Below are 288,358 nucleotides of genomic sequence, written 5' to 3'. Positions count from 1 at the left end.
AAATAGCCTCTTCCGTCTGTATCTTTCTACACGTTACATTCTGGTGGAGGTGAGCGATCCCCGTCCTCGCCACGGAACTCCGGAGTGGTCGGTACATCGAGCTTATCACCATGCCACCCGGTGACGAGACCACCTCTGCAACGGCTTCGGCTTGTCCGACTGCTCCCGCGGTCATGGTTGCCCAACATCGCGACCCTGGTGTGTTCTCTGGCCTGGAGGGACAGGACGTTGACGAATGGATCAAGCTATATGAACATGCCAGCGCTAATAACAGGTGGGACCCAACCATTATGGTCGCCAATGTCATCTTTTATCTCGGCGGCACCTCACGCGTGTTGCACCAGACGCATGACGACGAGATAACCAGTTGGGACAATTTCAAAGAAAAGCTCAGGGAACTGTTCAGCGACCCTATTGGCCACAAGGTTGCCACGAGAAAGGCTCTTGCGTCTCGTGTTCAGACCGACCCGTACATTTCATACATCCTCGACATCTTGGCTCTATGCCGAAAAGCTGACGACGCTATATCTGACGCTGATAAAGTGTCACATGTCCTAAAAGACATCGCCGACGACGCTTTCGATTTGCTTGTTTTCTGCAACGTCTCGACAATCGACGCCATCACTAAAGAATACCGTCGCCTTCAAGAGGCTAAGAGCCACCGTTTCACACACCATATCACGCGGCTACCCAACACTGCAGCTACGTCGACATGTGAGGGTCGACCACGTCAGGCTACCACCTTTGACGACGTCACCCGTATTGTTCGCCGCGCGCTCGAGGCTGCCTCTCCGCCAGCTTTCTCCGCGACGCCTCCCGATCCGCCAGCAACCAAGATTGCGATTATTCAGGCCGTAGTCAGAAAGGAATTTGAGAACATGGGTCTGAACTACGTGTGTACAACGTCTCAACCCAAGGTTTCCCAGTTCTCTACCGGCCCTCCTCGTCCCCGACAGTACTTTTCTGCCATATGTCGCCGCAAACCGTCCGAATGGCGCACCTCTGATGACAGGCCGATCTGCTTCCACTGCTGTCGCATCGGCCACGTCGCTCCTCACTGCCGCAACCGATGGCCACCACCTCCTCGGACATACGCCACCACTTATTCCCGCACTTTTGGACCTTCTGTTCACTATGCCACCCGCCATGAACCCGCTGTTGCTGTTGCCCCTGCTCCGAACCTTCGCTACAGCCGCTCGCCCTCACCTCGACGCCATCAGTCTCGTTCGCCGCAACCCCGCCGCTTCTCTTCGCCGCCTATCGCCTCCCGGACCCAGCCGGAAAACTAGGCACTGCAGTTTCTGGAGGTGAAACTGCGCTGTCGACCGTGCCCTCAAATCCTCTGCTCACGTTACCAACGAACCAAAACCTTCTTGACGTTGACGTTGACGGCTGTCCTGTCACTGCACTCATCGATACAGGAGGATATCTTTCTATTATGAGTGCTGCCTTCCGACGACGACTCAAAAAGCTCCTCACCCCAGCGTCGGCACCAGCACCTTCGTGTTGCTATGGTCATCATCGCGTAAAGTTGACCTTTGTGAGAAACTACTTTCCTGTTATACCGGCCCATATCGCGTGCTCCGCCAAGTGACCGATCTCACCTATGAAATTGTTCTAGCCACGCCCACTACGTCCTCGGGTGTGAAAACTAGTGATGTTGTGACCCGACTCAAGCCCTACAGCTCTCCACGGGCCTTGGATTTAACAGCACCGTGACGGCGCTTTTGCCGCCGGGGGGTAGTATTGCGATATCATCGGCAGATACCCGAGAGACGAGCCGCCGCGAGAACGACGACGAAGTGGGTCTGTGCCCTTGGCGGGAGAAAATGTCGGCCTGGCGCTCTGGCTCCAGTCCAGTGTAAATAGCTTGTAAATAGCCTCTTCCGCCTGTATCTTTCTACACGTAACAATATGTTAACCACTCCTTATGTAATACCCCGAATGGGGTCTTCAAGGTAATAAAATGGAATGAAATGAGTGTCGGGTAACAGAAATCACGGTATCAAGTTCTTGCATCGTGCAAGGTACTTCGAGTCGCTCAGCAGGCGATGGTGCACAATGCTGACAAGATCTGGTGTCACTGCTTTAGACTCATCCATAATAAGTTGATAGTAGTCCCCTCCTACTACCGATTCGGTCCGGCGTTGATGTAGAGCCACGGTGCGGAATAGGCGTGTTTGTTATGGTGTTGTCTAGAGATATTGTATGACCGCCAGCCCTTAGATAGAGGCTGTGTTGAAACTAGAGATCCACAGAACGTCCTCCAGCGCTTTCTGTCAAGCTTGTCGAGATGTCAGAGAGTATGTTTCTGATACCGGCGACTGCTCGGAATGTCTTACGATGACTTTAGTCTTCCGTATCGCCGTTCCAAGTGGCGGCAGATTTTACTAAGGGCCTCATATCGTGAGTCGACCGATGATCTGTGCCTCAGCACGTTAACTTCTCTGGGGTTTTTTTCCAGCAGGGTAGAAGCAATGGTGCCCTCTACATAGTATGGAGGGGTCATGCGTTGAGAGCCGCTATTGACAGACGGGCTAAATAAAATTCGTGAGGCTGAAGCGTGGAACTTAAGTTGGGAGGTGGTCACTGGCATGAGTCTCTGGTCCGTCGACCAGCATGCTGAAAACAGAAGGCTCCTTGATACAAGCCTATGCCCAAGACAATTGCTGCTGGAAGGGCCAAGAACAAGTGTATGAGACCCGCCATTGAGCACATTTAGTCCATGACTACAGATAAAATCGGCCAAATATTTGCCAAGAGCATTATTCTCAGTGTGACCCCAAAGGAGATGGAGTGCTTTAATGTCACCAATCAGAATGTATGGACTTTAAGATGCTTACAGCACAGACATCAGGTGCGAGCAATCAATCCTGGCTCTGGGATGAATGTATACTGCAATCGCTGAGAACTTGTACGGTTTCTGTCAGTTACTAAGGCATACATAGTCCTTAGTAGTATGCGATAGGACGTCAGGTCTCTAATCTGTCAGATCGTGGCGTACATAAACTGAGACTTTGCTTCAGGTTTGGACATTACGAGACCACATCTGTACCTACGAAATATACGGAATACGGAAACAATTATCCGTATGAGTCTCAGAGATAACAACTCAGCTTGAAGTCGCACACACTGCCACGCAGACCTCGAGCATTTCGCTGCACAACACTCAAAATTGACGTATGCTTTCTTCATCATCGCCATACCCACTATACCAGCTTAGTGAAGAACCATTATAAGCGATTACAACACTTCAAGTAGCTGCACTACTGCATTAGCAGGCGGGGTATATAGGAGGGAAAGATTCCTGCTAATGGTGCCCATCAACTTTGTAAGCGTATTTTTATCCATAATTGCATCCGTCTTTTTCTTCCCTTCATTAATTGTAAGAACGTTGCATAAGGGCGAACAAAGTGCCTTGATGGTAACCAGGGTCCTTGATCCTTCAATGTGTTCGCAGCCGATAACGAGTCGCCTTGAACTTTCATAATATTTAAAAGCTTTCAGGCACAGGTGTCTTGATTCTTGGTTGGCAAAAGCAAACGAGAAAGTGGTGCAGGCTAGACTTGAGGAGTCAATCCTTCTACACCATTAGCGCTGCGGTCCCGTTGGCATCGGTGCCGTGAACGGCGTGTGTAGTGCCCCATAGCCATTGCCGTTTCCCTGTGTGTGAAGTGTTTTCTGAGCATCTTCTTCATAATACCTACTTCAGTCCTTATCTTTGGACATTTTTTTGACGTTGCATCGAGGGTACTAGAGGAATTTGGACAATCTGCAGCACCCTTTCAATGGCGGTCTCCATAAGCTTCACCACGTCATTTGCATGCGACAGTGCCCTCGTGAAATGCAGTTACATGCCCAAGTTTCAACGTTTATGACATTGTGGAACCCTCGGCAATTGTGGGCGTACCGAATGCCTCATATATCCAGCCTTGACATGTGTTGGCGGTTTCCGACTGACAGATTCATTTAATATTTCGGGAGCGTCCAAAGCGGTCAAAGCTAAGCACAGCAGATGACGACGACAGTAGTTTCGCGAGTGCCTATAATTTCAATGTCGACATCGCGGATTACGCCTGTTGTCCCTTCCTAGTAGCGCGTGGGAAATGCGCGATCATGGATGCTTCTCTACTGAGTGTTTGCTTTCAGTGTTTTCATTATACTCTATGTATTGCCTTCAACCGAAAGGATGTTCTTTCAAATGTTTATAGCTTTTTGTTCAACGTCACCAGGGGCAGTTCGGTAGAAATATTCTGACAGCTTCTGACGATTCAATGAGTTGAGATTGTCCACTTTGCTGACATGTACCCTAGTGCTTGCCAACCGCCTTTCTAAGGCGCCGCACGACTGGTAAGTGACGGCCTGTTTCTATTTCTGTTCATCCCACAGTATGGCACGAAAGTAAAATAGCTGTAAAAGTCCATATTATCTGTGGAGGAGCCTTGAAATATCTCAATCGGGACCACTTTGGGGTCGCAGCAGTCACTGACGACGGGGTAAGATTCTGCCGCTCTTCACTGAACGTATTTGACGCTAACTTGGGTAACTAGGTATGTACCACTGGCAATGTGCGAGTCTTCAGAGAAAAAAAAGGGCACTTGAAATTTCTTCAATGTTAACTGGAATCGTGGGGGGGGGGGAACCCACGTCACAAGGCTTCCTCAAGAATAGTGGTCCACACATGAGCAGGCTTAGCCGCAAATGCAGTTGGTATGTGCTGCTTTTCGATGAACGCCTTTCACGCCAGTGTTTTAACGAGCTGGGCCACAAACTCCCTGCGTCATATGGCGCTTTTCAATGAAACTCTCCCCAACTTGAGTTAGTGAGTATGCACCACTGAGCATGTGTCAAATGGATGGATGGATGCAAAAATATATTGAAGGTCCTGAGGTACGCGACTAAGCGCGCTTCGGGCCGCTCCCACGTTGGGACAGTCAGGCCATGCCCGATCGCAGCATCGTGGGCCCCCTGAACAGCCCATAGTTGCGCCCCGGCATCGGGGCTCTTAATAGCGGAGAGCCACTTGTCCTCATTCATTTGTTCTCTGCCTCGTAACGAGGGGAAAGGCCAGAGCATATGGTTTAGGCTAGCGATGTCATTGCAGTGCCTGCAAGAATTAGTGGCATAGGAGTCGGGATAAAGCTTGTAGAATGCGAGAATAATTACTGGCGTTCGCGGGGAAAAACCCGCCATGCTTCTCGTCTCGGCAGTCACGCTCTGAATTAGCAACCGTACCTCTGGTTGCGCAGTTTGTCTAGAAAGAACCACAATATAGAAGCCTGGTGGCCACATGGCACATTTGTCATCATTCGGATGCACCGGCGCGCCATGCGTCTAAGACACCATGCCCAGCGGCACATTCTAAACGCATTTGTGGTGCACCCTGGTAATGTGTCGATTTGCTCTGCCTGAGGAAACATTTTGACATGTGATTTCGTTCAACAGCAGAGTAACATTAGGCATATTTTGTAATTGTAGAACCGAACATTCCCAGCAGCACATATCTAGCTGCCCAAGTTAACGTCAAGGACGTGCATTGCAAGGCAATACACACCTACTGGGAGATATTCAGTGACCCAAATTTTTCTCAGATAGGTTCACTGAAGACCAGAACAGACTGAGTGGCAAATACGTAGTGCTCCAAGTCCGACTTAAGGAGTTTCATTCAACTGAGGCACTTACCTAATACCGCGTCTATAATGAATCATGTCTACGTGAAAGTGGTTCGTTGAAGAGTGACCCATATTTTGCACATGCCGCATACTCAGCCGCTTGAGCTGGTCATGCGGTTTCATTAGGAGCCTATTTCCTTCACACAGCAGCCCGATGCGCTACCCACCTGACCTCAGTCTACTGAGTCCTCCACGTACAATATAGGTACATAGGTACAACACAGGTATAAACGTAGGTATAAACATAGCCCTAAAATGGCGTGATGTACCCAAAGTACGCGAAAATGTTAGTATGGCCCTTGGAATATATAGGATGATCTTAAGAACATAAATTCTGTGAAAAGACCGATTGCCGATGTAAACATTATGACTTTCGTGTGCGTATTTACAGGCAGATGCACAGCATGCAGCTCCTTTGAAACAATGCTTTGTTACCAGTGTCCAGCGTACCGACATGAAAGGAGACGCAGCCTCTCCTATACTGAACGAAATCAGTGTCGCCAGCTCAGTAGTACTGAGACCTGTAACATCTGGTGGCGGTGTGCAACTACTCCGTAAACCAAAAGGACACTCTAGCTGCTGTTAATGATGATGGTAAAGGGGTACCAGAATAAATCGCAGCTGTCACAGTTCACGTAATAAACAGAAAGTTTGAAAGGGGTGCCTTTTCTGATGTCGTGCAGATAGCATGAATATTCCCAGTATAAAAGAAGATGATAAACATTCACACTGCAATTAGCGGCTGATTTCAGTTTTACATATTCTCCCAAGGGTGTTAGAGAATGGCTTGAATTTGGAACTATAGACATTTTAGCGAGTACAAGATTGTGATTGACGTGAAGTATGGCTTCCAAAGAAATCTTGCCAAGCAGAACTTTTTAAGTATCAAGCACAAAAAAAATCACGCAGAAGTTCCTTTGCGAGTTGTCTAGGTATGCGGAAGCACCGCGCCACTTGCTCACATCGATGCAGCCCGGTGTCATTGTCTATGGTATTCGACTTTAACCGACCAGTATAAACCATTATCAAGTCTTATGGGAAGAGATGAGGCCCTTATCAACCCCAATCGGTCGGCAGCAAATTATGGCAATAGGTCCGATTCTTAAGAACTCTTGTCGGTTTTTATGAACCTTATGTGACGTGATCTTAACATTATCATAATTTAAGGATTTTTGTCAACCTCATCGGATTGATCCAATGCTTCTAAACCCTTATCGGCGTTCATTACTCTTATTCAAATTGCTCCAACCATTACAAACCCCTACGCTATATAGTCCCTTATCGTTCCGTTTCAAATCATTATCAGTCCATATGAAATCCATATAAGCACTCATCACTCTTTATCATCCTTATCAACTCAATGACTGCTTATCTGTGAATTGCACGAAGTGAAGTGCGTGAGCCCTTCGAGATCGATCGCATTTCAGTCGATGAAGGAATGTCCCAACAGAAGACGCATCCCGCGTACACGAATAGACTAAAGCGCTACCCGGAATATAAACAGCGTATTCAAGTTTTGTGCGCACATGTTTCGTAGGCCAGTTGTCTAACAGAGGGTGGGGACAAATATTTGTTCTGATGAAAGGCACTGACCTCGACACGTTTGCTGCAACGTTTAGTATGTATTCCGCCACGGACAGTTTTCTAGTAGTTAGGACGCCAAGGTACCGCCACCTTAGCATTTGCGATACTGGTGTCGAGCACAGCGAGTATGCGTAAATGGAGTAAAAACGTTTTTGAGGCACATGCGTATATGTACATTTCGAAACATTAAGCTTAATCATCTACTTTAAGCACTCGTTTCCTATTAGGTTTCAGTCATTTAGCAGAACTACGTGTGTGTGTGAAAACATTTATTGTAATGAGGTCCGGAGGCTCGGCTTCTTAAGCCAAGCTCCCACGTTGGCAGTGTCAGGCAAAGCCTTTCAGCGACATCATGGGCCCTTTGGATGGCCCTTAGATGGTCCTGAAACAATGGGCTTTGAATCCTTTTCGACTATTGTGTCCATTCTTCAACGAGGTTGGGGAGAGTCGCGGGACACACCGCCAGCATATGTCTGATTCCAATGATGCCATTACAATCGTTGCAGTCCATCTTAATCTCCCTCTCTGGATATATTTTATTAATGATGTGCGGTGTGGCATATGTACCTGTTTGCAATAAGCGCAGTGAGACTGCCTGAGCCCTGTTCAGTTTTGAATGTGGCAATGGGAATTGCCTGCGTCCTAAATAGTAGTGTTCGGTAATGTCTTTGTATGTTATTAAATGATCTCTAGATTCCCTGGCTTGATGGCGAACGGCTCGGTTGTGACTGTCACGGTCAGTAAGTCCTCGTGCCATGTCATGAGCAACCTCATTGAGGTTTATCGCAGTCTCGTCCACTTTTCCCATATGCGCAGGAAACCATCGGATTTCAGTTCTCATAATCGCAATGTTTTCAAAAAGTTTAGCTGCAACACCAGCTACGTAGCCGTTATCAAAACACTTTATAGCGGGTTTCCAATCACTGTAAATGCAGGCTCACTTATTACTCCTGATGGTTAGAGCAATTGCCACTTGTTCCGCCACCATGGGGTCCTTGGTAAAAATAGTGATAGCATCTTGCACTTTCCCTTGATAATTTGAGACAATGGCCGTATGGCCTTTTACTTTCCTTTTTCTTACAATGGCCTTTTTACCTTTCCCCCAGGCTGCATCAACTATAGCTGCCAATTGGTTCTGCTCTTCTATTTCCTGCAAGAGTGCATTAGCTCTTGCCTTTCTCCTTTCGACATTATATTCTGGATGCATGGTAAAGTGCACAGTTGCCTGCGAATAGGCGCATAGTAGATAAAATTCCGTTAGGTACGTCATTGATCAATTTAATGAAAGCAACGAGCCAAGAACCGAGCCTTGGGGGACACCGTATGTTACTTTTGCTGTTAAGAAATGCTGAGCTCCTATGATAGTAAAGCGCAGCAGTATGTTACGAAGCCCTTTATCCAAGATAACATTAACGGTTCAATAGGGAGGGCCGCAAGCTTATTCATAAGCCGTTGATAAGCGACGGTGTCAAATGCTTTCGAGAAACTGATGTAAATGACGTGAGTGCAAAACGACGAATGTAAGTTAACATGAAGGCCAGTAGCAAATTCATAAGCTACGCTTCATAGGATTAGCCAGGATGAAAGCCTTGTTGTTTTGGATAAAAGAAATGAGTTGCCGGCAAGGCGTTGTGGTATGTGTAAATATATGATATGGTCCAGAAGCTTGCAGGCTTTACTACATAGTGGAATGGGGCGATAGTTCGAGCGGTCGCATAGATCTCCAGTCTTGAGTATTGGTACAACCTTTGCCATTAACTAGTCCTTTGGAATAAAACTTCAGAGACAGGCGGCGTAAATATTACCTGTAGCCCCACCGCGGTGTTTTAGCAGTTATAGTGTTGGAATGCTAAGCACAAAGTAGTGGGCTCAAATCCTGGCCGCAGCGGCCGCATTTCGATGGGGGCGAAATGCAAAAAAAAGCACCCTTATCCCGTGCACTGTGCGCACGTTAAACATCTCAAGGTGGTCACAATTAACTCCGGAGTCTATGACTACGGCGTGCCTGATAACGAAATTCTGGTTTTCGCACGTAAAGCACTGAATTTAATTCATTACCTCTAGGATGAAACTAGAAATGGGATTAGTAGGTTTGGAAAATCTGGCAGGGATATTGCCAGGTCCGGGATCACAGGATGTTTTAAGTTGAGAAATTACAGTAAATATACGAGTAGAAGTAACTGTGACAGGATGCATCTGGGTAAATCCAGATCATTGTACTGGATGTGTACCACCATTTGGCTCGGCAATAAAAGCTGATACGAACAGCAAATTATTTACATCTAAGCATTCCTCATGAGAAACTTGTGACCCATGAGGATCGGTTAAAGGCATATTAGGAGAACAATTCAGTGAGTTTAGAATATTCCGAAGTGTTTCAACACATGTACGCTTAGAGACGGCTTTTATTTCACCATTACCAACCAAACCTTTCAACAAAGCCTTCGCAAAAACTGTTCTTCTTTAACACTTGCTTTGTACCGCCGGTAGAACATGGTCGTATGGCGCTAATATATTCACATTCGCAAGCGTGCATGTTATCTCATAATAACAGAACCATCATGCCCTGAAAGAGGGATCACTAGGCCTTCTTACTAGAAGGCCTAATGATCTGTCTTCTTTACTACCTGCCATGTGCCTTCTTACTAGAAGGCACTGCCTTCTTTACTAGAAGCCTGCCGCATGAAAGAAAGAGCAGCTTCCCTACCTTTTCCCTTTTCTACTTTGAAACGGCGTAATCGTGAGTTCCACATGTGGCTGGCGGAATCAAAGGGTGCTACCTCACGTGCCTTCCGAAGGTCATTAACTTCAATCAGAGCTTAGCGTATGTTTGCAGGCATTACAGGCGACAACTATTCAAGACCCATGCAACTAACGTTTAAAACACGCACCCAAATGATTGTGCCAAACGTAGCTTCACCGTGGTACTGACCGCGGCAACACCGCGGTCTGAGTCGCCCGCATTAGCCAGCACCCGCCACCTATGAGGATAATGTCAATAGCGAATATCCCCTTGCGACGTTTGTTGACAACTGAGAGCAGGCCCCTTGCGCAGGAAGCGTGAACCATTCCACAGATATTGGGTAAAGGGGGCAATGACTTGAGACATGAAGTGTATCACATGAGGATTTGGCCTGTGAGTGGCATTCAACATCGTCGTATAGTCACTTTGAAATTCATTTATAATATCTTCCATGCTTGTGACATGCGGGTCACTAGAATTTATGGCTGAGTTATGTTTCAAATTACCCGCCGCGGTTGCTCAGTGGCTATGGTGCTGGGCTGCTTAGCATGAGGTCACGGGATCGCATCCCGGCCACGGCGGCTGCATTTCGATGGGGGCGAAATGCGAAAACACCCGTGTACTTAGATTTAGGTGCAGGTTAAAGAACCCCAGGGGGTAGAAATTAACGGAGTCCTCCACTACGGCGTGCTTCATAATCCGAAAGTTGTTTTGGCACGTAAAACCCAATATTTAATTAGTTATGTTTCAAATCGGCATGTCGACGCTCATCAAGTGGTGGCGGGTGCGTTGGTTTGTCAGACTGCAAGGTCCGGTTGTGCATGTGCAAATGCGAGCGCCTCTATAGCGCTCAACATCTCGCTTCTGAAGATGGATTTTATTAGTGGCGATTTCCTTTACATATGCGCCAGACGTTTCAGATTTCAACTCATGAAGGGGATAGAGACTTTTACGCATCATTTTTACTTCACACTTGTTGAGAAACTAACTGATAGAGGTAAGTTGAATTATCTACCTCTTTAATTCCAAGTTTAAACATTTGGCAGGGCCCAGATGACTAAATCCTTAGGAAACTAGATGTGGCCAACGAACGTACTTAAAATAGGAAGAATTTATCGCTAATTAGGCATGCATTACGTTTTCCATAGTGCCCGCTTGGGCGTAAAGATTAGTTCGGCCATTACCGAATACCAAAAAACCATTTACCCAACTAGAAACAGAATTTGCGATTGAGCTGTTAGTGCTTTCCAAGATATCATGTCCTGATAGACTCTCCGGATAACTTTATAGAGCCTTTAAGCTGATACAAAGTGCTGCTTTACTTCAATCATTATTGCTAGTTTTGATGAGGATTGCCTACCAGGATCATTTATTAAAAATTATATCTTAATCCTGTAAATAGTGACAGAAAATTACGGAGTAAACAATGCTATAGATCCATTACGCTGAGGAATGTTGACTAAAAAATTTACGCAAAAGTCTTATATAATCGACTCCATTATGCAATGGCCTTACTGATAGGGCCTCACCAAACTTGACGAATACAACGCCATTCCACAAAACAAAACTTGCATCTGAAAATTCATTATCACCGGATTAATTGGCCAAAAAGCTCAGGTCATTGGTTTAGTTTATGGCAACGTGCGCCAACTCACTGTGCTGGAGTGGAACGGACTGCTGTACCACCTAAATATCTGTGTGCTCTTTTTGATATATTTAAGCTCAGTGAACATTTCTGGTGAGTGCCCTTTTCTACATTACGCAGGCGGCGGCTTGTAACTTGTTACTGGCTGTAAAAATATTTGATGTACTGCAGGCACTTCATTGTGTCCGGACTTGCATTGAACGTTTTCATACAGTATTCTATAGTTTCCTTTGGTAATCTATACACCTGCGATGCGAGGAAACATCTTTTGCTGGTGGACTTGGTCAGGTGCATCAAGTTTTGCGACAAGTTGTTTGTCGTTTCTTCTTTTTTTTCGAGATAGTTCACACCTAACACTGCGATCATTCATGCAAGTTACCTTAGGCAATGCTTCACCCAACCTGGTAGTTTCAACGGAATATTCTGAACGACCTTGCTTGTGGGGTTTCATGTATGAACTATATTCCACTGTGCGATTCCGCTTGCTTCGCTTTTCTACAGTATATCTCTACACAGTATTCAGAAAACCACTATACACAGATTTGATATCGATGATCTTCCCACCTCCGCTTTACGTTCTACAGTCTTCCGTATGCTATGGCATGACGTACTTCAACGAGTCCGCAAGATGTCCTTATTTACAAAACATTTTTAAAGTCGAGTTTCGCTGTCGCCAGCGATTTGACCTTGATTTGACCGCAGCTGCACCGTAGCCTTCGCAACGCGTCATGTGGTTCCTCGAGCCGAGCTACACCGCCACCGCCATTGACGCATGCGTTTTCCGCAGCTGGGTCGCCGCCTGACTACGTGGCTCGCCGCGCCCTTGGCTAAGAGGAGCGCCGCACTCGCCTAGTCAGTGCGAGCTTGGCCATGGATGACAGCGAGGCCGGGCCGTCTTCTCTGAGGGTTGCGCGGGAGCCGCAGGCTTTGAGCCGTCGTCGCCAAGCGGCGTCAGAGAACCCCGCGTATATCACTCACGAGATGCTTCACTTGAGAGGGTCTGAAATCCAACAGACGTTGCACCGTTGAACAATGCGCGTCTACCCAAGCCTAATCACAGTCATGTCTAGCCACCGACCCGGACACAGCCGCCATACCTGGCTTTAGCGATGACTGTGTACATAAGTATAGTAATTACCGCTAAATCAAAGGTTAACCAAGTGAAACCAAGACATACGCAGGCTAAACCAAACTTCCTCTTTGCATATCCAGAGTTGGTTGAGCCAAGCCGTAAACAATTTTTCTTTAAATTACACTATGGAACCCTGCGTGTAAAAATTTGGTTGCACAAAAAAGGCAATTTTGTATCAACTATGAATGTTTGCCTTTGTCACGTACACGAAACTTTAAAGCATTGCTTCGTAAGTTGTAAGGGTGCAATATTATTTTGACATGTGCTTCAAAGGACTCTTATGAAATAATTCAATTTGAATCGCCGTACCACCCGTTACTTGATTTCTCCCCACGGGGAAAACGGGTCATGCGGTACGCTAAAAGCTAAACCCTTTCTTTCATTGAAATTTCAGGGGGCTGAAGCGATTGGTCACTTGAAAAACGTATATTGAAAGAGAGTTTGAATGGACAGGTACTACCTCTTGATAAGTCGCTTGTGGATGCCACTTTTTAAGTTAAAAATGCTTGTAGTTTTTGTGGGGTTCATTGCGGTGCACCGCATGGTTTATATCTTTTAAAGCTAAGGCTTTCTTGCCTGTTCCTTCGACTTTCCTACTGCTGCTGTCACTGCTACTGTCTCGCACACAGCATCAGGCGGTGGTTCCGAGTGCGTGTATACATAACAGTAGCGATGTAGAAACGAAACGCGACGTTAGAAACTCGCTTGGACGCCCCGCGTTGAATGTTCACAATGCCCTTTGGAGCTCCCTGGCCAAGGCCACATTGACCTCCCTTTCAGGGAGGCCACTCGTGACCTCCCTGAAAAGCATTCCAGAAACCGCAGTGCCTCCCTTTCTACTAACGTGCGAGTCCAGATGGAACTGTAGAGATGACGGAGCAGAAAAGGCAGTTCCTATACAATGAGGGGTGGGGGAGGTAAAGTGCCATGGCAAGGAAACCCAACTGCTATACGACAGCGGTTGCAGGGAAACTGCATAAGCTTAATTTGAAGGTGCGGTACAGTATGTTCCTGGTAGTTATGAAAAAAAATAAGCACCATGCAAGTATGTCAAGCGGACAAATTACGCAGGGCGTACAGAAGCAGAGCCGCATTAATTAAAGCACACTGCAGGTTCCAGCCGACACTACGGACGCGGTCGACCATCAAATCAAAGCTTCTGTGTCCGCCGCTTTAGCTTTGCGGCTATGAAATTGTTAGAGGTCGCGAATTTGATTCAGACCACTGCAGCCGAATTTCCACGGCGGCGAAATAGGAAACGCATGTGCACTTAGATTTTGGGACACATTAAAGGACATCACGGTGTAAAAATTTCTCCAGAGTCCGCAACAACGGCGTGCCTCATAGTCTGATTGTGATTTTGGGACGCACCGCCCGATAATCCAAGTTTAATGCTTCTGACACGATGCGGTTTGCCATCTGAGGCAGTGACAATGCTTAAGCCTATCGGAGGTCAGGCAATATGGCGCACAACAACGCTTAAAGCAAACACGTCTCATTGTGTGTTAAGCCGCTGTGGTTGCTCAGTGGCTATTGTGTTGGGCTGCTCAGCACGAGGCCGCGGGATCGAATCCCGGCCACGCGGCCGCATTCCGATGGGGGCGAAATGCGAAGTAACCCGCGTGCTTAGATTGAGGAGCACGTTAAAGAACCCCACGTGGTCGAAATTTGCGGAGTCCTCCACTACGGCGTGCCTCATAATCAGAAAGTGGTTTTGGCACGTAAAACCCCATAATTTATTTTGTTTCCTTGTGTGTTCTGCGTACTAAGCAGACAAACAGCGGTAATTCACGCAAGGTAAGATTTCACATTTACCACTCTCGCGTTGGAGAAAACGTTGAAGAAATTAAAGATTCGCTGTAATCTTCATCACTAATTATCGTCACTCAATGGAAAACACAGGAAGCTTCGCTTACATCGATTCTCACAGTGCGTGGGATCTGCATGTTTTTTATGGGTCATGAATACGATATGGGCTGGCTAGTGTCTTCATGCTTCTCGTGTATAGAACGTTTCTCGCATATAAATGATGCAATGAATTCCATGTGCAAAAAGGTTTCCGACGATTATGATACTCCCTATTGTGGATACTCCTTAACGCGGTACTCTCTAATAAGAAATTTACATTATATTGAGGAAAACAATCAGAGACCGCAGTCACCGCACCTATTGGCAGTGCGTGAGTGCCGGAAGTGCCTTCGGAACGGGAGGAGCAGTGTGGAAACACTGGCAAGATGAGCGGCAACGGAGCCAGCTCTGGAAGAAGCTGGTGAGTGTTCGCACAGAGGAACGAGCGCGTTCGCATGGTTACGTCGAGGGAGACCCGAGAGCCAGCTGTGGTAGAAGAGAACGACGAATGCACGAGTAGTTACGTCGCTGTTACGTCGAGGGACGACGATGCTTAGTCCAACAACAAACGATTTAGAGCTGTTCGCTAAAATAAAAAAAGCAGTTGGTGCTTATTCTACTGGGTAAGACAATCGAATTCTTAGCGTGGGGTGCTACGTTCGAAACTCAGCCCCGCGAAGCTCTTTCTTTTTGAATTTATTTTTACGATAACTTTTATAACGATTCGTTTTGCGTGATGGACCGGTTTCGTCGTTGGGTAGGTGTAGAAATGTTCAGACTTTTATTGACGAATAGTGCAAACGGAATGTATATAGTAGGTTTACTTGTGCAGCGCAGAAAAGTATCTTTCAGCACGTCCTAGTACCTTACTAATCAGAATGGAATAAATGTTCTACGAGGTATTGTTGAGCAACGTTTGTCACTTTATCTAACAACTCGTTATGAATACGCCACTATATATAGCAATGTGTCATCTTTTGCCGAAATCATAAACAGTGTTTCCCACAGATCACTTTTTGGACTTCTCATTAAAATTGAAATCCAAGAACTGCGTGATATCCTCGATGCTCAATCAGTTGGGTACGCAAGTCATACTAAGATATTCTTTAAAGTTCCAACTATAACAGACCTAGAAATGAAAATTAGCAATTATCTCAAATAACTTTTTAGCTGGTTAGAACAGAATGAGCCAGAAATGAATTCTTGCGAAACAAAATATTTCACCCAGGTGTTAACAGCTCAAAACGCTGAAGGGACACGATAAGAGAAGACAACACCATTTGTTAGCATGCCGTCCTTGTTGCTAACAAAGAAAAAGACTTTGAGCTTTTGCCATTGCAATCATTATCTCGAGTGCGAAAAAGTGCTTGTTTCACATGATGTGCCATGCCGTATCTTTGACACGTGGGGGAAGATGTTTAAGAAGCCGTGTTTCTTTCAAATAAACGTTGCTTAAAATCTTTGATTGTGGTGTCGTCTTCACGTCTCGTGTCCCTTCTGCGTGTTTTGTGCTGTTAACACGAGAATGAAAAATCAGCAATTCTAAGCTGCTATGCTAGAAAAACATTTCATGTTTCCTTGTATTATTAAACAGCGTAATTGCAAGGTGGCTATTACCTTTCAGGGTATAATAGTAAAGCAGGTAAAATATAAAAATTTTCTTGCAGTGTGATTGCACGATCATTTATACTCCATCACACTACAATGAACGTCCTATGAAACTACGATAAGCAGTTGGCTGCTGATAGAGATTGAGTTAACTTGTTCCTTCATCACTGAAAACTTCATCATACAGCGCGCTTTGTTACTCTCGCTTCACCTATTGCATATTAATCTGTGGCGGTACTTCATAAAAAATTATCTGTAATATATTATTGTGATTCAATCGATATCTGCTCAAAACACTCGCTCACGCCAAAAGCCCAGACATATCGTCTTACTCGCGATGGCTCGTCTCACGAGCATCTGTCGATGTTATCGTAATACTACACGTAACATCATTTACAGTATAAAAAAGATTACGTGCACTCGAGTAGAATTATGGTTGTATTCAAGAGTTTTTCATTTGTTATTATTTTTTTTTACCTTGCAGGGCCAAACTACGGCATCTAGTAAGGGTTCTGTGTATAAAAGATATACATATCAATCACGAGTGAAATCAGGAAAAGAAAGAAAATAAGTGTATTATCATTAATAGACATAAAAGAGAAGACTTAGGCAGGAACTGCTGTATTAAAATGGAGCTAGCTTTTTATATGTAGAATACACAATGTAGGTGCGATAACGCAACACGCATACCTATCCAAAAAACGCATGCATACAAAAAACTTATACAGTGCAAAGTACCCAACGGCATCACTCAGGCAGTACGCTAGTAAACATCGTAGAAAACAGCAAGAAAAAAAATAAAAATAAAACGAGATAAATCAAGTATGGCAGACAAACCTAAAAAGTGAGCCTGTACTTTATTCTTACGTGCAGCCGATGCCCAATGCTATTTACCATTTATTTACAGGGGAGCTAACGGAGGCCAAAACCGCGACGCTATATCAAGGGTGCACACACGTCGTCTTCGTCTTCTTCAGTGCAGCCACACTGTGGCGGCTGTCCCGTATCAATATGAAGGATACTGAGAGCTATTTGAGAAAAAAAGAAGCTGAATATTTTAATAGCGTATAAGGCAAGCCACACGCTCCACTCTCCCCTTTTATCAGGAGTAAGTTCTCTTAGCCTTTGAATATCCCTAGTAGGAACCTTGTACGTTTACAGGGTTGATACAACGAAAGCAATTCTGCTTTTGTTGAGCGATATAAGGCACTCGAAAAACCATCCGGTGTACAGGCAGTTATGGCGCCGCGGCTAGAACAGGCAAATCATTTTCTTTACAATTGACCTCCTATAAATGCAGTCAAGGTACGTGTTCGAGTTGTCAAGGGTTCTTTACCTATACTAAGGAAAAGGTCTAATTCTATAGAAAAGATTTCCCTCACACGGCCTATTGTGGCAGCATTCTGAAAGGTTCTTGCGTCATAGATTTCTGCTGAGAGAAGTTTTGGTTCTCCCAGACTATACAAACAAAGAGGTTGACAATGGACTTTTTCAGTAATAGTGAATTAGGGAAAAATCACGCAGCTTGTTCCTTTGTTAAATTGTTCGGAAATTCTCACTTTTGAAATATTATGACAAGAAGAAAACATTCTACAGATCCAGCGTACATGTTCTAATCTATGGGAATCAAAGTGCTCGTGTAGCACTTAAGGAAATGTTCACACTTTTACCCGTTCATTTCTGCGTCCTTGTCGTAGAAAAATCTGGCGCGTGTGCGCGCTCGCGCATCCGTGCCACCTAATATGATAATTTTATATGGCCTTATATTCCCTACCTTGTTCTTATATTTTTTTTTATATCTACCGCCCACTTCTTGGCCAGGCCCCCGTTGTAGGAATGCGCCCTAGTTTCGAAGTCATAACCATCCACAAAATACTGCAGTCATGTTTAAGGGCTACTTGACATGGCATGGTATTATATCCTCCACGGCGTATGGACTATGATTGGCTCATGCGCCTCTGCGCCTCTGCGTACCGATCAGCGTTGAGAATAGTTCATGACCTTTAGGAGGGACATATTAAAACTCTATAAAGAATAAAATATTCTTTCTCTCCCATGGAGTATAGCGGCAGCATTCTAAAAAGTTCTTCCGTAATAGCTTTCTGGTGCGAAAACTGATGTTTCTCCCACGCTATACTAACAAAGAGATTGAAAATCTCCTGACCAACAGCCGCGATGGGCGTGTGGTGTAGTAAAAAATGATCATCATAATTAGCCCGCGCAAGCGCATTTTGGCCGGTTCCTCGTCAAGTATATGTGCCATTGTTTGGCGAAGCACCGTTGTTGGTACGGTATGATAAACCTTTTGAGGTCTTGTAGATTGTGAGTCATTACGAAGTGGGCTGCTTCCACTTAGGAACCGGATTACCAAGCCGCTCGGCCGGATCGTGGGCCTGCTAGACAGCCCAGAGTTGGTCAGCCAGAAGAGGGCTGCGGAGAACGCCTCTCATCTGGCCGAGCTGTTATCGATGATAGATGGTAACCGGGCCAACCGTCAGAGCATGTGTTCTAACGTTGCTCTTTCTCCACAATTACTGCAAATACCATGTTTTTAAGTATCCGGATACATTGTATGTAAGAGCGACGGATTGCGATACGTATTTGTTTGTAGTAGACGGAGCATAGTGCATGAGTTATATTAAGCCGAGCATAAGGTACGAAGTGGGTTCTATGGCTGTGACAGTAGTGTTTAGTAATGTCGTTGTAGGTGGAGAGCGTGTACCTGTTATCTGCGAAGTAGGCTTCCAAATGGTAGGCGGTAGCGTCGAGGGCAAAGTCCACGCTTCTTAGCCCATACCCCTTTGTGCTGTACTTCAGCCATCCCCTGTTGTTGGTCTCTGCCCTAATACAAACATTATCGCAACGAACAGGTCAACACACTTCTCGGTGATAAGCCATTCGGCCATAGTTAAGCCAAGCCCATTGTTTGCCTCTGCCATAATATGAACATCACACAACAAAGAGGTAACACCTTTCTTGGTCGATCACCTGTTGTGCCACAGTTTAGCCAACCCCGTTGTTGGCCTCAGCCATAATATGAACATCATTACAATAAGCAGGTCAACACGCACCTTGGATGATCACTTGTTGTGGGTATGTGCCATACTTTACCAATCCCCTTATTCATGACTGCCATAGTATGAAGACAATCAAGTAATTAGTCTCAAATCACCTAATAAAGTTACGCAATTTATACCACTTTTTCGCTTTACTAACATTGGACGCCATTGCCGGCAGATATACTACATACATCCTCTGTGGTCCTCTCAATGACGTTGTCTAACTTTTTGATGCTTCTTATAACGCCAACAAACGGGCTAAAAGCGGTGGTTTAGCATTTATTTGTTTAATCTCACACTGCAAATTTTACCTGCAAATTTTACACACTGCAAATTTTACCCGCTCATTGCCGCTAGCATTTCTCACATGTTGGTGAATTATAAGCATCGTTAATGATAGCTTTTTTAGAAAGCCCATCAAACTTCCGTATAAAATTTTTGAATTTTAGCCTCTAGCCTCTAGCCGCCTTGCGAGATTCGCAGTAAAATCATCAGAAATAATCATTGATATTTATGTGTGGCATCCGAAGCATTTCTGTAAAGTATAGACGACGCAAATGTGTGCACAAGCTTCTTTATTTTTATATGCTTTTGCTATCCTTCATCGGCCGCATGGATGCAATCTAGTATGGATACTTAGGGCCTATGTACACTGATATACCAGGTATACTTGCAATTGGCTAGATCGGCCCCTCCGCGAAGCACGAGATCAATAACACCGTATGTTTCTGTTTCTTACGGCTTAGCTCAATTCATTTCTGTAGCGTGTGGCCACAGAGAATGCCCGAGAAAGTGGAAGTTTCCTCTATGTAGCAGCGTGATGTGTAGGCATACGACGCTGGCAGGAGTGGAGACGATGGATTAAGGGTAATGGTGTGATGAAAATGGTGTGAAATTTATGGTATTACGATGAATGATGGGACGACGACTGAATACCGGCAATGACAAGACGATACTGGAGTGACATTGTGTACGTATGATGACGATAGTGCGAAGACAACGGCAATACGACAACGTGATCGCAATGCAGGTTTGATGCCGATGGTATTACGACGAAGGCGTGAAGACAATGGTGCAACGAAAACAATTACGGAGGTGTAACGACGACACATATGGTGAAAATGGGATGCCGATGTCAGAGTAAGAACAGTCGTATAAGGACCTTGGGGTGACGGCAATGGTATGACGACAACTGCATTACGACGATGTCATGACGACGAGGCACGATGAAGATGGAGTCCAGGCGACGACGTGACGTGGACACGGAGACAGGTGGTTGTCCAGAATGGCATGGCAAAGTGGAATAATGATGACCATGGCTAATTATTCGAATAACATGGGCGCAAATAGGATGATGTAAAATATGTTGAAAATAGTCGCTTTATCTCCTTACCATCACTTGATATCTCTTGTGTCGTTCGGTCAGTTGGTCACTGTTCGGGTACTGACGGAATTAATTGCTCCTCACTCTAAGGAAAAATCGCGTACGCTGATGTTATTCCAACATCGGCTACCCAACACGATGGTCCTGTGCCCTAACCATTGCGTTGCCAAAGCCTAGTCATTGTAGAGGATTGCCATATGTTTATTTCCACACTGGGGTACAATACCACAACTATGGATCGGCGAAGAAGTGGGTGGTCTAGTTAAACCTAATAACAAAGCGGGATGTACAAGCCAATTTACCCGTTATGAAATTGCACAGCACGGGCGTGCATACCAGTTCCCACTCTGCCGAAGACGTAGAAACCAAATGGGCAAATTGAGACCATTTCATTACTGGCCTGACATCGCATATGCCAAGTACACCTTGTATCTGCGCAGTTTTTCGAAATGAATCATTCGTGCAGAAATTTTGTTCAATTTGTAGGAATGCTTGCTGAGCGATATTTACAAACTCTAATTTGTTCGTAATTGCTATAAAATTTTCATTTTTGTTGGCAAAAGACTGACGGGTTGGATGGAGCGTCAGCCATGCAACCGCTTCAAAACCAGTTCTTGTTTGTTGTACAGATTCTGGCGTTCCTCGGCACGTGGCAACCCTTGGATTCCTTTTGCGAAGCTATCGTCGTGCCTTTATCACCATGTTGCGTCAGAGCTCAACACTATGGCGGAAACGCCATATCATCAACCCTTGACGCGGCGTACATCGTGCCCCGATTTGGCTGGGCATTCCCATCGCCTACGACACCAGTCAGCCGGACGTACTTAAGAGCGACGCTTTCATCGGGCCACTTCAGTGGGCTGGCTGGAGCGACAGCCATGCAACCGCTTCAAAACCCGTTCTTGTTTGTTGTACAGGTTGGTAAACACCCGTCGTTGCACTCTAAGCGATCCAGTAATATCTGTGTGCTGCTCTTCCCAGGCCCACTGGTGATTCTTTGTGATTTTTTTGGAGTGTATATATGTTGTTAAATTGCTTATGTTAGCTGGGGATGTGGAACGGAACCCTGGTCCTCAAAAGGAGATTCTAGACGCCATTCCCGCCTTGTCGGCTAAAAGGGACGTACGCCATACCGAGGTAATAGGGATGCTATCAGAGGTCCGAGATAATCAGCAAAAACTTGAGGAAAACGTTTCCAGCTTAGCCAGTAGGCTCGCAACAGTTGAATCCCTTGTGTAATCATGCGAAGCAAATCAGAATGGTGTTGATCGACCGAGAGTAGTCGATGAAGCTGTGCGAGACCAAACTGCAGCAATAACTTCTCGGTTGGACGAGCTGGAAGACCGCTCTCGCCGTGACAACCTTATATTCTACGGGATTCCTGACGTCCCAGCTGAGAACTGGTCCGAATCGGAAACTATAATTCGAAACTGCCTTACCAGTTTACTACAGACAACTTTAATAGACGAAGCCACTTCCCGCGCTCATAGGCTGGGTTCCTATGGAGTAAATAAACACCGGCCCATATTCGTAAAATTCTCGTCCTCGAAACTTAAGCAAAAGGTTTTCACTGAGCGAAAAAAATTCAAAGGTTCTGGCATTTCTGTTAGCGAAGACTTCTGCCGCGCCACATGTTTGTCACAGAAAAAATTGATTGAATTCGGAAAGGCTAGCGGACAAAAATAAGTGCTACGGCTTAACCGTCTACAAATGGACAAAAAAACTTACGTTTACTTTCCGGTAACTGATCGAGTCTGCGAAATCCACACCAAGGAGCTTCGTTCAACAAATTATGTCCCAAATGCACCTTCTGATGGCCCTAGCAATTCGCAAACATAGCGGAGTCATGGTCCGGTGGCGAAAAATATTTCTTTTGTATTCAAATATTCGCAGCGTATGCAACAAGCGGGATGCTCTGTCTTTTGTCGTCGACACGTGCAGTGCCGATATTGTTATCCTGACATAGACATGGCTATCTAGCAAAATCGAAGACCGTGAAATTTTAAAATGCGAGTGTGTTTACCGCTTCTATCGACATGACCGTGATGTGCGGTGTGGTGGCGGTGTACTTATCGGTGTTCGTGATTCGTATACCGCTGCTGCAATTGAGCTTGCGTCACCATTAGAGCTAGTGTGCACGCGCGTAGGCTTCAAACGCAAAAATTTTATGATTTGCGTCATTTACAGGCCCCCTTGCTCACCTAACACACTTTGTTGAGACCTTCAAGATGCCTTAAATAGTCCAATTTTACGGTTCCCTTCCACGCCACTAATACTGCTTGGGGACTTTAACTTTCCTGGCATTAACTGGCATACTGGTCCCCCCTCAACCCAAGAGTTATGTTTCGAAAATTCCGAATTCATCAGCCTTTAGCCTCGATTTTATCCTGCATCAGGTTTTTCTGAAGCCTACTCGATGTTCGCACACTCGGCTAATATCCTAGATTTAATCCTTACTACATCCCCCGGATTTGTTTCGCCCCTAACTTACCTACCGGGCATTAGCGAACATTGTATAATCGAGTGTAATTTGCAGTTAACCATCCCATCTGTTACCTCGTCGAAAGTTATACGTCATTACAGAAATGATGATGTTGCCGCAATTAATAACGAACTAGAAACTTTCATCACTGACTACATTCCAAGTTTCTACACTCGATTCGTTGAAGAAAAATGGTCAATATTAAAAGAAAAAGTCAACGCCTTAATTAACCGGTACATCCCGCAAAAACGTATTTATTCTAATTCTCGCGCACCCTGGTTCGACTCACGTCTTAAACGTTTACTCAACAAAAAAAAAAGGCTTTTCCGATGGCAATCATGAGCGTTGGAATGCTTACACAATAGCACTGAGCGACTACAAGAATGCTGTAGCACAGTCCAAAACAACATTCTATGAGCACACGTTGCCTTCTTTCTTGAAAGACAACCTACAGAAATTTTGGAGTGTGGTCAACGGTAAAAAATCTAGTGCCATTGAACTGTGTGATCTTAACAATGAACCTGTCGATCGCAATGTCTGTTGTGAAGTATTGAATGACGCGTTCATCTCTGTATTTTCGGATTCTGTGCTGTGCGCAAGCGGTGTTTTTTCTGATGTGCATTATTTTCCAATGCTTCCTATTACCATTGACCTTGATGGCGTTGTAAAGTTGATACAGACCTCAAAAGTTTCTGCATCCAGTGGAGTAGATGGCATCAACACTAAATTTCTTAAGGGAACTATTACTTATTCATCTATAATTCTGAGCGAAATCTTTGCTCAGTCACTTCAAACCACTACCCTTCCGAATGATTGGAAGGCAGGGATGGTGATTCCCTTACATAAGTCTGGCAGTCGGTACTCCCAACTTAATTACAGACCTATATCTCTAACCAGCGTTCCCTGCAAATTATTGGAGCACATAATTTACTCACACCTGGTTTGATTTCTCGAGTCAAACTTATTTTTCACACCCTACCATCGCGGATTTAGAAAACACTATTCCTGCGAAACACAGCTTTTGTCATTCACTAATGATTCATTCCAGGCGATGGATGCTAACCTTATTATTGACTGCATTTTTTTAGACTTCGGCAAAGCATTGGGTACTGTTTCACACGAATTACTTTTAACTCAATTGAGTAACCTCAACATTGATCCTAACGTGCTTGCTTGGATCAAGTGTTTTTTGTCTAACCGTTCGCAATTTGTTTATGCTAACGAATAGTTCTCTTCCACTGGTCGACTAACCTCCGGTGTACTGCAAGGCTCGGTTCTAGGACCATCATTATTTTTTATTTATATTAATGACCTCCCAGACCAAATTAAATCATCAGTTAAGTTATTCGCCGATAACGTGTTCTCTATCGTGTCATTTGTAACTCTGGCGACTGCGATACTCTTGAATCAGACATTGGCACAGTAACATCATGGTGTGCTAGATCCCAAATGAAGCTCAATTCTAATAAATGTAAGGCGATGCGTGTGTCCCCTGTTGTGAGAAATACCACCCTTGCTACGTACAATATTAGCAACATACCTGTAGAAAATGTATCATCATACAAATATCTTGGTATCTACATTACACACAATCTTACATGGAACATTCATATAAATTATATTTATGGTAACGCTAATCGCTTGCTTGGGTTTTTACGGCGTAACTTTTCATCGGCAACTGCAGCTGTCAAGTTATTTTTGTACAAATCATTAGTGAGGCCTAAACTTGAATATGCATGCTCCATTTTCGACCCTTCTGCTCTAAAGCTAAAAAGCACCATCGAATCCATTCAAAACCGAGCTGCTCGTTTTATTCTTTCGAATTATTCTCGTCATGCAAGCGTCTCATCAATGAAACTAACCCTTGACTTGCCTAACCTAGAGTTACGTCGTAAATACTTTCGCCTATGCGTTTTTCACAAGATTAATTACTCTAACGAAACACTTAAGGATGAATTAATCTCCCCGCCATCATACATATCGTGACGCACAGATCATCGTTTTAAGGTTGAAGTTCCAACTTGTCGCACCGACGTTTATTTTGATTATTTTTTACCAAGAACGACAAATGACTGGAAACGCATGCCTGCCTCTATCACTGCCATTTCTGACGCCACAAACTTCAAGAATAATGTTAACAAATTTGTATCTAATAATCACCACTCCTCTCTGTATTGCCCCCGGGCCTTGAGAGTATGACAATAAATAAATAAATAAATAGATCTGGAGCAGAAATGCCTGCAATCCTCTGTTAAAAATTACTGATCCTTTTTTTACGCGGATATAAATCATGCGGTCTTAAGGGTATCTTACATTTTGCGTCTCTTTCACGCTGGCTTTACAAGCCAATCTCTAATTATGATGCACCTAATCTGCACCTATATCTTGTGAATATCTGGAGGGGTGTGAAAGACATCATCATCATAAACCTGGTTACGCCTACTGCAGCGCAACGGCCTCTCGCATACTTCTCCAACTACCCCGGTCATGTACTAATAGTGGCGATGTTGTCCCTGCAAACTTCTCAATCTCATCCGCCACCTAACTTTCTGCCGCCCACTGCTACGTTTCCCCTCCCTTGGAATCCAATCCGTAACCCTTACTGACAATCGGTTATCTTCCCTCCTCATTACATGACCTGCCCATGCCCATTTATTTTTCCTTAGTTGAACAAAAAGGTAATTAACTGGCGTTTGTTCCCTCACCCAATCTGCTCTTTTCTTATCCCTTAACGTTACACCTATCATTCTACCTCCCATAGCTCGTTGCGTCGTCCCCAATTTAAGCAGAACCCTTTTCGTAAGCCTCCAGCTTTCTGCCCCGTAGGTCTAAGACACAGCTATTATACACTTTTCTCTTCAGGGATAATGGCAAGCTGCTGTTCATGATCTGATAATGCCTGACAAACGCACCCCGACCCATTCTTATTCTTCTGATTATTTCTGTCGCATGATCCGGATTCGCCGTTCCTACCTATCCTAAGTAGGTGTATTCCCTTACCACTTCCAGTGCCTCGCTACCTATCATAAACTGCTTTTCTCTTCCGAGACTATTAAACATTGCTTTCGATTTCTGCAGATTAATTCTTCGACCCACGCTTCTCCTTTGCCTCACCAGGTCAGTGAGCATGCATTGCAATCGGTCCCCTGAGTTACTAAGCAAAGCAGTATTATCAGCGAATCGCAAGTTACTAAGGTATTCTCCACTAACTTTTATCCCCAATTCTTACCAATCCAGGTCTCTGAATACCTCCTGTAAACACGCTGTGAATAGCATTGGAGAAATCGTATTTCCCTGTCTGGCGCCTTTCTTTATTGGGATTTTGTTGCTCTCTTTATGGAGGACTACGGTGTCTGTGGAGCCGCCAAATATCTTTCAGTATTTTTACATATGGCTCGTCTACACCCTGATTGGGTAATGAATCCATGGCTGCTGAGGTTTCAAATGAATGAAATACTTTCTCGTAATCAATGAAAGACATATATGAGGGTTCGTTATATTCCGCACATTTCTCTATCACCTGATTGATAGTGTGAACATAGTCCATTGTTGAATAGCTCTTACGGAATGCTGCCAGGTCCTTTGGTTGACGGAAGTCTAAGGTGTTGCTCATTCTATTTGCAATTACCTTAGTAAATACTTTGTAGGCGACGGACAGTAAGCTGATCGGTCTGTAATTTTTGAAGTCTTTGGCGTCCCCTTTCTTATGGATTAGGATTATGTTAGCGTTCTTTGAAGATACCGGTACGCTCGAAGTCATGAGGCATTGCGTATACAGGGTGGCCAATTTTTCAAGAAGAATATGCCCACCATCCTTCAACAAATCTGCTGTTACCTGATCCTCCCCAGCTGCTTTCCCCCTTTGCGTAGTTCCCAAAGTTTTCTATACTTCTTCTGGCGTTACTCTCTTCTATTCTTTCGACTATTCTCTCTTCCAATAACGTCGTGGGTGCCACTGGTACTGTATAAATCTCTACAGAACTGCTCAGACACTTGAACGATCTCATCGATGTTAGTTATGATATTGCCGGCTTTGTCTCTTAACGCATACATCTGATTCTTGCCTATTCCTAGTTTCTTCTTCACTGTTTTAGGCTTGCTCCGTTCCTTAGAGCATGTTTAATTCTATCGACATTATACTTCCTTATGACAGCTGTCTTATGCTTGTTGATTAACTTGGAAAGTTCTGCGAGTTCTATTCTAGCTGTACGGTTAGAGACTTTCATAGATTTTCGTTTCTTGTTCAGATCTTTCGTCTCCTGCGATAGCTTACTGGCGTCCTGTCTAAAGGAGTTACCACCGACTTCTAATGCACATGCCTTAATGAAGCCCATAAGATTGTCGTTTAAATAGTTGCGTAGGAAGACGCAGACAAAAAGCTATATACAAGTATATTGACAAGGCAATACGCTGCACATGGTCGCTTATCTTAACGAAGTATGGAGGAAAGGAAACCATCCCGAGGACTGGAAAATAGCCGAGGTTCGTCTGATACCGAAGCCAGGCAAGCCACCAGCCATTGAGAACCTACGACCGATCTCCCTCACTTCGTGTGTAGGAAAGCTCCTGGAGCACGTCGTTCTCAATCGGTTACAACCATTCCTGGAGGACTCGGGGAAACTTCCAACAATGATGATAGGATTTCGTCCACACCTCTCAACTCAAGACATCCTACTTCAGCTGAAAGAGGAGGTGATTGTACCAGCGACACGCAACTCCCCCACGGCTATCCTCGCCTTAGATCTTAAAGCGGCGTTCGGTAACGTCAAGCACACAGAAATCTTACAGAGGCTAAACGCGCTGGGCTGTGGGGCCAGGACGTACTCCTATATCAGAGATTTCCTCTCAGATAGAAAAGCCATCCTAAAGGTCGGGGACAAAGCCACAAACCCCTTCCTACTGGGCGGGCGCGGCACACCACAGGGCGCAGTGTTATCCCCACTCCTTTTCAATATCGCCCTAATAGGCCTACCGCCGCTCCTCGATAACATCCCAGGGACCCGGCATGGCCTATGTGCCGACGACATTACCATCTGGTCGTTCACAGGGTCCATCGGGGAAATGGAGAACCGCTTGCAGGAAGCTGCAGATGTGGTGAGCGACTATGCTAAGTCATGCGGGCTCAGCTGCGCCCCCCAAAAGTCGGAGCTACTCCTGGTCTCACCGCGAACGAAGCACACATCCGACTCGCCCACTATCAACATACAACTGGAGGGACACACCATCGTTCCGTCTCAGAGCGTAAAGATATTGGGAATGGTTTTCCAGTCGGATCACACCAATACAATATTAATTCAAAAGCTTAAGAATACAACAGCCCAAGTTACGCACATGATCCGGCGAATAACAACCAAGACAAGGGGCATGGACACGCTTCGGCTTGTCCAAGCCTTCGTCGTGTTTCGAATAACTCACGCTATTCTGCCATTCCTTTTCTGCCACATCTCGCCGCAACCCGTCGTAATAGCGTGCCCCTGATGACAGGCCGATCTGCTTCCACTGCTGTCGCATCGGCCACGTCGGTCGTCACTGCCGCAACCGATGACCACTACCTCCTCGGATATACACCGCCGCTCATTCCCGCCCCTTTAGACCTTCTGTTCCCTATGCCACCCGGCATGAACCCATTGCCGCTGATGCTCCTACCCCGAAAGTTCGCTACAGCCGCTCGCCCTCACATCGCCGCCATCAGTCTCGTTCGCCCCAACCCCGTCGCTTCTCCCCGTCGCCTATCGCCTCCCGGATCCAGCCGGAAAACTAGGCACTGCAGCTTCTGGAGGTGAAGCTGCGTTGTCCACCCTGCCCTCAAATCCTCTGCTCACGTTACACGCGAACCAAAACCTTCTTGACGTTGACGTTGACGGCTATCCTGTCACGGCACTCATCAATACAGGTGCACATCTTTCTATAATGAGTGCTGCCTTCCGACGACGACTGAACTCCTCATCCCAGCATCGGCACGTGTCGTCCGCGTTGCGGATGGCGGTACTGTGCCTATCATCGGCATGTGTACGGCACGTGTTAGCATCGCCGGCCGCCACACTGTCCTCTTCACCGTGATTGCTCATTGCCCCCACGACTCATTCTCACCCTCGATTTTCCTTCCGCGCATTCTGCTCCTATTGACTGCTCTTCCAGTACCCTTCGCCTTGAGTCGTCGATTCTCGCAGAACCTTCTGACGCACCCTAGTGTCGCCTACGCCCCACCGGCTTTATTCACGTGCCGCCAAAATCAATAGCCTATATTGAACTCTTCTCTTCCCCACCAGTCCCTGATGGCGAGTACCTTGTCACTTTTCAGCCCGACATTCCACTGCAGTATGACGTTACTGCAGTGTACTTACTTACTTACCTCACAGTATACTTACTTTTACTGCGAACCGCACTTTCTTGCCCATCTTTAACTTTGGATTGGCGAAGCAAATCCTACCGCAAGGTATTTGCCTTGCCAACATTGATTGTCTCGGCGACCATCGTTTCAAATCTATCGACTGATGCTTCTTCCGAGCTTAGCAGGTCCATCGTGCCAGCCTCGGCCGCCGATCCCACGATGCAGAAAATGGTTGCGACGGCCAGACGCTCGCGGTCAAGCATTGGACTCTTACTGGCGATGCTACTTCTATTCACCGACGACCGTAACGAGTTTCTGCGTCCGAACGCAGAGTAATTCAAAGTAAAGTCAACAAATTGCTAGAAAAAAACATCTTTGAGTCTTCTTCGAGTCCCTGGGCGTCACCTGCAGTGTTGGTTAAGAAGAAGAATGGCACGTGGCGCTTCTGTGTAGACTACCGCCATCTGAAGAACATTACTAAGAAGGACGTCTGCCCGCTCCCACGTATAGACGACGCCCTTGACTGCCTCCACGATTCCAGATATTTCTCTTCTATTGATCTTCGTTCTGGATACTGGCAGATTGCTGTTGACGATATGGACAGAGCAAAAACCGCGTTCATCACATCTGATGGCCTATGCCAATTTAAAGCAATGCCGTTTGTATTATGCAACGCCCCTGCCACCTTTGAGCGTATGATGGACTCCTTGCTCCGTGGTTTCAAATGGTCCACGTGTCTCTGCTACCTCGACGACGTCATCGTCTTCTTGCCCACGTTCGACACTCACGTTGAGTGTCAGCAGCTGTACTTGATCTATTTCGAAAGGCGAAGCTGCAACTTAACTCGTCCAAATGTCGTTTCGGCCGCAACCAAATTACTGTTCTGGGCCACCTCGTTGACGCTTCCGGAGTACAGCCTGATCCCGACAAAACTCGCGCTGTCCGAGACTTTCCGGTTCCGAAGACAGCCGCAGACGTTTGAAGTTTTGTTGGGCTGCGCTCGTACTTTCGTCGTTTTGTTCAGGATTTTGCGCCAATTGCTAGACCCCTTACTGATCTTTTGAAGAAAGGCGTACGATTCTCGTGGGGTACTGCAGAAGCCGGCGCCTTATCTCGTCTCGTCACTCTTCTCTCATCCCACCCATTCTCGCCCACTTCTACGCTGATGCCCCTACAGAATTGCGTACAGATGTCAGCAGTCATGGCGTAGGTGTCGTGTCAGCCCAGCGTCGGCGTGGCCAGGATCGCCATATTGCTTATGCGAGCCGCCTCCTCACACCATCGGAGCGCAACTTACGGAACGGAACGAGAATGCCATTACGGAACGAGAATGCCTTACTGCAGTCTGGGCGGTTGCGAAGTTCCGTTATTGCCATTACGGTCGCCCTTTTTCCGTAGTCACTGAACATCATGCTCTCTGCTGGCTCTCATCGCTGAAAGATCCTACCGGCCGGCTTGATCGATGTGTTTTGAGGCTACAAGAATTTTCATATTCCGTGGTCTACAAGTCTGGCCGCCTGGACCAAGACGCTGACAGGTTGTTGCGTTACCCTGTTGACGACCCTGACTCCTCTAATATTACCAGTGCTCCTTGTGTATTCTCTGTGTCGCAGCTGCTTCATTTCGCCGACGACCAACGTCGTGACGCCTACATCAGAGCACTCATCGACCGCTTTGAACACTCTCCGGCCAACGCCACTCTACGCCTCCTCGTCCTCCTCGACGGTACTCTGTACCGTCGTAACCTTCATCCGGACGGCTCTGAGTTCCTAGTTGTCATACCTAAACACCTCCGCTCAACCGTTCTAGAAGAGCTTCATGACGCACCACCGGCAGGACAGCTCGGCGAATCTCGAACCTATGACCGTGTATGTCGCCGTTTTTTTCTGGCCGGGCCTTGCCCGTTCCGTACGACGTTACGTCGCCGCCTGTGAACTTTGCCAACGACGCAAGAAGCCTTCCCAGCTTCCCGCTGGTTACCTGCAGCCGCTCGACGTCCCTGCCGAGCCCTTCCATTGTTTCGGTTTAGATCTCCTCGGTCCATTTCCGGAATCTACATCCGGAAACAAGTGGGTTGCAGTCGCGGCGGACTACGCGATCCGCTACGCCGTAACCAGCGCTCTTCCGACCAGTGGTGCAACTGATGTTGCGGACTTCCTCCTTCATGATATCACTTTGATTCATGGTGCTCCGCGTCAATTGCTAACAGACCGGCGCCGTACGTTCTTAGCCAAAGTCATTGACGACATCATGCGTGCCTGCTCAATACAGCATAAATTTACCACTTCCTACCACCCTCAAACGAACGGCCGCACTGAGCGTTTGAACCGCATCCTTACAGACATGCTATCCAAATACGTTTCAGACGACCACCCTGTCCGGGACCAGGCTCTACCTTACATTTCATTTCCGTAGAACTTTTCCAGTCTCGAAACTGCTGTCTTTTCGCTTTTCTACCTCTTGTATGGCCGTGAGCCGATGCTACCACTGGACACTGTGCTTCCGACCACCAGAGCTTCAACTAGCGCTTATGCCCGTGATGCTATTGCCCATGCTGACAATGCTCGCCAACTTTCGCGCACTCGTCTACAAGTCTCTCAAGGCAAACAAAAGCAACGCTACGACCTTCATCACCGTGATGTCCATATTGTGCCAGGTATCCTCGTGTTGCTTTGGTCACCATTTTGTGAAGTTGGCCTTTCTGAAAAACTGTTTTCCTGCTACACAGGCCCATATCGCATGCTTCGCCAAGTAACCGATGTCACCTACGAAATCGCTCTAGCCACGCCCACTACATCCTCCGCTGTGACAACCAGTGACATTGACCACGTCGCCCGACTCAAACCCTACAACTCTCCACGTGCCTTGGATATTTAACAGCACCATGACGGCGCTTTTGCCACTGAGGGGTAGTATTACGATATCATCGAGCGATGCTCATGAGACGAGCCGCCGCGAGAACGACGACGAAGTGGGTCTGTGCACTTGGCGCGGGCGAGTGTCGGCCTGGCGACTTGGCTCCAGTGTAAATAGCCTGTATATAGCCTCTTTCATCTGTTTTTCCACACGTAAGAATATCACACTTCCTGATGTCAGCTGCCTTACGCTTGTTGATTAACTTCGAAAGTTCTGCCAGTTCTATTCTAGCTGTAGTGCTGTAGTCTTAGTGGTTTTCATACATTGGAATTTCTTAATTTGATGTTTCGTCACCTGCGATAGCTTTCTGGTATCATGTCTAACGATGTTATCACCGACTTCAATTGCACACTCCTTAGCGATGTGCATATGATTGTCATTTCTTCATGCAACACTAAAGTCGTCTTCCCGAGTTCCTTGCTGTGTAGCTTGAGGCGGAAATCCTCTATTTTCCTCTTACCGCTAATCCATCGATCGGCTCCTTATGCACCAGTTTCTTCTGCTTCGTCCTCAAGTCTAGGCTAACTCGAGTTGTTACCATACTATGGTTATTGCAGTGCACCTTGAAGAGCACGTCCACATCTTGTATGATGCTAGGGTTAGCGCAGAGTATGAGGTCTATTTCATTTCTAGTGTCGCCACTTCGGCTCCTCCACGCCCACTTTCGGCTATGGCGCTTGCGGTAGAAGGTATTCATTATCCGCAGATTATTCCGTTCTTTGAACTCTTCTAATATTGTTCCCCTGCTATTCCTAGAACCTGTCATATTCCCCCACTGACAGGTCTCCAGCCTGCTTCTTGCCTACCCGGGCATTGAAGTCGCCCATCTGTGTAGTGTGTTTTGTTTTGACTTCACCCATCGCCGATTTCACTTCTTCATAGCTTTCGACTTCCTGGTCATCGTGACTCGATGTTGGGGCATAGACCTGTACAATCTTCATTTTGTACCTCTTATTAAGTTTCACAAGACCTGTCATCCTCTTGTTAATGCTATAGAATTCCTGTATGTTACCAGCTATATTCTTATTAATCAGGAATCCGACTCCTAGTTCTCTTCTCTCCGCTAAGCCCCGGTAGCACACGACGTGCCCGCTTTTTAGCACTGTATAGGCTTCTTTCGGCCTCCGAACTTCACTGAGCCCTATTATATCGCATTTACTGCCCTTAATTCCTCCAATAGCACTGCTAGACTCGCCTCACTAGATAATGTTCTAGCGTTAAACGTTGCCAGGTTCATTTTCGAATGGCGGCCTGTCCGGTGCCTGTGATTCTTAGCACCCTCTGCTGCGTCGCAGGTCTGACCGCCACCGTGGTCAGTTGCTTCGCAGCTGCTGGGGACTGAGGGCCGGGGTTTGATTGTTGTGTTCATATAGGAGGTTGTGGCCAAGTACTGCACCAGGGTGGCCAATCCTGCTCTGGTGAGGGAGTGCGTTACCGCTTCTGGTCACCGGGATCAGGCCACACTCCAGGCCTGTTTGTGCAATTTTATCAACACGCGGATATCAACAGGCGGGTGTTCTACCTCTACGCCACCGCTGCAGGCTTCAATGTGCCGTCTCCTTTTGACCGCCTGCTGATGGCGGTCCCTCAGTGTTATTCTTGTTGTTGGCAGGCTTTTGCCAGTCGTTGCGCTTCGAAGCCTCACGCTATCGCTGTGACACAACTAGCCGGCATCCGTCGATCGCCTGGCTATGGGCGGTGAACTCCTGGCATTTCCTACTCACCGCGTCTCACATTCGTCTTGTGTCGCCGTTTTCGTCCGCGTTATGCCTACACGGGGGGATTTTGTGGAGATCCATATTTTCTGTCTCAGCCACCTCCAACGCTCGGTAGAGGCGTTCCGGGTATTAACCAGTGGCGAGACGATCGCTTACGGGCTAAGCCTATCGAGGCCTAACGGGACTTCCGCCGCTTTGAATATTGAAAGTAGCTTTGGGTAATGAAAAATTAACTCATGGACTTGAGCTTGGTCTTCAAACGCAGCTTTTGTCGACTGGAATGCGAACAGATACTCGAGGGAAGTGCACTTGGTGAGTTTCCGCTAAGTGTTCCATAGTCGGCGGAGCAAATGTGAAGAACGTTTTCTCCTGGGAACTTCTCCGAACTCAACAAAGAAAAAAAATTCTTGGCTCTCCCGTAATCGAGAGTAGACGTAAGGATGAAATGGCATATTGGATAGGAGATGATACTAGCCAGAATCTTAAAAATGGATGTAGTGCATGTTCGCAACGACGCACCCGACCTCGCGACACCGCACCATGCCATACTGTGCATAAGTGGTCCATATAAAAAAAATTGTGGGATTTACCGCGCCAAAAGCACTTTATGATTATCAGGCACGCCGTAGTGGAGGACTCCGCAAATTTCGACCAACTGGGGTTGTTTAACATGGACCTAAATCTAAGTACACGGGTATTTTCGCATTTCGTCCCTATGGAAATGCAGCCGCCACGGCCGGAATTCGATCCCGCGATGTCTTGCTCGGCAGTCCAACACCATATCCATTGAGTAACCCCGGTGGTTGAGTGGTCCGTATGGATGCTGTCCAGCTGGATAAAAGGAAACCGACTTAACACCACACGAATGGCAGTGATAGCCGCCAGGGATTGTCAGCTAATACTAGAATGAATTGAGTTCTAGGATTTCACCTGCCAAAACCAGGATTTGATTATGAAACTGGTCCTAGTGGGGGATTCTGGATTCATCTTGACCGCGACGGTCTTAAAGTGTGCCCGCAATGAACGGGACACCTACGTTGTTGAATTTCGCCTCCATCGAAATGGGTTAATCGTGGCCGGGCTTTGATCCCGCGGTCTCACTTAGCAGCGCACCACAATGACCTCTAATACACCGCGACATCTAGAAGCGTCAAAAGGAGGCGCGCCGCGCAGCGCGGCGCCATCTGTCGAGGTGACGCGACACGCGCGCTGCTGAGCTCGCGGGCCGCTGGCGTTTAGCGCTCAGTGCGAAAATGAAATGGAAGTCTATAGTGCCCTGTATCTGCCTTTCAAACATAGCCTATTGGAACTGCGAAGGAAAACTTCAGCTCCGTATCACTTACAGCTTGAGTAACATTGTGAGAAAAGATTAGGAAGAACTTTAAAGCAATATTATTTGTGTTTGGGCAGTAACTAGCGTATGTAATATGCTCCTGTTGGGGCCAGAGCCGTCGTTTTGGAGTTTCGATTGGTTTTCCAAGTGATCTCGTTTTGTTCTCGCAACTTGCCCAGACATTTTCCTTTGAATGCCGGAATAAGGGCTCTGGCTTTTGATTCAAGGTCCCTTGAAGGTCGCCGACAATGTGAACTAAAAGCATTCCACGTTTAGAAAGCTGTATATCTGCTGCCTGTGGATAGATGATGCCCTCAATTGTTTAAATGGCGCGAAATATTTTTTCTTCGATAGATATTTGCGCCAGGTACAGCCAGATAGCAGATGACGACATGGACCGTGAAAGGAGGATGACAAAGACCGTGAAAGGACCTAATGGTCTCTGTCACTTTAAAGTCATGTCGTTCAGGTTATGTAATGCCCGAGCTGCATTTGCACGTTTGATGGACGCCCTCTTTGGTCCATCTGCTAACGATCAATCTGCCTGTGCTACCTCGATGACTTTATTCTCTTTTCAACAACCTTTGCCAGGCATCTTGGGCGCCTATCGAGAATTATTTGTTTTGTGCAAGGCTATGTTTTAGCTCAATTAAATTAAAATCACTTCGGCCACCGGCAACTTACCGTTATCGAAACCCCCAGTCGATTCTCCAGCGTCCACTCCGATCTTGAGAAAGTTCGTGCCGGGAAGACCTTCCCCTTGCCGACTTGTGCCAGCGACGTTCGAAGCTTTGTGTAAATGTGCTCTTACTTTCGTCAGTATGTACGCAATTTCCCTAACGTTGCATGTCCTTTTACAGAAGTTCTCAAGAGGACGCGGTTTTTCTGTGGTCCGGAATAAGATACTGCGTTCACTGAGCTTGCTCTGCTAATTTGCTTACCAATTTGACGTGACCGCTACAAGGTAAGTTCGAACGAATGCCAGCAGTCTTGGAATCGACGCTATTTTGGCTCAGCGCCAGCATTGTTGGCAACCGCTTCATTGCGTGCGCTAGCCATCTTCTGTCCCAAGTGGAGCGCAATCACTCCATTACTAAGCTCCATGACCTACTAATTTCACCCCTTTCTGTACAAGCGGAAATTCAGTTTGTACCGACCATCATGACTTAAGCTGGCTTTCATCCCTAAAGGATCCTACTGGACGTCTCGGTCGGTGGGCAATACGACTCTGCGAAATGGAGAGATTTGAAAGTGCGTTATAAAACCTAAATGCCAAATCATTGATATCGGGGCCAGAAAATGTTATGGTGCAGATGTTGGCATATATAATAAATTTATTTGTTACATGAAAATATGCGCGATTATTTATGCATACATTAAATAGGAACGGACCCAAACACTTTCTTTCGGAACACGTCTTGGGACAGGAAAAAATGACGATTGGCAGCCTTGCAAACAGACTTACTGCTGGCGGTTGTGTAAGTAAGATTTCAGCAAATCGAAAGGGTTCCGATGAACACCACACATGAACACTTTGTCTGCAGGAATGTCATGACTGAGGGAGTCGAACGCCTTTCAGAAGTCAATAGGCCTAGCGTGTGAAATGCGTTGTCTATATTATATACCACGTTTCTTTTTCAAAGTTAGTAAGTCTGTTTCTGTCGACCCTTCCTTTCGAAAGCCGAATTGCGCATCTGATATGTTTTTTAGAAAAAGACTGGTTATACGATTGCAAAATATTTTTTCTATGCCTTTTGAAAAAAACCTGTTGAAAAGAAATAGGTCTGTAGTATTTTATGATCTGATCGGCACGCCCTTTATGTATAATAGAAATCTTTGCTTTATTCATTTCTTGTGGAAAAGTGACCCTTGCTAATAATAGATATCACAAGTAATAATAGATATTACAAGTATTACTAATAGAAGTAATACATGTAATAGCGTATTTCACAAGTTTTATGTGCGTTTTGTGACAATTAAGGCCTTTCTATTGTTAAGGTTCAAGAAGGTTCTTAAGGTTTCGACTTCTTGTGCTGACGCTAAAAAGAAGCTGTCGGTTATGCTATGTTCGAAGAATTGCATATGTGATTGGTTACAAAGCTTTGTGCTACAATCAGGTACACTCTAAATACTACGGAGGGTATCACAGGACTGAAGTGGCCGATTTACTCTTCAAAGTGTTGTTTTATTCTCGCAAAATGTCAAGTGGAGTGAAATGCATTGTTCACTCCGTCAACAAGCAGATAGTGAAATGTGCTTTTCGCTCTGTCCTTCTGAGAAAGAGTAGAATGCCCGTTCTACTCTTGCGGCAAAAGAGAACAAAACGTAGCGTAATATTCTGCTTCAACTGTAGGAAGCTGGCCTCAAACATGGCATTGTATCACCCACGCACACTGAGCAAAGAGCACACCGTTCTGCTTCTAAGAGAACAGGCAGCCACAGTTCAAAGGAACGTGGAGCGAGCGCTCTACTTTTTCACTCGGAGTTGCTCCACCGCGCGCACGCGCTCAACCTCGCGGAACAGCACAGCACCGGAGAAAGGTGATCCGTCGAGCGAACAGCAACGAAGGTCATCCAAAGGAGATCGTGTGTCAGCCATCTCGCGTCGCCGGGAAAACACGACAATCGTTCGTCATTCGTTGGATGTAACAACAAATCCTCCACTGTAAGTGAATACTGACTTAGGTGCACATTCTGCGTATATGACATGCTACGCAAGGAAGTCGTCGCGGTGCTTAGCCGATGCGATTGACAACGGACTAGTTATCGCGCGCCGTGTCTCTCGATGTCAATCGAAAAAGCCAGTCGTCGTGATAACTGTATTTGATTTTATCACTTGCCACTATCCGTAATAGCTTTGAAAATCGCAAACGTTGCCAGAAACATGGTATGTTCAATAGGACATGAGGCGAGAGGACGCTTAAAACGGTTTGTTCACCAGCGCATGACTCCGAACGTATGCGGAGCGTGCTTAGCGTACGTTTTGTGCGTTTGAATTTATTCAGTTTGGCAGTATATTGTGTACGGAAAGCTGTTGAAATAAGGAGTCGCATAACAGTAGGCGTCATTTTGCTGGCGGCATGCTTTCGTTATAAATAATCCGCGTGCTTGACGGTGTCTCGCCCATGGTTAATCGCGACCACTCAAGTTACGTGCAGCACGTGTGCTAGTTAGAGACATTGCCGCAGGCATTCAGCTGCATGATGCAAGAGGTCAATTGGTTGGGTTATCGTGAACACATTGAAAACGCATGAGGAATCCATGTTTTATGCTGAATAAAGCATGAACCCTATATAAGCGATCTTGCGCGCGACAGCCACAAGCGATGCGATGGAGGTGGCTGTCGCGTTAGCGCGTCGCCTTCAAGTCGTACTACGTGCGAGCGATGATTTTGAACGATGTCTCCCCGGTGTTGCCATTATGAGGGCTGGAAATACGAGTCGAAACTAGCGTGATACGTGATTTAGTAATTTAAGTTGATGTATTTTACGGTAAAAAGTAGCCTCAAATATTTCGGGAGGTCTTGCAGTAGGTTCTTATCCTTGCACGTTTGTGTGTTCAATCGTTTGCTCGCTCCGCGTGACAATCGGTAGTATTTGAGCGATGTACATACATCCAGTTCCGGCTTCGCACTATTGGCTAGTCGCTCATGACACTTCCGGGAAACGAGCGGCGATTTCTAGATTTCCAGAACCGAGCCATCTGTTCAAGCGACGGCCCGTTTTGTCGCTTGAAGCCGTCGTTCGTCGCCGTCACGCACTAAATAGCTCTCATGGTGTTCAGCCCTAATACTGAACTGTTCTTGCTCATGTATTGAAATGGTGTGATTTAATGTCTGATTTTATGTTTCCTGTTGTGGTTTTCGAGCCCGGTGCGAAGCTGATAAGGTGCCTATCTCTAGGAACGCGGTGAATTGTCAGCCAGTGAGTTATGCATCGTTATCGAATATAACGGCTGCTGTGTGAAATACTTAAATAATACTTAAAAAACTTAAATTGCAATTGCAGGCACGCTTTGCATACGCCTATTCTTTTGGAGATGCCTGTACATTTGCTAATGTTAGTTGGCGTTTCCGATTTATGTCATATGAGCCGCTAAAGCACCGTTCCTCTTGGGGTTACGAGCGTTATGTGTGCATCTTGCTACTGCATGGCAGATCAAACTGTGTTTATTGCTTTAATATTTTAATATAGAAATACTGTGTAAAAATAAAACGTTGCTCTGACTCCATGTTACCAGTCGCCTGTCGTACACAAAACAAAGAGTTGGTCTCATAAGCTAATAACTGGGGTCGAACTGCAACATTTAGGTGCCTTGAAGAATGTAAAATGCTAAATTTCAAACTGCAGCAGTAGTCGAGTCTGTCAAAATGAACTTCACTGCGCACCTCCTAAATGAAAATAAGTTAGTGCTTCTTAGTAAGCTAAGATCCAGGCCGCAGTTAACTTTCTTGTTATTATTGAAATGTGGGTAAGCTTGCCATAACAAGCCTTGTTGCCCTTATAGGCGCATTCAGTCATATCCATTGAACTGGAGGACCATATTATCATAGCTGCTGAACATCATGTTTGCAGATATGATCCTCAAATTCTGGCTTGAGCAATGGCCCAACTAGAGATGGTGCGCGCGCCACACTGGACACGTGCTTAGGATGCGTCACAAGTGGTGTTTGCGACACACCAGGCTAATCACAGACCCATGACATCAGAGAATGATCAATATTCCATTTATTAGCAGGACTATTTTAACATTGGTGCCGAACGAGGACGATTTGTCGGTTATATCTTATTTGTATAAATTTAAAAATTAAGGTTAGTTTAGCAGTTGACTGTTGCAGTCAGGTGTTTCGCATGCATTTCAGTAGGAAGACTAAGAACAAAGACATTCTTTTAGTGCCGTGACCTTGACTGTCTTGATGTTGTTTTACACCGTGTCCTCGTGTTGACTTTTGCATACGATATTTTTTGAGGTACCCGCTTTATATAACGCAACAAGGCAGCTGCAAAGACACAAGGATGTCAAAGAGCCAACCCAGCGTCACTTCACGTAGCGCAGAGCAGCGCACGCCACAGAATACTACTGGGTCTTAGCTTTGGTATTCTGATCGGAATGAGTTTACCACTCACTATGTGTTTATTCCGGCCAGTTTATTCCTTATTACATCCTATATTACTCATCAGCCAAGCAGCATTGCCAAGTATTTGCTATCGCTCCCCCCTGCTCGTCATATGGTTTGGCTACGGATTAACAGCCAAAGAAGTCACTACTGCGCTCATGTTATTTTTTCCTATTGGAAACAATTTTTTGCATAGCCTGAATACATTGCCATGCAATTTGGACAAGAAAACTAGAATGTGGGTATGTTGGGTGTACCATTTGACTAATGTCAACAAAATCAACATAAAGTATGTCACACCAAGGGGAAAACTCTCACGTGCCCTAGGCAGTCATGTTAATATGGTATACTTATGTAATGGCTCTGGTGGGAAAGCCAAAATCAAGCATGCTGTCTGGAGAAAAACACATAGGAGCGAGTATCATTGAAAAGTTTGAAACGTGTTTAGAAAAGCCGTTTTATTTTAAGTGACTGCCTTTTGTCTTGCCTCTCAACAGATATGGCCATGTGATAAAAAATTGGGGCACAAGGAAATTGCACGTTTGCACTGTGACATGATACATACTTGCAATGAACCTGGTGCCTGTGTTCACTATAAAAAGCAACAGCTCATGCTTGGTTAGGTGCTTACATACTTTTAACAGCTTTACTAGCTTACATTTAACAACACGTGAATGCAAGGGTGCAAATACAAACCACTGATTCGGTATTTTAAATGCTGACATGCAGGCAGATTTTTATGGCCTACTTTAAGGTTCAAGAAAGGGGAAGCCTTGGGGGAAGAGAACCCCATATTGAAGAAGTCACTACCATTTACGTGCATGCTCACGAAACCAGTTCATTAGAACCGCTCGGGCCTCCCGAAGCGAAAGCAAGGGGCAATTAGGACCTTTAACTGTGTACACCGGGGTGCGAACCTTGCGTCTTAGAAGCCAGAGAGTCACTTCGAATTGAAAACTACATTTAAAAATGTAAAATTGTGGTTTCTCTTATCTGCTTGCCAACCAAGTATGCTAGTGGATGTTGAGGTGCATTGAATGTAAACAACTGAGAGCATCTGAGTAGGAGAGTTGTTTATCAATTGGCGGATGTGAGCATATAGTGTTCAGAAAAAACCCCTTAGTTTCATTGCTTCTGTAGACATTATTCTTCTGGAATTAAGATATAGTGCACAGTGAGACGTTGCATTAATCTTCCTAGACACATATGTACTGGCTTCGAGACGAAGATTTAATATTGAGAAAGTTTAACGGATGAATCCCAACAGCACCAGGAAACAACTTTCGCGAGGAAGCCAATCGAATAAGAATTTTAATGTGCCTCTACCGGTTTGAGACCGGCCAAGATATTGCTACAGAACCACAAGACACACTTAGAAACAATGGGGTGCAGCCTATACATGAATAACTTTACGTTAAATATAAGCAAAGCTAGCTAGACCTGCCACCTCACATGAGAACATACAACACATTTCTAAATCCACTTTATTCTCGGCCAGGAACATCCATACGCTGTAAAGGACTTTATCAAATGAGCCGCTGTCTTAGAAAATGGCACTCAAAAAGTTTCTTGCACAATTTACCTACATTACAAGCCCCATGCTCGGCAGCTCAACTGGCAACCTCGGCCATATAAGTGCACGCATTTTGTGCCACAAATGCGTTTGCTGGCCAATAATATGGCGCATATTTCTCTTCGATCATAGTGTCAATACTTTCTCATTTTGCACATGTTTGTTCTCTGTTTACCTTTCCATTGTATACTTTATTTTTGAAAAGAAGGAGCCACATGACTTTAAATGATATTTGTACACTGTAATACTGATGAAACTTTAGAGAATACAGTTATGTTTTATTACAAGATATGTTCTATAAAGTCATGGGCATCATTGTAATCTGATTTTATGTGTTTGTCAGTATTTTTCTCCAATTACTGTTCGGTTTGTGTTGTGACTGATCAATAAAGATTTTGACCTTTTAAGAGAGAAAGTGTTCCTTTTAAGCAACTCTGCAACAACCGATTCACCGAGCGTAAGGGCAGGAGCAGCTTATGAAAAAATCAAATATTCGCCGCATGTAAGTATTGCGAATCCCTTGAAACATGACTATGGGTCTACATTGTGCATTCACACTATTGGGAAGAGTACGAACACTCTGGGGAATTGGAAACACCCGGCTTGGAGGAGTAGAAGTACTTTGTTTGGAGGAGTAGCAGCACTCGGTCTGGGGGAGTACTATTACCCCTGTGGGGAGAGTATTAGCATACTGCGGAAGGGTACTAGCACACCCTGTGGGGGTAGTATTAGCACTCTGCTGATGTGTACTAGCACTCCCTTGCTGTGGAGTAACAAAACTTCTGGGAGAAGTTCACCTACTCTCTCTCAAAGGGGGTCCATCTACTCTCCAAAAAAGAGTGAAATATGGGACAAGCAGATACTCCCTCAAGGAGAGTGCCTGGCACTCTGTTTTTAGAGTGTGTGCCAGTATTCACGAAGCATGCATCTAAATATTGAAGTAGATCTGTGCCAGTGACACGATTAACGTTCACCGTAACATTTTCTGTAGTGAAATGTTTCTTATCATGACCCGAAACGGAGTCTACCACTTTTCATGCAGCCCCTGGGCGTTCCTTAGCGATGTCTCAGAAAAGTGAATGATGATGGGCAATGTTCGCCTACCTTAACTTACTGTTCAGTTTGTTTCGCAGCGTCTTAATTTCTTCCAGCCCCGACGGGCACCGTGTACACAGAAAATGATGACACATCTTGTTTTTTGCTTTTATAATCTGTAGGTGCACACGTGTTGCCCATGTTTTCTTGACTTTTTAGACCAATTAACTGCTTTAAACGGAAAACGCTTCGTGTATACCTGAAGAAAGGTTTCAAGAAATCTGGAATATGCTTTATTACGCCCATTATTCGTGTGACGGGTGATCAATCACACATGCGTATTTCACGTTTGAACGAGTGCCAGACTATTTCTTATTATTCTTTTCAGAATTGTTTGGCCCATCATAAGTGCATATCGCTCTTTATCACTGTATCCATTCGTCTCGAACTATTATGATCCATGATGAGACCTATATAACCTCTCATTACTACTCATCCTTATCCACTCATTGACCGCTTATCTGTCTGTGTTGCGCCCCGTGAAGCGCATGAGCTTTCAGAGATAGGTGCCATTTAGGCCGGCGAAGGAACGCTCCAATGGAAGGCGCACCTCGCGCCTACTGAAACGCATGGCCGAGGTGGTGTGTTTCTTTATTCTTTATTCAGACATAACCCGCTTAGCGCGAAAGCGTTACAGCGGGGGGTTACAAGCATGAAAAGAATACATCTTGATTCTCACTGCACACCTGTTTACATGGCAGTCTCTTACACAACGCGATAGTTTTTACAAAAAAAGAATTGGCATACAGGCCCGTCCTAGCCCGGTATTCTCTATTTTGCACTGGTGGTCAGTGCGTGCCGATATATAGTTTGGTGGCTTTATGTACATTTCCCTATCAATTCCAGTTTTTTTGTGATAGATTTCATACAGAAGCTTTAGTCGCAACTTCTTTCGGCGACACGACAGGGACTCCCACTTGAGCTCTCTTTTCATTGCTGTGCAACTGTACTTCCTCCCGTACCTACCCGAGACGAACCTGGCTGCTCTATTTTGTATTTTTTCTAGTTTGTTTATAAGACATATCTGTGACGGGTCCCATAAGGTACAAGCATATTCCAAAATAGGTCGTATACAAGTTAGGTACGCTGTTCTTCTAAAGTTAGAATTTGCGCATTTTAAATTTCTTCCAATGTAATTCAAAGCAAATGCCGTTTTGCCAACTGCATAGTCCACGTGTGCCCGCCAAGAGCAGCCGCCCGACACCATCACGCCAAAATATTCAGTCTTAGATTGATTACTTAACATACTATTCATTAGACTGTAGCTGGCATCGATTACTTTTTTCTTCTTAGTAAACCGCACAGGAGGCACTTTCCGGTATTCAAATTCATTTTCCACTTTGAGCACCATTCGCAAATACGATCTAGGTCGGCCTGCAGTTTGAGAACATCATCTTGATTATCGATTTTTCTATACACAATACAGTCATCCGCGATGAGCCGCATGTTAGAGTCAAAACCTAAGTTAATATAATTATTACATATAAGAAAAAGAAAAGACCCCAGAACAGATCCTCGCGGGACGCCTGATGTGACTTCAAGATAATCTGAATTAGTACCATTTAGGACCACACGTTGACGGTGATTTGACAAATAGTTCTTTCTCCACCTAAAAACACTAGAATCTATACTTAACATTCGAAGTTTATGGAATAGCAAAGAATGGCAAACAGTATCAAATGCTTTGCGGAACTCCAGAAATATGCAGTCTATTTGTCCACCCATATCAACTACAGACGCCATTCGCAAACTCAGAATTCTCTTGATGTCTGCAAAGCTCCAAGTCGACTCTACAAGTGACCCTAGAGATGGTTTTTTATTGCGCCATCTTCAAATCATTCAACAAAGCCTTCATGGAAACTGTTCTCCTTTCGCATTTGTTTCGTAACACTGGTACAAGAGATCAATATGGTTGTCATATATTCACGTTTTTTAAGGTTGGTGGGTTGCACACTTGGTGAGACGCTTGGCTTCTGAACGTTGGGTTGCAGGTCCGAAAGTCAGCAGCACAAACGTTTTAGAGTCCAGCACTTAAACGCCCGTTCGTGCGGCGAGCATCAGCAGTGTCCCTCGAAACCGCGGAAACGAACATAGTGAAGGATGAAAGCGAACGCGGAGCGCAACGGGAGATGAAAGACTGTGACAGCGAAGGGAGCACGAAGAGCAAACAGAGAAGCAGGGTATGACAACAGTGTGGGAATAAAAGGACAGTGCCGCGCAAGACTTGCTTTGTGGCGACGATGGCTATGAGACTACTCCAGAGTAGCCCGCTTCATCTGTATTTAAACAAGACTCACCATGAGCCGATGTCGGGCTGCAGCGACTGATGTGAATCGTGCTCACACGTTACCCAGGCACCGGCGCTAGCCATCCATCCGCCAGCGAGGCCGCTGAGCCACAGATCGCTCCTATTGCAACGTGTTGCACGAGACGGATTGTCTGCGATTCAGCTGCGCTAGAGTTTCGTATTGGGGATTATCACAATCATCAGTGACTTCTTTCATTATATTTCTCGTTTGATACCATTATTTCTTTACGGCGATTAGTCTTCCGTGACAGATGGACGGTTTTGCTCGTTGGGTAGGCATAGAAAAGCCTACAGATTTAAAATTATTTTTTTCAGATTGGTAATAATGTCCACTATATTTACACTGCTTATTAAAGTTAATGATATCATAGCAGTGGCCCCACAAGAGGCTAGCGGGGCTCTCCTCCTCTAGGCCGAGAGTGACGACGCTTAGCATGGCTGAGCGACTACGTTGCCCGCGTACTCTATATCGAAGGTTATCTGCGACCGCTGCAAAATGTGGGTGAGCCGAGATTGCTGGTGGCTTTATCTGTGTTAACACCCCACGCGTCTTGTGCTGGAGGTTTCGAAATTTCATGGACGTGCGCAATGAAGAGTTCCCTTGCAGCCACTCACTGACAGCGAGGATTCGGGTCATCGAGAGAGATTCGTTCATGTTTGCTTGTGGCGGCGGGGCACCACGCTTAATAATTTGGTCAATACCTGAATGGGTGCTGCAATTTGGACGGCCGACAAAAATATGAACGTTATTTCTCGTACTTGTCTGTATCAATGTGAATGCTTCGATGTTAGTGCTTCGCCTTTCGGGTGACACTGTCACTTTTTGGTTGACCTTTATTTGTTGTACTTTTTCGTTTCTGATATTTTCAACATAAATGAACCTATGCGCATTTCCCTCAGATTCTCCGTCCTCTTACGGGATCCTAAACACAAAATCTCTTCTAAGAACACATATCGACGTGCCCAGCAGCGTGCTGTCCAGCGTAAAATTTTTGCTGAACGCGTCGAAAATTTCTCATCAATCCTTTAGTGAATTCACCTTTGCCATATGAACAAAGTAATTAATCAATTATAGAACGACCCTGCAGTTTTATTTTATCCTGTAATTGTGACGAACCGCTGTAGAAAAAATCCGCCTGCAGTCCACCCTGTGAAAGTTTGTGAAGAGCGAAGCTGTTGCCAAAGTATTCGACGATCACTGCCACCAGAAGCCACGCGCTTCACCTGCGCAGGCACGTGTGGAAGTGCAGCATAAACCCTCATTTTTCTAGGCCCTCCGCCAAGCGCAAGTGCCCTATTGAAGTAATAAACTATCTATTGTAACTTGTACGTGAAACTTTGTGAAGTGGAACTCAAACACAGGTTACGGACATCATAGCTTGGTACTATAATTCGAAAATACGCAGAAACATAATTCTGTTACGCCGACACTCACAGAGACAAAGACTTTTCCACATGCCATTTTACGTCTGTCGGAGAGGCGGCAGCCGCTACCTAGTGGTACTCTTCTTGTACAGTGTTTGCCATAAGGTAAATTACGGTTGCAGCCCACGTATTGGGACAAATACAACGGGCAAAGCGCCCGCGCATATAAGAGAGATAGATTGTGTTTATTGCGCAGATGCACAGATACACATAAAGAAAGTAATCAAATCCCTATAAAGAAAGGCATCAGGGAGGGACATACGATCTCTCCAATGATATTCACAGCGTGTGTACAAGAGGTATTCAGAGACCTGGATTGGGAAGAATTGGGGATAAGATTTATTGCAGAATACCTTAGTAATTTGCGATTTGCTGATGATATTGCCTTGCTTAGTAACTCAGTGGACCAACTGCAATGCATGCTCACTGACCTGGAGAGGCAAAGCAGAAGGGTGGGTCTAAAAATTTTTCTGCAGAAAACTAAAGTTTAACAGTCTCGCAAGAGAACATGAGTTTACGACAGGTAGTGAGGCACTGGAAGTGGTAAGGGAATACATCTACTTAGGACAGGTAGTGAATGCGGATGCGGATCATGAGACTGGAGTGCGTTTGACAGGCATTCTCAGATCATGAACAGCAGGTTGCCATTATCCCTCAAGAGAAAAGTGTACAACAGCTGTGTCTTACCAGTACTCACGCACGGGGCAGAAACCTGGAGGCATACGAAAAGGGTGGTACCTAAAATGAGGACAACGCACTGAGCTATGGAAAGAAGAATGATAGACTTAACGTTAAGAGATAAGAAAAGAGCAGATTGGGTGAGGGTACGAACGCGAGTTATTGACATCTCAGTTCAAATCAAGAAAAAGAAATGGGCATGGGAGGGCGTGCAATGAGGTGGGAAGATAACCGATGGTCATTGAGGGTTACGGACTCGATTCCAAGGGAGCGGAAGCGTAGCAGGGGGCGACAGAAGGTTGGTTTGGCGGATCAGATTAAGAAGCTTGCAGGGACAACATGGCCACAATTAGTACATGACCGGGGTAGTTGTAGAAGTATGGGAGAGGCCTTTGCCCTGCAGTGGGCGCCAACAGGCTGATGATGATGATGATGTATTTGACGGGCACCCACACATATGCGAAACCTGCTGATTGCATCTTCATTTTCCCAAGTCCTAAGCCAAGCAAAGTGCCTTCCTGAAAACATTGTGTTTTTGAAATAAATTGCGCGAGAAATTCATCAATTTTGGCTTTTACATAAGCTGCAGACATGATAGCCTCGGACAGTAATTCAAAAATAGGAGAAAACAATATTACGTTGCACGGGAAATAAAAAACAAAGCATATTTACAGCTGCTGTTCAAGGTCTGTCTGAGTAGCGGTGGCTGCTACGTGGCACTACCGTTTTGGTTGAGCACGAGCCCATGAAAAGTTCCGACCAACTAGAGGCTTACAGCTTCGTCTTAAAACACTACGCGCTTTCGAGACAGGCTTTGACAAGGATCGTGGTGGTGGTGTTGGAGCAGGCGGGAACTTTAAAAGGAAGTAAACGCAGAGCTTCGAATTTATATGCACAAGTACTGCAACAACACAGTTCTTGTCTTTCTTGGCAAAACATATTCTTGGCCAAAAGACGAAGTATCTTAATCAAGGACAATAATTGCCCAACGCATTGGACAAATATATATCCTGCATAAATTTCAACATGCACATCGCGGATGTGCAGATAAACGTGGTGTGTTAAGTTCCTCAGTAAGGTTTAAGTGCTAAAATATAGCACCCATATTACAAACACAGTGCGTGTTTGCATTTAATGCTTGTAGCTATCTATACAGAAAGGTAACTACGCACTTCAAGAATTCTGCCGGGTAAATTGCGCTCTCGCATAGCATGTGCCTCTACGAGTATTTTAACAGGCTACGCAACCTTTGACCGCCACAATTACTATTGCGGCAGGGCAGAGGGAGATACTAAATTTATACGTAAAATAATAATTTACTTGCCATATTGACTCGTTGCATTGATTCCACATACTAGGTGATAAATTATCCCGTATATCGCAATAATTTTGGTGGATAACACCATGAAGCAAGTGCGCCGCATTTTCGAGCCGTTAGCACCGTAAGAAATCAAGTGGAATGACGATGCAAAAGACGATTAAACTAAAGAATGCGTGTGCACAGTAAACAAAGCGAGTTTTCTCAGGTTTTTCGCTTCCCTGGATATGCATATACGAAGGCAAAGCTGTGCTATGATTGCGCGAGCACGTTTTAGCAGAACAAAAAAAGACCACGGCTGCTATGACGGCGTTCTGTTGCGTGAAGAGAGCAACACGAACAACAATGGCAAATACATCGTTCCTGAATGCTCTGGTATTGTGATATATGTGATATGAAGTTCTCGTACTGACAAGAAATGTAAACAACACGTCCAGCTGCACTTTATGCACACTGGTGTTCCCTTCTACGGTGAATATGCCACAGCGCCTAAGGCAGTTCTTAATACGAGAGGTTTATATATTTCATCGTTCAGTTGACCTTCAAAGTGCTTGAGCGCAAATGCGTCGAGTACACCAAATATACAAAAACTATTATCAACAATGTCTGATTTCCCCGTGAGCAAACAATATGCGTGATAAAGAAGGATTACAAAGTGAATTAAGATGAATACTAAAGGTAATCAAGTTGATGGCTATGCAAATAAAAGGTTCGACTAAGCAAAATAAGCGGATGTCTCAAGAGAATAAGCGTAATAGGAATATGACTGATGATTTAGCGATGTGATAGGATTAATAAGCGAATTAAATGGATGCATTAGGTAAATAACAACAGGACTAGGCGGAAACAAGCAATCCATTTAAGTGGAAGGGAATTAGGAAGATGACTCATCTAAATAACAGGATGGATAAGTGAATTAAAAGGATTACTCAATGAATTAAGACGGATTAGTGTGCGCTATAAGGGCGTGAGCAAGCGAACTAAGCGGATGAGAAATCGAACTTGGAGGGATGACTAAGCGAAGGGACTAAGCAAATTAAGGGGCATGTTTACGTCATGCTTCCATCTTCGTTGCCTCGGCACTTGGGCTTTGGCGTTCAAGTGCTCTTAGAAATAGCATAAGAGATCCTGTGGATTTTCTACTTACCTGCCTTGCAGCAAGAAAACTTATGACGTTGGCAGTACTGAAAGACTTTCACTGCTGTTTGCAAAAGAATACCATCCTCTTACGTGTGTTCGCTTTGCATAGATTTTAAAAAATCATTTATTTGAATGTACACTTGTGAGTCACAAATAATTCGAGAAACTCTAACATTCTCACTGCGAAACGTACATCCAGATGCAGTAAAATATTTCTTGCAAGAGAAAGCGCACCTTGAGAAAGAAGAAGAAATTTTTCCAAAAATGGTTCAACTTTATGGCTGTCATGACAAACATACACAAGAACGGAATTCTAAAATGGTGGTTTTTATCACACAGCATTGAGCACTTTATTGAGATAATGCATTCTACTGTGTTGCTAAAAACATACTTCTTACGACATTGATACTGAAATTATAAATAATAGCTACAGATGACGTGCTCATGCATGTGTCAGCTCATGTATCAATAATAATTGAATATGGTCTCTTATAATTGCTGAAAGCACTGTTTTGCATTACAGAATCTGGAGGGCCATCTTGATGGCTAAAACTTGGTGGAAGTGCTTTCCGTCAAGTTAGGCAGTAACTGCACTTCGGCATAGCTTCTCCACAATTCCTGTGTTTTAATGCCCCTTTCAGGCAGCTTAAGCATGTCTTGCAGGCCACTAGATTGGGAGAGTGCTGCACACACAATTACTCAATGCAATAACAGTAAAAATTAGCACTACTAATGCATAAATGTACCTCATTTTGTCTCGTGAGGCTTGCCGGAATAACTTCCGGCAGGTAAGTCAGCTTTTAAAATTTAGGAGCAATTGAGAATGGAGGCGTTAGGCACTTAGGACCATATGAACAGTCATTCCATATGGTTGGCTAGTGTAGCACACAGTTGCAGACACAGCCTACTTGAAACTGATTTGTTTTGGTACTGGTTAGTTGCCGATTTAAGGTACAAGATCAGAACACAAAAATTAAACACAAAATGAACGACGATGCTTGGCCACAACAACGTTTACCTTGATTGGGTCAATAGCCTCTTTTTGTCCGATTGCGTTGTTATTATCAAAGAGTAAATGGCTCATGAGGTCCTCCATTGTGAACATACGGCGAAGCAACGTCCTAGCAAACTTGCCTGATCCACCATGGCAGGCCATGGTAAACTGTGCTAGGATAATCTCCTTAATGCGCACTCCTTCAACCATGTGAATCTGCATCTTTAAGCATATGTTAGCAAGGAAGTTTTAAGGTTCCTCAGCACATTTACGCAACAGTCATACGCCAAATCAAACGCTACAATAGTGCGTATTACAGATCTAGAATATCTTCCTTCTCACGAGCTTAGTGTGTTGTTTGGATGCAACGTACTTCATAAAAACAAGGATTTCTCCAGCACAAACAAGAACAATAATAAACAAACCAAAGTATCGAAAACATCTAGTTATATTTATAGCGATTAGCATTCTTAGGATATTTCATAGCTTTGGGTGTCTGTCTCTATCCGATTTCTTGCCCATTTGCGTTAATGGGTAGTCCATGGTCTAATGCGCAATGTAACGGGCTACTATGTTGAGGGAAGCAGCTTCAATATCAAGCGTAATACCGGCTTGTGTCCCTTGGTACGTGACCCTGGGCGTGTGCCACTCTACAATGAATCTCTCTGACGCCATCTTGGGCAACTGCTGCTGCTTGTCAACACAAGCAGCAGTAGAAGCTCGAAAAAGTAGATGACTGTCGATGCTAATGAAAATATCACAGCTCATCAGGTTCGTTTGTTGTGCTTGGGAAGTAGTACGCGAGATTCTACTGTGCTATGTGAAGTGTCCATAAGCCACAAAGGAAGCGTGCGCCAACCACCACCTAAGTAATTTAATTGACTTGCAACGCGCAGGCTGCACAAGATCACGGACAGTACTCAGAAGTTTGTGGTCAAGCACAACTTTGAGGAGTACGTAACCCTTGCCACGATCAACCTGCACTCAGTAGGTGTCCACGTCAGTGATTTTGAGGGAGGCTCAGTCAGTTTCTCGACGGGCGTCATCGAGCCATCACCCCTAATTACAAGAAGACCATTACATCTGCTATGTTTACTAAATATTTAAGAAAAATACCTTGAGCACGAGTTTTTGCGGAGATACTAAATATTTGTGAAAAATAACGTGAGCGCGAGTTTTTGCAGAGATAAGGAAGCCTGGAGCCTAAACGGTAAGAGCAATCAATCTAAATAAATTCATGGGTTTGACGTGCCAAAACTGCCTTCTGATTTTCAGACACGCCACAGTGGGTAAGTTCCAATTAATTTTTTACCAGTTGAGTTTACACGATAATGGGTAGTTTTGCATTTCAGCCCCATTGAAGTGCGGCGATTTGATCTCGCGACCCCGTGCTGCATGGCGATAAAAGAATTGCTAAAATTATCCTTTAAGCAATATGTGCATAGACGTATTCACGACATATATTTACTATAAAATATGACATACTTTAAATATACAAATTGAAAAAAATGAACGTTCTAGAAAGGAATAAGCGTATTGGCAGTACGAAACAAGGCAGCACCACGCCTTGGTGATGCCGTAATATCTTCCACATCTGCGGTAAAGCGAAGATATTCTTGCTCCTTTGATGCTATTTCAGCATCGATTGTTGTGGGGTAGAAGTTTTTTAACCGGAAGCACGGTGTACAGATTGATTCTTGCATGTTGGACTGTCCGTACTGCTATAAGCTATCTCACATAGGTGCGCCTGAAAATAGGCAAGCCCGTAGTCGAGGCGGGTATTTGATTACTGTGCCAACCAGTCACGTACCCAGGATATTTTTTCGGGGGGGGGGGCAATCCAATGTAAATTCTATGAAAAGGAGGGGGGTACACTTACTAGTAAATATGTGAATAATGTCCACCATTCGCCATAAAAACGCGTGAACCCAGAAAAGTGAAATGAAATAAGGCGTATTTTACATGTACGCCTATGCGCTACACTTCTCCCTTACTTGGCTAGCAAGGAACTAAGTCAAATCGGCTCGCGGAGGAAAGAAGTGCAGGAAGAACACGGCCAAGAACAAGTGAAAACACCAAAGTGTAAAAGAAAGAATACTGTAATAGAATACAACTTAAGAAAGAGCAGTTGGCAACCAAGGAACATAAACCGTGCGGAGTTGTGCTACTCCGCCGGTCAATCACAGAAGCAAACAAAGTCGTCGTCATGAGGCCTTTTCAAGATGGCGTCGCACTTCATACCTCCGGGACGTCTGCTGTTCTTAAGGAGTCTTTTCATCGGTGGAAGTAATGAGGTCTGCAACAGACATTGACAAAGTTTATGAAGTCTGAGTATTTCACTCTTCAAAAGTCTGCGGTGCCGTTCATTTGACTGCTGAACCCGGTTTACTGATGGGACTTCACTGCTAACGGAAGTAAAACTTTACAATAAATAGTTGCAGCAAAGCAAGCATGCTATTTCAAGTCAATAAATAAATAGACTTTGGCCATTCCCCTATAATATGCGGGGTAAAAGGTATAAATGAAGCGCTAATCATTTTATTTTTGTGGTTACCGCCTTATTTTGGTAACAGGAAAAGTTTTAAGTACGAAATATTTGCAGCCTCGCGGAGGAACAGTGGCTGATGGTTATGCGGGCGTGGGCGGGGTTTCACTCCGGACCTTATTTGTATCGGACTATAGTAGCGTTTTTTGAATTAGTTCTGGAAGGATTATAGAGAAATACGTACTTGCGGGACAATCACAGCTCTTTTTGATCCCTCGTTTGCTTCTCTACCAAGTGAATTGCCAAAACCGACTGGTATTGTTATTAGGGAAGTTACGTAACGGAAGTTACGTAACAACCGCGTAGGGCGCAGGACGCTGCGATTATAGACGTACACTCCCATCGCGGTAGGTTAGAAAAGCACCTACATAAGCACAGCAGAGAAATGGCTGCTTTAGGCGGCTCGAATGATAACTGTAGAAGCGTCATTCAGAACACACGGAACTGTTCTCCGTTTACTTTTTCTGTTCGACTTTCTTCTTAAATAAAAATGCTGATCCGTAAATATTTTCATGAACAACGGATAAATTTGTTAGTTTTCGCTTTTGCTTCCTGTTTGGCTGTTGCCTTGGTTATCTCCCTTAGTAGATCGCCTCATTTCTCAACTCCTTGCAACTATTGTTTCCAGTTGGCAATATCGCACGAAAAGATCTCTACAATTAGAGCCCGTGCCAGAGGGGTTAACGGGCGGCAGTCATATTGCCAATGAGTTTAATGGTTACTGCAGGGTTTCATGGTGGACGCTTTCTCGTAATTTATTTTCCACCTTATTTAACCCACATCGCCAGTATATGATCTTAACTTAAGGCGCTAAAATGACGGAGGACGCGCCTTCACTTCAGATCATGCTTAGCCAACGCGCCCAACTATCCATCCTAACGCCAGTATATGGTTCCGAGAGTCTGTCAGCGTCGAGGCGAGCCGTTACTCGAGGGAATAATGACGAAAAGGAAAAGTTACACGCAAGTGGCATTTTATTTGGCCGCACCTCGTTCCGCGTGCATACACACCAGCTGACCACAAACCGAATCCTTTTCCTGGATCCTGGATAAGTCTAAAGAAAGAAGGTTGAACTAACGAAACAACAGCGATGCGCGTGACTGTCCAAAAGACGGTGGAAACTGAATGCATGTCGAGTTAATCACGTGGGCACCGAATCGCTGAGGGAACTGGCTTTCATGCCCCACGATATGCCCATAACTACCGCCATCCAAAAGGAATGAAAAGGGCAGCAGAATGTTGACCGCCAAATAGCTGTCAAGTTTCAACATTGATGTGGCGGCGCTTTAGGAATGTGTGTGAGAAATGGTGGCTTCGGAGGGGAGGGGGGTAGGCGTCTTATTGCGGAAGGGGGAGGGCGGCCCCCCCGGGTTCCCCAATGGGTACGTGCCTGCCACCACTGCGGAGGGTAGCGGATTCGAACCTCGCTACTGCCGGTCACCCAACTGTTCGCCGTCATGTAAAGAAGCGTCCCCCTGGCTGGCATGTAGGGGAGGGGATTTGCGTTCATGTACCGGACGCTCCATCAAAGCTATGGCCCAAGCCTGAACGCGGAAGACAACGCCAGCGCCGCCAAGAACGAGCAAGGTAGCCGGAGGCTGCCGCAGGACTGTCTCCGGAGCGCAGACTTTTGCCTGAGACGATCAAGAAATTCGTACCAAATCAACCACATATGGCACCCCTAGCATCATGCTAGGGGTGCCATATGTTCCTACAGCACCTACAGCCCAAGAAGCCACCGACCATCATGCATAGCATACATATTCATATTGTATGATATGCTCCTACAGCCCAAGAAGCCACCGACTATCCATGGATCATCATTCTCAGACCCGGATAAGTGGTGCGAACACATGAAAGCTCGCTAAATTCAACAACTGGAACTCTATCGACAAAATCCCGCATGTGTAATTCGCCTTAGTAGACACCGCTCGGACGTGGTTTGAGAACCGGGAATCAACTCAGGCTATCTGGGACCTGTTCCGCGACCGCTTCCGGCAGACGTTCACGAGTGCCCTGCGCCAACAGCGAGCCGCAGTTCTACTCGAAACCCGCGTGCAGCTGGAGAACGAGAAAATTGCAATCTTCGCGGATGAAATGACTCGCCTATTCCGACACGGCTACCCAGACATGCCGGAAGAGAAAAAAGTTTGGTTCCTGATGCGTGGTTTGAAGCAAGAGCTTTTCGCCTGATTGATTGTAAGCTCACCTAAGACTGTTGCCACATTTATTTCCTCGGCCATAACTATTGAAAAGACGCTCGATATGTGGACAAAGCAGTGTAATCGCCGACCGCTGATAGCAAGCCACACCGACGTTCAAGCACTCGGTAGCGACGACCTGCGTGAGGCGATCAGAGCAGTCACTCGCGACAAACTGGCGAAGCTCTTTCCAAGGTGGCAGCCTCAAGTTGCCTCCATCACTTACATCATCAAACAAGAGGCTCAGCAATCGCATGGAGTTATTCAGGTGGAACCCCAATCATCGCAGCTACAGCCAGTAGTGATGACCTACGCCGCCGTCGCCCGCCGTCAAGGTCCCCCTCCACGACCGCGCCAGGGCCCGGTAACGCCACATTTCCATCGTCCACCGCCGCCACCGCCAGTGTGCCCACCCGTCGCCCAGCGCAGCTACGCAAAGCAGACGGACATTGGACGCCGCTAACAACAGTCTGCACTGCTATAACTGCGGAGAAGGCGGCCACATCTACCAACGATATCGTTCCCGTGAGATGAGGCTGCGAGGGTTCCACATCAACCCATCTCGCCTTCAGGAGGGTGAACGCCCTCGTGATATCGCCGACTACTTCGCGGCTGTTCTGTGAAGCACTCGACGACCGTCCCGTTCGCTGTCCCATGGCTACTGCCTGTCGCCGCTGTGCCGTCCATGCACACGCCCAGGTCTGGCTGCTCTGTAAGTCCATATCCGAAAAACCAAAGGCAGCAACCGATGCAGATGCGGTTGCTGTTCGTCGAACTGACTAAGATCCTCCGCCGGCGACTAAGACGCCAAAGAGGCTGCCTCGAAGACATAACAACGACACGCCACCATCCCGACGAAGCCTAGAAGCAAAGAATGCGCCAACCAAAGAGCTGATGACGCCCCGTACCAGCCACACGTCAACACGACGGAGCCGCGATGGGACGCCAACGCCTAACTCCAACTCAAGACAAAGAACAACCGACCTCGACGTGCTTCTCGACGGCGACGCAGTCACCGCTTTTATGGACACAGGAGCCGAATACTCCGTCATTATTTGATTATTCGTTGTGAAGCTGAAGAAAGTCAACGCTGCATGGAACGGCCCTCAAATTCAGAGCAGAAGAACGTCTCATAACGCCGTCAGGAGTCTGCACGGTAACAAGAGTGCTCGCGAGACGTAATTCTCGGCATGGACTTCCTCAACCATGGCACCTTCATCGACCTGAGGCGGAAGTCACTGACGACGTCCACAGACCAAGCGTTACTGATGGAGGGACCTTCCGGTATGCTTTCCTTGAGTGTACTTGAGGACCAAGTCAGCATCCCACCTCACTCTAGCATTGTCATTTTGGTCGACAACAAAAGACCCGCAGACGTTGAAGGCGTCATCGATAGCAACCAAGGTGTACTGCTCGTCCGTGAAACTTGCATCGCTATAGGCATCGCTCCATTGCGCGGAGGGAAAGCGAAAGTGATGCTGACAAACTTCAAACAGGAGTTCAAGCACATCCGCAAGGGCACGACGATCTCCTAGATTGAGAAATTGTGGAAACCAGCAATGCATTTGCCCTCTCCGATTCTGCCGCATCTACAACACTTCTAGTTCTCGAACCAGACTGCGGCATAAATCCAAGTGTCACCAAGAGTAAACAGCAACAGCTCAGAAGTTTTATTCGATGATACAAAGACTGCTTTTTGATGTCATCGAAGATTCAACACAAACCACTTGCAAAGCATCTCATAATAACCGATGAGTGCGCTCGACCACTCCACCAGAGCCCTTATCGAGTTTCGACGCGAGAACGTGAAGCTATTAGGAATCAAATCGACAAAATGCTTCATGAAGACATCATCCAGTCGTCGAAAAGCCCGTGAGCACCTCCTGTAGTCTTGGTGAAGAAAAAGGACGAAACCCTACTTTTTTGCGTCGATTATCATCGACAGAATAAGATCATGTAGAGAGATGTATACCCCTTTCGTGAATAGATGCAACATTGGATAGGTTCCGCAACGCTACATACTTCTCATCGATGGACCTCAATTCTGGCTACTGGCATATAGAAGTCGACAAGAGAGATGGCGAAAAGACCGCCTTCATCACGCCATACGGCCTCTATGAGTTAAAGGTTATGCCGTTTCAGCTTTCCCGGCCCCCTGCAAAGTTCCAGAGCGTAATGGACACGAATTTAGCAGGATTCAAGTGGCAGACCTGTCCTCTTTACTTGGTTGACGTCGTCCTCTTCACCATAAATTTAGACAATCACCTTAGGCTCCTTGCGACAGTATTAGAGCCCATCAATCATATCGGCTCACTCTGAAGCCGGAAAAGTGCCGCTTCGCTTACGATGAGCTTCTATTCGTAGGCCACTTCCTCAGCAAAGCTGGAGACCGCTTCATCCCACAGAAGACAGCTGCCATCGCAACGATCCCGCGACACATCGACAAGAAGGCCGTGCTTAGATGCCTTGGCATGTGTGTGTACTACAGGCGCTTTGCCCAGGACGTTTCACGCATCGCTGAGCCGCTGACACGTATAACTAAATGTGATGTCGAGTTCAACTGCGAAGCGCCGTAGGATGACGCATTTCAAAAACTTTAACGACGCATGCAGTCTCTGCTGGTACTTGCGCACTTTGACGAGAACGTGAATACCAAAGCCCACACTGACGCGCGTAGCCTTGGCCTCGGTCCCGTCCTAGTGCAGAGGAAAGACGGACTTGAATGAGTGATCGCTTACGCCAGGTGGTCGCTGTCAAATGCGGAAGGTGGTTATTCTGTGACGGAAACAGAATGTCTCGTCATAATTTGGGGTACAAAAATATTCCGCCTTTACCTACATGGAAGGCCATTCAAAGATGTCAGCGATCATCAGGCATTGTGTTGGCTAGCGAATTGAAATGACCCTTTAGGACGACTGGCGCGGGAAATACTCAGACTGTAAAATATGACATATCACTGTAACCTACAAGTCTGACTGCAAGAACATGACATCACTGCAACCCAAAAGTCTGGAGGAAATCCCTCTGAAGCGAATTGCCTATCACGCACTCCCATCGACGCGCCGCCGCAGGATGACCAAGATGGCGACGCCTTCCCTGGAATAATAAGCGCGGAAGACTTCGCTGAACAGCAACGAGCAGCTCGGAGATAAAAAGCCGCGTAGAGTATTTTGAAGGCAACAATGGCGTTGTTCCTAGGGCATTTCAATAAGAATTGCCTTAGTTCTCGCTTCAAAACAACCTACTCGCAATGAGGAACTTTTCACCAGACCGCGCACGCTACCTTTTTGTTGTTCCCTCAACACTCCGTGGAGAAGTACTTGGCGCCCTACTTGTAGATCTGACCATTTGGTACCTCGAATGCTCCCGGACGCTATCAAGGAAAGAAGAACAGTATTACTGGCCACGCCTGACCGCCGACGTAACCCGTTACGTCAAAAAACTCCGAGACTGTCATCGACTTAAGGCACCACCGACGAGGCAAGGCGGACTGCTACAGTCGATCGAGCCTCCTTGCCGATTAATTCAAGACATTGGGATGGACGTGAACATCCGGAAATAGAAATGGCGACGAACTAGCTCACCCCCCTCGCTGAAACGAATGCTCCGGCGAAAGGTAGCGCAGCCGAAGTGGTGAAATTCTTCGCAGAGAACATCCTGCTGCGGCATGCCGCTCCAGAAGGGCTCGTAACCGACAGAGGAACTGCCTTTATAGATGAGCTCACCCAAGCCATTATTGCAATATAGCCAGACAAACCACAGGAGGACAATTGCCTACCACCCGCAGAGAAATGGACTTAAGGAGCGCCTGAATGCGACCCTCGCCGAAATGTTAGCGGGGTACGATGACGTCGAACACAAGACCTCGGACAACGTCCCGCCGCACGCAACCTTCGCTTACAGCACGGTGGTGCACGAAACAACACAAATGCCGCCGTTAGAGCTGGTTTGCGGTAGGAAACCGAGGTCAACGCTCGACGCCGTGCTGCCACACGTCACCGACGAAGAGAATGTTCATGTCGCCAACTATCTCCAGCTCGCTGAAGAATCACGACAGCTAGCCCGCCTACGGATCAAGAACCAGCAGCGTACCGACAGCCGACACTACAACCTCCAACGACACTGCGTCGAGTCGCAGTCATGCGATCGTGTTTGGGTTGGGACCCCAATACGCCGATGAGCACTCAGTGAGAACCTATTGTGGCGAAGTTTCGGACCCGACGAGGTCACCCGACGTATTGGCGCACTGGGCTATGAGGTCGTGCCAAACGGCATTTCTCTATCACAGCGGCACCGCTTACGAACTGAAATAGTGGATGTTGTGCGACATAAGCCGTTCTGCCAGCGCTAACAAACTCTGGTAATTTGCATAGTTGGACTATTGACTTTCGTTTTCTTGGACTGTGTTACTTTCGACTTTGTTTCTTTGTTGTTCCGTTACTATTTAGTAAGTATCCCATTGTTCTTTTTCGCTCTGTTATGTTTTTACCATCCAGACGATGCTTTTTGAGAAGGGATGATTGACACGTGCACGTGTACATCTTTTTCGGGTCACCGCTTTTCACAGCTTACAAAATGTTTTCGCTCAGCACGGGACGCGGCCTCATTTTTTGGAAAATTATATGAGGTTATCGACGGTTCTTGCTGCTGTCTGTAGTCATCGAAGTTTGTGTAATTTGATTGCTTGTGCGACGGGAATTGTGCAGAACGTTCGCGAAGACACGCAGGCACCAGCGATTACTCCAGAAACTTTGATCGCTCTTTCTTAAAAGCCTATGTGCTGGAGCAGTAGATGAGATTTAGGAGCTCGCCGTCTGTGTTCACCGCTGTCGTTCTGCTTTAAGTGTAGCCTGCCTTTGTGGGCACAGGTTCCCCAATAAAACGTTAGTTTCTTCGTTCACAGTATTGCTACTGTGTTCTTTGCTGGCACTATTACGTGACAATATGGTGGTGGATTATCCAGTGAAGCTCTTGGACATAGGTTGAGCAACTATGGCCCAACTCTGCGCCTAGAAACATTACCTTGAATTTAGAATTCGCCCCTGTCCAATTAGAAAGAGGTGGAGAGTCACTCTTCCGCTTAGGCGAGAACTCGAACGACTTAGCTTGACGCTTACGAAAGGCCACTATTGAGCGATCTTTATAGGTAGTTCGCGCTCAACCCAACGATTAGACTTTCTCATCTTCTGTCGCTGACGTTCTTCGGAGGCAAAGTCACTGGCCGAAATCTCCGCTTTCGGACGGGCACGTCGCGTCTCTGCTATCGATGTCTGCCCTCCTACTCAGCTCACCACAATGGGTGGTCGTCACAGTTTTCCCATTTTTGGAGATGCAACTGTTTCTAGTTTCTATGGTCTACCTCTGGAATGTATAATCCGCTTCTTACCTTGGTGGCTACCGCGGTGCGTATTCCCGTGTTTTACCACCGCAACTGCCATGCGGTTGCATTCAGGGCAGGCGACAGTAGACGCCGCCGGCCTCAACGAGCTACAATTTGGACTCATAGCAAGGGTGCACTCAATGTAAGCTGGTTGCTTTTTTCTGCGTTTTCAAAAACCGGTTTCTTGTTCAGTTAAGATTTTCAAATTTTGCATTGTTTATTAGAGGTTGTGTCCTGTTTTCTTTTCCTGCAGCTTCTTCGTTAAACATCTGAACAGTGAACAAAACTTGACCTTTTGTTTGATTTTCTAGATTACACGCTATTGATGCAAAACAATTTCATTCAAAACTGCTTGTACCGTACTGCAAGAATAACTTGAAGCAGCCATAGCCACCAATACCACGCAAGAGATAATTATGAAAATTGTAACATTGCTTTTTTATCTACAGGGTGTCCTAGCTATCGTGCACCAAGACTTAGATATATGTAAATGCGATGTAACTAGAGAGAACGAAGGTAATGTTGTTTGCCATCGCTTCGAGATACTTGGATTATTTCTTGCGTTCTGCCTAATTACATAATTCTTAATTAGTTAACAAAAATCTCAAGAAATTAAATGCAAAGTGTCAATGAAAAGTTGTAAAGCAATATGAAAGCCTCCCAATACACTTTTCTGTTGCTGTTACTCATTGTGGGCTACATAAAAGTGTTTTTCCAAGGAATAAGCTAGTGAATACACGTAAAGTCTCTTGAGTGGCTAGTCATGTGTCACTTTTGTGGTGAAAAGCTACGAATACAACATAAATAGGTTCTTTTAAGAAAAAGACTTAGGTCAGAAAATTATCCTTCTTTGTGCAGCCTCTGGAGAAAAGGTTTCTTAGACATGGCCATGGCCCACAAGGAAGATGCCGAGGCCACATGCAGTTCCTCCAGTGACTGTGCAAATGTCCCCTGGGGCACAAGTCTAATTAGGTATCCCCGCCTTTCTCCTGCAGCTTTTCTGCCTACTTAGCTACCCAGGTAGGTCAAAGATGGCAAAGGGAAAAAAGAATCAACACCTTCAAACATAGAACTTGCTCAAGCTCAATGCATTTTTGGTGTGAAGTTTCTCCCTAATCATTTATCAAGAAATGGGTAATGAGTATATGGTATGGTCTTCATACGGACACCTCTTTCCCACAGAGAATCAGCAGTGAAAAAGCAGATTATGAAGGCTTGAATTTGGCTAGGATGATGTGGCATAGATATAATGATTACGAATGTTTCTGGTGAAGGTAGTGGTAGCAGAGTTAATAATCAGAGTTTATATATAGATTAAAAGACATTTCATTCCAATGCCAGTATATTAAATCGTCGCAAATAATTATTGTGTTTGATAGTCTATGCACATTGAAGGACAGTGCTTCTTGATGCTTGCTTCTTGCTGACATCATTCTTATGCTGCATAATACACCTGTTTAAATTCCCTATTTATCCCATTCAAGCAACTTTACGTTCATCATAAGAAACCTTGTAGATGAGTTCCTGAAACTTGCTGATGAAATTAGAGGGCGGCGTGCACAACAGGCTTAGATATGCATGCAAGAGCCTCCTATCTTGCAAATGTTAGAAATACTCCTGCTGAGAAAGTTCTTGGTGTCATAAAGGTTATTTGCGAATACGAATTTGCCTAAATTGGGAAACTGTCAATCTAAAACATCTCAAGCAATATCGCTTACAATGCACACACATTCCAACTGAACTAAATAGAAATAAGTATAGCACCAAATGCAAAATTATTGGCATGATGCCATCCTTTCAGTGGAATAAAATTTGTTCTGCATTGTAAATCTGGAATGCTTTATAAATCCATATTACTAAATACCTCATGAGGGTTGTGACATGAAATATACATGCTGTATTCATTCCTCATTTTTTTTACTTTAAGACCAGATAATGCTTAAACAGCACTAAAAAAACTGAGATCACAGTACTTAATACTTTATATTTCTCCGGAAATCCGTCTCTCTGCCAATCGCAGCATCCGGCACTGTAAGGAAGAAGTGCGCCGTGCAGAGCTCCGCAGCCGGATCGGCAACGCTACTGAAGTGGTGCTCGGTCTAGACGCTGTTCCTTGTGTGACTGGCTAAGCCTACGCTGTTGCGTCTTGTCCACGCCCATCGTGCTGTCAACAGCCGTGTCGGACTTCTTTGCCATAATTGGTGGAGGTTTGCTGGGTCTCCTGTCATCCTGGAATTGCGCAGCCGGACTACCCCTGCCATCATGACCACCGCAAGCGCCACGAGCTTACCACCACCTGCTCCGCAGTCATCCGTATGCCCCAGCACACTCCTTCAGCGGCACCCTCCCATCTTCAGCGGCACTGATGACCACATCGTTGACGACTGGCTCTCATCATACGAATGCGTCAGTCTACACAACAAATGGGATAACATCACGAAACTGACCACCGTCCCTTTTTACCCCACCGGAATTGCCCACTTGTGGTTTCGGAACCACGAAAGCGAAGTCCCAAGCTGCACGGTGTTCAAGACAAAGTTCAGCGAGGTCTTCGGCCACCCTGCTGTTCAAAAGCTTCATGCCGAACAGCGTCTGCAGTCGCGCTCTCAGCAGCCTGGTGAGACCTTTAAGCTACATCGAAGATATCATCGATCTCTGTAAACGCTTCGATGCATCCATGACTGAGGGCTATAAAATCAAGCATATAATGAAGGGTATCGACGAGGTCGCATTTCAGATGCTCATTTCAAAGAGCCCCTCTACTGTTGCGCAAGTTATTGAACTGTGCCAAAGCTATGACGAGCTCCGCCGTCAACGCATCCTCACTCGCCGTCCTCTACCCCATCACGAATCTTTCTCCGGCTTGACCTCCCCTATTCAAGATTCCACCCTCTTCTCGCCGATCAAGGCTTTCGTCCGTGAAGAAGTAGCTCAACAGCTCTCCATCATCTCCAACCCGCCGGAGTCAACTTCGCCCTTTAGTCCGACCCTACGGCATGTTATAGAAGAGCAAGTGACCGAGGTCCTTCCTCTGGAACGAGCGCCTCAACTCACCGCCCCATTGACTTACGCCGACGCCGTCGCACGACCACGACCGCCGACCTTCCTGGCTCCGCCTCCGATGCCTAGCCCTGTTTTACTCCCACGCCGCCACGACCTCCAGCCTTTGGAGTAATTAATCCCTGGCGCACACCGGACAATCGGCCCGTCTGCTATTTGTGCGGTATTCCTGGACGCGCACGCTTGTGCCGCCGCCGTCCACTTCATCCACGTGACGACCCACGCACAGCCGCGTACGACCATCCTTTGTCTTACGCTCCAGACCATTGACAAGTTGATGATTCTCGGACATGTCATGTCGAAGGACGGCGTTCTTCCTGATGTCGCTGAGCTCCGTGCTGTTAAAGAATTCCCGTGGCCAACGTCTCTAAAAGACTTGCGCAGTTTCATTGGCCTCTGCTCGTACTTTCGCCGCTTTATTCGAAATTTCGCTTCGATTATGGCACCTCTGACAGAGCTACTTCGGGGAGACCCCAATCTTTCCGCATGGTCCCCGACTTGCGATGATGCCTTCGCGACGCTACGTCGCCTGCGCACAACACCACCGATACTGCGCCATTTCGATCCAACTGCTCCCACGGAAATCCATACGGATGCTAGCGATGTTGGTCTTGGCGCTGTGCTCGCCCAGCGAAAGCCCGGCTGCCAAGAATATGTTGTCGCTTACGCGAGCGGCAATCTGACTAAAGCTGAAGCGAACTATTCCGTCACTGAAAAAGAATGTCTCGCGATCATCTGGGCCATCACAAAATTTCACCCATAGCTGTACGGCCGGTCCTTCGATGTCGTTACCGATCACCACGCATTTTGCTTGTTGTGGTCTCTCAAGGATCCCTGCGGCCGCCTAGTCCGGTGGGCACTGAGGCTCCAAGAGTACGATATCCGGGTTGTCTACCGCTCAGGAAAGAAGCACGCCGACGCCGGAGCTCTTTCGCGCTCGCCTGTCCACGCCGACATTGTAAGTGTGTTTGTCCTAGACGACCGACTTCCATTCGCTTCTGTCGACATGGCTTTGGAGCAGCGCAAGGACTCCTGGATTTCATCTTTGATAGATTACATCTCTAATTCACCTACACGCCCACCATCCCGAGCGTTACGTCGACAAGCTTCGCACTTCGCTATCCGCGACGGAATTGTCTATCACCGTAAATACAGCTCCGACGGCCGCAAATGGCTGCTTGTAATACCTCGGCAGCTCCGCACTGATGTATGCGCCGCTTTCCACGCCGACCCTCAGTGCGCACGCGCTGGTCTCTTCATAACCTACACCAAACTACGTCATAGCTTTTATTGACGGGGTATGTACACATTTGTACAAAAGTACATTCGCTCTTGCACAGAATGTCAACGCCGGAAGCCTAATTCTTACCGCGCTTCTGGACCAATGCAACCTTTGCCGTGCCCTTCGCGACCCTTTGACCGAGTTGGGATAGACCTCTAGGGGCCTCTGCCATACACAGCCGATGGCAATCGCTGGGTCATTGTAGCTGTAGACCATCGCACGAGGTATGCAGAAGCGGCAGCTCTGCCAGCCGCGACGGCTCGTGACGTTGCCTCCAACGCTTCATTCTACGTCACGGCGCTCCCCGCGAACTCCTGAGCGACCGTGGCCGCGTCTTTCTCGCCGATGTCATTCAAAAACTTCTCGCTGAATGCCGCATTATTCATCGCTGTACCACCACATATCACCCGCAAACAAAATTATTGACAGAACGTTTTAACCGAACTCTTGGCGACATGCTTTCGATGTATTTCGCTTCCAACCACACCATCTGGGACCCCATCCTTCCCTACGTCACGTACGCTTAAAATAAGGCACCCCATTCAACGACGCGGTTTTCTTCCTACTTTCTTCTGTATGGGCGCGAACCATCATTTCCCATTGACGCTATTCTTCCTTACTGTCCCGACTTATCAGAGGGTACACCTGTTTCCGAAGCCGCTCGGTATGCAGAAGATTGTCGGCAACTAGGTCGCTCCCTTACAACGCAAGAACAAGCCCTACAGAAATTTCGTCAAGATGACGGGCGCCCCCACCACCAGTTTTCGCCTGACGCTCTCGTTTGGTTATGGGTGCCTCCTACTTCGACACCAGGTGTCTCCTCCAGGTTTGTATCCCGATACCATGGACCCTACCAGGTTCTACAGCAAACTTCTCCGGTGAACTACGTCATCGAACCTCTGACGCCCCATACGAACCTGGGTGGCCGAGGCCGCAATACTCTGCACGTAGATCGACCCAAGCCGTATAACGCGCCCTTCGTCCTCACGACGCCTTAGGCCTTCTGTGCGGCTCCGTCTTCAGCGAGGGGGGAAGTTGTAAAGAAGAAGAGGTGTGCCGCGCAGAGCTCCGCAGCCGGATCGCCAATGCTGCTCAAGTGGGGCTCGGGCTAGACGCTGTTCCTTGTGTGGCTGGCTAAGCCTACGCTGTTGCGTCTTCTTGTCCGCGTCCATCGTGCCGTCCACAGCCGTGCCGGACTTCTTTGCCTTAACACTAACAATTTTTGACACAAAATGTGAGACAGAAGGCACATAACACTTAGGGTGCTGCTATTCACTTTGATTGTTTGGGAACAAAACCCATAAGGTACTTGTTATGGCCCTACATGTCATTACCTTTGAACAACAAAAAGATAGGGGGTTTGCGTTTTGCAAAACTGCATGGAGGTTTTTACTGTGTGCAATAAAAATGAGAAACTTTCACAGCTGATACTAACTGCATTCTCCACAGCTTTAGGCTATACAGGTGCACTACTTTACACACAACACGCTCTTTTACCTCGTCACTGCTCAGGTGGTGATTCAGATTCTTCAAAAGTGTTTCATTGTATGGGATGACACATAACGCTTCACTTATTTGCAGAATATTGCATTCCAACTGTGTCATATGAGATAAATCTATTGGACAGCTTTTACATGCCCTAAATGTATTACGGCTGTTTACTGGTAAACTGGCAGCAGCTTGCAGTGCTTTTGTAAAAACAGTTGTAACTGCCATATTATATGCAACTGCTAGTGCACAGGCATCGGCAACAGCAACGGTTAGGGTGCACTTGTTTCTGCTATTCTGGGGTATGCATCCTCCACCACAAAATAGTTTCTTTCGTCTTCCTCGTCTACCACATTGTAATTTGAAATGGGGTGTAATTTGTAGGGTATACTCTTGCATAAACTTCATGAGCATTTCTTCATGTCTGTGCCACAGATCATTGGCGCTACGACTAAAAGCAGGGTGCCTGTTTACAGCACCCGTAGGGAATAGTCTGCGAATCTTTAACGAACAGTATGGATAATGAATAATCGAATAATTTTTAGTAATTCTCAACAAATTTATCGCTCTTTGCTTTCCACTGTGGTGTTTTTCAAGCTGAAATGTTGGCACAAGGTTTGACTGCAGGATGTCATTTTCTGTGAAAGAGTGCGCCTGTGTGCATAACACCTCATCGGCAACATTCCGCTGCACAGAATGTCTTTAGCTTTCGTATGCATTGGTCCCTATCGGCTGCTCTTTTGTTAGTTGGAATGTAGCATTTATGGAAAGCACATTTGATGTTCTAACAAAAAGCAATGTGCCCTCTTATCTCCTTATTCTCGTCACTTGATGCCTAGTGTTAAAATAGCATGGTTGACACCATGAGAGTCAGTGTGGTTATAATTGTGTCTATGGTGGGGTGGGGGGTGTACAATAACTTAAGCAACTTTTCCAGACGACTTGAATCAGTATTGTGGAATGCTGTTTTCTTTTTCACTCACTGTTACCAAGTTTCACTTTGGTTGTGGCAGCAAGTATTATGTAGTTCGCTAGCGCTCCTGCCAACACATATAATGTGCAGGCATCTGTGTTGAAGAAAAGACCAGCTAACGGGTTGCCGGGAGCTAAGGCTCATTTAGACCATTAAATTTTGAGCATACAGCGGTGGAAATAACTGGTGAATGAAAACACACTCAGGAGAACTGCGCATAATATTTTCTTTCATTATAATAATGCTGAAGCTTTGAACAGCATTTGAACTAACTTGCTTAAAAATGATCCATTTCTCTGTTCAGGTAAGACAAAGGTTTCATAGGAATACAGAAACTTGAAGCCGTCAACAGCAGCATGAATATTAACAGCACTCGACGTTTTGCAATCTCGCACTTGCTTATCATAGTGTCTATCCCATTTTTTTCCACAGGCTGTTCTTTACTGTTTTATGGTCATACCCTAGTTTAATTTTAATGTCCGTATTTTTTAATATTTGGTTAATATATCTTTTCTTCATTGGCTTTCAACAAAATATGTATTCATAATGTGCCTTCATTTACCATTTACAATGATCTTAACCAGATGCATATTGATAAAAAATTTATTTTCCTTAATTCTTCGTTTCCTTTTTCCAAAAGTTCAAACTGTTTATCTTAATACATATTTTGTCTTCTGGGATGACTAGGTCTACTGGATTAATGACTGCTTACATGAGTACATTGTTTTCTGTTTTGGTCACCCCTACTCTTAGCAAGAACTGACAGCAGTGCTCATAACCGCTCCATCACAATCACCACTGCGAAGCACACCCTTTCTTCCTTTATTTTAACACTTTGGATTCTCTTGACCAATTATATGCACCAGCTTTTTCACCAACACAGCCAAGGAAAACATTGTCTACCTTGATGACAATCACCCATGTCGAAATGTTGGCTACAGCAACACCCCTTCTTCCAACAATGTTGGTCTACTTACATATTTTTCTAACGCAGAAGTTACTGCTTTGTTCTGTTCTGTGATTAAACTTTTTTGCTGCTTTCTTTAGGATGAATATTGCCGAATACGATTTGTTTCTCCTAACAGCAGCAAGTTTATCCTTCAAGCGTTTGGGGTCAAGAACAACTTTCACCCGGAAAAAGTGCAAGACGAGTGATTGAAGAAAATAAAGTTGCTGCTGTGATCTAAGAACTTGAGGACTGAAATGTTGCACCTTTTTGTATATATGCGATGCAATGCATTCATATCACAAAGTGCAAAGTGTTTTATGTCTGCCACCATGTCAGTGTGTTAGCAAGACAATTTTCTCAATGGTGACCTGCTGCTTCGGCTATGAGCTGCCTTCATGACATTTGCGTTAAATGATATATACAGTCGTGGACAAAAGTACCCTGGAAGTGCGAGCATTGACCAAATTGCATTTCTGCTCAAGACAGCTGAAAACTGTGGGTCACGTATGCACATTCCGAACGCAGATGTTAGCACGACTGATCCCAGCAAATAGTGCACCATATAATTCGGTTGACTCTCGAACGTCTTGGGCAATTTCGTCCCCGATGGCACATTCTCCAAACAATTGATATGGTCTGCAAGAGGAAATACGAGAAGCACCTGTACTTTAACGGATATAGTACAGATTCAGCATACGGAGTCTTTCGTTATCTGAATACGGCAAGCACCTGTATTTTAACGGTTATAGTACAGATTCTGCATACAGTGTGTTCCGTTTTCTGATTACGAGAAGCACCGTACTTTAACGGTTATAGAAAAGATTGAGAATACTGATTCTTCCGTTTTCTAGATACAGAAGCACTCGTATCTTGTATTACGGTCTCTCTTTTACAGTCGTCCGTTCTACGGAAATGACCATTCTTAATTTACGCAAAAGTGTTCGGTCACAAATTACCAGCAGATTTTCGGTAAAGTAAGGAATATTTTTACAGTGTACATACATACATACATACATACATACATACATACATACATACATACATACATACATACATACATACATACATACATACATACATACATACATACATACATACATACATACATACATACATACATACATATATACATACTTACATGCCATATACCCCTCTAGGGCCCGTAAGGCATGTTTAATCTTTCTTCAGTCCATATATAGGTACAAAAAAGCCGGGCCAGCACCTTAATTTGCGTCTGTAGTGGCTATGGCGGAGTTTCGCAGCTAAAGTCGAGCACGTGTACCGATTTCGATGGGGGTTAAATGAGACATACTCGCCTACTTATATTTATGTACAAATTATAAAAATCCCATTTGGGGAAAACTAAAGCTGGTGGGTCATAATCATGTCTTGGCTTTGCCACATAAAAACCAGATATCGTTTACAGGAAAGAGAGATGGCAGTGGTGTCCTCCGGTAGTTTTTAGGGGTGTAAAGACACATTTTTTCAGTCTCTATGCACTGCAAGACACTAACAGGAACAAAAAAATTCTGGCTGTGAAGAGGACAGGAAGTGACACGGATGAGAACAAACTCTCAACTGGTTTACTGTCCCATCAAAGCGCTGTTTAAAACGAACACAACTACCCTTTCCGACTGCGTGAACTATAATTGTAAGGGAGCGCCTCAGATTGCGTTCTCACATATGTGCTTGCTATTTGTCTATTAGTGTATTGTTCGCGTGCCTGCGCCGCATGCGTAATTTCAGCATTAGTAATCCCTACGGAAAGGACTGCTCGCCCAGTTGACTTTGCTTTCTTTCATCTTTAAGCTTTTTGGATTTTTCTGGTCATTGTTTTCTTCTTTAGCATCGAGTGTTGTCAAAGTTAGGTCGTGAGCTCACACGTTCTGCAATGCCGGGCCAGATTGCTCGATACGACTATCTGCTCGCATGTGTATCGGTGTTCTCTAGGCCTGTCTTTGATAAACAGTACCGGTTGGTCCGCCTATACCTTCCCGCATGTAAGCGGAATTTTCTGCACCACATTACGTTCACAGGCTGCATACTTTGGCGCACGTCTTACGCGAGATGTTCCCTGCTACTTCGTGTCCCCTTCAACACGAGGGTTCGTTTCGTCACTGTGGATGTCTTCCAGTACATAGCGCAAGAAAAGTGAATCCAAACTAACTAGTCAAGTTCGTCCACCTTCCGTAACGTGTACGCGAGTTGAAATTATTCCGTAGCCTGATTTACAAAAAAAGTGGTTATGGTGAACTTACATTTCACACCTTATTGTAATGTTGTTCATAGCTGTTTGTCTACTAGGCTGAGCAGCTTGTAAATTATGAACGGCTGGTTTCAGTCATCCGGTGCACTGTCGAGGGTAGTCAGAGTAATGAAAGAACTAAGGGAAGACACGCCTCAAAACCAGTAAAGCACGCACGTAGGTATGTCAGATAGCTTATATCAGTTCTAACAGTAGAACAGCCAAGACTCGATCTGTATAGCGTGCTTCTGGTTAACAAACTCCGCCCACACAGCGATCGATGCGCAAATAATACCAAAGGAGCAAGATTATCTTCGCTTTCCCGTAGATGTGGTAGATTGCACGGCTTCACCAAGAAATGGTGGTGCCGCGTTTGGTACTGCGAACGTGCCCGATCCATTCTAGAGCTTTCATTTTTTTTCAGTTAGTGCATTTCATGTATCTCCTATTTTATTGTATATATGTGTCGTGAATATATCTATGTACTCATTGATTTAGCGAGAACTTTAGTAATCATCTTCTTCTCTTCGCGCCATGCAATTACAATGGCTGTTTTTCTTTCACATATAATCTTTGTAGATTATTGTCGCTGCTCTTTCATGTTCCACCAACAAAGAGTGGGCATGAAACTATAAAATAGAAATATTCGCACGTGTGTAATAACATGCATACGTATGCTACGCACGCGTACATACAGACACTCACACAAACAAACGCGTTTTCGTACGCACATACACACAAACAAGCACGAACACACGGTCTCACGCACAAACACACAGGCAAACTAAGCGTAAACACGCATGTACACAAGGACGCACACTAATACATGATCACGTACCCAATCTTTATTTGTACACTCGATCGCGCACACCCATGCTCGCAAACACGTATTGTCGTGATTGCAGATACAGACACGCAAAAACACGCACTCACATACACGTTCGAACGGGCGCACATACACACGCGTGCACACCAGCAGGCATCGGCCCGCACACGTATACGCGAGCTCACACACACACCTGTACACAAACACACATTCGCAAACCCACACGCATTATATCACGCAAACACTCGCACGACCACACGCGCAAACAAAGCTAACGGAAAACACGCTGAAGAAAAGCTTCCGGCAAGCAGCAAGAGCAGTAAAGTGCTGGGATAGGTTTATTTATTTATCTATACAATACTGGCATGCAGCAACGCTGCCCAACTGGAGAGGTGCACAAAAGACGGGTTGTCAATGGTTAATCAAAGAAAACAAAACATTTCGATTTAACAAAACATTACGGCGAATGATTACATTGTTCGGTTGTTAGTTGAAAAAAGGATTTCTAAATAATGTTGGCTCCTGCAAAGTGGGGTTAAAATACCTTAAATGACAAATACGTGACGATCTGTGGTGAACATGACTAATTCACAGTGTGTTCCAGTGGGGATTTTGGAACAATTCTTATTGGTTGACTTAGTAGTTAGCACAATTCGAGGTCATGAGGTTGACTGCTCGAAGCGGCAGACACTACTTGCAAAAAATGGAATCTTTTGTGCTTGTATGCGTGGCCTTTTATTAAGAATTTATTTCGAAAACCAACTGGTGTCATCCTCACAATTCGTTCCAGATGGATCCGCCTTGTGAAATCAACGGCTGCAGTGAGTAAATTGCAATATGGGCTTTAGGTGATTATTAAAACCTTAACTAGTTAAGTTTCGATAATTAGTAGGTTATGCACTTCAGCGTTTCGTGCATGTCCGTTTTTCTGAGTAGACCAGTTCATAAGCTACAGTTTTGCGATCTGCCACAGGAAACGTTTAAAATATTTCGAAAGTGTTTGCTCAAACATCCGGTATGTGGCATATGTTAAAACTATTTGGTTATGAAACCATTTAAGGAAAAGTCATCCTGGCTATTTTCCTATGCACGTTGATCGGATCCAGTCCTACTTTGCCTTACCTACCGTAACAGATGAAGGACGTTTTGTAACGTGAGCAAATAAACCATGCAGACAAGCGCTGAATTCGCTCAAGTTTTGCAATTGCCTTGTGAACGCACGAGTCCCACATTATGGAACTATATCTTGACATGGATTATGAGGAAGCGATGAGCCTGCAACTCGGCAGATGAAGGCAACTTCTCCAGCTTTCTTCGTAGAAAGCAACGTTTATTGAATGTTTGTTGGATATGTTGATATAGGTGTCCCATTTGAGGTTACCGTGAGTTGATACGTCTAAGTAATAACAAATGCCAGATTCAAGGCTCCGATTGCCAACGTGGCAAGTATAAAGTAGTGTTTCTTGTTTATTTGTTATTGTCATTGACACTTTCTTGGAAAAGTCTATTTCCATTCTTCTGTCGTCGCTCCAGCCTGCCAGTTTACGGAGTGATTTTAAGTGTATCCTGGCGTGAACAACTCCTGACAGCAAAGTAAATGGCTCAATCATCTGCAAACGACTTTTCCTCGGCGTCCATTATGGCGTACCTTAGAAGCAGGTTATCATAGTGTAGCAGTGGCCACTCTGGCTGAGCGCCTAAAGAAGTCGGTTTCGAGAGGGACGGACGTGATTACAGAAAGCAGTAATAGCAAAAAAAAAGAGTAGTGGCTATTCCGTATATTCATTCAGTGTCGCACAGGCTTAAAAAAGTTGCAAGTAGATATGATGGTAATGTTGCTTTCGCTGCTCTCAATAAGCTAGGTAAGATATGCGCTGCCGTACAGAGAAAAAAGGAGCGGGTAAAAGGCAAGAAACGAACAGATATTTGTCCAGTGAAGAGCAATAAAAACAGCAGTTTTAAATACTGTCGTATGGGTGTGGTTTCTAAAATTCCCTTTAGGTGTGGCCATTTCTGCGTAGGGCAAACGGGACGGTGTATCAATCAGAGGCTAATAGAACATAAAAGGTCGTTAACCGGTGGATCACCTTCTAATCTTTCGCTACATTGCCCAGATTGTAACTGGACGCCAGAGTTAGATGAATGCACGATATTGTACAGGCATAAGAATGAAGATACGCGTCTTATGGTAGAGGCATGGGATATCTATAATGGTGGAAGTGCGTGCGCGAGTCAGTCTTCGATTACTTTAAATAAGGAAGAGATTAAGTGCCTTAACAGTTATCTCTCACGTAGACCGGCACGTGTAGCCGACTGACACGTGGTGTCACCATTCCTGAGCATGCGCAGATGTGTTTTGTGGCTTCTTTCTGTTTTCGCCTCAGTGCTGCCTTGAGTTGACAGTCGGCGTTCATGTTGTCCACTTCTCTACTCTTGTGTCCTGTCTGCACGCCTCTCTTCGTTTTTTTGCATAATGAATCCTTACCAACCAGCTCAGCTTTCTGTCATTCTTTCCTTGACGTTCGGTTCGAAAATTGTAGCAATGTCACTGTAGCGACCGTCCGCCACTTCGTCGCCCCCATCAGGGGGGGTCATTGCCCGTTGCTCCAGAAATACAGTTAACCTCGCCGTTGGGGTCATTCTTCCCTGCTGTTTCTTGAAAGCGAAGCGGCTGCCCGACTGGGTCGGTAATACAGCCTCTCGGCAAACCTGCTTTTACTTTTGAATAAAGCTAGTCTACTGCCTGTTCTCGAGCTGTTAAAATGTTTGTTCCTTCCCTGCATCAAACCGAGCTCCTAACATCATTTACGGGGTCACGCTAGCAAACACCGGAAAAAAGATGCAAGCCATCAGAATTCACACCATCTATTTCCACGAACCTGACACGGTTTTCTAAATAGGCCGGAATCGGATCCACTATATACTCTCTGAGTCAACGTAATTTAAAAATTGCAAATAAAGTTGCATGTCGCACATTATCAAACGCCTTTGATAAGTCAAGAAATATTGCATCAAAGTGCAGGTGGTTATCTCTGGCACTAGGAAAATTGTGTACTTAAGACAAAAATTATGTTGAGGCTGGAAACTTTCTACGAAAGCCACATTGTAAAAAAATAATTAGAAAAAAATGTATGGACTTTGAGGTGGTGTGGTATGTGAGCAAGGATAATATGTTTGAAGATGTTACAACATGTGCTTAAAAGAGAAATAGGTTTGTAATCGTTAGGGCTTAGTTTATCACCTGAGTTAAAGACCGCGTTTACCTTGGCCATCAGGAAATCTGTAGCCGCTGAGCTCTATATAAAGTATGCAATAAAAAAGCTCAGTAATAAGTTAGGGGATGCGTCTAAGAAAATAGGCAACGCGTCGTATCCTGGTCACTTTTTGCGTCGGTATGAAACACCACATAACACATTCACTCGACTAAACGAAACGTTCGGGATTGAGTGTGATGAAGATGATGAATTTGATTTGTCAGAAGTGCTCCGAACTGGTGGTCGAGTGGGTGCGTTATAAAATCTGTCGTTTAATTCATTATTGGTATCATAAGGATTGGAAGTTACGCGGCTATTTATGCGCAGATGTTCAACACTTCGATCAGTTTTCCCTATCTGTGGACGTTTGATGAGGTATTCAAAGTTTTATTATAAAAGTTGTGACGGGTGTTACGTAGTCTGATAACAAAGTGCCCTTTAATGTACGAAAATCGGTATTCAGTGCTAGCTTATTCTTGCGTTTTCACTTTGTTCTACTTTTGAGGTCAATGATTTCACGGGTCATCTATGGGTTTTGACGTTTACTTTTCATTCTAAGAGTTGGTATGAATCTATCAGTGCAACAGTTAACAACAGAGTTAAATTTATCCCACAGAAGAGTGACGTCGTCATCGCGTTAATATTCATGAAGACAAATGCGCACCCAGTTCAAGATGGATTCGTATTAAGCCTATGAAAAATCTAAAGACGGCGTGAAATGGGTCTAACTTTCACACATTTTTGTATTTCCAGGATCAACTGTATCACATTGTGGTAAGCTATGCCTTCGGTTATGGTCATCAGCATCATCAACAGCCTACTTTACGTCTAGTGCAGGACAAAGGCTGGTCTCTGTGATGTATAATTATCCTTGTCCTGCGGCAACCCATTCCAACTGGCGTCCGCGAGTTTTCTATATTTCATCACCCGCGTAATATTCGGCCATCGTCGGCTGCACTTCCCGTCTCTTGGTACACATTATGCAACCCTAATGGTTCACCGGTTATCTAACCTACGCATTACATGTCCTGCCCAGCTCCAATTTCTTTTTACTGCCAATGAGAACATCGGATATCCCACTTCGCTCTCCGATCTACACCGCTCTCTTCCTGTCTGCTTAACGTTGCGCCTAATATTCTTCGTTTCGTCGCTCTTTGTGCGGTTCTTCACTTGCTTTCGAGCTTCTTCTTAGGTCGCCAAGTTTCTGGCCGATATGTTAGCACCGGTAGAAGTCATTTGTTTTACACCTTTTTTTTCAATAATAATAATAAACATCCAGTCACAATCTCACATTGTCTACCGTTTGCGATACCACTAATTTTTATTTTTTTATGTATTTCCTGCTCATGATGAGGGTCCACTGTAGGTCATTTACCTGCGTAAACCTACGCCTTCACAGACTCTAGAGGCTGACTGGCGATCCTGAACTGTTGCTGCCTTGGCCAGCTATTGGTCATTGTCTTTGTCTTCAGCACAATAATCTTTAACCCCATTCTTATAGTATCTCTGTTAAGGTTCGCAGTCATTTGCTGTGACTCGAAGCCAGTCTTGCTAAACAGGACAATGTAATCTGGAAATCGTGTGTTGCTGAGATATTCCCCGTTGACCTTCCCTCCTTAGCCTTCCCAATTTAGTAGCTTGAATGCTTCCAAGCACGCAGCGAATAGCATTGAACGGCTTGTGCCTCCTTGCCTGTCCCCTTTCACTACATTTAATTTCACTTTTCACGTTAAAGACCCCATTCTGGCTACTACTTAAGGGGTTTTTACTCCTTATCTATTACCATTGTCCATCACCAACGTTTAGTAGCATACCGACATTTAGTTTACACGCTGTCTTCTAACGTCCTCTATATTGCGGGTCATTTCTGTGGAGTTCGAGAAACGGGCCGCTATTTCAATGATAAATGGAGCGAGAGCAAGGGGCGGTCTCATTGGCACAATCACACGCGCTGTCCTCGGAAATTCCGGCCTTCATCATTATGCCACTGTTGTGAAGAGTAACTACGATCATCGAGCAGTCTGCATTTATGTGTGCAACTGAGAGATTTAAAACAGGTGTTTATTTTCTCTGCGAATTTCCCTAATGACCGTAGGTCTACGAGCCGTCGTTCGTGCGGGATTCGAAAAGTTTGCTATAGTGGTAACTGCAAGTGTTCTTTTCTGTCATTTCCACACCGGTGTTCACATCTGTGGCTCAAGCACCGGGAATTTCTAGGCACATTTAACTCCTGTTTGGTCGGGGCACGCGTTCACCATTTCTGAGATGAGAGTTCTTGAAGGCTGTATTGGGGACTAAAACATCTCCGAAGAACACAATGAATGCTTTGAAATGATCGGTTTTATATGGTTGAGTGGAGGAAAGATGCTTTACAATATATTTACAAGGTATATACAACGGGCAGCAGACAGGCATCCCAGATGGAGCCCGTGCGCACGACTACCGGTGATTGTCGTCGTCCTCAGTTCTGTCATCAGTGTTCGCTTCTCCAGCGCCTCGTAGCATTACCCCCGGCGGTGAAAACGCTGTCCCGGTGCTTGGTACGTTTGAGTGATACCGCTTCAATCGAACGACATGAACGATATCAGAGGAGGATCGCGGTGTGGAGGTATCGAGAAGTTGTAAGAAGTAGGTCACGTCTGTCACTTGACGCAAGGCATGGTATGGGCCTGAGTAGGGCGAAAGCAGCTTCTCACAAAGACCAACTCGCCGTACTGGTTTCCAAAGAAGCATGATATCACTAGTGTTAGTGGGCATAGTGGTGACGAGCATCATTTAGGTGTCCTTGCATTTCTTGGGAAGTGGTCAGACTGAGGCGCGCAATCTCACGTCCCTCAGTCCATCTAGATATGGTCTCCAGCGTATTCTGATGTTATATCGAGAACGGCTTGGAGGATCGTGTCAAACGGAAGTATAGGGAATCGTCTATACAAGAGAAAAAATGGAGAAATAGCAGTGGAATCATGGCGAAAGGTATTCTAGGCAGATATGACGAAAGACCGAGTGGCATCCCAGTCACAGTGCTCGGTGGAGACGTACGTACATAGCGAGAGTTTCTGATATAGTTTTATTGAGCCACTCTGTGAGAGCGTTGCAAACTTCTGCATTGTAGCACAGGTATGCAAGGTGCCCTGAACCACCTGTGAGAGGAGGCAGCGCCCCGGTCGCTAAAAAGTTGATGTGGTGAAGTATCACTGCGTCGAATAGGAAATCAGCGACGTCAGTTGCCCAACTGGTAGGGAGAGCCCGTCTGAACGCATACCGGGTTGTGTAGTAAGTAGCAACTCTTTTCTAATTGTTCCCAATAATCGATAGAGGGAAACCGTCAAGGAGATCAAGACAAAGTACAAAACAAATGGAGAAGAAAGTATTTCAATGGGCTGAAGATGGCGAGCTGGTAGGGCTGCTGCTTTTTCGTGGTGCTGAGAGCGTTTGCAGGAGGCGACATAGCGGCAAACCGAACGGTAAATACCGGGCCAGAAGAAACGACGCCGAACACAGTCTTATGTATTGGAGACTCCCAGATGACTTGTGTTTGGGACATCGTGCAACTGTGCGAGCATGGTCTCACGCATACGCTCGGCAACGACCAATACCAGATAAGGGCCATAAGGGTGAATGTTAAAAAATATTGAATTATGAAGTTTTACCTACCAGCACCACTTTCTGATTATGAGGCACTCCGTAGTGGAGGACTGCGGAAATTTCGACAACCTGGGGTTGTTTAACGTGCACATCAATCTAAGTACACGGGTGTTTTCGCATTGCGCCCCCATCGAAATGCGGCCGCCGTGGCCGGGATTGTTGTAACGATGCACTATGCCTCTTGCAGGACAAACATACGCGAATGCGAAGTGGGCAGGTCCATCAGGCTGGGAATGATGTCTTTGAGGTAAGGGTCGCGTCGTTGCTTATCGGTAATGCCACCACACACGGTAAGCAGGAGGACACGAGTTGACTCGCTGGTCACGTCTGTTGGGTCTACTGGATGAAGTGACAAGCAATCAGTGTCCTCATGCAGTGGGCCTGCCTCACAGATTACCGTGTCAGAGTGCTCTTGGAGCTGTAGAGCCCCACAACCGAGACGCCCAGCTGTATTTTTTAAAGGCGAAAGCAAGTATAGGGCGTGGTTATCGGTAATAACAGTGAAAGGCAGCCAGTAGAGGTAGGGGTGAAATTTACCTACTGCCCAAACGAGGGTGAGGCTTCACGTTCGGTGATTGAGTAATTGCGTTTGGCTGATGACAGAAGACGGCTAGCGTACGCAATGCCACGTTCACAATTGTGCTGTTGTTGTGCCAAAGCAGAGCCGTTACCTTGGCCGCCGACGTCGGTGGGAACCTCCGTTGGCGCAGATATGTTAAAGTGGCTAAGAATCGGAGGAGGCGACGTGAGTCGCGTCGTCAGCACTGCGAATGCACTAGCTTGGCCGGAACTCCCGACAACAACCACGTCTTTATTAAGAAGTTCCGATAGAGGGCATGCGATGCCAGCAAGATTTCGATTTCGATCACTTCTGCAGCCAGGTGTCTGTGCCAGCCCAAGGCGCCTAGTGAACATTGCTCATGATGAGGTTCTCTTTATGAGGGGTGGTCTGATAGATATTGTTACGAGCTATCGTGACAATATGATAACAGAGTGAACGCGCAATATGCTTGGTTGCGGGTCCGAGGTGACGATGTGCGAAATGCCTAGCCGCAGATACAAGGGGCCGACCCGCGATGTGCTAAGTCACGCAGTTCGAGGTGCCGACGCGTGAAGTACCTAGCCGCGCAGTCCGAGATGCCGACGCGCAATATGCCTGGTTGCGGGCTCAAAGAGTCGACAGTCGACGCGCCGACGCGCGAAATTCCTAGCCGCGGGATTTAGGAGTCGACACTCGATGCGCTTTCGCGCAGTCGGAGGCGCTGGTGCACGAAATGCTTAGGTGAGGGTCCGTGAAGTCCGGGCGCGATGTGCATGGTCATCGAGTCAGAAGCTCCCTTTGCGCGAAATGTTTAGCCGCGTGTCCGTGAATTGCGTGCGCGATGTGCTTCGTGACGAATTCCGAAACACCGAGTGCTTAAATGCTTAGCCACATGTGCGAGGATTCCGCGCGTGGATCTTGGTCGCGAAGTCCGCGTCGTCGATGCTCGGAATGCTTAGCCGCGAGTCTGAGAAGCGTCGACAAAGAACTGCTTCGACTGACATATCCACCGGTAAGACATGGGCCGTTCGGGCCAGTTCACGAGCAAACACTGAGGGTGACTTTAAGAACACAGAGTGGAGATAACCCTTCTAGAAAGAATTTCACTTCTCTGTTTCCGTAAGTAAGCGTTTCTGTGAGTTAGTTAGGACTCAATTGCATCAATCACTTTAGTGAATCGGTAGCGAAACCTAGATGCATCATTGATTTATTTGCGAGAAGCACTAGTTAGACTATGAAGTGAAGGGACAACAAATGGGATGCTCTTTTCTTACGGTGAAAGCGTAGATCAGCGTTATTAAAGCAGATGCGACAGTTCAGCACTGGTGATCACCGCCACCTGCAGGTGCTCCACCGACTCAAGCATGCGGTACCAGAAAGCAGACAGAGAAACGCTGGCGCGAGGCAAACATTTAGTTAGCTATCCAACGCGCTTAGGCCCAACGCATCTTCACGTTATAAAAAAAAACGAAATGTATGGGTCGCCCTTCCATAAAAGACTGCCAGATGCATCAAATGTACGTGTAAAAAATACGAAAGGAGATGTCGACCAGGCCTTCAGTCGCAGCCATTTAGCACCCCCCCCACACACACACAGAGGCGAAATACGTTCTACACTCTGACGCAGTGGCGTAGCTAGGTCGTCTGGCACCCGGGGCCCATAGGTTTTCTGTCACCCTCCCCCCACCCCTGCCGGATGTAGTTGAGGAAGGCGAGGATACCAACAATTACTGGGTGTCTTCAGACGCATATGACCCCCCCCCCCCCAACTAGCCCCATGCACCCGGGGCCCACGCCCCCCCCCCCCCCCCGTCCCGTTGGTACGCCACTGCTCGGACGTTGCGTCAAAATTTCTCGATAAGCGGCAATTACTGGCATGAACTTGAGCAAAGGGAAACTTGCGTTTCTCTCAACTGATAGATGGTTTGACGGTAATATTTCATAAAAACAAAGCGCCAACATAAGGAAAGGCACAGTAAAGAATACGGACCAAAACATAAATAGGTATATGACATTCTTAGCCTCTTGTGTGGTGAAACAGCTTTAGAGTAGGCTATATCATAACAAGTCATCAAAAAAGGCACCAATCTAACCAATGATGACTCTAGTTGTCGTAAACAAGGATGTGTCACACCGTCAACCTATGGCGATTGTATTCGTCCTATTGCCTCTAGGTGCGATTTCTGAGACGAGATCGCGACACTTGTTCATGTTGGGCTTTTTGCGTCGGGTCTTCATTATATTGCAACCTCTGACACTCACGCATAAAACATGGCGTCGTCCTCGAAACGAGGCAGTGAAAGTGGGCTTAAAATAAAGTATTTTGACGACTACTCATAAGAGGGCAGCACTGTAGAGTTTTGCACGAAAACGAAAAATGATGTGTTGTCATCCGAGGAGCCTGAACCGCGCGGTGTTGGCCTCTGTGCCACCTCTCACTTAGAAGTCTACCATACGAAGACGACCTACTTGCTGCTTTAGGAGCTGTGGATGAGTAGACTCTATTCATGTTCATGTTTTAGCACCGTTTTCATAGTTTTTTCTTCGTATTTTCTTTTTTCGTGGTGAATTCAGCCCTGCGAAAATCCTTTTTCTAGGACACCAGAGCCATGCAGCGAAGCCTGTTTCAACTATGATTTGACGGAATTTTTGAAATAAGGGAACTCCATTGAATAGAAATAATGGTGTCCTTTCGTTAAGGAAAAAATAACGCACTACAAACTGAGCGAAAAAAATCCCGGTATACGCGTTACAATTTTTTTTCGCCGTAGGGAAAGCGTTAAATAAATAAATAATACCGTTGGGAATGATTATTTGATCCCATGCCGGGAGTCTTGTTTATTTTGGCCATGTATCGAGTGGAGACACCTAAAATTCCCGAATATTTCAGCATCGCCCCAGGTGTATTTCCGTACTTAGAGAAATCTTCGAGAAAGTAGCGTGTGCAGCGCGCTTACAAAACAGTATAACAAGCCAGGAATGAAATACAGAAGCATAACCTTCAATGTGAGTAATTACTGAAATGAGCTCTCGGGCACCTCGCTGTGAGCAAGCAATGTTTAGGTAGTGCGAAAAGAGTTTCATTTGCCTAGCTGGCCACCATCCGTGCATCGGGAAACATTGATGATATGTAAACACTAGTCTATGCCGCTGACAAACCTCGTTGATGCAGCACTCTCACTGAACGACGGCAGCCACTAGTGGACGAAGGCATGCGTACCTTTACGAGCTTTTATAGCACAGTCGCGCATTGTGAACTCACCGACGTATTGTGAACTCACGTGCGCACCCGTTTGCGATCTCGGCCGCCGTAGGTGTGGAGTGCTGAAACGAAAAGCGGTGCCAATGGTACCAATAGCACCGAGAGTGCGAAGAAAGATGGCCAAGTCGAAACGAATGATGGCTGAGCGGGACGGTCCTCGCACGAAAGGAAACTAAGAGAACGTGGCGACAGGAGAGCATATCTATCGTAAAAAAGTGGCAGTGAGCAATTAAGCATAGCGATTACGATGTCAACCCAGCGATAGAAAAAGAATTTAATCCGTGTCGCCTGGAGTGCACACCTTAAGGTCTGTGTTGTTAAGGGTATTTTGACCCATTGTGAACAGCTGTCTTAACGCGCAGCGTTCCTTGAAGCAGAACTTGGAACAGGCAGCTTCAACTGGGAAGGTGAAAGATTTATTCTTAGGGTATGTTCCAGTTGGCAATCTGGGAGTTTCTAGGTAGGGGCGAACTGCAATGATTACTAGTCGTGTTTCGAAGCCTTTGTAACCATCTGCAGTGACGTTGATTTCCGTTTCAGTCACACAAATTACCTTACACAGATGGTCATGGAGTACTTGGAGAATTTCGGCATGCTTTGGTACACAAACAGTTCACTGCGTTTTCGCTAATACTTTTGAAACCACAGCACAGCACCTAGTCTTCCAAAAGATTCTGTGTTATGCCTCATTGCAAGCTCAACTCCTGGTGTCTGAAAGTCATGCCTTGTGTAATGTAGCTTGCCAGTGACTTGAACAGAAATTTTCAGCCTCGAAATTGCAGACAATTATGTGGATGTGGATATTTTTTAAAGATTTTTCAGTAAAAAATTCTCTTATTGAAGAGGCATTAGTTATAATAGTCACTGCGTAATTTATCGCAAGGTAAATAACCATTCTGACCAAGCATCTCTTCAAGATGACCTTAACCGCATTCAGGAATGCTGTGCCAATTGGTTAATGAAACTGAACCCCCAAAAATGTGAAATCTTGTCCTTTACGCGTCGCCGTCACCTACTTCATTTCCCATACGTCATAGCTAACGTCCCTGTACAACCGGTTCTATCATACAAGTACTTAGGCATTACCTTGTGTGGCGACTCGTCATGGAGCACACACGTTACGAATATCATTTCATCCGCTAATAAAACACTTGAATTTTTAAGACGTCATTTCGGCCAAGCCCCTAAACATGTGAAGTTATTCGCGCACAAATCCCTTGTAAGACCAAAATTAGAATGTGCCTCACCCATTTGGAAGCGGCACCAAGTTTAGCTTATCAATGCACTCGAATCAGTCCAAAACAGAGCAGCCAGATTCATTCATTCATCTTATTCTTCCGACATCAGTGTGTCAGCTTTGAAACCTGAATCTGACTTATTGCCCTTATCACTTCGTCGCCGCAATGCCAGCCTTTGCTTGTTTCATAAATGCTTCCATAGTTCGATAGGCCGCGCACCCTACATCGTCCCCCCAACCCGCATATATAATCGCACTCGTGATCCGCTTCAAGTTTCCCGACCTCGTGCCCGAACTACCACCTTTGCCGCATCATTTTTTCTCGTACTGCAGCAGCCCCGCAGGGGCGTCTGCATGAGCAGGCATTTGGTGTGTTGCGACACCACGTACCCGAGCACACGAGGGTTGGACCCTCCCGCGTGTAGCCGCGCGCGGCTTAGCCGTGTCTGGGGAAAGGGGGATCCTGGAGGTTGAGCCGATGCTGGGTGTCTGGACCTTTAAGGCCCCCCGGCGGAGGCAACAACTTTGGCCTCTGCTTCACATAGACGGCACCTCCATACTGACCCACCTGGAGGTAATCGGCAGTCGCCATTTCCTGTCCCTCTATTCAATCTTTTGCTTTCCCTCTCGCTATCTCTTCTTTCCTGTCTTCTTATCACTTCTCACTTCCGAATTTCTAGGCAGTAAGGGTTAACCTGGTGTGTGTATCCAACCTTGGGTATGTTATGTTAGGTTATAGTAGCTACGTACAGCTGGCGTCCGCGTTTCCTCCCGGACTCGTGGCGTCCCCTCGTTGGGCTCGGTTGTGGGCGGCTGGCGTAGCTACCGAAATAAATGAATTCTGCATGGCTAACACATCATTCCCCCCTTTCCGATCGTCCTCTTTCAAAAAGAGGGCGCACCGAAGAAACTTTTCAACTATTCAGCCAGCGCAAAGAAACTTTCCCCCGCTACCATGTAATACACAGTCAAGATCCTGAAAAGACAGTCAGAACTATCTCACCTTTTATCGTAGCTAAATGCCTTACAGACACACTAGGGGCTGGCTACAAAGTGACGAAACTGAGCAGTTCAGCAAAGAAGAGTTGGCAGAATGACGAGATAAACGTGCCGAAAGTGCTCGAAAACGTTACAAGGCCACGCAAGAAGTTTCATTATACGCAAATACATCCATGCTCTCCGGCAGGTGCGAGTAGCCAGCGTCTGAGCGATCGGCGGCAGCCATCTTTTATTCCTTTCGGAACGGGGCAGCCTGCGGCTATTCCGAAAAAAATTCAGTTTTGTTCGGCATATTAATGCATCTTTATCGCGTACACGTCACTTTGACGCGGTGAGTTCTTGCGGTTTTGTGACCTCGCGTGACAGGCAGGTGAAGTGGGTGCAGCCCGAAAACTTTTGACCAATAGCCGAGAGATAATGGCGAAAACAGGTCGAATCAGAAATAAATGTTTTTCTTTTTTCTGTGAAATCATCCATAATCAGCGTGTACACATCATATAAGATGGGGAGGTATCGCGGTTTTTGTGCCGTCGCGTGACAGACAGGTGAAGTGAGGGTGGTCGAAAAAAGTGTTTGACCAATCGTGGAGGGCTGATAACAGAATTGGACTAGAAAAGTTTGGTATAGCTTTACGTTATAGCGCCCCTGTTTATGCTACCTAGACAGCGCTACTACTTTTTCAATATTTTCCTGCCATACTCAATGACTGTCGCTCATTCTCGAAGTAATCAGCAGCGCTTCCCTTGAGCTCAACTGATCGAGCGTGCTTTTTTGGTCACAGCGTTCGGTCAAATTACTAATGGTGTAGGTATTCAACTTGGACCTGAAAAAATTCGTACCGTGAACTGCTTTGCTCTACTTTAGAAAAGTCGGCCTTTCATTGGCCTAAGTTATTCATTTCGTTGCTTGATGGAAAATAATTTTGGGCAAAACCATTCTTACTGGCACGTGTGCTTGTATATCTCTTTAAGGTGACCATTTTTCACAGTCTAAAAATATTATGGCTCAGCGAGGGAAACGCCCGCATTTATCGGAAGTTTCTCAAATGTTCTCTACGCTTCTTTTTCCTTTCTGTTGTCACCGAAGCTTCTGTAATCTGATTGCATGTGCGACGTGAATTGTATAGAACTTTCTGGAAGACGCGCGGGCAGCAGCGGTTACTCTGGAACCTTCTATGGCTCATGTATAAAAGCCTGTGCGCTTGACTAGCAGATGGTATTTCGTCAATCGCCGACAGTGTTCCCCGCTAGTATTGTGCTTTATGGACAGTTTGTTTTTATGGGCACAGGTTCGCCCAATAAAAGTTAGTTTCGTCATTCACAATAATGCTACTATGTTCTTTTTCCTGCATGGTACATTACAGCTTTCAGGGACTTCTGATTTGGTCGTCGTGACTTTGCCGTCTTTTGCAAAGCTCATCACCCCTCAGGAAGCCACGTTCCATGCCGGGGGACGGTTGCGCCCGTTGCCGCGAACCCGTGGGGACCGGCGCCAGGGGATTCGAACCCGCGACCTCCAGCAGTCGAGGCGGGCCTTTACCACTGCGCCATGACTGCGGTAGGTCGCGGGATCGACTGCCGCCGGTTACCCACCGGTTCGCCGCAATGGGAGCAAGCGTCCCCCGGCCTGGCATCTGGTAGAGGTGCTTTTCGTTCCTGTACCGGACGCCCCTACAATGTAGTGACTTTAGCCCGAACGTAAAAGAAAACAGCAACGTCGACAAGAACGACCTATGTAGCCGCAGGCTGCATGGACAGCCTCGAAATTTGCATGGAGCACGGAATTTTGCCTGAGATGATCAGGAAGCCCGTCGACACGTTAACCCCAATGGTAACTCTAGCATCCCTCATCATGCTGACACAGCCCAGGAAGCGACAAACCTTCCGTGGATCGTCATTTGAAGACCCGGATAACTGGCTGGAAACATAAGAAAGGGTCGCTGCATTGAACAACTGGAACTCCAACGAGAAGCTCCGGCACCTCACATTAGAAGACGCCGCCAGAACCTGGTTTGAGAAATGAGAATCAACCCTGACTGTGTAGGACCGGTTCTGCGAAACCTCCCTCAGACGTTGACGAGCGTCGTGCGCAAAGGAAGAGCCGAAGCGCTACTGGAAACGGGCATGGAGGGGCCAAACGAGAACATCGGGATCTTTACACAACAGATGACTCGCCTATTCTGACACGCTTACCCAGACATGCCGGAAGAGAAAAATGTTCGATTCCTGATGCGCGGTTTGAAGCAAGAGCTTTTCGCCTGATTGATGCTCAACCCACCTATGACTGTTGCCAAATTTATTTCTGAGACCGCAACTACTGAGAACACGCTCAATTCGCGGACTAGGCAATATAATAGCTGACCGCTCACCGCAAGCCACATCGACGGTAAAGCACCCGGTAGTGACGACCTATGCGAGACTACCAGAGTAATCCTGCGCGAGCAACTCCAGAAGCTATTTTCAAGATCGCAGCGGGAAGTGACCTCAGTTAGCGACATCACCAAAGAAGAGGTTCAGCGATCGCTTGGAGTTCCTTACGTGTAACCAGAATAACCCCAGCCCCAACCAGAAGCGATGACCTACGCCGCCATCGCCCACCGTCAAGGTCCCCCTCCGCGACTGCGCCCGGGCCCTGTAAAGCAACAATTCCCTCGACCGCCACCATCGCTGCCAGCACACCCACCCATCGCCCAGCGCAGCTACGCAAGGAAGATGAAAATTGGGCGCCCTCGACCAATATCCGCTTGGCTATCATTGCGGAGAAGCCGGCCACATCTACTGCCGAAGTTTTCACCATGAGATGGGACTGGGAGGGTTCCTCATCAATGCACTGCGCCCTTGGGAAGGTGAATGCTCTCGTAATGTCGCCAACTACCTCGGCGCTACTCAGTGCAGCCTTCGAAGACCGTCCCGTTCGCCGTCACCAGGCCTCTACTTGTCGCCGCAGCATCGTCCATGCACTCGCCCTGCCAGGAGCAGATCCGTCAGCCCATATCGTAAAAAGTAAAGGTAACAACCAATGTAGGTGGGGTTGCTGCTCGTCCAACTGACGAAGATCCTCCGCCGGGGACGAAACACCGAAGACGCTATCTCGACGACATAACAACGACACGCCGCCATCCCGACACAGCCTGGCAGCAAAGAATGCACCAACGAAAGGTAGTCTGATGCCGCGACGTACTAGCCAGACGTCTACACGAAGGAGCCGTGATTGGACGGTAATGCCTAACTGCAACTCAAGACAAACAACAGCCAACGTCGACGTGCTTCTCAATGGCCACGCAGTCTCCGCCTTAGTGAACACAGGAGCCTACTACACCGTCATTAGTGGATTATTTGTAGCCAAGCTGAAAAAATTCAAAGCTGCGTGGGACTGCCCTCAAGTTCAAAGCGCTGAAGGACACCTGATAACGTCGACAAGAATCTCCATGGCAAGAATTGCACTTCATGCCAGGACCTACACTACAACGCTCGTTGTCTTCCAACGGTGCTCGCGAGACGCAATTCTCGGCATGGACTTCCTCAGCCAACACAGCGCCATCATCGACCTGAGGGTGAAGTCGACAACACTGTCCAAGGACCAAGTGATATCGACGGAGAGACGTTCCAGTCAGCGTGCCATGAGTATACTTGAGGACCAAGTCAGCATCCCACCTCGCTCCAGCATTGTTATTTCCGTCGGTAGTGAAACACCCGCAGACATAGAACGCGTCGTCGAGGGCGACCAGCGTCTACTGCTCGGCCGTGAAGCTTGCGCCGCAAGAGAGATCGCTCGATATCTCTAGGGAAAACTAAATGATGACAAATGATGACAAATGATGATCAGCCAGGAGTTCAGGCCCATCAACAAGGGCACGACGATCTCATACATTGAGGAAATTGTGGAAACCAGCAATGCATTTGTCCTCTGGGATTCTGCCTCATCTACTCCGATAACCATGTTTCTTGAACCAGACTTCGACATAATCCACGTGCTCCCCTGAATGAAGCACAACAGCTCAGAAGTCTTCTCCGACAATACAATGATTTCTTTATGATATCATGGAGTATTCAACAAACGCCAGCTGCAAAGCATCGCATAATTTGCGAATAGTGCGCTCGACCACTCCGCCAGAGCCCTTATCATGTTTGAACGCAAGAATTGGAAGCTATTAGGCAACAAGTCCACGAAATCCTTTATGATGACATTATCCAGTCGTCGAAAAGCCCGTGAACATCTCGTGTAGCCTTGGTGAAGAAAAACGACGAAACCCTACATTTCTGCGTCGATTATCGTCGAATAAACAAGATCACCGTGAAAGGATGTATACCCTCTCTTGCGGGTAGATGACGCATTGGATCGGTTTTGCAATGCTTAATACTTCTTGTCGGTGCGCCTAAAATCTGGCTACTGACAGATAGAAGTCACCGAGAGAGATCGCGAAAAGAACACCTTCATCACGCGAGATGGCCTCTATGAGTTACATGTATTGCCATTTGAACTTTCCTCACCCCCTGCAATGTTCCTGCGCTTAATAGACAAGGTTTTTGCAGGATTGTAATGGCAGACCTGCCTTGTTTACATTGATGACGTCGTCATCATCACCGAAAATTTTGAGAATCACTATTGGCTGACTGTGGCAGTACTAGAGGCTATCAAGTCATCAGCGCTCACTCTGAAGCCGCAAAAGTGGCGCTTCGCTTACGATGAGCTTCTGTTCCTATGCCACGCCATCAGCGAACCTGCCCGCCGAAGACCGCTGCCATCGCCACGTTTTCGCATCCCATCGACAAGACGCCAGTGCGTAGATTTCTTGTCATGTCTGCCTACTACACGCGCTTTATCAAGGTTTTTTCAAGTAACGCTGAGCCGCCGGCACATCTAACTAAAGGTGATGTCGAATTCAAGTGGGAAGCGCCTCAGGCCGACGAACTTCAAGAACTCGAACAACACATGCAGTCGCCGTTGGTAGTTGTGCACTTCGACGAGGGCGCGGATACCAAAATCCACACTGACTCTAGTAGCCTGTGCTTCGGTGCCGTGCTAGTCAAGAGAATAGATGGACTTGAATGGGTGATCGCTTACGCTAGCTGTCACTGTCAAAAGCAGAAAGCAACTATTCTACGACCAAAAAGGCATTCCGCGCCACCAGCGTCGACCACGCGTTCCGCTGCCTAGCGAATTGAAAGGACCCTTCAATTTGACCCTCACCGTCGATTCTTGCAATCGGCGACCATAACGCCTTGGTTGGGCGAATTAAAGGACCCTTCAGAACGGCTGGCGCGGTAGAGCCTCAAACTGGAAGAACATGACATCAATGCAGCCTGCAAGTCTGGACGAAAACAATCTGATTCCCATTGCCTATCACGTAACCCCATCGACGCGCTGACGCAAGATGATGCAGATGTGGAGGCTTTCCTTGGAATAATAAGCGCGGAAGGCTTCGCTGAACAACAGCGGGCACCACGGAGCTAAAAAACGTCATCGAGCATTTGGAAGGGAAGACCGACGTTGCCCCTACGCGATCTCGGTGATGATTGTCTTCGTTCTCACTTCAAAGCAACCTGCTTGTAAAGAACAAATTTTCACCAGTCCGAGCCAACTACATTTTTGTGGTTCTCTAAGCACTCCGTCCAGAAGTACTGCCCGCCCTACATGACGATTCGACCATTGGGCACCTCGGAGTATCCTGTAAGCTATCGAGGACACCGGAAATGTATTACTGGCCGCGCCTGACCGCCGACGTCGCCCGCTACCTCAAGACATGCCGAGACTGTCAGCGACGCAAGACATCACCGACGAGGCCACAAGGACTGCTGCAGCCGATCGAGCCTCCTTGCCGACCATTTCAACACATCGGAATGGACGTCAACATCCGAAAATAAGCGGATGGTGGTGGCGATCGAAACCGAAAGCTCTGCCGAAAAGTAGCGCAGCCAAAGTGGCGGAATTCTTCGTTCAGACTTCTAGAGTGGCTCTGCGACATGGAGCTCCGGAAGTCCTCATCACCGACAGAGGAACGGCATTTACGCTGGAGCTCAATCATGCCATTCTGCAATACAGCCAGAGAAGCCACAAGAGGACAACTACCTACCACATGCAGACTAATGGCCTTGGGAACGCCTGAATAAGACAGTCGCCGACGTGATAGCAATATACGTAGACGTCGAGCAGAAAACCTGGCACGCCTTCATGCCATACATAATCTTCGCTTACAACACAGCGGTGCAAGAGACAACGCAGATTGCGCCATTCAAGCTGCTTTACGGCAGGAAGCCGACAATGACTCTCGACGCCGTGCTGCCGCCAACCAGCGGAGAAGAAAATCTTGACGTCACCACCAGAAGCCCGAGAGCTCGCCCACGTACGAATCAAGAGACAGCAGATGCCCGACCGCCGACACTACAACCTTGGACAACGCAGCCTTAGACGACCGTTTTTGTTTGGAACGGCAATACACCGACGAGGACTTAGCGAGCTTTTACGCCAGTATTTTTGGCTAAAAGTTCATCCGACACATTGTCGCACTCGACTGTGAGGTCGTGCCAGACGGCATTACGCTTTCACAGCGGCACCGCTCATGACCAAAAGTACTCCATCTTGCGCAACTTGAGCCATTCTACCAGCGCTAACGAACTTAGGGACTTTGAATAGCTGATCATTGAACTTTCGTTTTTTTTTCTGGACTGTATTACGTTTGATTTTGTTTCTTTAATGTTTCGTTACTGCTTAAAAAGTGTCCTTTTGTTTTTTTCCGCTCTCCTGTCACGTTTTTAACATCCGGTCGATGCTTTTTGAGAGTGGAGCATTGGTACGTGCAGTTGAATATCTTGTTCAGGCAACCGCTTTTCACCGTTTACAAAATTTTATCGCTCAGCGAAAGTTTCTCGAATGTTATTGACGGTTTTTGCTGCTGCTTCTAGTTGCCGAAGCTTGCGTAATCTGATTGCATGTGGGAAGCGAATTGTGTAGAACTTTCTCGAAGACACGCTGACACCAGCGATTACTCTGGAAACTTTGATGGCTCATGTATAAAAGCGGATGCGCTGGGCCAGCAAATGAGATTTCAACGACCACCGCCTGTCTTAGCCGCTATCGTTGTGCTTCAAGTGTAGGCAGTTCTTGTAGGAAATCGGCGTTCCCCAATAAATGTTAATGTCGTAATTCCCAGTATAGCTACTGGGTTTTTTGCCGTCACTACTACGTGATGATATGGTAGCGGATTTGCCGGCGACGCTGTCAATCGCAGACCGATTAACTATGACCAAACTCTGCGCCGAGAAACATTCTCTTGGATTTGTAATTCGCCCCGGTCAAATTCGAAAGAGGCGGAAACTAACGCTTCTGCCGCTTGTGCGGAGACTCGAACGACCTAGCTTGATGCTTACGAGCGGCCTCCATTGCGCGATCTCCATAGGTAGTTCACGCTCGACTCGACAATTAGATTCTCGCATCTGCTTTCGCTGACATTCTTCGGAGACATAGTTATTGGCCGCATTCTCCGCTTTCGCATGGCCACGTCGCATCTCTGCGGTCGACGACTCCCATCCGACTCGGCTGGTTCTTCAGTCCTGTGCCCAATGAGGGGTCTTCACAGTTTTCCCATTTTTGATGCAGATGCAGCTGTTGCTGTAGTCTACTTCTGCAATGCCCAATACACTTCTTACCGTGGCGGCTACCGCGGCCCACATTCCGGTATTTTCCCGCTAACAACTCCTGCGCTGTCGCATTGAGGGCAGACGACAGCAGAAGCCGCCGGCAGCAATTGCGGCCAGCGTGAGTGCACTCCCCACCTCCGCAGGTGCGGAGCGCCAAGAAATCACGTCTCTTTTCATTCTTCTCCGGCGTACTATTGTTCGTTTTCCTGTATTCGGCTCTCGTGCCGCAAACTTTTAAGCATGAAAATTTTTATCTCTCGTCTGCGACCTTCAAGTGACCTTGAGCCAAATGCCAGAACCGCTATACGGACACTCAAAGGAGAATATCTGGGCAAGTTGTGAGAACAGAACGAGATCGTCGAGGCAACCAGTGAAGACCGCATTACGTATGCTAATTACTTCCCAAACAAGTGACAAAAATATTGCATTCGAGTTCTTCCAATTGTGTGCTCACAATATCAGTGAAGCTGTAACTTCTAGTAAGCTGAAGTTTTATTTGTCATTTCCAAAAAGCGGGGGACGCACAAAAGAGACATACAGGGCACTATACACTTTATTGTAATCGTTTGGAGCTCAGACAGAGTCTCCTGTGCTCTTTTCAATCGCAGTGGTACGTGATGTCTGCGGCGCACGCAGTGCATCACGCGGCAGCGGCGGTAGCGTTCAGCAGCGTCCAAGCCGGTAGCTTCAGCCAAACCGCAGGTAGCTGTTTGACCGAGACGAGACTTTTAATGAGGCTGAAAACTATTGCGTCCCTATCACCCGGTGTGCAACATGGTCTGGTCCGGTGTGGTGCGCTGGTGTGAGCCGTTGCGAACATGAACTAACCCATTTTAACGCGATAGCGTTAAGGAGCTCGTGTCGCAGAAAAGACGGTGTCGTCGGCGTCGGTGTCGGTGTCGGCGTCCGCGGCGTTGGCCGTGAGCGATAAATCACGGCAGGCACTTCATAAATAAAAAGCAACTTCCAAGATGGGCTGGGTGGGAATCGAACCAGGGTCTCCGGAGTGTGAGACGGAGACGTCACCCCTGAGGCACCAGTTCGATGCTTCAAAGCAGTACAAAAGCGCCTCTAGTGAACGCGGTGTTGCCTTAGAAACGAGCTGTTTCTAAGGCGTGCGTCGTTTGCTCAGGCGCACATTTCGTTGTCGCGCCGAACGCTGCGTTGCTGGGGGCTCACCGTGTCCGATGCGCGGCGCGTAGTCGCTGCGGCGTAGCCCATTGTCTTCCACCCCTTGGCGGGCCGACGGGAACGCTGTCGCGTTCCACTCTTGAAGACGAAGCTTAAGCGTCCTGCAATTTTTAAGATTGTGTCTAGCATCATCTCCACGCTTGTAGCATTACCAGTAGCCACTTCATGCTTAGGTCTACTCTATATTACCGGAAAGTAAGCATTATTTCGTTAACATTCTGATAGTTAGCCAGCCCAGGCACACGTCCCCTACCAGACCAAGCATACGTCTCATTCATACTGGACAGTTAGGCAAACAGCTTCGCTATAAATTTGCTGGTATCGCCCATCCAGTCGTAGAAGTTTTGAAGGAAGACACGTCTTTATTATGAGGCCGCTGACAAATGTATGCGTTCTCTGCGCTATTGCGCAATCTCAAGACTTCTCCTCTGTTGGCGCACGTTGGCTGACCTGCTACTATGTTAGTTCCAAAGAATGCTAGTGGATTCGGCACCTGAGGCATCCTTTCCCAGCTCCAGCCTGGTCGAGAATCGTTGGTTACGAAGTGAGCCACTTATTTATGTTCCAGAGGGCAATAACTCGATTGCTGAGATTGAATGTCATCTGTGATCTCCAAAGTTTGACCGTACTTTTTGGTCATGCATCCAAGATAGTGACTCCCCACCACGAACTCTGCTTGCTTTTCTCGCTGAAAGAATGTGTAGGCCGTCTTGACCGCTGTGTACGCGTTTTTCTAGGTGCGAAAATTTCGCACATCCACACGACAACGGCGACCCTGTCATTGATGCCTCTGTTCTGTCTCGGTGGTTCTGCATATCGACGATGAACGGTGGCATGATCCGGCGTTAGGTTATGCCACCACAGTGTATGCACCGAATCTCCTATGCACTCGCTTGTGGTGGCCGCCCACATGTGCTCTACTGTCCTGGAGCATCTTCAGAACGAACCCACGGCCGGCAATATTTGTGTAACGCGCACTTTAGATTACGTGTGTCGTCTCTTCTTTTGGCCTAGGAGGTGTTGGCAGTGGCGAACTGTCCCAAGGGCGCAAGAAGCTACCGATGATTCCCACCGCCCTTATTAAACTTACCGATGTCCCAGTAGAGCTGTTCTACCACGTCGGCCTCGATCTCCTCAGCCCCTTCCCAAAATCAGCTTCAGGTAACAAATGGTACACTGTCACTACAGATTATCCAGCCCACATTGCTGACTTCCTTCTCCACCATGTGATTCCGTATCACGGGCTCTCCGTCAGCTCATCGCCTATCCCGGCCCTTACTTCATGTCCCGCATCACTGATGACCTCCGCTAATGCTGCCCAAAACGGAAGGTTTAAAAAAAACTCAGCGCCTTTCCACTATGAGAACAAGGATGACCAGCGAAGTTGTGTATACGGGCCCCTTAACGACAAACTGCACCTCCGCCGCGCGTAGGCACTATTGCACTATCTTCGGCATCGGCGCACGTATGGGGAGTGCTTAACGCCTGCTTCGCGACCAGCGCAGGTCGGCCCGTTATTGCATTATCTTCAGCATTTCGCGTCTACACACAGACGTGATCCTCGGAGAACTAGCTTTTGAAAATTTCGTCGTGAAATGCTGTGAGGTTTTATGTACCAAAGCATAGGCCTGATTATAAGGCACGCCGCAGTGTGGTATTGCGGAAACTCGCACCACTTGGGGATATTTATAATGCATCTAAATCTAAGTACACGGAAAGGTGTGCATTTCGCTCCCATCGAAATGCGCCCGCTGTGGCAGGCATTCAACCTCACAACCTCGTGCTTAGCAGCCCTACACTCTAACCATTAAGCAACCACGGCGGGTAAAACGGAAGGTCACCACCGCCTATCATCCTCAGAAAAAGGGCCTTACCGAACAGCTGAGTCGCACACTTACTGACATGCTCTCCAAGTACGTTTCCACCGATCACCGGGACTTGGATATAGTGACTGTTTTTTTTATTCGCATATAATTCATCACTGCATGTTCATCGTTTTATACTCAAATTAGCCATGAACCGGCACTAGCCATCGCTAGTTTCTACCAGCCGCTCCAGAACAACTATCTGAATATGCGCAACATACCACCGCAAAGCCGAACCTGCGCATTGTATCACGCGTGAGCAGCATACGATTTCGCAGCCGTCACGGAAGTTCTGTAATGATTGCCGTCATCATTATGCCCATTACTCTCGTGGATCCTTATTACTCAACTGGACGTGAACTCGGAGTTTTTGATCGAAGCTTCTACCATGCGACAACGGTTTGTCGCGATCTGCGCCACGTGACGAGGTTGCACCGGCTAAGCCAATGGTGCCCTTTGCGCCTCTCCAGACTGATATAGGTCACGTTATTTGGCTAAGTCCGCTTAACCCGCCCATTTACGCTGCATTCTAACCTACCCGGATGGTGCGTGTCACTTCATCCGTGGGTAATGCCGCAAAATAGGAAATTAAGCCTGCAGCATTAGACCAGCAGCAAGGAAAAGGCAGAGGTTGCTTCTCGCCTGATTGGCTGCTGCTACGCCTATGCCATTCGCCTTAATTGTAAATATCTCTAAGTATATATCCCGTGTGCAGCAATACGAATTTGGCTTAAAATTATTCTATGCATTCTATTTCGCTGATTAAGTGTTTTGATAGTTACTCCGCAATAAATTGAGTTAGTCTAAGTTTGGCCGCCTGGCGTCTTGTAAGGAACAAGTTTATCATGTACAATGGCTTTCGAAGTTTTCTTTCATCTTTTCGAGATAAGGCTGAAATGTCTGATTCCCAAGTAAAGGTAAACCTGAGATGTTGGCTAACTAACTTCACCACGTTACTTTTTTATACTTTGGTAAATGAGATACAGGGTGATTTGACGAATTTAACTTCACATTGCAAGTGTTACGCAATACGTAGAAAATTGCGACGATTGCAACATGTCGCTTTTATTGGATTTTCATGTATAACGTCACCTACGACAAAGTTTTAGGCAAACCGTCGCATCTGACAGGATAATTTACAGTCTTACAGGATAACATGACCTCATTACTTTACATTAAACGGAATAGGAGTGCAAGAGCTGACCCTTGACGCGCTTTGGAATAAACATCAAATTGTTGCGAGATCTCGCCACATTGTGATGACGGCCTAGAATAACATGGTCAAAACCGTGTTACACGGTCACTCAATTATCCAATGGCCCTGAGTCCCCAACAGCTGTGGAGCACTTGCCCAAGGCGGCGGTCAGGCGAGTAACAAAGTAGAGGGGGCTAAGAATTTCTGGATACAGACAGGCCGCAAATGGAAACTGGCCCTTGCAACATTTAACAACCGAACCCTCTCGAGTGGGGCTAGCTTAGCCGGACTGTTTGAGCAAGTATCAGACATTGTTTGGAATATCAGCTGCCTTAGTGAGATTAGAAGAACTGGAGAAGCTTATACATGGCTGAATCGACTTGCTTTGAGGTCTCGTAGATAAGAAGCAATACTGGGTAGGATTCTTATTTCATAAGGACATAGCGGGTAACATTGACGACTTCTGCAGCATTAATGAGTGGGTGACTGTAGCCTGTAATCAAACTTACTAAGAGGTATAAATTAAATGTAGCAGAAGCCTACGATCCAACATACAGTCCCGATGATGAGGAAGTAGATCAGTCTTATGAGGGGGCTGAATTAGCAATGAGAAGAGTGCAAACTTTATGCAGTTGTAATGGGCGACTTCAATGAAAATTGGGGGAAATGCAGGCTGGTGTACAAGCAATTGGCAACTACGGCATCAGTTATAGGAACGCTAGAGGAGGGATGCTGCTAGACTTCGCGGTATGGAATAAGCATCGTATAATGAACATCTTTTTCAGGAAGCGTAACAGCAGAAACTGGACCTTAAAGGGAAGCTGAAACGGTTTTTAATTTCCATGAATTGGAGTGGTTGGGAAGAACAGTCCTAATTTTTTACGGTTCCGAAATTTTTTTTCTTCGTTTTGTTAATATAAGGGGTGGAAATCGCTTTCTAAATCACCTCCGCGAACACACCCCCATCGCTTCCCGGAGCGCCGGGTAAGGTGGTTGCCAGAGGAGAGAACCGGCGAGAGTGTCGTCATTCGCGGGGACCGAGCTGCCGGACCGGCGTGCTGGCATGTGCTGGCATGCGTCTTGCCGTCCTGTGCTTTACTGAACGACGCTACGAGAGATCTGCCGCCGCCGCCGCCGCTGACGTTTGTTTTCTTTTGCGATTTTCGTAAACTGTTCTTTCGTGAAGCTGCCCATCGCGGCAGCTTCAAGCATAGACGAAAACGCGTGGTGAAGCATAGACGGAAACGCGCGCAGTAATAAATTTTGGTGACAGGACTTCGTGCGTAGCTTACACAGCGTTTCACCTGAGGTATGAAATGGAGTATAGGCTTGCCTAGTGACAATCGAGGTACGGTTGCAGTTATCGTGTTTACCACACGGCGGTGCTAAAACTGCCCAATACCTTTATGTCAACACTAGCATGGAGCGCGCATACCGATTCTTGGTCGAGCCACAATCGCAAAGTCGTCGAACCATAGTATGAATATTGCACATATAATACCTCTGGCCGTCTCTGGATGTGTATGATAAGCAACTTCCGTGACTGTACCTCGCAACACTACATGTGCGCGCTTTGAAACGCGGCACTTATGTTCGCGATCGTTAATCAACACTAAAAAAAACACGGGACTTTAGACAAGCAGCGGCAAGGTGCTTGACATAGCGGAATTGCACCCGTGTTTACAATCTAATGAGAAGTTAGTGCTTCGGCATTCTTCCAGCAGCAAGTTCCCAGTGGCAATTTAGCGCAGTTTTTCTCCCGTCATTGGAACGTGCAGCTACATGAAAGAAAAAGACATACGTACCAGCTAAGATTTCCGACGCGCGAGAAGGTGCACAAATCGCTCTCGATGTTGGCACACTCAACATCGTCGTTGCCGCCGTTACCGCCGTTGCCACCACCATTTTCTGTATGGGCTGTTGGTTCGAACATGTACGGCGAAAATACAAGCTGTCCGAGACAGCGAGAAGGTTCCATAACGCTTACAACTCAGCTATGAAGCCAGACCAGAATAGCGTGCTACGCTCCGAAACGGCGGCGCCGACCGGCGATTGCCGCGATTGACGTCACAGTGGCCCCGACCAATCACGGGCAACAGCGGCGTTCGCGCGATGCCCTGAGGCGCTGGTGCGCGTTTTCTTGAGAAAAACAGCCGCTTGCGTTTGTTTCCGCCCTTTTTGAACCAGATATTCGTGTTCAGGGGACTCAAAACTGTAGAATGCCGCAGAGAACTGATTTTTTTTCGAAAAGCGCTTAAGCTTCCCTTTAAAAAGGCCTAATGGTGAAACAAGATGGGAAATTTACTACATACTTTCTGCTGATCCGAACATAGTGCACGATGTAGGAGCGCTATGTAGGGCAAAGTGCAGTGATCATAGGATAGTGAGGGCTACGATTCAGCTCAATTTGAAGAGATAAAGAACCAAATTGGTCATGAAGAAAGAGGTCAACCTAGAGGCAGTAAGGGTAAAAGCAGACAAACTCAGGCTTTTACTTGGAAACAAATATGCAGCATTAAAACCGAGCTATGAAGACATAGAGCTGATGAATAAAACCAAATGTAGGCTGCCTTCAGAGGCAGGAATTGAAGTGGCAGGCAAGGCACCAAAGCAACCAGTAGGCGCGCTCTCCCAAGTAACAAAGGACGAATTAACGAAACGACAAGGAATGAAAGTGTCCAACTGAAGAGATATGATAGAATTCGCGGAACTGTCAAAACTGATCAACAAAGCGAAAATAAGTGATATTCAAAACTATACCGCGAGAAAGATTTAAGCCGTCAAAATGGACGCAGCCTGAAATCGGTAAGGAACTTGGCATAAGGCAAACCAAGACGTATGCACTGAAAGATAAGTAGGGTAATATCATAGGCAATCTCGAAAATATACTAAAAGAAGCGGAATAGTTCTATACTGCCCCAGGAAATACCCAGAGGAGTCAGGATACCTCAATTAGAAACAGTAATGAACAGGATACAGAAACTCCTCTAAGTAGCGATCAGGACAGAAGTGCCTTGCAAGACATGAAACGAGGAACAGCAGCAGGAGAATATGGAATAACCGTCGATTTAATCAAAGATGAAGGAGACATTTTGCTTTGAGAACTGGCGATTCTCTATACGAAGCGTCTATCAACTGCAAGAGTCCCAGAAAATTGGATGAATGCAAAATTTACACTAATCCACAAAAATGGAGACGTTAAAGAATTGAAAAGGTATAGGCCCCATTAGCTTACTCCCACTACTAAATAAAGTATTTACCAAAATTATCTCCAGTAGAATAAGGACAACACTGGACTTTATTCAACCAAGGCAACAGGCCGGCTTTAGGAAGGGATACTCTACAATGGGTCGCATCAATGTCAATAATCAGATTAGCGATAAATCCGCAGATCACAATTTAGCCTCGCTATATGGCTTTCAAAGATTACGAAAAGGCATTTGATTCAATAGAGTTACGAGCAGTCATAGATGCATTATGTAATCAAGGAGTACAGAACACTTACGTAAATACCTTAGAAAATATCTACAGAGCCTTCTCAGCTACCTTAATTCTATACAATAATAGCAGGAAGATATCTGAAAAAAAGGGGCCAGACAGGGAGACACAATCTCTCCAATGGTTTTCACTGCGTGCTTGGAAGAATTATTGAAGCTATTAAACTGGCAAGGCTAAGGAGTAAGGACCGACGGCGAATATCTCAGCAACCTTCGGTTTGCCGATGACATGGTTCCGCTAAAGAAGAATGCAGACGAATTACAACAACGGATTCCGGGCCTTAACAGAGAGCGAGTCTAAGAGGGGGGTTGAAGATTAATGTGCCTTGCCTGTAGCACGTAGCTTGCACTAATGTAGCGTCCCCTTGGCGACAAGATAACGCACGATGGAGCATTTGACGGCATTTTAAAGAAATACATTTGCGTGGGTTAAACAATGACGAAGCTTGTTCATCACTGTTTATTTAATGATAAATAGGCAAATGAGATTCTGGGTATCATCGTGTTCTGATGAAAAATGTTTGTTCTACGCTGCAAGCTTTCAGATAACCTTTCCAATGAGCACGTGTATGAACTTTAGAATCCGTATATCTTCATCACGTGCTGCGAACGCGTGTGGCTCAACTACGTGCCCTCTCAGCATCCAGCACAATATAAGCGATTGACGGCACAAGATGTAGCTGATGGCTGCAAGGCAGATGAGAAAGACAGCAATTTCGCGGTATCTTTCTTAATTTTATCAGATATGTTTGAATATTGTCTGTTCTTATATCTCAAGAAAATTAGCTCGTCAATAGGCTCAATTATGAAAATGTTACAATTGATTTTTTTTGTGCTTTGAACTGCTTGTGAACTGTTTTATGTTACAAAGTAATCCCTGTTATCACCCTGCCATGCACAGCAACGTCTCTTGGGTCCCTTCAAGCTGCTTATGGCAGCTTTGAGCCCAGGATGATGTTTCTAGTGCGTACTAGAAGAATTATTAACTTGAAGTTGAAGTTGCAGGCACTATGCTATTCTCTTTACCGTTCGCTAAGCGCGATGGGTTAAGAAAAAAGGCATGGATACATTGAATTGGCAGGAACATCCTCCAGACTACTTTGCACTGTAAGATGCTAGTTTCTCATAGTATATTATGTGTCAAGTTCCGTGATATGTTATGGGTCATAACGCACTGGGCCATAACGCACTAAATATTGCACAATTCACTGATTGTGTTGTCATTTCTCTGCATGCGATAACACTAAGCCTACTTGCCGTGTACTTTGTTTACATAAGAACTACGTCGTCGCCTTCGGTGCGATTAATTGTTTTGCACGCCTACAGGCGTGCGAAAACGTCATTATGAAACTTTCAAGATTCAACACAGTCTTTTTGACAAAATTTGAGACTCGAGCAATAAATTCATCTTACGACAGCAAATTTTTGCCTTCTGCGGTTTCTTAATAGCCTTATTTATTACGAATAGCGTTATTTGCCTATTTTCATGATGTTCGTCGCTGGTGGTGGCCCTGTGCATTTGCGATGCAGAGGCACCGATGAAAAATATGCGGGCTTTCCCGAAAGCAAGTGTTCGTCACCGAACGACAGCATCATAGGTCTTTCGAACGTTCGTGCTAATTCGCATGAGCTTTAAAACGTATGCAGCTTAATATGCAGTGGTGGCGCAGTCGCAAAGAAAACATGCGGTCGCCCGATCGTTCACTGGCTGGGTTAGGCACCGTTTGTTTAGTCGGTTGCATATCCGTTCAGTTGTTTGGTCATTAGTTTTGCCATTCGTTTGCTCATTCGTTCCATTATTACTTCGTACTGCCACTGGGTCTCTGAGGCACAGTTGTCTGTAGCGCTCGTAGGCTGGTGCGTTTAATTACGTAATAATACAACCTAATGGTATCTAAATAGGAACTACTGATCATTCTATTTATCGCAATTTCGGCCACTTGATAGCGCGGCAATGCGTGGTCATCACTTCACTAAAGTCATACCTGTCAAATGTTATTTCGGAGCCAACACAAGCGTTCTCAATGCGTTGACCTTATGACAATTTGGTTCGCGAGAAGAACATCACTTTGTGAACGCACGAGCTAACGCACGATGAAATGTTATTCGTGAGGTCACTAATCTGAAAAAGTAAAAATTTATTCAACGTAAGCTCAAAATGCTCATGTTTGACCTTGAAAGAAACGCTGTTACCACGTTCCCGTTTCGCGAACGAATGCTAAAGAAACTGTTTTCATTGTCTCTGTACGCAGAGTACCCACTCGATGTTCGACCGCGCATTCTCCTATGGACATTGAGGCACAAGGCACAGAATAGCACCAGCCCCCGCCTCTGAGCCATTGCGCGTGCTTACAAAATTGGGAAGAACGCACGTTGGTGGCACTGTAGTTTGCAATGCTCTATCGAATTTTCAAATGGGCGATCGTTCTTGCCCTCTGCCAGCCTTTGTGCGCCATAGCTAAGACACGCCGCGAATTCATGTAATACGGATGGCGGGGATAATTTCGGTTACTTAGGGTTTTCTGGATTCTAGGATGTTTGCATACAATCGTAGACGTGTTATTCACAAAATTTCGCAACAGGATCTTGGAACGTGCACTTTTTCCAATATCGGGTACCTAACCGCCGCGTTCGCTATACATTGAAAGTTGTCATTGCACGGCTTAGCGCTCGTTTCGATACTTAAAAAAATCGTTATCAAAACAGGGAAGGGAAGCGGCCGTCAGTGAATTTCTATAACTCTCCGTATATAAATTTTATGCTGAAGAGGAATTTACTCGTAGCAAGAAAGCAAACGCGAACACTTACAACGCACCGCCGTACTGCACGTGAGTTAATTCTTCTGCTGCGCTAAAGAGCTGTAGGCGGCGCCAGCGCCGATGTGACGCAGAAGAGGGAGTGCGAAAGAGAGGAAAAATATGGAGAAGGGATGAGAGAGGAGGCGAGCGTTGCTACTTTAGAATGTTTCAGTGGTTTTAGCTGAGCGCCTTTTCTTTCCCTGGTGCCGTGGCGCGGCAGGTTCACACGATGACACGGCCATTGTCGGTCGGCGTACCATGAGAACCCGGCGTGGTACATCGCGTGGGTGAGTCGCCCGTCGAGTCGGAACACACTCCGAACTCTTCAAGTCGGCGAACTCTCTCGCGCAATTTGTAGCTCAGTGTCCATTAAGTTGCATTTAAGTTTAAGTTGCCATTAAGAAGCGAAACCCATATTCGTCGTTGGCCCTATGTAGATATCTGCAAGAGCACCTTTTCATATCGGTGGTTATCCCAAGTAGATGTTACCTGAAGCACAGCAATATTCATACAATGTATTTATAAAGGTTGTCTCGATATTCAAGGCACTCGTTCAGACACCTGCACCGCTTGGTATGCGAGGAAGCGTCCAAACCAACCCAACTACCTTGATCAGTGCTTGTTCACGGATGACTTCTTCAAGTGGGATGTAATATAGCTTGGTTTCATCTGAAGGAACTTCATGAATACGTTCTACATTTGCCTTTCCCAGGTGTTGTCATACATCAGCCACAGTCTTGTCTCTCTCGCTAGAAGATTAAGTATTTTTTGAAGGTCTACAGCAGCAAGTTGTCTGTTGGTGAAAGTTCGAAGTCGCCCCTCTAAGGCAAGGGTGCTTCGCATATTCCGGTGCGATGCGCGATGTTGCTCTCGAAGTCTCTCATAACTTTGCTTATTTCATGTTCCGTCGCCCACATCTTATATTCTAAGGTGTTGAGGTTCCAAGAACGACTGCAGGAGCTCGTCCTACTCGATTGCATGGCGTTTACAGAACGCAAAACAACAACCGAGCTGTGGGTGGATGTGATGTCAAGCCGAGTTGCTATTCCTTGAAATGTCCAAAGCAGCATCGCTTTCATTACACTCAGCGATTCGTTGTCCTCGTACCGTAAAAGCTCGCCTGTCAATGCTCTCCACATTTATTCAGAGCCAATTAGCAAGGTGATATTAGTTCGCGTGACAAAAGATTTGTGTACCAGCTGCGCCACGTATCTTCCCTGAATCTCCAAAGAAGCAGCAAAATGTGCTTCCATTTCAGTTTCTTTCATGTCATGAAAAATGTACGAAATCTGGATGGCGGTCAGCACAACCTCGATGTCAGAAAATTTACTCCTTAAGCACAGCTCCACTTGTTGCCGTTTTGATGACAGTTTGTCTCAAGTTCTGGCGAAGGTATTGCTGCTATTTCTTTAGATCAAACGCATTTTACGCTCAGGTGTCTTGACACATCCTCGGTAACAAAGGTACATTGTCTGCCACCGTCGAAGACACCTCGTATGTAACGACAGATAATGCATTTGATTGCCCGAGCCCGGCACGTTTGGGGGAAGACACAAACCCTTGAGTTATCGTCACTACGTCGCCCTGTTCCTACAGACGAGCAAACGGTCGTATTTGGACTGTCGTTCCTGACGCCCTGCATCTAGTAGGGAGCAATGCTTTGTGGTTCACACATACTTGAGGTGTGACGAACTTTGCACCTCGAGCAAGGGACACTTACTACGGAGTTACATGACAGTTGAGCTTAAATTCTATTCCGAAAGCATTGTTTATTGTTTTCTGCGTCAGGGATATGCCAGTACGCACCGCCTCTGTCATGTGCTGGCCTGACATAAAGAACACAAACATCTCCTTGCATCTTAGAGAATCCCCAGCCGAATAAGGTCTGGAAGGCAGAGGAAGCAGGCTTCCATTTGTGCCAACGAGATGACTAGCTTGACTCCACCTGACCGTCGCTGTCTCATACGCTGCTGTATCCGTAGCATGTCTTCTCCAGGCTCTGCAGTTCGACAGAAATCAGCTTGAGTAGATTACCTAATCTTGAAGAAAAGACAGCGTGGTGGCTCTTGGTTGGCAGAACTCGGGTGGCAGAATTACGATGATAATAAATTATGGCGTCTCATGGTAATGGCCTCTAAAGGATGTCACGCAGCATCGGTGAAAATAACCTCTCCTTTGCCCTCAGTGACCCCAGACCTCGGATGTTGAATACGTGGCCATAAATTTGCCTCAGGGCTCTTGTGTTACCAGATTAATGAACTGGAGTCAAAAGGTGTAACCTTTGGAAGTATTCCTCTTCCCGGTGGCACCTTGTTCCGGGAGCGTTTCTACTGCATTGCTATTACCCCTGGCAACATTCTCTGCCATCGGAACCGCTGAAGCCACGGCTCCTTCAAGAAACGTACGGAAGTAATGAACTTTCCCTGTGGAGGTAGCATTTGCATTCTTTTTTTCATTTCATTTAATTTAATGAGCCCTCAATGCCAAAGGCATTAAAGAGGGGAGTGGTTACAAAACAGAAATACATAAATAAATACACTGCATATAACAGAACAAGTATTATCATCCTCTTGTTATACAATGTTAGCTAGTGCAGAACGAAAATGCTAGTTATCAATTAGGTCAACGATATCTGCGGGAAGGTGGTTCCATGCGCGTGATGTGCGAGGCAAGAAAGACTGAAATGCAGTTTTAGTCTGACATGTTTCAATGCGAACTTGTGACGATGGCCAATGCGGTTTGACACGTATCTGGGGGACGAAATGAGGGAATCGCGTAGCATGGGGCGTTAGTATAGTTTATGAAAAAGGCTCAAACGAATTGTCTGCCGGCGGGATGCTAAAAGAGGTGAAGAAAGATTAGCTTTCATGCTTGTTACACTTGCGGTACTGTTAAAGTTGGACAGAATAAAACGAGCAGCGTTATTTTGAACCAGCTCAAGTAAAGTTGTCAGTTGTTCATGATGCGGATCCCATACCGCGGCGCAATATTCCAAATTAGAACGTCTTAGTGTTTTATAAAGCAGTAATTTAAAAGAAGATGGCGTTTTGGAAAAATTACGGCGCACGTAGCCCAACATGCGGTTAGCTTTGTTAGTAATGTATTCAATATGGCGCGTCCAGTTAAGGTCAGCAGAAATATAAACACCTAGGTATTTATACAAAGTAACCGCTTCTAACGCAACGTTGTTTAGGTAGTATACAGGCGGAGAGTTGTACGTCTTGATATTCGCATAATTTTGCACTTATTAGTATTAAGTTCCATAAGACATTAATTACTCCAAAGAGAAATGTTTGAGAGGTCACGCTGAAGACTGTTCGCATCGTCGGGGGATTTTATTTCGCGGAAAACAACACAGTCATCAGCAAGCAAAAGAATGTTAGATGATACAATGGAAGGGAGATCACTCATGTAAATAATAAATAAAAGAGGTCCAAGCACTGACCCTTGGGGCACGCCCGAGTAAACTTCGCTGAAAGGTGAATTAAAATTATTAGCGTAAACGAACTGCGAACAGTTAAGAAGAAAGTATTCAATCCATTTCAGAACCTTATCGTCGATATTCAGTTGCGTTAGCTTTAAAAATAATAAGCGGTGACATACCTTGTCGAGTGCTTTCGAGTAATCTAGGAAAATGCAGTCAGCTTCTGATGCGCGATCTAATATATGGTGAAGTTTGACAGTGAAGCTGGCAAGTTGTGTTTCGCAAGAAAATGACCCATGAAAGCCATGCTGTGCGGGTGTAAAAAATGAATTAGACCCGAGAATGCTCACAAGGCTAGTGAAGATGACATTTTCTAAGTTTGCAACAAGTACTAGTGAGCCATATGGGGCGATAATTTATAGAGGATGTTCTATTTCCTCACTTGAATAATGGAACCACCTTCCCGACTTTCCATTGTGTTGGCAGAGCGGAACTATCGACAGACTGCGGAAATATCTTTGTTAGTATTATGGAACTGTAGACAATTGTATTTTTATTTAAATGTAGCATGAATACAGTCAAAACCGGGCGATGAATGAAATTTTAGGGCATCGATAAGTTTAGCATCGATGAAAATTTGAGGCATAGTCGGGAAATTATACCAGAGTGGAACGGAATGTCTTGCGTTAGATGTGCGCGAGAAGTTCAAAACTGAGGTTTCGTTAAGTTCTCATGCGCATAAACGAGCCGGAATAGGGTCACCTGACGCGTCAGTTAAGTTAATAGATTTTTCGGTATGCTGGTTGATGACGCGTCCAAAATCTTTTGCTTGCTTAAGCGCAGTTATATACGCATCAGCGGAAGTCTTGTATGCGTCCCAGTGTGCGTTACATTGTGATTGCCTGGCTGTACGATATCGGCGCTTTTTTCTGTTAGATAGGCGTCTTATATGGGAGGTATACCATGGAGCTTGAGGATTACAAGTGATGTTGCGTCTTGGAACATATTTTTGAGTTAGTTCGTGAACTTTGGCCGTGAACATATCCCAGTTAGTTTGCACAGAGCGTTCGTTAAAGTGTCTGAAGAAGTTTTGAGTAAAAACTGATAATTCATTGTTAATTGCATCGAAGTCTGCTCTAATATTATCTAGTGTGGTCTTTTTCTTTCTTGCAGGTTTAGGATAGGCCGTGTTAATGTTGAAAATGAGCAAAGAGTGATCACTTATGTTAGTTAAATAGGCGATGGCTGAAGCAAAGTCGACTCGATTGGCTATTGTCTAATCTAAAGTGTTGGCTATGTTGACAGCGATCCTGGTAGCGTTAGTGACTAATTGTGTAAGTGAAAAAACAGAGCATAAATCAGAAAAATCACTCGCATCGCATGAAAATTGAGATAGGGTGGGAGGCTGGGTAAACCAAGAAATACTCGTAAATTTCAAATCACCTAGTAAATACAGGGAAGCCGATGGAAATCTGGTGTGCATTAGGTTACGTTCGTCATAAAGGCCGTTAATAAACGAGCGTAGTGAAGAAGGAGGACGATAGCATACGCCGAATATTATGTTCTGATGGTCAAGAGTAACTGATGCCCAGACAGTTTCTTATTCTTATGAACAATCTGTGCGAATTTCTCAAAGAATTCGATCCATTTGCTGAGGTCTCCAGAGAAAGGAGCTATCAACAGTTTGGGTAGCTTGGCTCCCATTCTTTCCGATAGTGAAGCGACCGTATGGACCGTCGAGTCCTCAGCTGCGAAGGTTGAGGTACTTCAAATACGCTACCGCGTGCTAATAGGGTCAGCAAGCGCACGCATGACGTTGTCTCCGCACTGCAGTTTGGTTCTTACTCGTTTTCGAAGTCTTCGTCCGTGATGAGACTTTCTAGTTCCACATTTATCTTGTTAAGCTCAACATTATTTATCTTAAGCGTTCCGTCAGTGGAGACCGGCTGCTCATGCGTTGTAGAATCGTTACGAAGGACGGCATTTGCCTCTTTCATGATACGACTGTTAAGGAATCGTTGTGAAGCCCGTTTCGCCTTTAGCTTGTCCCTCATCAAACCGGCAACTCGTGCCCAGTCTGTAGGACGTTAACGGGTTTTGTCACCAAATTTGTGGAACATAGCGCCGCAATAGCCGCAGAGAAACTCAATCCCATCGACAGGTTAAACAAATGGAATTTTGATGAAACTGACTGGCGCAATGAAACCCGGTTTTTAGTCAACATTCAACATTATCTGATCGCGCTCGACGTAATGCCTCTTCTTTTTTCGTTGCTGAACAGCCCGGCGCTTGCGATTAATGCAACAGACACTGTCAATGTGTAATCGATGCCAGGTGAGTTGTAATGGCAACGTCTGAAAAAAGCCGTGTGGTGGATTATCATTTATTTGTTATACTTTGTGAAATGTGCACAGGCATCATAAAGGTCTTTAATAGGGATAGGCGGGCTAGTTGGTGGTCGATATTGGAAAGAATCATTTAACCACACGAAAACAACGGACAAAGAGGAAACACACGAGACAGGCGCGGAACTTCAACTAAGATTTATTCCGGGAAATCCCGCTCTTATACATGTATCATACTCACACTTGCTAATCATCAGACAACCATCATTCGACGTTGGCATGCGGGCGAGAGTGCCACAAATTTGCATGTAAATATTTGAACTCTTTATCACTCAATGACACTGAAGAACTGCTTACGCAGCGGCCATATTGCATTTTTATACAGTAAGCTTCATAGCTTTCTCGGCTTAGTTATGACGCAAACATCTTCAAGACTTTAGTGTCGTGGAACCTAGGCGTGCAATAACGACAGTGGCGACAATGGTCAGCCAATTTGCCACCCCCCGCCAGTCCTTCTGCTCCTGCGTGGTGCTCCTGCAGTCTGCGGTTTAGACACCTCTCCGTCTGCGCTATGTAGCTGTTGCCACAAGAGAGAGGTATCTGGTACACTACCCCTATTCTGCATGGGATGAACCTGTCGACGTGCTCATATACGTCGACGTAATGAAAGGCCAGTGATGTTTAATTGTTTCTTCATTTTAGAGATATTTGAAAGGAGACAGTAAGGCAGGATGAAGCGTACGGGATGGTTCTGCATGACTCAAGGCTGAATGCAAGATATTTAGCATGAGGTTACTAAGCGAAAAACCCATATTCTAGCTTTAGACCCACTATAAACTTATAACAGTTTCATTCAAGCTAGGGTAGCAAAAACGTTGTAGCCGGTAAAGCCGACATATGGTTTGCATTTTACAGCGCAGCTATTTCGCGGAGCCGTCGTCCCTCGCCGTTAGCAGCTCCGTAGCCGGGGTGAGCACGCTGCTTTAGCTGCGTGTTGCTGGTGTCATGTCTTGCGCACGGACCGAGCCTTATTTTCTTGCCTCCTCCTTCGATGCCACCCCTGTGCGGCGGCAATCAGAGCGCCAGCTCGATGGTGGTTGGTCTCGATGATGTGCTGCTGCGAAAGCCGCAACGCCTAGCCGCCGACGTTCACCAAACACAAGAAAAACTGTGTGTTCGTATGTCTGCTGTGTTCATTCATCCATGCACAAAGATGTTTGTACCGTTTTACCCGAGGTAAGTGGAAGTTGGCACACTCGTTCAGCTTTATATCTATGCGACTTCTGCAACCTGCGCTCCCACCCTCTGATTTCGCGTTCCATCTACAGGAAAGGGGGTAAGCAATATCATTTGTAACCCATAAGTGTTGCACTCCCAGAAATGCATTGCGTTTCTGTGAGTCATCTGTAACTGAAGCTGCCCCGCCAAAGGAGCCTCTAAACGAACAAAAAGCGAAGTTACCTTTGCTATTCATTGATTTAGGAGCTGAAGTGGGGGGTCTTTATTTCGGAGGTTGCGGTTGCGTACGCTTCGTTCGCTTTTTCTATTTCATCCATGCGACCTCTCGCCTGGCGTTTCCGTTGAGCAACAACCACTGACTGTTTCCATGACCGTTTAGAATAGAATGGAACAATAATAATTAATACGACTACTACTACTACTACTGCTGCTGCCAGTACTAATACTACTACTACTACTGCTACTACTACTACTACTACTACTGCTGCTGCCAGTACTACTACTACTACTACTGCTACTGCTACTACTACTACTACTACTACTACTACTACTACTACTACTACTACTACTACTACTACTACTACAACTACTACTACTACTGCTACTACTACTACTACTACTACTACTACTACTACTACTACTACTACTACTACTACTATTGCTAGTACTCATTCTGTACTACCAGTATTACTACTCATATTAGCGATAATTTAATATCAAGAACACCAACATAAATGAGAAGGTTACGTCAGGTCCAACGTACCGAGTCCAAATGATGAGAATGTTCCTCTGCAATTATATAATTGCTTTCATATAAGGAATATGTGCCATGACTATTCATCTGGCGTACAATGACGGTAGCAGCGACATTTTTTGCTTACGTATCAAGGTTACCTTCGATTATCTTCAGTCTCCTAACTTCTACGTGAACTACAGTGGACTCTGGGCTTGCCCCTTACGTATACTGAGCGATAGCTAGCCTGTATATGGTATCGCAGGGCCTTTCTTTTCCTAGCCCACCCACACCGCCATGGACCGAGCTTCGTAACGTCGTTCGCAACTGATAGCAATCCTTCTACTCATACAAAGAAGCCAACCTGACGGTAACAATGTCACCATGCTGCTTGCTTCATCTCTTGTGACATCGGCATTAGCAAAAGCGCGTTCCCACCATAGAAGGAATAGCTCATGCTTACTAAGCACTTTCGACCACTTCGGCCGTAGCTGATGCATTACTTTATCGTGTGCACTGGAATACAATTCACGCTCACCCTCATCGTCACACAATTGCTCATCTGCAGCATCACTGAGCATGACGGGGAGCCGCGCACGTGGGCTGCACTTGTGCTGAAACCGGAAAATGTGTTTACTCAGTGGCGTAGCGGACGCATCATTGTCGTCTAAAACAGTTACTTCGTATGGGCCCCGACAGCGCTACCTCTTCAAAACGCACTATGTGCGTTTTATCCATCCTGATTATCGAAGGAGTCAACCTACGCTTGAATGGCGTGCACCATCCAACGTTAAAATCCGCCAAGCTTCCCTACGTCATAGTGCACCGGGTATCAATTTCATATCATCATCATATCAGCCTGGTTATGCCCACTACAGGGTAAAGGCCTCTCCCATACTTCTCCGACAACCCCGGTCATGTACTAATTGTGGCCATGCCATGCCTGCAAACTTCTTAATCTCATGCGCTCCCCTAACTTTCAGCCGCCCCCTGCTACGCTTCCCTTCCCTTGGGATCCAGTCCGTAACCCTTAATGACCATCGGTTATCTTTCCTCCTCATTACATGTCCTGTCCATGCCCATTTCTTTTTCTTGATTTCAACTAAGATGTCATTACCTCGCGTTTGTTCCCTCACCCAATCTGCTCTTTTCTTATCCCTTAACGTTACATCTATCATTCTTCTTTCCATAGCTCGTTGCGTCGTCCTCAATTTGAGTAGAACCCTTTTCGTAAGCCCCCAGGTTTCTGCCCCGTAGGTGAGTACTGGTAAGACACAGGTATTATATACTTTTCTCTTGAGGGATAATGGCAACCTGCTGTTCATGATCTGAGAATGGCTGCAAAACGCACCCCAGCCAATTCTTATTCTTCTTATTATTTAATAATTTAATATAACCCGTTCTATAATTTTTCGACGCAAAGCTTAGTGACACCTAAAACCCTGCATTCAAATGGCTGCCCTCACGGAAGTTTTCTACCCTTCACAGAAGCAACAGCATAGCCATACACTCATACGATACCCAAGGTGACAGCTATTCGTTTGAAATTTTGATAAATTTTCGTCACATGCACTACAAATGCTCAATAATTTATCCGCGGCAACTGACGCTGCCGAAAAGGCCTGTCTCTTATGATTCAGAATTTCCGCACAAAAGGACAAGAGAATGGTGATGAGAAGGCTGTACATTATTCACGCAAAGAATAAGCAAAAAGCACGTGGCAACACCACCTGTAAAGTTAACGCAGATATTTTCATCACGTCGGAACGGTCGTGTTTGCGCACATTCCTCTCGTCTACAATTGAAGTTATTCGTTCTTGCGTATTTCCCTATGTGTTCCCGTGAATTGCATTGCGAGGGTGGCGGTAAGAGGGTCGTCAATTGCTTCCACGGGCGAAGTGTACAAACCCTTCCCGAAAGAGGCATAGCATTCCTCACTATTATTATTATTATTATTATTATTATTATTATATTGGCGCATAATATACCTTTATGCATTTTCCAATGCAGAACAGAGGAAACGGATGTTTGAAACTGTCAGTAACTATGGCGGTAAGAGGGTCGTCAATTGCTTCCACGGGCGAAGTGTACAAACCCTTCCCGAAAGAGGCATAGCATTCCTCACTATTATTATTATTATTATTATTATTATTATTATTATATTGGCGCATAATATACCTTTATGCATTTTCCAATGCAGAACAGAGGAAACGGATGTTTGAAACTGTCAGTAACTACTGTACACCGGCTAGATTTGCAATTCTGATTGGTGACTTCATTTGCGTAAGCATGGCAAACGACAACACCAGCTCGAACACTTATAGGGATTTCAGTGTTGTTTTCTTAAATACTCTTATCATTCAGCATTATTTGAAAACGTTGATGAATGTAGTGGGCTTGGGACTGATATTGAAAGGACATTTGAAAGGTCAAAATCATGTGCGGTTGGATCGCGCCTATTTATCTAAAGATTTAGTACCGTTGATCCGAGAGTGTCGGGTTCAACCAGCAACACTTAGCGATCACTATCCCGTAACATTTGGTGTAGAAAAAGGAAAAATCAAAATTGCAGACTTGGTTGGCAAAATTAGAAACTAAACGATAATGCTTACGATAATAATCGTAAAATTTGATGTAAGGTATTATAAAAAAGTTGCGGAACACTGGGGGATGGTTAAGCAAGAAGTGAAATTGAACGCCATTGAAAAGTCAAGCGTCATATTGGAGAAGAAAAAAATTTAAAAAAATTTTCTCCGATATACATAAACGCTTTCGTTTCAAAAGAGTGCAGACATCCTGGAACTTCTACAGAAGACATAAGTGCCACAAAGCAGAAATTGGAAATAATAGATAAGGAGAAATAGAGAGGCGCAGTAGTCAAATGTCGGTCGGAGTGTTTGATGGGGGCCGAGTGGGCGCGCACTAGGACTGAGGTATGGCGGACGCTCGGTTACCATTGTCGGAAATTCGAATCCTCGTATGAAAATAAAAAAAAAATATTTTTTTTTCCTTTTTCCTAACCTGAGGATGGTAGCTTGCATTTCTCGTCCTCCAGTGCGTTCCATCCCTTGGCTTGGAGTGGCGCTTGACACCGGCAGAAGACGCCGAGAGCCACTGGGGCTTTACTAACCCAGATACAACCAAACTAGGATTAACAATTAAGCTTCAACAAAAGACATTCCCCCCCACAACAGGAATTGGCTGCCTGGTGCAGTGTTTGGCCCCTACTTCCGCAATGACTCGTGAAATAACCCAGCACCTGTGGAGCACCTGACCAAGACCAGGTCAGAACTGTTGTGCACCAGAGGGTTCTAAGAATCTGTAATCCAGACAGGCCGCCAAAGAAAACTGACCCTGGATACTTTTAACGCCCGAGTTATGTCGAGTGAGGGTAGCTTAGTGGGACCCTTTGAGGAGCTATGAGGCATTGTTGGGGATATCACTCGCCTTAACTAAATTAGAACTGGTGAGGCTTATAGAGCGCTGATTAACGGACATGTCCTCTAATACTGTCTCCCTGATAAGAAGTTTTACGGAGTACGATTCCTAATCCATAACGACATAGCGGGCAAGATTGATGAATTCTACAGCATTATTAAGAGGGTAGAAGGAGTCGTATTTAAGCCTAATAATAGGCATAGATTAAAGCTAGTACAAGCCTACGCTCCAACATCCAGTCATGGTGATGGTAAATTCGATCACTTTTACGAAGATGCTAAATTCGCGATGATAAAAGTGCAAACCCCGTACACTGTAGTAATGGGCGATTTTAATGCAAAAGTGCGGAAAAAGCCGGCGGGTGAACGAGCTACTGGCCACTACGGCGTCGATTCTAAGAATGCTAGAGGAGAGATGCAGGTAGAATTCGCAGAAAGGAATAAGCTGGGAATAATGAATACCTTCTTCAGGAAGTGTAGGATCAGATTGCGTGTGCGTGTTTTTACCGACGACCTGGAAAAGCCCTAATAGTGAAAGAAATAATCAAACCAATTCCAGATTTTCTGTGGATCCCAGCATAGTGCAGAATGTAGAAGTGTTAGGTAGGGTAAAGTGCAGTGATCGTAAACAACGAAGGCTAGGATTCATCTCAATTTGAAGAGAGAAAGAGTAAAATTGGTTAAAAAGTAACAGGCCTACCTACATCCATTAGGAGTAAAAGAAGACAAATTAAGGCTCGTACTTGCAAACAACTACGCAGCCTTTTAACAGAAAGATGAAGTTGACATTGAAGTAATAAATTAACGTGTAACTAGGCTGGCTTCAGAGGCAGCAGTTGAAGTGGGAGGTAAGGCACCAAGGCAACCAGAAGGCAGGCGCTGCCAAGTAACATAGGATCTAATAAAGAAACGACAAAGAAGGAGAGTGTCCAACTCAAGAGATAAGATGGTGTTCGCGGAACTGTCAAAACCGATGGCAAGGAGAAAATAAGGCATATTCGAAATTACAACGTGATTGAAAACTGAGGAAGCCCTAAAAATCGTCGCATCATGAAATCATTGAGAAGGAAATTTGGAACAGGACAAAGCAAGCTGTATGCACTGAAAGATAAATCATGTTAAAATTAAAATGGCTTGATCCATATGTATTATCCGCCGCATTAACCATCCTCTTCCATATTCTGTAGGAATGCGGCCATACTTTTCTCTTGTTAATTCGCATATCACATATCGCAGTTTAGTGTGGGGCACATGTGATAAGACCAATGCAAAAAAAATTATGATCACACAACGAAAAGCATTCAAAGTATTAACGAGAAGGCCAGGTGGCTATACTACCTTATTCTGTTTTTCACGTTGTGCGTTTTACTGAGCGCTATAACTTTAAACTAGTGATCCTTATTGATCATTGCATTAAAGAAGACTTTTTTTCATTCAGAAAGACCTACCTGGGCCGTGATGTTCAATATACCTTACGAACGATATCAGTCGTTTCATTTAGACAGACGACATTAGAGCTCTTAATCTCTAGATCATTAAATAGAAATATGTAAAAATATTTTCCTTCTACAGTGGAAATTGCACAACTGAACAGATCAGCCTACCTTTTTTAAAAGAAAGTAAGATTACTTTCAGACCCAGGCTGAAGCGTTTGTGTGTGTGTGCTTGTTTTTTTTTTGTTTTTTGCCTGGTGTTCTTTTGTGTGCATGCGCTCGTGTCCTACAAGCTTCCTTGTCTGCCTCTGTCTCCTTAAGCGTGCTCTATTACACTCCAGATGCAACGCTATGCATATCGTTTAGTCTTACTTGAAATTTTGCTTGAACTATTTAGCTTTTTAATTTCCCTATGTTTATTGATCATATTGTTAACATAAGATGGAATTGTTTTTAAGTTGTCACATCTTTTGTCAAGGTTAGCACGTAGTTGGTAAACGACGTTGACGAATTCATATATGTGATATACTGGAGCTGAGCTGTTATTGAAGGCTTCTTCACCGACCCACTGCTAGCTCGTTTCTTTAGCAACCAGGATGTAGTGCTAGTCACAAAACATTCTTGGTCGGTTTCCTTTTGCCTCATCTCGTTACATGATTTATCGTTGTATATGTAGACATGTCAGGATAAACAGTTTTTATATTTATTTATTTATTGGCGCGTGAAACCGCGAGCGCTTACCACAATATGTTAAATATAGCAAGCTAATCTTGTAGGCCAGTTGGTCAGACATTGTGAATGAAACCTCCACAGGCATAGGACGTGGGGAAACGAGAACATTAACGCCCTCTGTTGCCTACTCCCTCCGTCCTGTGTGTGGAGTGGTTTTATCCTCGTCGTTAGTAAATAGTTACCACTAAGGACTATAGGCTATTTGTTAGCTGTACTGCGTCATTACCTAACTTCATATTTACTGCTCAATAATTCTGTTTAATGACTGATTGATTATCAATAGTTAAGCTGGAACGTAATGGTTGTATTCTGAAATGCAAAATAAAACATTTTACAATGCTCGAACTTGAGAGAAAATGGTGAGCGAGGCCTGTCTTAATCCTTGGATGTCACTCCATAAAGGCATTAGGTCGACTGTTTCTTGAAGAAGCTTTAGAATAAACACAGAAACAGCGCAACACAGAAGGAGCGAGTAAACAGGACAGAGCGCTATCTGACAGCGTCATCATATACGTCAGGGCGTGAATGTGCATCATTGCTCCAAATTCGAGTTGATGACTTTTAACACTATCGACGAGCACTTTAACGTATATTTCATGACGGACGAATTTTTTGCTTCTTTAGTGCTGATCCGCTGCGTAGTGGTGACCGAAGGCGCCCCAAAAAAAACATTGAAGCCAGCGGAATGAAACCGAACTGTTACCGCGCATACACGCAGCCATAGTGTATGTGCCTCTAGAGCGCAAATAGCGGATCCATTTCCGCTACGCAGCAATAAGCATCTTAAAAACATTTTGAACGTTTTGAAAATAGTGTGCCAGGAAGAAAAAAATCGCAGACAGCGGAGTTGAACTAGACGCCGCGTATACCTGAGACCGTTGCTCAAAGTGCTCAAAGTGCCATTTGCGAAAAACGAACCATTTCTTAGCAATGGATTTAAAAAAAAAGTATTTCCCACAAAGTTACGCCGATCACATCACCGCAAGGTTGGCTTCGCTGTAGTAGTCGATGTCCAGGAGTCCTGGACGTTCGGTGGGCTCTTTCGAGTGCGCCTACTTCACACATACTCTTGAAGTTTGAGCACGTGAAGTCAATGGCTCGATTTGCGGTTGTGGCTGCTGCATTGAAGTGGGAGCGAAATACAAAAGGAAGTAGAGAATAATAATAATCACAACAAGAATACGTCTCGAAAAACCGAGGATGGTCCGCTGACTTGGCGCGCAGGTGAAGTGCACGCAAAGAAACGTTAGGTGGTCACAATAAACATGGGCCTTTCAAGTAAGGCTTATTTGAGAGCCTCTGTATCTCTTTGAGACATAAAAAGTACCAATTAAGGCTTTGTCGTGTTGTCATCCAGCGTTACAAACTACATTTCTCGCAATGTGATAATACTGGCGATGTTGCCGTTGCTCGAGTAGGTGTATTTAAGAATGCGTGCCATGTGGTTACCCATTTAATGGGAAGTCATATAGAAGATATTTGCCTGGGATGTGTAGGGAGCCCTGTCAGACTGCACTGGTATGGCAGACCAAGCCACATTATGGCGGCCAGAATAATTTTCTTCCAGCAAACTCTTATTGGCGGCACTTTGTCAACAACGGCGCCGAAAAAGAAAGAGCAGGAAAGATCGGAAAAATAAAGACACTTGTCATGGTTTGACACCCCGGCTAGCCTGCTCAGGCTAAATGGCAAATTGGACTCGCGTGATTGAACTTCTATCTTGCAAACATGGCGCCATATTCAAAGAGAAGAAAAAAACAAGATATTAGGAGAGTTCAAAATATCAAGTTATATGTAGAAGAAAGAAGCTGCGATTATACACCAACTAAATATAAGCGAAATGAAAGAAATTCGCTCCTATTTTTGTGCTCAAAGGCGGTAGGTTTTGTTCTTTCTCAAATTATTTCCTCTTTCAGAATTAATTTTTTTGGTACTGTAATAATGCCCCCGTTCGAAATTCTCTCGCTTCCATTAGATTTAAACATTGATCTAGAGTTTCGTATTTCTCCGCTACCGTTGCGGCTTTTCCCACCATGCAAGCGCTCTGAGAATTACACCAGCGAAATCTACAAGCACAGCTTCACTCATTCCTAGCAGTGAGTCTCCCCACAGGACGAACTAAGGCATTCCGCAGGCCAAGCGAACGCTCCAGTCGCCAGTGCCACCGCGCACGTTTTCCGATAGGAGCGCATCGGTTGGCGAGCAGCTCTGCCGCGAACACGATGATGCTAGTGAGGCTGAAGGCGGCGTACAGATAGAAAACGGACGCCAAGTCTTGCAGCTTGAGCACGTCCTCTTCGTCGGCTACGCTGCACCGGTCCAATGAGGGAATGGCTGTGTGGTACAAATGCGTGACGATGCCAGACTCAGACAGTGCTGTGGTGCTGGCGGGAGAAAAAAAGGAAACGAAGGACTTTATCATCGTACTGAAAGGCTTGACATGCAGACACACACATAGGTGGACGAACAGGACAACACAAACGCTGTCATCTTAACGGTCGCCCAAAGGACACCGTTCAGGTATTTTCAGGCACAGTGACCGTATCTGGTATGCTCAAGGGGACATAGTGCCAACAAGTCACTGATGGACACTTGAGGGCCCTCGCGCAAGATTCTTGTTTAGGCACAACAATTATGCTTTGCCAATATATTTCAGGTTAGACTTCTGCATGTGCTATCACTATTATTGATATGACAACCGTCGACCAGAAGGGGCACTTTTCCGCTCTGATGTCTGAACAAAATTGCATTTTGTATGTTTGATTTAGCTGCATCTTCTGAACCACTTACAGAGAGTGCAGCGAGAAAGTGCGCGTCGTGCAAGTACAACGGGGCGCCTGAACGCGTTGCGGCTCTTGCAAATCGAGGAGGTAAGTGCAGCAATGAGCGAGGTTTGGCGACTTCGGCAGGCGTTGAAACATTGGCGGTAAATGAACACGTAGCAAACGCTATGGTATTCTCGTTGCGTTATCGCTGTAATCGATGTTGTGTAAACACTGCGTCGCAGAAAAAAAAATGATGTACAAAAATGCGATTTTATTTATGTGAAAAAGGGTTCAAAGAGAAAAAGGCCGGCATATTGCACCCCCTGTCGGAATCTATTTCATGCGAAGTAGTGTTCGGAGGGCTTACCAAGTTAATGAAACGACCGCGAGAGCACCAAGGTGTAGCGGCTGTTTCATGACCTACACGACACACATGCCACGCTATTCAAGTCATGATTAATGACTTATGTTCGTCGAACACTCTGATCTTTCTATGCCAGTTTTGGTATATATCAAGACGTAGGTGGTTGTTCCATGACCTACACGACACGCATTTCATGGCGTTCATATCATGAATTACCATTTATCTTCGTCATACACTCTTGTCATTCTATACCACTTGCGGTACCTACCAAGCTAATGAAACGAAGACGTGAGCACGAAGACGTAGACGGCTTTCATGACCAACATGACAAACACATAATAATATTCAAGTCATGGCCGATTACTCATGTTGGTCACACACTGTTGTCGTACTTTGCCGGTTTTGGTGAATACGAAGTTAAGGAAACGACCACAAGAACACCAAGACGAAGGCGGCTAGATAGTGCCAAAGCAGCAAATGATCGCCAAGAAACGGTTTGAATTTAAAGCGTATGATTGAAAGGATTTTGACACAATTAGAAGTCCTTACTAACCTGCCTTGAGTACCGTTTAGGCATCAAACATGTACGTCACATTGTTATCGCAGCTCGAGGAGCCGTTGTAACTAAAGCGAGATATATTCTCCGTGCACCAAGAATCAACTAGCACTGCGCTATGTCGTCTGCTACCTGCAGCATGCACGACGCCTGCACTTCCAATGTGGCAAGAGCAGGATAATGGAAAACTGAATTTGCCTTGCACGAAGTCACGCCTGACAATCTGACAGTGCGTGCGCTCCATTGTAAAATCGAGCACAAAAGTGCTGCACTCCCACAGTTAGTGACGAAAGTGCAGCAAAATCAAAACGAGACCTACGGTCGGCAAATTGGGGAACTAACTTGCGGTTGCGACAACCTAAAAAACTTAAGCGTGCTCAACAAGTTAGCCACGATTTATGCTTATTATATGGCCAATACAACGCCCTGTCTCTACGTGCTCTAACACAAGACAACCTAAATGGCCCAGCTACAAGGAACTTCTCCAATCTTCAAGACAGTCCTTCGGATGGACTTGCTCACCCTGTTTTATATCCCAATATTAGATGGCGCTCGTTTTCTTCTCAGCGACTGCGACGTTTGCCTTTCTTTTTCTAGAAGGAATGCCTGTTTCTCTGGCAAATAACTTTACCCCTTGAGCTGCGCCTATGACGCCAAGAGCGCTGCAAGAGCTATGTGTCGCTGGGAGCACCGAACCTGCTACCTTCAGAAGGGAGTTTGCACTGCTTGTAGGTGGCCGCCATTTTCTTTCGGGGACGGCGGCAGCTGCCGGAAGGTGGGCGGAAGGAACGGATGAAGCAACAAAGCCAGTTCGCATCGTATGCTTTACGCCAGTGCTCTCCCGTCATAGCTTAGTCATATGTGGCGACTAGGATCTAGATTAAGTATGATTGCAATGAATGCAGATGCGACAGTATACAAAACAAATTCTACGAGAAAAATCAGAAAGATTGTAATTGAAAGGGGACGTTTCTGTTGGTTGGCTGACTACGGTACTGATGTCCAGCATCACAAATGGTTTAACGTATTTTTACTAACAATTCTGCCGTAAGCGCGTTCAGTGAATATGGGCCCTAGTCTACACAGTGTTTTCGTATTGAGCCTGTGTGGTTAGATATTTGTGAAAGGCGGTGTTCCAGCTGGTTTCCAGCGCGTCAAAGATGCATAGTGAATGATTTCCGTAGTGCACCACGCGAAACGGCTTTAATGCGTCAGTATAACGTTCGGTGATGTTCTACAATTAGTAAAAGCACACCTTGATAGCGATATAAAGCATAATACTGACTATGAGACATCAATAGGCTACAGCTCATGACACACGCTTATTGGAACTAATTTGTTGAATATGAATTTAGGCGAATTTCGAGGCTAGCATCCGGGCAAACGTTCTTCGCGAAGGTGTATTCGGCATATATAATTTCCCTAACGAATTTTTAAGGCGAAATCATTGTATGCCCTAATATGCAAAAATCAAGTGTTGTCGGTGGCGTGACCGCAAAATGCCATTAAAAATGGCCGACGGCGCGGAGACGTAAAAGCACGTCGGAAAATGCTTGGATTAACGTCAAATTCTCCAGACAAGATTTTGTATACAAAATAACTTCATGCATTCTCAAAAGAATTATGTAAATTTCAGTCTGGGTGGCCATTCAACTGGGCATCCCAGAGGAGCACGCTTCCCCGACGCCGCGTTGGTTTCATGGTTATGGTTGACTAAAGTTGTGCCTAGCGCGTGCGTAATCGGACGCATCACGTCACTGACTCTGTGACTTGCTGCTAGCTTTTACTCGCTCTTGGGATTACACCGATTCTGTGTCTGCTGCGATGCACTGTGAAGGTACTACCTGAGCGACAGCTGCGAAACGTAGTCGCCCATGGAAGCGCGCCCCAGAAGATGTAATAAGGCAACACAAAAGAAGACAACATATTCACGACAGACCTACCATTAGGCATAAAATAAAATTCGTCGTTCTGCAGCAAAGCGGTTTCAACGTTTCCAGCCTGTGGCCCGCTTATACGCAGACATGCACACCGAATCATCGGAAAAAAACTTTAATGCATGTCGAAAACATCAATGGAAAGCATTTCACGAAACGACTCTAATGCTTCTGCGCTCTCACACGTAAGCAGTCTTAAGTGTCTCTGCTGAATATCTTATTTTGGTTTCATATTCCGGACAGGATATAAAATGTATATAACTTTGAGTACTTTTGTGCTGTCTGCAGACCAAGAAAGCGTTGTTGGAGTTCCCGCATGACACTGAACTGGACCAGCTGCTTTAGAAAGACCCGTGTGTAATGCAACATACGTAATCACTCCTCACCTTCTCATCATCAATATTTATCATATAATTTTCGTCGACACTCCTCTTTCTCCACTGCAGAAGAAGCCGTTTGAAAGCTCGAGATCCGTCTCACTTTTCTGTCTTTAAAAAAATTGAATTAAGGGGTTCAACGTGCCAAAACCACTTTCCGATTATGAGACACGCCGTACTGCAGGACTCCGGAAACTTTGGCCACGTGGGGCTCTTTAACGTGCACCTAAATCTAAGTACACCGGTGTTTTTGCATGTCGCCCCCATCGAAATGAGGCCGCCGTGTCCGGGATTCGATCCCGCGACCTCGTTCTCAGCAGATCAACACCGTAGCCACTGAGCAGCCGCGACGAGCCCTTTTTTCTGCCCTTCCTGCGAATAACACCCTCTCTCTCTGTCTCTCGTGACATGGTCTGTCGGTATACGGGCTGTGGTTCATCCAAAAAGTGGAACTTATGGGTCAGTCTGGGGTGCGGAAATTTTATTAGGTTAAATATGAATTCATATAACCGCGCCATGTAGCCGTGGATGTTAAATTCCATTTACAAGGGTTTCACTATAAATTCTTGTTTGTCACACTTGTTTTGTCACACTTTGCAGATGTTTTGTTTCAGGCGTGTGATGTAGTCCTGATGAGGCAACGGAAACTCCGCTACCTGCAGGTGTTTTGCGCTCACAACTGTTGAATGTACATCTTACTTCCTGGTATGGAAGCTTTAGAGGCGCCTCTCCGTGATTTCTAGAAATTTCTTCCCGTGATATGGGCACTGATAAAATAGAGAAATAGGATTTGAATCGCACATTTCTTAGCACACTCGGTCAGCAGAAGGGAAGCAGTGTTGGGCTGCAAGGATCACTGAAGAGACGTTTGGCTACACCTTTAGAAGCATGGAGCTCAAAATGATAGATTGCCAGACAAATACCCAAAACGAGCTTACATTCTCTTGATACGGCTGCGAAGGCCCTTGTCCATCCGTCGGTTCATGTAGGCTGAGAAAATGAGTGTGTACATGATCTCCGTTCCAAAGTAGAATTCTCCAAGTTCACCCTGCGCGCAGAATTTGCCTGCCTGGAAGGAGACGTAGAGGGAAGCCTGTTAATATTAGATCACCACCACCATCACCCTGGTTACACGCCCACTGCTGGGCAAAGGCCCCTCCCATGCTTCTCCAACAACCCCGGTCATGTTCATATAGGAGGTTGTGGCCAAGTACTGCACCAGGGTGGCCAATCCTGCTCTGGGTGAGGGAGTGCGTTACTGGTTCTGCTCACCGGGATCAGGCCACACGCCAGGCCTGTTTGTGCAATTTTAACAACACGCGGATTTTTTTTCTTTTTACCCGGTGGAAAATTGCCGGCACCGGGATTCGAACCACGTACCTCTTTCACGCGAGGCGGGTGTTCTACCTCTGCGCCACCGCTGCACCGCTGCAGATATGAGCACACAAATGAATGAACGTCAACCTTCTGGACTCGTGCAACGTGCGACGTGCAAAGGGTTGAATATCAGTGAATAGTCTACAGGTGCTGTGACGAAAGAAACATCTAAACTCGGGTAGTAAAGCCGACGTATGCTCCAGACCGTGTACTAAAGTGGGGACCCGTGTTGTGGAGGATTGTGATGCGAAGTTGCGATGAAAAAAAAAATGATGCGATATATACAAGATACTTGTGTGAAATCAAAGTATAGCGAAGCTATCGCGAGCCATTTAAGTTGAATACTATACAAATATATACATAATTCATGCAATTGAATTTTGTTTCCGACTTAGGCACCAGTCCGCACCTTCTGCTTAACTGTAAAGGAAGTACACGTGACCATCGTCGTGAATGCTTATTGATCCTCAGGCAACGTAAGCTTGAAAGGACGTGCCAAGCATTTTGTGCTGCAGAACAGTCTTTGCTGGCGATACGTTTCACCATGTTGCTACATGAGCTCGCGGAATAGTCCACCGTATGAAAATAGTTGACTATGGCATGAATTACGCTGCAGGTTAGGCTAGTCTGAAATATTCTTTCGAAATAGCAAATTAGGAATTCCTGCGCAACAGAAAGATCAGTTGCGCGATTTATGTCGAACAACATGCATTTCTGCTCATTTCGTTCGTTTTACGAAACAAACAGCCAGGTGCCGTTACGGTGTCGACGCGCAAACGCCAGATGTCTTTAAGAAAACGTCAGATGTCGCTGGCGAAACATAAAGTACTGTGCTGCCAAGTCTAGGAAAATTTCCCTGGATTTAGGGATGTTTAGGCCTCGTTTAGGGAAACCCACAAAATTGTTCAGATCAAAGGAAATTACGCACTAGGACATTAAAACAGCTATATTTCCGACATGACGAAATTTTTTTGTTGCGGTAGCCTCAAACTAAATTCGCGTTAGCATGGAAAGTGTGACGTGATCGCACAACAGCGCAGCGAACCCATCTCGCAAAGCAAACAACAAGGTGCGGGTGGCCTTGGTTTTTTACCGAAGCACTGCTAATCTGATTTGGCCGTTCTTACATCTGGGAGCCAGGTCTATGTAGTGTGATTTGAATAATTACCAATAAACGGCGAAATATATGTATACGAGAACCATAAACAAACAGCGCGGAGACACCTAGCCATAGCCAGGCACATACACTTTTCACGACTACGTGGCCATGAAGCTGAAAAACCAACTATGCACACATATAATAGAATTTCCCTGGAAGCGCCCATAGGCGGAGCAGCTTTGGACAGAGCCCCAGTGTTCATGTGTTTCGGCAAATTTTGCATTGTAGGAAAGACAAAAATTACTTGTTTATTTTATTGCTCCGCTGCAAATAACGTGCAAATGCTTAAATTAGGTGGTGCTTTGTCGCACACAGCGTGCGAAAAAAAAGACGTTCTTATCTTTTACATTGCTGTCATGCAGTGGTGCATTCTTTAAACACTCTCACAATAGCAAGGGAGGTCTGGCGGCAATATCGCGATTCTAGTAAGGTTCGTGTAAATTTGGTACATGTATTTAGGAGCAAAACAATTTGGTACAAGGTAAGCATTAAAGGCAGGCAGAATACACAGGCATGCAAGGTGTAAAAGTGAAACATAACAGAGCAATTAGGATACAAGAACGTGTGACTGCCAGTGACGATGAAAGGCAACGGCTGAATGTAGAGAGGCGACGTAAATATAGGGGACAAGCCCTACGGAGTGTACACGTGTTACATTTGTAGCGCCGTTAAAAAATCCAAAATGGGTGACAAAAGGTGTTTACAGGGGGCATCGTGATAACGTGCATGGTATTCTTTGCTATAGCTTATCTGTCAATGGGATGGTCTTGGCTTCATGGAGTAGAGTATAAGCGTAATAAATAACTTCGAAGAATCCTACTCACTTTATGTTCACTCCCCACTAGGGAAGTTCTGCCCAAATTTTCTAGAGCATGAACAATTTTTTAAATCACACATGACATATTACATTACCACATCTTTGAACTGTATCATACGAAGAGCACGACATTCATTAAATTGGAATGCATACTCGACTAATTAGGAAAGCTCGCTAACTATTTCCTAATTCCATATTCCACTTTACGAATTGTGCCCTCTGAGTGCGCAGAGCGTGTTATATTGGAACAAATTTCAAGGATGATACAAACTTCAAGATAAATTTCGAGAAGCATCGACCTATTCGTTATAAAAGTGAAAGACGAAAAACATGGGCGTTCCAGTTACTTTTGTGCTTCAGTGCATGAAGCAGTTGTTGGTAACAAAAGTGAAACATTAATGTATCTTGGTCGCAAGTTTCAAGGAGCCGTGTATCTCGAAACCCGTGCCATCCTTAAAATTCATTTTAATTTACCATTCTTATTCTTCAATGAATTTTTTTCTGATGATCAGAATCCACTCAGGTGAAGTTTGTTCAGTCAAACGTGCTCCTGCACAGACTCTTGAGGTGGAGTGGAGAGCATGAATTTCTGTTCCCTTGCCAGGCTGTCGAACTTTATCCCCGGTGTATGGTAGCAAACCAGACGCTTGTCTGGTTGCCCTCCCTGCCTTACTGCTGCTTGCTTTCTTTTTCTCTCTCTTTCTAAGGACAACTCGTAGAGCCTGCTTAGCAAAGATATGAATCTCTACAATACACCAGGGAACCAAACACGTAACACAGATAAATAGAGAGCGCCACACCACCCTAATTAATGGACTAACAGTTGGAAACTAAGTTTCATACCATCGGTATATTTTAAATTAACCTTAATTTGTGGTCCCTTTCATTTTTTTGATCATTATGTATGTGGCAATGCTTTTGTATTGCTGTATATATATATATGAAATGATATATAATATATTATATAATATGAAATGTATATAATATGAAAAGCGTCATGTACCCACTCCTGCCCTGGCTACCAAAAGGCGGCCGGCAGTATTGAATAAATAAATAATATATATATATATATATATATATATATATATATATATATATATATATATATATATATATATATATATATATATATACTGTAACGAACAGTTACAACGGCCGTTTCTACGAAAACTGATTTATGCTAGGCGAACCTGTGCCCGTCAACAAAAACCGACTGAGAACACAACAGCAACAAAAAACGTCCCTCGAGATTCGCTCCTTCGAACGTCGTTCTCCTCTTTCTCGCCTCTTGTCGCGTGCCAATCGTCCGATTCTCGCGCATGAGCCGCTGGCCTGTCAGCACCGGCCGAGCGTTGCCTTGCGGTGCTTTGCTTGACGCTCCCGGTGTGGCGGCTACGCAGTTGGGATATTTCGGTCGTTTTTTCTTTCTCGCAATGCATGCGGCATTAGCCCCTCCGAAGAAGCATCGTCCCGATGCGTACGAAAGGCCTAGAGAGGCCAACTGCTTTAGAAGGACAGTGGTCAGAGGATGGCCGGTGCTAGGCTTGATCGTATGTGCAACTTCTGTTTATGTCTTTCATAGTATGGCTTCATTCGTACTACGTGTACGACCTCTGGGTGAGTCCTGCGTCGTGTAGAGCAGACTTGGCCTTCAGGAGTTACCTCGTAGTTTAAGGGACTTAACCGGCGAAGTACTTTGTAGTGGCCAAAGTAACGGCGCAGTAACTTCTCCGAAAGACCGGGCGTAGGTATAGGCGTGCATACCCACACTTTGTCTTCGGGGATGTACTGTACCTCTCTTCGCCCTAGGTTGTACCGGTTCGCGTCCACGTATTGCTGTTGTATGATACGGCGCCTTGCCAATTGCCGTGCTCCTTCGGCCCTTTCTATGTACTCGCTAACGTCAGGGATGTCTTCGGTGCTGTTGTCTACAGGTAACATCGCGTCTAGTGTTGTTGTTACTGTCCGACCGTAAACAAGTTCAAATGGCGTGAAATGTGTCGTTTCTTGTACTGCAGGATTATACGCAAAGGTGGCATATGGTAGAATACTGTCCCATGCCCGATGCTCGACGTCTACGTACATGGAGATCACGTCAGCGAGCGCTATATTGAGCCGTTCAGTCAGGCCGTTTGTTTGTGGATGGTACGCTGTAGTTTTTCTACGAGCAGTATGTGTTAGTTTCATAACAGACTGCATCAAACGGGCCACAAAAGCTGTTCCTTTGTCTGTTATGAGTACCTTAGGTGCGCCAAGTCGTAATACTGTGTGTGTGACAAAAAACTGAGCCACTTCAATGGCGGTTCCTTTTGTAAGAGAAGAGGTCTCAGCATACCGGGTCAGATAATCGCTTGCTACCACAATCCACCGCTTTCCTGAGGTTGAAACGGGAAATGCTCTAAGTATATCCACTCCTAATTGTTCAAATGGCGCTGTTGGTGGCTGTATCGGTTGCAGAAAACCTGCTAGTTTGAGTAGCGGTGTTTTGCGTCTTTGACAATCTCGGCACGATTTGACATAGTGCTGCACTGAATTCATTAATTTCGGCCAGTAATATATCTGGGGATTCTCGCCAGAGTCCTACTAACGCCTAAGTGGCCAGCTGCAGGGTCATCATGGCACGCTTCTAAGATTTCAGCTCGCAGCGATGATGGTACGAGAAGTAGAAACGTCTCACCACTGTGCTCGAAGTTTCGTTTGTAGAGGACGTTGTTCCGGAGGACATACGAACACAATCCGCGAACGAAAACTCGAGGCACTTTCACTTGTCGACCCTTCAGGTACTCGATGAACAGGAGTAATTCCGGATCAGTGCGCTGATGATGAGCTATTTCCGTCGTGTTCACAGCCCCAAGAAATGGGAAGTCTTGCTCGTATAAAGGTGACGTAGCGTCGAATGGTGCGCGTGCTAGCAGTCAGCATCATTGTGCTTGAGACCAGACTTGTAAACGACCGTGATGTCATACTCCTGTAGACGCAAACTCCATCTAGCGAGTCTTCCAGAATGGTCCTTGAGTTTCGCCAGCTAGCACAATGAGTGATGGTCGCTTATGGCTCGAAACCGTCTGCCATATAAGTATGGCCGGAACTTACTGATCGCCCATATAACCCCCAGGCATTCTTTTTCTGTAGCTGAGTAATTTGTCTCGGCTTTCGATAAGGTACGGCTTGCGCACGCAATGACTTTTTTTTCTCCATTCTGCCACTGAATAAGTATGGCACCGACACCAACGTTACTCGCGTCGGTGTGGATGTCCGTTTCGGCATTTTCATCAAAATGGGCAAGTGTAGGAGGGCTCTGCAAAGGCCGTCGTACAAAAGGGACATCGCCTTTTGTCAGTCGCGTGAGTGGTTCGGCAATTTTAGAAAAAGTTTCTACGAAACGCCTGTAGTAGGCGAATAGACCCAGGAAACGTCTAATAGCTTTTTTGTCTCTTGGCTTCGGAAACATTTCTACTGCAGTGATCTTTTCAGGATCGGAGCGGACGCCTTCAGCACTGACAATGTGTCCGAGAAAGCGGAGCTCGCGAAAGCCGAAGTGGCATTTTTCGGGTTTTATGGTCAATCCCGCGGTGCGAATAGCATCCAGAACTGTTCTCAGTCACTGCACGCGCTGCTCGAATGTAGTGGAGAAGTCCACCACATCATCAAGGTAGACGAGGCACGACTGCCATTTGAGCCCGTAGAGAACAGTGTCCATCATCCGTTGGAATGTTGCAGACGCAGAACACAGACCAAATGGAAGCACCTTAAACTCGTATAAACCATCCGGTGTCACAAATGCCGTTTTTTCGCGATCTCGCTCATCCACTTCTATCTGCCAGTATCCGCTTTTGAGATCCAGAGAAGAGAAGAAGTAAGCATTGCGTTGTTTGTCCAACGTGTCGTCGATGCGGGGGAGTGGATAAACATCCCGCTTCGTGACGAGGTTGAGTTTCCTGTAGTCAACACAAAATCGTAGGGTGTTATCCTTCTTTTTGACTAGGACTACCGGAGATGCCCATGGACTATTGCATGGCTGTATTACATCGTCCATGAGCATTTCCTGTACTTGGATTCTTATCGCTTCTCTTTCCTTTGGAGCTACTCGGTACGGGTGTTGGCGAACTGGTCTTGCAGGTTCTTTGACCACAATGCGGTGTTTTGCGACGAGAGTACGACGGACTTTCGATGAAGTCGAAAAGCATTCTGTGAAACTCTGTGACCAAGTTCACAATCTCATCTCTTTGTAGTAATGACAGCTTTCGATCAATGTCGATAGAGGTAAGGACACTGTCTAAGGTGGCAGAAGCTGGTGATGCTGCTTCGAGGGTTCACACATCCGCAAATTGTGCATAGTCATGAAGAGACGCTATGGCGGTTCCCTTCGCCACTTGTTGTGCCTCATTGCCAAAGTTAGTCAAAAGGACGTCCGCATATCCGTTATGCAGGTGAACTAGGCCTCTTGCCACGCATATTTGCTTTTCCAGTAGCAGCCCGATATTTCCGTCTGCAAGTCCCTCATAGTCACGAAATATGTCGCTCCTTACAACGACAGTCATACTGCACCGTGCCGGCACCGTGACGTCTTCATCCACATTACGGAGAGAGGAAATATGTGACTGTTCTGTATCTGAAATGGTAACAGCATTTTCTGTGGAAAGCAACACGCGTGATTCTTGCAAGTCGATAATTGCGCCCTTCGTTCGCAAAAAGTCCATGCCCAGTATCAGATCACGGGAACACTCAGGGAGAACAATAAAGCTGCTGACGTATGTAAAGGCTCTAATTCCGATTCTTGTTGTGCACATTCCTACGGGGTCGACTAAGTGTCCCCCCGCTGTACGTATTGGAGATCCGGTCCAATGGGTCAATACCTTTTTCAATTTTCTGGTGAGTACACTGCTAATAACTGAATAGTCCGCACGAGTGTCTATCAACGCAGTCACTTCGAAGTCGTCGGTTATGACGCGAAACTCGGAACTAACGGTGTCATCAGTGCACTTGTCCGTCCTTTCGTCACTGCCGTCGTCTTGTCGGTTTGGCGATGGAGGGCCTTCGGTGTTCCGGGCGTCAGCGGCCTTGCCTCCACACGTCGCTGGCTCTAGTTTTCCCGTCGCGGACTTTGGGAGCGACGCCTCGGTGAAATGGAAGCGGGACGCGGACTGGGTGACCTATAACGCATAGGCGCTGCTGATCGAGGTTCATGTTGCTGGGGATTCCGAACAGTTTGGCGCGTAGATAAAAATGCCTCAATCTCATAAGGGCGCTCACCGTTTCGAGGGCAAGGCGTATTCACAGAGAAGCCACGCAGTCCTACTCGGCGATACTGACATTCCCGGTATAGGTGACCAGCCTCTCCACAGTGGTAGCAGAGGGGACGCCGGTCTGCAGTGCGCCATAGATCGCTTTTACGTGGGCTTCCTTCTGGCATGGGCTGCACATTGCGAAGAAATACCTGGGGTATTGTGGCCGTTCGTCCAAAGTCGGCGCGTCCTAGGTCCTGAGGTAAAGCTTGGGCGTACGATATCCGCGGCTGACGCTCTGGCTGTGCGTGGGGCCGCACCTGAGGCTCTGGCTCACAAATTACTTGCCGGACTTCTTCACGTATGACATCAGCAAGTGAGGACGCCGTAGGAGGGCTTTGGGCCAGCTGCAGTTTCTACAGCTCTTCCCTTACGACGGACCTCACCATTTCGCGTAGGATGTCGGGAGTTGTTGGGGAGGGCTCCGGACCCAACGCCAAATGATGCGACGCATACATCTCTGTTGTACTGCCGTGCACGCTGCTGCAGCGTCTTCCCCATCGTCGTCACCTCTGATCGACATTCGGCTACCGAGCGGGGCAGATTACGAACCAGGCCGGCAAAGAGTTCCTGCTTCACACCGCGCATTAGGTGCCGCAATTTCTTGTCCTCAGCCATGTTTGGGTAGGCTCGGCGGAAGAGGTGGGTCGTGTCTTCAATGCACATGGTCACACTTTCGTTGTTCCGCTGGTTCCTCGCCTGAAGAGCGGCTTCTGCCCTCTCTCTGCGGTCCGTGCTCAGGTACGTAGCTAGCTGCTCTCGTCGGAAGTCGCTCCACGATGATAACGACGCTTCGTGGTTTTGAAACCACATGCGTGCAGATTCCTCCAGCCCCAAGTACACAACCGGAGTTTCTTTGTCTCGTCCCAACCGTTACACCTGACGACACACTCGAAGTTTTCGAGCCATTCCTCGGCATCCTCGAATGTGTCTCCGCGGAAGGATTCTGGCGTCCGGGGTGAGTCAACGAGGACGTGAGAAGGGGTTATTTGAGTAGCCATCGCACTGGTACCTCGGCTGCCTGCCGCCGCTGCCCTTGGTGAATCGGTGAGAGGACCAAACCCGGGGGCGTCACCTCGTATACGGTGACTCGTGCGTTGGTGGACAGGCGTTAATTCGGTTGGCTCCAAACTTCGGGGATCCGGGCTACCTTCCCTGGACTGTGTGGGGCTTGGAATTATACCCCGCACCTCCACCAGTTATGTAACCCAAAGTTACGACAGCCGTTTCTACGAAAACTGATTTATGCTGGGCGAACCTGTGCCCGTCAACAAAAGCCGACTGAGCACTCAACAACAACAAAAAACGCCCCTCGAGCTTCGCTCCTTCGAACGTCGTTCTCCTCTTTGTCGCCTCTTGTCGCATCCCACTCGTCCGATTCTCGCGCACGAGCCGCCGGCCTGTCAGCACCGACCGAGCGTTGCCTTGCGGTGCTTTGCTTGACGCTCCCGGTGTGGCGGCTACGCAGTTGGGATATGTCGGTCGTCTTTTCTTTCTCGCAAGGCTGGCGGCGATATGTATATATATATATATATATATTACACACTATACCGCTGCCCCACACGGGTAAGCAGTTTTGCATAAATGAAGAAATTAAGAACAATGCATACCCTATACTTGCAGCAGGTTACAGGGTGAAAGCGTCACGCTGTCAAAATAGACAGCTTTAGTATAGCGTTTGCAGTTACACCTAAAAGCGTTGCGTGCGTAGAGAAATAGTATTTTCCTCACTGGGCTTGCTGTGAACTTTAGGGCACACTGCGGTTCACGTGCGCTATGATAGCGCACGATATTTGGCATCTTTAATGTTTACGCCAAAAAGAGCGTTTTGGAACATGGTGGCACCAATTGCTACCGCTTCAGCGTGAATTCTCGTCATGGCTACGCTTTTGCTCTCATTGATCAGCACCGTTTACCTTAATTAGCTTTCACTTTCTCTCAACTCACTTGAATAATTCAAATTAGGAGCACATACCCCGCCCAATTTATGAGATGGTTCGGCGATTCTGGAGCACGTACGCCGAACAAGACGCGGCCGCATAACAACTACAGGACCGTTGGTAATGGATCGTCTTAGCTTGGATACGTTTGGTAGAGGCATCTGACGACGCCCTAATTTATGGAGAAATGGCATAGAGGTCGAGCATCCTGCCTCGCGTGCAAAAGGACCGTGGTTTAAATCTCGTTGCCGCGCAATTTTCCACCAGAATAAAAAAAAACGCGTATTTATAAAAATTGCATAAGCAGGCCTGGAGTGCGACCTGATTCCTGTGACCAGAAACGGTAACACGCACTCCTTCACGGGAGCATGATTGGCTACCCTGGTGCAGTACCGGGCCTCAACATCCAGTATCAATACAATAATCAAGCCCCGGCTCTCAGTTCCCTGACCACGGCGGCAACTGACCACGGCGGCGGACAGACCTGTGACGCAGCAGAGACTGCTAAGAATCTCTGGATCCGGACAGACCGCCATTGGAATCTGAACCTGGCAACGTTTAACGCCAGAACGTTACCTGGTGAGGCGAGCCTAGCTGTGCTATTGGAAGAATTAGAGGGCAGTAAATGGGATATAATAGGGCTCAGTGAAGTTACGAGGCTACAAGAAGCATATACAGTGCTAAAAAGCGGGCACGTCCTGTGCTACGAGGCCGTAGCGGAGAGACGAGAACTAGAAGTCGGATTCCTGATTATTGGAATTAATACATGCAGGAAAATGTATAGCATTTAAGAGAGTGTGGCAGGTCTTGTAGTGAAACCCAATAAGAGATACACATTGAAGATCGTACCGGCCAACACGCCTAGAGCCAGTCGTGATGAACAGCAAGTCGAAAGCTTCTATGAAGACACTAAGGAATCGGCGATGGGTAAAGTCGAAACAAAATACACTATACGGATGAGCGACTTCAATGCTAGGGCAGGCAGGAACTAGGCTAGAGACAAATCAGTGGGGGAATATGGCATGGGTTCTAGTAATAGCTGGGGAGAGTTATTAGTAGAGTTTGCAGAACGGAACAATTAGCGCATAATGAATACCTTCTTCCGCAACCTGGATAACCTAAAATAGACGTGGAGGAGCACGAATGGCGAGACGCGAAATGAAATAGACTGCATACTCTGCAAAAACCGTGGCCTCATACATGTGCACGTGATCGGCAAAGTGCGCTTCAGTGATCATAGGATGATAAGATCTCGAATTAATCTAGACTTGCGGATGGAACGGAAGAACCTGGTACATACGCAACCGATCAATGAGTTAGCGTTAAGAGGGAAAATAAAGGACTTCCAGATGAACCTACAGAACAGGTGTGCTGCCCTACCTCAGGAAGAGGACCTTATTGTATAAGCAATGAATGACAATCTTATGGGCATAATAAAGGAGTGTGCAATAGAAGTCAGTAGTAATTTCGTTACCCGCCGTGGTTGCTCAGTAGCTATGGTGCTAGACTGCTGAGCACGAGGTCGCGGGATCGAATCCCGGCCACGGCGACCGCATTTCGATGGGGGAGAAATGCGAAAACACCCGTGTACTTAAATTTAGGTGCAGGTTAAAGAACCTCAGGTGGTCAAAATTTCCCGAGTCCTCCACTACGGCATGCCTCATAATCAGAAAGTTGTTTTGGCACGTAAAACGCCATATTTTAATGTTTTTTAGTAATTTCGTTAGAGAGGATATCGGTAAGCTATCGCAGGAGACGAAGGATCGGATTAAGAAAGACCAGTGCATGAAAGCCTCTAACCCTATTGCTAGAATAGAACTGGCAGAACTTTCCAGTGTAATAAACAAGCCTGATTTAGCGGACATGAGGAAGTATAATAGCGATAGAATTCAGCATGCTTTCCCGAACGGAGGAAGCTTAAAAGCAGTGAAGAAGAAACTAGGAACAGGCAAGAATCAGATGTATGCGTCAAGAGAGAAGCCTGCAATAATATTACTATGATCGATAAGATAGTTCAAGTGGCTGAGGAGTCTTAAAGAGATTTATACGGCACCGGTGGCACCCACGACGATAATGGAAGAAGGAATAGAGTAGAGGAATTGGACATCTCACAACTAACGCCGGAAGAAGTAAAGAAAGCCTTTGGAGCTACGCAAAAGGGGAAGGCAGCTGGGGACGATCAGGTATCAGCATATTTGTTGAAGCATGGTGGGCAGATTGTTCTAGAAAAATGGCCACGCTGTATGCGCAATGCCTCATGATCTCGAGCGTACCGAAATCGTGGAAGAACGCCAACATCATCTTAATTCATAAGTAAAGGGATGCCAAAGACTTGAAAAATTATAGACCGATCAGCTTGCTGTCCGATGGCTACAAAGTGTTTACTAAGGTAATAGCAAATAGAATCAGGTACACATTAGATTTCTGTCAACCAAAGCACCAGGCAGGATTCCGTAAAGGCTACTCAACAATCGACCATATTCACACTATCAATCAGGTGATAGAGAATTTTCCGGAATATAACCAACCCCTATATATAGCATTTTTGATAACAAGAAAACTTTTGATTCAGTCGAAACCTCAGCAGTCATACAGTCATTACGGGATCAGGGTGTAGACGAGCCGTATGTAAGAATACCGAAAGATATCTATAGCGGCTCCACAGCCACTGTAGTCCTCCAGAAAGAAAGCAACAAAATCCCAATTAAGGGCGTTAGGCAGGGAGATACGATCTCTCCAATGCTTTCACAGCGTGTTTGCAGGAGGTATTTAGAGACCTCGATTGGGAAGAAGTGGGGATAATAGGTCATGGAGAATGTCTGAGTAACTTGCGATCGGCTAATGATATTGCCTTGCTTAGTAAATCAGGAAACCAACTGCGTATGCTCACTGACCTGGACGGGCAAAACAGAAAGCTGAGTCTAAAATTAATCTGCATAAAACTACTGTTTAAGCTTCTCAAAAGAGAACACCAGTTTGCGATAGGTAACGAGGCACTAGAGGTGGTACAGAATACATCTACTTAGGGCCGGTAGTGACCGCGGATCATAATCATGAGATTGAGATAATCCGACGTATAAGAATTGGCTGGGGTGCGTTTGGCAGGCATTCTCATATAATAAACAGCAGGTTGCCATTTTCCCTCAAGAGAAAAGTGTAAAAGAGCATTTTCTTACCAGTACTCACCTACAGGGCGGAAACGTGGATGCTCAAGAAAAGGCTTCTATTTCAATTCAGGATCGCGCAACGGGTCATGAAAAGTAGAATGATGGGTGTAACGTTAAAAGAAAAGAAGAGTGCAGATTGGGTGCGGGAACAAATGCCTGTTAAGGACATCTCAATTGAAATCAAGAAACAAAATGGCCATGGGCAGGGCATGTAATGGGAAGGGAAGATAACCGAGGGCCATTAAAGTTTACGGAGTGGATTCGAAGAGAAGGGAAGCGTAGCAGGGGGCGGCTGAAAGTTAGGTGTGCGGAGGAGATTAGGTTTGCAGGGATAACAAGGTCACATTTAGCAGACGACCGGGTAGTTGGAGAAGTATGGCAGAGCCTTTGCCCTGCAGTAGGCGTAGTAGGTCCATGATGATGATATGTTTACGTTCCCGCACGGTAAACTAAAATTTTTGAAAGACGCGCACCATGGCCTCACACAAAATTTCTTACACTTAGCGTACGTGAGACGACACTATTGTAAAACCGTCTAGTGTCTAGAAATGATGACGCAACGTATTTCTTATGTTCCGACTAGTGAGGCCCAGATAAAATAAATTGAATGTGGCACTAAATGAAAGCGTAAGACTCTGAAAACCGAAAGACAATGTGTCATCGCTTGAGTACGGATGCTGATGCCACCCGATAGTACTCCAAGAGGTGCGCTACCAAATTTAGGGAGAAGCTCGAAGCGTTGCTCAGTATCAATGTGGCCAATTTGTATTCCTTACAACAGATAACTTTCAGCTAAATATTAAGCAGCCCATATATTATAGGAAAAATATCAGTTCTTGTTCATGGTTTAATGCGTCACATAATTGTGTAAGAGCTATAAAGTGCTAAGGAAATATTTGTTGCGTTCATGGCGACGGGCCTGACATTGCATATATATTTATGCGACGGGTCGTAATAGCCTTCTGCCCAGTTGGCACTGTGTTTCAGGAAAATATATATAAATAATTTTGGAAGAATTACGAACACTCAATTACCATTACAGACAAGACCAGTTACGTTTTGGGTTTTAATATGTAAGAACTATGTCACCCGCCGTGGTTGCTAAGTGGCTATGGTGCTGGGCTGCTGAGCACGAGGTCACGGGATCAAATCCCAGCCACGGCAGCCGCATTTCGATGGGGGCGAAATTCGAAAACACCCGTGTACTTAGATTTAGGTACACGTTAAAGAACCCCGGGTGGTCGGAATTTTCGGACTCCTCCACTACGGCGTGCCTCATAATCAGAAAGTTGTTTTGCCACGTAAAACCCCATACTTATTATTATGGACCATGTCACCCCAAATAGCAAGAACTCGCCTCGTTTCGGGCAACCATTTCGGCATGGATGACGACCGCCTTCTCCTGGACCATTTCGTGCAACATTTCTTCCGGGAAGCTTAGCAGGCCGTACATGTCGGTCCCGTGGCGCCGGATCATGCTCCATATTTTCTGCTCTGTGGCTCCTTGAGATGACTGCATCATGTGAGTTCGAAGAAAGTCGCGCTAAAGGGTGACAGCATGACACAACTTTGAGGACACCACCGCGTATCGGAAGCAGGCTTTTTATATCACCGTCATTGGTGATTGCATTCGAAAAACAACAAATAAACGATCACATTTATTTTACTAAATTCTATGAAACCCGTGGATGTATACCTCAATCAGGAAAATCGTTAAACGCGGCCAATCAAAGTGTGATTTTAGTCTAAGAATGTGATCCATAAAAAAAGCACTTTATTGTGATTAGCGTTCTTTGAATAGTGGTTAGGCTGGGCATAATTGGCATCACATAATTCGAAAATGGTTCTGCAGAATTTCAGAACCGCATACAACAAGTGAACGCGTTCCATCGCCTGTGCTCGTGTTCGCGTTTTGTATGTTTGTCTGAACTTCTCGAACGCAGTTTTATAAACATAAACTTCTTTGGGAAGCGGGCGCATTTTTCGCTGTGATGTCCGTTTCAGAGAGCAGGTCTTAGGCGCCCTTTCCTGCTGCGAGCGTCGCTGTTGTGCCTGGGCATACTGGCAACCGGGCCAACGGCTCGAGTGAAGGATAAAAGCCTTCACGGAGCCCGGATGAAAGGCGGCAATAGCAAAGAGAGCATGAACAGGAAAGCGGAAGAGGAGGGTGCAGCGGAGCCATAAGGCGGGAAGCGGTGGATGAGGGTATGGCCAGAGCGTGAGAAGAAAATGGTACTGCCGTGCAAGACAGGCATCGCGCCGAAGACTGTTACAAGAAGGCGCTAGAGTAGCGCGTGTGGTCATTTCACTGATTACGCCATCGATATCATATACGGAAACGAAGCTCTGCACGAACGGATTTGTCTGCGACTGCTGTTGCGGATCGTGCACACATGTCAACTATGGGCTTCCCCTCGTGATCATCCCGGTTACTGAGGCAGTCGTGCCTCTCTTCGCTCCGTCTGCATCATGCCGCATTAAACAGATTGTCCGCGCCAGGCAATATATCGCGAAATGACGACATGCATATGTATGCAGTTTAGCTCTAAGTTCGCAGAGGGGAGTGTCGTAATAGTCGGTGAATTTTTTTAACCTCGTTCATGTGAACAGCGGCTACTCGGTATGTGCCACTCGAAGAGACAATTTGAGATGAGGCAACCATATTCTGCTTTCTGGATGCTTCCCAACTAAGGCCCCAAGCTGCCGCGGTAAGAAGCTGGCGCTTTTTATATAGAACGAGCGGGTACTTTGCGAATAATTAAAGCTGAGGGTCGAGAATTGAAGAAGGCAGGTGACAGACATATTCTAGAAGACAATCCACACGAGCCCAATGGAGTCATCATGCTGTGGCAAGCTAAAATTTTGTTCTCAACGTCATTAAAGATTACGCAATGGAAGCCTATGGCAACGACGAAAATTTGTGCTCGTTTTCCTAGACAAAAAACGGTACTTGTGAAAAAAGTACGGCTGCTATCCTAAACGTCGCTACAGCGTATGTAGCCGGAGACTCAGCTTTCAAGTGATGCCTATCTCTACGTTCTGCACAAGGCGTAACAATGTTCCCAAAAGCGATTTTTAAACACACTCATGCAAATTCACGCGGTATCTCTCAAAATCCGAGCGTATCAGTGCGAAAACGTTGGACCGAGTCATTTATTTCCTCGCATCTATGCCTCCTAGTCATACTGGCAGTGGTTAGGCGCCGTGCTGCGTGTTATTTCTTTAACGCCACATTGGACTGAATTGGTCAGTCGTCCACTAGATGGCCGAAACACAAAACTCAAGATCTGGTGTCAGTTTTGGTTTTAAAGCGAAAGCTTTACTCACCGCTAACTTGCAATTTCGCCGTGCTCAGTGGAGGCACATGACGTCACAATGCAGGCCTCGCCGCGGATATTTCTCTCTCGCTCGATCCTTAGTCTCTACTGCGCATGCTCCACTATTAGCACCGATCACAGGTGTTCCGCCATTGCGCAGCGCCGCGCCTTTCCGCGGCCGCCTTTGGTATGACGTCACCCCGCGTTCCTCGTCGCTGCGCTCGCGTCCGCTCGCACTGGAAGCTGAGTCGTATGCCTGATAACATGGAGGATTGAAAAGGGAGAGCTCGCGTGAGCCGCAACTACAGTGGAGTTGGCAGTACGGACGGCGACAACTCTGATAAGCAGGAGGAGGCCTGGAATCGACATCGGAACGAGATGAAGAGGAAACGAATTGCCCAGGAAACAGAAGAACAACGCGCCGAACGAGTGGCTAAACGCCGCAACATAGCTAGACAACCAGACTAATCTGTACTTGCACTCAAGATCAACCAAGCCTAACCAAGCTATGCTTTAGCTTTCGCTACGCATATCCTGGCATAGCCGAGCTAAACCACTGTCGATTCTTTCCAGGACTGCTCTTCATATATTATAATTTATATGCTTTCTTCCTGAAACGTTACAGTAGGTAGCTCATATCTTATGTCATCGCTTTTATTAGCAGATATTTTTTCCTGGGGGAACATAAAAACAAGCACAGGCATGTCTGTGTTAGCATTAGGAAAAGTAAAGAAAAGTTATCGTGCCTTGTAGTATGGACATACGCCAGAATTCCGGATATTTAACCTTCATCATTCTGTGAAACTTCATGCCAATGCAGATGTGTAATTGAATGGACCCAATTTTAGAAATGTTCATTTCAATATATGAGCCGAGTATCAACCAGTTTCAGGAGAGTGCGCCGAGAAGGTAATTCATTGTAAAAACATAGGCATTTATGGCACTTAGTCGGAACATTGGTGGTGCGTTAAACCGGTGTTTTTATCCGGGATGGGCGAATATCTCACACGACAGGAGAAAATGGTTTTGGACTCTTGGTAGAAGTTGTCCTGACTTGGAGAAGTGGCATATTTAAACCGTACAGCAATTAATTTAAGCTGGCGTTTGAAGAGTACCTACAGAGCGAGCGTCAACCATCTGTTTGCACGCGCATGTTTTTGTGAGGCAGCAGGAAAAAAGAGGGAGTCTCTATGCGTGTGCACGCCTTGAGCGTGCGCGTATGTGTACTTGCATTTGCATCTGCACACGTGTTTGTGTCTCCCTATTTGAATCTGCGTGCGCATGAGTGCGTGCATGCGTGTGCATGCATACGCGCAATTCTGTATGCGTGCAGGTCCGCGTGCGTGCCTGCGTGCGTAGATTTCTGTGGCTGGGTGCATGTGCATAGCTGGGCGAGTTCAAATGTAAATGTGGACGAACATGTGTCGTATCCCTGTGTGTTTGTGTGTGCGTGCGTGCGAGCGTGTGTGCGTATGTGTTTGTGTAAGCGAGTGAGGGAGCGAACATTTCTCCGCATACAGCTACTCTCTGGGATGAATGAGATATAGAGATTATTTAAATCCATATTTCAATCTACGAGACAAGAACGAAGAACACCGAATTAATAGCATTATCTATTTCTGAAAGTGAAAGGAACAACACCTTATGAAATGAAGAAAACACCTTAGCCATCAATATTGCCGCTCCAGATTTCGTCACTATAGCACCGTCACCACCGGCATAGCTCAGTGAGTAGATACCAATCTCTTCGCTGTCGTCATCGTCTTACCATCTGCGGCAGCGCATTGCCTTGATGCCAGCGACGCGTTAAATCTGCACCATCCTTGTGTTATGCATTGGTTCAAGAGCCAAGCAAGCTTTCGGTGGCACACATTCGCTGCGATATTGACAGTAACACTTTGAACTGCTTGCCTTTGAAAAAGCAACGTAAATAAAGCTCGAAAGCGGGCTGGCCAAAAGGCACATGCTTACGGAGCCCTACCAAACATCAGAAAAGGATAGGCGTGGTCAGGTTGAATTCAGAGATTCGCAAGGATTGACTGACGGCCTTGTAGTGCACTACTACCTGCAACAATAGTCCGGTCGCAAAAAGAGGACGACAGGACCTGCACGCTAACCGTGCCCGAGCAGTGGAATCGGTGGAATCAGGCTTCGCCCTGATTGAGCGTTCTCGGCTAAAATATAGTTTTTGACAGCAGACACCAGCGTCCCTCTGGTTTTTATTCACCCACAAATTGGTGACTCTGGACTTCGCCTCATCACTCCTAGATCCTGGTGCCTCAGCGGTTTCGCTCGGCTTGCAACTGCAAGGAGCTCGAGCCCCGCTGTCTTCGCAGTCCGCTTTCTATACAGTCAGTCATGGCGTTGGATTCTCCCAATCAAGTACTGCCGTCAGCGCCACTAACTAGCGATCGCGAGGTCGCAGGTCTCGACCTTCCGAAGTTCTGGCCATAGGACACGGAACATTGGGTTATTACCAGCGAATTCTCGTTCCGTGAACATCGCCTCAGTTCACAGTTGAGTATGCCACAACCACGTCGTCGCAGCGCTTTCACCTACTACTGCTACAATTGTTCGGCATGTTTTACGCTCCCCACCCATCGACCGCCGCTAGGAGCACCTTAAGGTGACGCTCATCCGGCGCACCACTGAAACGGGTGAGCATTGATTAGGGCAATTCATTACATTGGAGGAGCTTGGCGACCGCAAACCTACCGACATATTGCATCGTCTACAAGCTTTGACTGCTGTGCCCTTCGCTGGGAACTTTTCCTGCAGTGACTTCCATCGCAGGTGCGCATTATTCTGATCATCTATTCTTTCACAACGTTGGAATGTGGCCGACTTGGCTGGCAAGTTTGTGGATGTCAGCTTTCCCTGTGTGGCCACAGTTCATCGCCCTCCGGACGCTCCGCTCCACAGCGCACCCACTGGCGACACCTACGCGCGTCTCCTCGGAGCTAACGCAGAGCTCGCACGGCAAGTAGGCCGAGTGATAGCTGAGGTTGCTGCCATCCGAACACGCCGGCTGCGTTCTTCGTCGAGACCTCGCCACCCAGCACTGGTCACTCTGAACATCGCTGTCCTCCCGTTACGCTTTGCTGGTACCTCCGTCGCTATGACTGTCGGGCAAACCAGTGCTACCAGCCCTGTTCCTACGAGGGAACCAGTTGGCCCGGACATTGACAGCGACCGCTCTTTCCGGCACCAGATCCAGGCACCCTTTCCACGTCACCAACCGCGTCACCGAAGTCAGTCATCTCGTCGATACTGGGAGCGCGATTTGCGTGCTTCCTCCTATGTTGGCTGAGCGCCGCCAGGCTGGCTGAGCGCCACCGACTCGCATCTTCTCACTGCAGTCGATGAACCAACCATCGGTACCTGCAGACAAAAATCGGTGAGGCTTGACTGCGGCCTCAGAGATACTTTTCACTGGATCTTTGTCATCGCGCCCGCGCGCCAGCCCTCCATCGAAGGCGACGTTCTTTGGCACACAAGCTCATTGTCGAGGTGCAGCCCTGCCACATTAATTACTCCGAGACGAGCTCAACTGTCCAGGCAGCTTCTGGCCAAGTGCCACCGTTTCGTCTTCTCCAGCCGTACATGGCCTTTCTCGACCCTTGGTCAGCCGTCCTTGCTGAGTTTCCAGATGTCTTCCGACCCACCTCCTATCAGTCTTCGGTCGCTCATTGCGTTATGCATCATATTGTTACGACTGCCCCTCCCGTGGTTCTTCGGCCTCGTTGCCTCGCGCCCGATGGCGTAACTATCCCCAAAGAGGCGTTTGAACACATGCTCGGCCTTGGCTCCATTAGTCCCTCCTACAGTCCTTGAGAATCGCCACTCCATATGGTGTCCAAGAAGACCGGGGACTGGCGCCCCTAGAGAGACTACCATGCTCCCGACAATACCGCTGTGCCAGACCTGTACCCAATACCTCACACTCAGGACTTTACGTCGGCACTGCGCGGCTGCACCTTTCTCAGATCTGGTCGACCTGTCGCAAGCCTACCACTATATTCCTATGGAATCCTCAGATATTCCAAGGACCGCCATTAAAACACCGTTCGGCCTGTTCGAATATCTACGCATGCATTTCGGTCTTTGTAATGCGGCCCAGACATCTCGCGTTTCGTAGATTAGTTATTACAGGGCTTGATGTGCTGCTCTGCCTATCTTGACGACATCCTCATCTACAGCCCCACAGCTGAAGCTCGTAAGCTATATTTACGTCAAGTGCTCGCATGAATCAGCAAGCTTGGTCTTGTCGTTAACGGTCCGAAGAGTGAATTCGGCATGACAGAGTTGGATTGCTTCGGCCGTCGCGTCACCGCAATCGCATTCCTCTACTCCCGACCAGCGTCACATCAATCCGTGAGTTTCCTCAGCCGTAGAGCACCTGGAAACTGCGTAAATTGCTTGGCTTCGCTAACTATTACTGCCGCTTGAGTACTCACTGCGCCAATATACTACAGCGTCTACATGACCTTCTCTTGTCCTCAAGACACGGAGTACACCCATGGCCTGAAACGGCACCGTTGAGCGCACGTTTAGAGGCATCAAAGAAGGTATTTCCGGCCCAATACGCTCCTTGTACATTTTAAACATCTTTCATGGTTAGCGCATCGGACACTGCTGTCAGCGTGTCAGTTCTTTGCTGTTGCTTAGCAGCCAATTGGCTTCTTTCCCCAGAACCTCGTGCCCTCTGAGCGTCGCTGCGGCACGTTCGGCGGAGTGCTGCTTGTAATCTATTTGGCTGTGAAACACTTTCGACATTACTCGAGGGATGCTCCGTTCAGGTCGTTCGATATTTATTTCATCAATATTTTAATATTATTCGTTTAATCACTCTACATTAACACGGGAGGAGGTCCCGGAGTTAGAAAAACTGTGAGAGGGACCTAATATTAGTATGTTAACAATATGGTAAATAATACGTAATGACAACATAAAAGCGACAGACAACAGATTAAACGAAGTTACTGAAGTAGATAATCACCCATAAGAAAGGCCCTTACAATACTTGAAGTTCCAATCAAACAAGCAAACGAAATAGATGCTGCTTAACAGTAAATAATAATGTAGGAATTGGCACATTCGTGAAACAGGAATGACATATATCAAGAACACGACATTAATATAGCAGACAATTATAAACAGAAATATGTGTAGCATACGTGAAGTACAAGTCAAATAGATGCTATTCAAAGCAAAACTTTTCATTTCTCAGTCTATTAAAATCAATACATGGGGCACAAGAAAGCATCAATAACTCCAAAATAAATTTGTACACAATATCCGTTCATATTAATTAATTCCTCGGTGGCCAGTAGTGTCGTTATTAATATATTTTCCTCACCCGCTTGAATGCTAATGTTGTGCGGCCGGTTTTTACATTGCCGCGAATCTGTGCAGTGCTTGCTCACTCTTCAAGTCTGCCGCCACGCGACCAACGCAAGACGCGCTGCCGCCATGCGACGCAAGACGCGTCCAGTTGAGACGTGCCAAGACGCGCTTTAAATTGAGCGCAGACGACAGCGGCGGGCATTCTGTTCGATGACTGCCGAGCACGCTGGTCGCCTCGCCGCCGTCGGGTAATTCAGGGCATTGTGGGCGCAAGTCAGCCCAACAAACAGTCTTCTTTCGACGAGCTTTTGTCCGTACTCATCGTCCCTGCGACTGCCGTCACCACTACGTGACAATATAGAGTGGCAGTTTTCTCCACCATTTAATGGGCGTAAAAAGGGCAGCAAACATTCTATAATTAGAGTTTATTCTAGGGAATAAAATTGTTTTTAGAGGAAAACCTCGTATAGCTGGTGTTGGTAAGATCATATATATTCAATGAACCTAAAATGATTTCATCCTTTAGTGTGCGGTACGTTAGCAAAACCTATTTGAGCTGGAGCATATCACGTAGCGGTATTATTTTTGAGGAAGTGAAAATTAACATTGCGTGTGACATGTAACTAAAGAAATTGATGATCCTCAAGGCTTGGTTTTGTAAATGCTGCAAATATGCAATGCGCGTCGAATATGGGTTTCCGCAAACTGAGATGCACTCTTATAAGTGACAATGCATAAATGCATAATAATGTGAAGTAATATTTTGTGTGAAATGCGAGCGCATTAAACTTAGGGTCTTTATAAAGTAATGATATCCCAATGTGTTTTTATTCCAATCTCGTGACATCAAATTTTTGTAACCGCCGACACAAGCATCGGGCGGTCACCCGCAGGGTTGTCTGAACAGACCAATCGAAAACTCTCCTTGTTCATAGGAGGTGAGTTTTGTTTGCTTTCAAAACGAATAGCATTGCCTACACTGAGCGGCTTGTCTTGTCTAGTTGGCTGACGAGAGGCGAGGAGCACGCTCAAGTGAAGAGGCATTTGATGGGGTTGAGCCACTGCACTGAATATCGATAACCGAATGAAGACGGTGCTGCAATGGAAGCTTAAAAAGGACACAAAAAAGGATCCTCCGCAAAGAAGAGTTGGCAGAACGCGCTCGCAAACGTTCCGAAAGTGGTCGAAAACGTTACACGGGAACACAAAAAGCTTTATTATACGCAAACATAACTATGGTCTCCGGCAGGTGTGAGAAGCCAGTGCCTGAGCGATCGGCGCCAGCCATCTTTTATTCCTTTCGGAACGGGGCAGTCTACGGCTATTCAGAAGAAAATTCAGTTTGTTCGGCATACTAATGCATCTTTAGCGCGTACATGTCACTTTGACGCGGTGAGTTTTGCGGTTTTGTGACGTCACGTGACAGGCAGATCAAGTGGGTGCAGCCCGAAAACTTTTGACCAATAACCGAGAGATAATGGCAAAAAGGCGTCGAATCAGAAATAACTAGTTTTCATTTATTCGGTTAAGTCATGCATAATCATTGTGCACATCTCATATCAGAAGGTGAGTTATCGCGGTTATCGTGACGTCGTATGACAGACAGGTGAAGTGGAACTGACCCCAAAAATGTTTTTGCCAATCGCGGAGGGCTGATTGCAGAATTGCAATAGAAAAGTTTGGAATAGTTTAACGTTATAGCGCCCTAGCACTCTTATTCTAAAGGCATTTTTTGAGATCATGTTAGCAGGCCATTAAAAGTTATCGTGGGGGTCAAGTTTCAGGCAACGGAAAACAACCTTATGTGCAGGCGAAAGAACATGAGTTTGCAAGGTTAGCAGTGGTGCGGGCGCGATGACTAGCTGATGTGTATGAAAAAGCATAAACTTAATTTTCTAAAGGTTGATCTGTGGTCTATTATTTGTGCACCGCGCAGATAAAGTGTCGGGGCTAGATTGTAAACAATTTATTCCAGCATTTGAACATTTGCTATTAGTAAATATCGTGGTGTCGTCAGCATATAGTATCGATGAAGTACTGGGTAAAGAGTGAGGAAGATCATTTATGTACACGAGGAAAAGTGAACGGCCTAAGAGCGAGCTTTGCGAGACATCCCTAGTGACTGATTTAGTACGCGACTGATAAGCACTGAAATCTTCAACTTTCATTCTGTTATTCAGATAACTGGGGATGAGAGAAATAGTCGGGTAACGAATACCCAGCGCTTCAAATATGTTGGGAAGAATATTATGACAGATGGCGTCAAATGCTTTACTGAAGTCAACAAAAACTGAACCAGCAATATGGCCATTTTGAATGCCGTGATTTATTTTGTCAGTGAATGATGCTGCAACTATTTCAGTCGAATAACCTTTAGGCAACCCGTGTTTCTCAGGCGAGAGAAGATTAGATTTGTGAAAGTAGTTTGTGCAGTTCATAGTGTACGCACTTACGTCAATGATATGAGCTGATATTAATTTGGTTCTCGAGGGTTGTAAATTGTCAAAGCCGGCATCTGTAGCTCTTAAGCGATTGAACCGGAAATTTCTTTGGGGGACGTAGGGTTCAAGTAAAATGAATAAGGGTTTTGCCGGCTGAGTACTGGCTGTTGTATACTGTCTCGTGAACGATCAACTGCAGGATGGAAAAAAGCATCGCATTCATTTCCGATATCAGTGGCTTCCGTTACTACCCTTGTTTCTGTATTAAGTTTGTTCAGTGGGCGGTTTGGTGAAGATTGTTAAATAAGGGACGTAATGGTATCCCAGGTATTGTGGTTGGTATTTTTGCGTTTAACAATCCCTTTCTCAGAGTAGGATTCCTTGGCTCCTTTCAAAAGTCTGGTAGGAGTACTAGAATAAGTTACGTACCGTGGCATTAATGTTACATTGAAGGGTTGGCGTTTTCATTTTTGACGAAGGTTACCATGTTTATTACTACTTCGTAAGAGGGATCGTTTTATACAGGGGTTTCTAGGGGCTGAGAGCACGTGAGTGTCCTGTGTTAGATTCGTACACTCCGATTATACGCTTCCAATTTTGTTGTTAAATTGTTGAAGACCAGGGTTGGGTCTGTCATAAAAAGAATAAGGTTCCAGATGATTTATGCAAATTTATTAATGAACTTATTTACTTACTTCCTTACTTATTGAACTCCTTACTGACCGTGAACCACTGAATTCCGCCCTAGAGCCCATCAGCACCTCCTACACTTCCCGCGGAATCAGATAGCTCGCCTAATTTTTGAATTCATCAGCGACATTCGTCACGCCAGCGGGAAATCCGACGCCCTATCCGACGCACTTTCTTGCGCCGCCATCCATGCAACTATACAAGGCCGACCGGTCATCGACTTCACAGCCATAGCTAGCACCCAAAGTGTCGACGCCGAGCTCCAGCTCCTTCAAACGAGCACTATCTCTTTGGTGTTTGAAGATATCTTGCTTCCTCACTGCGACGTGCCCCTCGTTTATGATGCGTCAGCCGGGCGTTCTAGTCCTTACGTGCTTGGCGTATACCGTCGGGCCCTCTATGATGCCGTCAATTCCGTGTCTCATCCTGGTATTCCCGCTGCGCTTCATACCCATTCGTCACTTCTCGTTATGTGTGGCCCAGTATCAACATAGACATTCCTCGTTGGTCACGCGCATGCGTCAACTACCAACAGTTTAAAGTGAAAGATGACACTGCGACTCCTCTTGGCACATTCCTGTCCGCGGATGCCCGCTTCAGCCATCCGCGCGGCCTTGTTGGCTCCCTTTCTTCCTGCGACAACCATCGCTGCCAGTTAACCGGCATTGACGGGTTCACCAGATGGCCTGAAGTGATGCCCGTTCTGCACTTAACGGGGGCGTCGATAGCTCGAGCACTCGTCACATTCTGAATTAGCCGGTGCGGCGCCCTTTCCACCATTACGACTGACCGTGGCGATTTATTTGACTCAACATTCTTCGCCAATCTACTTCGGCTAGTCAGCGCCAATAATACCAAGGCTGCCTCTTACCACCCGATATCCAACGGGATCATGGAACGTTTACGTTCCATGATCTCAACTGAAAGTTTCACTCATGCCTTGGACTTTTCCTTCATCATGAATCGAGCGCTTTCCTTTGGTTAGGCTTGGCATCCGCGCCACTGTTTGCAGCGACTCTTCCACCAGCGCCGCTGAGCTTATGTTCGGCACCACTATACGAGTCCCTGGGCGAATGCTGAAGGCGACTGTGGAAGGCACCGGCTGTCATTATAACATGGCGGCTGAAGCGCCCAAGCAACAACACTTATTGGTCATCGTATCTTGTCTGCACGTCCTGTTCTGCAGCACGATACTATGCCGGCAGGACTGGAGCGGCGACCCGGCGCTAGCGATTATGGACCGGCAAAGGCACGCACGTAGGGCTGTAAACGAAAAAACGTGGACAACATCGGTTCTTGGCTGTATAGACGACGGGCCTGGGTCTTCGGGAGCAATCTCGTACGTCAGATCTGAAAGATGTCGCTGTATTCGGTGGGGACCTGAATATCGCAACAGAAGTTTTTCCGATAGTCCCACACGACGAGATGGTGACCACAGGAGAACAAGGAAACCATGCAAATATTGCACGTCCCTATGATGCGTATCGTAATAGTACTTCCGGGCAGCCTGCGAATTAGTGAGGTGAGCGCAGGGAATCTGACGAGCCCGTACTGCCATAGAAATTGCATCGCGTGCATAAGCAGTGTGCGACGCTGTGACTGGTGGAAGTAGTGTCCAGGGCAAAATGCGATCACCACCAAACAGGAGATATAACGGTGAGTAACCTGAAGTATCATGGCTGGACGTATTGTACGCGAAAATGACATGTGGCAGAGTGACACCCCAGGCCTGGAGACCTGGAGAAATATACATAGCAAGCATGTCGGTAAGCGTTGTGTTCAGCCGCTCTGTGAGACTGTTAGTCTGTCCATGGTAAGCAGCGGACATTTAATACTCAGTACAGCATAAGCAGAGGATATCATAAATTACCTTTGACAAGAAGTAACATCCCCAATCGGTGAGAACCTGAAGTGGAGCCCCATGGTGCAGGATGACGTTGTGTAGGAGAAAATCCGCGACGTCCGCGGCACAACTTTATGCAGAGCTCCCATATTAGCGAAACGCGTGGTGCAATCAGTGGCGACCGCAATTCATTTGTTGCCCTTAGCTGAGAAAGGAAAAGCGCCAAGCAGGTCGAGTGCTAACCCGAAAGAAAGGCTCTGTGCGTATATCGATGGGTTGTAAAAGCCCAGCTGGAGCCATGGGGGTGGGCTTCCGGCGTTGCCACAGGCCGCAAGAAGTTGCAAACCGGCGCACAGAGCAGTAGAGGTCGGGCCAGAAAAAACGGCGCTGGACTCGATCAAAGGTGCGAATAACACCGAGAGGCCCAGAAGTGGGTACGTCGTGGAGTTGTTGAAGCAAGGTGCCTTGAAGGTGCCCTGGTACGGTCCATCAGGGCGCGTTACGTATGTAGTGGACTCCGTCGGACACAGAGAAGAGAGGCAGAGAAGGATCGGGAGTTGGCTAGCTTAAGCAATATATGATAATTATGCCGCCGAGGTAAAAGATCACAATGGCGAACATAATCATTGGGTCCCACCTGTTAATAGCACTGGCGTGTTCTTAGCGCTTGATCCAGTCGCCGACATCCTGTCCCTCCAGGCCGGAGAACACACCTGGGTCACGATGTGGGGCAACAGTGACGATTGGAGCAGTCGGACAAGCCGAAGCCGTTGCAGAGGCGTGCTCGTCACCGGGAGGCATGGTCGGTGTGCCGACCACTTCGGAGTTCAGTGGTGAGGGCGGGGATCTCTGACCATTACCAGAATGTTACGTGTAGAAACACACAGATGGAAGAGGCTATTTACAGGCTATTTACACTAACTTACAGTGGACTGGAGCCAGAGCCCCAGGCCGAGATTCGCTCGCGCCAAGGGCAGAGACCCACTTCATTGTTGTTCTTGCGGCGGCTCGTCTCTTGAGTATCGTAATATCGTAATAATATCATTATGAAAATTAAAGCCTATCCACTGGACAACGGTTTATCTGAGTTCCCGCTTTCCAAGCTTATACCTACCTGAAGATAGTGATCATCGTGGACCCTCAATATATGTCCAACCCTCGAACAAAGCGTTATCGCGAATGTTTCGTTTCGGGGATACGTGTTATCCTTCAGCACTTCACCCCGGCGCAATCATCGACCTGAAGTCGAAGTACATAATGATGTCGGAAGGTCAAGCTATACAGCCGGACAGCTCTCGGAGACACCATGTCTTGAGCGCGCTCGGAGATCAAGTGAGCATCGCGTCTCGCTACAGCATTGTCATTTCCGTAGGCACTGAAACACCCACACACGTAGAAGGAGTCCTCGCGGGGGATGAACTGCTACAGCTCGATCGCGAAATTTGCATCGCAAGAGGGATCGCTCGACTGCATGAAGGAAGAGGGAAAGTGACGTTGACCAACTTCAGCCAGGACTTCAAGCACGTCAATAAGGCACGAAGATCGCATACATCGAGGAAATTGTAGATACTAGCAATGCGTTTGTCCTCTCGGATTCTGCCACATCTACCCGACGGCCACAGATTTCGAACGAGACTTCGACATAAATCCAAGTCTCCCCGTCAAGAAGAATCAAGAGCTCAGAAGCCTGCTCCGACGATACAAACTGGTTTTCGACGTCATGGAGGAGTCGACAAACACCAGCTCCAAAGCATTACATAGTAAATGAAGATTGCTATCGACCACTGTGCTATAGCACTTAACGCGTATCGACGCGAGAACATGAATCTGTAAGACAAGTCAACGAAATGATGTGCGACGACATCATCGAGCAGTCGAAAAGCCCGAGCGCATCTGCTGTGGTTTTGTTAAAAAAACACAGGACGGAACGCCACGTTTCTGCGTCCATAATCGTAGACTCAACAAGAGCAACAAGAAGGACGTATACCATCTCCCACGGACAGAGGACGCATTGGTTCGGCTTTGCAACTCTAAATGCTTCTCGGCGATGGATCACAAGCCTGGCTACTGGCAAATAGAACTTGACGACAGAGAGCGCGAAATCTCGAAAAGGGCTGCCTTCATCACAACGGATGGACTCTCAGAGTTCAAGGTCACGCCACTGGGACTGTGCTCGCCGTCTCGAAAGTTCCAGCGCGTGATGGACATGGTCTTAGCAGGATTGAAGTGGCAGACGTGCCATGGTTACTTGGATGACATCGTCGGTTTCGCGTTAAGCAACGGTGATCGTTTATTAGAAGTACTAGAAACCTTCTAGAAGTGCCAGAAGCCTTCACGCCTTCAGAGCTCAACCTGAAGCCGGTAAAGTTCCGCTTCTCTTGCGATGAGCTTTTGTTCCTAGGCCACGTCATTATCAAATCTGGAGTTAGCCCCGACCCGCAGAAGAAAGCCACCATCGCAAAGTTCCAGCAGCTTATCGCCAAATCAGTGCGCAGATTGCTCGACATGTGTGCGAAATACAGCCAAATGTGCCAAATTGCTAAGCAATTGCAACATCTAACTAAATGAGATGTCGAGTTCAAGGGGGAAACGCCGCAGGACGATGCATTTCAGAACTCAAACGAGGCACGAAGTCACCGCCTCTACTTGCACACGTCGATGAGGACGCCGATACAGAAATCCACACTGATGCCAGTGGCCTAGGCCTCGGTGCCGTCCTAGTCCACAGGAAAGACAGACTTGAACGGGTGCTTGCATATGCTAACCCATCACTGTCAAAAGAGGAATGCAATTATTCTTCGACAGAACATTAATGCCTCACCGTTATTTAGGCTACAACGAAATTCGGCCCTTACCTATATGACAGGCCATTGAAAGTCGTCAACTTCCATCACACGTTGTGCTGGCTAAGAAATTTAAGGGACCCTTTAGGACGCTTCGCGCGATAGAGCCTCAGACTGCAAGAATACGATATCACGGTAATGCGAATGCCTGGACTAAAACACGCTGATGCTGACTGCGTAACATGAGGCCCTATTCCCTCTCCGCCACCAGAGAACAAAGATGACGACGCCTTCTTTTGACTAACAAGCGCGGAAGACTTGATTAACAGCAATGAACATACAAGGAGCTAAATAGCCTCGTCGAGTATTTCGAAGCCATTACGGACGTTGTCACTAGGCCCTTTAGGCAAGGATTGTCTTCGTTTTTGCTTCAAAATAACCTACTCGTAAAGACGAAATTCTCACCAGTCGGCATCAACTACATTCTTGCTGTTCCTTTCGCACTGCGTCTTGACGTATTGCACGACCTACATGAAGATTCGACCTCTGGGCACCTTGGATACTCTCCGACGCCATCGAGAATACATGAAAGGTATTACTGGCCGCGCCTGACCGTCGACGTCTCCCGCTACCCGAACACATACCGAGCAGTCCACCATGCAGTCGCGCGATCTCTCTTGCGATGCAAATTTCACGATCGCGCAGTAGATATTCATCACCCGGGAGGACTCGTTCTACGTGTGCAGTTGTTTCGGTGCCTACGGAAATGACAGTGCTGTAGCGAGGCGCGATGCTCACTTGATTTTCGAGTGCACTCAAGACGCGGTATCTACGGGAGTTGTCCGGCTGTATCGCTTGACCTTCCGACAGCATTATGGACTTCGACTTCAGGTCGATGATTGCGCCGGGGTCAAGTTCTGAAGGGTAACACGTATTCCCGAAACAAAACATTCGTGATAACGCTTTTTTCGAGGGTTAGACATACATTAAAGGCCCACGATGACAACTATATTCAGGTCGGTAAAACTTGGAAAGGGGGAAATCAGATAAACAGTTGTCTAGTGGATAGGCTTCTAATTATCATAGTGATATCTTCACATAATTTTTTTCTTGCTATGAGGTGAAAGACGCAGCACCACAGAAAAGGTCAGTGGGTTTAGTACCGCCGATCTAGCCTCCTTGCCGCCCGTTTCAGCAGACCGGGATGAATTTGCTGGCGCCCTTTCCGACATCCACATCTCGAAACAAGTGAATCGCGTGACCACGGCCTTACCGGCTACGCCAAAAGAGAAGCTCTGCATAAAGGTAGTGTGGCCCAAGTTGCCAAATTTTTCGTCAAGAGCATCCTGCAGAGGCATGGTGGGCCAGAAGTCCTGACTGCTCACAGAGGAATAGCTTTTACTACTGCGCTTACTGAAGCCAACCTGCAGTAGAGCCAGAGAAGTCACCGGAGGGTCACTGCCTATCACTCGCAGAGGAATGGCCTACTGCAAAGACTGAACAAGACACTCGCCAAGCTTTTAGCGATGTACGTGGACGTCGAACACAGGACGTCGATTATGGTGCTTCCGTATGTCACTTTTGCTTACAATGCGGCAGTGCAAGAAACAACAGAGATCACGCTGTTCAAGCTGGTTTACGGAAGGACCCTGACGAAGTCTCTCGACGTCATGCTGCCGCACGTCACGGGTGAAAAAAATGTTGACGTCCCTGCCTACCTTTAGCGCGCCGAACAAGCCCGACAGCTTTGCCACTAGAGCATCGAGAACAAGCAGAGGACCGACAATCGACACTAGAAACTTGGACGACGCGATGTGGCGTGCCAGCCGGGCGACCGTGTTTGGGTTTGTACCCGAATATGAGATCACGCCTTACCGAGAGACTATTGCGACACTATTTCGGACCCTAAATGATCATCCGACACATTGACGCGCTCCAGTATAAGGTCGTGCCAGACTGCATTTCACTATCACAGCGGTGCCAGTCTTGACCTGAAATATTTCATGTCGTGCCACTTAAGCCAGCGCTAACGAACTTTGTGACTTTCCATAGCTGAACTCTGGGCTTTCTTTTTTGGACTGTGTTACTTTCGGCTTTCTTTGTTGCTTTAACTTTGTTTATTGTTTCCTTTTTCTTGCTCCTGTTATTTTTGTAGCACTGGAACAATGCTTTTCGAGAGGGGGGGGGGGCATAGAGACGTATACTTGTTTATCTTTTTCGGGTGACCGCTTCTCGCCTTCTAATGGTTGTTATCGCTCAGCGCGAGATGCGCCCGTGTATCGGAAGTTTCTCGAATGGTATCGATGTTTCTGCTCACTGTGTGTTGTCACTCAAGCTGGAGTGATCTCATTGCTTGTGTGAGGCGAATATTGTAGAATTTTCTACAAGACACGTGGGCGCCAGTGATTACTCCGCACTCGTAGAAAAATTACACTCTTTGGGTCGTATCTTGCCACACAACAATAATCGTAATCTGTCTTGTCCGCACTTCCTTTCTTTAACGTTGTGAGCTCAGTGCTTACAAGTCACGAATAGCATGCGCGTTATCAGCATGACAGAGTATTCTCTATAGGAAAGTATGGAGCGCAGCGTTTTCAAGAAAGGAAACGCAAGCAAGGCAGATGACTATTATTGTTGTGTGGCACGATATGAGCCAAAGGTTGCACATTTGTTTGAGAGTGTGGAACCTTCGATGATCCTTGTTTAAAAACCGACGCGCTTGACCGGCAGAATAGATTTTCGACGAACGCCGACTGTGTTCGCCGCTATTGTTGGCCGTTGAGTGTCGCCTGCTGTAGAGGGTACAGGATAACCCAACAAAATGCTAGTCTTGTCAATCACAGTTTTGTTACATTCTTCACCACCGCTGCTGCGGGACAATGCGATGTGCTTTGGCATTACCAATAACAAAATAAAAAGGTGTATACTCCTCTTATGAGAAACTTAAGGTGCATTGCCGTTGGAGTCTCTGATGTACTTGTGGCACCAAGCAACATTAGACGATGCATTTCTGATGCCTGTATGATGTAACATTGGGAATGCATAACGTTCTCATCAGAAATTAATTGTTCATTTTTATAAGAGGCTGCATATGTGGGTTGGAGGTCAACAGCTTGCCTCTAAACATTGTCTTATGGTAGGATGCAAACTGAGAACCCCAAGCAGAACATTTCGACCTTGTAACCCTTAGGCCTTGGGCGCATGTTTCTGTAAAAGGTATAACACATCATTGAGAACTTCCCCGCGTGCTAGCTAGCGCATCGCGGAATCACGTGCGAGTTATTACACACAAAAATACTGACTTCAGTTTTAATATCTTTTCTGAACAACATTGCTGCACATCACCTGTATGATCTTCAGTTGCTACAGAATTTGAACGCCACGTGGCGAACGATGGCTACGCGTTTTCGTCTCCCAATCGCAAAGTATGGTACAGAACAAGCTGTGTTTAAGAGCTCCCGTTAGGCGACTTCGCTTACTGTGACTAAGTGTAACACATCTTACGCAGACTATACAGTTCCTCTACCTAGTCGCCAAGGTATGGTAACTAGACTACTACCTGCTAGTGCGTGGTTTCCGCACCGAAGAGCGGCTTCCTGCACATCACGTGGAAAAGCGCCCGCCCTGTTCCAGAAAATCGGCCAAGACACTCTAGCGAAACGCTAATCGCACTGAATCAAGGCACCACGCCGTTAATGGCGGTGACTGCGTGTAGCTGACGCTGACCTTAAATGCCGAAGATGTGCAGACATGACAGTTCAGAAAAAGAAAACCGAATCTAAGCGACAACGTCGACAAAAGCGTGCAGTTTAAAAGTGTCAAGAGAACGCACACATCGTGCCCGTCGTCGGCGCGGCGAAGTTCGACAGAAGGCAACAACGCCGACAAGACCCCGCAGTTCCATCCGATACTTCTCGCAGTCATCGAGTTTTCTATGTCCTTTGGTCAGCACACGCCGCACTGCGCGCGTTAATTACGGCACGTTTTCTGGGTGTCATACTGTCATTACTCCTACTAGCTCTGCACTTTATGCAATATTATAAACGTGTTCCTAGCGGATTGATTGCGTCAGCCATATGACGGCACTGCAATTTTCTTTTTTTAACGGTTGCAAGAGGCTTAACGTACTTGAAGTGTCCACGCTTTCACCGTGGCTTCGGAGGTGAGACACAAAATTTTCCTCACTGACGCCAGCCATAACATTACGGATACCGCAAAAGTGGTGAAAGTCCCACGGATCCGGGCAAAATAGACACACCTTGAGCGCCCACAGCCATTTTTTTCAATCAAATCATAATTAAACGTATTTATATAGAAACTCATATACACACAGGACCCCAGTACGCTTCTCAAAGTTGTTCGAAGGGACTGTATATTAAGAAAAAAATGGGATATCATTTTAACGACTCCCCAAAGCACGTACCTAAGCTAAACAGTAAATAAAAAACAAGACATTAGGATTGTATGCAACAGAAGCCTGCAAGTAAGGAATTATTATTAGTGGTCTAATACGATTATAAGTTATAATGAGGCACATGAAGCAAGCAGGAAAACCTAAAAAAATTTGAACATTAGAAGCGAAACCCCAAGGCCGGCACATCAGTAAACAGTCAATTAACAAATTAAAATGTACGTGTCATGAAAAATACTAAAGCAATGACTACAGCTCTCACTTTAAAAACTCGCAAAAGGACAACCAGAAGGATCAGCAGAACATGAATCAGCAGTAAGTTGCAGCAAAAAACACACGTGGTTGCAAATGTTTGATGAATTACTAGGATAAATGTTTGATTGAATGCGTGAAACGATATGTTTGACCTGACACTGTATGGTAGTTTATTCCATAGCTTGATTGTAGCAAATGAAAACGTTACTACAGAGTTAGCTGAAGTCGATCGTGTTTGATACGGAGCTAGAGGATTGGTGAAATTTATGCGAGAGCAGGTAATAGTAAATGAAGTTTCTACGTAAGAAGTAAGGCTTCAAACGCAATGCATGGTTTAAAAGGCTGAATGTGTAGAAGTGAATATGCAAATGACAGTGAATCCCAGGTGAAAGAAAGCATTGTAGGCAGTGCAGAATATCGTTCCACTTGTAGGGGACGTAATCATAGGATAGGGTAGCCCGTAAGCTGTGACTACGTAAATAATATGGATGTGAATGAAAGACCGACTTGATATTAAAAGTGTTTTTAGTCAAAAAGCCGCAGTATGAGCCATCAAGATAAATTTTAGTCTATATTTTTGTGTGATTTAGCGCATGTAGCGCGAATGCGCATGCAATTACCGCTGCGAGTAAAGGTGGAAGCCTACAAATATAATGGCGGTTGCTGCTTTCTCTCTCTCTCTCTCTCTCTCTCTCTATATATATATATATATATATATATATATATATATATAAATATATACATATATATATATATATAAATATATATATATATATATATATATATATATATATATATATATATATATATATATATATATATATATATATATATATATATATATTTGTAGCAATGAGGACTGGCGCGCCATATGGACGCACTATCATCATCGGCCCCCCGACGAAGAGGGATCTGTCGCTCTCGGTGTCTGACGCTCGACTGAGACGGTCGCGTTTCTCAGTGATCCATAAACCGCGTTACATATTTGGTGGAGGAGGTGGGTAGTACTGCCACACTCAGTGGCGGAGCCAGAAATTTCGTTCGGGGGGGGGGGGCGAGGCTCAAGTTGCAACTCGACCTTCTCCTTAACAGGAAGGATTAGCTCAGGTGCTCCTATCTAAATAAATGTAGAAGGTGAATTCGTTTTTCTCAGCAACCACTGCACCAAATTTGACGAGATTTGTTGCGTTTAAAAGAAAAATTTTAAATATATTGACTTTTGGTTTCGAATTTATCATTTAGTTTGTAAATTCTTTATTAAAAATTAGCAAAAACTCGCAAACTTTCAGAAAACGAAACTATCACTTTTAAAACTCTAACTCTATAATGAAAAATAATATCACAATTATCTTAATGACATCTAATAGTACCTCTACAGCGGAGAAAATTGATATGTTACAAATGAATCTGAAAAAATTTAGAATTATTGAAATACGGCTTTTGCGGAACCCTTGTACACCACGTAACCAATACACGTAAGGTACAAATTGACGTACCAAATTTGTCCGCTTTGACTCTTATAATAAATGCCGTTTGAAGAACCGCGCTATCTGCTCTTGATGCAGAGCTATCAGTTTGTAAACGTCGTGCATGTATTTTTTTCGCACGTTCGAGTTTTTCAAAATATTTTAAACAAAATTCAAGCCCTAAATCGAAATTCCGCTTCCAACAGATACTAGAATTTAACTTTCTCTCTGAAATGCAACAAATTTCATTAAACGCGATCCAGCGGTTATATGTGAAAAGCGTTTCTGCGTTTTACATGTATTTAAATAGGCCGCGTCGGAGTTGGCCCGAGCTAACGCTTCCTCTTATACAATTTGTCGAGGGATCAAATACATGAATAATAACTGCATCGCAATTGCCAAAGATTCTGCAAACGATTTCTTGAACGCTACGCACTGTCAAAACAAGTACTTTATGTATTTCTTCATAAAAAGGTATACTCGTATGTGCCAAAAATTGGGCCCAACATAACTGATATCAATGCTTCCATGTTTTTGTCTATCTAGTAAGTAAAGAAAATATCACAGGATCCTTAGAACTATATTAGTTCGAAACTAGCAAAGCAGTGCATGCCACAGATGTGAAAAATGTAATGGCCATGAAATGAACAAGTTGAGGACAAATATGTTAATGAAACTTTGTCATTCAGGAAACTTCTTTACATTTTTGTATATATGAATGACGCTGTCATTTATCCCAGTGTATTACGCAGGAACAGCTGTCACCGGTTGTGTATCGTAACTGCACCGAAATTATTGTCCCAATAGACAGCACGTATATAAAGCCATTCTGCAAAATATACGAGTGCGAGTCAAATGAAAGTGAGCCAATAAGAATATACGACTAACAGGGCACTATTTTTAAAAGTAGTCTCCTTGATCGTTTAGACATTTGTCCCATTGACTAACGAGTCGGGTGATTCCCGTCTCATCAAACTCCTTGGGTTGCTGCTTCAAAAAATCTGCAACTGACCCTTTCACATCATCGTCCGACAGAAATCTGTTTCCCTTGAGCTGTTCTATTTTTTTCATTTGTTCCAAAATATGGAAGTCGCAAGGCGACAGGTGTCAGCTGTATGCGGGAAGATTTAGCTTTTCACACTTGCACTTTGCCAGTTTTGAATTAACCACATCAGCCACGTGGGGACAGGCATTGTCGTGGTACAAATAAAAATTAAATTATGGGGTTTTACGTGCCAAAACCATTTTCTGATCATGAGGCACGCCGTAGTGGAGGACTCAGGAAATTTTGACCACCTGGGTTTCTTTACGGGCACCTAAATCTAAGTACATGGGTCTTGTCGCCTTTCTCCCCTATCGAAATGCAGCCGCCATGGCCGGGATTCAATTCCGCGACCTCGCGCTTAGCACCCCAAAACCAAAGCCAGGTCGTGGAACAAGATGACCCAAGTCGCCAATTTTCCATGTCGTTTGCTCTTGATTGCGACACGCAGCCGATCCGGCGTTTCACAATATCGGAAGCAAGTGATAGTCTCTCCGGCTTTAGCAAATTCTATCAGTAATGGCCGCTGACGATCGAAAAAAAAGTCAACAACACATTTGTGGCGGAAATGACGGCCTTTGCTTTCTTTGGGGTGGTGAATTCGAATGTTTCCACTGCATGCGTTGCCGTCGTGTTTCAAGCTTGTAATAGTGGCACCATGGTTCGTCCCAATCACAATTGCAGAAAAGAAGTCGTCAGCCTCATTGTGATACCGGATCAGATGACTCAAGGCAGCGCAAAACCTTCTTCTGGCGGTGGTTCAAAATCTTGGGCGTCCATTGCGCACACAAGAGCTAATAATCGAAATGTTAATAAAATATAATGTGAACCGAACTATGACTGATATTCACTCGCTCTGCCAGTTCATCGATGCTTATCCTCCGTTCTTGTCTCATCAGCGCATCAAACTTTGCAATTTTGTTCGGGGTGATTGCACAATGGCTATGGCCCGGTCTTGGAACGTCTTTCCAACTTTCACGTCCTTCTTTCAACCGTTTGCTCCGATGCTTCACAGTGGCTAATGAAATACAATGTTCAACGTACACGGCAGCCATACGGCGACTAATTTCTTTTTGGGAAGCACCTTCAGCTGTCAGAAACCTCACGGCATCGCGCTGGTCAAATTCTAAAGCGTCCATTATGTCAAGCAACCATGTTCAACCCAGTGTATGGGAGCACAGAAGAACATTTACCCTCACACCTGCGTGTCGCTGTTGTAAATGACAGATATCTGTGTGCTACGCGCATGCCTTGCAGATAATGAACCGAACCATTAGTGCGTGGGGTGGGTAGGCTCACTTTCACTTGACTCACCCTTGTTCATTAGCAATGCGAAGATCCACTGGAATATACAAATGATTGATGAAGGGCAAAAAAGTGTCACCGGAAAGAAAGTTCACTGCACGTATACACAAAACTTCGCAACAAGATATTTAAATATACGTATAAATCTCCAATATATCTACGTATCCAAGAAAAAGTCACTGCATATAATGCGTCAAACAAGGCAAATAAACATGTTGTGCAATCACAGATACACAGAATCCTAGATCCCGCCCCCATTCCATCCACTCCACCCGATGTATCGCGAGCGACGGACGGCGGTGCGCTTGCTCCCCGCTTTTTTGCATGTGCACACAAGACTGAGCCACCATTGTCAGCTCACCCAATGCCTACGCTTTCACGCGCACATAAAGCATGCGGCACGCGGTCACGCCGATATCGCCCTTGGACTTCGTACGAAACATGAGGGCGACGGCGACACCAGGAATGCGTCTGGAATGTACCCCCCCCCCCATATAACTGCTATCGCAATAATATAACAATGGCATCCGCCAACTGAAGCGTGCCGTGGCCGATTACTTTCCGCAAAAGCAGAAATAAACAGTCCCCATGCGACAATTCGCTGCGTCGCAGCAATGCATATTCTATTTCCTATTGTGGGGCGGGGGCACCGAAATGAAAAAAAAACGCTATGGAGAGTATGTGGGCCACAATCTAATGCCTACTTTGGGCACCTAATGTGGCTACCGAATGAATATTGAAGAAAACTGGAGACGCTTGGTCCACCGAGAACCATACGCATAGTGCTCGGTATCCTACACCGGCGAGACAAGACTTTCCGGAGAGGTTGCGCTCAAGCGAACGCGGTGCAATCCGTCGAGTCTTCACAGCGATGACGGCGAGCGGCCATTCTTTCTTTCTCTCGAATGCTAGCCAGAAGGCATCCAAAATTCTGCCAGGCGAAAACCCACTCGGCCAGAGAAAACCGAACGCGCACCGAAGTGCGCCGCGCGGTGGTCGGGGCAACACGAGAAAAACAGACGCGCTCCGGCTGGCTCTGGCACCCCGCGGGTAAGGTAGTGAGAATAAAAAAAAATTAAGAGGCTCAGAAGTATAAGTAGAAAAAATAAATAAGAAAGTGGTTACCCTGACTGGCTTTAGAGTCTGGACATAGATTTTTTGGCGTAGGTGAAAAAAAAATATCTTGATATTTTTTTATGCGACATGACAGCACGAAGGTACCACTACGCTTCGTCTCATCGGATCTCGCCGCGTGTTTTGTCAACTTGTCTGATAGTATGTTGATTTGGCTTGTCTCTTTTTATGTTTCCATGTAAGACTAGAAAAGTCAATCCACCTTTGGCGTCAGATGTTTATAAAGACGTTAAACCCACAAACTTCCGCAATTAAATAGCTGAAGCACAACTTCGGAAATGGCAACGCACGTTTCGCATCAAAAGTTTGAGAACATCATGCCCATAAAGTTTGGAATTTGAAATCCATGCGCTCCGTAGATTCCGCGGCCTCCGGAAGGGTCCGCGGCGAGCCCGTTCACCATCAAAACGCCCTTGAAACTTTGCGCTCGGATGGGGCTGATTGCATTATGTGACTCCCGGTGCTTGAGTGCTGCCGCAAAAGTTAGCCCGACTTCGCAATGTTCGCGGTGAAATGTCCTTTGGAGCACGAAAAAGACATTCTAGACAAAATACAAAATGATTTCCGGGGCCGGGGGTTGCTTTGATCGATGGTGCATGGACAGCACGAAAAAATTTCGGGGGGGGGCGGCTTAAGCCCCATAAGCACCCCCCCCCCCCTGGCTACGCTCCTGGCCACACTCACCTTGGAACTACGTAATCAGACACTGCCGGCATCATGTTTGACGGCGCGAGCCAAACTACAACTCTGGCATCGCCGACATTGATTTGTCCTGGCTCAGTGCTTCAACGCGATCCCTTCATCTTTATCGGTCCCAAAGAACACGACGTAGAAGATTGGCTCTATATAGATGAGTGGGTAGGTGCCCACAAAAAATGGGACGATGCTGCGAAGTTCTGTTACGTGAAATTCTTTCTCAAGTGTATCGCTAGCGTGTGGTTCCACAACCACGAATCCGACCTCAAGATCTGGCCGGATTTCAAGGCGCGCATTACGCAAGTCTTCGGTCGCCCTGAGGTGCGGAAGCCCCTTGCTGAAGAGCGCTTGCGCCGCCGTTCTCAGCAACCCGGTGAAAACTTCACCAAGTACGTAGAAGACGTTGTGGACCTTTGCAAGCGCGTCGATCCAATGATAACTGAGTCTGCCAAGATCCGTCACGTAATGAAGGGCACCGAACACCACGCATTCCAAATGCTCCTCTCAAAAAGCCCGCACACTGTAGTCGAAGTCGCTGAACTTTGTCAAAGCTACGACGAACTCAGGAGGCAACGTCTACTCACTCGACGTTCTTCGATCCCCGATACTTCAATTGCAAGTTTTGCCACTGTGACTAACAACGACCATCTGTTCGGCGAAATCAAGGCATTTATATGCGCCGAAGTCGCCCGCCAGCTATCACCACTAACCGCTGTCCCAAGGCCTACACCGTCCTTGGCTCCTACGTTGCGACAGATGCTCCAGAAAGAAATTTCCGAAGGTATTCAGTCTCCTCGCGCAGCGCCACCTTTGCGTGTACATCTAAGCTACACCGACGCTGCAGCACGACCACTTCAGTGACTTTTTTAACACCACCGTTTGTTGCAGCGCCAAGTCCAATCCTTCCATTGTACACCAGATCACTAGCTAGCACGGCACCGTGGCGTACACCCGACAATCGCCCCGTATGCTTCTTTTGTGGAATGCTTGCTCACGTGGCACGGCACTGTCGCCGTCGCTTATGGCTTCAAGGTAATGACCAACCTGTCCGCTTCTATGTTTCGTCAGCTTCGTCCTTCTGGCCACCAAATACGAGCAACGTCATTCCTTCTGCCAGTGATCGTCGGTCGCTATCCCCTCGTCGCCCCTCACTTTCCCGCATGCTGCGGCGTTCGGCCCCATCGGAGCAGGAAAACTAGCTACCGCAGTTGAAGAGACCAAGTAAAGCCTCGCTCTCTTTCGACGAACGCAATCAAATTATCTGTAGACGGAGTCTTCACACTGGCATAAGTCTGCACAGGCGCCGCCGTTTCAGTTGTTACGGAAGAACTTTGCCGCAAGCTTCGAAAAGTAATGACGCCCTTACCTGCGCTGTCACTCCGGACAGCAAGCTTACAGTGCATTACCCCTGTTGACGCATGTACCGCCCCCATCGTCATTCATGGATACACGTATACTGTCGAGTTCGTCGTCCTCTCATCCTGTTCATGCGACTTCATCTTGGGGTAGGACTTCCTTTCAGATGATCAGGCCGTCATTGATTTTTCTCGCGCCGAAAATGAATTTTCTCCGCTTCCCGATACCCGTTTACATGACCTTGACGATTTTGGTGACAAACTAGCCGTTACAGAATACACCATGATCCCTCCGCACTCTTATCTGATTGCGAATGACTTCTCTACTTTCGCCACTGAGACAACTGCCCTGTTTGTCCCATCGGACATTTTTGTTCGCCGGCGAAGTTCCCTTTCCTTCGCTATTCTAACTATCAGCGGTGGCTGCACGCGACTGCTCTTTGAAGCACCACTTGACAACACCTGTTCAGACGTGAACTTTCTGAATTATAGGTTGCCTTGTTCCCAACCTACGCAAGACGTCTTTCATAGCTCATTAGATGCGCTCCTGAGCCCTACGCAGCGTTCGCAGCTTGTCAGCCTTCTACTGAAATACCAATCTACGTTCGACTGTCAACCAGCCCCACTAGGCCGCATATCGACTGTACGTCACGAGATCGACACTGGCACCGACGCACCACTACGCCAGAGGCCTTAGCGTGTATCACCCGCGGAGCGCCGTGTTATTGAAAACCACGTAAGCGAAATGCTTGAGCGCGGAGTGGTTCAACCCTTTAATAATCCCTGGGCGTCACCTGTAGCCCTGGTTAAGAAAAAAATGGCTAAATTTCATTTTGCGTCGACTACCGCCGTCTTAGTAAGATAACTCGCAAAGACGTCTACCCTATGCCGCGCATCGACGATGCTCTGGATTGTTTGCAAGGCGCAGAATATCTTTCTCTGCTGGATTTACGCTCAGTCTATTGGCAAGTGCCTATTAATCCTGCCGATCGCCCGAAGACAGCCTTCGTGACCCCAGACGGCCTATTTGAATTCAACGTTATGCCGTTTCAGCTTTGCAACACCCCTGCTACATTCGAACGAATGATGGACAAATCTCCTTCGTGGGCTGAAATGGAAGACATGGTAATGTTACCTTGACGATGTCGTCTTCTCTTGCCCAGATTTTCCAACACATCTGTACCTTCTCGTACAAGTACTGTAGTGCATCACCGAGGCAGGCCTCCAGCGAAATTTGAAGAAATGTCGCTTTGGAGCCAAGCAGTTTGCAATACTCGGACACGTCGTATCGAAAGATGGCATACTACCTGATGCTTCCAAACTTCGCGCCGTCGCTGAATTTCCGAAACCCATGTCGCTGAAGCAACGTCGGACCTTTATCGGGCTCTGCTTCTACTTTCGTCGTTTTATGCGAAATTTCGCTTCTATCATTGCTCCCTTGACTCAGCTGCTTCACGGCGACACACGACTTTCTACTTGGTTGACAGCTTGCGACGATGCTTTTGAAATAATTCGGCGTTTGCTCACTTCGCCTCCCGTACTGCGCCTTTTCGACACCGTGGCCCCCACGGAAGTCCACACCGATGCCAGCGGCGTAGGACTTGGTGCCGTGCTTGCGCAGCAAAAAAGTGGGCATGATGAATACGTAGTGGCCTACGCAAGTCGAACACTAACGAAAGCGGAATCCAACTATTCCGTCACCAAAAAGGACTACCCGGCTATCATCTAGCCCCTTGGCAAATTCCGACCCTACCTTTATGGCCACACCTTCGACGTCGTTACCGATCATCATGCTCTATGTAGGTTATCGACATTAAAAATCCCTGTGGCCGTCTTGCGCGAAGGGCTATACGGTTACAAGACTTCGACATACGCGTCATTTACGGGTCGGGCCGTGAACACAACGACGAAGATGCCCTCCATTGATCGCCCACACCAAGAGACATGACTTGCATTTCATGACTTGCATTTCAGTCATCAAATCCGCGTTTTCATTGCCTGCGCAGATCAACATGACTGTGGAGCAACGCAAAGATCCCTGGATTGTGGCCCTTGTGGATTGCATATCTGGCAATTCAACAACACTCCTTTCACGCGCTATCCGCCGCCAAGCTTCTCATTTTGAGTTGCGGGTGGCGTTCTCTACCGTCTAACTTATGCTTCCGATGGTCGTCGCCCGCCATGTGCGCAGAAATGTATGCTTCGCTCTCCATTCAGACCGGCAATGCGCTCATGCCGGCCTGTTCAAGACTTGCGCCATGCTGTGCTCCCGCTTTTATTGGCGTGGCATCTGTACTTTTGTGCGAAAGTACATTTGCTCGTGCACAGCCTGCCAACGACGCAAGCTTCCTGCCCCGCGTCCTTTTGGTCCTTTGCAGCCCATTCCTTGTCCGTCCCAACCATTTGACCACGTCGGCATCAATCTCTACGCTCCTTTTCCCTGCACATCAGGTGGCAATCGCTGAATTATTGTCGCTGTCGACCACTTCATGGGCTATGCCGAAACTACGGCACTGCAAACAGTGGCAGTCCGCGACATTGCGTCCTTCCTCCTGCATCACTTCACAATGCGACATGGGGCGCCGCGGGAACTTCTGAGAGACAGAGGGCGTGCGTTTCTTTCCGAAGTACTTAACGCCCTCCTGAGCGGGTGCCATACCGTCCATCGCACCACAACAGCTTATTATCCGCAAATTAAAGGCACAAAAGAACAGTTCAATCGTACTTTCGGCGACATGCTATCCATGTACATTACATCGGATCATAGCAACTGGGACCTTGTTTTACCATATATTACGTACGCCGCTTCACAGGCCACACAGAGATTTTCGCTATTATTTCCCGTATATGGCCGTGAGCCTACCTGTACGGTCGACACAATTCTCTCCTACCGGCCTGACCCCTCAAATGGGACGCCTCTGTCTGAAGCCTCCAAGTATGCCGAGGAATGCCGTCAGCTCGCCCGTTCGTTCACAGCGGAAGACCAGAGTCTCCAAAAATGCCCCGCGATGATGACCGACCTCCCTGCACCTAGCAGCCGGACTCACTAGTCTGGCTGTGGATACCTTCAAGCACCCCTGGGCTCTCCTCTAAACTCCTCGCTCAATACCACAGTCCGTACTGCGTCGTACAATAGACGACGCCAGTCAACAACGTCGTCCAGCCGCTAATGAGATCTACTGACTTGAGGCGTCGCGGATGTGAGACAGTGCACGTCTACAGGCTTAAACCCTATTGCGACCCCCTTGTCCTCGCTTCTCCTTGAGCCGCCAGGTCCTGCTTCTCCAGGGGGCAGTTGTAGCAAAGAAGACTGACGCGCTCTATGGACGCACTACCATCACCGGCCCGCCGACGAATAGGGGCTCGCGCTCTCGGTGTCCGACGCTCGAATGGGCCGGTCGCGTTTCTGAGTGCTGACTAAACGGCGTTACAATATATATATATATATATATATATATATATATATATACTACAGTTGTTATATACTAAAATATTGCTATACAACAGTTAGTATTGAGTAAGTTCGCGTGTTTTGTTGCAAACCGTATGTATTGTGTCATGGTTTTGCTGACTAGACGCTGATTGGCTTTAGTTCACATCGATAACGTCCTCAAATCACTGTTTTCTGCTCCTACGTAGTTGTGCACGTAATGAATACACTCCTCAGCTTAGAGAAAATGAAGGTCGAAAATCTAACTTAGAAATCCAAACCAACGCAGGATAGAGCCCAGTGTTACTCCACCGTTTGTTAGTAGTCGCGTCGATTTACTTCCACAAGACGAACACATATTGCGGTCAATTAGTTAAATTTTGTTAACAACAGTAGAGTTCCCCAAATAGCATAACACGGAAGTTTTCAATAGAGGACGTCATGATTTAGCAAATCGAACAGTTCATTCGAATTTGCGGAAAGGCCCATTGCCAGAAGCTTCTTCCCCATGTTATATTTTCTTTTCCGTAATGTTAACCAAAGCGAGCTCAGTTGAAATTCTCTTTATGTAACTCTATTGCTCTGTGATGTAAAATTTATATTTAATGCAATTCGTCGAAGTGACAGTAGAACGCTTTCTCTGGAACTTTTGCTAACGGAGAACATATCGAAATAGGAAGATAATTTTGTAGATTCAGTTCGCTTCCCTTTTTTTTATAAATTGACACTAGTTTAGAAACATTTGGATACGACTTAATTGCGCACTGCATAAATATGTGGAAATAGTTATTTGGCATATCGGATCACAAATGCACATAAAGCACTTTCGCAGTGGTACTGGGAAAGCGTCATATCGCAATGATTTGGTATTCTTTACCGACATTATGTCTGTTATTTTATGAGGTACAGCTGCTTAGGCTGCATATATGTGGCACAACTTAGAAGCGCAAGGTAATGATATTGAGCCGCGCACTTAGTGAAAAAATAACTTGTCATGATAACCTATTGACAATACTAACGCAATACAAATTTCTGCCGCTGTTTATTTTCGCTGAAGATAGATTATGAGCTCCAACTTCGTATTTATTACAGTGCGAGATAACATAACGTCCCGTAAACTATAGAGGTCAGTCTAGCTACACTTGTAATCGGTATGATTGATCAAAGTAAGCAAGTTCTCTTAATACGGTGATAAATAGCATAATAGGGGTATTGTATCTTGGTAAAGCTGCATAAATAGGAACCGTAGGAGCAATTGAATCAGTCCTTCTAAATATGCGTGGCCCACTGATGTGGGAGTTTTAATTTCTTACTTTTTCACGTGAAATATATTACGTTCCGCTGTAATTCAACAGAACCCTTGTTCGTGAGGAGGCTGCAGTGAACCGACCTATAATTTACCTGTAGGTAGCGCGTAGCCACGGTGTTCTTAAGAGCGTAGACTTTGAGACTAGGTCTCGAGGCGATGTCTTCCAGAGTGTTGACCCTGTCTAGCTCGGACTTGACCATAAGGCAGGCCCGCATTTGGCCAGCGAACGCGTTCATCAGCACAACGATGGCGAGCCACCACACGGCGCTGACGATCCGCAGAGACGTGCTTTCTGGCATTCTTGCAGACGCTGGAAGGGATGAACACAATACACTAGAATCCTCACTTAGCTGCGCAGGTTGTCATCGTGTGCGGGCTAAAACCACCGATGTGCACGTCCCCAAGTAGCGCCTGAAGCAGGCCTAATGTTGGCCCTATGTGAAGTAATATTATTGGATGTTGTGCCACAGTAACCTCATTGCACCAATAGAAAATTGGCCAACCCCGTGTGTACTGTATGAGAGTGCTCCTCGGGGCCAAATGAGTCATTTAAACAAACGAAGAAGGGGCACCTTAAAAGCACTGACTGCATTTCCACACACACCCACCCACACACACACACACACACACACACACACACACACACACACACACACACACACACACACATATATATATATATATATGTATATATATATATATATATATATATATATATATATATATATATATATATATATATATATATATATATGTGTATGTATGTTAAAAGTTGTACTATGTACTCGCGTAATTTGAAGACGGATATCTCGAATCTCTTACTGACCAAATTAGTAGCTGGCAAAATTCCTTTATGTGCATACAAAACTTACTGGCTCTCACTCATAAATTGCACTATATCCCTTTATGTGCTTAATAAAGGGACGCTTTATTTCCTTCTTCCTTCGACTTTCCTACAGCTGCTGCTGCTGTGGGCTGCTGTGGCTGCTGCTGTCGCGCACACTGGGACAGGGGGTGGGGTGTTCTGAGCCTGTATATAGATGCTAGGCACGAGTAAGAGAGGAAAGGCGGCGGCAGAAACTCGTTTTCACCTCACCGCGTTGAATGTGCACGATACTCTATGGAGCTTCCTGGCCGTCGCCACATTATCCGCTTGATAGCCGCACTCTCGTATTTAACCGTGACTCCCCTCAGAAGCATTGCAGAAACTGCAGCGCTTCCCTATTTACTAACGTGCGAGACCAGAGCGGACAAAGATAAAACTGTAGGGAGGAGAAGAGGAGCTGGAGACGGAGGAGAATAGGTAGTTCCCATACAAGAAAGAGGGGAAGGTGAGGCGAAAAGACAACGAAAGCCCACTGCTATACGACAGTGAGTGCGGAACACAGGATATGCTTATGTTCAAGGTACTGTACAATACGTTGCTACTCTTTCTGAAAAATAAATGGCATGTAAATATGTCAAACGGCCAACTTATTCAGGGCGTGCAGAAGCAGATCCTCATTAATTAAAGAGCACCGCAGGGTCCAGGAGACACTACGGAAGCGGTCGATCGTCAAATCAACACTCTTGCGCCCGCCGCGTTAGCTCTGGGGCTATGGCATTGCTAGAGGTCGCGGATTTGATCCCAATCGCGGCAGCCGCATTTCGACAGCGGGGAAATAGAAAACGCACGTGCACTTAGATTTTGGGACACGCTAAAGGACATCGAGGTGTCAAAATTAATCCAGAGTCCGGCACTAAGGCGAGCCTCATAATCCGAGTGTGGTTTTCGCACGTACAGCCCCCTAATCCAATTCAAGTTGAATACTTCTTCCACAATGCGATGTGTCAGGCGAGGCAATGACCATGTTCAACGCTCTCAAAAGTTGGAAAATATGGCGCGCAACAATGCCTCTCCCTGTGTGTTCTGTGTAATACGCAGACAAACAGCAGTGGTACGTGCAAGGTAAGGTGTAACATCAACTCACCAATGTCGTGTTGGCCTAACATTGAAGAAATTAAGCTTTAGCCGTCAACACGACCACTAATTATCGTCAGTTAAAGTATCCAGCACGGAAAGCTGCGCTTACATCGATTCGCACTGTGTGTGGGATCCGCATAATTTTTATAACTGAATTTGTAAAATTTTGGTATCGGTCGTATATGCATTACAATTTCTCGCGCAAATAATTTACGCCTCTTTGAGTAATTCGGCTGAATGAGTGGAAATGTGTAATCCGGGGTCGAGAAATAAAGGAAAACATACAACATATCCAGACTAAGGAAAAGCCTCTTTAGGAGATTAACTATACAAAAAGAGAACAGACAATGACGTCAGTCTAGACGCTATCTCAGCAAGCCTGTACGTCCGTATCACATTGCAACCTGCAAATTTTTCTCCGAATAATTGCCTGCCTGCGCCCATCACCATATTCGCTCCTACTTTCCGTGCAAAAATAAGGGTGTTCCTTCCAAAATATGGCCTTAGAGTTCTGTATTGCCCATCCATATGAATTTTTTATCATAAGTATAATTTAGCGAAGTTATCTTGCTTTTACAAATAATTTCGTCCCGCCTTTTTAACCTCTTCGTAGCAACAGGGACTTTGAGATAAAATAAAGGCGCTGATCACTTATCGAGTGAACGCACCTTCGCAAAACATATTCTCGAAGAGCATCCAGAAATGATGGTTCCACATCCCGAGAACCGAAGCCCTTTGCCGTCGTAACTTGCGTGAAATGGAGTCCAGGAAGGTGAGAACGATGCTCATAAAAACCAGGAAAAAGAGAAGCAGTGCCCATACCTGCAGGACGAGCATGCACATAGAGTAAAAATAAAGAACAAAGACGTGGTGGCGCGAATAGCACGTCATTACATTCTCCAGCCCAATTTCAGTGCTCAAAGTAAGTGTTATTTGCGTAACACAAGTGCACCATTAAGAAGGCGTAAAGTTGCTGTTGGGCTCTTTCAGAAAATAAATAAATGAAATGAAGATCATCATAGAGCGAAGACTTCTAAAGGTCCCTCAAAAGCAGTGATATCCAATATTAGCAACACACGCTGCGTATTAGTTTAAGTTGGCTCCCCTGTACATAGAAGCGAAACTTGATACTGTCACGTGGTAGTGACGGTTGAGGACACAACAATAAAACTGTGAATGGCGAAACTAACTTTATTGGGAGAACCTCTCCCCAGAAAAACAGGCTGCACTCAATCCTCCAGGAAATCGGCGAACACAGTGGGCGATCGTCGGAAATCTGATTAGCGGGTCAAGCGCGTCGGCTTTTATGCATCAATCGAATGTTCCAGAGTGATCACTGGCACCCGCGTCTCTTCCACAAATTTCTACACTATTCGCGTCACTCATACATGCAATCAGATTACACAAGGTTCAGTGATAGACGTCGGATGGAACCATCGATAACATTCTACAAACTTTCGATGCATGCAGGCGCGTCCTGCACGGTGCGATAACATTTGTTAGGCGGTCAAACGTAGTGGCCCCATAAAGATACACAAGCACACGCGTCAATACAAAATTTTCATAGCGCTTCAGACGCGAAACTGCACCTCTGCTTGAAATCCAAGTTAGTGTTCACCGTGATAATTAGTATCTACTTGAGCAATTATGAAAGCTATAAGGCAAGGAGGAAGATCAGGTATGGAAGGCGAAGAAACCACCGGAGCGGGCTAGGACCATATTCGCGAAGAGAAAAGAATGTCAGGTGTACACTCTTACTACCCCTACATTTAGGTTGCAGCTATAGGTGAAAAATATATGCAACTGTTTTTCCCTTACCTAAATAAAATGTTGTTGCAGACAAAATAAAAAAAGTGTATAGCGCGGCTTCTTTACATCTACATTTTTTATGCTTTACATACAACGTTAAATACAAGGAACCGTTTCAGTGAAATAGCCGCGGCTATACGCTGCTGTTCGAGAGATTTGAAAAATTTATATGAAACATTGTCTTACAGGCCATTGACATCTGGGCTTGATTGAGAATTTAGTGCCAGTGTCGCATGGTGATTTGCCTTCATTGCTTGCGTACTCCTCCTGTATTATTTTCCTCTTCATGTCATCTCATAGACCTCACTTGAAGTTTCGCGGCCGTAATTCAGAAAACAATGTGACTGTGCGCGCGTCAGATAAATCCCTTGGCGTGACTGTTGAAAAGATTGGCTTGCGGCAATAGTGTCCCCTTGTCGGTGATCTTTGCGTTTATTCCGTTACCGAGGTTCTCGCTCTTTACACCTACGTCACCTGGTTCTTCCGACCCGAATAGGTCGTACGGCCAGCGGTTCGTGTCGAAGTTGCGCAATAGCTCTTCTTGGTCGAGCCTCATCGTCCTACGTGTGATCGAATTGTGTCGTTCGAGAAGCGACGTATGGATATAAAGGATTTCCCTTGTCTTGAGAATGCTGTCGCTAAAACCTCTTGTTGGCTCCATCCTACAGATCTTCTACTTATCGTTCGTCCCTCCTGCAAAGTGTGCATTATTTTAATGCGTACGCATTAGGCGTGTCACATTGGAACACATTGTATGCGTGCATCTGTATTCTCTCTCTTTCTCTCTCTCTCTCTCTCTCTCTCTCTCTCTCTCTCTCTCTCTCTCTCTATATATATATATATATATATATATATATATATATATATATATATTATTTGGAGTTTTACGTGCCAAAACCACTTTCTGATTATGGGGCACGCCGTAGTGGAGGACTCCGGCAATTTTGACCACCTGGGGTTCTTTAACGTGCACCTAAATCTAAGTACACGGGTGTTTTCGCATTTCGGCCCCATCGAAATGCAGCCGCCGTGGCCGGGATTGGATCCCACGACCTCGTGCTCAGCAGCCCAACACCATAGCCACTGAGCAACCACGGCGGGTTTATATGTATATATATATATATATATATATATATATATATATATATATAGTATGGTAACTCGGGCATCGGAGTCAGCAGTTGAAGAAATGGAATGCAAGACAAAGTGACTCGTGAGCGCAAGCGGGGTTCGAGGCAGGGCTGGGCAGTCTTGGGCGCTGCCTGCGAGGACCGGGGCCTGCTCGCGTGGACCGAGGGACCGTGCGTTCTCACATTGGCGCCTGTAACGTGGGGCACCGGCTGCGTACCGGGGCGGACGATGACCGGTGGCATGGTGGTCGGCGCCCGTACCACGGCCAGTAGCGACGCCTGCCTGGCCTGGTGCGTGACCATCTCGGTGGCGCGAGCTGCCTGTTCTGGCGTTCGCCCAGGAGCGTTTACGCCAGCTCCCCTGTGACTGTCATTGGGTAGGTTATGGGACACGTGGACGGAGCAGTGACGGACACGCTACTGAAGCTCCCGCCGTCAACGTTGGAGAAGGGACCTGCCTGCGCGGTTACTGCACCAACGCAATGCAGTACTCCATAAATGCGATAAGTTGCGAAGCATGGGCATCACGCGTGGCTCCACACCGGGTGATGTGCACACGTCGAGAGAGTTGGAGGCGTCGCAGGCTGACAACGACTAGACCGTTGACTACAAGAGCACCGCCTAGACTCGCAAAGGCGAGGTGTCGAAGAAAACGGCTCCGAATAACCTCTCCTCTGGTATCGAAGGTGGTAAACCAGAGCGGCACGTCGTCCTTGTCCGAGCACGAGGAGGGCGAAGTCTCGGAATCTGGAGGCAGTTCCTCGGCACCGGCTGGCGCCAGCAGTAGCGAAGTCGACGATGATGACGATTCCGAAGGAGTTCTACGATGGCTGCAACGCGAACCTCACGGGCATATGAGGTCACTTGCCAACGCCACTGGAAGAGGCGCCGTTCGACCAACGATCATCATCATCATCTGCGATCTTGCCCTCCTACTAACTGCGTAGTGTGGTGCAGTGTGGATTCTGTACTGTGGAATGACAGTGAGTGGGTGGCAGCTACTTCCGGCAAACATGCTGCGTGCACGCTTCCTCCTCGAACAAGGTCATGAAGGAAGACTGGACCAGGTATGCCTTCGGGAATGGTTTAGGGCCTTCTGGATCCTGCAAGACCGCGACAACTCGCATGCTGCCCTATCTGGTCGGCCACATTTTCGCGAAGCGTACGTGCTGGAGGCGAGTCAGGTTTAGGGCCTTCGGGCTCCTGAAAGGCTTTTGTGACTCAGAGGTTACTTGGTCTGTCGATCCTTGTTGGGGGCGGCAGTCTGCATTGTTTGCCCACCAGTGGTGGCTGCAAGCCGCATCGGGCCAGTGCCATCGTCGCCTCCACAGAGGGAGGGGCAGTATCCGAACTCGGGCATTCAGCGTCAGAAGTCGAAGAAGTGGAAGACAATGTGACTCGTGGATTCGAGCGCTGCTTCGAGGCTCGGCTGGGCGTTCTTGGGCGCGGCCGACCAAGGCTGCGCCTCGCTGGCGTACACCGAGCGACTGTGCCGCTCCCACAATATATATATATATATATATATATATATATATATATATATATATATATATATATATATATATATATATATATATATATATATATATATATATATATATATATATATAGTTTTGTGTACTCAGCGCCTCTAACAAATTATATATATATATATATATATATATATATATATAATTTGTTAGAGGTGCTGAGTACACAAAACTTATGCAGGAGACCCTATTTGGCAGCAGGAACCTCGCACAATTGGAGTTGACGCCAGTTCCGAGGCCTCGCCCCAGGATTTGCAAATCTCCAGCAAAAAGTGATGACTACGACAACTGTGACTTCTACGGAAAGGGTTACACCGACTTAACGCTGCTGAACCCCCAAGTCATCATCATCGTCAGCCTGGTTACGCCCACTGCAAGGCAAAGGCCTCTCCCATACTTCTCCAACAACCCCGGTCATGTACTAATTGTGGCCATGCCATGCCTGCAAACTTCTTTCTCTCATCCGCCCACCTAACTTTCTGCCGCCCCCTCCTACAATTCCCTTCCCTTGGGATCCAGTCCGTAACCATTAATGACGATCGGTTATCTTCCCTCCTCATTACATGTCCTGCCCAAGCCCATTTCTTTTTCTTGATTTCAACTAAGATGTCATTAGCTCGCGTTTGTTCCCTCACCCAATCTGCTCTTTTCTTATCCCTTAACGTTCCACCTATCATTCTTCTTTCCATAGCTCATTGCGTCGCCCTCAATTTGAGTAGAACCCTTTTCGTAAGCCTCCAGGTTTGTGCCCCGTACGTGAGTACTGGTAAGACACAGCTATTATATACTTTTCTCTTGAGGGATGATGGCAACCTGCTGTTCATGATCTGAGAATGGCTGCCAAACGCACCCCCTGCCCATTCTTATTATACTGATTATTTCCGTCTCATGATCCGGATCCGCCGTCACTACCTGCCATAAGAAGATGTATTACCTTACGACTTCCAGTGCCTCGCTGCCTATTGTAAATTACTGTTCTCTTCCGAGACGGTCAAGCATTACTTTAGTTTTCTGCAGATTAATTTTTAGACCCACTCTTCTGCTTTGCCTCTCCAGGTCAGTAAGCATGCATTGCAATTGGTCCCCTGAGTTACTAAGCAAAGCAATATCATCAGCGAATCGTAAGTTACTAAGGAATTCTCCGTTAACTTTTATCCCCAGTTCTTCCCAATCCACGTCTCTGAATACCTCTTGTAAACACGCTGTGAATAGCATTGGAGATATCGTATCTCCCTGCCTGACGCCTTTCTTTGTTGGGATTTTGTTGCTGTCATTATGGAGGACTACGGTGGCCGTGGAGCAGCAATAGATATCTTTCAGTATTTTTACATACGGCTCGTCTACACCCTTATTCCGTAATGCCTCTATGACTGCTGAGGCTTTGACAGAATGAAACGCTTTCTCGTAATCAATGAAAGCTATATATAACGGTTGGTTATATTCCGCCCATTTCTCTATCACCTGATTGATAGTGTGAATATGATCTATTGTTGAGTACCCTTTACGGAATCCTGCCTGGTCCTTGGCTTGACAGAAGTCTAAGGTGTTCCTGATTCTATTTGCGATTACCTTGGTAAATAGTTTGTAGGCAACGGACAGTAAGCTGATCGGTCTAAAATTTTTCAAGTCTATGGCGTCCCTTTTTTATGGATTAGGATTATGTTAGCGTTCTTCCAAGATTCCGGTACGCTCGAGGTCATGAGGCATTGCGTATACACGGTGGCCAGTTTCCCTAGAACAATCTGTCCACCATCCTTCAACAAATCTGTTGTTACCTGATCCTCCCCAGCTGCCTTCCCCCTTTGCATATCTCCCAAGGCTTCCTTTACTTCTTCCGGTGTTACCTTTGGGATTTCGAATTCCTCTGGACTAATTTCTCTTCCATTATCGTCGAGGTTGCCACTGGTACTGTATAAATCTCTATCGAAATCCTCAGCCACTTGAACTATCTCATCCATATTAGTAATGATATTACCGGCTTTGTCGCTTAACGCATTCATCTGATTCTTGCCAATTCCTAGTTTCTTCTTCACTGTTTTTAGGCTTCCTCCGTTCCTGAGAGCATGTTCAATTCTATCCATATTATACTTCCTCATGTCAGCTGTCTTACGCTTGTTGATTAACTTCGAAAGTTCTGCCAGTTCTATTCTAGCTGTTGGGTTAGATGCTTTCATACATTGGCGTTTCTTGATCAGATCTTTCGTATCCTGCGATAGTTTGCTGGTATCCTGCCTAACGGAGTTACCACCGACTTCCATTGCACACTCCTTAATGATGCCCACAAGATTGTCGTTCATTGCTTCAACACTAAGGTCCTCTTCCGGAGTTAAAGCCGAATACCTGTTCTGTAGCTTGATCTGGAATTCCTCCATTTTCCCTCTTACCGCTAACTCCTTAATCGGCTTCTTATGTACCAGTTTCTTCCGTTCCCTCTTCAGGTCTAGGCTAATTCGAGTTCTTACCATCCTGTGGTCACTGCAGCGCACCTTGCCGAGCACGTCCACATCTTGTATGATGCCAGGGTTAGCGCAGAGTATGAAGTCTACTTCATTTCTAGTCTCGCCGTTCGGGCTCTTCCAGGTCCACTTTCGGCTGTCCCGCTTGCGGAAGAAGGTATTCATTATCCTCATATTATTCTGTTCCGCAAACTCTACTAATAACTCTCCCCTGCTATTCCTAGTGCCTATGCCACATTCCCCCACTGCCTTGTCTCCAGCCTGCTTCTCGCCTACCTTGGCATTAAAGTCGCCCATTAGTATAGTGTATTTAGTTTTCACTCTACCCATCGCCGATTCCACGTCTTCATAGAAGCTTTCGACTTCCTGGTCATCATGACTGGATGTAGGAACGTAGACCTGTACAATCTTCATTTTGTACCTCTTATTAAGTTTCACAAGACCTGTCACCCTCTTGTTAATGCTATAGAGTTCCTGTAAGTTACCAGTTATATTCTTATTAATCAGGAATCCGACTCCTAGGTCTCTTCTCTCCGCTAAGCACCGGTAGCACAGGACGTGCCGGTTTTTTGCACTGTATAGGCTTCTTTCGGCCTCCTAACTTCACTGAGCCCTATTATATCCCATTTACTGCCCTCTAATTCCTCCAATAGCACTGCTAGATTCGCCCCACCAGGTAACGTTCTAGCGTTAAACGTTGCCTGGTTCATATTCCAATGGCGGCCTGTCCGGAGCCAGTGATTCTTAGCACACTCTGCTGCGTCGTAGGTCTGACCGCCGCCGTGGTCAGTTGCTTCGCAGCTGCTGGGGACTGAGGGCCGGGGTTTGATTGTTGTGTTCATATGGGAGGTTGTGGCCAAGTACTGTACCAGGGTGGCCAATCCTGCTCTGGTGAAGGAGTGCGTTACCGGTTCTGGTCACCGGGATCAGGCCACACTCCAGGCCTGTTTGTGCAATTTTATCAACACGCGGATTTTTTTTAATCCGGTGGAAAATTGTCGGCACCGGAATTCGAACCACGGACCTCTTGCACGTGAGGCGGGTGTTCTACCTCTACGCCACCAACGGCTTTTGATGTCGACAGATTTGAAGATGTGGAAGACTGGCTGGCGGAGTTCGAGCGCGTGGCTGTGTTTAACGAGTGGGGCAGTAACGCCAAACTCAGGGACGTCTACTTCAGCCTCCAGGATGGTACTCGCACGTGGTTTATGAACCGCGAACGTGTCCTCTCATCCTGGCCTGAATTCCAGCGCAAGCTACTCCATACTTACTCCTGCCCTGATCACCGGGAAAAAGCGGAGCGAGCCCTTCAGTCACGCGTCCAAAAGCCCAACGAGAGCGTCACGATGTACGTGGAGGACCTGACGGATCTCTTTCAGCGTGCCGATCCGAGCATGTTGGAAGAGAACAAGCTGCGTCATCCGATGAGAGGCGTAAAGGAACAGCTCTTTGGCCGTCTTGTTCGGAATACGCCCAATACTGTCGCGGAGTTCCTCACCGAAGCCAGCGCAATGGAGAAGACGCTTCCGCAACGGTCGAACATGTACAACCGACAAGTAAATTCCGCCTGCACTCCGGATACGCTGGTAGGCTTCGGGTGCGACGGCACCTTGCTTTGCGAGCTGATTCGCTCAGTGGTTCGCGACGAGCTGCAGAAGCACCACGGTACGTCGCCACCTCCAGTCCGCTCCCTCGCCAGTGTCGTACGCAACGAGGTACAGCAAGCACTGCGGACATCTCTTTCCAGCAGTGAAGCGCCACCTCTGCCAAGCAAATCCTGGCGCAAGACTTACGCAGAAACATTACTGAGCCCCGCCTAAGCTTTCGCACCTACTTATGTTGCCATACCACACTTCGACGACCGCTGAACATCCGCGAGGAAATCAGAGGTTTGGCGAGTACCTGACCGACGACTCGGCCTGCAGGGTTTTTTCATCGATTCGCCTCGACCTAGGTTTGGCCAGAGGCCTCCCGACATCGCAGAATTCATCGAACAGCGCAGGTCTGGCACATCGCAGCGGCAGTCCCGCTCACTCTCACCGCGGCGATATTTCCCTACTCGTAATACCACCTCGAGGACGACGCAAGAGAGATCACCAAATCCACGCCGGGAAAACTCATGTCAGCGAACTTCCGAGGCGGGGCCGCTGATACTAGACGCGCTAAAGACCTCGTATCGCGCCGACCTCAGAACAACAAAAACACGACCATGCCAGAACCAGTTCCCGCGAACAAGATTTCACTGCACATACCTGAGTAGATCGACGGAAGAAAATGAGTCCACTTGTACGTACTGGCGCCGATTACTCTATTCTTTGTGGCAAACTGGCGAGCGTTCTGAAAAAGTTACGTTGCCCTGGAACGGGGCACCAGTTCGTACGGCAGGTGGCCACGTCGTCACACCGCTTGGCTTGTGCACGGCGAGAGTAGAAATTCGCGGTGCTGCTGATCTCGCCACTTGCCTGGTTCTACACGATTGTTCCCGCGATTTAATTCTTGGGATGGACTTTCTCCGGGAATATGGCGCAATTATTGACCACCGCGAGCGCTGCATCGCTTTCTCTGGCACTGCCTTCGCCTACGCCAAACCATCAACGGGCATCGTCGAGTGCTTTGCTGCTGAAGTGAACACAGAGGACGGTTCGATCAGAGACAGCGATGTAACCTCCGAGCTTACGGACGACCAAAAGAGCGCACTGCAGGAATTCTTGAACGAATTCCTTGCGTGCTTGGCTCGGTCTACTAAGGTGGGCCGAACGCCAATCACGATGCACCGAATAACGACATCCGCCGACGAACCAAACAGCCTTATCGTGTCTCGCCGAAAGAACGTGAGGCAATTCAAGCCCAAGTCAACGAGATGCTAGATGATGATGCCATTCAGCCTTTGAACACTCCGTAGTCATCCCCGGTCGTTTTGGTCAAGAAAAAAGACGGACCGCTTCGTTTCTGTGTTGATTATCGACGCCTCAACGATGTCACCAAGAAGCACGTGTACCCACTACGACGTATCAATGACTCTTTAAACAGGTTGCGGCGAGCTCAGTATTTTTCGTCTCTCGATCTAAAGAGTGGTTACTGGCACATTAAGGTAGATGAACGCGACCGCGAAAAAACTGCTTTCGCCACTCCGGATAGCCTTTACGAATTCAAGGTACTTCCTTTCGGGCTCTGTTCGGCACCAGCATATTTCCAGCGAATGATGGACACTGTTCTCGCTGGTCTGAAGTGGCAAACCTGCCTCGTCTACCTCGATGACGTGGTTGTTTTTTTGGCGACATTTGACGGCCACCTGAAACCACTGCGGCAAGTTCTCGAAACCATCCGATCGGCTAACCTCACCCTTCAGCCTCAGAAGTGTCACTTCGGCTACAAGGAGCTCATGTTTCTGCGACACGTGGTCAGCGCGGAATCGATCCCGATCCCGTGAAAACTGCCACTGTACCCACGTTTCCAACCCTGACCGACAAGAAAGGTGTCCGACGCTTTCTGGGCTTTTGCGCATACGACCGGCGTTTCATCGAAAATTTTTCTAAGATGGCGGAGCCGCTTACTGGACTCACGAGGGACTATGTATCGTCCGTCTGTGCCTCAGAGCAAGAGTATGCTTTCGCTGAACTTCGACAGCGTCTCATGTTAGCACCAGTTCTGGCCCACTTTGACGAGGAGGCGGACACGGAAGTTTATACAGACGCCAGTAACGTTGATCTTGGTGCCGTGCTTCTACAACGGCAGAAAGGTATTGAAAGAGTGATTGCCTATGCAACTCGCACACGATCGCGTGCAGAGACCAACTACACCACTACGGAGAAAGAATGTCTTGCCGGCATGTGGGCGCTGGCGAAATTTCGACATTACCTCTACGGCCGCCCATTCAAAGTTGTAACCGATCATCACTCGTTATACTGGCTTGCAAATCTGCGGGACCTTTGTGGACCACTGACACGGTGGAGTCTACGTTTGCAGGAGTACGACGTGACCATCGTGTACAAGTCGGGCCGCATACACGAAGACGCTGACGCAATCTCGCACGCCCCTATCGACACTACCGACCAAGACATTGAGGATGACGGCGTTTTCCTGGGCGCCGTAAGCGTTACTCATTTGTCCGCACGGCAGCGCGCAGGCGTCTCACTACGACGCATATTCGAAAATCTGGAAAGACGAAACCCATCAATACCCCGGCGCATCGCTCGAGGATTGTCGTCTTTTTGTTTACGACGTGGCGTCTTGTATAAAAACTCTGTTGCCACCAACAAGACATACCTTTTTGTCGTTCCAGCAGACATCCGTGCCGAAGTTTTATTCGCCTGTCATGACGAGCCACCGTTCGGCCATTTGGGTTTTACGCGAACGCTTGATAGAGTGCGCAAATCCTACTATTGGCCGAAACTTGCCAAGTGTGTTAAGCGGTACGTCCGAGCATGCCGTGAATGCCAGCGCCCAAAGCCGCCGGCTGTGAAACCTGTGGGACTGCTGAATCCGATTGGCCCACCTGGCAAACCTTTCGACCAGGTCGGCATGGATCTCCTGGGCCCGTTTCCACTGTCATCTTCTGGCAACAGGTGGATAATCGTCGCCATGGACCATTTAACGCGGTATGTTGAGACAAAGGCGTTGCCTCGAGGCACAGCTTCCGAGGTTGCACATTTTTTTATACGGAGCATCGTCCTACGGCATGGCGCCCCATCGCACCTCATCACAGACCGAGGCAAAACCTTAACAGCGCAGCTCATTGAAGATGTTTTTAAACTCAGCTGCACAACCCATCGAAGGACAACTGCCTATCATCCGAAGACAAATAGCTTGACCGAACGACTGAAAAAAACGATGACTAACATGCTGTCTATGTACGTAGACGTACAGCACAAGACGTTGGACTAGATACTTGCATACGTAACGTTTGCCTGTAATACTTCTACGCAAGAAACAACATTCTTCACGCTGTTTTACATCTTTCACGGCCGTGAAGTGAAGACTATGTTAGAAGCAATGCTGCCATGCGACCACATTGATGACCTTGATCTCGCCCAAGATGCCGAACTCTTCGTGCAACGCACGGAAGAAGCCTGTCAGCTTGCCCGAGTGCACATAAAGAAAGAACAGAGCATCGATGCGCAACGTTACAATCTCCGCCATCGACAAGTCGAGTTCACACCTGGCGCTCAAGCTTTAGTCTCGACCCCCGTGTGCTGAAAACGACTATCCGAGAAGCTTTTGAGTCGCTATTTCGGACCTTACAAAGTGTTCCAGCTAATTAGTGACGTGAATTGCGAAGTCCTTCCTGACGAAAGCCAGCCTCCCCGACGTCGACAACCGCAATCTGAGATTGTGCACGCTGTGCTTTTGAAACTGTGCAATAGCCCCTAAAGTTCGACGTTTTAAGCCGCTTAGGTTAGTTTTTGTTGTTGCTCGTCCCTCAGTGCCTCGTGACTATATCACACACCACAGTGATTGTGACTATAGCCTATGTGTTCGTCCTTGGCCATCTCGGCGCTCTCACTTCAAGCCTATGTAAGTTTTCATTCTTTCTTTTAATTGTCGAGTATACCCTGATGAAGTATACATGCTGAATGGGGATCCAGGCGTTTGTACTTCCCGAAATGTAACAGCTGACGCGGGGTGCCTAGACGAACCTCGTTCTCTTCTTTCTCAGTCCCCTTGCTGTGCCACAACATGTGGCAATATACACGGTCAGTTGTCTGCTCCGGACCACCCTTACTTTCCCTTCATTCCTTGACAAAGCATTACGTGTTTCCAGCAAGCCCCTCGACAGCACGTCGCTATGTGGTGGATACGGTTTAAATCATGGATACGTGACTTCTAAGAGGTGCAACAGAATTCTCACGCATTTCCATAGTATTGACCGCTAAATAACCGTTGATTTTTTTAGGCCAAGTCGAATTTTCCTCTCTTCAGGGGCCCCATAACGTAAAACTATTCCAATCTCTTTTTATTTCAACCTCCTGACGTCAGATTTCGATAAACGGAGGGGCAAACACAGAACCATGATGCACAGCGTTGTTTGAACCGTGCAATGAAATGCTCTCCTGGTTCATAGGAGGCCATTCTTGTTTGCATTCAAACCAAATTGCACTGCTCACCTTGAAAGGTTTTTTATCTAATTGGTGCAAGAGGGGGCAGGGGATCGCCTAAGTGGAGAGAATTTTGGTGTGGCCAAGGTAGCACAGGGAAATCAAATAACCGGCTGAGGGGGATGGTGATTGCGTGATCGATTGCTCCGCTTCCCCTTCCTTAGCTTGCGTTGGATGGTCAAAAGTGTCAGCAGTGGGAACAGAAGGTTAAAAAGTATTGCTAAAATGCATCCTTAAGCAAGAAGAGTGGGCAGAGCGATGTTGCATAGGTGCCGAAAGAGCTTCATAACGCTAAACTGGCACGCGAGAAATTTTATTATGGGCAAATATATTATGATCAGCGGCAACTACGAGTAGCCAGTGTAATGCGGAGCGATCGGAAGGCTGACATCAGCCATTCCTTTCCGATCGAGGCAGTCTCCGGATATTCGAAAGTAAGTTAGATTTGTTCAGCATAATGCATCTTTAATGTGTACATGTAACTTTGACGTGGTGAGGGCTCGCGGTTTTGGGACGGCGTGTGCCAGACAGAGGAAGCGGACATAGCCTGAAAACATCTTGGCCAATCGCTGACTGCTAATGGTGAGAAAGGCGTACAATCAGGACGAAATTTTATGTGTTGCTTGGTCTAATTATGCATAATCGGTATCTATAGGTGAAACCAGATGGAGCGTTTCGTAAGCGGGATGTCGTGCCACAGATAGGCGAAGTGGGGGTAGCCCGAAAATTTTACAAATCGTGCAATGCTGAAATGCAGTAGGAATAAATGAGAAGAGCTTTACGTTTTAGCACCTCTGGCCATTATCCGGGGGCTGTGTATGCGATCACAAATTCGTTCAGGGTGAGGTGATGCTTTAACCTCACCACAGTCTGCAGTTTTGGTAGGAGGACCAGTTGACTCGGTGCGCTTGTGCTTGTTTTGGTTTCCAGGATAGGGAGCTCAACGCTCATCGCCAGCGCGGCTTGGATGTGCTGCCTGCTAATGGGTCAAATAGCTAGCAGTATGCAATTAAATTGTGATCCATAAGTGGTGCAGGAGCCAGCAGCCACTTATCCGGCACACAGCGTGGCTGGATTTCGCATGGTAATCTAGGGAGTCAGTTAGTTTGGCTTGGTATACAACACTATTGTCCATACAATCGAGAGTTCTTGTCCTGGAGGTCGGCTAATTTAATTACAGCTCGTACGGTGGTGGGAGCTTGACTTGTTGTGCTGGAGGGCAAACGAATTGAGTTTTGTAGTACCACCTCGAAGTACGCTTTGCTCCGTCATAGCCGACGGAGCTGCTGCTGAGATCACTTCGATACCAACTGACGAGTACGGGTAAGCTGACACGCATGGTCAGCATAGGCGATGGCGTCACGGGCATACACGGGCCTCGAATCCTGTATCAAGGGGAGTGAAGTGTCCAATGGTAATACAGAGTCACGACCGAGCAGTAAATAAAAAGGGGAAATACCCAGCAGCATCGTGGTGTGATGAATTATAGGCGAACTTGACATAACGGAGCGCCGCATCCCAGTCCTTGTAATCGGGTGAAACGTATTTCGATAGCATGTCAGTGATGGTCCGATTAAGTCGCTCCGTAAGGCCGTTGGTCTGGGTATCATAGGAGGTAGCCAATTTGTGCTTGGTAGAACATGAGCGTAGGATACCGGCGATGACTTGGGAGACGAAAGTGTGGCCGCGGTCAGTAAGGAGCGGTCGCGGGGCGCCATATACTAAAATGATATCCCTGAGCAGGAAATCTGGGACGTCGGTTGCGCAGCTCGTGGGAAGCGCCGGAGTGATGGCATAGCGCGTCGCGTAATCGGTAGCGGCGGCGATCCGCCTGTTGCCGGAGCTGGGCTCAGCGAAAGGCCAATGACATCGAAACCCACGCCAAAGGATGGCTCAAGTGGAATGTCGATCGGTTGTAAGTACACGGCAGGAAGCATTGTTGGCTTTTTACTATGTTGACAAGACTTGCAAGCAGCTACATAGCGCCGTACGGAGCAAGCGAGGCAGGGCCAGTTGCAGCGGCGGCGCACGCGCTCGTAAGTACGAGCAAACCCAAGGTGTGCGGCAGTTGGGGCATCATAAAGCTCCTGAAGCCCGGTTGAGCGGAGGTGCTGAGCAACGACAAGGAGAAGGGGAGGACCGTCAGGGTGAAAACTCTCGGTACAATATCCCGTCGTTGAGAATGAACCACCGTAACGATGGATCAGTAGGAGCAGATTCAATTCGGTCAATGAGGGTTCTCAAAGTACCATCTTGGCGTTACTCGTTGGCCATGTCCAAAAGCTGGGAAATGGATAGAACACGTGCGAAAGTGCCCATGTCGGCGTTGGCGGTCGTGTGTACAGAGTAACGGGACAAGCAGTCGGCATCCTTGTGAACGCGACCAGACCTATACACCACCAAGTAGTAATACACTTGCAGCCGCAAAGCCCATTGTCCAAGCCTCCATGTGGGATCTTTTAATGACGAAATCCAACAGAGACCGTGATGGTCCATTAAATGGAAGAAGGCCTGCCATATAAATGGGGGTAAAGTTTCGACTCTGTCCACACGACGGCCAAACATTCGCGCTCGGTAATAGAGAAGTTCCGCCCCGCATGTGACTAAACAAGGCTAGCGTACGCTATGACACGTTCATGGCCGTATTGAACTTGTGTTGTGCGAACGCGGCACCAATTCCGTGGCAACTGGTGTTGGTACGCGCCTCTGTACGGGCTGAAGTAGCCCAGTGTCCTAGAATCGGTGGGGTGGTGAGCAGGGTGGTAAAGAGAGAAAAGGCAGTAGCCTGAGAGGATCCCCAAGAAAATGGCACACTTTTCTTCAGATCTGTGAGATGGTGTGCAATGGTGGGGAAATTTTGAACAAAGCTGCGGAAGTAAGAGAAAAGGCTCACGAAACTTCGTACATGTTTTGCAGATCGTGGAACAGCAAAATCTTCCACGGCACGAATTTTCTCTGGCTCCGGTTGGATGTCAGTGGCATTGACGACATGTCCAAGAGCAGTAATATAACGATGGCCGAAGTTACGTTTCTTGGACTTGAGCTGTAGACCGGCCTTGCGAAAAAACGGCAAGTACAGCAGAAAAGCGTTCAATGTGTGTGCTGAATGAGGGCGAGAACACAATAACAGCATCTAGGCAGCAGAGACAAGTCGACCACTTGAATCCTTGGAGGAAGGAGTCCATCATACGCTCATAGATAGCCGAAGCGTTGCATAGCCCAAAAGGCATAACTTTGAAGTGGTAAAGACCATCAGTAGTCATAAAGGCGGTCTTTTCACGATCGAGAAAATCGACAGCGATTTGCCAATATCCGGACCGTAGGTCAATGGACGAAAAATACTGTGCCCCGTATAGGCAATCGAGGGCGTCATCGATACTAGGTAGTAGGTAGACGTCCTTTTTCGTGATGCGGTTGAAGTGGCGGTAATCAACGCAGAATCTGCATGAGCAGTCCTTCTTTTAGACGAGCATGACAGTCGACGCCCAGGGACTTGACGCTCCAAAGCTAAAACTCGGTAGGGTCGCCGATGAATGGGTGGATTATCGCCTGTATGTAGACGATGTTTGACAAGTGACGTCTGGCCTACGGGTCGGTTGGCCAGGTCTAATATATCTTTGTAGGGAAGCCATAGACTGCACAGCTGTTCAGCCTCCGCCGGTATGAGATTCGGGGCGATCATTTTCGCAATGTCGTTGTCAGTAGATTTGGCAGACCACAAAGGCTCACAGAAAGCGTCGATAGCAAGAGTATTAACGCAACTAACTTCTAAAGCAGTGATTTTAGCCAGGGTGATATCTTGAGGCAGAATTTGCTTAGAGAGCCCGAAATTCACCACAGGGAGGTAGGTGCGATTTTCTGTGACCCTTAGTATTGTATGTGGGACAGTAACGCTGTGGGTAAGAACGATGGCGGTTATGGGAGCGATGTAATCACCATCGCGAACTGGCGTCAAAGGCGACATTTCAATGTATTTCAATACCTATGGCAGAATGTGAGCAAAATCAGTCATTCATAGTCGAATTTCATGTGTTGTTGGAGGAACGTCCAGTAGAGGCAGGTCAAGACGCACAGTATTTGAGCTAGAATGGATGAGCGCTGAATGGGCGGAGAGGAAGTGTAGGCCTAGGATGAGGTAATGGGGGCATTGTTCAAGTACAGTAAAAATGACTACACTATGGCGGCCTGAAATGCTCACACGTGCAGTACATATTCCGACCACCGTCACTATGCTACCGCCGGCGATCCGTACGAATCGGGTAAAGCCATGCGTAACAATATTCTTGAAATGGCGGCTTAGGCGGCTGGTCGTAATCGATATGTGTGCTGCGGTATCTATGAGGGCTTTGACGGGTGTGCCATCAACTTGGACACCAAGAAAGTTTTGTCTCGTTAACAGCGTCAAATGAGGATTGTGCGGCGAATCCGACATTGCAGCAGGACCTCAAAATGCCGCATTGCCTAGTTTTCCTGCTGGGACGGTCCTGGGTAGGTCGGCGACGGCGAGCGGCGAAGCTGCGGTGGGCGTGGCTGGCGGCGTTGGGGCGTGGGCGAGCGAGCATAGCGGGGAGTCGAGGTAGTGGTGTTGGAAGCGTCGTAGAAGCTACGGGGTGAGGGACTTCGGGGCGAACTTGAATTCCGGAAGGTGTTTCGAGGAGGGGATGGTGAACGGCTCCGGCAGTGATAGGAAACGTGATCGATTCGGCCGTAGCAGAAACAGATCGGTCTGTCGTCAGGTATACGCCAGTCGGGGGGTCCCTAGTAGTGTAGGAATAGCGGACACTGTGAGGTGGACTGCGATAGGACCGAGGCATAGGAGCAGGGCGGGTGTCAGGGCGACTCAAGGAGCAGGCGCTGGGAAGAACCATATTAGCGATTTCCCTGCGAACCACGGAGTTTATTAGCAATATCGTCTAAGCAGTGTTGTCTAAGCAACACTAAGGAAACGCTACCTCCAGTTCGCGGCGTACATTTCGGGTTACATTTTCACTCAGTGGCGGCAAGCTAGATTGGTCGGTGGGTTAGGCACAGGAAGACGTCGCTGTAGAATTTGTAAGCAGTATAAACTGAATGTATATACGCGGGCTTTTCGCCTGTTCGAAACGGCAGCATTCCTTCATAATGGCGTCGACAATCGTTAAGTTTCTCAACACTGGAAGGTTGAATGCGCTGTCCGCGATGGCTTTGATAATGTATCCAACCTTGTCCGCCTCTGGCATGGACGTGTCAATATTATGACAGAGGGCTAGGACGTCCAGAATCCGGGTGACATACGACTAGGTAATCAGTTTGGGCACGCGTGGCGAGTTCCTTGATGGCTATTTCTTTGGGTCCGGTCGAATTGCCAAAAACGTCGGACAGTTTTTGTTTGAACAAGTCCCATCTGTTTGGCTCTTCCTCGTTTGTGTAGAACCACGTTCGCGGTGTTCCCTCGAGGTAGAACACGACATTGGCCAGCATTGTGGTCGGGTCCCACTTTCTTTGCATACGCGCTCATACATCTTCAGCCATCCTCCTGCGTCAAGACCATCGAGGCCGGTGAATTTCGGGGGTCTTGCGGCTGAGGTAGAGCAATGTACTGAGTATGCGTAGTCGGCATTGGACTTCAGATGTGGTGCCTTCCACTGGAAGCATGGCCCCAGCCTGAGTACGACGTCCGCTGCGGAGCTCCGTGATGAAGACTCGTACCCCGCACGTCCACTAATATGTCACGGGTGTAAAACTATTTACACGGTGTATTTACAAAGCAGTTGTAAAAAGCAGCCTAGAATCCCGAGAGGCTGTTACCACTTCGTCGTCTTCACCGCCGATGACCTCTTTGTCTTTTCCCGCCGTAACAATACCTTGTAATCTGGCTTCGCTGCGTAGGCAACTGCTGCGGGCGGCCAGCGTATTTGCACAATTGCTGGTGAGATGGCTCGAGTATTGCGCTGTTAAGGCCACCCAACAGTGAGGTTATTCGTGTGCCAAAGAAAGTAAGTAACCTCTTTGTTTTTTAGCTTGGGGTCAGAGCCATGCCTGGTCGTCTGGCACACTGGTCGACACGCTTGGCGCGACTGTCCCGAGAGAGGCTTCGCACCGGGAAATCGGGGTGGACGAACACGTTTTTTTTTCATCGCTTCGCCATTCGCATGACGGAACACGCAAACGGTTAGGCATTGATGTCCACTATGAAAATGCACACGCTCGCTCAATATCCTATAGCGGTGAGTCGGACTTCCTTCATTCGTCCATGCCCATCGGCATCTTCTATTCAGCTAGCTCGCATTGGTGCACGATAGGTGCAATAAATGCGCGTTTCGATGTTCGCACTACTGTAGGAGCCAGCGCTGTCTAGCTCCCACTCGACGGACTAGCTCAACCTGGTCAACTGACCGATGAGTGCAGCAAGGACTGCTGGACTCTAAGACATAGTGGATCACCCACTACACGCCGGACGAGCTACCTGCACTCGTGTGCTCTTTTCTATACAGTATACTGCCTCTCTCTGTCGTATGGTGAGTAACAAAATAAGCATGGTTTCAACTGGGTAAAATTGCGTGAAACAAACTCCAGATAAATGTTGCTATTATGTGGAACACTGTTCCGGAGAGCGGTGAATAATATATTGCAGCACAGTTTTATATGTATTTTATGTTTATTCAAAATTTTAAAATATAGTATGTTGGATATAATTTCATATATTTTCCGATGTCATGTGGAACGCATTTCTAGCTATGCCAGAGGAACATATTTTTAAAGCTTTTGCTCCTATAGATAGAACTCAAGTGGAACGAGATCAAGATTGTGTTAAAATTTAGTGCAGGTAAAGTCTGAGGCTCCTATCGGGTGTTGAGCAGTTCTGGAGACTAGTCATACCTGCCACAGAGGATTACCAGAAAATGTATATGGCTCCCCCGAACAAAATATAAGCTTTCCGGAAATTTCTTCCGTATTATAATGAAGACAATGGCACGGTAGCAGAAGATCTTAAAACATCAACGATGAGTGCGCGGCTAAAACACAAAGCTTGGCAATCGCGGCATCGCTACTTGTTAAAACGTCACGCACATCGTTTAGAGTAGGATAATTGATCGCTTGTCTGGTGTAGGAATATAGTCTGTCTTGAAACAATAGAAATGCGGTGAAATTATGATGTTTTTTGCAAGTGTTCACAGCCGTTGCGTTGCGTGAGTAAACTTATTGTTGCCACTTACTTGGGGATCGAAGGTGAGCAGGTAACCAGCAACATTGGTTTCACGGGTACGATTACGACCAGCCAAAATGTTGACAGGCATGATCGTAAAGTGCGTTGTTGGGTCCGCCAAAATGTCACGGTCGGCCGCCCGGGCCACGCCTGGGAGTGTTATGTCGATCACCTGGACGAACATTCAATTGCTCGGTACTGTAATTTGCCTATTCTTAAGGATTCAGAAAGGCGTCATGTACATCTTCAATCATTAGATGACGTACTGGCGGCTTAACTAATATCTCGAATTAATTATTAACTTAACGGCGTAAGTTAATGAAGGAGAAAATATCGTACAAGTGCAACCCACCGCAGAGGAATACAGTTGCGATATATAAATCAATCTGTTGATTTGCCAGCCAACTAGTTGGCGAAGTGCAGAGGTTGAGAAATGCCGAGGCAGCGACAGGACAGCTTCATCGGAGTGGCATTCTCGCTTACAACTCTGGTTAGAGACAATACCCTCGCTTTTGCACTCACGGAGAAAAATAGATTCAGCGCTTATAATCTGACTTGGCAAGACGTGATCGGTACTCTCGCATAAACAGACCGAAATCGCGGTCACCGAACTTGTCTTGTTAAACATGGGGTACATGCAGTGAACCTTGACGACGAAATTCTCGCGCTCGAGAGAGAAAAGCTGGCAAATTGCAGAGCGTTCGCTGGCGTCCTGCACTTCAAATGAAAAAGTGGCTGACACCGCCGCAAGCTTATAAGCGCAAAACGTTCACTGGCGTCCTACACTTCAGATGCTGGACCTGCGCACCTGATTTATACAGAAACACATCCCTTCATCCGCGTTATCAGAACTCCGCAGAATGGCGCAATTTCAATGAGAGGCCCATCTGGTTCTGATGGGGACGCGTCGGACACGTTTCCCACCATTGTCGCAGTGCTTGGAAGTCGCAGCCTTGGCCGAGCTATCGAAAGATGTGAAGTACAGGTGATAGCTTCCGAGTGCTGGTACACAACAACGACGACAGCGCTCCGCCATCATGGCCAGCAAAATCAAACCGCTGCCCTTCGCTATCCCGACAGCTGCCCCGCTCACATCTGGGTCGTCGCTCTCCTACTCCCTGATTCTCCCGCTGATCTCTCATAGCAAGTAATCGTGCTGCACCGCCTCCTGCTGCTATTGATTTGGATCACCCTCATCATAATCATCATCATCATCGTCAGCCAGGTTACGCCCACTGCAGGGCAAAGGCCTCTCCCATACTTCTCCACCTACCCATGTCATGTACTAATTGTGGCCACGTTGTCCCTGCAAATTTCTTAATCTCATCCGCCCACCTAACTATCTGCCGCCCCCTGCTGCGCTTCCCTTCCGTTCGAATCCAGTCCGTAATCCTTAATGACCATCGGTTATGTTCCGTCCTCATTACGTGTCCTGCCGATGCCCATTTCTTTTTCTTGATTTCAACTAAGATGTCATTACCTCGCATTTGTTCCCTTACACAATCTGCTCTGTGCCTTAACGTTACACCTATCATTCTTATTTCCATAGCTCGCTGCGTCATCCTCAATTTAAGTAGAACCTTTTACGTAAGCCTCCAGCTTTCTTCCCCGTACGTGAGTACTGGTAAGACACAGCTGTTCTACACTTTTCTCTTGCGCGGTAATGGTAACCTGCTGTTCATGATCTGAGAATGCCTGTCAGACGCACCCCCAGTCCATTCTTATTCTTCTAATTATTTCAGTCTCATGATCCGGATCCGCGGTCACTACCTGCCCTAAGCAGATGTATTCCCTTAGTACTTCCAGTGCCTCGCTATCTATTGTAAACTGCTGTTCTCTTCCGAGACTGTTAGACATTACTTTAGTTTTCTGCAGATTAATTTTTAGACCCACTCTACTGCTTTGCCACTCCAAGTCAGTGAGCATGCATCGCAATTGGCCCCTGAGTTACTAAGCAAGGCAATATCATCATCGAATGACAAATTACTGAGGTATTCTCCTTTAACTCTTGTCCCCAATTCTTCCCAATCCAGGTCTCTGAATACCTCTTGTAAGCACGCTGTGAATAGCATTAGAGAGATCATATCTCCCTGCCTCACGCCTTTCTTTATTGGGATTTTGTTGCTTTCGTTATGGAGAACTACAGTGGCTGTAGAGCCGCTATAGATACCTTTCAGTATGTTTACATACGGCTCGTCTACACCCTGATTCCGTAATGCATCCATGATTGTTGTGGTTTCGACTGAATCAAACGCTTTCTCGTAATCGATGAAAGCTATATATAAGGGTTGGTTATAATGTGCACATTTCTCTATCACCTGATTAATTTTGTTAATATTTGTAATTTGGATCACACGATGTTAGATAAAATAATGAAGATTATCGCCATGGACCTTCGGCAACACAACTGCAAGCGCTTCGGGGACTGCTCATGTCGTACGAGGACATTTGCTATCCCAATTGGCGATTGCTGGGCCAAACAACAATTGTCAAGAATCGGATAAACACAGGCGACGCCAAACCCTTGCCCCGACGTCCCTATCATATCTCTTCGGCTGAGCGCCAAGTTATGTAAAAGAAAGCTCATAAAGTGGTTGCCTGTGACATCCCCAAATTTTCTTTGTGCCCATGGGCATCTCCTGTCATGCTCGTTAGAAAGAAGGCGCATCTCTGTCGAATACCGGAATCTCAACCAAGTAACAAAAAAAGAAGTGTACCCCTCACCACGGGTACATGACGCCATTTACTATCTCAGTGGTTCCAAGTATTTTTATTCGATGTGCCTTCATCCCCTGTATTTGCGGATTGGAGTTCAGGACATGGATCGTGAAAAGATGGCGTTCATTGCACCTGATGGTCTATATCGATTGTAAGTGATGCCATTCGGGGTAGGCAAAGCTCCCTCCACATTCGAACGAATGATGGATGCCTTCCTCTCGACCTAACGTGGTCCACCTGCCTGTGCAACCTCGATGATCTCGCTGTCTTTTCTCCAATTTCAACACACACTTAGAATATCTCTCGGCAGTTCCTGCAGTGTTCAGCAAGACGAGACTTCAGCTCAATTCTATGAAATTTCACTTCGGCTGTCGGTAACTTACTGTGCTCGTACGCCTGGTCGACTCTTCCGGTGATCTGGTTCACAACAACTTGAGACGCACTAACAACAATGTCTACGTATTTGCTAAATATAGAACGGTTAAGGAAATCATTTATATTGCACTGAGCACCCCAAGAAGTCATTGTGTTGTAAAATTCATAGCTGGTTATAGCAACTCAATGATCCAAGTGTTTTTGTCAACAACCGCCTGAGATCGAAAGAAGATTATAAAGAACCCATGTTCGGAATTCATGTACACAATGTCGTTGTTCTTTCGGGCTTACTGTTGCTTTCGTAAAAAGTACATTACAAGAAAGAAAGGCAATCGCTTTTGACACCGCAGCGACTAATTCACGAAGAATGTCATTCCTTTGAACCTTTGAATCTCGATTGTGGTGAAAATCATGCGTAACAGCGCCTAATTGTATTGCATCTTAAGCTCTATTTTTCTTGAACAATAAAAGGTTTCTTCGAATGCGTTGCCAGTTGCGTTCGATCGAGTTTTCGAATTTCATTTTTATGGAGAGCATAATGGACTAAAATCAGTTGCAGCTATGTGTCTCACCTACATGCGTATTGCACATTGGTCCTCGCTTTTACAGATTTCATTCGAAAGCGAACTATGGTTTGGAAGTAGGATTGATTAAAATGAATAACTTTAGAAAAATTCATTCTGATGGCATCAAAAATACCGAAATTTCCTGAGCCTAAATCTAAACAAACGGGTATTTTCGGGTCAAATGCAATCAATGTTAAAGCCGTGAAAAGGCACTCGGTAATTAGTTAGCGCTTTGAGTCTAAGGAAACGCGCTTTCGCCTCTAAGCAATGTACTCTGAAATTGATACTCAGATACCACCAAATGATATTATAGGACCTTGCATTGTCTGAGGGGAAACAAGGCTCTTCATCTGCGGCTATAAGCAGGAAAGCATTGAGATTAGTGATGACACATCCCTAGAAAAGGCGCTATTGACGTGCCTATGCCTTTATTGTATGAAAGATATACCATATATGGGCAACTGCGTGGCTCAGTGCATTCAATTATAAACCCCGGCACAAGCAATAAAATATTATGGGTGAAAACAAGAATAAATAATTTTTCACTGCTTTGAGCACTAAAATGAGAGCCATATAAAGAATTAGGCTTTCTACGCGATTTGATAACACAAATGCCGCTTCAAGGCAACAGTGTAATAATATTGTTGATTTACGTACTTTCAGTAAATAGAGGTTTCTTCGGACATGTGATCACGCATGATTACAACGATCAGCTCTGAATATTTTGATAACATTCCTTACGGAATGTGAAATTCTATCGTTGTATGCACTTTCGTGATATCGGTTTGTCGTAGAGTTTTGTGTTGGTTACACATTGGTTTGTTGTAAATGAAGAAAGCACAGGATATGTTTCTATAAAAGCTGCTCAAGCTTGTTTACGAAATGCGCTTAATGCCGCAAAGTCTTTTTTATTGCGCATTCTCTTAGGTTATTATCATCGGCTCATTGCATAATCAGTTTGTGAAGAATCCGGCGACTCAATTGTTGCCAATACTTCCGATTTGATCAGTATAAACCACAAATGTTACTTACAAATGTATCCAAGGTATAGTAGCAGGCCGGAGTGCTTGTGAAGGTCATGCCTTTAGGAAAACACACCGAAGACTAAAACCAGCCGAATACTACGTCTTCTCTTCCCTACACTAAAAGGATTTCGCAAAAACTGAAGGAGGCGGCGTAGCCTGCGTTGATCAGGCCGTATATGGCCTTATCACTACGCAAGTGCGGTATGCCATCCTTACCAACAGCGATATACATAATTAAGGTTAGATCAATTCAAACCCATACAACAAGATTGATTACGCAACAATATTCTAGGAAAAAAAGTGTATTCTCAATAATAAGAAGCATCGGAGTAGTATCCGAGAAGGAAAAAAGTGGTGAAAAAATTTTCCACTTGGTTTAAATTCAATATGATGCTTCGTCCTGCGTGTAGCACCAAAGCTGCATAATACAGGAGTTTAAAGGACAAACAAACAACGTGAATTTTCCTTTCTGAGTTCCAACAGCTTCCCAATTGAGTGTACTACCTCGAGAAAATGTTGCACTTGATGTATACTCTTACTTGGAAACTGCTCTTCTTCCCATGCTCTTTTTTTTTCGCGCTTCTTGTTGCGTTTGTTACTTTTATGCCGGTCGTGTGCCTAATGCATCGCTGCAAGATAGTGTTTGGAAATCAGCTGTCCAACTAGCTATCTATCTAGCTAACTAAATCTAACTAAATCTAAATCTAAGTCAGCTCCGAGGTAACGCGCACCTTTTAAGTGAATAATATAACTTACATTATTCTGGAGATCAGCCATGATTCCAGGGCTCCACGTGCCATTCCGATACGGTGTTCCGAATGTAAACGCAGAGGCCATCTTGTAGTCAAATCTGCACAAAGCCAGCGCGCGCACGAAAATGAATCCACCCTGACCGTTCGAAGTTTCTTCGCAGAGCCCGAGAACGCGGGCTGTCTTCTCGGCTGCAGCGGTCGTCTTCGAAATGCACATGATGTGCAAAAAACACTCCCGTACCCAACTTCGCACATTAGAGAGCCCATGAATCGAAGTTTGTTGTAGTGTATTTAATCCGATGACAGTACAGGGAAATGCAAAGCAAAATGAAAAGCCAAATGCAATGAGCAGCCACTGCTACGATGTCTCTCCTAGCATGCTAGTCGCTTTGTGATTTGAAGGGGTATTTCCCGAGGCAGGTACGAAAACCACGAAAGTCATAGTGGTGTGAAAACGTGCAGACAAGAATGATTTAGGCAATTATAGACCAATTTCAATTCTAGCAGTGTTTTTAAGGGGCCTGAAAAATTATTATATAGAAGATTGTTAACATTTTTTGTAGAATGTAAAGTGATTACGTCGTCAAATAACGAGATTTAGTCCGACGTTTCAAGAGAAAGTGTTTCAGTATACCAAAAGGAAATAATTTGATCCAACATAGAAGAAGAAGAAACTTATTAAGGAATAGTCCGGCAGTTCTTGCTGTGGTGGCCTCAGGTGACGGCTCGAAGTCCTCGGACTCGAGCGGCTTCTTCGGCTTGCCGGACGGCCCAGTGCTGGTCTGCCAGCTCTGAACTTTCGAAAGGCGCCTCCCAGTGGCGGCGACGCCTACGGAGAAGGTCCCCTACGGCTCCCGCACCTGGGGCGGCGTCGGGAATAAGCGAGCTCGAGCCTTCTCCTACTCTGGCAACGGCCGCGATTATGGACGCGTGCGAACGGAGCTGGTTTGATTACCGTTGTTTCCGGCACATTCACAGAGCATGTGTCGCAGCGTTACTCTCTGTCCTCATGTTTTACACGCGTCTGTTGGATATAAACGCGGATAGCAGTGGCGTAAGATAGCGGGGCTAGGGTAGGTGTGTGTCTGGAGCCAGCGTTAAGTTATGGCCTCGTTCCTGTTCAATTTATCGTGCGGTGGCGGGAATGTGCGTCTTTCGATTCTGTAGTGTTGCGTGAGATCTCTGAACATGGTTAGGCGATCGCGCCACGCCCAGCGTGTTTCTTGTTGCTGTGTTTCTGTTGTAGTGTCCTGATCAGGTAGATCCGATGCCCCGCTGACGGGGGCGGAGGCGGCCCCGCTCAGCGGCGGCTCGGCGCGTGAGACCTCGAGCTGTGGCGTGGGCCGCCACATTGCCCGCAAGCGGAACATCGGTGTGTGCCGGGGTCCAAAGGAGGAAGACAGTAGAATTTTGGGGTTGCGAGGGCGATGACGAGTCGCCGTCGTCAGAAATTTGGAGTATGCGAGCCGCTTCCCACGAGACACGACCGCGCACAAAGCCGCTGATTGCCGCCTGCGAATCGCTGATCACGATCGCAGCGTTCGGCACCATGACGAGTGCTAAGGCTATCGCGGCTTCTTCGGCCTGCCTCCGTGTGTCCCGTGGTCACCGTGGTGCTCTCGAGGCATTTACCCGAGCGGTCTACAACCGCTATCGTATGTGCGCTTCTCCCTCCTCCATATCGCGCCGCGTCTAGTCTACTACACCGCCTTGTTGCTGTTACCAAACTTCTTCTGAAGGTCGCTTGCTCGTTTATTGCGTCTCCTGGCGTGGTGCGTCGGGTGCATGTTCTTGGGAAGCGGCGGGATGATGAGGCGGTCGCGAACAGAGGCGGGAGCCGCTGTCTTTTCTCCGTGCTGAGTGTGGTACGCGATGCTGAGTGACTCGAGGATGCATCGACCTGCCTTTGACCTCGATAATCGTTCGTATTGCACAACGTCGTGCGCCTCGATTAACTCGTTAAGGGAGTTGTCAACTCCGAGCTCTACAAACTTGTCGGTGCTCGCGTTTAGTGGAACGCCGACCGCCCTCTTGAAAGCCTTTCGGATAATGCATTCGACTTTGTTTTTGTCGGCCGCGATCCACCTCAGGTAGGGGGCAACATACGTTATGCGGCTTATCGCGTACGCCTGCACGAGACGGATCGCGCACTCTTCACGCATACCATTGCGTCTATTCGTGATGCGACGCAAGAGTCTGATCGTGTCATCTACCGAACGACGAAGCATTCGCACCGTCTCTCCGTTGTGGCCGTTTGCCTGCAGGTGTAACCCTAGGATTCTAATCTCCTCTACGTGCGGTACGGGAGTACCATCTGCCAATGTAATACGTATTTTGGAATATTCCCGTTCCCCTTCGCGCAGTGTTTTACGACCTCTCCTTGTGGGTTTGTAGAGTAAAAGTTCGGACATGGTAGCCAAGCACTCGAGGCCCATTTAGCGCAAGTAATTCTGAACCGCATCTACTCCTGCCTGTAGGGTTCGCTCGACGTGACCGTCACATCCTCCCCCGGGAACCCAGAGATGTCATCTGCGTAGAGACTGAGATGTAATCCTTCTATTTCTGTTAATTTCTCGGGTAGACCAAGTAGAACTAAATTAAAGAGTAATGGCGATATGACGGATCCTTGCGGCGTGCCGCACGAACCCGTCTCAAATTCCGACGATTCCTCGTCGCCGACGACGACGCATAAGGGCCTGCCCGCAAGATAATCTCTAACGTAATTATACATTCTTTGGCCTTGTCCTAATGTTCTAATTGTTTTTAAGATCGCTTCGTGCTTAACGTTGTCAAAGGCTTTTTTTAATAGCTAAGCCTAGAATTGCCATAGTGGAGCTGGTAGTGTCGTCTGCAATCTGGTGTTTAAGCTGAAGCAATACGTCCTGTGCGGAGAGGTTGCGACGCAATCCTAGCATGGTGTGCGGAAACGCGTCATGATCTTCGAGAAAGTCGGTCACGCGGGGGAGAATTGCGTGTTCCATGACTTTGCCGACGCAAGACGTAAGCGAAATCGGTCTCAGATTATCGAGCGTAACCCGCTTGCCATGTTTAGGAATCATGACAACGCGGGCCCGTTTCCACGCTTCGGGAAGGGAACCCCCTCTCCAGCCCTCAGTGACGTAAGCTGCGTGTCGAGAGATTGACTCGTCATCTAGGTGGCGGAGAGTCTTGTTGGTGACCCGGTCCGGGCCGGGCGCCGATCGAGTGTTTAGTTCGAACAGGACTGTCCGAATTTCCGATTCGCTGAATTCCGCGTCCAGTTTCTCGTTTGCGACGCCGTCGTACTTGGCGTGCTGGATGCTTTCGGCCTTCTTAATGTAACGGTCACGTATTGCGTCGAGAAAGTTATCGCCTTGCCTTTATAATCTCTTACTAGCCTACGAGTCTCTTGGCCTTGAGCGGCCCGAGTCTCCTCCGGATCTAATGGGTGTCTAAAATGCCCAAGCGCTCGCCCTGGTCATCTGCCTCTCGAGGCCGTTGCATGTATCTTCTCATTGTGCCCTGCATACCTAGAGTGCGTGTTCTTCTATGCCTCTGTCTAACTGTGCTATGCGTTTGCGCTACGCCTTATTATGTCTTTCGCATTTCCATCTCTTTAGGAGGGCTCGCTTTGCTTCCCACATGTGTGGGAGCCTGCTGTCAATTGTTTCGAGGTTCGCCTCGGGCGGAACGTCGCTCGTTGCTGCGCCTACGTCCCTTCTAAGCGTCTCGGTCCGCTGGTCGATGTCCGTAATCGGCTCGTCGCTTCGCCCCGCTTTTTCTCGCTTCTTGCGAAACGTGTCCCACTTCACGAGTTTGACCTTACGACCTTTGCCCTCAGGGTTAGTACCACGACCGCTCGGGCCCGTGCCTATCGTGATCTCGATCAGCGTGTGCTCGCTCCCTTAATCTTCCTGCGTTTTTGCCAGTGCGCTGTTGTTACATTCGAAACGAACGCAAGGTCTGGTAACGTATCGGCACTCACGCTGTTCCCTCTGCGTGTAGTATCGGCGGGATTCGCGATCAGTGGAAGCCTTTGGTCTTGCGAGTCTTCCCAAAGGTGTTTGCCCTTGGGTGTTTCTCGGGTGTAGCCCCAGGCTCCGTGGGGCGCGTTAAAGTCACCCGCAACAAGTAGAGCCTCGCCACCGGAAGCCGCGCGCGCACCCCGCAGTAGGTCCCCGAATCTGTGCTGAAGCGGGGGTTTACTATACACGTTAAGAGGAAGCTTTAGCTCGGGCCCAACTCTGACGCGGCCTATTCAAATACATGTAAAACGCAAAAACGTTTTTATGAGATAACCCCTGGACCGATTTTAATGAAATTTGTTGCATTTGAAAGAGAAAGTTTAATTCTAGTGACTGTTGGAAGCGGAATTTCTATTTAGGGCTTCAATTTTCTTAAAACAATTTTCAAATATTTGACAGTCTGAAAAAAATAGAAGCACAATTTTTAAAAATTGATAGCTCTGTATCAAAAACAGATATCGCGGTTCTGTCAACGGCATCCATTAGATCATTGAAAGCGGACAAATTCGATATGTCATTTTACATCTTACGTGAATTTGTAACGTTGTTTACAAGGGTTCTGCAAAAGCTGCATTTCCATGTTACTAAATTTTTTGAGATTCATGTGTAATATATCAATTTTGTCCGCTTTGGATGTACTATTAGATGCATTTCACAAAATTCTATTATCGTTTTTCCTTTAGGAGTTACGTAGTTGTAAACTTGGCAGTGCTGTATTTTGGAAATTTCGGATTTTCGCCACTTTTTATTAAAAGATTGACGCCCTAACTCAAAAATTCGAAACCAACAGTCCCTAGACTTCAAGTTGTTCTTTTAAATGCAACAAACCTCCTCAAAATTGGTGCAGTGGTTGCCGAGAAAAATCAATTCTCTTTTTACATGTATTTAGATAGGAGCACCCCAGCTAAAGCTTTCTTAAGGACGAAGAGTCATCGGCCGCTCTTAGAAATTAATTCTATGAACAGATCAGTTATATTTACGCAGGCAAATTCTCGCTGCGCCACAGTGACGTTACGTCGAACGAGCACAGCGGCGATTGGCGACGGGCGTGGTGGGGGAGACGGCTGGCGTGGCACCATCGCCCCCGGCCCCGCGCCACCCGCCACGCGGGGTGTAGCCCGTTTCCTTCTTTGCCTGTTCTCCGTCGCGATCGCGTCTTTGGCTTTGTAGCCAGCTAGTTTAACCGGATGGTTTGTCTCCTGTAAAAGGATCACGTCCGGTTTCGTCTCGCGGCTGCGTATGAATTGCTGGAGATTACCCCGCTTCCTCCTGTAGCCCTGAAAGTTCCACTGCCAGATTGTGTATTGTTGTTTCCCAGTGTTAGTGTGATTCGTTGCGTGTGTAGCGATGGTGATGCCTGCGTTTAATTTAACCCGTCACCATCGAGGCGACTTGGTTGCTGCTGCGGTTGCGTCTCTACGTCTGTGAGCGTGTTTTGCTGCTGCTGATTGTGTTGTTGCTGTCTAGCGTACGGCTTGCTGATTGTTCTGATTGGTCTGCCTGCCGCAGGCGACAGCCTCGCTTCTATGTCGTCTATGCGCGCCAAGTGCGCGGCGAACATTTGTGTTATTTGTTCAGAGAGCACACGCTAGCGCGTTATTGAACATTTAGTTCATATGAGCCGACTGTTTTGTAAAACGTTCCACGAGGCTCTTGTCGATGCTGTCTACTCGTTTCTGTAGTTTCTCATAACGGCCGCATCCCTGTTTGCTGTCGGGTCTTGCGGGATCTAGTGCGATCCTTTTCGCGATAACTGGACGATCATCGCGTTCATCCGCCGTCTCCCTCGAGCTGCCCTCGTTGTCCGTGTCCATCGCGGCCGGCTCAGGCTATGATGGAGTCGGTGATCGAGGCGCCGAGGACGGCGGCAGCGTCGTTTGACGTTGCGATGGTTGCTGCGGTTGTGGAATCTCGCCTTTCAATTTCATATTTTCCTCTCTAAGGAGCGCAATTTTGCGTTTAAGCTCAGCAATTATTGATTCTAATGGTTCTAAACGTTATTTTAGGGCTCGCTCGAGCTCGTCCCCACGGCCGCCGCCGACGGTGGGCCCACCATTGCGGCCGCCGAAGCGCCTCCGCCGCCAGGAGAAGCGGCGACAGCCGCCCAGCTCGCCTGTTGCCCAGTGCTCCTGTGACCTTGTTGTTGCTGCCACGGCTGCTGCTGCTGACTTTGGTGGTTGATGTGGCCCACAGCTGCGGTGCCCGGACCGCCGCCACCGCGCGTCATCGACGTGCTTCCCGGCCTCTGTGCTCGGTCGCGAGAGCGGGATCGCGATCGGGATTTTCCCGCGCCGCCCTTCCCGCCGCGGCTAGTCGAGCGTCCTCTTCGGTTTTCGGTGACTGAATGACAGTCTATCTCTGGAAAATTGAGTTAGTAGCCGGCGTTGCCATTACAGTCGCTGCTGCTGTTGTAACCGCTGCCGTACGCTGTGGCTGCTTCTTCCTCTTCTTGTCTTTTTCGCTCTAGTTGGCAACGCTTGACTATGTGTGGGGTCTTGTATTTCGCCTTGCACCTGCGGTCTCCGGTGAAGTCTCCCTTTCCGCACAGTCGTCAGCGCGGCTCGCATCGATGGTCAGGCGACGGATTGTTGCGTCCGCATCCACGGCAAATCTTGTCGTTGGGATTGGGGCACACGTCGGCGCGGTGTCCCAGCCTGCCGCACTCGTCGCACACGTCAATCTGCTTCCTGTAGAGAGAGCATCTGACGAGCATAGGTCCGTAATTGTTAAGAACTTATTACATATAAATTGCTCTAAGACTCCGGCTGTACCGTTTCTAGTAAAATCAAAATCTTGCGAACCATCTGAGAAATTTTTTTCCCTGCAGAAATAAGTGCCTATAACCACGGCCCTCGTGGGCAGGTGTAAAACGTCGTTATTCTGTCATAAAATATCGCGTAGGCAACAATCGCAAATGAGAGGGTACGGGAGCGTTTAAAATGAGGTGCGCTCGCAGGACTTATTCCCAAAATTGTTGCATTGAAGCTGAATACAATATTTAAATTCGTCTCCCAATTATTTTTCCTCGATGTTGCATATCTAAAGCTTGTTCTGACACGAAACCTCTTTTTTTAGTGACCATAGCACTGTTCTTGCTCAACCAACTCTCATACTACCGAATATTATAGGAAAGAAATCACTTTAAGAGCGAAGAACAAAGAAGAAACATGTTTTTAAAAGATGATAATGCCGTGCAAAATGCGGTGCTCAATGCTCCAGGGTGGCGAATAGTATTGCCGCAAACCACTGGCTTGTTCAGACTGGAATTTTGTGCAGAGGTGCCGCTTGGCAGTAATTTGTATGTATACGACTTTCTCAACCGGCTATTTTGCCAATATTACCCGAGTTAATGGAAGTTTGCATCGTCCGCAGCGAGGACGAACGAAACAACGAACAAAAAAAAAGATATCGGCTACATGATACTGGTGGTGCCATCTCGCTCCCGCTAATGGAAGGAGCGCCCTGCTGCGATGAAACAACGGCGGAGCGGGCATGTTAGTTAGCACAGAGGGAAAGTGCTGAGCTGAGGTATGCTTTACCTGCTCGCCACATGTGCTCCTTGTAGCTGCTAGTTCTGCAGACTGTGCATGAAAACCTTGTTTCGCTGTGTTTAAATTATTGATCAACTTCTAGGTTGCTGGTCCATGCTCCCTCAGCACCGGGGATGGAGACAGCTGCGGTGGGCCGGCTTTATTGTCGCTAGATGAAGCGGGCGGATCGTACGCATATGCATTTATCGTGTGTGGTCATTCAGTAGGCCGCTCATCGAAGTCATAACCTCCGCTCATTCCATCACTCTCTCTAGAACTTAACATTGTACACGGCGCGACGCGCGGAAAACAAAACAGTCCGCAGCCGGTCAGTTCGTCCCGTCGCTGCTGAAACTAGATGTGACGTATGATCCGCCTGCTTGCGTGTGACCCGGTTCCCGCTCACAGAGCGTCAAAACTAATGCCATCCGATGGAAAATAACCCGAAGGATGGCTATATACAAGAGTAATCGTGTCTTAGGCATGCAATCGTGGTGCTTTCCATGCACTTCCTGATATTCCATGCACTTCAACATTCATGTTCCTGCTGCGGCATCCAAGGTCGTTTGCAGAGGCTCGCTATTGCTGAATGTGACTTAGGATTACATGGTCCTCGAGTATAGACATCTTAAAGGCAAAGCATTTCTTGGCGAGCATTTGCCACTGTGACCGTATCTATCTATCTAGCCGCCTGCTTCTTGGTGCTCTCATGGTCGTTTCGTTAACTTGGTAAGTACTAAAATTCGCATAATATGAAAAGAGTGTATGAACGACATAAGTGATTGGTCATCACTTGAATATCATGAAATGTATGTCATGTAGATCAATAAACAGCCGCCTACGTCTTGATGCTCTCATGGTGGTTTCGTTAACTTGGTATGTACCGCAATTGGAATAGTGTGACAAAAGTGTATGACGAAGGTAAATGATAGGGCAATACCTGAAAATGCTTGCCATGTAGATCATGAAGCAACTGCCTACGTCTTGGTATATATGAAAATTGGCATAGAATGACAATAGTGTATAACAAACATAAATGATCGTACATGAGATGAATATCATGACATCTGTGTCATGTATGTCATGAAATAGCCACCTCTGTCTTAGCGCTCTCATGGTAGTTTTGTTAGTTTGGTAGGCTCCCCGCACACTGCTTCTTAGAACATCGATTCCCACAGAGCGTGGCGTCTGCCGGCTATTTCTTCAAGCTTTTTATCTGCTTTTCCCAGACAAGTTGACGACTGAGTCTTTCATCATGTTTTCAAAACATAAGTCGAATTGAAGTTCTATACTTCTGCCTGCTGCCACAAGCTAACAAGCATGTGCATTGTGCGAGCTATCTATCTCAGAAAGAGGGAAAGGTTGGGATCCATCATCTATTATTTTGCTGGTCTAGCTTTTGGTGGTCTGCGTGCTGAGCATTGCCAAGCCTTGTGCCTGCTCTCACCATTGCTTTTACATGTTGCTTCACTGCAGCCAGAACAATGACCGGTGTGGGGATAGTACGCGATAAATGTGCTCAAAATGAGCAGATCATTCACACCGTTTTTCTTTGCTATCCTGCATGTGATAAATATATGTCTGCCTAAAGGTGTGTTGCTCTTCCAGTGCACGATAGTGTGAAAACATGTCATCTTATACTTAAAAGGACACTAAAGGTTAATATTAAGTCAACGTGGAGTGCTGAAATACCATCGCAGAAACCTTGAAACGCTTGTTTCGTGCGAAGAAGAGACTTATTTTAGGGAAAAATGCGTTCTGAAGCGTCCGTGTACCTCTAGCGCAGTTCAAATCGCCCGCTATCCGATCGAGGAGTGGCGACGTCATGGTCTCATAGCGAAGTTGCGCCGTCGGTAGGCAAAACGGCGCCCGCAGGAGGCGCTACGGCTTTTCTGCGCAAAACGCAAATGAGCGGCCAGAAATAGCCAAGACAGAGCCGACAGAGCCGACAGCAGCGCGAAAGCGGAATTATGGAGGCTAGCGGAAGGGAAAGCGTGCGACGATAAGCTGGTTCTTTATTTTATGACGCCAACTTCGACGCTCGTTGCAATGGACGACCCTGACAACGACACATTTACTCGCGATGCTGGGCTCAACTTCAGCGATTTAAGCACTGATAAACGTGACCTGCTGCTGAGGGCTCGCGCTGCCGGCGTCATTGCATACTACTACGACGGCGGCCTGCTTTGAAAGGCACTCCACACGACTTCAGTAAATCGGCGTTGAACTCATAATCCTCTGAACGAAAGTGCAGCGATCACAGTGCCTGATTTTTCGGCTCTTTGCGAGCGCGCTGTGGCGGCGGTACGACACTTAAACACTTCGAACGGAGAGGTTCAATAGTTGGCACACAGTGATAAGCGACGTTGGATTCGCTGCTGCAACTGCCCTTGGCCAAGTTCCGCGGACCGTTCGCAGATCCGATGACATCACATGGACGTGGTATTCTCGCTGCTTGTTCCAAATGCAAGTTCGCGAGCCAGCAAGACTACCGCAGAACGACGCGATAACGAAACACCTGAAACACCAAAGCGCGCGCGGCGCGAAGTCGAGCGCGATGAATCGAGCGAAAACGAAACCTTTCGATCACCCATACCACTCAAGAGTAACGTCGAAATGTTATTTCTTTCTTAAATCGAATAGGCGTAGACAAGTTGCATTTTCTTCCGTCTTATATTCTAATGAAATGATTTGTTTATTACGAGTAGTTGACTACTAGTGACATAAATTATGATGAGGAGTGCCTTCGTCATCGGTACCGGAGTGTCGCTGGGCAGTGTCAAATCGTGTCATGCATTTAGCAGAATTTCTAGGTTACTAAAGCTCTGTTTGCAATTATATTGCCGCCTTAGACGTTCTGGAGCATTGTTTTACCACTTTACCTTGACTTCATAGTAACTTTTAGTGTCCCTTTAACATGTTATGCTTAATTGCGGGGTCTAACGCCTAGAAGCTGGAAAGTGGAATATTAGGGACACTCTAAATGAAATCCTCCGTATTTGTGTTCACCATCTGGTGTTTTTGTGCGCACCACAAGTGCGGTACACAAGCATTTTTGCAATAAATCTTTCGGGGTGCGGCTGCTTTGGACGGGTATTGAACCCATTGTCTCGTGCTAAGCTCCACAACGCTATGTAGTGAACGAGTGCATCGAGAAAGTAGAGCAAATGTTAAATGAAAGCTGTGAATTCGAATACGAGTGAATTCGTACAACTCACCTTTTGGGAACCTGTGCAATAATTTTTATTGCTAGTTTTTTTTTTTTACTCTTAAAATGATGCATCTCTATCTATATTCAAAAAAACATTTGGCCCCTGGGATTGACACAACACGTGAGGATTCTTGTCATTTTCGTAGTCTCACCAGGCTTTATTCACATGGTCGTGATGACGAGGATGAAATGCTCTTCCAAACTAATGCGCAGCCACGTCAACTATGGTCGTGCGATTGAAGCGCGACTGCATCTCGCGGGGCGATACGCTAGTTCATGAAAATTATGCATTGAATACGTCACAAATGGAAACACTTGAAAACTTACTAGCATTGTCTTTATGATAGGAAAATGTGAAGCCAGAGGTTGTTTGATTAGAGCCACGGATAAATATGAGTACAAAGTTGTGCAGGCTTTCTGAAATTTGCACATGGTAATGGATGCTGAGATAAGCCGAGAATGTATTACCGTGTTAAATACGGTATTTACGTTAAGACTGTGTGGGCACAGGCATAAAAAGTAATAGTAATACACATAATATTATCGTTATAAAATCTGACCACTATCTTTATTTTTTGTTTGCCTTTTCGTGAAATATTATCCTTAAAATGTGTCTTCTGTACCATATGTAAACTACAGGTGGCATGCAGGCTGTGTTCGTTAAAATTAAAGTGTTCTTGTGCTAAACAATTTAAATGTAATGTTCATATTATCTGAACACGCAGAAAATATATGTGTGTTGGTATTAAGGATAAATGCGCATGGCACCTAATTGAAAATCTGGGTAACTCCATTGGTCTGAATTCATGCAAAACTCTAAAAGCTCACACGTGTAATGCGTGCAGCTATAGAATGAGGGCTATATATATCGATAGATGTATTCAAGTTAGATTGTGAACGTTGTTGTGGCCGATATTCTTTGTTATTTAGGATTCGTTTTTGTTGTTGTGTGCTCGGTATATGGAATGTGGCGTGAGCTGGCGGCGTAAACGACTTGGCGCAATGAACCTCCAACGGCAAATGTTGATTTTTTCTATCGAGAAGTTGGCGGGTCGCAAGAATTGTAGATGGCACGGCCGTGCACCTACAAGCCGCCATTGCACGACGTATCGATTTCTGTGGCAGGTACGCTACCATGCGTGTATATATATATATATATATATATCTTTTGCTTCTTAGCACACAAAAGAATCAGCTGCACATCCCCGCCTCACCCCCCTCCTGCGCTTCCGGGGCTAACACAACACCCTCGTCCTCGAACATTTCAATTTTTGTCATCCTACTCTAGACATGCACTTAGGAGTGGGTGTGTAGTGTATTAGGATACGAATTAATAGAATAATTTCACGGCTGCATGTTTCGATCGAGCATCCGTGGCATTTGTTACCTCGAAACAAATACCATTGTTCAAAGGCTGGCTCGTGAAACAACCCTTCAACCAATGTTGATCTTTTCGCGTGAATTGAATAAAGAAGCACCCACGTGCAACGTGAGCAGGGCGCAGCTAGCGAGTCGATAATTGGAGGGGTGGGGTGGGACCACTCCTCAAAGTTCGCCTTGCTCCTCTAAGGCTCGAGTCGACGTAGAAACTTCACGTCAGCTTGGGTATATACGAGCTCTGTACCGTCCCTCGACGTGCCGTGCAAGACAACCACAGCAGCAGCGGCCGAAAGAGTAGCAGTGCGAAAGTGGAAAGAAGTGGCCGAGAAACAAAGCTGTTGTATGGGCTAGGTGGGCCATTCTTGAACACATAACAGGACAGTGAGAAAAACAACAAGTGCCTTGAAAGGAACGTAAACAGGAAGGGCGCGAACTTCCAACTATATTTAGGAACGTGAAAGCGGGCCTATATGAATACACATCATGTCAACACGTGCCACACAACTTTGATAAAAAACCTGAAGCGCTTCCATATTATCCTTATCAGAGACACGTACCCCTTATCGTATGGATCCCGGCGCATGCCTGTGCAGATACGTATACAAAGCCATCACGTGAGCTGGAAAAAACACGATGCTATGATACAACGAAACACTACGTGTCAGTAAACAAAACCATCTCTAAACTGCAGTTTCTTCCCAATCGAGTTTACAGTAGGCATACTTACGCAATTGTTCTTATTCTTATCCGTAAAATAAGCTTCGATTACTTCTCTTTGTACTTTCTCCTTTGATCTGGACAGGAAGACTGTGTCTTCAAAAATGGGCTTGCACTCACAACGCCTACAACGAATATCAAGGTTGCCAGCAGTGTTAGTGTGTAAAGTCAAGCAACGCTCTCGGGCCTTTTCATTAAAATAGCGCACAGTTTGCCCGATGTATACTTTTTCACAGGTGGACGGGATACTGTAAACGACACCTGAAGTGCACTCCGCGAAGCGTTTTGCGTGGCGTTTGTCACAGACAATGTGCCTTTCTTTGTGCATCATTGCGCATACCCTGGCTAATTTGACGGATGTTTAACAGTTGCATTCAGGTCTTGGTATTTCAGGACGTTGATTCGTATTATGCGGCGCTTCATTCAGCGAAACTGAGGAAGACGATCGAATGTTCGACAGAGTTCCTACGGCACATGGCAAGGTGCTTACTTCCTCCTAAGCAGTTCCACACTAGGCAAGAGAATTCATTAGAGGCCTTGGGTGGTGCATTGATCCTGCAATCCTGAACAACGGACTGCAGAAATGGCCCAAGTTTTGCTTTCTGCCGGAGACCAATACACCACAACTAGTCGCCGCGACTAGGCACATGGCATGCCTCGTGGCAGAAGAGGACAAAGGGTCTGCTAAGGGATAAGGTGTTGAATGTCTACGGCGGAGTTTAAGTGATGGACAGCCTGTTAGGATGCCTTGCAAGACGAGTGTTCGGTGTATAAAAACAGAACGGCTTACCGTCATTCAGCCTGATAAAGAAGAAGGTTTCGCTGTGATGTCACTGGACATCTTCAGAGAAGACGCGAAATGAAGTAAGGAGGAGGGGGGCGGGAACCATGGTAAAGCTGCTATTGAGGAATAGTTTAGTCAGGCTTGGAAATGCCGTCCAAAAGACTGAAGGAAACAGCCTGGATACGTTTTATTCTTGCAAGAGTCACAAGCCGGAATGCCCTCTCAAGCTGATTGTAACGGAGAGGGGCACTTGGCACCGTCTCGTTGGGAGCTACTCGCAGAGGGCTCCAGGCTCTATCAACAATCCATTCATCGTTAGAAGCTCCAAAGAGGTCCTACGTCTTCCAGAAGAAGTCCTGCCTGCTGGCAGAAGAGCCTTCTCTTTAGTAGTTGAACTATTTTATTCCATACCCCCACGAGCGCCATTGTATTGTGAAAAAGTGCATTGAGCACAACAGTGAACTCGCGTTTCATAATGAAGCAGGTTTGAGTAGCGAACATCTCCTGAGTTCTCGTACTTATATTTGAACTTCACTTCTGTAAGACATGAAGGAAAATTCTGGGCTCAAAAGAAAGAAATATGCATAGGGTGATTGGTCACCTCGGTGCTCGGTGACGTTTACATCGCCTGTGTTCACTTTCGGCTTGATGCTTCTGTTTCCCAGCTTCGTGTGTGGTGCATACTTCGGTGCAGTGATGATTACTTAGTGTTCGGGCACGCCTGTAGCAATATCAATCTTGATTATACTGTTTCAGCAATTTTGTATTAGTTTTCCAGAGCTTCTGATGGTCTCAACTTCACCCATGAAAGGCCCGTTACAGCTAGTTACGGCTAGTCATGTGTGTTTGATGTGCACTCAAAAAAAAAATAAACAAAGGCGCTGTACCGCTTCAAAGCGAGTATTCCAAGTTAACAAAAATGACACGGGATACTTTGTTGTTGTCGCTCGGCACTTGAGAAATGATGCCAACATAGGATTATTGAAAGCCCTGTACACCAGGTAGAGCACCTGAGCAGGACTTGGAACTCGCCATGTCTAACGTTAGGTTCATGTCAGCATGCTTTGCAGAATATCAATGGTAGTTGAAAGACGAAGAAGCCCAAACCTCAAAAACGGCCACTTCATGTAAAGCTCTACATCCACCATGTGTCACGCCATGTGAAGAATGTCGCCAATCGGTTCGGGGTGCGAACGGTTTTTACTGCTCGTCACAACTTTGCTAGAGTGTGTGCCACGCCAAACGCGTCACAATGTGTACTTCAGGTGTCGTCTACAGGATCCTGTGAGACTGTAGAAAATAATACATAGGCGGAACGGGGAGGTTATTTTAATGAAAGGACCCGAGAGCATAACTTGACTGTACACAGTAACGCTAGTGGCCACCTCTATATTTATTGTAGGCGTGTTGGGTTCAAGCCGCTTTTTGGAGAAATGGTGTTCGTGCCCAGATCAAAGGACAATCTAAAAATAAACCAAATATAAGCCTATTTTAAGGCTACGAATAAAGATAATTCTGTAAGCATGCCTTCTGCAAATTTGCTTAAAAAAGGGCTAGATTTTTTTTAATTGACAATAGGATTTTTTTTATCATACGATCGTGTTCACTTTGCGCTCTCGCTGTGGTTTTGTAAACGTATCTGCGCATGCCTGGGACGCGATCTATTCGATAAGGCGTGCGTGTCTCTGATAGGGATAATATGGAAGCGCTTGCAGTTTTTTTTTGTCAAATTTGTCTGGCACGGCACTGACCTAATGTGTATTGATGTAGGCCCGCTTTCATGTTCCGAAATATTGACACGTGTACTTATTTTTATCTGGCGACCACGTTTCGCCGCCTAACAAATATAATAGCACACCGCAGGACGCGCCTGCATGTAAAAGAAGTTTCTGGAATGTTATCGATGGTTCCATCCACTGTCTTTCACCGCAACTTGTGTAATCTGATTGCATGTATGCGGACGCGAATAGTGCAGAACTTGGTGGAAGACACGTGGGTCCCAGCGGTTAATCTGGAACATTCGATGACTGATCTATAAAAGCCGACGGGCTTGACCCGCTGATCAGATTTTCGACGATTGCCGACGGTGTTCGCCGCTATCGTTGTGCTATAAGGGTAGCCTGTTTTCGTGGGCACAGGTTCGCCCAATGAAAGTTAGTTTTCTCTTTCCCAGTACTGCTACTGTGTTCTTCAACGTCACCACCACGTGACATCTGGTGGAGGTGCTTTTCGTTCATGTACCGGACGCCCCCGACATGCCATGATCCAAGCCCGGACAGCAAAGAGAACACCAACGTAGTCCCGGACCATCGAGCAAGCCGCCGTCTTCAACAACTGCCCCCGGAGCACGGACTTTTGCTTGAGATGACCAGAAAGATCGCCACCAAGTCCACCCCAATGGCAGCCCCAGCGTCCCCTATCGTGCTGCAGCAGCCCAGGGAGCCTCCGGCGTTCCGTGGTTCAACGTTCGAGGACCCGGAAAGCTGGCTTGAGACATACGAGAGGGTCGCTGCTTTTAACAACTGGAACAGCAACGACAAACTGCGACATGTCTTCTTCGCATTGGAAGACGCTGCCCGGACGTGGTTCGAGAACCGAGAAGCCACCTTAACGACCTGGGACCTGTTCCGAAGCGGCTTTTTGCAGACATTCGCAAGCATCGTACGCAAAGAACGAGCCCAAGCGCTGTTAGGAACCCGGGTGCAGCTACCTAATGAAACAACCGCGATCTTTACAGAAGAAATGAGCCGCCTATTCCGCCACGCCGACCCGGAAATGTCCGAGGAGAAGCAAGTTGGCCTAGTGAATCGTGGTGTAAAGGAGGAACTTTTCGCCGGAATGGTACGAAGCCCACCGAAGACCGTCGAAGAGTTTCTTCACGAGGCCACTAGCATCGAGAAGACACTGGAAAAGCGGACCCGCAATTCAACCGCCGCACGAACTCGACAAACTACGCCGGCGCCGGAGTTGCGTCACTGGCCACCGACGACCTGCGCGAGAATAACCGAGCGGTCGTGCGGGAGGAACTAAAGAAGCTGTTGCCTCCACCACAGCCTCAAATGGCTTCGATTGCCGACGCCGTACGTGAGAAGCTCCAGCAACAACTCGGAGTACGCTCTGAAGCACCACAGCCTCAACCGCAAGCAATGACTTACACCACTGTAGCCCGCCGTCACGTTTCCCCTCCGCACCCACGGCAGAGCCCAGTGACTACACAGTTCCGTCGTCCACCACCACCCCCGCCGCCAGCACGCCAAGCCGTCACCTCACGCGGCGATCCGAGGAAGACTGACGTTTGGCGCGCCCCCGACCACCGCGCGCTTTGCTATCACTGCGGAGAAGCCGGGCAGATCTACCGCCAATGCCCATACCGGGAGATGGGACTCCGAGGGTAAGTAAGTAAGTAAGTGCTTTATTTCCGACATACAACATACATTTGAATATGGAGAGGTGTTGAGGAAAAAAGCTGCGTCAGCAGCTTGACTAAGGGGCTAGGGTTCGCCGTTAACGCGCCACGACCACAGATTGGCGAACGACCTCGCGATATCGCCGACTACCTGGCCACCACTAAGTGGAGCCCTCGACGACAGTCCCATTCGCCGTCACCTGTCGCCGAAGCGCTGACCATACACCGGCCCAGCCCGGGGCCGCTCTGCGAGCCCATATCCGGAAAACTAAACGCAGCAACCGATGGAGGTGCGGTTGCTGTTCGTCAAACTGACGAACATCCTCCGCCGCCAAAGAAGACGACGAAGAGACCATCTCGACGGCATAATGACACGCCGCCATCCCGACGAAGTCAGGAAGCCAAGACTGTACCGACGAAAGACGACTTGAAAACGCGACGTTCCAGCTTCAGTTCAGCACGACGCAGCCGTGATCCGACACCAAGACCTAACTGCAACGCCAGAGAAAGAACCACCGACCTCAACGTGCTTCTCGTCGGCCACGTAGTTACCGCCTCAGTGCACACAGGGGCTGATTACTCCGTAATGAGTGGACACATCGCCGCCCAGTTGAAGAAAGTTAAGACCGCCTGGGAAGGCCCTCAAATTCGGACCGCTCGAGGACACCTAATCACGCCGACTGGAATCTGCACAGCAAGAATAACCATTCATGACCGGACTTACCCTGCCACCTTCGTTATCCTCCAACAGTGTTCACGAGACGTCATTCTCGGTATGAACTTCCTGAACCAACACGGCGCAATCATCGACCTCAAGGCGAAGTCCGTAACGCTGTCGGAAGATAAAGCGATACCGCCGGAGAGCACTCGTAGTCACCACTCCTTGAGTGTGCTCGAAGATCAAGTGAGCATCCCGCCTCGCTCCAGCCTTATTTCGGTCGGCACCGAAACACCCGCTGACGCAGAAGGCGTCAGCGGGTGTCCGTAAGAAGTCCGTAACGCTGTCGGAAGATAAAGCGATACCGCCGGAGAGCACTCGTAGTCACCACTCCTTGAGTGTGCTCGAAGATCAAGTGAGCATCCCGCCTCGCTCCAGCATTATTTCGGTCGGCACCGAAACACCCGCTGACGCAGAAGGCGTCATCAAAGGCGACCAACGTGTACTGCTAGACCGTGAAATTTGCGTCGCAAGAGGGTCGCTCGACTGCAGGGAGGAAAAACTGAAGTGCTGCTGACAAACTTCAGCCAGGAGTTCAAGCACATCAACAAGGGCACGACGATCGCGTACATCGAGTATCGAGGAAATTCTGGAAACAAGTAATGCGTTTGCCCTCTCGGATTCCGCCGCATCTGCCACGACGACCATGGTTCCCGAATCAGACTACGACATTAATCCAAATCTTCCTATGATTGAGCAACAGCAGCTCAGAAGTCTGCTCCGACGATAAAAAGGCTGCCTTTTGACGTTATCGAGGACTCGACAAACACCAGTCGCCGAGCATCGCATAATCACCGAGGAGTGCACTCGACCACTCCGCCAAAGCCCTCACCGAGTTTCGCAGCGAGAACGTGAAGCTATAAGAGAACAAGTCGACGAAATGCTGCGCGACGACGTCATCCAGCCGTCGAAAAGCCCGTGGGCATCCCCTGTAGTCTCGGTGATGAAAAAGGAGGGAACCCTACGTTTCTGTGTCGATTATCGTCGTCTGAACAAGATCACGAAGAAGGACGTATACCCCCTCCCACGGATAGACGACGCATTGAATCGGCTCTGCAACGCTAAATACTTCTCGTCGATGGACCTCAAATCTGGCTATTGGCAAATAGACGTCGATGAAAGAGATCGCGAAAAGACCGCCTTCATCACCCCAGGCGGCCTCTAAGAGTTCAAGGTTATGCCGTTTCAACTGTGATCGGCGCCTGCAACGTTCCAGCGCGTGATTAACATGGTTTTAGCAGGATTGAAGTGGCAGACCTGTCTCGTTTACTTAGATGACGTCGTTGTTTTCGCCGGAAATTTCGACGATCACCTTAGGTGGCTTGCAACATTAATCGAGGCCATCAAGTCATCAGTGCTCACTCTGAAACCAGAAAAGTGCCGCTTCGCTTACGATGAGCTTCTGTACCTAGGCCACGTCATCAGCAAGTCTGTAGTCCGCCCCGACCCGCAGAAGACAGCTGCCATAGCAAAGTTCCCACAGCCCATCGACAAGAAGCCAGTGCGTAGATTTCTTGGCATGTGTGCCTACTAGAGGCGATTTGTCAAGGACTTTTCACGCATCGCTGACCCGCTGACACAGCTAACTAAATGTGACGTCGAGTTCAAATGGGAAACGCCGCAGGCCGACGCATTTCAAGAACTCAAACGACGCATGTAGTCGCCGCCCGTACTTGCGCACTTCTACGAGCACGCAGACACCGAAATCCACACTGACGCCAGTAGCCTAGGCCTCGGTGCCGTCCTAGTACAGAGAAAAGATGGACATGAACACGTGATAGCTTACGCTAGCCGGTCATTGTGAAAAGCGGAAGGCAATTATTCTACAACCGAAAACTAATGCCCCGCCATCGTTTGGGCTACAGCTAAATTTTGCCCTTACCAATATGGCAGGCCATTGAAAGTCGTCAGCGACCATCACGCCTTGTGTTGGCTAGCGAATCTAAAGGATCCCTCAGGACGGCTAACACGGTTGAGCCTCACACTACTAGAATACGACATCACTGTAACATACCAGTCCGGACGGAAACAATCAGATGCCGATCGCCTATCACGCAACCCCATTGACCCGCTCCCGCAAGATGGCGAGGATGACGATGCCTTCCTTGGAATAATACGCGTGGAAGACTTCGCCGAACAACAACGAGGGCACCCGGGGCTAAAAGCCCTAGTCGAGTATTTGGAAGGGCACACCGACGTTGTCCCTAGGGCATTTAAGCGTGGATTGTCTTCTTTCACGCTTCAAAACAACCTACTCGTGAAGAACTTCTCACCAGTCCGCGCTAACTGCCTTCTTGTTGTTCAGTCGGCGCCGCGTCCAGAAGTACTGCACTCCCTACATGATGGTCCGACCGCTGGGCACCTCGGTTTCTCCCGGACGCAATCGAGGATACAAGAAAGGTATTACTGGCCGCTCCAAACCGCCGATGTCGCCAGTTACGTCAGCACATTCCCAGACTGTCAGCGACGCAAGACACCAGCGACAAGGCCAGCGGGATTACTGCAGCCTATCAAGCCTCCTTACCGACCTTTTCAGCAGATCGAGATGGACTTGTTGGGATCGTTTCCGACTTCAACTTCCGGAAATAAGTGGATCGTCGTGGCGATGAACTATCTCACCCGCTTCGATGAAACTAAAGCTCTACCAACAGGCAGCGCAGCCGAAGTGGCGAAATTTTTCGTCGAGAACAGCCCGCTGCAACATGGTGCTCCAGAAGTCGCATCACCGAGAGAGGAGCGGCTTTTACTGGAGAGCTCACGCAAGCCATTCTGCAATACAGCCAGACGAGTCACAGGAGGACAACTGCATACCATCCGCAGACGAATGGTTTCACGGATCGCCTGAACAAGACCCTCGCCGACATGCTAGCAATGTACGTCGACGTCGAGCACAAGACGTGGGATGCGGTTCTGCCGTACGTAACATTCGCTGACAACACGGCGGTGCAAGAAACAACACAGATCACGTCATTTAAGGTGGTTTACGGCAGGAAGCCGACGACGACGCTCGACGCCATGCTGCCGCACGTCACTGACGAGGGAAATCTTGACGTCGCTACCTATCTCGAGCGCACCGAAGAAGCCCGACAGCTCGCCCGTCTGCGGATCAAGAACCAGCAGAGGACCGACAGCCGACCCTCCAACCTCCGACGACGCTTCGTCGAGTATCAGCCCGGCGACCGTGTTTAGGTATGGACCCCGATACGCCAACGAGGACTCAGTGAGAAACTACTCCGACGCTACTTCGGACCCTACAAGGTCGTCCGACGTATTGGCGCTCTGGACTATGAGGTAGTGCCAGACGGCATTTCGCATTCACAGCGGCGCCGCGCACGATCTGAAGTGGTCCACGTGGTGCGCCTTAAACCCTTTTTCGTACGCTGACGAACTTCCTTAATTTTGTTGCTTTCTTTGCTAGGAGTGCTTTTGTTTATTAGTTTCGTTTTTTGCAGCATCAGGTCGATGCTTTTTAAGAGCGGGGTAATGACATGTGTACTTATCTTTATCTAGCGACCACGTTTCGCCGCCTAACAAATGTTATTGCACAGCGCAGGACGCGCCTGCATGTAAAGAAATTTTGTGGGATGTTATCGATGGTTCCGTCCACCGTCTTTCACCGCAACTTGTGTAATGTGATTGCATGTATGCGCTACGCGAATAGTGTAGAATTTTGTGGAAGACACGCGGGTCCCAGTGGTTAATCTGGAACATTCGATGACTGATCTATAAAAGCCGACGCGCTTGACCCGCTGATCACATATTCTACGATCGCCGACGATGTTCGCCGCCGCTTCACCCGCCGTGGTTGCTCAGTGGCTATGGTGTTGGGATGCTGAGCACGAGGTCGCGGGATCGAATCCCGGCCACGGCGGCAGCATTTCGATAGGGGCGAAATGAGAAAGCACCCGTGTGCTTAGATTTAGGTGCGCGTTAAAGAACCCCAGGTGGTCAAAATTTCCGGAGTCCTCCACTACGGCGTGCCTCATAATCAAAAAGTGGTTTTGGCACGTAAAACCCCAAATATTAATATGTTCGCCGCTATCGTTGTGCTATAAGTGTAGCCTGTTTTTGTGGGCACAGGTTCGCCCAATAAAAGTTAGTTTTCTCTTTCACAGTATTCTTCAACGTCACCACCACGTGATAATATAGTTGGAAATTTGAGACGGCCATCTGATATTCCTTTCATAGCGATTGTTTGTTCGCACTGCAAAGCTTCGCGTTAACACGGAAGCCTATAACTCGTGAGAATTTCGGCGAAGAAATGTCCAATCAGTTCTCTCGAAAGCGCTTATGTGGCGCATATATAACTGCCTATGCCGTTGCACCTGTCCGCGGCGATACACGTGATAGGTAAACGTGGATGTTCAGAATGTCCTTCTTGGAAAAAAAACGGAAGCCTATAGCCCTTTCGGAGTTCCGTTCAGCGAAGTACAATCATTTATCTTCAAAGCGCTGGTTGGGCGCGCACATGAGTTCTCCTTCTAAGGCGCGTTCTCAGACCGATTCACGCAATAAATAAACGGATATGCAGAGATATACCTTCGCAAATACAGAAGTCGGAGCGTAGCCAGGACGAGTTGTTTCCGTGAAAAGTGCTACTATGACGGCACATACATGCTCCCCATGCCAATGTACGCGCGAACTCTGATTAACGCGAAGAATAAAGGGGTATGTAGAGATATGCTTACAGGAAAAATAAAAAAAATAGGCCTATAACCTGCTGGGATGTCGGCCATTCAAGGAGCAAACCTTTGACTGGGACCCCCTGGTAACGCACTTGCTCACGCCGATTAGCGCGATGAATACAACGACATGCGCAGATTGGCCGTCGCCGAAAAAAAAGATAAGGCTCATAGATTTTGGCCTGCTATTATGCCAACGCTGCCAGGGTGAATTTTTTCTCTGCTCTTGCGCAATCCCCATAATCGCCCGTTAGAATGCCGATGCAGCCAGGTTATGTCACTTCTTTGCTTTTGAGCTATCCCATATCGATAAAAGGCACTTATGGAGGCTAGCTGATCAATAGATCGACCAATGGATTCGTCTCGAAGTGTAGCAGCTGCCTGACCTCTATTAGTATGAACCGCTTTATTGGTTTGATAAATTTTTGCACCTAATCGTTTTGTCTAGGGACAAGGTACATCACATGGCCTACAGCGTAGTAGCCATCGTCGGACGTTCACCAAAGTTGCGCTTTCACGGGCTGTCACTATAATTCCAGTAACTATTTTAGGAGTTAGATTGTCACATAACAGCAGCATTAACAGGACCGACGTGGAACTCTCAAGATGCGCGCTGCTTCTCCGTGAAATCAGGAGGAGGTATCCGCATGTGTTTGTAGCGGCTGACCCAATACAAACAGTTTAGCCTAAAATCATAAGCTATATGGCGACTCATCGACTAAGCGATGTCTCTTAAACGCAATGCCTGACGACCTCGTATGGATGCAGACACATTTAAGGAATCCTGCTGTATACGTAAAGCTCCTGGTCCATTTTGTCACACCCGTTTTGTTTACGAGTGACTCTGTTAGTAGTCAACACTATATCACACATCACCGACCATTGGCGACGCTCAGCAAAAAACCAAAGTGACGTAAATTGCTTGCTTGAATCTTTTCAACAACCCGCTGAATCGCTCAGTGCATAGCTAGTGATAGTTTTACTTACGTGCAGTTAATAGCATGCTTCAGGGCAGAGAAAAAGGCTTGGGCTATTCCTTTAACTTCAATCTTCCCGTTCTTGAACTTGAGGTCAGCGGCCACTGGTATCTGAGACATAAAGAAAATTTGTTGCTTCAAAAACTGGTCCTTCGAAAGTACTTGACTACGGCAGCTGATGAACAAGGGGTGATGCATCAAATACTTGTAACCAATTGCAGCAATAATTGTACATAATATTGGGTGAGCGCCATACAGACCAGGGGACATCGGAGGTTGTTTGTTCTTGGTGATTCTTTATAAAGCCAAAACTAAGAAATTTCTGCACCAACGGTAAGTCAGCAGCAATGAAGATCTTCAACACAGGCCCTCTAAATTTTGTGGCTGGCCCTCTAACTCTGTCTGCAAACTGTCCGCAAAACATGTATTCAGACATAGCAAATAAGGCAGCAAACTGAGCATGTATTCGAAGGCCCTAACATCATTTACGAAGTTCCCAGTGGTAGTCAGGGCATGGGGTTCCGGCAGTGAAGATGATTACGAAATGTGAGGAGTGCGATTGATTTATCAAAATCTAGAGCATCGTGACAGAATGTAATACAAGTGTGATCCACAATGGCGGCCAGATGCAACAAAATATTGACACGTGTGCTTGTTTGTGTTTATCGGACCACCACGTTTCACCGCCTAACAAATGTTATCGTACAGCGCAAGTCGCACCTGCATGTATCGGAAATTTCTTCAATGTTATCGATGGTTCCATTCGCTGTCTGCCACCGAACATTGTTTAATGTGATTGCATGTATGCCCGACGCGAATAGTGTAGAACTTCGTGGAAGACATGTGGGTCCCAGCGATTACTATGGAACATCCACGTCCGATGTATAAAAGCCGATGCCCTTGACCCGCTGATCAGATTTCCGACGATCGCCGACTGTGTCCGCCACTATCGTTGGGCTTTAAAGGTAACTTGTTTTTGAGAGCACAAGTTCGCCCAATAAATATTCAGTTTCACCATTTACGGTTTTACCTCAAGCTGGCGAGTGGTAGAATCGAAAATGTCATGGTTGAGATCCTGTTCGACGTTCCGCAGCGGAATCAGCGCAGAAACAGCGTGTTCGTCCTCAATGTATATAGCAACCCTAGAGACTCGCGCCAGCAGTTGAAGACCATTCTCAAGAAGGCGACCGACTTGGCCGACCCGCGACCCTTGGTCGTCGTCGGCGACTTCAACGCACCATATGGCATCTGGGGTTACGTCTACGACACTACCAAGGGGCGAAACCTGTGGCAAGACGCCAACGAGATGGACCTCACTCTGGTCACTGACAAGAATTTTCCTACGCGCATTGGCAACTCCATCACCCGGGACTCGACACCCGACCTCGCCTTCGTGAGGAATGTCGAGGACGTGGGTTGGGAGAACACCGCCATGGAGTTCGGCAGCGACCACTATATCCTCGAGACCAACTTCAAGGTGTCTCGGAGTAGGGTTAGGCAATTCACGTTCATCGATTGGGGCCATTTTCGCAAGATTCGTGACGAACCCGGGAGAGCCAGGGCACCCGCCACTCTCGAAGAATGGTGTGAAGGCATCCGGAACGACGCTTCCGCGGCCACCAAGAAAGTGGAAACAGATCTCGACGTCGAGCGGATGGACAGCAGACTAGCCCACCTGATCGAGGCCAAAACCGCCATGCTCTGCCGATGGAAGGGTCAAAGGCTCAATCGCAGACTCCGAAAGAAGATTTCGGAGCTCAACAATGTCATTGAAGACCACTGCAAGGCGCTATGCCAGCAGCAGTGGGAAGAGCTCTGCGAATCCATCGACGGACAGATCCGCAACGGCAAATCCTGGGGTATGCTAAAGCACCTTCTCGATGAAAGCGGCTCGAAGTCAAATCAAAGGCATACGTTGGCCCCGGGCCCTTCACGAAGCCACCAGGTCTAACACGGTCGATGAACTCGTCGCAAACCTCATACAGAAGTACCTGCCCGTCCGTCGTGACGGAGATCCGTTGACCCAACCCCCGGACTACCAAGGCCCTCCACGACCCGAGCTTGATGAAGACTTCTCCATTGCCGAGGTCAGACAGGCCATCTTCGTGCTCAACCGCAAGTCTGCGCCGGGTCCGGACGGAGTCACCAACAGAATACTGAGAAACCTCGACGACACGTCGATTATCTTTCTGACCGACAAGATACACGAGTCCTGGAAGAGCGGCATTGTACCTGCAGAATGGAAGACGGCCTGCACGGTGCTCATTCCTAAGCCCGGCAAGGCCCCGAACATCGAAAACTTGAGGCCGATTTCTCTGACCTCCTGCGTCGGCAAGGTCATGGAGCGCGTCGTCCTCAACAGGCTTAACGGGTATCTCGAAGACAACGAGGTTTACACTTACAAAATGATCGGCTTCCGCGCCGGACTCTCAACGCAGGATGCCATGAAACTAATCAAGCATCAGATTGTGGATGGCCGTTCCAGAGACGTCAAGGCTCTACTCGGTCTTCGTCGTCAAGACCATTTCAGACCTGGGTCTCGGTTCCAGATTTCACAACTACGTCAGCTCTATTCTAACTGACAGGAAGGCATAGCTTCGCATTGGAGACTTCCGCTCCGAAGATGTGCCCCTCGGAGGGCGGGGCACTCCTCAGGGCGCCGTCATCTCCCCAACATTGTTTACTATCTGTATGATTGGTCTTTCCGAGAGGTTGGCGCGCGTCGAGGACGTCAAGCACACCATTTACGCAGATGACATCACCATATGGTGCTCCCGCGGCTGCGAGGGCAGAGTCGAAGAAGCCATGCAGGAGGCGATTGACGTGATCGAGGAGTATCTCCGCCCCACCGGACTTCGATGCTCCCCCGCCAAGTCGGAGCTGCTACTTTACGGAAAAGAGAAGGGAGGCAGGCCCAAAGATTGGAAACCAGTCTCTGAAAGCAGCATCAGACTTCGCACTTGTGACGGGGGGGGGTGATACCCAGGGTCGACGTTATTCGGGTCCTGGGCATGTTTGTCGAATTCAACGGCGGCAATGGAACTGCTCTCCGAAAGATTATCGCAAAGACGGACAACGCTTTCCGCCTAGTTCGCAGAATCGCAAGCCGGCATCGAGGCATGAAGGAAAGCAATCTTCTCAGGCTGATCGATGCCTTCGTACTCTGCCACCTCACGTACACGATTTCTATGCACAACTTGCTCAGAGCGGAGCGAGACAAGCTCAACGTTCTTATCCGCAAAATAGTCAAGAGGGCTCTCGGGCTACCCATCCGGACCCATACCGAGGATCTCTTCAAGCTGGGGGTACATAACACTGCCGAAGAGATTGCCGAAGCCCAAGAACGCACGCAACTCAGTCGCCTGGCCACCACAGCGGCAGGTAAACGCATCCTCGAAGAGCTGGGTTACCACCCGGCGGAATGTTTGATGGTCAGTACCCCGATCCCTAGGTGCATTCGAGACAAGTTCGTAGTGGCCCCTGTGCCCCGAAACGTCCATCCCGTCCACAACGAGGGCCAGAGGCCAGAGCAAGGCCAGAGCAGCAGCCATCCTCAAACAGATCAAGCGACACGACATTAGCGCAAGCTTCGTCGACGCTGCGGAGTACAGTGATGGGAAGTCCTTTGCCGTCGTTGTTCGCGTCCTCGCCGGACCTACAATAAAGTTTATTCACTCACTCACTCACTCACTCACTCACTACCATGTGACAATATGTTATATTACTGGAAAAGCAGGTAATTATGTTCGTTAACTATACCGCTGATCAGGCATGTAGCCAGGATTTTTTTTCGGGGGGCCCACCACCTTCATCATCATCATCATCCTCATCAGCAGCAACATCCTCATCCTCATCAGCAGCAGCATCCTCATCCTCATCAGCAGCAGCATCCTCGTCATCCTCATCAGCAGCAGCATCCTCATCATCCTCATCATCATCAGCATCATCAGTCTGTTTTATGTCCACTGCAGGACGAAGGCCTCTCCCTGCGATCTCCAATTACCCCTGTCCTGCGCCAACCGATTCCAACTAGCGCCGCGAATTTCCTAATTTCATCACTCCACCTAGTGTTTTGTCGTCCTCGATTGCGTTTCCCTTCTCTTGGTACCATTCTGTAACCCTAATGGTCCAACGGTTATCTAACCGGCGCATTACATGACCTGCCCAGCTACATTTTTTCCTCTTGATGTCAATTTGAATATAGTCTATACCAGTTCGCTCTCTGATACAAACCACTCTCTTTCTCTCTTAACGCTATGCCTAGCAATCTTCGTTCGATCGCTCTTTGCGTGTTCCTTAACTTGCTCTCAAGTCTCTGCCGCATATGCACTGGCAAAATGCACTGGGAAATGCACTGGCAAATGCACTGGCAAATGCATTGGCACTGGACATATTGCACTGGCAAAATGCACTGATTGCACACCTTACTTTTCAATAATAATGGTAAGCTTCCAGTCAGGAGCTGGCAATGTCTGCCGTATGCGATCCAACCTATTTTTATTCTTCTGTGAATTTCCTTCTCATGATCAGGGTTCCCTCTGATTAATTGACCTAGGTAAACGTACTCCTTCACAGTCTGTAGAGGCCGACTGGCCATCCTGATCTCTTGTTCCTTTGCCCGGCTATTTATCATTATCTTCTGCATAATAATATTCAACCCCACTCTTACACTCTGTTAAGGTCTCCAATCATTTGTTGTAACTCGTCTGCATTGTTGTTGAATAGAACAATGTCATCGGCAAACCAAAGGTTGCTGAGCTATTTGCCGTCGATCTTTACTCCTAAGCTTCCCAGTTTATTAGCTTGAATTCTTCTAAGCACGCAGAAAATAGCTTTGGAGAAATTGTGTCTCCCTGTCTGACCCCTTTCTCTATAGGTATCTCCCTGCTTTTCTTGTGTAGAATTAAGGTAGCTGTCGAACCTCTGTAGATATTCGAACGCGAAAGACGAGTCAGTAAGACGAGAAACTATTTACAGATTATATTTACAACGGTCGATGCGCTGACCGGTTAGATTCACAGCGCGAGCCCAGTTCGTTCTTCCTCCTCTTTTCTGGAATGATGGCGCCCACGCGCCTCGTTCAAACAAACAAATACCTCTCGCATGTACCAATATTTTCCAAGCTTTTTATGTAAGCGTTCTGTACTCCTTGATTACGTAGTGCCTCTAAGATTGCTGGTATCTCTACTGAATCAAATGCATTTTCGTAATCTATATAAGCCACATAGATAGGCTTAATGTACTCTGCAGATTTCGCGATAACCTGATTGATGACTTGGATGTGATCCATTGTAACGCATTTCTTCCTGAAGCCAGCCTGTTCCCTTGGTTGACAAAATCCAGTGTTAACCTTATTCTATTGGAGATTATTTTTGTAAATATTTTATATAATACTGGGAGCAAGCTAATGGTCCCATAATTGTTCAATTCTTTAACGTCTCCTTTTTTGTGAATTGTGAATTTTGTGAATTTTTGTGAAAATGTCTGCATTCTTCCTGTTTTCTGGGACCCTTGCAGTCGATAGACACTTCGTATAAAGAGCCGCCAGTTTTCCAAGCATTATGTCTCCTCCATCTTTGATTAAATCGACTGTTATCCCACCTTATCCTCCCGCTCTTCATCGTTTCATGTCTTGCAGGGCCCTTCTGCCCTCATCGCTAGTTATAGGAGAGTTTCTGTATCCTGTTCATTACTGTTTCTAAGTGAACTATCGTGACTCCTCTGGGTACTGTATACATGTCAGCTTAGAATTTTGCCGCTGCTTTTACTATATCTTCGAGATTGCTGATGATATTATCCTTCTTATCTTTTAGTGCATACATCATGGTTTGTACTATGCGAGGTTTCTTTTTTCTGATTTCAGGCTGCGTGCATTTTTTATGGCTTCTTCAGTCTTTCTCATGTTATAGTTTCGAATATCAGTTATTTTCGCCTTGTTGATCAGTTTTGACAGTTCCGCGAATTGCGTAACGCTGTGCGGCCGCCAGTCCCATACAACCGCGTAGAGCACAGGACTCTGCGATTCTAGACGTACTGCGCTCACGGCGAAAGGTTAGAAAAACACCCACATAAGCACAGCAGAGAAGTGGCTACGTGAGCCGGTTCGACCAATAACTGTAGAAGCGTCATTCAAAACAATTGTTCTCCACTTCAGGCGGCATTTTCTCTACTTCCTTTTTAATAAAAAGATGTTGATCCATAAATATTCTCATAAACAACGGTTAACTTTTTTATTATTCGCTTTTGCTTGCAGTTTGGTTGTTGCCTTGGCTCTCTCCCTTAATAGATCGCTTAATTTCTCAACTCCTTGCGATTTTTGTTTCTAGTTGCCAATTTTGCACGAAAAGTGCCATACAGTTAGGGAAAAACAGTCGAGGTAACGGGCGACAGTCATCTTGCTTATTGGTTTAAGGGTTATTGCAGGGTCTGATGATCGACGCTGTATCGCAATATTTTATTTCCCACCTTATCTAACCCATATCACGTGTATATGGTTCCGGACATCTGCCAGCGTCGCGGCGAGCCCTAACTCAAGGAAATAATGAAGCAAAGGGATAAGTTAAACGCAATTGGCGTTTTCTCCGGCCGCAACTCGTTCCATGAGAGTACAGACCAGCTGAGTAACAGTCGCATCCCCCTCCTGGTCCCAGGATCAGCCTAAACAAAGAAGGTTGCACTAACAAAAGCAAAAGCTATGCGCGGGACGGTTGAATGGGTGCTGACAACTGAATGCATCTCGCGTTAATCGCGCGGGTGCGGAATCTACGAGAAAACTGTCCTTCAGATTACAAGAGATGGCGATAACTACCGCCATCTAAAAGGAGTGAAGAAGGCAGCATAATGCTGACCGATGAACAGCTGCGAAGTCTCAACATTGATTTGGCGGCGCTTTAGGAATGTGTGAGTAGTGATGGCGTGGGTAGGGAGGGGGGCCGGGCACCCCCCGGGCCCCCCCCTGGGTACGTGCCTGCCGTTGATGTTAACATGACTACGGTGGGTAAAAAGGACATTTCTGCGCGTCGATGATGTAATGAGAAAGCTGTGACGACTGTAGAAGCTTTAGGAAGTAAGGTAGACAGGTGGTTTTTTACTGCATGTTTCTGGTTGCCAACTGTGAGTAAATACATGGTGATATTTCGTTGGAACCAAACACGCGCAGCAATATTTGACCTGCAAAGGGAATATATTAAATAGCACTGTTGAAAGTTACGATTTCTTAGGACAATTTCACAAGCAGGAAAGAAGATGTGCACGAATGATTGGTGGTCCAATGGAAGTATACCTTCATATACCACCCGATTTATACAATAAAATACGCAAGAGCATTTCAAGTTGGTAAGAATTCACTGCTTTAAAACAGGTGCGCCAAAAAGCTGACTCATGCACGTCTTCCGGCGCCTGTGTAAGTTATCGTTCTTTGTAGGGATGGTTAAAAACCAAATACTCCCAAAATTTTCAATTATGTATGTAGCTTTCAACGTAATGTATTTCTGCCCATAAAGGTAAACCACACTGAAATGACAATATCAGCAACAACAGTCATTGGTCGGCGAATACAATTGCACGGAGCCGCGGCCTTGTATTTGAGCATTTGCCTCGTCAGCCGCAGATACCAGGGTCGAATCTCGGTGCCAAATGAAGCGCAACTGTTTTCGTCATGGGTAGGGATACCCACCAGCCTGGTGCTCGGCTCATTACAGGTGATGTCATCTACAAAGGGTGCCCAATACAGATACGTAGGCGGGATCTCAGAGCACCCCTTGTCAAACCATAGCCGAACTTAGCGTAGAGCATTGGGTGCAGCTGTGGTGGGAAGACTACATCTGAAGCTGTTTAACTAGCCACAAAGAAGGAACAATCGCGTTCCCGGCTCAGTGCCTGGCCATTAGGGGCCCTCAAAGTTTGAAATAGGGTGTTTATTCAATAGGTACATTGGGATTCCACATGAGAAATAGCCCCATTAGGGGCGGTCGCGACACCTGTCTGACAAGGTTTTGTACTGCCTAAGAGGTTCAGCGGTATTGTCATAGCAAAGCCTCCTTCTCCAGGGCACTTCACGCCAAAAAAAGCAGTGTCGGGCCGCAAGGCGCCTTTGCCCTTTTGGACAAGAGGTACTTGAGCTGTGCAGCAAGGGAAAAGACATATCGCATTTGTAGGGGTATGTGGCTTAATCAAGCTCTAAATTTCTGCAGTCTTTCAGCTTTTAGCACCACGAATGATTCTCCGACATCATGTGTGTTGATTTGATGGTGAATAAAATGGATTGTGAGGAAGAAGACGGGCACGTTAAAACGCTCCGTTGCCATCGCGTGACTTGTTTAGGCAGTTCGCTCTCTGGCGGTGGCCCACCTGCTCGTGCTGCGTTTGCCGCTGCTGCTCTACGGCCCGAAAAAAAGCCTCTTTACAGCTAGTGGAAGTACTGGGTACGATCGACGCCAGAATGGTCCTTAATTCTAAATAATAGCATTGACCATCATGGTGGGAACATCAAAATTAGTTGGGTGCATGCGCACTCCTCTCTTCCCGGCAACGAGGTGGCTCGCGACGTACCTCCAGGTCTTGCTGGCAGAACAAGTGAGATAGTCAAGCCGGGAACGATAAGAGAGCGCATGGTCAGCTACAAAGAAATCACCGATTACTATCGGTTGGGAAGGGTCCGGTACCCACCCTTGACCCAGAGTTAACCTGTGCAAATTGTGCCCAGGACAATAGAATGATCAATGTAAATTATGCATGGGTAGGGCGGATTTTCGACATAGTCCATGGGCATGTTCGAAGGTGGCTCCTTTCTTGGGCCGTAAAATTGTGCGACCATGCTGCTCACCTAAAGACAGCGCGACCAGTTTTGGGCCGAACAGCTAACCGAAGCAGTCACTGAGACCCAGCGGATCTCGGCCATCTGCTAGGCGGAAGGAGGCTGTGACCACCCTAGTGATTGCGGGCATCATAAAAGTTGTCGGAATCTCGTAACATTTCCGCCGCAGAAACACGGGTAAATTATTCTGGTATGTTTTATGGTCCGATCAATCCAAACCCGTTATTAATTTTTTCGATTGCCTCCGCAACTACGGTAAATAACCGCAAATCAGCTGCTGCCCTTTTAACCACACTAGGCATTTGACCGATAAAATGGGCAGTGTGCTGCCATCTGTTCAGTTGCACGCAAAAACAAGGACGAACAATGCGTCACCTTTGAGATTGGGCAGCACCGTTTTATCATCCTGGCTCAATTAGTGCAGACTCAATTCAAAAACAGAAATTGCAGAATGCGTGACCTCTCATTAGAAGCGGCTACCCAACACGCGACCAGAAAGACCTTCTTCTCAAAATATCCAAATCCCAGATTCAAGCCGAAGATCACAGGCACCAGTTGCTACAATGCCTCCTAAATACGTCCGCTCTGACCAAGTTGCCCACTGGCAAAAATTTGATGTCAAGTTGGAAAAGTTCAAGCGTCAATCTTGCAAAGAAAAGTCGTCAGTAAGATGCAGGAAGCGCAACGTTAATCTAAGCCTGAAAGAAGAAATCTAGTGTTTCAGTTTTTTCTACACATCCCGCTAACAATAATGCAGACAGTCTGGCTTTGTTTGCAGCGGCATTCTGCAAACCCTCCCTTGATGTGCCCTGGTCTGACCGCCTGTATCGCGCAGTGCCGTCTACAACAGCAGAAATTGCCGCCATTACCGCGGCCTTTCCAAAACTACGTACTTATTCCGCACGTGACGTCGTGGTTCTGATGGACTCAAAATCATTGTCACAACGATTACACCGTGGCCTACCTCGAAACACGTTTGCAAAGCATTCATGACTGGACGATGCGCTTCCCCATTCTGTGCATTCTACGGTGAGATCGCCGACATCGAACGTTGCATATGGATATGCCGGCAGTTCGACAGAGAAAGGAATGTGATGTTTGACAGCCTGCAAAAAAAATGCTATTCCCCGCAGGACCTTTGAAGGCGTCGTTTTCTCCGGAGGGCCTGCGGCAATCAGGAAGAGAGCGCAACGACTGCTGATTGCCTTCGTTCCAGGCACAGGGCTCTTCGTCACCTGGTGACACGCACTGTGACACTGATAGGAGGCTCAGGCAGAACAATTGCCGGCTATGTATTCCAGGCTAACCCCACCTGCTACAATACCACTACCACCATGAGGCATTGTTTTTAGCCCCCGGCAAGAAGACCGCTTGACGATGTTCATGGTGTGCCATATTTCTCGCAGAGTTGTATCTTTAATAATATTGACACGTGCACTTCTTTATCGGGTGACCGCGTATCATAGTTTAACAATTCTTTTCGCTCAGCGCAAGACGCAGCTGTATGTATCTAAAGTTTCTGGAATACTATCTAAGGTTCTATCCACTGTCTGTTCTCACCAAACCTTTTGTAATCTTATTGCGTCTATACGCGACGGGAAGGGTGTAGTTTGACTACGAGGGAGTACCAGCTTCCTTGAAGAAACGCGGTTACCAGCGACTACTCTCGAATCTTCGACGGCTGATGTATCAAAGCCGACCCCGTTGACTCGCTGATCCAATTTCGACAATCGCCGACCACATTGCATATTGTTCTGATTTAAGTTTAACATAATTTTGTGTTAACAAATTCGGCTAACAAAAAGTTAATTTTGTTCTTCACCGTTTTACCCCTGTATTATTCACCGTCACTACCATGTGACGTCTTGTGGTGATGCCAGTGCGTTCGCGTACCGAATGCCCATACAAAGCCGTGATCCAAGCCCGAACCACGACGACAATACAAACGTCGCCAAGGAGCAGCGAAGTCATTGGCGACGACGCAATGGCTGCACCCAGAGAACGAACGCTTGCCTGAGCGGACCAGGAAGGTTGCTAGCAAGTCAACGATCGCAATGGCAGCACCAGCGTCCCCCATCGTGCTTCAACAATAGAGGGAGTCACCTACCTTCCGTGGAGAGCTTCGTCGGAGAATCCGGAATCCTGGTTCAAAATTTTCGAAAGAACCTCGGTCTTCAACAACTGGATTTCGGGGGATAAGCTGCGCTACGTGTATTTCTCCTTGGAAGACGCCGCGAGAACATGATTCGAGAACCAGGAGTCCACCCTTAGAACGTGGAACCTATTCCCCAGTAACGTCTGGAGGACGCTCACGAGCACCGTCAGGAAAGAAAGGGCCGAAGTTCTGTTGGAAGCCTGAGTGCAGATACCTAACGAGAACGTTGCCATCTTTACAGAAGAAATGAGTCGTCTACTGCATCATGCCGACCTGGCGGCGTCCAAGAAGAAAGTCGGCCTACTCATGCTTGGTGTGAAGGAATAACTTTTTGCGGGATGATACAAACACCACCGAAGGCCGTCGAAGAGCTCCTTCGCAAGGCAACCAGCATCTAGGAAACACTGTAAATGCGGAACAGACAATTTAACTACGCCGGAGTGCAAACACTGGCCACCAATAACGTGCGTGAGGCTATCAGAGCGATGACGCAGGAACATCTTCAAAGGTCGTTCCCTTCATCACAGCCTCAATGGCTTTGATTGCTGACGTCGAATCTTGAGGAGCTCCAACCATCACTTGTAGTCCCTCAGTCACCGTAGCCTCAACCGCAAGCAATGACGTACGCCGCTGTTGCCTGCCGTCATATTCCCCCTCCGTGCCGACGGCAGGGCCCAGTAACGCCACAGTTCTATCGTCCACCAACCCCATCGCCAGCATGCACACCCATCGCCCCGTGCAGCATTCCAAAGAAGACTGGCGTTTGGCACACTTCCAACTACACTCCGCTTTGCTATTACTTCGGAGAAGTCGGCCACATCTACAGCCTATGTCTCTACCACGAGATGGGACTGCAAGGGTTCGCCTTGAACGCACCGCGCCTGCAGCAATGTGAACGCCCAAGTGATATTGCCGACTACCTCATTGCGACTCAGTGGAGACCTGAACAACCATCCCTTACAGAGTCCCCAGGCCGCAACCAGTCTCCGCTACGCCGACCGTAAGCTAGCCCAGCCCGGAGCCCGTCTACAAGCCCATATCTAGAAAAAAAGCAGCAAGCAATTTAGAAAGCTATTGCTGTCCGTCACACTGACAAAAATTACTCGGTCGCAACTGGAGACACCAAAAAGTGTTTTTAGACGACATAACGACCAGACAACGCCATCTCGATGAAGCCTGGAAGTCAAGATTATGCCGATGAAAGAAGACCTGACGATGCAACGTTCTAGCTTCACATCAACACAACGCAGCAGTAATCCAACGCCAAGACCCAACTGCAACGCAAGAGAAGGAACCACAGAACTGGGCTTGCTTCTCGACGGCCACGCAGTCCGCGTGTTAGTGGACAAAGGAGCCGATCACTGCATCATGAATGGACCCATTTCCGCCCAGTTGAAAAACATTAAGACAGCATGGGAAGGCTCGCACTCTCAGACCACTGGATAACAACAAATAACGCCGACTCGAAGGTGCAAGGCAACAATTTCCGTTCGTTGCCGGACTGATCCTACCGCATCCGTTATCCTCTAACATTGTTCACCAGGCGTCAATCTCATCATGGACTTCCTGACCCAACACGGCGTGAAGTGGAAGTCGATAACGCGTTCAGAAGATAGCGCGATACGGCCAGGAAGCTTTGGTAGTCACGACGTCCTGAATGCGCTTGACGTTCAAGTGAGAATCCCGCGTCGCTCTATCATTGTTATCTCCGTCGGCACCGAAGCACCCGCATACTTAGAAGGCGTCAGTGAGGGTGATCAACGCCTCCTCCTCGATTGTGAAATTTTCTTCGCGATACACGTCGACTTCATGGCGGGAAAACGAAAGTGATGCTTACAAATTTCACCCAGGCGTTCAAGCAAGCCAACACGGCCACCAGGATCGCTATACATCGAGGCAATTGTAGAAACAAGAAATGCATTTGTCATCTCGGTCTCTGCCGCATCTGTTGCGACCACTATAGTTCCCGAAACAGAGTTGGACATATATTCAAGTCTTCCCGTGAGTAAGCAGCAACTGCTCAGACTCTTCTCTGACGATGCAAAAACTGCTTTTTGACGTCATCTAAGATTGCCTGAACAGCAGTCGCAAAGCATCGCACAATAACTGCAGAGCGCTCTCAGCCACTCCGCCAGAGCCCTCACCGAACTTCGACGTGACAACCGGGAGCTATAAGAAAATAGGTCGACGAAATGCTGCGCGATGACATCATCTAGCCGTCAAAAAGTCCGTGGGCATCTCGTGTAACCCAGCGTTTCTCAGCCAACTATCGTCGACTGAAAATCCCGAAGAAGGGCGTATACTCCCTCGCAATGATGGACGATGAATTGGCTCGGCTCTGCAACGCTAAATACTCCTCGTCGGGGGATCTCATGACTTGCTACTGGCAAATAGAAGTCTACGAGAGAGATCGCGAAGGTCTGTCATCCTCACGCCAGACGGCCTCCATGAGTTTAAGTCCAGACATTGTAGTTTTCTCGATGCCTCCAACGTTCCGGTGCGTCTTGGACACGGTGTTGGCAGTGACAGACCTGTCTTGTTTATTGGACGACGTAGTTGTCATCGGCGGATATTTCAACAATCACCTTAGGAAGCTTGCGACAGTAATAGACAAACTGAAGTCATCAGGGATCACTCTGAAGCCGGTAAAGTGCCCCTTCGCTTAGGACGAGCTTTGGTTCCCGGACCTTGTCATCAGCAAATCGCAAGTACACCCGGACCTAAAGAATACAGCTGCGATGCCAAAGTCCCAGCAGCCCATCGACAAGAAGGCAGAGCGTTGATTCCTTGGCATGTCTGGCTAATGCAGGTGCTTTCTCAACGCTTTTTCACGCACCGCTGAGCCGCTGACACATCTAACTAAATGTGATGTTGAGTACAAGTGGAAAACGCCGAAAGCCGACGCATTTCAAGAGCTCAAACGATGCATGCAGTCGCCATCGCTACTCGCGCACTTCAATGAGGACGCCGGTACAGAAATCCACACTTACGCCAGTAGCCTACGCCTCGGTACTGTCCTAGTCATGAGGAAAGGCGGACATGAACGATTGATAACTTACGCTAGCCAGTCGCTGTCAAAACCGGAATGCAGTTATTCTACCACCGGAAAGGAATGCCATTTGGACCACAGCGAAATTCCGGCTTCACCTATATGACATGCCTTTACAAGTCGTCAGCGACGATCACACACTGTGTTGGCTAGCAAATTTAAAGGACCCTTCAGGACGCCTGGCGCAGTGGAGCCTCAGCCTGCAAGAAGACGCCATCACTGTAATCTACAAGTCCGGACGAAAACACTGATGTCTATTGCCTGCCTCACGCTCCCGTAGGCCCGCAGCCCTAAGATGACCAAGATGAGGCCATCTTTTTAGTTACAATAGGTGCAGACGAGTTTGCCGAGGAGGAGCGAGCGGCCTCGGAACTGCGAAGTCTTGCTGAGCACTTGGGAGGCAAGGCCGTCGTTGTCTCTAGGGAATTTAGGCACGGATTAGCTTAGTTTTTTTTACGAAACGACGTCCGGGTGAAGAACTTTTCGCCAAACCGCGAAGCGTACTTTCTCTACGTACCCGCAGCACTCCTGTCAGAAGCGCTGCCTGCCTGGAACAATAATAAACATCCGTGTACTTCAGGTTTTCCGATACGCTCGCAAGAATGCAAGAGAAGTACTATTGGCCGCGCCTCACAGCCCACGTCGCGCATTACTTTTCAAGACTGCCAGTCACGCAAGTCACCACAGACAAGGGGGGTGGAAATATTGCACCCGATCGAGCGTCCGTACCAATCATTTCAGCAGATCGGGAAGGATTTGTTGCGGTCCTTTCCGATGTCCACATCTCGAAACAAGTGGATTGTCGGGGCTACCAACTACCTTACTCGCTACACCAAAACAAAGCACTATCTCAAGGCAGTGCGGCCGAAGTTGCTGAATTCTTCGTCGAGAAAATCCTGCTGCTACATGGTGCCTCAGAAGTCTACAACAGCGATGGACGAACGGCCTTCAATGAAGAGCTCACCCAAGCCATCTTACAGTAATCAGAGAAGTCACAGGAGGACAACTGCCTACCACCCGCAGACGAATGGTCTTAAGGAGCGACTGAACTAGACCCTCATTGAAATGTTTCCAATGTATGTCGACGTCGAACACAAGACTCGTGATGCTATCCTGTCGTACGTAACCATCACTTAGAACATGATGAGGAAAGAAAGAACGCGGATCACAACATTTAATCTAGTTTACGACAGCAATCGTAGGACGACTCTTGACGCCATGCTGCCGCACGTCACCGACCAAGAGGATGTCGACGTCGCCGCCAATCTACAGCGCGCCTAAGAAACCCGACAGCTCGCCCGCCTTCGCGTAATGAACCACAAGAGGAGCGGCCGCCGACAGTGCAATCTTCGACTGTGATACGTGGAACACGAGACTGGTGACCATGTTTGGATTTGGACCCAAATCGTTTTGCATCCTACAAGATCATGTCACGCATTGGCGCACTCGACTATGAGGTCGTACCAGACGGCCTTTCACAATCACAGCGGCGCCACTCACGGCCTGAAATAGTCCATGTTGTACGACTTAGGGTGTTTTACCAGCGCTAACGAGCTTTGGGAATTTCCATACCTCAACGTGGACTTTCCTTGGACTGTGCTGCTTGGGAGTTCGTTTCTTTGTTGTTCTGTTATTTTTCTTCACTAAGTGTACTTATGATTTTCGCTCTCCTTGTATGTTTTCAGAACCAGGACGATACTCTTTATGAGGGGGTATTGACAAGTGTACTTGTTTATCCGGTGACCGCATTTGATTGTCAATGAAATGTTATTGCTCAGCGCAGAACGCGCCTGCATGTATCGGAAGTTCCTTGAACGTTATCGATGGTTCAATTAGTTGTCTGTTGTCATTGAACCTTGTGACACCCGATTGCATGTAGGTGCGACACGAATGGCGCAGAAATTTCCGGAACACCATGGGTACCAGCGATTACTCTGGCTGATGCAATAAAGGCGAACCGCTTGGCCAATTCATCAGATTTCGACGTTCGCCGACTGTGTTCTCCGCTATTCCTGTACATTGAGTGTAACTCGCTTTCATGGGCACAGGTTTGCCTAATAAAAAGTAAGTTTCGTCATTCACAGTTTTACCGCTGTATTATTCACCGTCTCTACCACGTAAAAACACAGTCATGAGAAACCTGAAAATTTGAACACATGTGCTCGTTCATTTAATTTATAATAAAAGCTGCAAATGTTAGAAAATTATTTTTTGATAATTCATGCAATAATCCTTCAGGCACAGTGAATTAATATAACTTTAAGTAAGGCACTCGAACCTACTATAAGCAAAGGAAGTAGCACCAACGAGAAAAACTAGAACTGGAAGCCACGGTCTTTTATCTCAATTAAGATGAAGTTAGTTAAGTCCGAATGAATAAAGGTACAGTCATCATTACAGATCTTCACATTCATGCGCTGTGTCCTAGTAGGTACATCTAACTGACGATTAGGATACTCCCTAGTGCAAAATTTTATTCTCGCTAATCAGGAGGTCGAGATTGGCAGCGCATGAGTAACGCGTTCGTGTTTCACAGCAGCAGCCGCCGCAGACATAGCAACGTTCATGAAGCGCTTTGTTTCCATATATGTTGTCGGTGGACACACTCACCGCATGACATCGGTTAACAGACGACGGCGCACTACTCTTGCGCCATTTCATACATTCTAAGAATAGTTTACACCCTTTGGCGTGCCCCTTCTACCACACTACAATAATCATCATCTGACTTGATGCGTTTCCTTTCTTTAACGCTGCGAGCCCGGAACTTTCCAGTAACGAACAGCACGAGCGTTATCAGCATAGAACAGTTTACACCCTTTAGAGTGCCCCTTCTGATAACGAGCGTGCCGTTCGTTACTGGAAAGTTCCGGGCTCGCAGCGTTAAAGAAAGAAAACGCATCAAGGCAGATGACGATTATCGTTGTGTGGCAGAAGGGGCAAGCCAAAGGGTGTAAACTGTTCTTAGAGTGTAGCGGCCATCGCCGAACAGCCGATTTGGCGCAGCGCTAGACTTTTCTCTAGATTTAGCCATGCCCTCCTCCTCCGCTTTCGCCTCATGGTGCCGCTGCGCCCTCCTTCTCCGCTTTCCTCCTCGTGCTCTCTTCGCTATTACCGTCTTTCCTTCCCCGCTAGACTCATCGTTTGCTCTTTTTTTCCTTCGCTGTGCTCGTTCCCTAGGTTAGGCCGAGAGATGACACTGACCGGAACAAGGAAACGGCCACCTAAGAGCTGCGCCCCAAAATCTAAGAGGCTCTACTTAACTGTACGAAGTGTTCATTGACCACACGACCAATGTGTGCTGACCACCACCTCGTAGATGAAATGAATCAGAAAGCACAGGCTGCGCAAACAAGGAGCAAACACAAGAGTTTTTGGAGAAGTAGACCTTTCAGAAGTACGTGACCCTGGCTGCAGTAAAGCGGTGCCGCTAAAAGCCTAAGTAGGAGATGCTTCGAGATAGGCAGGATCATGTCCGCCACAGGCGTCTTGGTGCTCTTACCCAGCCATCGTGATCATGCAATATATCGTACAATTCTGTCTCTGTCTCGTCACTTGTACCATAATTTCCGCCGTCAATTCTTCGATAAGTGGCGATCCATTGAAACCATTTTGCTGCTTTTTGGTGTGTAGTCCTAATGTAACAATTTAAGTGATTGAGACGGGCTAAATTGACAGAATACGCCTTTCAAAAGTTATGCTTCCTGATTTAATACCGTTCTTTGTGTGATTTATATGTTGAATGGGCCAGAAGTGAAAATAATTATGCGGATGCCATACACTCTCGGAATCGATATAGGCATATTTTGCATTGCTGTTTGCTTTGAGTGACGATAATTGGTGGGGCATTTTACGGCGAACGTTTACATTTATCATCGTTTAGTGGAATACTAAAGTCATTCGTCAATGTATCTGGTACAGAGGCCACACACCAATACGTGTTTGCTTGAGACGTTATTCTGTGTCATTGTTGATTGATTGCAAGGAGGTTAGCACTGTAATTGCCTCAGACGGGGCAACTTTTCATGCCTGAAGTGTTACACTTTAAATAACATGTGGGGCTTCACTTGCCAAGGCCACAATCTGAGTATAACCCACGCCCCCTCCCCCCCCCCCCCAGTGGTGGACCTTACATCAATTTTGATCGCCTTGGGTTGTTTAATGCGCGCCTGAATCTGATAACGCGAGCATTCTTTGTATTTCTATCGAGTCTAAATGCGACGGACGCGGTTGGGATCGAAACCGCGACCTCTACCAATGGCGACATCAACAAAACTACCGCGGAGGGTAAAGATGTATTCGTTCGTTTTGGTTAGAGCCTTGTCGGAACGCCGTGGTTCGTTAATGCGCTTTGCGCCTACCCACACAACGTCAGTTGTCCGCATGGCAAATTTGCATGGTGTTTATTTTTCAGTAATACTAGAAACGTACTCTATACATCTTTATCCAATTCGACCGAAACTGCTGCCATGACTAGTAGTAGTGTTTCCTTCAGTTCTTACATCGGTTTTTCTCTCCCTCCACCATGCATGCCAGCCGCAAGTGATGAATAAAAAGGCTGTCGTTTCCTGACTGACTTCGTTCTATCCACTGTCTGCCTCGTCTCCGCACCTTCTCCCTACCATTATGTCTGCCTTCCCTCTGGGCTGTTGCACGTTAGTACAAAACTGAGCACTGCAGTTTCTGTAACGCTCTTGCGAGGGGCAACGGATAATTACAGAAGTCAAGAGGGTATTGTGGCAACACCAAGAGAGGTCAGAGGAGACTGTGACGACACCATGGAGAGTTCCCAAGCACCGTTTCTCATCGCTTTTTCTCTCTGCCACGTTCCTGTCACGCATAGGCAAGCTCTGAACTCCCTACGTTGTGTGCAAGGCAGCGACAGCAGCAGCAGCACTCGAAAATTCGAAGAGCCAAAGAAAACTGCACTTTATGATCGCCTGTGTACCGTCCCTTGGATTAACGTCAATAAACCGAGTTGGTCAAAATTATTCTGACGTTCCACACTACGGCGTGCCTGTTAATGGCGGCACCACTGTTGTGACATGCAAAGTCCCTGATTTTTTTTATTAAGCAGAATAAATTTTATGAAGCCACATTGAGTACGCAATGGGGTGGAGTTTACCCATAGCTCAGTGACCATGAACCATGGCACAAAACTGGCAAAGAAAGATCTGACGTATACGCAAACGTGTCTAATGGGACAGCGGGGGTCACAGCGGTGTCGCCACCGCTCGGCATAGGTCAGCGTTCTGACTGCCAGAAGTGGAGGTTTTGTTGAATAACTGCATCGTTTCGTTAATGACAAAAGAAACGGCATATTCAGCCTCAGTCATCCCATGCGCCGTGTTGTTATCTGCCTTCAGTCTCCTCGGCAGCCTGTTATATTTTCTGCGGCGTCTGTGGAAGGATGTAAACTCCCTGATAGAGTATATTCCCAAATTTCCACCGTGTTGCTTGCATACTTCATGAGGATCAATATTCTTGGCGAGATTTCTTAAGTTCTCGCGGGAAAAGTGAACAATGATGCTGGTGCACGCTACCGGTGGAAATTCTGCGTGCACATGTGGACTTACTGGCAAGAGACCGACGCGCAAGTGGCAAGCCATTGCAATCGCTGGTGTCCACGGTGTGCTCGCGGGGAGAGTGTCTGCATGCAGATATATCTGAAGCTTAAGTACTGCGCTGTGATAATGAGTGGGCACGTTGTTATCAAGCACGAACATAAGGATTTCCTTCGATAACGTCATGAGAAAAATAAGCGTGTTTACACTCAGGGCGGTAGACGCCTATCTTATGCAATCTTTGCACAACTGAGCTTCCATATCAGATAAAATGCAGACATGAAATTGATGGTGTTGTGGGGGGCTGTCGGAGCACGCGGATATTTACAATGGCCGAAACGTGTGTGTTCTCATATCCGACACGTGAAATGGTGTAGTCTTGGGAATTGTGACAATAATTATTGGACGTGGCCTTGCGCCTCCGAAATCGTGATATTGATTATGCGTCGCGTACTTATTTACCGGGGCCACTTTGCGGTCCTTCCAAGCTGATACTTGGGCGTAATGGTGGCGGCGATGCGGCCTACTTAAGAAGTCAGCAAACAAGAGAACGCTCAGTAGCATATGATACGGCTATTCCTGCTTCCTTATGCAGCTATGACGTTGCCAGGATAAACCGCACTCAGGTACGAGGACCAGAGAGCTGATGGGTAAAACCTGGGCATACTGCTTCTTCTTACATGCCCCTTCCGTAACCACTACGTTGAAGCCACCAAGTTTTTCTATTGCGATAACAATTATAGAGGCACTCCAAGCAGATTTCCGTTATAAGCGCTGGTGTCATTATAAGGCTGCATAATGTTCAAGTGCCATCAGATAATATTACGCCCCGCACGCCTTATGATGCAGCCATGAGGAAACGCGCAAGAAGGTTCGTGGTTTGATGCAAGCCGTCTTCCCTCTCGCCCAGTGTTGCGCCCGCAAGAGGAGCTGGTCGGCATGCAGTAACGGAATCAAGCGCGTGCTAAGAAGGGGAGGAGGGGTGGGCGGGTTCCGGTGAGTCGCGTCTCCTACTCTGGCCTAACTGTTGTTGGGTATGATCCGGCTCCGCGCTCCACATCTTGGAGGCAATCTGAGTTGGGCGCAAAGGCGAGGAAAGCAGAGATTACTGAAAACTTCGTGTTCCGGTGTTCTCGCGTGCCTAGTTTCGAAGACACCTTGAAGTAAAAGGGAGGGCGAATAGTTTGCTCACCACGGCTGCCGCTCTTATTCTCGCCAGCATTCTGACAGCGTGTGTCCACGGTTAGCGGGTGAGAACTGTTCATTCTTGCTTGCCCGCGGGACACAACTCTTATTATAATAATTAGTAAACTAATATATACTGTATTTATTTTGTCAATAAAATAACGACCCTTACTTCCTGTAGTTGTGTAAAGCTCGGCTCTCGATAATATTTCTTCGCATTTGAGGCAAAGCGCCGACATCATGCTATTTTAGAGTCAGATTCCACGCAGCCATTGTATTGCATACAAATAAACAAAATCAGTACATTTTAAGATACTATTTAAAATATGAAATTCCCTCATTGGGGAACGAAATTTGACAGATTCACTGCGAAACAAGGTATCGTGAATTATGACGAAACGCTGTGCGTTGACTGCGTAGACTTACAGACTGCTAGAGATAAACTGTGCAGCTCCAACCAGAACATGGCGTAATTCCGTCCTTGCCAAAACATCCGCATTTCTCGTGATTGGTTTTGCGGTTTCTCGTGATTAGTTTTGAGGATAACGTGGTCAACAGTAGTTCAAATAACAAGCATAAGAATTGTATTTTATTTTATTGCAGTACAAAAAATGCGGCTTCAAATATATTCGCAGAAAGAACATAAACGTTAGCATTTAGAACGGTTCCATCATGAGGCCAAATCATTCGTAACTCTCACTCATATTGGCAACAAAATCATAATTTGCATTCATATTTTCATATCATCCTAATTGCTTCACATGCACTGTGCAATGACTGCGCGAATGATAGCGTGTTCAGGTCCCGTTCTTCACCACAGTATATCTCACGCTTCGGAGGATGCCATTGAGCGCCTCTTGGCCCGACGTCTACGCATATGTCTTTGAGTACCACGTGCGATGACCGATGTTTTATGGATTGCAGAAGTAGACAAGTCTTCCTTCCAGGCGCTGAGTGTTGTTGAGACGCGTCACTACTACCTTTTCTTGGAGCGCGTGTTGGTCACCCATTTCTGCAGGCATTGAATCATAGAAATTGCGCTCACGTTTCAGTTTCAGTTTATTATCCATTCAATAACGATGATTATGTAACACAGTATGAAAAAGAAGGGTACCCACGTCAGCGACTGCAAAGGGACCCTCGTTTCTAAAGAAACGCATAGAATGTGTAGGTTAATGCAGAAGGAAAAAAGAAAAGAGAAAAGCACACGGGCAGGGAGGCTAACCAGAATAACTTCTGGTTGGCCACACTACAACAGGGGAACGGGAAAGAGGAAAGCAAAGATTGCACTAATAGTCACAGACGTTCACAGAAGTCCAACGTCCTCAAGAAGCACAAAAGTGCCTTCACCGGTGTATGGGCCGACGAGCGATGGCGGCGGTACTCCTGCAGCACCTGCACGAACAGCGGCCGATTGTCAAGTTTTTGGAGAGTGTTAGCAAGTTTTTGTGTTTCTTGGACATTGTGGAGAGTGGCACAGCGGGTGGCCGATATTTTCTTCGGTGCCGCAGACCAAGCCTGCTGCACTGTCTGTCAGACCAATTACTGTAGATTACGCCTTTGTGAATGCAACTCCTAACCAAAGGCGACAGTAAAGCATAGCTTCACATTGAGGAAGTCCGAATCGATGTGGGAGTTGCAGGGAGGGCTTTAATTGATGCAGTCGTGTAAATCTTATGTTTGGCGAGTTTTGCTCGGTCAGTGAGAGACTGCGTGCCAAGTGTCAAAGCTGCCTTGCGGCGTCTATCCTTGAAAGCGGGATTGGAACGCTGTGCTCTTCTTGATGTGATGTGCGAGCAACGTTATCGGCGGACTCATTGCCGAAGATTCCACAATGGCCAGGTACCCATTGAAAGACAACCTCGTGACCTTTTTGTTGGACGTGATGGTGAAGTTTCACAATTTCGTATGTCAGCTGTTCCTGACATCCGCGTCGAAGAACTCACTACGTGCACTTCAATACCGGTTTTCGGTCAGGGAACACAGCCCATTTTCTCGGTCGCTCAGAAACAATCAATTCCTGTGCACGACGCAGAGCCGTCAGTTCTGCCACCATTGAGGTCATCACATGCGATGTCTTACACCGCAGAGGCATTCCTCGCGCTGGTACAACCGCCACACCACCAGAACTGGACGATGTAGTCGATCCATCGGTATATATATGTGTACGTGGTTCCTGTACTTCTTATGCAAAATAAGTAAGCTGAGCTTTGTTAGAGCAGCGGCCGGTAGATCTGCCTTGTTGTTTAGTCCCGTACTCATTATCTGTACTTGTCGACGGCTCAAACACCATAGAAGCAACACTGGCCCGGCTGCGGGTGCGTACCCTGAAGTAAACGACCCACGATGTTCACTGAAGTAGCGTTAAATTTCGGGCTGGGCCTTTCAACAGTGAGGATCCTCGGGTGGTGGGAAAAGGTCCTAGCATAATGTGGGAGATGCATACGCATTGTCTCAACGGTAAGGGGCGTCGTGATCGGGTAATCATGCGCAATGGAAATTGTTTCAGCCACTAAAGCACTGCGTGTTAGGCCAAAACGGATATTAAGGGATGTTAAAGCGGAAAAAAATTAAAAGTGCAAGGAAAAGAAATGAATGTGTGAAACGCCGTTGGTAAGAAAATAATAAAAGAGCAAATATATCAAAATTCATTTCACAAGTACAATGCATGCCGCCGTCCTCCTGTGTGTTATTGTTATGGTGCTTCTCGGCACATAGCTCGGTTCTGTCGTCAGCTCCGGAAAGCATCACGATACGATCTGCCGTAAACGTTTTCTCGCGCCGGAAGTGGTCGCAGCAACGTCCCTGGTCGGTCTATTCCAGGAGCACCTCGCGACAAGCTAATCGGCGCAATAGTTATCCCGCTTCTGACCGTAGCTCGACACCTCCGTCCGCCCGACTACACAGTTCGCCTTCCATGCGCAGGCGGCTCTCACCCCCGCCACCGCCGGCAAACTATACCTCGTGACCGATTGAGGTAAGGTCACAGAAAATGCTTTACCTCAGATGTCTCCGCCAGCCACGATGCTTAGGAAAAAAATACACGTGTTAACAGATGGATTATGTGCAACGGCTTTAATGGAGACTAGGGTGTGTGTGTGTGTGTGTGTGTGTGTGTGTGTGTGTGTGTGTGTGTGTGTGTGTGTGTGTGTGTGTGTGTGTGTGTGTGTGTGTGTGTGTGTGTGTGTGGAAATTTTCATTCGAATAAGCTCCGGCGACTCGTCTTTTGAAGCCGAGGCGGACCGCTCCCACGTTGGCACTCGCAGGCCAAGCCCTTCAGCGAGAGTATGGGCCCTCTGGACAGCCCTCATTTGGTCTTGAAACAATCTACTTTGAATCCTTTTTCCCCGCTGTGTCCAATTTTCAACGAGATCGGGCAGAGTCACCGGACACCCCGCCAACGTATGTCTGATACCAATGATGCCATCTTAAGTTATGCCATAATAAAGTTATGTTTTGCAAGCACAAATATACAAAGATTTCGTGATGTCGGCAGAGAAATACCTTGTCCTTTCGGACTTTGCGTCGTCAACGCCTCGTTAGCCTGAAACGTATTCGCAACTCATTTCCTGGTTTGGTAGTGTTGTACACACGAGGTTATTTTTGGCACTGTCTTTCTCCAAGAGTGTGGTTCTTTTGTCGACGGTGGCATAGGGGAACTTTCAATCAAGTGTTAAGTTGTTCCTGCCTTCGGTGATGAACTCCCGCCGAAGGAAGACACACTGGTTAGTTCCGATGAACTGACGGCGCCACCATGGCCCATGCAGTGAGCTGCCGCGTTCGCTTGCCCCTGTGCCGTATCTCTCTTTGATGTCGTCGCTCAACTTATTAGCGGTTTGTGTGCAAAGACAGAAAACTTCCCAGTGCCTCGGTGTATAATGTCCAGTAGCGTAGTAACACAGGGGGCCAGGTGGCCGTGGGCCCCAGGTGCCAGGTTCCAGTGGCGGTGAGGGGGGGTCATATATGTATGAAGATCTTCCTCTTTCAACTTACTTGACTGCACGTAAATGACAAAGTATGCTCCGTTAACCGGCAGCCCAAGCTCACGTACCCGGTGTACCAGATGTGTAGTGCCGCAGAATTGTCGGCGGCAGCTTCATCAAGGCCCTCCGTAATAATAGCACAAATGTGCGAGCTAAAAATTATTCGCTAAGTAATCGCTATAGTTTATTTGCCTTAGCGGAAGATTTCATGTGCCGTGCGCGTGTGTGGCGCGCTCACACTTCGAGCGGGTGTCGCTAAACATACAGTCTGGCGATGTGGCTCATTAATCGCCTATTCCATTCAGCCAGCGCTGCGAAGACACAAAAACAGCCATCAGAGAAGGTCCCGCTGTGGGCGCTCAACTAGCGCACCCGGCGCTCCTGTTTACGGCGAAGTGTGCTTCGAGAGCGACAGTGCAAAGTTCACAAGTGCGGCCGTCGACAGACGCGAACAGACTGCAGCACTTTGGCGCTGCGGGCGGCCCATTAAGGCAGTACCTAAAGAAATGCGAAAAAGTGTACCGGTGACGTCCATCTCCCGGTGCCCTCCATTACGAGTGTAGACCAACCATGGCGCAAGCTTTCACTCAAACGGGCTTATTTGCGGCCTTCAGTTTTTGGTATGGTGACACCAGTACACTAGTAATTGAAGCGAAGCAAACTCTATTCCGTTTTCAACCTTGTAGCAATACCGCAGATCGAATCAAATTTGCCTATAGCAGCAAAAAAAAACTAACAAAGCCGTTATGGATGAGAATTTATATAACTCCTCATTGTCGTAGCATTGGCGCCCACGAATCAGGGAAGCGGTGGTGTTTTAGAATGGGGGTGGGGGGAAGGAGATCAGGGTCACTGACACGCTTTTTAATTTCCGTTTGTGTTGGGGCTGCCCACATCCATAATACAGCACGCCGTCATACTTAGGACGATATTTGTGAAGTTGTTGTTGGGCAACACATCACTGTGGGGATTCAATTTTACAAATGCAATATTGCCTCTAAAATCACTAATTAAAGCTTTATTAAAATATTTTTGTTACTTGTGAACCATATTTCCCACAATAACGCCTCGTACAGCCTTACAGTCCAACAGCAGATGGGCAAATCCACTTATCTCAAGTTATTAGTGCAACACCTTGAGTCATTTGGCGAGAAAGTGAAACAGCATGTATACCTGCTACATTGGCCATATCTGGGAATCAAAGCGAAGGGGGACGAAGACATGCGCTGTATCCAAAGTGACTGTGATGGCGTTCAGACTAAATCTCTCCCATCCCCGAAAAATTTTCGATATCCTGGCCTTCCTCAATACACCTAGACACCCCGGGCGCCAGACTACCTAGCTACGCCTCTGATTGTGTAGATTAAAACCGAGCCACGATGTTGTGAGCTGTCCTTAGCTTAACTATTGGCCAGTGCCTGTTATACTTCCTCGAGGAATGAAGCTCGCCGTCTGTGAAGATGCCATAGGAAATTCTATCACGGCCACTTACGATGTAGGAGGTTCAAAACGCTTGATCGTTTGCGAATGCATTTACTCGTACGAATCTTCTGAGCATTCGTAGTAAGAACCTACGCCCACACGAGCAACAAAGAAATGCTTCTGTACCTGCCTTCTTCGAAAAGGAAAAGCGACTTATTTTATCCTGTTCTTGAGCTCGCCACAGAATCAATACAAGCTCTGCTCTTGCGGTCGGGCAAAAATTTTACTGAATGTCGCCATCGCAGCAGAAAATGAATGCCGAACAAGTTCAGGATATGCTTCAGACGGATGTTATTGAAGAATCGTGCTGCGCTTGGGCAGCACCTGTCATTTTCTTAAGAAGAAAGACGACTCTTGGAGGCTTTGCGTTTATTATAGACGATTATTCACTCTCGCCAAAAAATATCTATATTCATTGCCTCGGATGGACCATGTCATTCGGCTTCCTACTTTTCTTCACTACATCTACGATTGAGGTATTGGCCGATCCCCATACACCTGGTGGCAAGGAGAAGACTGAAGTTGTAACGCCCGATGGAATTTATCAATTTAATGTTATGACGTTTGGGCTTTCCAATGCCACTGTAGACTTCGGAAGATTTATGAACTCGGTTTTTATGGTGTAAAATGGGAGGCATGTTCGTGCTATCTACATGACGTTGTAATTTTCGCACGTACCTTCAAAGAGCATAAAACCCGCCTAAGTCCTGTTTTAGACTGCGTCTAAAAGGCCAGCTTGGTTTTGAACTCTAAGAAGGGCCGGTTTGGCAAACGACAAGCATTAGTAGTTAGTCTTGTGGTCGACAAAGATGGTGTCAAGCTCGACCCCCAGAAAATAGAAGCAGTCAGTGCCTTTAAGTCAGATCAGTCACTAAAATAACTTCGCAGCTTCTTGGGATTACGTTCTTACATTCGACCGTTCGTGCCCCGATTCACGAACATTCTTTATCTATTGACCAGCGTCATTCGAAAAGATAGTCCATATGAGTGGGCACATGGTTGCGACGCGGAATTCTCTCAAGTTTCTGCTGAGGTCAGAACCCATTCTCTGTCACTTCGGCCGGTCTGCTCCTCCTGAAGTGCACAGTGACGCCAGCAGAATCTGCATCGGAGGAGTGCTTGTGCAGCGCCGTAATAACGAAGAGTATGTGGTTGCCAATGCGAGCCGTTCTCCCATCAAAGCTGAACGAAACTACACTGTGACAGAAGAAGAATGGTTAGAGGCAGTGTCGCAGAAACGAGACGAGGCAGCTGCGTTCGATGCGAATGAAATCAAGATTCTTCTGTTTTTTGTTGCTTTTTGTAGCGCGTACACCTTTGAAGCCCGCTGTTCTCTTCTTTCTCGTCTTCTCCGCTCCCATGAGTTTCAATAGCTTCCGGCCGCGAAAAGATTTCTTCTCATCATTGTAAGCAGCCTTCAAGTGTTTAAAGATGTTGCGCAGGTTTCTGAACGAGTCTTTCTTTCATTTTTAGGAGACAGGAGCGCGGCTTCGCATCGACTCCAGAGTATACTTCAATGACCTTAGCCAGGTTCCAGAAGCATCTAGGAGTGCGTGTGCCGATCAAAACGATATCTCGTTGGTTCACTGTCATTTCTTGCTTTCTTGCGTTACACTGCTCTCTCGGTACTTTCAGATATTCCCTGTTCCATCTGTTTCAACAAACTTTCATGATCTTTTGCTTATCTCTCCACATTTATTCTATGCTGAGCTTTTTTCACCTTCGGTACTGTGTTTAATCCTATGCTTTCCACCTTATCAGCCAGAACAATAGGCAGAGGCTCATCCGGTTCACTTTATAAATAGGTCAACCGTCTGTCATTATGGATAGCTTAAGCTTCAATTGTTATTGTTTGCATCTCTTCTCTTGATAAGTCTTTTTCCAATACCTTGCCTCATTGCTGATTTAATGCTTCTTACCATTCTTTCATAAAAGCCTCCCGACCAAGGCGCTTGTTCTGCGATGTACGTCCATTTCAATGGATCTCCTTGGCTTGCTCTTTTAGAGACTTATTCCTGTAGTTCTTTAATCATACGATAGTTGTCCCTGTTGGCCTTCTTGAACGTCCTTGCTTTGTCACTGTAAATGGTGCAACATAGTCGTCGTCTCGCTGTAAATCTTCGGAATGCATGTAAGAATGCTTCTCTTGTCGTGTTGTTCACAATTTCGAGATGCACAGCTTGTACACTCGCACATACAAATATTGCGACATACTCTGTTGAAGTGCTTTTTATCGCGTCTTCTATAAGTAAGGGGTCCTCGAAATCCGCACCGATCACTTCAAATGGGTGTCACTGGTTCGCTCTGTCAGCAGGAAATAGGGCTGTTTCTTGGTGCAGTGGTCTGGCGTCAAATCGTTGGCACTTTAGACATTCATGAATCATCTTCTTCATCAACTGTCTTCCTTGTATTACCCAGTATTTAGTTTGAATCTGCGATGATGTGGCGCTTATTCGTGCCTGCAGCGTGAGTTGATGAATATGGCGTACCAGCAGCCCTTGTTGCAGACTCTCTCTCAGCACCTCAATCTTTTCCCCGGGCTCTGAATATAGTGATTCCATATCGGCAGCGTGCTTGGTTTCCATACTGCACTCGATGTTTTCCCGCTCCTGGGCATGGGTGTCCTGGGTGTCACCGTAGTGCTCTACTTCGTGCTTCAATAGAAGTAGCTCTTCGTCTTTTAATTTCCCTACTTCGTGGTACTGCTCCTGGCTTGCAAGCAGCTCCTCCAAATGTCTCCTGTGGTCAACCTCGGTGCCTCAGAGCTTCTCCTCAGCGAGACTTCTCCTGAGAGAGCATAGACTCCTATTCGTTGCGTGCCGCTTCCGCCTCTCGTCACAACGTAGCATTCTCTTCTGCAAGTCGTCTAATTGCAGTGCTTGGGTCAACCGAAGAGTCAGAGCTGGCACCTGCGATGCTCTCTGCAAGCTGTACGATTTCGTCTCTTTCTTTCTTGAGGGAATCAGGTGCACTGCGGAGTGGCTCTGTTTTTTTTCTGCTCTTCCTCGAGGGCAGAGGACAGTTTTTGAACCTCTTCATCGTTTTTGCTGATAAGCTCTGCCATTTCGGTAGAGGCCTCCTCCTGCTGTTCATTGGCAGACCGGTTAAGAGCCTGCCCTTTTTAACGGAGGCTACAACGGAGGACGTCCGGCTCTGCGGTCAGGCGTCGCCACTCGTCAGCTAGCCTTGCCTCCGCAGTTTTCTTCAGGTGCTCCACTTTTTCCCGATGCTTGCTCAGCAGCTCCCTGGTACGTACCACCTGCTCAGAGAGGAGTGCCGTTTTCTCCTGAGAATACTTCTCCTCAAGGCTTGCCTTTATGTCCAGCAGAACACGACGATAACTTGGATGTCTTCTACCTTCTGCTAATGCAACTGCATTCTGCCGAAAACACTTGATGAGAGGTTCATAAACTGCCAAGTAGATGTTTTCTCTTCGTAATTTTCAATTTCACCAAGAGTAGATACTGTACTTTGCTTCAGTTATATAGATCTTTGCTTCAGCATATAGACGTCGCATGCCATTTTTGACACATCTTGGACCTAATGTTCGCCTTACCTATTTTAGCAGTATGGCTAGGCCTGGTACAGCGGAAACATCTGCTTGCCTCTTTGAGCTTCATTCAATTATCAATCATCTCTATAGTGAGTAGTATTCTCGCAAAATATGCAAAACTTTGCAGCTGTTCTTTGAAAATAACAGTTCATGTCTGCTGCTTATTCTCAGTTCTGTTCCTGTAGCTTTCTCTCCTTTCTATCGGTAATTCCTCTGTGCACTCCACTTGACCTTCTATGAATTTCATCAAGCATTATGAATATCTTCTTGACTTAAATGCACATTCTGATCTTGTGCTGAACATTTACTCATCACTTCTCTTTGTTTTAAGTGGAATCCAATGTACGTATCCACTGGCAAAGCTCTTTTCAAGATCGGAAGCAACATCAATGCATATCACTCGCTTTTCAATCCTATGGATTCTAATCCACGTATGTGCACTTGCACCTTTTGTGAAAGCTTTCTTAAACCGTCATAGTCGTTGCAGCTTGCTACTGAATTCAAGTTAGTTCATTCTTTCGTGTGCATTTCTACCAGCACGTCATCTTTCCCGTACTTCTGCTTGAGTAGATCAATGGCTCTCCCATAGTTACTGTCGGAAAACTGTAGTCCCCCTACGTCAGCTGCCGCTTTTCCGTTTAGTGATGACAGAAGGTACGTAAATTTCTGATTTTCGTTCAAATCGGTTCTTTCGTGTATAGCTGTTTCAAACTGCCGCCAAAATCTCTGCCATTTCATTTTATCTCAACATCTCTGCCATTTTTTCTGTCAAACTTCATTATTTCTAGCTTTGGTAACTTCACTACAGCTACTTGCTGCGATCGTCTCGCTTCGCCATTAAAGTTGGGTTGCTGCCTCCCTGTTTCCCGTATTTCTTGTCGAGAAAGGTACGCGTTGATGCTGTGCAGAGCACTTATTAACTTTAACTCGTACTCAGTGGTTTTCACCAACTCCTAGTCAGCTATTTCGGGTGCTATGAACTTATCCATCTGCTCGTCTGCTTTCTTTAACGAGTCTGCAATACGTTTGATCTGACTGGCTATCAGCGACATCGCTGCATGATCCTTATTTTCCACCAGTTTCTTTTCAGCATTGCTCACTAAGTTGGTGATTTGTGTCCTCAGCGTATTTCGCTTTTTTAAAATCACTTCTCTGTTCATCTTGAGGAACTGAGGAAGCTGCGGGTCGCTTAGACATTCTAGCGGGGAGCCGTCATCTGAGTCTTGATCGACCTCAGTATCCGTGCCGCTCCTTGCTCTCTATGTCCCACCTCGCGGCCGCTGATTCGCCTTCGGGCCTCCTCTTCTTCCGCCTTCTGAGGACAGCCCGTCGTTCTGGTAGTTCTTGGCCAGTCGGAGTAGGAGTAGCCGCAATCCTGGTCACGGTACCATGTCGCAGAAACGAGACGAGACAGCTGCGTTCGATGCGAACGAAATCACGATTCTTCTTTTTTTTTGTTTTTTATTGCTTTTTGTAGCGCGCGCGCCTTTGAAGCCCGCCGTCTTGTTCTGTTTGGTCTTGTCCGCTCCTATGAGTTTCGACAGGCAGTATTTGCTTTTCAGAAGTTTTGTTGCTACCTCTGCTGGTGCCCATTCACCATTGTAAGCGACCATCATTCATTAAGTTCGTATATGTTACCCGTCCTTACAAGTCCGGTCATCTAGCACGCTGGGCATTACGACTCCAAGAATTTGCTTCATTGTTTCGTACAAAAGTTGAAGACGTCATACCGACGCTTATTGCCTTTCTCGCCTTCCTCTCTCCATAGCGGAGGATAACGCGAAAAATCTCGACACCTGCGTCGCTGCTATCTCTCACGCGTTTCCTGACGCCACCGTTTGCCAGTGCGAACAGCACAATGACTTCTCTATCAACCCCCTGTTCGCCGATGCCGGCGGTCCCAAGGCCAGTGGTCGCGTTTGTCTTCACGAAGGCATGTTATATATTGCTAACTACCGAGCATGTACGGCGTGGTATTTACTGGTTATTCCTGAAAGCCTGGAATGTTATGTTCTTCGCGTCATGCATATTGATCCGACGTCAGGCCATCCTGAATTCATTCGCACAAAATACAGGAACGGTTTTATTGGCCTAAGATGCGAGATTCTACTAAACAACGCTTGTCGATCTGCGACAAGTGTCAGCGTCACAAGCGACCCACAAGCTCTCCGCAAGGCCTTCTTCATGCTGCAGCGCTGCCTACTAAACCTTTCGAGCACGTCGGTATCGACCTGCTAGGACGCGTTTCCCCGATCTTCGAACAATAATCGTTGGGTAATCGTCTGGGCCGATCACATTACAATGATGCGCGGAAATCACTGTAATACCTTCCTCCACGGCCGCTTGCGTCACTGCCTTCTTGTTACGCTACGTAATTCTTCGCCACGGTCAGCCTCGCGTAATCGCCAGTAAACGTGGTTGTCAATTCGTCTCCGACGCCGTGGAAGTATTGCTTAGGCTCTCACTTTCGTAGTTCTTCCTCTCAACACCATACCATCCCCATACAAATGGCCTTGTCGAACGTACCAACCACACCCTGACCAAAATGCTAGCTATATATGTAACATCCATATACAAGAACTGGGATGACATCTTGCCGTTTTTAACCTATGCCTGCATACAGCGAAGCACGAAACCTTCATGTTCACACCTTCATGCTTGCTCTACGCTCGGGGGCCACCGCAGCTGTCTCGATACCATTTTCCCCTTTACACTCAATACAGAGGACTTAGTTGCCGAAACATTGGGCCGTGCTGAAGAAGCCCGAAAAATTGCTCGTCTGCGTACACTGGCATCACAAGATCGCTCCGAGGAGGACTATGACCACCACCACGACTCAATTTCATTCAAAAAAGGGGACTTGGTTTGGCTCAGGACCCCTCAGCGCCGACGGGAGCTAAGGCAAAATTTCTTGGCTCAGTATACCGGTCCCTTTACTATCATTGACCGCCGCTCTAGCGCTACTCAACTCGTGCACCTTAGGTGCCTCAAGCAACATCATACTATCACGCAGCCCTAAATGGACTGAGGAATAGTATGATAGGTGGACTGTTTTCCTAGTCTGTCGATCCATCATCTCTAAGTAAATACGTCTCACCCACAATAATATTATCGGGGATGAAAGTATTTACAAAAAAATAGGAAAGACTAATTTATGTTTGAATGCATTCAAATGTGATGTTATTTTAAGTGAATATAGTAGGTAATGCTGAAAGCATTACCTACCAGATTAATAGCTGATGTTACATTATAGGATTAGACAGACGTCGAAATCATGTGGAAACCTGGTACGGTTTGTATTATTGGTTTATTTGTAGTCTACAACTTCGTAAGTAAGCTGTTTGTTAAGTAATTCAGAAAAGCGAATGCCGAAATGATAATTGAACAAGTCAAACGCAGTTGGATTAAGGTGATCCTACAATACGGACAGAGCATTTCAGCAAAGGGAACTCTTGGTCATTATGCGAATAGCCTGGTTGTGTATGTCTTGAATAGCCAAGAGGTGACCGCTATAGGTGTTTCTCCTGCAAATAATACCGTAGGAGGTATGACTATGAATAAACGCAAAGTAAAAGATAATGCGTGTTCTGAAAAATGATCGTGGGGTCTAATCAGCGTTCTTATGTGGAAAGTTTTTTTAACAAATACAATATGATTACTAAACTCTCGGTTAGGATCTCGTTTATGCCAAGGTATGACACAAAGTCCACTGCAGGCAGAAGGTGACTGTAGAGGTTTGCGCAAGGCAACATCTTCTGCTTTGTTTTAAATACCACGAATGGAATTTTGACCGGGTTTAAAATTTAATCATTCAAGTGACACCATCCTTCAACTTTCGCTAATCCATTGCTAGGTTTAAGGACTAGGGTGTTTAAAGAATTATCTGACGAGGTATCATCAGCACATACAATACCACAAAAATTAAATTATGGGGCTTTACTCGCCAAAACCACTTTCTCGTTATGAGGCACGCCGTAGTGGAGGACTCCGGAAATTTCTACCACATGAGGTTCTTTCACGTGCACCTAAATGTGAGTACAGGCGCCTTTTCGCATTTCGTCCACATAGATGTGCGGGCACCGTGGCCATAATTCGATTCTGCGACCTCATGCTCAGCAGCTTAACACCATAGCGACTGAGCAACCACGGCGGATCACATGAAATAATATTACGAATAATAAAAAAACAGGTAAGTGGCTAATGTAAGTCCAAAGCAAGAAAGGTACAAGTAGTGACTCCTGTAGCACTCCTTGATAATTACCTTTAGACTCGGAATAAGCGCCCCTTACACAGACTGCTCGTGTCCAAGTAGGGAATCTTATAGCTTACGCTGTTATGGGCTCAATCCAACAGTGATGGTGTCCGTCAGCACCGCCACCGGTGTCCGGTATCCGTAGCAGCTATCGCCCGGAATGAGAAGAAAAAAACCCCCAGCTTCCGCTGTGATGAAACCCGGGACCGCTACGCGGGAGCCAGCTACTCTGCCAATGAACCACCCCAGCTCTTGCTAACATGCAACGGAAAAATTTTTTGCAATCGCGTCCACGCCCGCGAGGAGGCACGCGATGCAACATATGCGCCGCGTAGCGTCTACACGTGCAATTTTGACATTGCAGTTTCACATTACTGTAAGAGATAGGACGCCTTGTAGAAGATGCACATGTAGCGGTACAAGGCAGTCTAAGAAGGCTGAGGAAGAAAAAGAATTTAAGGAAATGTATGCAAAAATGCCGCAAAAACATACGTTGTGTGCCACATTAAATCAAACTGGCTTGGTGACTACGTCAGTGCCGCGTTTCAAAGGGGATGCCGATCAATCATCATCATCACTAGCGTCGTATAGTGCCCCTTGTCTTGCAATCGCGCCGCGTAGCGTCTATGCCTACGCTATTAGCATTACAGTTCCATTTTATTACACCAGGTTGCACGCCATATAGAAGCTGCGTAGGTAGCGGTACAAGGTAAGTAGAGAAGTCTTGAGGAGTAAAAAGATTATGGAGATGCATAAATATTAATTTCATAGAAAACATGTATCAGATACCTTAATAACTGAAGCAGGCTAGGTGAGAGTTTTACACCATTCCGTTTCAAAAGCAACGCCTATAAATCAGCATCACCAGAATTACCGCCTTAACGTGCCATTTCACATGCGTAGTGTCAATGTGTACAACTTTTTCATTGCAGTTCCGTTATATTCCACAAGGTGTGCGAACATGTGGCAAGTTGCATGCTGTATGTGGCTGACTCTGGATGTAGCAGGCTAGGTGACTATTTGTCACCATCCCATTTCGAAGGGTATGTCATAATTCATTATCAACAACTACAACGTACCGTGCCATGGGTCAAAGCGATGTGACATGTGCGACACGTACTCTGGATACCTGTGTTCACTCTTCGGTACACGTTATGGTGCCTGCTCGCAAGGGACAAACCTGAAGAAGCGATTTGTAAAGCTATGCGCGCGGCTGCAACCCGACAACATCGGGCTCAGAAAACCGCTGTGCACACAGCAGGACAAGCCGCAGCTTGCCGCTAACACCTGGTGGACAGCTCAGGTCGTTCTAGTGAAAACGACGCGAATATACTACTGCGCGAAGACATTTACTCAGAATTACGATTTTACTCAGAATTAGAAGATATTTAGCACCTCTTGTTAAACTGCAGCATTAATGTTCTGCACCGAAAAAAACGTATTCGTAGAATTGTGCACTCTGGACGAAAGCTCAAACTCAGTGGAAATGATACCGGACCATATCCACTCCGATAGAAATAACTGCGAAAGTGGCCAATTGGGACTTTAACATAACTTCTGGAAACATCAAGAATTGGGGACATTTACTAGAGTAACGTAACATGTTCTGCCTCAATTAAGTTTTCCAGCAATATGCTTGCGCTGCAGCCTAAGGTCTCTAATATATGCCTTGTTACAACCTGTGGCTTTACCTGATGCATATTGCACTCTATAGATTGTGCTTCCTTCAACTACGTTTGAAGTACAAGTGGCAGCTGTATAATTTTAGTGTTCCTTCACTTTCGGGCTACACACGCTTCATGCAATTACTCGCTCTGCATACTCCTTCTACTCTGATGGACAAACTGCTCATCTGTCCTTTCTGTAAACTATGCGCGTTTGCACGTCACAGCCTTTAATTACAGTGATGTTGCTCTTCTGTTTCGTTTGCCTGGTTATTTGGCTGGTTGAGCAGGTGTATACTTTCTATGCAGGCGTACCCAGCATCACCCAATATGGGAACGTCACCTACACGCGCATTAAATCAACAACAATGGTATTTACCTTGTCCTGGCTCCTATACCATAGTTTTACAAAACAAGTGCTACGTTTGGACGGTAATGATGTGTTTATATTGCTAGCCTAATCTACGAACGTTTCATCGTTTCTTTGAGCCTATATTGAGAGACTCCGTTCTTTTGGGGAAAGAATTAGCGGTAGCAATATACCTTTGAATAATTTCCTAGACAATATCTAACTTACGGAAATCGCTCCAGGAAGTAAGACCGACTGCAACTGACAGTCATTTTATGTCACGGCTGCCACAATTCTAAGTGCGGCGGTATGAACAGTGAGCACTACGGCTTAACCTATCGCAGGTGCATGCCACTGATTTAGTTGAACCGGTACTATGGGTCTGAATCAATTCAGCTTTTTTTACGAATGAGGGAAAAAGCATGTTTTGGGATTTAACTGGAAATGCCTAAGTATATTTGACTATATGCTTCTCCAACAGCTAGCACGCTTGGTAATGTGTTTCCATAGAAAGAGTGATACGCGACCGAGCTAAAGGAATGCAACGTATATTTACGCCAGCAGCGTTTCTCCCGTGCCATTAACTTTTGCACCGTGTCGCAAATTTATTCCTCGCTCCTTGTTTCGGGGCCATGCCATGTTTTGTGAAGGGTGCACGAAGTATACATATAAAACTTTCAGGCATACAGGCACAAAATTGTTCCGAATTGCTTTCGCGAGCTTGGCGATTTGTTTTGGCGCCCTACAAAGTATACGCGTGGTCACAATGTTATATGATGGCTATGAAGACAATGAAAATTTTTTCAGAACACCACTTCATTGCATACACGCATTCATTGACTTACAGAAGGTAAAGATTACTCACTTTATCACCAACAGGTTTCATTTGTGCTCTCTCCCACAGTTACTTTTATTGCGATAGCAATTGTATGGACACTCCAGGCGCATTCCTGCCGTTGGCATCGCCGTGAGGTTCGGTATGAGTGAAAGCCTGAGAGGGTGAGCCGGCGAATGCGGTTCAACCTCGTGTGCGCCAGCGAGGAACGCGGCCTGGATGCGTGTCCTTTCTCATCGCGCGCGAGGCAGGGGTCAGGCGAGGTAGGGGCGTTCATCTCCGACGGCTCCTAGGGTGTGTCGGTTTCTCCTAGCCCGCAGTTCCGCACAGACTGGAGACAACAGCGGCCTCTACTACGCTGTTAGCCACGCGAATCGCAGATGCCATAGTGGACGCCTTTGGCGGACGTCGTAGGGGCGCGCTCTTGCGCCTTGAAAGCGATTTCCGACGTGACCGAAGTGCGCGCCTGTGTGGGCCTCGATTTCAAAGGGGTCTGCGCTATTTGCAGAATGCGCGTAGTTCCGGTAGCTTCGTATGCGCTGGGCTTTCAACGTTTGATTACGGTTAAAGCGAAAGATGCATGAAGGTCCATTCGCTTGCTGCTGCAGTGATTCCTCCCTTCCAGATGTCTGACAGCTAGTTTCCGCGCTCATCAAGCGAGATGCGTTCAGGTTTACTAGTGCCAGCATGACACCATGCTGGTTAAGTTAGTTAAAACACGTTGGCGGGCTATTTGTTTTGAATACACGATGGAATGCGCAACCCCCACTGAACAATGGCATAGAAAGAAGCCGACACACAACGACCGCGCTGTATCTGATTGTTTCTTTCTACATCCTCATTGAGTGACGATTCACAGTCTATAATTGTTAATTTATTTAGTTAGCAAATGTTTGCAAGATTATACGACCAATAAAACTAGTATCCTTAGTTCGTACAGCTATCTACTAGTTTTCTATCTCAATCGGTGCTACGCCTTTGTGGCACAACTGCGAAATGTTTTAAGCAGCGACTGTTTTCTGCATTAAAGCACCAATGAGTTTCGATGGACACTTTGTAAACTAGTATCTCGGAACTGGTCCTGTCCAGAGAATTCCTTCCAAATGCATACGGCGTGTGAAATCAGCAGCTGTAGTTCATATATAAAAAAAATGCGCGGCACAGTTATAATTCAGACATTTAATTAGCGTAATTAAGTTAACTATTGGTTTGAATGTTTCGATTTCCTACATATTTATTGGCCGCCTCATCGAGTTATTTATATCAAGGGTTGCAATTGTGTTATCTGCCACAGGCAATCTTTCAAAAAATTATTGTAGCTAAAGAAACATCGCCCATGCACTCCGTGCAAACGGGAAAGCAGCAAAGCTGAAATGTCCGCCCCCGATGATTACCGCTTAGTTAATTCCGACGGTTTACTAAACACTTTTTCAATTATTGGTTACGCCTTGGTGTTTCGTAAGGAGGTTACGCACACGTTCTGCTTGCGTTTATCACAGAGTTTATTTGAAATGCCACACATTGGGCTTCGCATATTCGCCATCATGGAGGGGTACAATGAACGGTTCATTGTGTTAATTCAAAATGTTAATTCAAAGGGTGTGTTGATTCAAAGTCTTTCTGAATTACCTTGCACATTTGTGCTTCGCAATGCATTATTCATAGTTTCTATGATTCGGCTGTGCACCGCAGTTAGCAAGTGACACTTCGGGGCCGCACATTCCATTCCGCACAATCCAACAATACAAAACAGATAAATTAGAGCGCATGCAGCGAATGGCGGTTAGATTTATTTTTTTCTGAGTACGACAAAACGCACTCGGTAACCTCCATGCTGGTAAGGGCTGGTCTCACTACGTTGGCTGTGCGCAGAAAAATCGCACGCCTTAAGCTTTTATATCAACTCTATAAAAATAAGCTGAACCTGAATTCCAGTTTGTATTTTAAGCCTCCTGGAAGGGTTACACCATGAACTAATTACAATTACGCTATGCTGTCTTATGTGCCAAGAGTTTATGTTTTTATGCACTCTTTGTCGAGGTGATTGTTGAGTGGAATAGCTTGAATTCTTCTGTGTTTTGGAGCAATAACATGGTTGACTCTCTTGAAGAAAACTTGACTGCGTTCTCTACGAGAACTTTGTGCTCTGTATTCCCAACCTGTGGCAGCCCGGCAGGGCTCACCAGTGTTGGAAATAAATAAATAAAATAATATGAATGAATAAATAAATAAATAAAAACAGGGACACATTTTTGAACCTATTGTGAAGTCAGAGAGAGTCTGCTGTGCGCGTGCTCAGCTGCGAGAGGGAAACGAGCTCACTGTCGGCGTGGCGAATGACGCCACACCTTCCCCCGGAGGGTTTCTGCGTGCGGACCTCGAGCGTTTTATCTAGGCATATGCAGCTTGCCTGTGAAGGAATTTTTGATATATGGCATCATGATATTGTCATGAACTCGTCCTCATCTGTGTCTATTCCCTGCAATAGTACGTATGTTTCTATGCCTACTCAACGAGAACTTTGTCCGTCCGTCTCATATGACGAATGCAATCGCTCATATCCCCCTAAATAATGGCCCATATTGCCGCAGTAGGGTTTCTGTGGTGGGACCACGAGTGGTTCGCCCAGGTATATAGAATATAGAATTTCGCATACTCCATTGTTCTGTAATGAATGAGTGTCCTACAGTTACTGGACTGTGCTATTGGTGCTTTGGCCGGTAGATATTATACTTTGTGCGCTTCCTGTTGCGTGTCTCCGTAGGGGTGTGCGTACATCAGATTTCTTAATGAAATAGGTCATCATCAAAAGTAAGTAGTGAACATCGAATAGTGAAACGGAGCTGCATATATATATATATATACATATATATATATATATATATATATATATATATATATATATATATATATATATATATATATATATATATATATATATATATATATATATATATATATATATACAGCAACAATATTTGTTCCGGTATAGTTAGGTACCACGACTACGCTATGTAGTGCAATAAAGAAACTCAGCATATCTGGACAAGTGGACAGCTTGACACACAAGATCGCTATGCGGTATTTAAAAAGCCTGTGCAAATTGTCATCTCAACCATTTTTAAAGCCTGATTGCAAACAAGCTCTCCTGAATGAATAGCTGCTAGCTTTCCAAAAATGTCTAAAAAAATGTGGCTGTAGAAAGCAAGGAAGTTCTGAGGCCAAGAAAAGCTGTTGAATGGCTTGTGTGCCGTAGACATCTGTAAAACAAATTTTCTCAAGAAAACAACACTGATAGTTACGTAATATATAAAGCTTCTGCGTCACTACACTGTCAAAAACATTAAAGAATGAAGTAGAAGCAAAGATGAAAGGTTGTCATAAACACTTCCACCGCAAAAACAGAAACAAACCAAAAAGGCTCGCTTCCCCAGATTATTTTTGAATTGCTGCGGAAGCTTTTGTCATTTCTTGCTGTAGCGATAATTTTTTCATAATTTATTTAGTCAACCGCGAACAGTTAATACACTTTGAGTATCGTTTGCCACGAAATATTTTGTAATTTTGGGTATTCGAAAATCACCATGTGTGGCGGTAAATAAGCACCGCAACACCATAACCACTAAGCCATGATGGTGCGTTTTGAAATTGGTGACCGTCGAATAGTGGTTTGAGACATAAATAATCGCTAAAACAAAGCAGTGCTTTGTGCTTTTGTAGTCTTTCTTGATCCTGCCAGGTATAAACTCTGGAAAAGCAGCAGCGTAAATTACGAATTACTGCTGAGGTCTTCTTCCAGAATGCGATCTTTGTAACTTCTTGGCGCCCGTAGAAGAGTGCACCTACACTTTCTTTTGGTCCTGGAAAGCAATTCAGGAGCGCCGCGAAGTTTTTCTACAAAGTAAATTTTTGCTGCTTTCCCTTTTTCACTTGTATTCTTTAGGCTATAAAAACAAACATTAACCATTTGATCCTCGCAAAGTACTCGTGTTAGAGTATGCACCGGGCTATTCTTAGCGCTCGCTGTTCCTTTAATTTGTTCCTAAAAACATTACCTGGTGATCACGATGCCCGTAACTGCGAAATTTCAGCATACTCTGCAAACGGCATGATAGCCGGTCGGGTGGCTTCCGCTAAGCCACCGTCGCGTTCGCGCCACGCTCACCGCGCTAGTTTTTCACGAGCGTTGTTATTTTTTCACGAGCGCGCATTGTGCGCCGACAGTGGCAGCGTCGCGATAGCGGACCACAGCCGCTCCCGCACTGTAACAAGCAGCTTCAGGCTTTTTGGCCAAGAGTGCACATAAATGCGATAGAAGCGTATCGTATCAACTAATAAGAACGTCGCATCTCATCTAAAATCAGTAATTGACCAAGGAGGAGTATGGCACAAATGCGCCAAACACGAGTAGTTTAAGGCAGAGAATATGAATTTCAGCAGCTCATGCACACATGTATTGTATCAGGAATTATGGGAACGCATTCGCTGCGGGATAGTAACCCACCAGCCAACCGGCGGCTGCCGCTGTCGCATTGCGGGACATAAAAACAACAAGGGCAGCTCACGAAGCAGGCCCCGCGCTAGTTATTTCACTTTTGAGTACAGAACACGCGTTGAAATAGTGCCTCCTTTCTCAATAACAAATGCCAATAATAATGGCAAGTTACTTGATTTCTGTCATTAACTTACCCATGTACGCATTGAGGAGATAGAAGCCGAGAGTGCCGCGCTCGATTGATACCGAACCTGGGAAGAGTTGCTGAAATGTTACGAAATATGTCGAGTACAGTAGGCTTTAGCAAAATAAAGATCGCATAAATTTGTCCACAAGGACAAATGAAAGTGATCCTGACGAAGTGCCGCCAGCACCTTGCAATTACTTCCGCTGCATTTCACAATGCGACAGCTAAACTGGCTTAGTGAGACCCCTAACTATAACAAATGACTACAACAAATTGTGCGTTGATGTGAACGCTGGCGTACGAGTATATGCGGTGGGCTTCTACCGTATCCATGTTAACGGGGCTTATAGATTTTATCGTACAGGAACGCAAAACACTGGGATATTGTTGCCAAAGACTCTTTCCAATCGTTTCAATGCAGTCTAGTTTGATCTATCTATCTATCTATCTATCTATCTATCTATCTATCTATCTATCTATCTATCTATCTATCTATCTATCTATCTATCTATCTATCTATCTATCTATCTATCTATCTATCTGTCTATCTATCTATCTATCTATCTATCTATCTATCTATCTATCTATCTATCTATCTATCTATCTATCTATCTATCTATCTATCTATCTATCTATCTATCTATTTATCTATCTATCTATCTATCTATCTATCTATCTATCTATCTATCTATCTATCTATCTATCTATCCTCATTACCTCACTCTTCAGCTCAAAAAGCACTGAAATTTATCACATACTTGGCAAAACAAGCACAGCAGCTGCCCGACGCTCTAACTCGGCCTCTACGAGTGCCAGCCCGCAGCGAGGAATTATTTATTTGGGTTAGCATGCACTGGCGCACGACTTGTGAACCTAGGAGGAAAGCAAAGGTGACTTCGCGATTTTGACGACAGATGGCGCAACATGTACAAATTGAGAGAAGAGCCCCACTGCCATGCTCTGCTGATGCATTACGCATTTTAGTGATGTGAAGTGAAGGGGAGCTTATTCTTCTTTTCAAGGAAAAGAGGGGACCGGGAAAAAAGGCGGTAAAGCCTGACGAGTCCCCGGTAGCCATACAGCTGGCAGTAATAATATAAAGGCAAGAAAATGTACATAGAAGGTGCGACAAGTATGTCAAAACAACGCTACAATGCGCAAAGTGAAACCTAATTCAGGAAAAAGACAAACATGTGCAAAGTAATATGCAAGCCCTCAAAGTTATATGCGTACAAACACAATGAGTACATTACCGGTGAATTAAGACAAGAAAAAGTGGAACTACAGCACTTGTCGGCAACAAAGATAGAGAGAAACATATGTAAAAACAAACAGTAGATACATTTTCTTACATTTCAAATTCGCCTTCAATCAAACGTCGTTTCATGTTTTTCTTGAACACATTTTTAGATAAAGGAAATCATCTGTATAGTTAAATTTGTTGAGGGTGTTGGGTACTTGAAAATTTAGCTTTTTTTAGCATAATTCGTGCGTATTCGCGGCACTCGTAGTTTTACCTCACGAGGGTTGTACTTTATAATACTGTCAGTAATTCAATACAGACTGTTTGTATGAATTTATTGCAACAGCCGTAAATGATACACTTGATCAGCTTTTAGTATGCTATGCTCAACAAACAAGGGTTGAGCACGCAATTTATGTGATGCGCCACAATAGCCCTGAATAGCCCGCAAGGGTCTTTTTTGTAGAAGTAGCAGTTTATGGTAATTTGAAGTAGTAATACCCCATACAAGATTACAATATGACAGTTTTGAGAAAGATAGTGCGTTATACATCGACATCTTTAACCAAACAGGCAAGAGTATAGAAGTCCTATAGAGCAGACCAACAATTTTGCTTAGTGCAGAAGCAAGTTTTGATGTATGAAAAGACCAAGAAAGATTTTCACTAAACCACTCAACAAGGAATTTTTTAGAAGAAACCTGACTGTTTTATTATCATAATGAATCTGTATAGAGTAACGTTGCACGGTGTTGTTCGGCTTGAAAAGAATATATTTTGTTTTATTTATAATTAAACAGCTTATTTACGTATAACCGATCACGAAGCTTCGGTAATAAGTGTTAACCATACTTTCGAGGGCGGGTAATGAGCGGGAGGAAAAGAAAAGATCTGTGTCGTCAGCGTACATTACCAGATCTAGAGAATCATATATAACGGCTAGGTCATTGATATATGCAATGAATAATAAAAGCCCTAGTTTTGATCCCTGCGGGACAGCATGCGTTATTGGCTGTGTATCGGAGATGTTTGTTCGTACGTATTGGGACCTATTACACAGGTAACTTTTCAACAGGTTCAGCGCAATACCGCAAACCCCGCAGTCACAAAGCTTCTTAAGGAGAATATTATGATGTACGCAATCAAAGGCCGTTGAAAATCTAAAAATAGACCAAGCGTACATTTTTTACACTCAATGTTATCCATTATTTTGTCTTCAACAACTAACAACGCTTCTTCCGTGGACCCATATTTTATAAACTCATAATGTGAATCAGCAATGGTGTTGTATTTATGGAGAAAATTGGCTCTCCTTGAATTACAACGCTTTCAAAAATTTTTAACAGGTAATACCTATATAGGTCGGTAATTAGACAGTTTATTTATGTCACCACCTTTATATATTGGAACTAATCGGGGCGATTTTAATTTGTCTGGAAGAACACCTGTTGTCAACACAACGTGTATAATGTATTACAAGACAACGCATATAATGGTGCACACATAATCCACAGGAATTACACTGTTAGCAAAAATGATCCGAGATGGGAGTAAAAGATTTACTCCACTGCTGAATGGTGGTTGTGGATGTACTTATGGGAGTACATGTTTACTTCCATCAAGGATCTTCTGCGGGGAACTATTGGAGTATATGTTTACATCTATCGCGGAGCTTTTGTAGAGATCCATGGGAGTAGATGTTTACCTCCATCAAAGAGCTTTTGCAGGATGCTATGGTTGTATATGTTTAAATCCATTGAAGAGCTTTTGCGGGGAACTATGGGAGTATATGTTTACATCCATCGAGGAGCATTTGCAGGGAACTATGGGAATAGTTTTTTACATTCGAGGGACGTTTTTCAAAGTACCGTAGTATTTATTTACACTGATTATCGAGGTTTTACAGGAACATATGGAAGTAACTGTTCACATAACTCGGCTAGTCTGCCGATTTAGGCATTTTCAATATTGATTTTCCACACTGAGAAATACACAATATAATGGTTTGCAAGCTGGAAGATGCAAACAAAACTAAGCAAAGTAGTATTTTGTAGAAAACAAATTTATTGCTCAAGCGCAGAGGCAAGGCACAAATGGACGACACAAGCACAAACTCTCAACTGGCTTGTGACTCTTGCTTGTGCATGTGTTAGCTGCACAAACCACACAGTAAGAATAGAAAGCGGCTCATCCAGCTGCAGGTTTAAGCCAAGACCGTGTGAAGTACATCAAAACTACATGGAAACCGGCCACAAGTGCCTAAACAAGGTGCAATGCACTCATTGTAGAAATAACATAGCTATAGCAGTGCATTTGACAAATCTAGCCTGTGGTACTACAAAAGGTAAAGCAAAGAGTAAAGAGAAAATCATTTCTCACTGGTATTAACATGTGCAAGAGTGAAATCAGCAAAAAGTGGGGAAGACGCCAAAACACTTATTGCACTTAAAATAAATGATTAGGAAAATGAAAGTTCTGGTAGGCACTAACAGAACCATACTTAGTTACAAGCTGGCAGAATGGACTAAATAAAGAAGCGTTAAGATTTGCTTTTTTCCCATATTACCGAAAGGCAAACATAGTGGCTAAGACAGTGTCATAAGGGATGGTAAAATGTTCATTGTATTGTACCCAGATTTTAAGAGCGGATGAAAGTGCATGCCATTATTAGCAGCACCCCATCACAATACCTTGCACAGACTGACTCTAGGAACCTTGAAGCCGGTGGATCAAGCCCTTTGCTCCGAACACCACCATCATGCTTAAATTTCCTAACACAATAACATTGAAAAAAAGTGTCTGAAGAAAAGCAACAAAAGTTGCAGAATAATGACAAGTTAGCTTCTGACGGGCATTAAGCTTCCTTACTGATGTTCCACCTGGACAATGTAGCTAGTTCAAGAAGGCTCACAGAGCCTTAGAACCACCATCTGGACTAACTTCTGACAATTAAGAAAGGCAAAAAACAGGCAGTGCTGAAGACTGCATCATAAAATAACATGTAGACTAGTTGAGATGAACTTTTGGAAGCTTCGTTCTATAACATCTTGGGAAGAATAAAAAGTTAAAAAAAATTAAGGAATTTCTCACACCCTTTAGAGGAACATGGGATCTAATTGCTGGCTCACAGCTTTGCTTGCACACAGGAAATGCTGCTGCGCTCGAGCATGTTCAAGGCTGTTTGTATTAGTGGTAGCCTGCATGCAGACTAGTAGCATCTTGGCATCTGCTTTTACGGCAGCAGCTATACCAGGTACTTGCTAACTTTTAACACAAAGCCAGTATAATAAAGTGCTAGAAGCAAAAATTATGAATTATTTATGAAACCGTGCAAATAAGCTATGTAATTAAACAAGGTATATGCAGGTAAATTTTATAATTCTTAATAATTACGTTTCAAAACCAATTCAAGGATCTGAACCAGCGTTGCATTTACATTTAATGTAGCCGCATCCACAGTGTAACTCCCCGTAATAGCATCGCTCTAAGTTGCTGGAAGCCTCATTTGCACTGCATATATTGCACATAATAAAAGAAAGAATACAGACGGTAACTATTGTGAAACTCCTTGTAATAGTGCCGCTGTAAGACAATGACACTGCAGATATTACACATAACGAATAAGTAAATAAAAAGTACATATAAGCAACGAAATAAAAAGTGCACTAGTAGCAGAGAAGGGAGGCATGTTGAACATGCCATTAAAACTGCATAAGGAATTTGAACATAATGCTGAGAAAACTTGTGGTTTACGCTAATCATCAAGTGAAGCATGCTGAAAAGTGTTAGCCATGTTAGCCAATTCCACGGCCTCCAAAACCTACAATGCCCTAAACTAGAGTGTCTCAAGGTGTACACTCCTGGCCATTTGTGCACCTGAAGTCAACACAGTATGCTCCCGTTCAAGCCAGGGTACTATCTCTGTTCCGGTTTGCACTGCACTCTTTTCATATTTTGAATACAAACCACCTTGGCAGGGAACAGTACGAAGAGATGAGACAAAGCAAAAGACAAACACAGTGCTGACTGACAAGTGCATACGTTTGCTGTCATGCTTTCCCTTTTCACACTGTTACGAGTCACCGGCAGAGCATGTGCGATAATGTGGTGCAGACTACATCGGTCAGTGAAATGGAGAATGGATACCTGAGGTGAGGAAGCATGTGAAGTGTCAGAAAAAAGTTGAAGGAAAATGGGAGGAAGGTCGATGAGTGGGCATTGCTGACATGGATGAGAAGAAAGGCAGTCACATCTCTAACTCTGCTTTCGAGATAAGATGTAGTAGCTCGGGCCACGGACAGACGACAGGACATCCGAAAGTTGGCCAGCAACAGCTTCCAAGACCATGGCTGTGCTCTGCGACCCCAGCCCAACGCCACGCTGCCATAACAGGCCTTGTCCAGTGCCACAATCACCTTACCACGTCAGCAACACAATGCCCGACTAGTCCAGGCCACCTCCTGTGCAACGCAAGTCTCGTAAGGGGGCTACAACCTTGTCACTCACAACAAAGGCCGATGTCTACGCCGTGTTGGAACTACGCAGGCTGACGTCTTACGCCACGCCGTGCTGACGTTCACTGCTACTCTGACAGTCAGAACATTCAATTCTTGGGGACTATGTGTCACTTGACCAGCCAGACTAGGAACATTACACAGCTAATATATCATTTGTTTTATGTACATACCTAGCTTTTTGAATACCTCTTTTGTGTACAGGATTTATTTTGTGCGCACTTACTTTGCTGTTCAATTTTTTGGGTTATAATTGGGTCTTGGGAAAAATATTTAACGTGTTCGCATTGTGTCTCTGTCCATTGCTGTAGCGCTGAAATTCGTGCCAGTTGGCGAGCCTGTCAAGATTTGTTCTTCTTGCCGTGCTCGTCCACGCGAGCAAGGGCCTCGCTTATGCCACGGATGCACGGTATCGAAGCCGGTTTTTTGGGGTTTAGGGTGGTTGGGTACTGCGTGAGCCAGCTAGCACCCTACTGAGTCCATGAAGTGCTCATGCTATCCCCAAGCTGTCAATTCCCGCCGCACAAGTGCATTTTCTGCAGTGAGGTCTCACGCTGTTTTGCCCACATTTTTTGCATGACGAAGAGCCGACAACACACCTCTTTTGCGAAGCAGGATGCACCGATGTTTAGTTGACGTAGCGCCCAGCATAAATTTGCTCCCTAAACACCTTGAATAACAGGGTCGGCCTTTCGCGTGGCACAATGGTGTCCAAGAAGGGCAGTTGGCCTTCACATTTCACTTCTATGGTGAACTTAATTTTGCTTGCATATTGTTTAGGTGAGCCGTGAAGACGTCGAGGTTTAACTCAAGGTTAACTCGTTTACATCGACACATCAGGTCTTCTTCAGATATGTCGAGTGTTTCAGTGTTTTGCAATGACATACCATTGGCCTCTTCACGGCTCACCTAAACAGCAATGCAAGCAGCAATTAGGTTCACCATAGAAGTGGAATCTCAAGGCCAGCTGCCATTCTTGGCCAGCCTCGTGCAACGTAAAAGGCCAAACCTCTTATTTGAGGTGTTTAGGAAGCTAACTCACACCACGCGCTACCCCAGCTACACATTGGTGCACCCTGCTTCGCAAAAGAGGTCGGTTGCGTGCTCTCTTCTTCGTCGGGTGAAAAATGTGCACACAACCACGGAAGACCACATGGCAGACAGTGCGCTTGTGCGGAGGGAATTATGGCTTGTAGATACCCAGAGTACTCCATTGACTCAGTAGGGTGACAGCTGGTTTTCGCAGTACCCATCCAGCCTGGACCCCCCAAAAGATGGGCTTCAATACCATATGTCCCCTGCATAAGCGAGACCCTTGAATGCGTTGTGGTCATATGAAGTGCAGGCTGTGCACGTTCCAAAACTTAAACACGAGCTCATACATGTGAAAGACCCTTCGGAAAAGGACGAGTTCCCAGGCATAGCGTAGGTCATTCGATGTGCGAACTGTCGGTATGTCTACATCGGAAAAACCAGCAAGTTGAAAAAAGACTTGAACAGCACAGGAATGATGTCCAGAAACGAAACTTTGCATCGAATGCCCTGGCCGAACACTGTGCAACTACATCACATACAATTTCCTCGGAAAATTATCGCTTGATTGTTAAGGAATGAAATCATTCTACGTGTCTTTGTCTTGAATATCTAATCATCTATGTCCATGTATGCCAAGTACCTTAATCATGTTTTGAGCTGCACATAAAAAGGCTACGTATTCCGGTGTTACTTTCGTTGTGAACAAGGCTCCCGTGGGAAGCCGAAACGTAAATATATATTATTTTAAACCATTTTGGTTGCGTTTGTTTAGTCCTGACATATTTCGTGGCCCCACGACTTCAAATTGACAAGGTTACCTGCATGTACACATGTTTACAATTACACCCTTACTTAATTTCTCTCAGCATGCCTGCTATGGTACGATTCATTTTGAGCACCGAGATTTCTCCTCCTCCAGGGCACCACATCTCGAAGGATATACATCAAATTCATCTGGAAAATTGAACATTTGACTGTAATACATGTATTGTAACAAACATTACACGCAAAAATTTGAAACAATGTCAGTGATACTGTCCACAGCTTCCAATTTATGTAGGCTCAATGCCGGTCTCTCAAAGACATTGAGGCCGTTCAGGAAGCACCAACAAACAGCCCATGTGAAGCTCCTATCCTGAGTGTCAGGACTCCCCGCGCCAGTTTCGCCAGTTCTTTGCAGAACAGGGAGTCCTAGCCATGACACTAGAGCAGGTCCCACTCCTCGTCAATGTATACATTTTCTAGGTGTACCTGCAAGAAAAAAGGGCAGAGCCACGTTAAGACTGCTTTCGTGTGGGAACGTGAAAGCATCTTTAGTGAACGAGATGGCTCCAATGTGACGTGCGGAATACGACACATACACTAGGCACAACTTATAGCAACTGAGAACCGATTTTTATGGACTTAGTTCTTCATCGCACAACGCAAAGCTCACCGTCAGTAGCGTTTACATCTGCAACGATTACTCACAAAAGCACATGGATATTGTGGCATCACATGGGCTCACAGAAGTGTCCATGTTTCACGCCTCAGGATCTATTCCCACCCAGTCTGTCAACCTTTTTATGAAAGCAGCTAATTTGCTTTGTTTGCAGGAACCTGCGAAATCTGACATGAAACATTTTTTATGCATTTTTATTGTTTGCGTAATCGGTCATTGGTCTTATGTCACTAACTGCTGGCAGCAAAAAAAGTATGTCCACACAAAATTACATGTCTCACCTCTGTTTGAAAGTAATCTTTAAAGAGACTATACAAACAATACATAACCAGTTTCGGTGAGCCCAAGTTGACTTTCCGTTTTATGAAGTGTAGAAAGTGGTACAGGTTGTACGGCACGGTGTTGTAGCATAAAACACTGGAAAAAGAAAGATTCTAAAGGACAGAAAAAAAAGTAAGGACGGCACCACACTCACAACTGTTCATTACGCACAAAACTTGCTACATATATACCGCGCACACTGTTGATATCAGGTGAAGAAAAGAGCAAGCGATAGGTCATCTTGTTTGCGTCAGACCCAACGATTTCTTTTTGCGTCATATGACAAAGCAGATGTTTTACTGACACATGCTTGACCAGTTATACGAATGTGCCATGCCTCTAGTTGCTCCTGCGCAGTTTCATCGCTACTCTTACCTAGCATTCTTACCTCAGAAAAACGAGGCTTACAGTACAGCAGCACGATCTGCAATACACAGAAAAATGGGCTTTCATATCCGTTTTAAATTGTTTGCATGTTCCGTCATTGAGTCGTTCACCCATTGGCCAGTCTGTCCGATGTAGGTTTTCCCGTAACTTAGCGGTATGTGGTAAACCACAGCAGTGGAACACATTTCCAAGTAATATTTTGCATGTTTTACTTTGTACGTTTGCACTGCACATCCCATGATTCGGGGCTATTGGCGAGAAAGCCTGTTCGAGGGTGAAAACAAGAGGTAACTCATACCTGTTCGCCGCCTTGAGGCTGTGGCTCTCCCTGTGGTAATAAGGTGCCACCTGAGCCTTTCTTCGGGAATCATGCTCACTTTCCTTAAAACACAAAAGTTGTAACGAGTCCTGAAAAAGATGGACTTGTTGTCAAAGTTCTGAACAATTTATTCTGCAAAATATTTTCACATGCCCCGAGACTGGTTTCACATGGCTGAAGAGGACTATTATTTCATTAGGGACGAGTCATTCCTGAATGCAAAAGGTGAAGTGTCTTGCCTTCCTCTTATAAGGTTGTAAAGCAGCTTTTATTTCCACCATCAACCTGCGACCATCACCCATGCGACGTGCCAGACAAGACAGCTCGCGTTTTCCATCCAGAAATGACTCCTCCATAATGAAGTAAGTGCCCTCTTTTTCCCAGTAAAACCAGCGTGGGGGCACGTGAAAAGTCTTTGTAGAATAAGTCGCTGAAGAAAGGTAGCGTCTTCTGTGATTGAAGGAGCATCATGACAGGATCGTGATTAAGAAGCTTCCATGTTTGACACCAAGGTCCTACTCTTTGGAACATATACACTTCATACATACCTGAACCAAGCAATCAGATTACAGATTGCGCTATGGCAGTCATCCAAGGTCTCCTTGTGTTTCTGCTGGCTCTTCCATTATGTGGACACTGGTGTGGGTTACGGCCTCGCCACTACAATATAAGTTCGGAAAGTTCGCAGTTAATTTATAGCAGTGGCACATGAAAGCTGTCACAGTGTGAACACGCACAAGGAGCATTTAATATAGTCAAGAAAATAATGTTTGCAATAGCGAAGGATGAAAACGGAGGGATCCGTTCATCACAGAAAAAAATTTAACACACACGGAGCAGCAACACATTACAAAAGAATCTTTGTTTACATACTAATTCAATTTTTTGATTACTTAGTTTAAGCAACTGTCTCGTGTCATGTTTACTTACGCATACGTTATGTCAACACATCTTATCTTAAATTTTAGTAAGCTGTACTAGTTGCAAGCTTTGACTGCTTACGCTTTTTCTTTAAAGCTTCTCGTAAATTCAGAACCTTGTAAGCAGAGATTATTAACAACGTAGAAGCATTTATACGCGAGGAAACGCTATTGCAGTAAGAATCGGTTAAGAAGCAGATGAGTCGTTATTATGCAACTTAAGCAGAAAAGCGGGAGCTCACGCACAGGCGCACATGATGAACACGATAATTTCCGAACGTAATATTTCTCAACGGAATAAAGCGCTTATAAAGATTTTCAATTTTGCATTGAGACAATAAACTTGCCCAGCTAAATTCTGACATCCAGCGCTCAGCAAGTATCAGCACGGGGTCCACTGTTGCCGTGGCAGTTCTATTGGTTCTATTATACACTCGTGCACTCTGTGCACGCACGAGAAGCACGCACAATACACGTGTAGTTAGCAAGCACGATTACTTACCTTTTGAATGATACGACGCGGTAGAAAAGCGCTCTCCAAGTGGCCGATTCTGCGTCGACTCCCATCCTACATGCCATTACGTAGTAGATGAGCTGAGGCACGCTAATGATACACATTATTTCTTTGCGACGTCCACCGAACTTCCCACAACCAGATACAAAGAGAACGCACTCCAGGGCATGAAAATCGTTGGTCCCCATTTGCCTGGCACGCCACGCATAAGGGGAGTTCCCAGAGAGACACAAACTATCTTCTGGCATGTTTGTGTTCGTGAACTAAGTCACATTTCGTTATACCAAACACAAAACCACACAATTACACAACCACGTCGCAACGGCTCGCGTGACCGACTGGCGGCCGGCACTTGCAAAATAGAGAGCAGGGTAGACGAATGAATGCTACGAGCGGCTCCTTTGAAATAGGGTGGTGGGTCACTGCACCAACCGGTCGCATGGGGTGAGCGTTAACTTTCGACCTGTGTGGTTGTGTGGCCGCCGTGATGCTTTAAATATTACCCAGTACACATTCATTTTGTGCCGTGTTACGTCCATCTACGTATAGTTGCGAGACAAAAAAAAAAAAAACATTGAAGCGTCTATATTGCCCGCTATACTTTAATGTACAAAAAATTTATGACGTATTTTTGATTTTGAACAACTTCTGCCGTATGCAGCTAGCAAAAGTATGGCCTTCGAGATCAGCCCTTCAAGTCAGTTGTAATGAAGTCGTTTCATGATTTTATGAGCTCCTGCCCGTGCTACGTGCGTTGTCCCTTCGTTCTAAATAACTTTCTGCTGTCTCAAGATAAACTGTAGCCTCAGCAATTGTTGACACGGTATACTCAGAGGTACGCTTGGGCAGTGTGCGATGTTTCCGTGCGTGTTGTAACTGTTTCACTCAGAAAGCATCACACCTAAGAGGGTTCATCACTCGTGGAGCGAAGGTTACACAGGTGTCGTCCGCATTTGCTTTCGTGCCGGTGTGTTCAATGTGCGCGGGTCGCACTCCTGTTGTCTGTGCCTTCTGTGTTTATCATGCGACTAACGAACATTCCTCAGAAATAACACGTCTCTGCAGCGTACATGTGTCCTATGTGGTGCGTGCTAAAAGTGTGTGGTGGTGTACGCTGTTTTTGCAGCCACGTGGCTGCAGTGCATTCCAGCGAATAAACACGGTTACATAGTGTTTCCTCATTATCTTTGTTATTTACCTGTATTTGTGATAGAACCCACGAGGCGTTTGCATGACCTTACATTGTGATTGTGGAATTTTGTGTTTCATTTGCCTTCTTCAATGAGTGGAATTTTATAGGCATTTTTGCTTGATAATAAAAAATACCTGAAATGGGTATTTACCTGATTACCGGATTACGAAATACCTGATTCACGCAGGCTTGGGAATGTGACTAGCATATTTAATGAAATCATTCTGAAACATAATTACTCAGTATTCTAAAGGTGAATGGATAGTGGTAACATGGCCAGTGGCAGATAAGTGGTTGCCTTATACCCCGGTCACACTGGACATTTTAATGTCATTCGGATCGAATGGCATTAGCATTGAATGACATTATTCGGTTGCTACACACCAATGTTTAATGCCATTAGAATCGAATTAGTTCTGCAAATAAATGAATTTGACAAAATCATTCGGCTTTGCACTCGTGGCGAATGACTAAATATGACATTGAGCATTCATAACTTCAGAAGCAGTGATGTAAAGAGGTAATTAATTTTGTGTGGTTTAAGGCATCTGCTATTTTGCTAGAGGAAAGCGGTACGGCAGGCTTTCACAAAGTGTTTTTTTTTACTCTCCACCTCAGTGGCGTCTGGCTGCTGTCGCTTTGCAGGTCAGTCATACTGCAAGTAGCCGGGCGCCTGTATGCATCTATTTGACAGTCTCGTGTCTTCCTCTAATTAGTATGCTTTGTTCACAATGCAAGCACACATCAACTAACTGCTTCAGCTACTGCAACCGAGCATAGTCCAGCACTGCCATGTCGGTCGTATTGTTTGTCTTAAATTTATCGGCTATGGCTACTAAGCTGGTCATGCCTTGTTTTTGCTTGTAGTGGCCAGAAATTCTGGAATTGGAAGCTTTATATGCGTGTTATTTTGGTGAAGTGATACGCCATATCTATAATAAAATAAATTGACTTTTCAGATTTCGAAGCACCTGGTTTGCGCGTTGGGATCCGGTGACACGTGTCAGTGCCATGGCTAGCAACTGGTTCCTTAAGAACGTCGGCGATTTTCTTGACTGTGTCAAGAGGGTTTCCGTCTGAATTGATGCCTTTTATTTCCAAGTTATTTAACCTGGTATGCCGCTCCAGCTATTCAACTCTCTGCGTTAAGCACTTGTTTTCATTTTGCAGGGTTTCATTGACCTTAATCACCTCACCAATTTCCTGTCGAAGTGCCTTCAAGTCGGCGCCTATTGCCTTTGTTTCGTCACACGTGTTACTACAAAATTTAACGCTGTCCTTCACACTAGGCAACTCTGATCTCATTTCCCGTTTGAAGTCTTCAAGAGCCTTCATAATTTCCTTAGTATTGCCAGCAATTCTCAGAGATTACATACAAACATATAGTCAAAGTTTGGCAGCAGTGCGCGGCAATGGAACAACTGTTGCTTCAACAATGCTCAAACCTCACCTGCGCAAAACGGGCGGGTGAGCGAACTTTATTTACCGTTTGCGCACCGCTGCCAATTTGAGGTGCCGCCCGTAATGCCTTCCGTTATAAAGGCAGCAGGTACGAGCTTCTCACACGGAATGGTGGACTGGGCGGCGATGCGCCAGGTAGCTGGGGAAGCAGGGCCGTTCCATCAGCGTTCTTCACAGTGTGCTGAACGAGATCAAATATCCGTCCGTTTGCACATGAAGCTGCGCTGTTCCTTGACGTAGACGGGGAAGTCAGCCATCCCTCGGCTCCTTGCTCCTTGGCGAAACGTGCGAACTTGCATACTGCTTGCGCACCGCTGCTAAACTTTAGGTAGTGGAATTTAGGTATTTCAAGTAGGTGTGCCGGAGATATGCTTGAATTCCATTTGTTTTAACATGGATGGTCATCGTGAGGTGTGTTCTTGAGGGTTGTTTGATTTGATGATGGAGCCATTGTGGTGTGAACCTTTGTTTTTTTGCGCGTCGGTGTATCCAACATTCAACGCGAACGTAGCACTTGCAACTCACTTCACACGTCGCGGTCACTCCGTGGAAGCGGGTAGAGGTGATCACGCCACCAGCTGCAGAAATCTCAGCTAACCACGCCGTAAATCGAGACCGAGCATTCGTAAGCGTATCCAGCTTTTCTGGACACGACGGTTTATCGCATGAGCGCGACCACGTGGCGTAGTGACCTTATACTTTTCAAACTTCCCGCGCTGAGGCAATGATGACGTCAAGAAAAAAACAATTAAAAGCTATTCCTGCGCATTGAACTTCGCCAGAATGCTTGTATCACCGGCGTTATCAATGTTCTTGTTCTAAATCGTTGCCCCTCGTCGCCAGGAAATGATTTGTCATCCTAAGAGCGTTTAGTCGCAACTAGCAGTCATTGATTCTGGGCTTCATTTTCTGGGATTCTGGGATACGGTTTTCATTTTCCTTCTTTATTTCTTTTTCTTGTTTTTTTGATTCTACGGAGTAAACAAGCTGGGGTAACCGTCAAAAGCACTCCACGGCAGCTTTTCTTCAGTCGGCACACATTCTTAACGTACGAACATCGCGCAGCGTCTACGAGAGACGCCGTCGTGGATGGCTTTTGATTTTGGCCGATCGATTTCTTTAAGGTACCCTCAATCATTTCCCTAGCGCCTTTGCTACCCACACTCATGGGGTACCACAGCAGTTCCAAATCAAGATGTTCTTATGTATTTGGACATATACATTGATATGTTGGTTTTGCACCGTGACGCAAAAGTCACGACACAAGAATTGAGCAAACTGTCTCTGAGTCGTCGTCCGTTAGCATGCAATGGCCGAAACTGCTCGCAATATTGCGTCACATTTACTGGCCACCAGGCCAGGTGCAACCTTGGGCATGACATATACAGTACTTGCAGTGACTTCCCAAAGATGTCTTCTGTCCTTGTTATCTACGTGCGGGAAGGAAGACCGCTATTTAAAACTATTGCGCAGTTATTTCTGCACAATCTATGCGGGACTTGTCTGTTCTCCATATTGTCTACCATGTCGCCGTTCCGCTTTTACACTGTAGTCGCAATGCCGACTAGCAAGTACCGAACGCCATAAAAGCCACCCACATACTGACGTACATCGTGCACAACTCCTGACACTTACTTGTATTTAAGAGTTGTGCGACTTCCAAGGACATCCTTAACGAAGGTTACATAGTAACTTATCAGATTTTACCTACCATAACCACGATCTCATCATGAGGCACGGCGTAGTAAGGAATTCCGCAATAATTTAGACCTTTTGGGGTTCTTTAACGTGCGCCTAACCAAGTACACAGGCGTTTTCGCGTTTCGCCCTAATCTAAATCACAACTGCCGTGCTTGGGATTCAATCCCGCGACCCCATGATTAGCAGCCGAACCTACTAAAAACTAAGCACCTACGGCGGGTACGGAATATTGGAAGTTCGATGAAGGCGAGCACTCGGAACGTGAGACAATTTGTTCTCATCCTCATTGCCCGGGAATCGATGCCAAGCGTCGATTCCGATGCCAAGCGTCCATTATAAGGTGAGCTTGCACTGGAAAGCAAAATAACACTCAAAGCACAACGATGGCTGCGCGCAAAGTAGTGCTTCCTCTGAACCTTATCTAGGGATCAAGGCATCGGTTTATCATATTGGAACGTTCGTACATTGCAGGGTTATTCCAGGTCCTCAAATGTGATGGAGAATGTAAGCCAGTATTCGCTTTACGCGCACAGTCTGGTAATGTAACGCTCTTTCGCTACTGAATCTGTGACAGCATACTGGATATTAGAAGCATATGAAGGCGCGTCTTGACCGAACCGATAACTCCGGAACCGTTGTTAGACGCTATAGAAAATTCAACCCCCCCCCCTAAAAAAAAACAGCGTGCAGTTGCTTGGAATATTAGCTGAAACCTAGGGCTCGTGGTAAAAAGGGCAGGCAAGATTTCACAGTGGCGGCGACAAACCAAAAATTAAGGAGCTATACACTTTCTTATTAGTGGTGCTTACCGAATCAGCATTTCTTGGTTCAATGTAGCCCTGTAGTCCAGGGGCCAGTTCCACCCCGGGTACTGTGTGGGATATTATATTTCATGTCTCCATTTATTAGCAGAAACCCCAGTATATTCTCTGTAGACCATAACATTAGGCAGCCCAAATATATCTAACGAAACCCCCACTTTGAGATTTCGGTACCTTGAGTTCTAACGTACGTGTCTGCGCTGATCCATATGTTATAAAGAAGTGAAAATGTATTCAATGCTTCCCCCAGGCAGTTGTTTTGATTCCTGGTGATGCCAGGAAACCGAGCCTGATACCACCAATGCCCACAAATCTAATTGGGAGAGAGCACAATGTTCTCGCACACCTTATGTCATGTACCGTAGCGCTGAAGTGCTTTTTCTATAATGTAGGAGAATCGCTTATAAAGGCAGGGGTACAAGGTTGGACACGAGTACTTAAGCTCATCAAGTTGATTTGCGCCAATATAACCTGTCCAAGCTTTCACACTTGCTTTATAAGAATCCTACAGCACTGTCAATACGCCGGCTGATTTTAACTGCACGAAACAAAACTATTAAACCAACACAAGTATTGGTGACATCATTTTATCACTCGAATGTTCAGATTGGTAACCTCTGGATGCGGAGCAAGTTGAGAACTTGTGTGCGTAATTAAAAAAAGAAAGCTACGTCAATTAAGTTTTCAACAATTGATCTTCGGTGGCTAAAGAAGATGAGCAGTTTGGAGCCTCTCCTCCAGATTATTCAGCCGCGCGCTGAAATTCTGATTCAACATGCTTCTGCAAAAGCCATGCGAACAAAAATTTGCAAAGTAATCGCTCTTGGAAAGCGTACCTGACACAGAAAAAAGAACGTCTGTAGTGAAAAAGCACCGCTTCAAGATGGGACACAAAGGAGGAACCACACGCACACTGCACTAACAACTTGAAGCGCTGTCCTTTCTGTCATAATGAGCCAACTAGCCCGTCAGCCAATCCTTGCAAACCTGTAAAGACAACCTGACCGCGCCTAGCCTTTTTTGATACTGTCATCAGTAGTACGTTCCTTGTGGCCACTCCACTTTCGATTTTTATTCACGCTGTTTTTTCTAAGGCAAGTAGTTTAAATTTTTATTGCCGATATAGCATTGAAGGTGTGCCACCGAAAGCTTGCTTGGGCGCAGAAGCGATGCATGTCGGAATGATGGTGCATATTTAGTGTGTCGCTGGCATAAAGAGAATGCTCTGCCACCGAGGGAAGGAAGATAACAAAAGTGAACCGTTGGTAGCTGCTCACGGAGCCGTGCCGATGGTGATGGTGCTATTGTGATGAAATCTAGGGTGCCGATATTGACGGATGAGGCTCTTTTGTTCTTTTTTTTTGCAGCGAAGCCGTTAAGAGGAAGCTTAGCTCGGGCCCAACTTCTGCACAGCATATTATATTAGATGTAAAACGAAGAAACGCTGTTCTGAGTTGCGCCCCGGACTAATCTTGATGAACATTATTTCATTTGGGATAGAAAGATAAATTATATTGACTGTTGGAAGTGGAATTTCTATTTGAGGGATGAATATTGTGAAAAGAATTTTCAAAAATCGAGAGTGAGAAACAAATAGCAGCATGAAGTTTACAAATAATAGATCTGCCTCAAGAATAGATATCGCGGTTCTGTAAATGGCATCCACTAGATCATTGAAAGCGCATAAATGCGACATGTCAATTTCTCTCACATGAATTTGGTACGTTGTCTACAAGGGCTCTGCAAAAGCTGTATTTGTATATTACTAAAATTTTTGAGATTCTTGTGTAATATATAAATTTTGTGCGATTTATATGTACTGTTAGATGCAATTAACAGAATTGTGATATCGTTTCTCATTGTGGAATAAGCAGAGTTGCAAACTTGTAAGTTTTGTTTTCTGGAAATTTGCGCTTTTCGTCAAATTTTATTAAACAAAGGATGAACTAAATCAAAAATTCGAAACCAAAGCTCACTAGATTTTAAAATTTTCTTTCCATTGCTATAAACCTCGTCAATGTTGGCGCAGTGGTTGCCGAGAAAAGCGACTTCTCCTTTTACATGTATTTAGATAGGAGCATCCGAAATAAAGCTTCCTCTTAAAGGCTACTTTCCCCACTATCTTGTCCGCGGGTAGAACAAAATTTCGAAAATAGTACAATGCCGGGCCGATCCGCGGCGGCAGTGACGCAGGCGTGAAGGACTCCCCATACGTAGGCCGACCTAGAAGATAGTGGGATGCCGGGCCGACCCGCGTCGTAGCTGCCGTTCGCCATTTAGGGGCCCACATAGACAGCTTCGCTGTTCATACTTCTACACAGAGTTACAGTGTACTAGAATAGGAGCAGTGTGTTCAGATTGTTCAGTGTGTTCAGATGTGTTCTGACGCACTGCATCGAAGTCGGGAGCGTGGACAGGTCCCGGACGTATGCGGCGGCGCTGCAGTCGCACGGGCTGTGCGGACGCGTTCTCCGAGTGTTGCGGCCAGTTGCAGCGTTCTTGCTCTGAAGGACTCTGAAAGAATTCCTCGAATTTCTGTCTCATTGGGAGTCACATGCAAAAAGGTATTTGCGGCTTCTTGAACCAGTCGACGGCAGATGGGCTCCGGTTGACATAGTGCAGCACGTTGGCTCTCTTAAAATACTTGGAAGGAGATGGTTTTAAATACCTATTGACATCTAGACAAAGCCAATATAATTTGGAGAACTTCTTGTGAGGTAGCCATGCGGATCCAACCATCGCCCAACGCCTTCTCAATTTTTGATTGTCGTGAATTGCCTGTCTTTTTAGAACTTGGCGAAGGCAATGTAAACAGGGAAAGCAGAGGTCAGTAAAGATTAGTTATTGCGACTTCACGGACCTGATAATTCTGACAAGGAAGGGGATGTTGCCTCACTTGATGAAGCTGGAAATCTGAAGCTGGTACAGCAAAGCCGAAACAGTACTCCGGCAGAGCACCGGGCTTATGTGGAGGAAAGAAGCGATGACCGCTTCATCCATTGTATATGGCAGGGTTTCTCGCGCAGAAATTGGTTACTCGCAACAAATGTCAGGACTGCCGCTCTTTTCTTTTCCAGAACTCTAGTGTCAGGAGCAGAGTCTCAAAATTCACGAAATTTGGGATGGGGAGGATTGCTGTATCCCTTCAAGTTGCTTTTTCAGGCACTAAAGAAACTTGAGGGAATATATTTACAACCTTCTTCAGCAAAGAGGAGCTTTGCAGCGGCAGCAAAGTTGCCGTCATGATTCTAGAGAAAGCTTTAACTTTGGCTATGTCATAGGCTGAAAATTACACGCTGAAGATTTCACGTCAACAGTTGTGCTTTTTTATGTCATAAGAAGGCTGCACTTTTGCGTTAAACGTCTTAATGAGTGAAGAGAAGCACGACAAAAAAGAAATTGCACTTTTAAAGTAGCCATACTGTTGGTAGCAGGTTGGTGAAAAATATATATGCATACCTTTCTTTGTCTTTTTTATCTGAAAGCACAACTTTTCCTGGTGCATTAAAAAGCTAATTTGTGAATATAAATAAGAAATGGATTAAGGAATTCATTCACGCATATTAATTCGGCTGTGGGTATCCATTGCTTCAGATTGAATGTACTCGCGCTGTTTTTCTTTGTTTTGGCATACTGCGTGTAGTTTTGCAGAGATCCCTTTTACTTGGCGTCTTTCCTACCTGTTTTACTCCTTTCATAGAAATGTAGGATATCGGTGTGTCTCATACTCCCACATGATCCTGACGTTCCGGAGCCTTTTATAATGTATATAACAAAAATGCACAAATAAACTGCGCAAATATAGCTGCGGGAAGTTCGCGAAACAGAATGAAAGAACGAGGGACAAATTTATTGCGAAAGAAGGTAGAAGTCAAGCATGGAAGCTCTTTGGCTTTGGGCTGTGTACGCACATATTGTTTTGCTTTCTCTTCTACAACTGCGGCTGAGGAACTGAGCGCTTGACGTTCGGTCGCGGAGACCGCGGCCGCTGTTTTAATAAGGGGAATCGCAAAAGAAAATGAGTGCCACCGGAATCCGAGTTGGTTTAAATCAATTCGATCTCCTTTACTACGGCGTTATTTCCGGCCGAGTTTCTCGTCCGAATAATTTCTGGTTACTTGGCAGCTTGGCTTAAAACAGATTTAACGGCTTTAAGCCATTACTTCGGTGTCTGCAAAACCTTTGCTTTCAGGTTAATAAATCCGTCTAATGGGCGTTGAGGTGCGCTAGGAGTGCACATATAATTAATCTCTTATATTTAGTGAGTTTCGGGGATGCATCTTAACATCCGCCGAGAATTTTCTCGTCTTTTATTTCACTGCGACAGAAAATGATTATCAAAACAGCAACATGCAGCGCTGGCGCTGCGCCTACCGTTCCGTACAGCCGATGTTCGTACAGCCCCATCTCGTGCTATCCACATGAAGCGCTTCAGCGGCGAGCGCTTCCTGCACACACTGCCCCTATTCGAGTAAACTGTAACAGAGTAAAATAGAACTGCATTTTCTTTTTTTGTTTATGTCGCTTTTAGAAAGAGAAAATTCTTTAAACGCATTGTCATTTGTTCTTGTCTCGTAGATGTAAATATATGTCTAAATAAAATCTATATCCCATTCATCCACAGGGATAGGTGTAAGCGAGAAAATGCTCACAAGCTGGCTTGATCACACAAACACAAACACACACACACACACACACACACACACACACACACACACACACACACACACACACACACACACACACACACACACACACACACACACACACACACACACACACACACACACACACACACACACACACACACACACACACACACACACACACACACACACACACACACACACACACACACACACACGCGCGCGCGCGCGCGCGCGCGTGCGTGTTTGCATACACTCCCACAAACGCAAACACAGAGAGAAACACAGAGCACACAATGACATGCACACGTAACCATGTGCATGCTCGCACACGCATACACGCACTCTTGCGCCGACATATTCAAATAATGAGACACAAACATGCGCCCTCACCCAAATGCAAGTGCGCACGCACCCACCCTCAAGGTCTGCACACTCATATACACTCCCTCTTCTTCCCTGTTACATCAAAAAACATGAGCGTGCTAACAGACTGAATCACACTCGCTCTGCAATTACCGTTCTAAACTCCAGATGTAATAAATCGCTTTACGGTTTAAATGTCGCTCTCCTTCAAGTCAATGAGTCATCTGCTTACAGGGTGCAAAATTGTCTGCCCCTGTCTTGTGACATAATCGCGCGTCCCCGACCAAAACACTGTTTTAACGCACCAACAATGTTCCAACTAAGTGGCATAAATGCATATGTTGTTGCAAAGGAGAACCTATTGACGCAGACCGTTTAACCTTGTTGAACCCGCCGTGGTTGCTCAGTGGCTATAGTGTTGGGCTGCTGAGCACGAGATCGCGGGATCGAATCCCAGCCACGGCGGCGGCATTTCGATGGGGGCGAAATGCGAAAACACCCGTTTGCTTAGATTTAGATGCACGTTAAAGAACCCCAGGTGGTCGAAATTTCAGGAGTCCTCCACTACGGCGTGCCTCATAATAAGAAAGTGGGTTTGGCACGTAAAACTCGGCTATAATATAGAAACTAAATTTGAGAAAAATTTGCCCATTCAGTTACGCATGTGCATTGCTGTGAAGTTTCACAGGATAGTAAAGGTGCAATGTCCACAATTCCATGTATGTCCATGCTAAACGGCACTGTAGCATATTTTTTGTCGTAACACAAATACGTGCGCATGCTTGTTATTATGCTCTCCAAGGAATGAAATCTGATAATAAAAATGATTACTTAACAAATAAGCAGCCCATTAGGACGTTTTAGAAAACAAAAATAGACAATACAACATTTGAAGCGCACTCCTGAAAAAAACGAAACTGAAACCAAACCTTTGCTTTTTGCATATCGGTTATCTGGTGAGAGACCGTGGAACTGAGTCCTACGTGGCGTTAAAAGAAGAGGTATAACGCAGGATGGCATCGAACCCCGGCGCCGCTGCCAGCACATTGATAGGTACGAGCCTATAAAGGACTCGGCCACGGCTTCCAACGTTTCAGTAAGTGTTACGTACGAATTTTTATACACTCTAAAAACAGTTGCACCCTTTGGGGTGTATTTTGCCATACAACGGCAATCGTCATGCCTCTTGTTCGCATTTTCTTTCTTTATTGCGGCGAGCCGGGTACTTTCCAGTAACGAATGGCATGCACGTTATCAGCACGACCTAGCATTCCCGACGGGAAAGTAATGAGCGCAGCGTGTTCAAGAAAGGAAATGCGGGCAAGACAGATGACGATTATCGTTGTGTGGCAAAGATACACTCCAAAGTGTGTAAAATTTTCTTACACTCTAAGGATAGTTTACACCCTTTGAAGTGCCCCTTCTGCCACACAACTGCAATCGTCATCTGCCTTGATGCGTTTCCTTTGTTTAACGCTTCGAGCCCGGTACTTTCTAGTAACGAACGGCATGTGCGTTATCAGGATGATAGCATTCCCGACAGGAAAGTAGCGGGCGCGGCGTTTCCTCAAGGCAGATGACGATTATCGTTGTGTGGCAGAAGGGGCACTCCACAGGGTGTAAACTTTTCTTAGAGTGTAGAATGTAGACACTGTGTGAACTTGCACGACTGTGTTTCAAAAATTGATTATGGAAACAGTGTTACGCCATGTGTAGGGTGTAGAGATCAACATCAATGGAAAGCTGAGTCTCCGGACTACATATGCTGCAGTGACATTTACGATAGACGCCGTAGTTTTACCACAAGCTTCGTTTTGTCTCAAAAATTGAGCAAACATTTTTGTCGTTTGCCTCGGCTTCCATTGCTGAATCTTAAATCACTCTTGGAAAAGAATTCCTGCTTGCCACAGCGTGATAATTGCATTTGGTTTGTGTGCATTGTCGTGTGGATTGTTGTTGGACATGTCTGCCACCTGCCTTTTTGAATATTCGACCAGCAGCTTTTGTTGTTCGCGAAAAACCCGCTCGTTCCATTAAAAACGCGCTAGATACGTGCCGGGGCCGCTTCGGGTGGTAGTTGGCACGTGTTCAGAGAAGCTGGATATGGAGTGTCGGCTACAGCATTCTTCGCAGCTGTCTGCACCAACCACGTTCTATTACATGTGGCGCGCTCAAGCTCCTCCTTCGCAATGCCGAGGTGGGCCAGCACTACACTGCTGCCCATCCTGTAGAATGGTTCCGCAGTAAAACTCCATCCTGAAACAAAATGTTAGGTTTTTACGTGCCCAAAGCGCGATATGGTTATGAATCGCATATTGTAGCGAGGGGATTTCAGAATAATTCTGACAACATGAAGACAGAGAGAGAAAACCAAATGAAAGACAAGGAGGTTAACATGAGATTAGCTCCTGTTCACAACCCTTTTCGGGGAAGGGGCAAAGGGCTGCTATAGGTGGGAGAGAGAGAAGTAACTAAACCATACGCACACATGCACAGACATACACACGAAAGATAACTCTTTCCGTATGTACTGTCATGTGGTCTCCGAAGGCGTTCCTAGTGTAACGCAATATCACCGTCCAATCTTTCGTCACACAGTGTGCATTCACAATGTGTCACAAAATTTCATGTCTTTGAGGTAACCCAGCAACCCCTTCAGAACGGATCACGCCGATTTTCGCGTAGGCCAATTTCCTAGGATGTCGTTTTCTGTTTGTGGGCGCTTGTGCAGTTGGTGTAGGGTGGTTGAGAGGGCTGCCCTTTGCGGGTTGAAACAAGGGCACTCACCAAGAAGGTGTGCGATTGTTCCCTGTAGTAGCGTACGGCAACCGAGAAGCCGTACTCCAGAAAACGACAGTGGCCGGTGCAAAATAAGGAATGGCGTTTATTCTTTTGCGCACGCTTTTTATAGGCAGCGGTTACTTATCCGCTGCTGATATCAGTGCCTGTGATGAAGTGGCACGGCATGCACTTGGCGATACGTCATCACATCCCCCCCCCTGATCGTCGTCGTCATTACTATCTTCAGTGGCGGACATCGTGAGTCCTATATCGGTCTGGTGGTTTCCTGGCACGCTGACTTCGGCGCAGCACTGGTGGAGAATCGGAAGGCGCTTCGGCTTGCGTCTGAGGATGGTCATTGTGGCAAGCAGGCAGTGGCAATTCCTGCCCGTCTGGTGGTAGTGGTTCCGGCGTTACTGCATCCTCTGAGGGACGTGCTGCCTTGTCCGCTTCATGATACGCCTGCTGGGGCATGGTTGGGGCCTCCCGATGACGCACAACGTCCTCTGCGCCTCTGCACCAACGTTTGATCCTGCATGCTGCAAACTGCGCTAGCGTTTGCAGCATGCAGGATCAAACGTCTGCTATAGTACGGTACCAGTTCAGCGTCTTTGACTTGTGCTGGCCATCCGTGCAGTGTATATTGGCAAACCTTGCTATGCGTGCCGTCATACTTGGTCGCTTTAGCAACATCCATAGCCGTCAGTGGCGTAGTTTCAAAAACAGCGAGGGTATCTGTCTCCTCTATACCGGTTCCACTTAAAACAGGTAGTCTGGACAGTGCATCTGCAACTTGCATTTGAGATCCTTTCCTATATTTCAAGTCGTCGCCATAAGACGCCAAGATTAAAGCCCATCGTTGCATGCGAGCGGCTGCCTAAGATGGAACCTGCTTCAGTGGCCCTGAGATGCTTATCAGCGGTTGATGGCCCGTGAACAACGTGAATGTCCGCCCATACAGATAGCGATGAAATTTCTTGAGGGAAAGGATTATCGCCAACGCTTCTCGCTCGATCTGGGCATAGCTACGCTCAGCTTGCGATGGGGTTTTGGATGCAAAAGCAATGGGTATTTCCGTACCATTTAGAAGTATGTGAAAAAGAACCGCGCCGAGCCCATACTGCGACGCATCACAGCTTAGCGCCAAGGGTTGCTTTGGATCATAGTAAGGAAGTACCGGACTGGTCGTGAACAAGTTCTTCGTTTCTCTAAACGCGAGAGCGCATTTACTTGCCCAATTGCAACGCTTGCCCTTCTTTAACAGCTCGTAGAGCGGCGCAGCTACGGTTGCCAAGTCCGATAGGAACTTAGCGTAGAATGTTACCATTCCAAGAAAAAGTTTAAGTTCTGTACCATTCATGGGCTCGGGTGCATCCTTTATCCCCCCTACTTTCGATTCCAATGGCGCGATTCCCGCTACTGAAATTCTGGGGAACAGGTAGCGAACTTCGCTGCAAAAGAGCTTGCATTTTTCCATGCGCAGCGTCACATTGTGTTCCTGCAATCGTGTTAACACCTCTTCCAGCTTTTGCTGACAGTCATCAACACTCGTACCCCCAATTATGACATCATCAATGTAACACCCTACTTGAGGGACGCCTTTGAGAATCCTGTCCATGAGCGACTGGAATATGGCAGGAGCACTTGCAATGCCATAAGGGAGACGCTGGCATTGGTAAAGACCTTGGTGTGTGTTCACAGTTAAAATCGCCTTCGCAGCTTCGTCAAGTTCTGCTTGCTGGTAAGCGGTAGCAAGGTCAAGCACACAGAATACCCTTGAACCTGCTAACGTTGCGAACAAGTCTTCTGGCAACGGAAGAGGGTAATGCTAAGTTAGAAGCGCAGGGTTCACAGTGACCATGTAGTCGCCACATAGCCGCACTTTTGCTCCCCCATCCTTGGGTACTACCACTAATGGGGTGGCCCAATCGCTTCTGGGGACTTTTTTCAATACCCCAGTCCGTTCTAAGGTATCATGTTCTTCAGAAACAGCTTGCTTCAATGCAAAAGGCACAGGATGGGCCTTGCAAAATACTGGCGTGCTATTTGGCTTCAAACGAACTTGTGCTTTGTAACCCGTTATGAACCGTATCTGCGGCGAAAACACTGCCTCAAATTTCTTCTTTAGCTCATCTATGGCATCGTCTTGCTCTACAGCTCGAAGTTTTTGCCAGTTTAGTTTAATCTTTGTCAACCAGTTGCGGCCAAGCACACATGGCAGCCTTCTTCCCCCGTCATCTACTATCAGCACAGGTAAAAGATCAGTTTGATCGCCCTGCTCGACTCGCACGTTCACTGATCCTACAACTGGCACCAGCTCAACTGTATATGTCCTTAAAGGAACAGTCGCTTTCTTGATTTTCAGTTGCGGAAACTTGTGCTGAAAAACCGACTTAGGCATGACGGAAGCCTCTGTGTCTATCTGCATCTTTATGGTTTGTCCTTCCATCCGAACAGTGACATAGTACGCTGAATTATTATTTGTCATACTGTATATTTCTTGCTCTTCGTCCGAATCGTCTGGCGGGCTATCGATTGCATTCAGTGCCTTTGTTCCGCCTGGGCGCTGTCTGCACATTGTTCTCAAGTGACCTTTCTCACCGCAGTTATTGCACTTATACTTGCGGTACCGGCAGCTTTCCGCCGTGTGACGTTTACCGCAACGGAAACACTCTATGCAATCATTCTTGACTCGATAGCGGTCCCTAGCTTGACTGCCATGCTTTAGAACATCAACTTCTAATCTGGAATGCCTTTGTGAACTGCCTTGGTGCTCTTCTAATGCCATTTGCCGAGTCTGCGTGGATGCTAGTTCACGGTTTGACTCGATAGCGGTCCCTAGCTTGACTGCCATGCTTTAGAACATCAACTTCTAATCTGGAATGCCTTTGTGAACTGCCTTGGTGCTCTTCTAATGCCACTTGCCGAGTCTGCGTGGATGTTAGTTCACGGTTTAACGCGATTTTGCACGCTTGTGCGAATGTCAGCTCTTCAGCTGTAAACAGCTCACGTTGTGTATCGGCGCATTGTAGTC

General features: G+C 46.5%; 2 protein-coding genes across 2 annotated transcripts; both read right to left on the bottom strand.

Annotated features, from left to right (window-relative positions):
• Window positions 1-117,765: 117,765 nt before the first annotated feature.
• LOC142584168 (uncharacterized) lies at window positions 117,766-123,579 on the bottom strand. Its single transcript, XM_075694336.1, has 2 exons — window positions 123,453-123,579; window positions 117,766-118,899 (listed from the first exon to the last, which is right to left on the bottom strand). Exons 1-2 carry the CDS (start codon window positions 123,524-123,526, stop codon window positions 118,596-118,598), a joined length of 378 nt encoding a protein of 125 aa, XP_075550451.1. The 5' UTR covers window positions 123,527-123,579; the 3' UTR covers window positions 117,766-118,595.
• Window positions 123,580-137,592: 14,013 nt separating this feature from the next.
• Window positions 137,593-239,743, bottom strand: LOC142586135 (glutamate receptor-like). The gene is made up of 7 exons (XM_075697387.1): window positions 239,691-239,743; window positions 220,106-220,206; window positions 196,691-196,784; window positions 191,261-191,422; window positions 171,714-171,867; window positions 169,175-169,392; window positions 137,593-137,772 (listed from the first exon to the last, which is right to left on the bottom strand). Exons 1-7 carry the CDS (start codon window positions 239,721-239,723, stop codon window positions 137,593-137,595), a joined length of 942 nt encoding a protein of 313 aa, XP_075553502.1. The 5' UTR covers window positions 239,724-239,743.
• Window positions 239,744-288,358: the final 48,615 nt, after the last annotated feature.

Source organism: Dermacentor variabilis, chromosome 6 (assembly GCF_050947875.1).
Source record: "Dermacentor variabilis isolate Ectoservices chromosome 6, ASM5094787v1, whole genome shotgun sequence".
Classification (NCBI taxonomy): domain Eukaryota; kingdom Metazoa; phylum Arthropoda; class Arachnida; order Ixodida; family Ixodidae; genus Dermacentor; species Dermacentor variabilis.
The sequence above is the reverse complement of the archived record's forward strand: the minus strand, read 5'-3'. Positions and strand labels throughout refer to the sequence as shown.

Bases quoted from the DNA above. Each gene is read 5' to 3' on its own strand.
- LOC142584168 (XM_075694336.1), bottom strand. From the start codon at position 123,526: ATGTACACACTCATTTTCTCAGCCTACATGAACCGACGGATGGACAAG. The intron at 118,900-123,452 runs GTAAGCTCGTTT...TTCTCCCGCCAG, and splicing joins CGCAGCCGTATCAAGAGAAT to CACCACAGCACTGTCTGAGT.
- LOC142586135 (XM_075697387.1), bottom strand. From the start codon at position 239,723: ATGGCTTGCCACTTGCGCGTCGGTCTCTTGCCA. The intron at 191,423-196,690 runs GTAAGTTATATT...ATGTTCGTCCAG, and splicing joins TGGCTGATCTCCAGAATAAT to GTGATCGACATAACACTCCC. The intron at 171,868-191,260 runs GTAAGTGGCAAC...CTCGTCCTGCAG, and splicing joins TGCTCACCTTCGATCCCCAA to GTATGGGCACTGCTTCTCTT.